The sequence below is a fragment of the Nyctereutes procyonoides genome, unplaced genomic scaffold (genome assembly GCF_905146905.1).
Source record: "Nyctereutes procyonoides isolate TBG_1078 unplaced genomic scaffold, NYPRO_anot_genome, whole genome shotgun sequence".
Classification (NCBI taxonomy): Eukaryota; Metazoa; Chordata; class Mammalia; order Carnivora; family Canidae; genus Nyctereutes; species Nyctereutes procyonoides.
In genome coordinates, this window is record NW_026575135.1 from 70,662,751 (window position 1) to 70,906,543 (window position 243,793).

Below are 243,793 nucleotides of genomic sequence, written 5' to 3' on the forward strand. Positions count from 1 at the left end.
CTGGGACACCTGCACCCCGATGTTTCTAGCAGCAATGTCCACAATAGCCAAACTGGAAGGAGCCTCGGTGTCCATCGAAAGATGAATGGATAAAGAAGATGTGGTTTATGTATACAATGGAATATTCCTCAGCCATTAGAAACGACAAATACCCACCATTTGCTTCAACGTGGATGGAACTGGAGGGTATTATGCTGAGTGAAATAAGTCAATCGGAGAAGGACAAACAGTGTATGTTCTCATTCATTTGGGGAATATAAATAATCGTGAAAGGGAATATAAGGGAAGGGAGAAGAAATGTGTGGGAAATATCAGAAAGGGAGAAAGAACATAAAGACTCCTAACTCTGGGAAACGAACTAGGGGTGGTGGAAGGGGAGGAGGGCGGGGGGTGGGGGTGAATGGGTGACGGGCACTGAGGGGGGCACTTGACGGGATGAGCACTGGGTGTTATTCTGTATGTTGGCAAATTGAACACCAATAAAAATAAATTTATTATTAAAAAAAAGAAAAGGGGTTTACCTCTCAACAAGCAGAAATCACTGTAGCTGCATTGGTCAAGATGGTGAAGGCCAGAGAGGGTCACCAAGATGTAGCAGATCATGAGTCTTCAAGTAGTTTCTCAGGTTGCTGATGTGAAATGGGATGGGATTGTTCTGTAGAAAAGTGAATTTTTGGTCTTCAGAGCAGAAAATAAGAAAACTTGAACCACATCAGTTAAAATAACAAAGGATGAAGTAACCAAAATCCAGAGTAAAATATATATTCATTGAGAAAATGTATCCATTGAAATCAATTGTATTCACAGAAACTGCTGGAAATGAGGATAGAAAAGCAGGGTTGCCTGCCCGGCAAGATCAGGCCCTTACCCAGAGAGACAAAAAGACAGGCGCTGAGGTTGCCCACCTCTAAAGCATGCTCCAGTCTCATAAGCCTTATAATATTATTTAGCAGGTCTGTATTTCACATGCCTAACGGTAGTTATGGGGTTTTATCCCTATGGATACAATAAATATTCAAAGAGTGGAGAAAAAGTTATTAAAAATCAGATATGGAAAAAAATCACAAAAAATTCATTCCATCCTTGGAATCACAAATCCCAAGTGATTATTCTTACAGCTCCTCTTGTCACTCCTGAGTCTCCTACACAGGGCCACGTGCTCCAGTTGTGCCATAAATGTAAGATTTAATAAAGCTCTATTCTAAGCCTTCTGTTCTTTACATTTAGCAAACAAATTTAAATGTCCATATAATCTCTTGTGTTCTCAAAAAATGTCCATGACTTTAAATATGGGTTATTAAAATTCAGAAGTTCATTGCCAGCCTCACTATCTTAAATTCAAGGTCTAAAATTCTATTTGCAACTAGCTATTGGACATATGCATTATGCTATGTTGCTAATACAACAGATTTCCAAATAAAATACTAATTTTAAACCTTTAGAGAAGTCCTAGGGAAGATCTTCCCAGATTGCTTCTCCCCCCACCACCTTCCATTTCTACAATACCTACCACCTCTCTGATAACCACTCAAATTCAGAGCCCAGGCTCTAGACCTCATGTAAACTCATCTAAACCACCCAGGACCCAACTGACAAGTGGCTTTGTACCCTGACCTCTCTCTCTGGTTGCATGGTTATTAGCATCTCAGCTGTGATTCTCTGAAAGTATAATCAAACTGTGTTGTCCTATAGCTTTTGAACAAAAGGCAACAGTCCCCGATTAGCATCTTCATGTGAATAGTGGGAAATCAGTATTATTTTTATATCCTTAAAAAGCCTGATGAAAATGCCACATTCCAGCCATCTCCTTTTCATTTTTTAAATAATTTATTCATGAAAGACACACAGAGGCAGAGACATAGGCAGAGAAACAGGCTCCATGCAGGGAACCTGATGTGGGACTCGAGCCCAGGACTTCAGGATCATGCCCTGCACTGAAGGATGGTGCTTAACCACTGAGCCACCCAGGTGTCCCTCCCTTTCATGTTCTTAACCACAGGATGATTTTTTTTTTTTGAACTACAAGACTGAAAGTCCCTGACTCTTCCACCCTAGAGAATTCAGGACCAAGGACAGCGACCAGATAGGGCATTTTGTGAAAGGGCTCTTCTTCCTACAAGTGGGCTCTGATCCCAGGGCCATCATCCCGGACCCTCCATGGAGAGGATCACTCAGGTCCTGCTTCTGCGCTCAGATCAGGACTGACTTTCAGTGCCCTGAGGTGCAGAGCTCATTGACTCACAGTATCTCTCCCCCAGCCTCTCTGAGAAGGACCAGGAGGAGCTGGGATGGTTTGTGCCTTCAGCTTTGCATTCCAAGGTACTGCAAAGAAAGTTTAAAGATGGCTGTCACAGACCACAGAGAAAATAGTTCCTCCTGGATGCTCCTCCTACAAGCCCTGGAAAAAGCCATTCCATCCAATAAAAACATGAGACACACACACACACTTATACTAAGTACACACAAAGTGTCTGAACAATCTCCAATCAGTGAAGCTGCTCACCTCAATAAAAGGGGGAAAAAATCCCACGATCATCAGGTTTCCATCCCTGGAGAATCCACGGCTGAATTGCTGGAAGCAGGGGGGCTTCTCCATTGCACATTCTGTGAGAGGAACCTACAGGGAGCGGAGGAGCAGACAGAGCATCAGGGCAGTTCCTTTCCTTCCCTTCCCAGACTCTGGGCTCTGCAGCTAGAAAAGCAGGAGAGACTGAGAGTAGCTCCAGCTGCTTCCAAGGGAAGAGACTTCAAAGGTGATGGTCTCACTGGGCTGGTTCCACAGCTCTGCAATGTTGAACACAACCAAGGAAACAGGGACTTACATCAGGCCCATGGGACTAGGGCAGTGGTCAAGGGACAGAGAGTGATTATGAGGCTTTGCTTGTGCTTAGAGAACACTTCCAGAGCACTTGCTCACAGTATTTGCTTTTGAGCCCAGCTCCCTCTCCCACCCACCATTTTAGCATTTCTGCCTGATATAGGCAGAGTCACTCCTGGCCCTGTGATCAATCCTGCTAGGGCACTGCACCTGCATCCCCAATACATGCAGTTTCTGGGAATCTCCTTTCTCTAGCCTTTCTGCCCTCATTGGTGACCCTGGACACTGGTAGGATGCTCTATGTTCCCTCTGCTCCCCACCCCACCCAAAGGTGGAATTCCCTGACACTTGTCGTCTTCAGCTTCAATGACTTGAGAGGTTACAAAAAATACCTGTGTGGGGTAACAAAGTAAAAAAGATTTTAGGATGGCCTAGTCTGTCCCAATGGGCCCCCAGAACATGATGGACCAAAGTCCTGCCCGTGGAGGCTAAACCTATACAAGGACCCTTCCTCTTCCAAGATTAGGCACCACACAGAAACACAAATCTAGGCAGCCTCCAACCTGATGTGACCATCGTGACAGAGTCCTTTCTGAAGATTTTTCTCCTAAGAGACCCAGCTGAGTTAGCAAAAGAAAACACAAGTTGTTTTTCCCAGCTCCATGTGTCTCTCAGATTAGCATTCTCTTTTCTTCCATCATGTGTACAGTTCCCCTAGGTGATCCTGAAGTCCCATCATTAGCCTCAGCCCTTCTGGACCACCGTGAGAAGTCTGTCATCCATTTCTGCCTAACCACAGCTCTGCAACTTGGGAGAAATTCAAGAGGACACGCCAGAAACAATGAGCCTGTTCTTACAGCAATCTGAGAGGTACACAAAACATCCAAAATGTTTGTCTCATTCTACCAATGGCCTTTGAAAACAGAAAATGTGCAGTCATATTAAGCATTTTAATATTTATCAGACAAGAGTTCAGTGGAAGGTATGAGAAAAGAGTTCATGAAATGTTTTCCCTGATATCAAGCACTATACTTTAGGTTTTGTGATTGCCTGTGTCCCCCCACCCCTATATGCAGCCATGCAGGAATCTCAGTCCTTTGTTTAGCATGTAGGCTCATTTTTTGGGAATTTGGGGCCAGTCTTCCAGATTTTTCACAGCAGCCATATCCTAGGGAACTCTGTGAGGATGAGCTCCCTCCCACTTGTCTTCCACTACTTGCTTTTTCCAATCTTTTTAAAAATAATAATACATTTGGGTTTTATAAATTTGTTCATTAATTCTAATATTTTTTAGAAATGATAGAATATAGCTAAATGGTAGAATTAATATCAATGCTAATACAAAACACAGATACCAATTTGTAAGAAAAATCTGAAATGTTAACATCATACTTAGGAGGCAAGCATTGAGTCTTTCACCATTAAGAACAGGAACAACAACAAAAAGGATATACCCTCACTGCTTCTCATTAACGTTCTACTTAAGTTTCTGGCCAGCAAAAGAGGGGCAAAGAGAAGGAGGGATAGCATGAGGAGAGAGAGAAAGAAAGAGAAAACAAAAAACACAAGGCATTCAGGTTAGAATGAAGTAAAACCATCTCTATGTGCAGATAGCATAATCTTGGATATAGTAAATCAAAGGAATTTACTAAAAGACCATGGGAACAGATGGTTTCAGCAAGATTGGAAAAATACAAGAGTGTGACAGATCACTGAAACAGTATTGAGAGTCTCCAAATAGACTCTTACAGTTATGGTCAGTTAATTTTGGTGCCATAATTCAACAGGGAAAAGAAGAATAGTCTTTTCAACAAATGGTTCTAAAATAATCAGATAGCCACATGCAAAAGAACACAGCTGGACCCCTACCTCATACCGCTGGTGAAAATGAACTCAAAAGAGGTCGTAGGCTAGGGCCACCTGGCTGGTTCAGTTGGAAGAGTATGGAACTCTGGATCTTGGGGTTGTGAGTTCAAGCCCCACATTGGGAGTAGAGATTACTTAAATAAATAAACTTAAAAAAACAGGTCACTGACTGAAATGTGAAAGCTAAAACTCTAAACTTCTTACAAGGAAACCTAGGAGTGAATCTTTGTATCTCTGGGTTAATGGTTAATGATTTCTTAGACATGGCACCAATCAAGTAAAAAGAGGAATGGGGGAGGCAGAGAATGGATAAACAAAGTCTGATATATCCATATAATAGAATATTATTTAGTAATAAAAAGTGAATATATTCCATAACACAGGAAAACTTTGAAAATGTTACACTAAGTAAAAGACCATGTGTTAGAATTTGGGAGATGGTGAAATAGGAGGACCCTAAGTGTACCTCATCCCATAGATACAACTAGGTAACATTATATTAGTGTAAATAACCCAGAAAATGACCCCAAAACTGGAAGAACAAATTCCACTACTAAAGGCAGGAGAGAGGCCACATTGAACAAGGTAGGAAGGGCAAAGATGCAGTCTGGGAGCTAAATGGACGGTGGCTATTTCAGGTGCAGAGGGAGCCAGTGGTCCAGAGAAAGGCAGCAAACAGACTTACAGGGGAATGCAGAAACAAGGAAGACGAATCTCCACAGTATTTGCTTGGAAAGTGAGTTCTTAAAACCAGCAGGACTTAAATGCTGGAATTTTAGAAACCAGCAGGCTCAGCTCTGGGATAGCCCTGACCCTTAAGGAGACAGTACAACACACAGCCCCTGGAAATATAGCTTAGAAATAGCAGTTTGAAAAATGCTAGGGGCAGACAGGAGGGAGAGTGATTCGCTCAATTCAGAGTGCAGCCTGGAGAGACAGGGATGCATGGGAAGACCTTTCTAGGAACAAAACAGCTGGCAGGCACCATTTCTCTCCCCCGTTCCCCTTCCCCTCCAGCCACCCACAGAAACCAGGCAGGTGCCGGACACTTGCTACCTAACTGGTTTGCACCAAAGCCCTGCACCCCTGATTCAGTGGATCCGCCCTTTTCAGTCACAACTACCTCAGTCCTGGCACTGCAAGCCCCTCCTCCAGAACTGGGCACAAGCCCTGCCAACACATCTCCTGACCTGATTGTTTTTGCAGGACCTCAGTTCTGGTCGGGGCAGAGGCAGGTCTCATTTTATAAGCAAACCACCTCAAACCTTGCTGCACAAATAGGCAAAGAGAGCCTCTGCATACAACTGGACTGAACAAAAAAGAGGCCAGAACTCAAGAGGAGACCACATAAAACCTAAATAGGAGACATATAGGAGATAGTCTCTAAAGCACCAGGCCCTGGGGAACAGCACACTACACTGCAGGGCACTATAGGACCTTTTCACAAAGCTATTATCATTAAGAACAAGAGAAGTAGCTGACTTTCCTAACAGAGAAACAGACACAAAATCAGACAAAATGAAGGGACAGAGAAACACCTCCCAATTGAAACAACAGGACCAAACCCCAGCAAGAGACCAAAGTGAAACATATGTAAGTAATATGCCTGATAGAGAATTTAAAGTAATGATCATAAACATACTCACCGGACTTGAAAAAAGAGTGGATGACATCAGTGAGACCCTTAGCAAAGAGACTGAAAAACCAATCTGAGATAACACAATAAATGAAATTTTAAAATATACTGGATGGAATAAATAGCAGGCTAGAAGAAGCAGAGAAATGAATTAGTGATTGGAAGGCAGAGAAATGGAAAGTAATCAAGCTGAGCAAATAAGAAAAATAATTATGCAAATTGAGAATAGTCTTACAGAACTTACTGACTCCATTAAACGTAATAACATTCACATTAGAGGAATCCCTGAAAAAAGAAAAGGGGGCAGAAAATTTGAAGCAACAGTAGCTAAAGGCTTTCCAAATCTGGGGAAGGAAAGAGATAACCGGATCCAGGAGGCAAAGAGATCCACTGTCCCCCACTCCAGTAACTCAACCCAAGGAAGCCTACACCAAGACACACAGTAATTAAAATGGCAAAAGGTAGTGATAAAGAATATTAAAAGCAGAAAAAGACAGTTACATACAAGATAAACCACCATAAGGCTGTCACTGGATTTTTCAGCAGAACTGTGGAAAGCCAGAAGGGAGTGGCATGATATTTTCAGAGTGCTGAAAGGAAAAAATCTGCAGCCAAGAGAGCTCTGATAGCTTTGCTGGATATTCAGAATAGGAGGAGAGCTACAGAATTTCTCAAATAAAAGTTAAAGGAATTCATGGTCACTAAATCAGCCCTACAAGAAACATTAAAGGGAACAACTGAGTGGAAAGGAAAGACCATAAATGAGAGTATGAAAAGTAAGTACATAAATAAAACCCCAAACCAAACAAACCCCACAAAAGCAGAATAAATATTCCTACAAAAATCGGTCAAGGGATTCATAAAATAAAGTTGTAAAATATGACACCATATATCTAGAATGTAAGGGAGAGAGAATGGATTTAAAGTTAAATGACCATCAACGTAATATAGACTGCTATAAGAAGAAGATGTTACATACAAACTTAATGGTAACCATAAATCAAAAACCAGTAACATATACTTGGATCCTTTTCTCTTTATTCTTTGCATATTGCTAAAGAAAGCCAATAAACCCTGAAGGAGAGCAAGAGAAGAAAGAATCAGAGAAAACCTATAGAAGCAACCACAAAACAAGTAACAAATGGTAATAAATACATAGCTATCATACATATTTATTGAATGTAAATGCCCTCAACACTCAAAAGGCATAGGGTGATGGAATGCCTTAAAAACAAGACCCATCTATATGTTGCCTACAAGAGATTCATGTCAGACCTAAAGACACCTGCAGGTTGAAAGTGAGGAGATGGAGAAATATTTATCATGCAAATGGATGTCAAAAGAAACCCAGGGAGGGTACACCTGGGTTGCTCAGTGGTTGAGCATTTATCTGCCTTTGGCTCAGGTTGTGATCCCAGGGTCCTGGAGTTCTGCATCAGGCTCACACAGGGAGCCTGTTTCTCCCTCTGCCTATGTCTCTGACTCTTCCTCTGTGTCTTTCATGAATAAATAAATAAATAAATAAAACATCTTTTTAAAAAATGCAGGTAAGCAATACCAATGCCAGATAAAATACTTTTTTTAAAAAAGACTAGCAAGAGACAAAGAAGTTTATATAATAGTAAAGGGAACAATCCAACAAGAAGATATAACATTTGTAAATACATATGCACCCAACATGGGAGCACCCAAATACATAATAACAAATACAAAGAACCTAATCGATAGTAACACAATAATAAATAGTAGGAGACTTAACACCTTATTTACATCAATGAACAGATCATCTAAACACAAAATCAACAGAAACAGTGGCTTTGAATGACACACTGGAACAGATGGATTTAACAGAAATAAAGCAGTCAGAGAAAGACAAATATATAATCTCACACATATGTGAAATTTAAGAAACAAAGCAAATGAGCAAATGAGAGAGAGAGAGAGAGAGAGAGCGAGAGAGAGAGAGAGAGAGAGAAACCAACAGACTCCTAACTCTAGAGAACAAACTGATGGTTACCAGAGGGGAGGTGGGTGGGGGATGAGTGAAATAAGGGATGGGGATTAAAGAATACACTTAGCATGACGAATAAAATAAAATGATAGAAATTAAACAAAACAAGAAAACCCACCAAGAATTGTGAGGACACACTGAGTGTTTGGGCTGGGGAAGGCTACTCTTGGCAGACCTAAATAGCTCTCCAGAGATCTTGAGACACTTGCTCCTGTGCTGGCCAGGCCCTTCCCAGCGGGCAGAAGTGTTAAACTACACAGCAGTCTCAGGAGGAAAAGGGTACCTGTTCCTACAGTGGCAAGGCTCTTCCTCATGGGCAGTGGTGCAAGCCACGTAAGGGTTCCTGGAGCACTAACCTTCAGAGCAGCCCACCTCACCTGTCAATGCTCATGCCATCATCTGCCAGCTATGTTCCCCAGCATCAAGGGACCCAAGCTGGCAGCTGATACCCAGCTTTGACTTGGAAGGACTGACTTCACAGAACCAACTTTTAGAAAGGTATACCTCAACTAAATTTGGACTTTATTCCTTTAATCTACCCTTTGCCTGGACAACAGTATACTAGATTATTTCTTTAATTATTAGGCTGATTAAGAGACATTCTCCTATGTCCTATTGGCTTGTGAGATGTTACTATTATAAATTATAATTCCGCCAATTAACCTGTGTTAAATTATTGGCAAAGACAAAAAGACCATGTATTTACATAATTTCATTTATATGAAATGCCAGTAGACAAATGTATAGAAGCAGGAAATAGACTAGTGACTACCTAGGGCTGGTGGGTGGTGGTGGTGAGTAGGATGAGAGTTTCTGTTAATTGGTATAGGGTTTCTTTCAGGGGTGTTGAAAATATTTTTAAGGTGGATTGTGGTCATAGTCAAATAACTCTGAATATATGAAATGCCACTGAATTTTGCACTTTAAATTAGTTTATTATGTGGTGTATGAATTATATTTTAAAGTTTTCAAGAGTGAGAAAGTGTGAACAAGTGGCAGGAAAAGGCATTGATTATAGTAAGTGTTTAATAATTTTCTTTTTTCTAGGTTTACTGAGGTATAATTGACAAATTTTTAAAAAGCTGTATATTTGGTGTGTTGAACATGATGATTTAATATATGTACACACTATGGAAGGATTACTACAATCAAGTTAAATAACACACCCATTACTCACATAATTACCGCGTGTGTGTGTGTGTGTGTGTGTGTGTGTGTGTGTGTGTGGTGAGAGCCCTTAGGATCTACTTTCTTAAAAAGTTCCAAGTATACAATACAGTATTAAGTTCATCCTGCTAAATATTAGATCCCCAGAACTTCATCTCATGTACCATGTTTACATAAATGTACATGAATTCAAATCCAACTATAATTAATTAACCATTCTCTTGAAACTTTCAATTTTTAGTGAATTACATTAAGTCTTCATGGGGCCTTTGGGAGGTGATGAAGTCACAAGGGGGAAGTTCTCATGAATGGGAGTAGTGCTTTATAAAAGAGCACCCAGAGAGGTCATGTGAAGACAGTGAGAAAACAGTCATCTGTGAGGAGGTAGGCCTTCACAGATCAAAATACTCTGGTTCCATGATCTAGGACTTCCCAGCCTTCAAAACTGTGAGAAATAAATGTTTGTAAGCAAACAAGAAAAAAAAAAGTCTTCAATGAACATGCAAATTGATTTTTTTTTTTGGTGGTTGTTATTTGACTTGCATTCTGCCTTTTATGATAGATTCAAAGGAAGTATAATTATTCCATGAAAGAATATGAATATTTGACTATTGGTACATATTGGCAAGTGACATTTCAAAAAGATTATATTAATTAACATCATCAATACAGGCAGGAATAGTTTCGCAGCACCACTGTGTATATTGCATATTGTCATTAAAGTCTATTTTGCCAAAAATTAAAATATACTACAAAAAATGACAATAGTATCTCATGGATTCCCTTGAAACTCTTTTGATTATTAGTGAACTTCAACACTTCCCAGCATGTTTTTTTATCATGAATTGTTTTTCATTGTGTAGGGCAATCCCATGAGTGAAAAGACATTTAGCATTTCCGGCTACTAGGCAAGAGAAAACAATAATACCATCTCTGTGTTGGTCAATGTGACAACTAAACATCCTCTACATATTTTCACACATACTTTTATGAGATACCAACCACTACTTGCTGATCTAGTTTAAGACCTAGGCCTATTTTTGGTCCAAGTATCTATCCCAAGCCTTCTTTTTCTTGTCTTTTACTGTGGCTCTGGTATGGCCTTCACGTGAAAGAGGAGGCCTCTTGCCAACAAAGAATTAATAACGCACTTCCATGAAAAGGTGTTGTCCTTGTAACCTCCCTGACAGGTTTCTCCTCTGATACTCAGATTTTATCCTTGGTCTAGGAGCAGGGCAAGATGGCAGAGGAGTAGACGTCCTCAATTCACCTGGCCCCACCAACTTACCTAGATAACTTTCAAACCATCCTGAAAACCTATGAATTCGACCTGAGATTTTATCCTTGGTCTTTACCTATGTTAGAACTCCTCCTGTCACAAAAATAAGCACACATATCAACGGAACAGAATAGAAAACCCAGAAATAAACCCACAATTATATGATCAATTCATCTTTGACAAAGGAGGAAAGAATATTTAATGGGAAAAAGACATTCTCTCCAATAAATGGTATTGGGAAAACTGGACCACTTTCTTACACCATACACAAAAATAAACTCAACATGGATTAAAGCTCTAACTGTGAGATATGAAACCGTAAAAATCCTTGAAGAGAGCACGGGCAGTAATTTCTCTGACGTTGGTGGTAGCAACACTTTTCTAGATAGGCCTCCAGAGGCAAGGGAAACAAAACCAAAAATAAACTATTAGGACTCCATCAAAATAAAAAGCTTCTGCACAGTGACGGAAACAGCAAAACTAAAAGGCAATCTATGGAATGGGAGAAGATATTTATAAGTGATGTATCAGATAAAGTGTTCACTATCTAAAATACATAAAGAACTTACACAATGCAATACCAAAAAAATAATTCAATTCAAAAGTGGGCAAAAGAATAGACCTTTCTCCAAAGAAGACATATAGATGGCCAACAGGCACATGAACTCATCATCACTTACCATCAGGGAAATGCAAGTCAAAACTAAAATGAGCTATTACCTTACACCTATAAGAATGGCTAAAATCAGTGACACAAGAAACTAAATATTGCTTAGGATGTTCAGAAAAAGCAACCCTTTTCCATTGATGATGGGAATGCAAATTCGTGCAAGCATTATGGAAACAGTATGGAGTTCCTCAAAAACTTAAAAGTAGAATTACCCTGTAATCCAGTAATTGTACTACTACTATATGCCCCAAAACTACAGAGACACTAATTCAAAGGGCTATATGCACTATGTTTATTGCAGCCTAATTTACAATAGCCAAATAATAAAAGCAGCCCAAGTATCCATTGATAGGTGAGTGGATAAGGAAGATGTGGTGTGTATATATAGTAGAATATTATTCAATATTCTACATAATATTCTATATAACATAGAATGCAATTCTATTTAATATTAAAATGAAATCTTGCCATTTGTAACAACATGGATGAAGCTATAGAGTATAATGCTAAGCAAAATAGAAAAAGACAAATATTGTAAGATCTCACTCTTATATGGAATTTAGGACACAAAACAAATGAGCAAAGAAAAATAAAAAGAGGGAGAGACAAAGAGAAAAACCAAGGAAACAGACTCTTAACTCTAGAGAACTGAAGGTTACTGAAGGGGAGGGGATTAGAGGGATGGATGAAATAGGTGATGGGAATTAAGAGTACACTTAGCACTTAGTGATTCAACAATTCTATACATTACTATCTTGTACACCTGTATGTTAAACTAACACTGTATGTTAACTCTACTGAAATTAAAGTTGAAAAGAATAAAAAATGAAAAGTTTCAAAAAAGGAACTTTTTTACTTAGAGGAAGCTTTGAGCCCCCCAGCGATGACCAGGCTCATCCAGAACCTGTTTCTCACTGCTGGCCAGAACATGGTATCAGAAAAAGGGATTCTAGGGGAGAAGTCAGGGAAGAAGAATAGGCTGTGAGACAGGTGACAAGCCACACTTCTGCCATTAGGCAAAGAATTGCTTACACCACTCTGATCTCCAATATGAATGTAATTCTGCTACTTCCAAACCCCATTAGAGTCTTAATTACAGTCTTTCAACATTGTACAAACCTCTGTGATAATAGGCAGTAAAATTCCTTTGTTGGCTTATGCTAACGTTACCCGCTGAGTAGGGAGCTCAATGCAGGGCTTGATCCCAGGACCTTGGGATCATGACCTGTGCTGAAGGCAGATGCTTAACAGGCTGAGCCACCCAGGTGCCCCTCTTGGGGACCTCTAAGCTACACCCTTCTCCCCCCAACCCTATTGCTGCTTACCTACACTAGCTGTATTTAGGACTCTTACATTCTTTGGGAATAGGAAAGACAGACGTGAGATTTATGTGCAGATGGATGGTTGGTTGGCTGACAGGCCCAATTACAAATTAAATAAAACATCCACAGCTCCACCAAGAATGTAGAAATAAGAAAACAAACCTTCTACTTCCTATTCAGTAAGATTAAGATCATGTCCTCTCTTTGGAGACACTACATCCTATAAAATTTTGTCATAATAGTGAAAAAGGTGATAATGACCATATATATTAAATCAAACAACAAAAACAGATTCGTGAAAAGACCCAGAATGTGCGATAAAACAGAATTGATTAGGGACAGCTTGCATTTCCGAGCTAACTGTATTTTACAGTGGCCAACAAAAAACAAGACTTGACAACATAAGATATGAACATCTATGGTTCTAACCTTTACAGTTACATGCAAATTTACTAACCTCCATTATGTCACAAATCAGACTGGAGTCAATCAGGTTGTCAATTACAAGGCAATTTAGAGAATTTATTTTTAAATGAGATGGTTGAAAACCTTATTGCCCCCACTATCTCTCTTGAGGCTCCCCTGACAGCTCTGTCCTACAAGGAGGGGGCTTTAGCCCTGGTGGATACCTTAATAGCTGAAGGGAAGATACAATCTGGAGCCCCATATGGGGGGCCCTCAGCTGACTGCCTTAGAGCAGGAGGAGCCTCTACAGCACCCATCCCCCTCAGCACCTGGAGCCTGAGGTCACTAAGCCTGGTCTACCAGGGTTGGAGCAGAGGGGAAGCCTATCCTGCCCAGTCTGCAGGAGGTAGAGATCTAGGACTGAGAGAGAAAGGTGTGGTACCAGGGCTCCACCAGGAGTGGATAGCTGTGGGGAATCTGGCAACCTAGCTACTCCCTGCCTGTTTGGAACTTTATCACACTGTCTCAAGGTCCATAGAATTCTGGGGAGAGAGATGAGGTAAGGCTACAACCTGTATGCTGGTCCTTATCATGCCTCACTGGGTACTAGACAGCAAAGAACAGCCAGTGGTGTTCAGTGCACCCTCAGGAGAGGTGGCCTGTTGGTGGTGATGAACACTGAGGATGCCAAGCAGTATCCTCCAAGAAGGACAGCCTGTTACAGGTGAGGAGGAAAGGCAATCAAAACTGAGGAAGGTGCCTGAGTCCCTTTCATGTGCCCTGCTCCACCTAGGCAAGTGATAGAGTAGACATACCTTAGGTGGCCTTCAGTTCCTCCCTCCCATCTGCTCCTGCACCTCAGGTCCAGAAGCAAGGAAGGGTTCCTGAGATCTGAGCACAGGAAGTAGACCCCCTACCCAAAGCCAGCTGCCTCTCTAAATAGGAGGCCAAGTCCCCCATCTGGAGACTAGGAGGGCCAGTCCCAGAACAGGACAGACAGGGTGTGAGGGCATTGCCTTCCTCCCGCTGCTGCACCAGACACCCCAGGCCCAATCTTCTCCTAAGGATTCTTTTTCTTTCAAGGCATCACTCTCTGCTTCCCACTGTAGCCCCAAACATCCTGCACTCAAGGACACATAGCCAACAAGGAAGCAGCAGCCAGGGAGAGGCCAACACGACCCCCTGCTTGGGATGGGTGAGTTCAGGTTTTGCAGAGGCAGCGGAGATTGCGGGTGCCTGGGGCACCACCCAGGAGGGCAGGCAGAGGAGGTGCTGCTATGCGGAGCTTCCCTGGAGAGTCTGCTGCTGACAGCCCCTGTCCCCTTCCCTGGGCTGCAACAAGTGGGGGAGCACCTAGCTCAGCCAGGTAGTTGTCCTGGGAAGCAGGGGCCATTAGACCCTCAGGGTCCCTGCTGCAGGAGAAGAGCCAATATACCCAAAAGTTTTGGGTCCAGAGGGGCTGGGTTCCAAGGGCTTCTGTGGGTGCCTATCTTGAGCTGTTGCTGCCATGACCCCCACATTCCTTCCTCTCCTTCCCCCTTCCACACACACACTGGTGGCAGTGCCTGCAGGTGCACTCAGAGTGGGAAGAGGGTCCCAGGAGTATGGGGGGGGGAGTCCCCTTTCAGTGCCTTCTTTTTTTTCCTCTGTCAGAAGCTGGGCTCACATGGTCCTTCCTATCCTGGTATGTCCCAGTGTCTGGGAGGTTTTCTTGGATTCAAGAGGAATCTCCCACATCTCACATTCATCTTGGCAGTAAGGTAGGTGTCCAACAAATATTTGCACAGAATTTGTTCTAGCTGCCATATTTGAGAAGTCTAACAAAAAAGTAGAAGTGTTTTGTGGAGGGGGGAGGTGGTAGTGGGAGTCATGGCGACTGAGCAGATGGCTCTTCCTCACTGCTGCTACAGTGGTGACCTGATCAGGGGTCAGTTCTGTCTTTGGGAGATGGACAAGAGAACCTCACTTGACCTTGGGTCTCTGTCCCTGTGACTGAAGAGCCTATACAATAGAGGCAGCTGTCTACACCCATGTGCCCTCTCTCCTTCACCTTCTTCACCTGGCCAAGATTAGGCCCTAGGCCTGAGTTCTTGAGGGGTCCCTGTCCCTGTTCTCCTTACCATGGGGCACATGGGCCCATCTCACCCTAGAAAATGCCAGAATCTCCCAGATGTGTTCTGGCTACTAGTTGGGATATTCTACACCAGCTTGCCAGGTGCCATTTGCAGGTACAAAGACACTAGGGCACAGATAAACTCAGGAATCCTGCAAATAAGTTGGTAAGGGCATGATTTGAGTACCCTAACCCCAGAGCCTTCAGTCACATGGCTTCCTGGGGCTATTCAGACAATGTAGCCCCAAACACACACACACACTCACACACTCAATGAGTCGCCCTGTGGGGCTGACCCCTGCCCTAATTCCACTTTGGGTTTCTTAGTTGGGTGCCTGAAGAGCAGTAAAGGACCCCACAGTTTAAGGGGGTAAATCTCAGGGGCAGGTGGCAGGGGATGGATAAGAGACCTCAGGGGAGCAGGGGCAAATTCTTGGAGCCTCTCTTGTCACTGGCACTTCAGGTTCACATTTTGTACCTAGCTCAGAGAAGAGAGAGTGAGGATTTTCATTCCAGAGGTGTGGGGAAAACCTGGAAAGGAGTGAGAATTCGGATAAGCCCCTGTGGGGGAAACCCATCCAGCACAGTCTTAGAGCACTTGCAGGGCCCTCTCTGGTCATCCTCCACCTGCTGAGAAGTTCTTAGGGTCCCAGCCCCAGCCCCTTTCCCCAATTAAGTCTCATCCCCAGGTCCCTGGTACTGTGATTCCCTGCCTGGATGGCACTAATCCCCATTTATAGGGTTTGCAAGGATCTATCCCCCCCCAGTTCTATCTTTCCAAAGGCAGGCTGGGCCTGGGTCCCCAGGGAGCCAAAATGGGGGCACTGGGTGTGTGGGTGGGTGGTACAGTCTGAGTACACCCTCAAAATGGGAGAGGTCTTTCTGATACAGAAGTGGGTAGGGGGTGGGTAGAGATGCCAGGCAAGCAGTGGGCCACAGTCTTCACTTGTCCTCTCACCAATCTCGGGAGCCAGGCATCCCCATTCTGAAGGAAAAACTGAAAATGGGCATGGAAATCTTCTCAAGAGTTGATGTCATGGGTGATGGGGTGGCCATGTTTGGGGACTGTGACCTCTGAGCCTGGAAAGCTGCATCCTGCAGGGCAGCCAGGTATGGTTTGCACTGGCTAGACAGCCCACTGGCCAAAGATGAGCCAGAGACTCTGATTGAGAAGTGGCAAAGCATGTGGAAATGCACTGCCCTGGAACTCCTGATAAGGTGAGACTGGTGGAGTGGGAAGGGGCCCTGACCCAGAATCCTGCGGGTTCCAACCATGCCTCAATGGAATGCTCCTGGCAATTGAGGTTTCTCATGGAAGCTGAATGTTTTAAAACCTCTGCTATCTTAGACCTGGTTGTTAAATTGCAATCACCATTGCCTAGGTTGCACAGAAATGCACCTGCTGCCTACAGAGCCCCCCTTGGATCACAGGCATGCACTCTCAGACTGCACTCCACAAGGGTCTCCAGGACTGTACCTCCTAGTCCTCTCCTAGCACCCGGTGACTGGGAAGTCCAGCCCTAATGCTGTACTTATTGTATATAACTTCCGCACAGTTAAAACTTGACATAGGGGATCCCTGGGTGGTTCAGCAGTTTAGTGCCTGCTTTTGGCCCAGGGCATGATCCTGGAGTCCCGAGATCGAGTCCCACATTGGGCTTCTTGCATGGAAGCTCCTTGCTTCTCCCTCTGCCTGTGTCTCTGCCTCTCTCTCTCTCTCTCTCTCTCTCTCTCTCATGAGTAAATAAATAAAATCTTAAAAAAATTGCTATAAATGGTAGGATATAGTGAAATTACTTTTCTGGGGAAAAAAGTTTTTTTTTGCTTAACATAAGGTTTTTGTGAATAATCTAGGTTAATATACATAAATATACTGGCATATATGTTACATATGTAATATTTTGAAAAGACTTGTTACAAAGAGTATATATTACTTTTGTAATTTATAAAACTATTAAGATTTGTTTTAGATATATGCATATATACATATATGCATATAGAAGTTTATATATATAAAGAAGTTTCCTGAAGGACATGAGAGAAGTCTGGAAAAAATGACAGGACACATCAGTGTTTAGATAAGATTATTTCACATCTTAAAGATATCGATAATCCTTATATTTTGTGTAATTAAAGCCCTATTGTGGTGGTGCCAGAATAGACAAATTAATTGAGGGAGAAGAGCCATGTCTATGACTGTCCTGTGTGTAAAGGAGAACTCAGTGTATAAAAAAGTAGGACTTTACAAATCAATATTAGATGATTAGATAAATTATACTGATAAGAATGGGCTGGCTGGTTGAGAGGAAATTACATGACTATTTTGCATGACTGCACATCCTAAAATAAATTTCAGATGATTCAAGGCATAATATTTTGATCCAAATAGTGGAGAAAATTGGGGTGGGGGAGCCAGTCTCACCTGGGATTCTTCATCCAAACCACACAACACAGAGAATGAACTGGGTGAATACTCTCTCAGTTCTACTAACTCTACATAACTGGTAGCAGTCCGGGTGCTGAAAAACAGAAGTTACATACAATAGATACCTACAGCATTAGGGCTTAATTCTCTCAGGAAAACCTTGTTCAGAAAGGTTAGGACACAACAAATAGTGAAAAACAGCTGTAACATCTCTGAACAGATATTTATATCCCTATTGCACAAAAGCTCTCAATCACTAATAAAAGATGACTCTACCAATACACAAATACACAAACACACCTCAAAGAAGCAATGCAAGAAAACATATAAATTGCCAATGAACATGAAACTATTTTATATCTCATTAGAAAGTGAGCAAATGAAAACTTACAAATAAGCAACAAGGAGACATCACTCTCAGTGAACAGAAATGTCAGAATGGTAAAGGTCAACAAGGATGTGCTGAGACCAACACTCGGGTACTTTTGGAGGCTGGTATAATGTTTCCGGAAGGCAGTCTGTCCCAAAGAGGTAATTATATGGGACTGCAAAGGTAACAGTACAGAGGTTTTGACTTCAGACATACATACATATATGTCTATAAATAACATGAATATCCATCCCTAGGGGCTCATTTACTCATAACTTTTTCTATGGGCCTACCAATAAGTAAGGTAGGCCTATATATAAGTATGCATGTTATAAGTAAAATAAGTACATTATAAGCCACATGATGTATAAATGGTGCCATTAACTAGGACTCAGAGCAAGGTTCTTTCCTGGGGCTGACCTCTTATGAGCCTTAAGACTTAAAATTGGCATTTGGAAAAGTCACCTCTAAATCAAATAATTTCTTCTCTATCAGAAACCATGTATGTTATGACATGCGTTGATTTAAAAGTCAGGTTAAAGGTAATGTTGAAGACTCAGATGTTATTTATCTGTTTTGTATAAGACCTTGGAGAGCCATCCTGTGATAATCAGATTTGGAAGGTCCTGTTGGCAATGGGAAAGGCTGGAGCTAGGAGAACCATTGAGGAGGATGAGTTAGAAGATATGGGGCCAGAAAAGGCCAAGTGTCTGCTGGAATGGAAAAAAGAGGAAGAAATTACAGAGATATTTCTAGAGTATTAATGAATAAAAGTTAATGACTGATTTGCGTGGCAGAGTGGGTGATGGGGAAAGGATGAACAGGTAGACTTTGAATCAAAAGCCTTATTGAAATCCACTAGAAACCACTGGGTAAGGATCTTCAATTGTGATCTTCGTCAATGAAGCCTGGAAAGTTTTATCATGTTCAATCATTTCCATTCTCCAGCGGCAACAACTGCTTTCATCAATACCACCCTTACACCAGTCACTACCATTGAGGCTTTTTATCTCTATTTTCTAGTAGGTTCACCTCCCTACATTCCCTCAACTAATCACCTCAGGGGGCCTTCTTCAGCATGATTTTCCATTTTTAAATTCCTAATCTCTGAGCTGCTCCTCCACAAATTTCTACTTGACCCTTAGAAAGAAGAGATGCCACCCAGCTTTCTCTGCATTTCACCAGGGCCACAGGCTCGGAGATTATCTCAGCAGCTCCTGTCCAGACCTTAGTTCCAGGACTTTGGTGGCTCAAAGCTGAGGGGAAGCATGGTTGGGGGTGGGGGACAGGGCAGATGACCAGTGGGGGTTGGGTGCAAGGTGGGGTACCAGTCTTCAGACTGGTGGGGTCGAGCAAAGGAACCACCGGTGGAGGGCTGAGAAGGAAGGGCATGGTTGTAGGGGTGAGGGAAGCAGGTCATGGGTGGAGGTGGTGTTGGGTAGGAGTAGGGGCATGCAGGGGACTCAGGCAAGAAACCAGAGAAGGTGGCAGGAGACAGATGGGCCAGTGGCTGGAGCAGCGACCGTTCTTGCTTCCTCTGCTTAGCTCTGCGGTTCTGGAACCAGACCTGAGGAAGGGGGATAAGAGCCACATCAGAGCCTCTCTCTCCAACAGGTGGCCATGTCACATCAGAGCCCCCTCCCCTCTGATGACAGAAGGTTCAGATGCTGAGCATAAGTCTCTCTTGCACTGCAGAGGAAGGAAAGCTCTTCCCAAAAGTATAGCTGAGCTGGCCTCCTACCCTCACCATCACCCCCAACTTGTGTCGAAATTTACCCTACTACAAATCTCGAGAGTAAGAAATGTCAAATTCCGGTAAGAAAGAGATAATTGTGACAAAATGGCATTTTCCCTCCACAGAGGATATGAAATGTCCCCTAGGGTTATTAGAGATTAAGACTGTAGGGGATTTTAATGGGTATAGACGGAGCTGGATTTAGGGTAGGGTTTGTACCTCAGATTAACTACCTCTACGGGTCCTGATGGAAGGAGCATCAGGCTAGCTGGGTTTCAAGGCCATGGTTAGGGACAAGGTTACACATGCATGCAAACAATTAAGACTGCATTTCTGTCGGAATTCACATCACCGTTAAGGTTGAGGGCAGGATGCTGAAATTCAAGTTAGATCAGGTTAGAGCTCAGGTTAAATTCAAGTGACATTCCCGATGTTGTGTTGACCGTTGGTGGAGGCTGTGTGCTGGGGAATGTTTAGATTAGGGTTACAATGCCTATGAGAATTTACACCCCAGTAGTTCCCATGCAGCAAATAGGTATTTCTTCCCAGAAGAAGAGGGGGATCCTGGGGCATCACCTGGATTCTGGCCTCGCTGAGGCCTGTGTCCCGGGCAAGGCCCTCTCGGGCCCAAATGTCGGGGTACTGATTCCTCCCAAAGGCTGTCTCCAGCTGTTCCAACTGCCCTGGGCTGAAGGTGGTGCGGTGGCGGCGCCGGGAGTGCAGGCGACCCCTCTGTCCTCCTTGGGGGGAAAGCCTTGGTCTCCGCACGCCTACACCAGAGAGGTTCCTGCTGGGCTGAGGGCTCACATCTGAGGATGGAGGGGAGGGCAGACATTGCACAAAGTGGATCCAGTTGTCCCTCCTGGACTGTGTATGCTGGGACCCCCAACATTCTCCTCGGTGCCCCCCCCCCCCGACCCTGCTGCTCATACCCTCTGCCCCAACCAGAAACCCTTCTTCACCTCGAAGCATCCTAACCTGGGCTCTGCTCACACATACATTGTACAGACTCACTTCACACCCTGGGCACTTCTGCTGTCTGCCTTGCTTCACTGTATGCCCACACCCATGGAACATTCCTGTGCAGTGGGCACCCATTGTGTGCCTTACACCTCTCAGAACCTATGTACTACCCACCTGGGCCTCACCCCATGGGGCTTCTTTTGCTTTGACCCACTAACAGACCGACCAGGTCTCTGAAGATCACCCCCTGTCCCCTTACTTCTTCCTGGCTCTTGGGGCTCCCATTCAACTTACACCTTCTCTCTACGGCTGCAATCCTCCCCTGCCCTCCTCCTGGGAAGATGAAACATTCCTCCCTCTTCCGCTCAGACATACCCGCCCCTCACATACATTTCATCTTCTCCCCTCTCCCAGCGCTGGCCCGGCCACCAGGCTGCAGGAACCTGAGCTCGTGGGAAAGCCTCGCCTCTGCTCCCCACAGGCTCACTAAGCCCCCACACTAATTAGTCTGAGAGCCAGCAGGGCAGGAGAGAATAGGGCCGAATGGAAACACCTGGAAGGCACTGACTGAGAAAAGGAGATGTCTGGAGTTGAGCACCCATCCCCATGGGGACCAAGGGTGTGGCTCCCACCCAGCGCCCGCAGTCTGCCTTGGGGGCACCCCTGCTCTCCTGGGATCCAAAGCCCCGGCCTCTCCAGCTGCCCACCTCAGAGGAGGTGGTGCACAGGGCCAAACGGGAGCTCCGGAACGAGAAGCCAGATTTCAGCTTTACCTCCACCCCACCACGGCCCCCTCGGATGCTGTTGGGCAGCCCGTCCATGCCAAGGCCTCGGGTCCTGGCTGCAAAGCAAGGGAGCTGTCCCTCCCCATGCTTTGCTTTCTAAGATGCCCAAGGTTTCAGAATTCTCGAATTCTGTTGTTTATTTCGCCTCCTCTCTTTCTTCCTGGGGAACCACTGCCCCACAGGACCTACATGTGCAACTCCAGCCCCCCTCAATACCTGCTGCCTCCTCAGGACCACCCCAGAGATTCACTCACCTACTGTGGAGGTCAGGGTCCCAGCAGCGGGGTAGCTGTCAGGCCAGAGGCTGCCGCAAAGTCGCCCCTTCTTTTGCTTACCCCGCTCACTCCTCCCTTCTGCTTCCATGGCTAACAAACGCCACAGACCAGCCACTCTCTCGTGTCCAAGTCTGGGTCACTATTTCTCTGGTCCTGCAGTTCCCCTTTACACCTGTGGATCTCACTCCTCCCTCTGATTATACCTCTGGCTCTCTGTGTGGATGTAGATATAGATAAATATCTTGGTTTTTCTCACTTTGTCTCCTGGTTTCTAATTTTTTTCTAGTCTCTCCTTCCTTCGCTTGAGTATCATTGCATTCTCTCTGCCTCACCTGGACCGTGTTTCCCTCTTTGGGCCTCAAACTTCCCACTGACTGCCCTGTCTCCTGTACCCTGTCTCAGAGATGTGGTCCTCTCCCTTTGCTCTCAGCTGCCTACTTTCCCAGCTTGCAATCCCACACCACCTCCTTCTCCCCCAGCCTTGGAGGAGTGACCTGCTCCTCGCCCCTGGGGGCCCATCCAATCATTGCTTGGTCACCAGAGCCCCCTTCGCCAGGGGAGGATCACAAGCCGGATGAGGGAAGGTGCTCAGTTGGAGGGTCCAGGGACTGGGGCCAAGAGCTCGTATTCCCAAGGACCAAGTTCTTTTGTCCTGTTAAATCCCCTCCTGGGAGCAGGCAGGGTAAGAAGCAAATGCATTCCTCCCAAGACCCTTCCTCAGAACCCCACCATGGGGAGGGGGGTGCAAATGGAGGCCAGGAGCAGGGCCTGGCCTGGCATCTCAGCAGGTAGGTGATATCCAAGGACCTGTTTCCAGGAAACTAAAAAACAAAAAGACACCAGTGCATTCTGGCCCCTCCTAAATACAGCTGATTCTCAGAATATACTAGATGCACCCCTGTAGGACAACCTGAACCACAGAATGAGTCTCCAGGACACCACACTTCTCAAGTACTGTCTACTTTCCTCCCCTAAATGTCACCTTTTCATTGACTCAGAACCCCTGGGACTCCATGACCTCCAAAGTCACCCAGACATTCAGAAAAACCCTGATCCTCATGGGCTTCCAGGTGCATCCTGACCCCTTGGACTTGCAGACTCTGCAGGAGACTGGGAGCCCCATGACATCCTGACATTCTGATTTCAAGGAAACCCCAAGGCATCCAGACCCCTGGGCAGTCAGGACACCCCGACACCCATAGTATTCTGCTTCTCGACATTACTTAGACCCAGGAAGTCCATTGTAACACCCGTAGGACATCCTGACACATTTTTACAATTTATTTATTTATTTTTTCATCCTGACACTTTAAAGACAATCTGAAACCCCAGGACTCTAGAATACTCTAGGGTACACTGAAACCCAGAACATTCTCCCTCTAGTAGAAGACCACTCTGATCCTACCATGAGGTCCTAACCTCTCAGGACACACTAACCCAATGAGGACACTCTGCCCCTCTTGGGAGGGGCAGTCTGGATCCCCAAGGTCATGTTAGTCTTATGCACACATCCTTTAAAAGCACCCTGACAATTTAAGACAAAAAAACCTCTAGGATATTGAAGTTTAAATATGGCCCACAATCAGCAGCATGAGCAGAACATAAGAGCTTGTTAGAAATGTAAACTCTCGGGCCCCACCTTAGCCCTACTGAACCAGAATCTGCATTGTAACAAGATACCTCAGAGAAATGAATGTACATTTCTCTTCATCAGCTCAGGTTTCCATAACAAAGTACCCAAAGATGGGTGGCTTAAAGAGTACATGTTTATTTCTCACAGTTCTGGAAGCTGGTAAGTCCAAGGTCCAGGCACCAGCTGACTCAGTTCCTGGTGAAAGTAGACAGCTGCCTGTGCATCTTCACATGGCAGAGAGGAACCACCTTTGATCTTTTTTCTTCTCCTACAGATACTAATCCCATCATTGGGGCTCTCTGCTCATGATCTCATCTAACCTTAAGCACCTCTCAGAGGCCCCACCCCAAATGTCATCACACTGGGTTAGGACTTCAACAGAGGAATGGAGGTGGGGGAGATGTGAACATTCAGTCCACAACACTATCAGCTTTGAGAAATCACTGATTCAAGACACCAAATTTTCTCCCTCTACCCCAGCATATTCTGTGACCTCCTGGAGCCTAAGACGTCCAGACTGCCCAAGACCCAGTAACATGCAGTCAACTTGGACCTATTAGCAAACACTGAATTCCAATACACTCTGTAGCCTCAAGATACCCTAAGCCTATGAAGATATTCTGACTGGCCATCCAGGACAGCCTGATTACCCCTAGGAGGCTCTGATATTACAAAGAAACTCTGACCCACTCCCCCTGCTCCTCAAGAATGCTGAGACACTGCAAGTTTGACTTGCCATTCCAAAACACAATAATCCCTCAGAGGGAAAGGCATTTGATCTTCCAGGGCATCCTGAATCCAGTCCCCAACCTTGACCTTCAAGGAAACCGACACCCAGGATCCTCTCATCCTCCAAGAAGAAAAATGGTATGGAGGGGAAGGAGTGTAAGTTCTGAAGCCAACTGCCCTGGGTTCAAATCCCAGCTATACCACTTGCTAAGCCATATAATCCTGGGCTCATCACAAAATCTCTGTGCCTCAGCTTTGTCATCTGGGGCATATTAATATAGTTGATTCTCCTTCTTTTGAGGTAGTTGTGTTCCATAAAGTCACTATAAACACTGAGTTAGTGAATATTGAACTGCTCCAAAAAATAGGTTCCTGTGAGCTCCTGGCCACAACATTTTCTTTTTTCTTTTTAAAAATTGATTTATTTGGGATCCCTGGATGGCGCAGCGGTTTGGCACCTGCCTTTGGCCCAGGGCACGATCCTGGAGACCCAGGATCGAATCCCACGTCGGGCTCCCGGTGCATGGAGCCTGCTTCTCCCTCTGCCTATGTCTCTGCGCCTCTCTCTCTCTCTCTCTCTCTCTCTCTCTCTCTGTGACTATCATAAATAAATAAAAAAAATTTTTAAATTGATTTATTTGAGAAAGAGTGTGAGTGAGAGAGAGAGAGAGCATGCATGCACACAGGGTGGAGGGGCAGAGGGAAAGGGAGAGAGAGGTATTCAAGCAGACTCCCCACTGAGGGTGGAACCTGACACAGGGCTCCATCTCACAACCTGAGATCAGACCTGAGTCAAAACCAAGAGTCAGATGCTTAACCTACTGAGCCACCAGGCACCCCTGGCCACAACATTTTCATCAACTGATCAATATGTATCCTTGTTGCATGTGTTTCTGCTTAAAGATATCTTAATATATATTGATAACTTATCAACATTGAGCTTGGGGCCAATGGCACTGTGGCTCCTGTCTGAACAAGAGTTATCCAACAGACGTATTTTCTTCTCCCTAAAGCACACCACAGCCTTCCTGCACCTAGGACCACCAGATAACCCCTCAGCACTACACTTGGAAACTGCTTTCAACGGTAAAATTGCCCCCCAAAGCAGAAAAATGTGAGAAACGGTGGCACTTAGGAGAATGTAAAAAGATATTTGTTCACAGTTTCTAAGTGAAAACAAGAAGGCAGAGCAGCTGCTTTGTTTGTCCTCGGCCAGGAATGTGGCAACTCAAAGTTTTCATCCCACTGCACATGCGCATGGATGCAAATGGCCACCAGGCTGCCAAAGAACACTGCAATGGAGTACTGACCCTGGGGTTTCAAATAAATTATAGTGAGTAGGTGACTTCCCAAATATGGAATCCACACTTAATGAGGATCACCTGTACCTACCTGGCAAAGATGTGATGTCTGAGAGTTAATAAAAAAGAAGCATTTAGGATGTACCCTGAATGCAGTAAACACAGGCAAAAATGCTACTTTCTTATGATTCTTATTACCATTGTCCCTGGGAGACTCTAGCCCTGAGTCATTCTGACTTTTTCTGATTCCTAAATCCCTAGGGGGCAGGGTTGAATTCAGTTCTAGGACATATAAGCCCTTGGAGAAGTTTTGACTTCCATACCCCATAATCAGCATGATAGCCTCAATTGACAGTATTCCTCTACAGCACTTTATGGCACCCAGTACCTGTACTGTGGACATGTCCAGAAAAAGGCATAATGAGATTTGGGAAGCTCTAGCCCTAGAAGGAATTCCCTGACCTGAAAGGATCCAGACACTCATGGGCATCCTGCCCCTCTGGTCCATTCAGAAACCCTGGTTGGCTCTTATCTTGCAAAGGGCATGCTGACACTGAAAAACCACTCAGTCCCAACACAGGAGGTATCCCAATCACACAGGTCTGACCTACTGGACATCTGCACCAAGTAAAGACATATCCTGATCTCCTAGGCAGCCTGGCCATCCAACATCCACTGGCATTGTGGGACATCTGATGCCAGGATACTCTAACCTTCCCAGGCACTCTGACTCTCTCAGTCCTGGGCTTCTCAATAGGCACCCTGATTACTGCCACTTGCCTCTCTCTCTGATACATAGCCAGCCCACCAGGACCTCTTGAATCCATAGGGTAATAATTCTAATTCCTATAAAATCCTAGCCTCTCAAGGAAACCAGTCCCTACAAGACACTCTTACTCTACCACATTCTCTGAACTGCCCAAACATACTGATTTCCTGAATACTTTCACCCTCTGATTCCTAAGAATATTGATTGTACAAGGACACTCTCACTCCACGACAGGTCCATTCAAGTCTATCCAAACCCTCAAGGACCACTAGATCTCCAGAAAACCTGGATCACTTCAGAATACCTGATTTTCACACATTCAGATACTAACAGGGTATGCCAACCTACCTGAAAACCCTGACAACTTTGGACTCCCAGAGTATCCAGGACTCTCTGAATCGCCAGTCAGTCCAACCTCTAAGACACACTGACTCTTATGAAAACTGTTTGATCTTTTCAAGTTTCCTGGACTTTGTGACTTTCACCTTTCAGGCATCTGATCCTATATGGCCTCTTAGAATTTTCTAAACACCCTTCTGTTCCCCTAGGGTATTCTGACCATTTAGGAGGTGTTAATCTGGTAAGACACTTAGAATCTACTTGCTTACCATCCTAAGACAAGGTGAACCCACAAGACACTACTTTGACTACACAAGGATCCTCTGAGATCCTAGACAATCAGGTCCTTATAAGGACACATCAGTTCCTCTGCATAATATAAACACCAGTTCACTCTGAGCATATAAACAACCTGCCTTCTAGGTTATTCAGTCCTAGAAGGAGACCTTAATGTCCCCAAAGACATTCTGACTTCCAGGATATTCTAACCATCTGAAGTTACTCAGATCCTCCAGTTTATCAGATATCTCAGGAAATTCTAACCGTGCATAGATACCCCGCCTATCTATTCCACAATGACCTTGCAGAAAACGTTAATCATCCAAAATATACTGAACATCTCAGAAATTCTGTTCCTTTGGTCTGATCCTAGAAGGACACCCTGTGAGTTGGCAGAGTTCAAATTCTGAAGCTATCATGTACTTGTGTGTGACTAGGAGCAAGTTGTTTGATCAGTCTGAGCCTCACCTTCCTCACTTGTAAAACGAATACTAAAATATTCCTTCTGTGTTCCAGGCAGGCAAGAACAGCACATGTCCACGCTGCATAAGGGCCTGTTTTCAGGACACAAGATAATATAGAGAAGCAGTCCCAAGGGTGGGGCCAGAAGCCAGCCTAAATTAATGTGGAGGCCTTTGAATTCGGTATCTTCATATTTATTCTTTTTTTTTTAAATTTTATTTTTATTTATGATAGTCACAGAGAGAGAGAGGCAGAGACAAAGGCAGAGGGAGAAGCAGGCTCCATGCACTGGGAGCCCAATGTGGGATTCGATCCCGGGTCTCCAGGATCGCACCCCTGGCCAAAGGCAGGCGCTAAACCGCTGCGCCACCCAGGGATCCCCCTCTTCATATTTATTCTTGAACACGAGATGGATTTGGGACTATGTGGGGATGGATCAAAGTAGTCATGCTTTAATAAAGCTTCTAGAAAAGAATATAGTCCAATATCCTCTTTACCTTGGGTCAGAGGTGAGATAAAAGTGAAGGCTGTTTTTTATCCACATGCATATCCAATTGTCTCAGTGACATTTTTAATCTGTGTCTTTTTTTTTAAGATTTTTATTTATTTATTCATGGGAGACACAGAGAGAGAGGCAAAGACACAGGCAGAGGGAGAAGCAGGCTCCATGCAGGGAGCCTGATGTGGGACTCGATCCCAGGACTCCAGGACCATGCCCTGGGCCGAAGGCAGGCACTAAAATGCTGAGCCATCCAGGGATCCCCTGTCTCAGTGACATTTATTGAAAACATTTTCCTTTCCTTGCTACTGGGAGGTGTCACTTTTGTCCTAAGCTACATATTTGGCACACACATCTGTTTCTGAGTTTTCTATTTGGTTTCATCCTTCTTTCTGTCTGTGCTTGCACCAGACAGAAACCACCCTGTCTCAGCTACTATGACTTTGTAAGTTTTAATATCTGGTAGAGCAAGTCTTATCACTTTGCTTTTCTTTGTCAAGAGTATCTTGATTAATCCTGGCCCTCTGCATTTCCATAACATTTGTAACCATAAAAGTATGCTGGGATTATACTGAATATACTAAAAGGATAATTTTAAAAATGAAATGCTAGTTTACTGTCAAATAAGATCAGGATGAGTCTAGGGGTGTAAGAGAAAGGCCTTGTCACTAGGCAGGCTTTGATTAGCAGATTGTTCCTGAGCTCAGTAGCAAAGAGTGGGATGAAGGGAGAATGTCTTTTGCCTTTATACTGAAAATTTAAATTAAATATAAAGTCTTTGAGCCACACTTTCCTTCAGAACTGTATTTTCTGTTTTGAAATTATCTGTGGCCATCTTGATTTTTGGCCTTATAAGTACCTGGCCTTTTCTGCCTCCCTGCAGATTTTTTTTTCCGTTTCCTCTAAAGTCCAGTAATTAACCAGTCCAAAATTTTGCATGAGTTTTTCAATGAAATTTGACTTACAATTCCTCACATTACAGTGGGATGAAAATACTGTCCAGATTCAAAGGCCCTTTTAAAATTAGAGTCATGAGAAAGGAAAACATGGCAGCTGTACAAAGATAATGCATTTCCCTTCCCTCTGACTCACAAGATGACAGGAAAGAGATGAAGACACTCAGTGGTGCATAGAGTATTTTTTTAAGTTGTTCAAGATGAAGGATTCATACTTCCTGATTTCAAAATTTACTTGAAATCTATGGTAATCATAAACAGTATGGCACTGGCATGTAACTCAGTGAAATAGAGTAGAAAGCCCAGAAAGAAATCCTTAAATATAGGGTTGAATGATTTTCAACAGTGGTGCCAAGATTGTTCAATGGGAAAAAGGATGGTCTTTTCAACAAATATTTCTGGGAGAACTGGATATCCACATGCAAAAGAACAAAGCTGGATCTTTACCTCATACCATATACAGAAGTTAATTGAAAAAATGGATCAAAGGCCTATATTTAAAAGTTAAAATATAAAATTTCTAGTGGAAAGTATGGGAGGAAAGCATCATGATGTGGGATTGGGCAGTGATTTGGATGAAAAGCTTTTGTGTGCCAAAGGATACTATCAAGAGAGTGAAAAGGTAACACACAGAATGGGAGGAAACATTGTAAATTGTATGTTTGATAAGGGTTTAATACCCATAATATATAAGAACTCCTACAACTCAACAACCAAAACACAACCCGATTTAAAAACTGAATGAAGGACAAATACCCAAGGAAGATATACAAATGGCTGATAAATATATGAAAAGGTGTTCAACATCACTAGCCACTAGAGAAATGCAAATCAAAACCACAGTGAGATACCACGTCATACCTGTTAGGATGGCCACCACTAAGCAAACAAACACATAAATGGAAAATAACAAGTATTGGCAAGGATGTGGAGAAATTAGAACCCTTGTTCACTGTGAGTAGGAATGTAAAATGGTACAGTTGTTATGGAAAATAGTATGGCAGTTCTTCAAAAAATTAAAAAATTGCTACATGATCTGGCAATTCCATTTCTAGGTATGTATCTCCAAAAATCAGAAAGGGACTTGAACAGATATTTGTATAGCAGTGTTCACAGCACCATCAGTCACAAATAGCCAAAAGCTGGAAATAACTCAAATGTCTGTCAACAGATAAATGGATAAACAAAATGTGCTCTATCCACACAATGGAATATTATTCACCCTTAAAAAGAAATACTATTCTGGCACATGTTACAGTAAGAATGGACCTTAAAAACATTATGTTTAGGGCAATAAGCCAGGCAGAAATGGAAAATACATGATTTTATTTATACGAGCTACCTAGAATGGCCAAATTCATACAGACAGAATGTACAACGGTGGTGGTTATCGGGGCCTGGGGAGGCTAGAGAAGGAAGAGTTTACTATTTAATTGATACAGAGTTTCAGTTTGGGAAGCTGGAAAAATTCTGGAGATGGACTATGGTGATAGTTTACAATAATGTGACTCTACTCCAAGCCACTGTATTGTATGCTTGAAAATGGAGATGGTGAATTTTACGTTACGTATATTTTACAATTTCTAAAAATAGTCCAAAGACATTAAATTATTCCTTTCATCCAAGAGAAGTTTTCCTTAGTGCTTTGGTTACATATTCTATTCTATTTCTTATATTCTCTACTTCAGAGATAAAGATTAGCCTCATGTTGATCTCATTGTCTTTTACCTCTTTAACTTCCCTCTGTTTTGTTTTTGCCTCTTTCTATTGCATCCACTGTAGTTAACTAGAGTTTTTCTCAGTCACTAATTCTATTTTTAGCCTTGTAGTTCCTTACTCTTTTAAGGTATTAATAGTATCTAGTAAAGTTGAGGGAAAAATACATACCTTTATGATGTAATTCCTCTTCTATTAGTTTGAACCATAAGAAACTGATTTGATACAGTTAAAAAACTGGCAAACACCAGAAATCCAGAAATTTCATATGATTCAACTTGATAGTTATATACCTTAGAAGAGTTCTCCCACCCATGGGAAAGATGTTTTCATTATTCTATCACTTCTAATAGAAAAAAAAAATCCTGGGATCCCTGGGTGGCGCAGGGGTTTGGCGCCTGCCTTTGGCCCAGGGCGCGATCCTGGAGACCCCGCATCGAATCCCACGTCAGGCTCCTGGTGCATGGAGCCTGCTTCTCCCTCTGCCTATGTCTCTGCCTCTCTCTCTCTCTCTCTCTCTCTCTGTGTGACTATCATAAATAAAAATTAAAAAAATATCTATTTAAAGCTCTCGTTTCTTTGGAGATGTTGTGCTTAGAAGACCTATCAAGTATAGAAAGAGCTAGATTGAAGTCACCAAGTGTAAGTGTATTATTATCTAAGTATTTCTTTACTTTGGTTATTAATTGACATATATTTGGCAGCTCCCACATTCGGGGCATATATATTGAGGATTGTTAAGTCCTCTTGTTGGGTAGATCCTTTAAGTATGATATAGTGTCCCTCTTCATCTCTCACTACAGTCTTCGGGGTAAATTTTAGTTTATCTGATATAAGGATGGCTACCCCTGCTTTCTTTTGAGGACCATTTGAATGGTAAATGGTTCTCCAACCTTTTATTTTCAGGCTGTAGGTGTCCTTCTGTCTAAAATGAGTCTCTTGTAGACAGCAAATAGATGGGTCCTGCTTTTTTATCCAGTCTGAAACCCTGCGCCTTTTGATGGAGTCATTGAGCCCGTTCACGTTCAGAGTTACTATTGACAGATATGAGTTTAGTGTCATCATGATATCTATTCAGTCCTTGTTTTTGTGGATTGTTCCACTGAACTTCTTCTTAAAGGGGAATTTTAAGAGTCCCCCTTAAAATTTCTTGCAGAGTTGGTTTGGAGGTCACATATTCTTTCAGTTCCTGCCTGTCTTGGAAGCTCTTTATCTCTCCTTCCATTCTGAATGAGAGCCTTGCTGGATAAAGTATTCTTGGTTGCATGTTCTTCTCATTTAGGACCCTGAATATATCCTGCCAGCCCTTTCTGGCCTGCCACGTCTCTGTGGAGAGGTCTGCTGTTACCCTAATATTCCTCCCCATGAAAGTCAGGGACTTCTTGTCTCTTGCTGCTTTAAGGATCTTCTCTTTATCTTTGGAATTTGCAAGCTTAACTATTAAATGTTGAGGTGTTGAACGGTTTTTATTGATTTTGGGTGGGGGATCTCTTTATTTCCTGGATCTGAATGCCTGTTTCCCTTCCCAGATTAGGAAAGTTTTCAGCTAGGATTTGTTCAAATACATATTCTGGCCCTCTATCTCTTTCGGCGCCCTCGGGAACCCCAATTAAACGTAGGGTTTTCTTCCTCAGGCTGTCGTTTATTTCCCTTAATCTATCTTCATGGTCCTTTAATTGTTTGTCTCTTTTTTCCTCAGTTTCCCTCTTTGCCGTCAAGTTGTCTTCTATGTCACTCACTCGTTCTTCCACCCTGTTAACCCTCATCGTTAGGACTTCTAGTTTGGATTGCATCTCATTCAATTGATTTTTAATTTCTGCCTGATTGGATCTAAATTCTGCAGTCATGAAGTCTCTTGAGTCCTTTATGCTTTTTCCAGAGCCACCAGTAGCTGTATAATGGTGCTTTTGAATTGGCTTTCTGACACTGAATTGTAATCCAGATTTTGTAACTCTGTGGGAGAGAGGACTGTTTCTGATACTTTCTTTTGAGGTGAGGTTTTCCTTCTAGTCATTTTGCTCAGTGCAGAGTGGCCAAAAACAAGTTGTATTGGGAAAAGGAGAAAAAGAGAGGAGAGAAAGAAGGAAAGAAAAGAGAAAAAGAAAAAAGAAAAAAGGAAGAAAAAGAGAATAAAAAGAGAAAGGAAAAAAAAGCGGGTGGGGGAAGCAAACAAATCAAAAAGCATAAAAAAAAACAGCAAAAACAAAAACAAAAAAAAAAAACACGGGGAGTATCTTCTGATTCTGTAGACTTTAAGTCCCTTGACTTCTCCTGGAACTGGTCCGTCCAGCTGGTCTTCTGGGGGAGGGGCCTGCTGTGCTGATTTTCAGGTGTTAGCACTTGGGGGAGCTGCTCTGCCCCTGCCTGCTGCAGGGCTCAGCGGGGGTTGTTTACCCCGTGAGGCCCCAGGAGGAACAACCCCAGTGGCGGGGCCAGCTCTGCAGCCCTGGATTCAGCCTCCGCAGTGACTCCGGAGCTCTCCGTCCGCAGGGCCTGGAGGCTCCGGGACGGGGCCGCTGATCTGCTCAGCTCGGGGCAGGAGCGTCCTCGCTGTCCTGGGCCCTCCGGCCCCTGCCTGTCCCAGGGGGAGGCCGGATCCTGGGCTGTGTCCCGGCGCCCTGTGCTCCGGGGCCTGCGCTGTGGGATTCGCGCTCCCGCCCCGCGGCCCCCTCCGCGGAGCCGCCGCCCGAGCCCCTCCGAGCTGCTCCGGGTCCCGCCGTGCGCACTGCAGCCCTTAGGGAGCTCGGCGCACTCTCCCCGGCGCAGGTGTCTGTTAGTGTCCCAGGGAGCCCGAGGGCATCCCCGCCCTCCTGGGTCCTGCTCCAACTCCCTGCGAGCCCCTTTCTGCCAGGGAAAGTTGGTGCAGCTCCTGCTTCTCCAGGACGGGGCTCTCCTGTCCTGGGGACACTCGCCTCGGCCTCAGCCCGGCTCCTCGCGGGGTCCCTCCCCCTCGGAGGCCTTTTGTTTCTTTATTTCTTTTTCCCCGTCTTCCTACCTTGATAGAAGCGCGAACTCTCCTCACTGTAGCATTCCAGCTGTTCTCTCTTTAAATCTCAGGCCGAATTCGTAGATTTTCAGGATCATTTGAAGGTTATCTAGGTAATTTGGTGGGGACAGGTGATTTGGAGACCCTACTCTTCCGCTATCTTGCCCCTCCTCCTGAATTATAGTTTTAAAAAACTTCCCACAAAGACTCCAGGCCCAGATGGCTACACTGGGGAATTCTATCAAACTTTTAAGAAATATATAATAAAACTATACACAAGTTCTTTCAGAAAATTGAAAAGGTGTGAGTACCTTTCCAATTAATTTTATAAAACATTATAGTACAGACTAATATTCTTTATGAATTTAGATTCATTGGGGATCCTGGATTAAACTTTAGAAAATCAGTATCTCATCATATCTAAATGTGAACCAAATGGGCTTTACTCCAGGAATGCAAAGTTGGATTAACATTAGAAATACAATACATGCAATTCACTCTATTAACAAACTAAAAACGGAAAACCATCCCAACAGACATAGCAAATGCAATAGACGGAATTTTGCATCTATTCCTCACAAAACCAGTGAGTGAAACAGTAACAGATTTTCTCAACTTGATTAAAGTCACATAAGAAAAACCCACAGCTAACCTCATACTTAATGCTGCAAGGGAGGTGATTTTCCCCTTAAAATTAGGAATAAGGGTGGCTCAGTAGGTTTACCAGTTAACCTTTGTACTCTTGATTTAGGCTCAGGTCTGAATCTCAGGGTGCTAGGATCCAAGCCCGTGTGAAGCTCTGCATTGAGCAGAGCTTCTACTTTCCCTCTTCCTCTCCCTCTGTCCCTCCCCCTCACTCGTGCACTATCTCAAATTTCTTTTTTTAAAAATTATTTATTCACTAGAGACACAGAGAGAGGCAGAGACATAGGCAGAGGGAGGAGAAGCAGGCTCCATGCAGTTAGCCCCATATGGGGCTCAATCTCTGGACACCAGGAGCACATCCTGAGCTGAAGGCAGACACTCAACCACAGCCACCCAGGCATCCCTCAAACAAATTTTTAAAGAATTAGGAATAAGACAGGGATGTATGTTCTTACCACTCCTATTCAATATTGGTCTAGAGGTTCCCGCCAGTATAAAAAGAAATAAAAATGTGATGTAATTGGGCATGTATATTTAATCTTCATCTCTAGTTCCTGGCACAACAGCTTCTAAAACCCTTGGGATTTCCTGAGTGATGGGGAGAGAGAATCATATTTTGTTATGCGTAATAAGCCCCTTAGACTGGGGCACCTGGGTTGCTCAGCAGTTGAGCATCTACCTTTAGCTCAGGGCATGATCCCGGGGTCCTGGGATTGAGTCCCTTCTCCCTCTGCTTATGTCTCTGCCTCTCTGTGTCTCTCATGAATAAATAAAATCTTTAAAAAAAATAAGCCCCTTGGACCATACCTAGATGTATGCTAATGAAGTGACTCTTGGTGGGCCCTTAGATAGCTTCAGGATGGGGGCTGGTTGCCAGAGGAACCAGCAAATATATAAACTTAAAAAAAAAAAACTTGGCTGAACACTTAGCCCTAGCCCCCTGCCTCCAGGGAGGAGGGAGTCACTGGTGATTGAGTTAATCACCAATGGCAGAGGATTTAACTAACATGCCTATATAATGAAGTCTCCATAAAAATTCCTAAACTATAGGATTCAGAGAGCTTCAGAGAGCACCTGCGGGTTGGGAGGGTGCAGGAGCTCCTGCACTCAGGGCCATCCTTGACCTTTTCCTATGCTGCCTCTCCATCTGGTTATTTGTCTTTTATAATATACTTTATAATATACTTTATAACCAGTGATAGTAAGTCAAGTGTTTCCATGTGTTCTGTGAGCCACTATAGCAAAATATCCAACCTGAGGAGGAGGTCATGGAAACCTCAATTTGTAGCCAAATTAGACAGATTATGGGGGGGGGGGGTAACCTGGGAATCCACTACTTTAACTGGCATCTGAGGTTGGGGCAGACTTATAGGGTCTGTGCTACGTCAGGATAGTGTCAGAACTGAATTTAATTATAGGACACCCAAGTGGTATTCTGAGAGAGAACTGGTTGTCAGTGCAGAGAGAAAAGAAAAAACAAAAATCAAGACAAAACCCATACATTTGGTATCGAAAGGGTTGTGAGCAGAAAATATCTTTATTAAAGGGCAACTGGATTAGAAAGAAAGAAGTAAAACTGCCTGTGTGTGTGGACAAAATACTCATCCATGTAGAATTTCTGGTGGAATTACAAGCAGTCTACTAGAGATAATTAATGAGTTTAGCAAGGTTTTAGGATTCAAAAGCAAGACTTTTAAAAAATGATGTAACAACAAACAAAAAAAATTTCAAATTAAAACCAGTACCACTTACAATAGCATAAAAATATAAAATATTTAGTATTTAAAGCTGTCAAAAATGTAAGCAATCTGTATACTGAAAACTAAAAATAACATTCATGAGAAATTAAAGAAAATCTTTTATTTTTTTTTTAAGAAAATCTTAAAATGAAGAAATATACTATGTTCTTAGGTCAGGGGCTAAATGTTAAGCTGTCAATTCTTTTTTTCTTTTCCTTTTCTTTTCTTTTCTTTTCAAGAGAGAGCACACATGAGGTGGGCAGAGGGGCAGAAGGGAGGGAGAAAGAGGATCCTAAGCAGGCTACACACCACCAGCGGGGAGCCAGATGAGGGGGTCAATCTCATGAGCCTGAGATCTTGACCTATGAGCCAAAATTAAGAGTCACAACCTCCACCAACTGAGCCAGGCAGGTGTCCCAAGCTACCAATTCTTAATTGATAAAATTCCATGAAATCTCATTCAAAATGTCATCAGGCTTTCCCATAGACATTAACAAACTGATATAAGAACTTATGTAAAGTAATAATGTAAAGAACCTATCTGATTGTGGGAGGGTACTAGCTAGAGGGAAGCCAGAAAACTTTTAGGATAATGGAAACATTCTGTATCTTGATTGTGGTGATGGTTACATGACTGCATGAGACTATCAAACTCATCAAAGCACCCTTAATTGGGAGATGTTTATTGTCTATCAAATATAACTCAAAACTTGGAAAGATTAATTTTGGAATAGGGGAAGAATAAAAGGCATGAAAATTAAACAAATGAAAAAAAAACAGGCAATGATTAATTTCAGGAACATTCAAAACTTGTACAAGAAAAGAAAAGTAAGGGATGCCTGGGTGGCTCAGTGGTTGAATGTCTGCCTTCAGCTCAGTGCGTGATCCTGGAGTCCCAGGATCGAGTTCCGCATTGGGCTCCCTGCGTGGAGCCTGCTTCTCTCTCTGCCTGTGTCTCTGCCCCTCTCTCTCTCTGTCTCTCATGAATAAATAAATTTAAAAATCTTAAAAAAAAAAGAAAAGTAAGTACACCCACAGTGTACAACAGAATCAAAATGTTGCTAATAAATTAAAAAATTTTGCTTTGGAGTATGATATACAAGTCAAAACTTAGAAATACACACACAAGTTCCAAAAGCCAATAGATACCATTTGAATGGTATACACATCCCATCCCTACCCAGTCGACAGGCAAGTATTTCTGGGTGGTGACTCTGGTTTCCTCTGCTGGGGACACAGTCACTATTACAGAGATTTAAATACAGATTGGAGGTTCAGTTCTTAATAATTACGTTCTTAGTATAAATGAATAAATCAAACTTTGTATTTGAGAGAAGAAAGAGTGTGAGATCCTGAGACCTTCAGGATTATACAAGAGAGTCAGTGCAGGAATGAAGTGTACAGAGCAGAGCTGCTATGAATGTATGTGGGCCAATTTTATGGGCTTCGCGATTTTTCTTCAGGTCCACTTTGGGGCACAGAGCAAGAGATGAGGGATATTCCATGACATGGGCATAAGACGTACTTGAGGTAGTTGGAAGCAACAAGTCTGATGCTAAACTGAGAGCCTCTCACAAGAGACAGCTGTGTCCAGAGAGCACAGAACAAAGAGCAGTTAGTATGTGCATCTCTAGCGGAGCTATGTGGAATCCACCCCACATAGGGACACCCAACCTTGGCAACTGTTGCTGCCCAAATCCCTGTGAAAGTCCCAATCTCCAGGGAAGGAAGATCTACTGATTTGCTCTCAAGCATCCAAGCTAGATGTGGGAGAGCCACACTGTCTAACTCTAAATGTTCTCCTCCGGCCCTAGCTGAGTCTTGAATCATCCAGGGTCAGGCAAGCAGCTGGTGGAGACGGGGGTCCCATGACTGCATCTCTGTATCTCACAGCAGCAGACAAGAGCCAGGTAAGAAAGGCTTGGTGAAGCAGGTGAGGACACAGTACCTCCCACAACAGATTCACATGGGCACAAGCACACAGATGTACCTCTGGAAAAACAGGCATGAAATCCCTCTGCACCTGGGCAAGTGCGAAGGGAGGACATGGCTTGGTTTGATACCTATAAGCCTTTCTCTCTTCAGGGTTTGCTGCCCACGTGGCAGGATAGAGCAAGTACGTTTCCAAGGTGGAAATAGAAAAACAGCAGTGGGAGACTGAAGGAGATGGCTAAGGTTAGAGGTGCCAGCGTCAGTGATGGCAGGCTCCTCAAAATCCTGCCCAAGAGCCACCCTCTCTCCCTACCACAGAGACTCTTCTGTCAGCCACTCAAGACCCTCTGTCGCTGTCCCCCTCCTACTCTCCACCCTCCTGCAGGATGCTTCCCTGGCTTTATTCATCCACTATTGTCCATGACCATGGAATCAAGGTGTCCTGTGGGGAGGCTACTTGGACGCCCAACAGAGCCCCACAGAGGGGACTTGGCTTGGGCTGGGGACCAGGAGCTAAGCAGCTTGGATTCTCAGGTCCAGGCACACAAATCCTCACTGCTGCACCTGTGTCAGATGGCTCAGAGATAGCCACACACTAACAAGACTCAAAGACTCACCAGAGGTTAGTGTAGGAAAGCAGCCACCAGCATGGTTAAGTTCTATAAAGTAAGCAACATTCCAAGAGGGCTGGCAGGAGCACTCTCTTCTTACCAGGAAGTTGCATGGAAGACTGAATGAAAATTCAGGGGTGGGAGGTGAGTATCCATTCATAGTTGGAAGAATTTAGCATATCACCTATTCATTGTGGGATCTCAACTAGTTGAGGTTTAAACCGTGAAACAATAGATATTTTCTAGTAACTGACCTTCTATGGGTAGGTCTCATAAAAGCATCCTAGCCAGATTCTTTCATTTTAAGCTATTGTATATTATAAAGATCACTCTTGTGTAGTAGTCAACAACACTGTCAATCATCCATCTCTTGTGTTCCACTCTCCCACAATGTGTCCTGGCTCAGGGTACAGCAGGGGGTGGGGAATGGTGATAGACATGGTTTCAGGCACTGCATCCCCTTCACTCCTCTAGAAATAACTCTTCCTCAGCTGGAGGAAGAGAGAGATGGGGGAGAGCCAGTAGGTGTGACTCTCCTTGACCACATAAGAAAGCTGCCAGTCATCTGTTGGTATTTGCACTTTTCTGGCTGGTTTGTCTGTCCGGCTTATGGGCTTATCTCTGTGGGCTGCTCACAGGGGATTTTTCCAGGGATTAGCAGAGGGTCTCAGAGGTGAGAGACCCAGCTCTCATTCGACCTCTGTCACCTCCAACATTTCCACCCAAAAAGCGTTTATGCTGCGGTGTCTTACCGAAGAGCTCACCTTTCCTGCCAGGCACAACTTTCCTATTGGGTTTTGATTCGATGCCACGTGTCTTCCACAGGGGCTACCAGCACATGGGGAACTCACCCATCCTTGTCATGGAGAACAGCAAGCACACAGGTAGCTTCTCTACCATCTCACTTTCCACTCTTGGTTCTACTGTCTCTAATCATTTTCTCTTCCCTGCTTGGGGGAAGTAAGGGCTAGTCAGCAAGCCCATGTGCCAAGGCAGGAAACCAACTGATGATCTGCCCAGTGTTCAAGCATCTCCAGTTTTTGGTGGGATTTTCTTGGGGCTCTCCCCTCTCAGAGTTGGGGATCAGAAAACCCACTTTCCTCTCCCAAAGACGTGTAATGAGAGGGCACAGACTTTCTTCAGAATCATTGTCCTTTCTCTTCTTATTTCTCTTACCACAGGGCTTGGGGATTGGGGGCAGTATTAATTGTGTTCCTGATGGTATTATCCCAGCAAACACTGATGGAAGTAGTTATCCCTAATGCTGGCAGATTCCCCAACATAGAGTGTGAGTTATTTAGAGCCTATTGACCTCCAGTTCCCAGACCAGGGGAAAAACCCCACTGCCATCCTGCTATATACCTCTTTCAGCTTTTACTACCATCTCCATTATGGGAACCAGCCTGCAATGAAGACCAGAATATTCACATTTGCTCTTCAGGGAACAATGAGAAAGACTGCATAAATATAGCTTTGGGTTTCTTTGATGCAACCTCTGCCTTCCAACTTCTACATCCTACATTAATCATCCTTTCCCTGGAGCACCTTCTTTAAATACCTCTGGCTACAGCCTCATATTATCTTGCCACACTTTTATCCTGTGGTATGACTTATGAGAAAATGACTTCAGATCTCAGGATTTTACATTATTTTTACTAATTTAACTCTGAAAATGCTAGGAGATTTCATTGTCATAGTACATACATCCTAAAAACAGTCTCCTTAAAGTTGTACCTATAACATCCTCTGCTCCAGTGAGTCAAGCCACTTAACCCATGGTCTCCTCCCTTTCCTCCTGTTTACCCTAGGCTAGTGTTCTTAACCAGAAATGCCATTTCCTCTTCTCTTTACTGTCAAATCACTGAATTTTTCCATGCCACATCCACAATGCTTCATCTGACTCCTCCTGCTTATATTGATTTTTTTTCAAGATTTTATTTATTTATTCATGAGAGGCAGAGACACAGGCAGAGGGAGAAGCAGGCTCCCTGTAGGGAGCCCTATGTGGAACTCAATCCCAGGATCCCAGAATCACGACCTGAGCTGAAGACAGATGCTCAGGCACTGAGCCACCCAGGTGTCCCTGCCACTCCTGGAACAACCTTTAGGCTGTCTTTTTCATGCGGAGGAACCCCTTTGGTGTGGACATCTGCTGCCGGAAGGGGTCTCGAAGCCCCCTGCAGGAACTCTACAACCCAACTCAAAACCAAGGATCATCACAGTCTGGATCCCAGTAACTGACTGAAGAGAAGCTCTTCTTGCCCTGTGATTTTTATAGTTCCTCGCATTCAGACAACCTGTTACTGCTCTTCAGTGCATCATTCCTGTTTGTAGCCGAGGGAGCTGGTGTTGTCGCTTAAGGTCACCTGTGCAGGGGACCTGGGTGGCTCAGTCAGTGAAGTGTCTGCCTTTGGCTTGGGTCGTGATCCCAAAGTCCTGGGATTGAGCTCTGCATCAGACTCCCTGCTCAGTAGGGGAGCCTGCTTCTCCCTCTTCCTGCTGCTCCCCCTGCTTGTGCTTGCTCGCTTTCTCTCTCTCTCAAATAGATAAATCTTTAAAAAAATAAAGTAAAAAAAAAATCCTGATCCCCAGGCCACAGGACATTTCTTAATGCTGGGATTATTACTTGGATATATTCCATAATTTCACTCTTTAAATTTCTTGCTCTTCAAAAACACTACTGCATGCCACATATAATGGATTTCATTTTGGCTAGCACAGGAGAGAAAATAGGTCTCTTTGCAAAATCCTGTGCATAGCAACCTCACCAGTATGTTCAGCTTTTCCACGCCAACAGTTGTGAGCTACAGCAAGGATGTTTTGATGCTATGCAGTCACAAGGTTGAGGACAAACCACCAGCCAGATCCTTCAAAGCCTAAAGGTAGCACAATCCTGGGAAAATGTAAGACACCAAAAATGAATCTGAGGAAGTTGCATAAAGCAGCATTTTATTCAAGTAAAAGAACTTGTGACCTTAAACAAGTAGTTAAATCTCCTGGCTTCACTTTTTCCTTCTTCTTGATGAAGGATGTTGTTTCTAAAACTTACAGATTTTATTTTTTTTTATTTTATTTATTTACTCACGAGACACACACACACACACAGAGGCAGGATATAGGCAGAAGGAGAAGTAGGCTCCGTGCAGGAAACCTGACGTGGGACTCAATCCCAGGACTCTGGGATCATGCCCTGAGCCAAAGGCAGATGCTCAACCTCTGAGCCACCCAGGCGTCCCTAAAGCTTACAGATTTTAATAAGGATAAGGTGAGGAAATGCATATAATGCATGAATTGGTTGTATTCTTGCTTGGTTATATTTATATAAATGGTTATATTTATATAATCAAAATTGGGAGGTAAAACTAGGGAGGAATTAAAGAAAAGGGCATTTAACTGTTTAGGCCTATAAATGGTTATGAGTTCTGTCATTCTAACATGCCATCACCTAATCTCTCTGAGTCTCAGGGCTTTTATCTCTGATTCCTTTTCTCAAGGTCTCCATTTATGTGTGACTGAATTCATCATTCATAAGCTAAAAACAAGCTATCTGTGGGAAAATACTTTTGACCAGATATTCACTAAATGTTAGTGTAGTATGAAGTAAGCTGTATGCAATCAAAGATAATAAACATAAGTTAAAATTGTGGAAATTAGACAGCTATTTATTTCAGTAAAACTAACTCCATAGAATAATGTTAATTATCAAACAATGACAAACCAGTATCATAAAAAATTCACTCAAATGACATATTATTATCTATCTACTTTTATATTTGAAGTGATATTAAGAAATAAATTCTGGATCTGGTACTGCTAAAATAATCTCTAAAAAGTAAATGGAACTCAATTAAACATTTTCTTTTACTTTTGACCACATTTTCTCCCCTGCAGACATGGACAGAGATAACCAGACTACAGTCACAGAATTCCTTCTTCTGGGACTCTCTGGGCAGTCAGAGCAAGAAGACATTCTCTTTGGGCTATTCTTGGGGATGTACCTGGTCACCATCATCGGGAACTTTCTCATTGTCTTGGCCATCAGCAGTGACAGTCATCTCCACACCCCCATGTACTTCTTCTTGGCTAACCTCTCCTGTGTCGACATCTGCTTTTCATCGGTCACAACCCCCAAGATGCTGGTGAATCACATCCTGGGAAGCAAGTCTATCTCGTACATGGAATGCATAATCCAGATCTACTTCTTCATCACTTTCACCAACATGGATGGGTTCTTCTTGAGTGTGATGGCCTATGATCGTTATGTAGCCGTCTGTTGCCCGCTCCACTACACCATGATCATGAAGCCCAAACTCTGTATGCTTCTGGTGGTGGCATCTTGGGTCATTACAAACCTGCATGCTCTCCTCCACACCCTTCTTATGGCCCAACTCGCATATTGTTTCAACAATACTGTGCATCACTTTTTCTGTGACCCCTATGCAATTCTAAAGCTGTCCTGTTCTAGTACCTTTATCAATGAGCTGATGGTATTCACTGTGGGTGGACTGGTATTTCTGACACCATTTACATGTATCATCATTTCATATGCTTATATCCTCTCCAATGTACTGAAGTTGCCATCTGCCCATGGAATAAGGAAAGCATTCTCCACATGTGGGTCTCACCTCACTGTGGTATCCCTATTCTATGGGGCAATTTTGGGGGTGTATATGCGCCCTTCATCCTCCTACTCAGTCCAAGACACAGTGGCCACTGTCATCTTCACAGTGGTGACTCCCTTGGTCAATCCCTTCATCTACAGCTTGAGAAATCATGACATGCAGAGAGCTTTGAGGAAACTAATCTCAGTTTTTAGAATTAGAAAATTTTAGAGCTTGGAAGATTCTTGGTTATCATATGTTGTTTCATTTTATAACCAGAGAACCTGAGACCCAGGCAGGTATAAATGCACCCACAACTATTTCTCTAATTAATGATATGTGATCATGCAAATACTTTTAATATGAGGCTGGTAGTTGCTCAAAAGTCATAAAAGCATTAGTTTGTTATCTACAAAGAGGGCTGATTCTAAAACACTCATTTTACACACAACAAAAACTTAGGACAAGACATATTTGGATATTTTTGGATGGTTCCAGCAAGTCCATGAGATGCTCTACTCAGCATCAATGGCTTCTAGGCCTCATATTAGAAGATGTGAAAATTGTTCCCAATTTACTGAGTTACAGAAAAGTTACTATTACCAGGACTGTGAAACCAGTAATTGTTGATTATGGTATGATCCTGTCTACACCGAGGGTCACTGGTCATTACTGACTTAGGTAATTGTCCCTCTAGGCCAGGCTCAAGCCAATGCCTGGACCTCTTATTGATCAGAACCCTTCCCTTATACTACTCCTTCTCCCTCACTAACCAGTCTAAATTTTTGGTGCTTTGTTGTTCAGTATGGGTATCAGGAAGCTTCAGATAGTAGCTAGACTTATTCATAGAACTCTTGCTAACTGTTCAACTTTAAATGGGCTAAAAGAAACAGGTTCCCTTGATGCTGAACTGTTCAGAGTTACTATAGCACCTTAGGGACATGAAAATAGGAATTATAGGATTTTGGTGGTGGCCCAGGACTACTGATTTGAAGTCTAGAGCTCTACTCCAGGAGGCCAAGTGTCTAGGAGTCCAAGTTTCTGCTCCTACTCTATACCTGAGGGCTAAGAACCCATAAGTCAGTTCCTACCTCTTCTTTCCTGGTATCCAGAGGGCACTCTCCTAATCTCCAGTAGCCAGTCTTCAATATCTGCCCCCCTCACTGGTCTTCTGGCCTCTCACTTCTCTCCTTTCTCAATCTCCTCCAATCTTATGGCTAATCAGTATTTCTTATCCTCACCATCAGCTCCTTTCTGCTTTGGTCCCAACACTGACCATCTCTTATCTTGACCACAGCAACATGCTTATGGGGGAATCTGACTGCCTCTCACTTCTCCCTGCACTTAACTATCCTGCATACAGGATCTATTTAATCCTCCTAAATCACTGACTGTATCCTGTCAGCCAGTCCTTATATAAAACATTAAGAAGCCAGGATAAATCCAAAGATCACCTTTGAATATAAGACCTAACATAACTTGGCCTCAAGCTATCCCAACAATTTTGTCACCAACTCATATATTCATCTGTTCCATGACTTGTCTCTCCTAATTTTCTTTCTCTTCCCTTCATTCATTTTCTGCTGGAAGACTCCTCTGGTCTTTTAAAACTCTGATAACTGTGTGTTCCCCTTAACTTTTTTACTGATCACAGCCCATAGATATGTACTGAGTATACAATACAGTGCTTCTCATATGTAGTACATGAATTCCCTACTATATATTGGTGCCAGTGGAAACCTGACTACACGTGATAAACTAATGTATTTCCTGAACTGTGAGTTTAATTTTAGAAGTAGTTTAGTGCAAATGTTTGAGGTAGAATAACATAGACCAATGTTGGTATTTAAGGTTATATGACTCATCATGTTCTTTGCATTACCCATATCTATCTGCATACACGTCTTGCCTGATTATTACTTTACACACTTTTTCAAGAAAATGCCATAGATTGTCCATGGGCATATCCCCTAAATGCTTAGTAGAGTTTTTGTTCATCCCAAATAATCATGTGTTGACAAGTCATTGATGATGGGCTAGGCAAATCTAATGGAAAACTGGAAGGTGAACATTCCTAGATACAAAAAATCAGAAGTGAAATTTTATATCTAGGGAGCTAGAATATTGACAAATTTACTCCAGAACATGGAAAGATTTCACTGAATTCTGGGACCCAAAGAGGCAGCAGGGTTGAATGGAAAGAGCCATAGTTTGGGATATAGTTTTATTCCTCAGTCCCTCTCTCCCTCAACTCTCAGACAAAGGTTGGGTATGATTGTTGGCAAATTGAATTTAAATAAAATAAAAATTTAGAAAGGTTGAGTATGAGAATGAGGATGAAGACAGAGGGAAGTTGATGAACAGACTATATGGTGCAGAGTCAAAGGGAAAAATCATTGTTTACCCTTATGGTCCCCACCAATTTATCTCAGAGAGAAGTTATCATTCATCATACAGCAAGCTTGCCTTGAAGGGGAAAACTATTCTCTAAAACATCAGCAACATGATGTGAGCAGAAAGAGGAGATATTGCCTTCTTGCTTGGACTGGCCATGGCATGAGAAGTTCTATCTATGCAGCCAATTCTATGATAGCCTCCGGTCTTTAATCCTCCTGCTTCTGGGGGCCACCTTCTAGTGAATCTTCACTGGCTCCTTGAATTACCTTTCATGGGGCAGCTACATAAAGGAACTGTATGGGAGATAGGGAAAGGAGTTTATTTCAGGGACCTGAGCAGAATCAGCCTTTGTTATGGTTTCCTGCATGTGAGGCACTCATGGGACATGAACTCATGGACTTCTGAACTCGTAAATTAAAGCTCAGCATCATTTGGGGCCTCTAGTGGCCTCCTCCCCGCCCCCACAGAAGCAGATGAGGGGCCAGGCTGGCAGAGTCCTCCTTGGGAGCAGCCAGAAAATCAGGACTGTGTCTGGGAAGTCACCCTCCAGGGCCTGCTTTCTGCAGCTGGTGCACCCAACAGACACCATCCTTCTTCCTCATAGGCAACTTCCAGGTAGCACTAATTAGCCACTAGGGGCCAGCTCTTTGCAAGCAGTTGAAACAACTCGCAGGGAAAAGTTTTGACTTTAGCTCAGCTAATGTTGAAAGACAAGCTCATCTCTCTTCCCAGCACATTTCCCCAGACTCTGCTCTCCCCAGGGGAGCAGGGACTGTTCCATATCATGGCCACTGCAATGATATGGTTCATGGAACCCTTCTCTCCCTCCAAATTGTGCTTCAAGGCCCTGTCAGCCAGGGAGCCTTCCAGGGAGCTGAAGCCTTTCCCTGGGAATGGCAAGTTACTGTCCTGCCTGTAGTCTCTTGCCTCCCCGTGCTTAAGGGCAGGAGCTAAGCTTCATGTGGACTTTGTCTCTCACAATGTCAATCGGCCTTCAGCAGATGACTTTGTTCTGGCCATTAACTTTTATCACACGAATACTAAAAACTGGTTGTCTAACTAATGAACTCTGACTCCTAATAAATCTGGTTATATAGATTAACCTTTCATGTGTGAGCCACACAGAGGTAATAAGCATCTTGCCAAACCCATTTTCAAAACAGGCCATCTTTTATTTGGTAGAAACTTTAGGCATATTATGTTGATAGTCAAAAACCACTGGTTCAGGCTCATCTTGAATTTTTTTAAAAATATTTATTTATTTTAGAGAAAGAGTGAGTGTGAACGGGGGCAATGGCAGAGGGAGAGGCAGAGAAGCAGACTCACTCCCCACTGAGCATGGAGCTGGACATGGGACTCAACCTCACAACTTTGAGATCAAGAGTCAGATGCTGAACTGACCGAGCCACCCAGGCTCCCAGCTCATCTTGCTTTTTATTTTTTATTTTTTTTATCTTGATTTTTAAATGTGAGATACAGGGGTGCCTTAATGGCTCAGTGGTTGAGTGTCTGTCTTTGGCTCAGGTCATGACCCCTGGGTCCTGGGATTGAGTCCTGCATCAGGCTTCTTCCTCTGTCTATGTCTCTACCTCTCTCTGTGTGTCTCTCATGAATAAATACATAAAATCTTTAAAAAAATAAATAAATGTGAGATACAAGTGATATTTAGGCACATATCTGCCCCTATATTGTGGAAATATCTGCCAAGAAGGATGTAACATTATTTTTGTTCTTCCTTAGGTCTTTAAGTATGGACATATAAATTACTTTTGAGCCAGGTTATGTGAACAGACTTTCCATAACTGATGTTGATATACAATCTGCCACTTAATACTTTTCAGAATTTGGTAAAAGAGTGGTTTATTGAAATTGTCAGCAGTTATGACATGTAGTATAAGAAAGTAAGGAAAAGCTTAAAAAAAGGATGAAGGCACAACAAAGGGAAATAGCAGCCAACAAGAAAGAGCTCCTAATGGCCAAAGCTAGAACAATTCAAGCAACAAAGTACATAGTACTGGATTATAGTCCAAAGTATAAAATAAATATACATAAGTCTATTCTGATGAAAACAAGTGACTGAATAAACAAATAAGTGGGGGAGAAGGGATAAACTTTCCTTAACAGAAAAACTCCCAAGTAGGTACTTCTTCCATCCCTACCAGCCAAAAGGTGAAACTTAATCCTCTTCTCCCTCCTTCCTGGTGGCTGGATTTAGTGATATATTTCCAAAGGCTAAAGTATAGAAAAGTGAAAACAATAACTTTAAAACAGAGAAATCTGGAAGATGATGCTACCTTAACCAAGTAATCAAGGTTAACATCATCAATGAAAATCATGATGGTATCATGTGCTTCCTATATGATGTGATGAGAAGGGTCCTCCACCTCTGTGGGATTCTTCCCCCAAAGCCATGATAGACTAATCATGAGAAAAGTTATACAACCCAAAATACTCTTCAAAACTGAAAAGGTTATGAAGAACAAGGAAAGACTGAGAAACTGGTACAGATCAGAGAACAAATCAATAAAATAGATACTAAAGAAAAAACAATGGGAATGAACAATAAAACCAAGAGCTGATTCTTTGAAAAGATAAACAAAATTGATAAATCTTTAGCCAGAATCATGAAGGAAAAAGAGGACTCAAATAAATAAAGTAAGAAATGGAAAAGAAGCCACAACCAACATGACAGGAATATAAGAGATTATAAGAGACTACTATAAAAAACTATATGCCAACAATTGTGTCAACCTAGAAGAAATGGATACATTTCTAGAAACATAAAATATTCCAATACCGAATCAATAGAGATCTAGCTGAGACCATTTACTAATAAAATTAAACCAATAATAAAAAAACTTCCAACAAACAAAAGTATAAGACATTATTCTCCTAAACATTTAAAGAGTTAATACCTATCATTCTCAAGTTATTCCAAAAAAAATTGAAGAAGAACCAATGCTTTTGAACTCATTTTCTGAGGCCAGTATTACCCTAATATCAAAACCAAACAAAGACAACACACAAAAGAGGGGAAATTAAAGGCCAACATCCCTGACGAACATAGATGCAAAAAAATCTCAACAAAATATTAGTAAACTGAATTCAACAATAAAGGGACAATACGCAAGGATCAGGTGAAATTTATTCCAAAGATGGAAGAATGATTCAGTAATACACCACATTAACAAAAAGAATAAAAATCATATGATCATCTCAATAGATGCAGAAAAAGCATTTGATAAAATTCAACATCCATCTGTAATGAAAACTCTCAACAAAGTGGGTATAAAGGAAACATATCCCAACATAATAAAGGCCATATATGACAAACTCACAGCTAACACCATACTCAAAGGGGAAAAGCTAAAAGATTTTCCTCTAAAATCAGGAACAATACAAGGATGTCCACTCTTGCCACTAATTATCAAGGAAATACAAATCAAAACCATGAGATACCTCCTTGTACCTGTCAGAATGGCTATTAGCAAAAAGACAAGAAATAAAAGTGTTGGTGAGGCTGTGGAGAAAAAAGAATCCTGTGCTCTGCTGATGGGAATATAAATTGGTGCCGCCACTGTGGAAAATCTAACACAGAGGTTCCTCAAAAAATTAAAAATATATATTCCATGTAATCCAGCAATTCCATTTCTGGGTATTTATTCAAAGGGGGGAAAAACCACTAAGTCAAAAAGATATATGCACTTCTATGTTCATTTCAATATTATTTACAATAGTGAAGAAATGGAAATAAGTGTCCAATAATAGACGAATGGATAAAGAAGATGTGGTATACATATACACCAGAATATTACTCAGCCATCAAAAATTTTGTGGCAACATGGATGGATCTAGATGTTATTATGCTAAGTGAAAGAAATCAGACCACATTTATCATCATGATCACTTCCTTATATAAATACTGAATAACTATGCTGTATATATCAACTACATTTCAATTTTAAAAAAACCTATCAGCAATTATACACTCTTGGGAAAGTCTATGTATTCACAGGCATTTGCAAATCCTCAAAAAAGACATGAAGGGGTACATCAGTGTGTACCGAATGTTTACAGCAGCATGATTTTTTTCAAAAAGTTTTTATTGTGGTAAAATACAAATATAATGAAATTTACCATCCTATTTTTAAGTGTATAGTTCAGTGGTTTTAAATTCATAACGTGCAACCATCACCACCATCCATCTCTAGAACTCTTCATCCTGCAAAACTAAAACTCTATACCAGTTAAAAATTAACTCCCCTTTCCCCTGGCAGTCACCATTCTACTTTCCATAGTGTAAGTAGAATTACACACTATTTATCTTTTTGACTGGCTTATTACAGTAGCAAGTTTTCTTAAAAATTATTATTCTTATCTAAAAATGAAAAACAAAAATGAAAAATCTTGAGACAGAGTTAGTATCTAGCCTACTGTGAGCCATTTTATTAATGTGAGACAAAGGATTTTTAGTTTGTTTTCAGTTTTCCTCCTTCTTGTCCTCTTGTGTCTCTCTTCCAGCCTTCTCAAGGGTCACTCTAACATTTTCATAATTCCATCTTGATTTATGCTGTGTTTTAGAGTACATCACTTGATATAGTTTTTTTCTTTTTTTTTTTTTTGTGGTTGCTCGAGATACAACAGTATACATACATGATTTAGCAGTCAGCCAAGTACAGAAACCCTACTTCCATTTAGGATCTTTTGCCTCCCCATTTTAAAAATATAATTGTCTTAAGTATTCCCACTGTGTATATGGAGAACATCAAACGGTGTTATTTTTACTTCAATTATCATGTCTGATGTAAGAAACTCTTAAGTTTATTTTATAAGGATAGTCTATTTTATAATATCCCTATTTTTTCATATTCTGATGTTCTTTTCTTTCAGCAGTTTCAAGACTTTGTTGTTAACATTTACTTTTAGGGTATTTCCTTTAGTTTTCCCTTAAGGGTAGGTTTGCTGGGGCACCTGGGTGGCTCAGCCGATTAAGTGGCTGCGATGATACCCTGTGTTTGGGCTCTCTGCTCAGTGGGGAGTCTGCTTCTCCCCCTTCTCTCACTCTTGCTCTCTCTCTGTCTCAAATAAATAAAATATTTTTAAAAGGGGAGGTAGGTTTGCTGACAATACTCTGTAGTTACCTTTTGAAATGTCTTTATTTCCCTTTTATTCCTGAATGATATGTTCACTGGATAGAGATTCATCACTGAGAGTTCCTTTAGTTCCACTTGAGAAAAATATGCAACTTCCTCTGGCTTCCATGATTCAAATGGAGGTGGGAGGGTGGTTTCTCTACTGGTGATTGATTGAAGGTAGATGGGTATTACCAATCTGTTAGGCCACGCTTTTCCAGGTTTTGAATAAGGGAAATAGGCTTAGATCTTTTTTGGTCTGTGTCTATCAGAGGTTCCGGCATGGAAGCTTCTGGAACATATTAGCTGAAAGATAGAGGTGGTGAGAAGGAAAAAAAAAAAAAAAGGAATTTACCACCATGTTACTCCTCATCCCTGAAGTTCTCACAGTTTGCCTTCTCCTTTTCACATTTTGGAGTCTTCCAATGCTTGTTGATTCATGCCCAGAGTTTTTTAAGTTTTAAGAGGGATGACCTAGGAGGAATAGTGGTCATCTGCTTAGGCTCAAAACCCCTGATATAGAGTTTTTCCCAACATTTTATCATGAAATATTTCAAACACAAAGTAAAGTCGAAAGAATTTTATAGTCAACACTCATATACCATCACCTAGATTCTACTACTAATATGAGAATGGGTATTATATTAGGGTGAATGTTTTCACCCTAGGTGAAATGTTTTCAGGGGTATTCTCTTTATAATTATGTGTACTTATTGGATTACATGTTCTAATTGCCCTTCTGTATATTTTGCATTTTGAAAAGTATGGAAAATATGATTCTATTTTTGTTTCAGACACACCAGTATGTGTAAGCACACACAATAACATGTATGAATAGATGTAATCAGTGTTTATGAATATTTCTTCATTCCACATAGTATGTGTAAATTTCTTATGATTTTATTTTCACACTCAGGTAAACAAAGCACTTTTCTCTTTACAAAAATAATGCATATTCAAAATGAAAATTGAAAACTTCAATAAAGTACATACACAATACATGTGAGATCAAGTTGACTGAGCAATATGATCAATAAATATGGTATCATATTTAATTTCACAAATACTCAAAATCATATATAAAAATGGAGACCCGGGATCGAGTCCCATGTCAGGTTCCCTGCATGGAGCCTGCTTCTCCCTCTGCCTGTGTCTCTGCCTCTCTCTCTCTCTCTCTCTGTGTGTCTCTCATGAATAAATAAAATTTTAAAACAAAATAAAAAATTTAAAAAATTTTGCCCTATTGAATAAACAAGAGTTGTTTTTTAAAATATTTTATTTTTTAAAAATATTATTTATTTGAGATAGAGAGAGAGAGAGAAAAGCAGGCTCCATACTGGGAGCCCGACGTGGGACTCAATCCTGGGTCTCCAGGATCACACCCTGTGCTGAAGGTGGCGCTAAACCGCTAAGCCACCGGGGCTGCCCTAAAAGATTTTATTTATTTATTCATGACACAGAGAGAGAGGCAGAGACACAGGCAGAGGGAGAAGCAGGCTCCATGCAGGGAGCCCGATGTGGGACTCAATCCCGGGACTCCAGGATCACGCCCTGAGCCAAAGGCTTAATGGCTGAGCCACCCAGGCATCCCAAAAGAGTTTTTTTTTTTTTTTTAAAGGATTAAAAAACAAAACAAAACCAAAAAAACCCAGAGTAGGCATGAGTGCTAGGCACAGCACATATTATTGCCATCTGCTTACAGTTGTAAGATTGTAAGATCTCCCAGGAAGGCAACTAGGCAATGGGCTTAGAATACCACCAGTCCTTGATCCAGTAATTCTTTTTTTTTTAATTTTTTATTTATTTATTTTTATTTATTTATGATAGGCACACAGTGAGAGAGAGAGAGAGGCAGAGACATAGGCAGAGGGAGAAGCAGGCTCCATGCACCGGGAGCCCGACGTGGGATTCGATCCCGGGTCTCCAGGATCGCGCCCTGGGCAAAAGGCAGGCGCTAAACCGCTGCGCCACCCAGGGATCCCCTTGATCCAGTAATTCAATTCAAGAATTTTAAACTATAAAAAAAAAAATCTCCAAAGATATAGGTACAGGGGTTGAGCATCCACCTTTGGTTCAGGTGTGATCCTGGGGTCCTGGGATCCAGTCCCGCATCAGGCTTCCCACTGGGAGCCTGCTTCTCCCTCTGCCTGTGTCTCTGCCTCTCTGTGTCTCTCATGAATCAATAAATAATATCTTTAAAAAACAAAAAGATATAGGTACAAGAATATTAACGGAGCAAAACAAACAAACAAACAACCTGGAAATAATATAACAGGTGTTAAATAAGCTTAGTTTAGTGAGACTCAATCCGGGATTCTGGGATCACGCCCTGAGCCCAAGAAAGACGCTCAACCGCTGAACCACCCAGGCCTCCCTAGTTAAATGTATTTAACTAAAAAATGTAATTAGAATGGAATGCACTGAAGCCATTCAAAACATTACCGAGGGAGAGTATATATTGGCAAATTCAAATGTTCAAGGCACATTCATAAGTGGGGGAAAAAACTGAAATAGGTTACAACTGCTGTTGCAAGATCCCATTCTGATAGAAGGAGGTCAGCAGCGATGGAGCGATTGACGTGGAGTGCAACGCGCCGTGGAAGAGGCTCACCAAAACGCTAACCACTTCTGTGCGGTGGCGTCAGGTGCATTCTTCTTCTACTTTTTTCTATTTATAAAGCCTTCTGGAAGGGACATGCTCCCCTAGGGAAAAGAAAAGAGAGCATCTGCTTCTCCGAGCCTGCAGTGCCCCTCGCCTGCTTCTCGGGGGAGGCTGCCAGGGGACCCCATCACCCTGCGTTCCTTTCACTTTTCCCCATAACGCTTATCATCTAAAACATTAAATAATTATGTTCACAGCTTACTGTCTGCTCCCTACCAACCCTCCAAAGAAGTTCTCGAAATCTATTACCTTTGTTCACTGACTGGTTCCCAACCGCTTAGGCAGCGCTTGCCTCAAGAAGGTTCTCGAAACACTCTGCCTAAATGACTGAAGGGTAATTGGGTTTTTCTCGGCGGTTGTCTACTTACCTTACTATCATTTATGCAGATGCCGAGCCACAAGAAACACCGTCCTCAACGCACCTCCGTTTCCTTCGCTGGAAACGCGCAGCCACAGACTGACTTCCCAGCCCGAGGGCCGTGACCGCGTGCCCGGAAGCGGCAGCTGGCCACCTGACAGCATGCCCGGCCCCGCCTCGCCTCACGCCGGAAGTAGCGGAGAACTACACTTCCCAGAAGGCCTGGGGCCTCGCCTGGACTACATTCCCCAGAGGTGTTAGCGGCCGTCCCTAACACGCGCGCTGCCCCGCCTCTCTGGACGCCCGGCTTCTGCGGACAGCGAGCAGCCGCTCGGGCATCGCCCCGGCGGGGGCAGTCCCGGCACCAAGCTGCTGTCCGCCGGGGCAGTGTCGGCGCCTCCGGCTGCGGAGCACGGCCGAGGAGGCGCAGCCCCCGGGACCCCGAGACCTGGGCGAGGTGAGCGGCGGAGTGTGGGCGGAATGCCGGCCGGAGGGAGGACCGGGGCCTCGGGAGGATGCGGCGCCGGGGCGCGGGGCACAGGCCCGAGAACCGCGCGCGGGGCCTTTGTGGGCGCGGGCGGACCGAGGGCCGGGCTGCGCCGACGTGCCCGCCTGCCCCGCTCCGGCCGCCCGCGGACGCGCCCCTGACCGCGGCAGGTCGCGCGCTTGTCCCCGCTGGCCCAGGCCCGGCCACCCTCCTGCCCCCTGCGGGCCCGAGCCCGGGGCGCTCCCTGCCGGGCCCGGCCGGCGCTTGGATTTGCTACCGGCTGTCGGTGAGCGGGAGGGACCGTGTTTCCGCCCCTCCTCGGCGCCTGTCCTCCCGGGCTGCGGGCTCCGAGACGTGCTTTCTCCCAGAAGTGAGTTGCCGCCTCCCGCGCCCTCCCGCGCCCTCCCGCGCCCTCCCCCCGCGGCAGAGCTGACCTGGAACGCACGTGTTCGGGTTCAGTGCCCGCTCCTCGGACGGCGGCCCTCGGGCCGGCGCAGGGACACTGCTGTCAGCCCTTCCCGAAGCACTTCTTTCCAAAAACCTGGAGGGAGGTTCCCTGACAGGAGGAGGAGAAGGTGGGTGGGGACAGCTCGAGCTGCAGAAAAGTTGTCCCCTGCAGGCGGTGAGGTGAGAGCAGGTGCTCTGGAGGCGCAGGTGCGGATCCCGCGCGCCGTCGCCGGCGGTGTGCGCTGGGGCCAGTGGCTCCCACTCTGCCCTCAGTTTCCTGATCTGCGAAGTAGGCGCGCTGACAAGTGCGGCGGGTGGGGGAGGTTCAGGGAGCCGCCGCTGCCGCTGCCGCTGCCGCTGCTGTAGCTGGAGTCCCAGGTCCTATTTCTCCGAGCCACGGGGGCAAGAGTTGGGGCCGGGACCATGGAGGGCTGGCCCTTGTCTCTGGGCTTGTCTGCCCCCAGCTCCGTCTGGCTTCCCCCTCTGAGGGCACGAGGCGTCATTCTCGGGGGGTGTAAGGATTTCGGAGCCGGTGATTCCCAGGAGTGGAAAGCAGAAGGGGCTTCTCCCTCCTGGCTCCCTTTTTCCTCTTTCAGATCCGCCTCCTGGAGACTCCACCCACCCTTGGGGAAGAGCCCAGAAAGAAGATATGGCTATTGGACAGAGAGAAGCAAGGTCTCGAGTGAGTTCATTGCCATCTCAGGCCTTAGAGATGATGATAGATAGATAGATAGATAGATAGATAGATAGATAGATAGATAGGTTGACAGATTGATTGATTGACTTAGTTGCTTGCTTAACCACCCTCAAACTGAAGTTCTCTACTCAGTACAGCTTTCTGCAGGATTGTTGCGCAAGGCCCTTTCCCTTGGCAGAGCTGGTCCGCCTGGCGGATGCTGGATTCTGTAGGGAATGCTTACCTCCTTCCCCACCAATCCATGTCTCGTATTTCTCCTTTCATTTCCTAACAGAGGCACAAAAATGCACACCTGGCAGCTGCTTTCTGGCCCTGCTTCCTAGGCTCGCCCTCGTCTCCCTCCTACCCTTGGCTTTTCTTGAGGATACCTTCCCTAGGCTTCAACAATCCATCGTTGTTAGGTTTTTATCTTCCCTTTTTACTTTGCCTCTAAGCTCTCTTGGAAACTGTTCTTGACCGGCCATGTTCATCCTTATGTTGTTGGAAACGGGAGGGGCCCCGTCCCAGTGAGCCCCTGCATCAACAGGGAATAGCTGTGCTGGAGGGGACACAGTTGGAGAGATCTCCTGACTGTGGGGGCAGAGAGAAGACTCTCCAGGAGACAGCAGGGAGGGGGTTTGTGGGATATTACGAGTGGAGAGGCAGGGTCTCCAGTGGGTAAGAAGCAGGGCTTTGAGCCAGACTGCTGGGCTTGAACCCATTTCCTCAGTGGTTGTTTGTGGGCCTTGGACAAATAGCTCCGTCTCTCTATGCCCATTCCTCACCTGGACATTGGGAATAGCAAGCATGCCCTCCCTGTAGGCTGGGTGAGAGGATCAGGTGAGTGAGTGCATGGGAAGTGTTTAATCAGGGCCGGGCACTGGCAGGCAGATGCTCCTCATGTGGTTGTGGGAGCAGAATGATGTGACTAGTAATAATACCATTAGTGCTGACAGGTGGGAACTGCTGTACCGTGTCCTAGGATGTGTCCTTTCATTGCTCTTCTTCATCTGACGGTAACAGTTCCTATCATTGGGGGTCGGCCTGAGGGCTTTGCCTTTGTTCTCACTCTCACTCTCACGCCAGACAGCAGTTATCATCCCCATTTCACATATGAGCAAACCGAGGCTCAGAGATGTCCGGTAACTTGAATTCAAACCCAGTGTGTCTGGCCTCTGGGTCCACGCTCGTTACTGCTTAGCCATTCCCCTGGTGCCCCTTTCAGAAACTGGGGCAAACTAGCCCGGTGTCCCAGAGGTCTTCACTGTGATGTTGGGTTTGGAGCTTATGGGATGTGGCGGTGGTGGATCTTCAGGCCAGAGCCGGCCAGTGCACATCTAGGCTGCTTTTTTTCTGAAGCTTTCCTCTTCCATTCCAGCAGAGCCATGTTGCTCTCTTCTTGCCCAGAATCTTCTCCATCCCTGCAAGGGAGTGGATCCATGTGGCATTCTCTCTAACCTCACCTGCTCCTGGATGTCAGTACTGCGTGGGCTGGTGTGTAAAACTCAGGGACAGGGCTTTGAAGACCAGAGAGTGAATATGCTGAGGGCCAAGTAAAAAGAAAATATTGTTGTGCTGCCTCTTCTGCTGATAAAGTATGTGGCCTGGGGTCTTGACTTCCCTGGACCTTCTGGTCCTCAACTCTAAAATGAGGATTGAACTGGGAGATGGTGTATGGTACTGTCCAGCTACAACTTTTCTTTCTTTGATCAAATTATTTAATGCGTTTATCTTGTCTGCCAGTTAAAATGTAAATTCTTTTGAGGGCTAAGATTATTTCTTATACTCCCCCCATGTGCCAATAAATTATATATTTATAATTTAAATTATGAATTAAAATTTCAGAGCATAAAAAATATATACGTAAAGAAGAACGTGAAATGAATATATAGAGATAGTCACTGTCACCTCTTTGGGATATGTCCATTAGACTCATTTTCTGCTCACCATTGTTTTTTATTTATGTATCTATATGTACACATATACACATTTTTTTTTTTACCATTTTAACTTTTTTAGCTTGAGAAAATATACATAACGTAGCATTTACTACTTTAACCTTTTGGGTGTATAACTGAATGGCATTGAGTACATTCACATTGTTGTGCACCTATCACCACTACCTATCTCCATTATATAGATGGTCTCATTTATTTCTTAACTCTATGAGCTAGACATCAAGAGGCAGTTTTGCAGAGTGGTTAAGAATGGAGCTTTGGATCTCCTCTGGATTGAAATTCTACTTCCACCCCTAACCAGCTGTGATATTGTGATATATAACATGAAATAATGTATATTTGGTCTTTGGGTTTTCACCCCTGTTCCTGGCACATAGGAAATTATAAGGGTTTGGAAAACTAAGTGATTAGTAATATTTGGCTTTTGTTCTTTTTTTTTTTTTTTAATTTTTTTTTATTTACTTATGATAGTCACAGAGAGAGAGAGAGAGGCAGAGACACAGGCAGAGGGAGAAGCAGGCTCCATGCACCGGGAGCCTGACGTGGGACTCGATCCCGGATCTCCAGGATCGCACCCTGGGCCAAAGGCAGGCGCCAAACCGCTGCGCCACCCAGGGATCCCTTGGCTTTTGTTCTTGAAAAACTTCAGAGCGATAAAGGTGAAATGGGTGTGTTTTCTTATTCATAACGAACCATTTTGACTAAGCCAGAGTTGATAGGAATGAGGTAACTTTTGGAATGCCCCTAAGGATCTGAGCTGGTTGGCAGGGGAACCAACCTTGATTCGAGTGTTGGAACTTTCAGGCCTTCCACCCCATCCCAGGGGCTAGTCTTGCCTACACAGTGGTCAGTGACTTAATCCATTGTGTCTATGCAATGAAGCCTCCAAAAGACCCCAAGGGGACAGGGTTCAAAGGGCTTTTGGGTTGGTAAATACTTGTAGGGGGAAAGTGGTGCATCCAGAGATGACATAGAAGCCCCGCCTGCCTTCCCACATACCTTGCCAAATGCATCTCTTCCATCTGGCTATTCCTGAGTTACATCCTTCTATAATAAACCAGTAATCTAGTAAGGAAATGCTTCCCTACCCTGTGGCACTTTCCTGCATTTGCCACATGAGCAAATTAATTCAACCCAAGGAAGGAGTTGTAGAAACCTCCAGTTCATAGCCGGTTGGTCAGAAGCATAGGTAACAACCTGGACTTGGGATTGGCATCTGAAGTTGGGGCAGTCTTGTGGTGGGACTGAGCCCTTAACCTGTGGGATCTGACCCTCTCTCCAGGTAGATGGTATGAGAATTAAGTCAAATTTAGGACACCTAGCTGTTGTCACACAGTTGCTTGGGGTGTGGAAAATCCACGTCCGGTGTCAGAAGTAAAGTAGTATGGTAGTATTGACGGTAGACACACAGGAGGAATGAGTTTTCCTCTATGCCAGCTGTTTGATGTGGACAAATTTCTCTTTGTTTTTTTCCTGTATAAAATGGGGGCATAATAGTACCTATTTTATAGGATCGGTGTGAAGATAGATGTTTACAGTAACAGTTAATATAAATCTCTAGGAACAGTACTTGGTCTAGAGATAGCATTCAATAAATGATAGCTGTTTTAATTTTCCATTATTACTGTCCTCTGTCTTCAGTATGCCTTAAGTTAGTTGACCTAGCCTGCATCAGTGATTATTTGGGTTATGTTTTTTTGCAATCACTAACAGGATTATAAATACCCTTGGATGTGCGTTTTGGGGGCACTGTTAATTATGATACAAATACAGTAATTGATAAGTTAACAGATATGCACATTTTAAAGCTTTAAATAGGTATTGTCGAACTGTCATCAGAAAGATTATTCTAATCAACACTCCCACCAGTGGTCTTAATTCCTCCTCATGTCTCCTTAGAGTGGTTAACTATAAGGGCCTGGTTAATACTTCATGCTGCTCAGTGTAGGTATTTGTCGCCGGCTGATGGTTCATTAAAAAAATGACCTCAAACCTTCAAAACCAGAATGACAACAGAAGCATTTCATGGGGTTGCCTGGGTGGCTCAGTCAGTTAAGTGTCTGCCTTCAGCTCAGGTCATGATCTCAGAGTCCTGGGATTGAGCCACCAGGAGGCGCTCCCTGCTCAGTGGGGAGTCTGCTTCTCCCTCTCCCTCTGCTTCTCACCACCACTCCAGCTTTCTCTCTCTCTCTCTAATAAATCTTTAAAAACAAAGAAGAAGCAGCAGCAGCAGCATTTCATAGCAGCCCACCCACCCCATACCCCTACCCCCACTGCTCCCTTCTTTAGTCTGTGTGATGGGAGGACCTGGTGAGCTGGGATGGCTTGTCATTATAGATGTCAGTGACCTTCGAGGACGTGGCTGTGCTCTTTACCCGGGATGAGTGGAGGAAGCTGGGTCCTTCTCAGAGACACGTGTACCAGGAAGTGATGCTGGAGAACTACAGTAACCTGGTCTCCTTGGGTAAGGCAATTTTCCCTGTAGATGACAAAGTCAGAAGTTAGCATAAGACAGCACCTGCTTCCCTGGGTAAAAGCCATAGGTCATCAGGAACTTGTAGCTGAATTTTGCATTAGGATTCTACACGTTATAAATTAAAAAATAAATTAAAAATAAATATTTAAAACTCTTTCCCCCTTACAGGGATCTGTCCCATCCATGGGACAGGTGACATACTTGCATGTTGGAGACTCCCTCATAGTTCAGGCAGTGCTTTCCTGCTCTGATTTTCCATGATTTTGTTTGCTCAGCTCACAGCAGAGGGCATCCCTCAACCATCTTCATTAACCTGCCACCAGCCCTTCCCAATTCTCTTTTCCAGCCTGACAAACATTGTAGAGTCCATCTTTGAGAGACAGTCAGATAGTGCTTTCTCGTTTTAAATAGAGGACGTGGTACACAGTATCTTGGTACATAGGTACCTGTCTATAAACATTTAGTCTGAACATCTAATAACATGTGCCCTCTTCTATAGAAGGCCATCAGTACTCCAGGAATCAAAGCTGCATGTTTATTGTATTTCTCTAACATACAGCTAATTATTGCACAACCACAGGTCCTACAGGTCCCTTGCCCTTCCCCTTACACACACCCCACATGTCATTGGGCACAGAGTGACCACCAACCCCTGAATTTTCCATTCAGATCTGTGGTGCCTCTTTGAGTCATAACAAAACGATGTCTTTTTTCTTTCTTTCCTTTTTTTTTTGTGGGGGGGGGGCTATGAGCAGGACTCCTGTTTTCCAAACCAAAAGTGATCTCCCTGTTGCAGCGAGGTGAAGATCCCTGGAAGGTGGAGAAAGAAAGTCCTGGAGGCCCCTCCCTAGGTGAGTGGGTGGGCCTGAGGCGCCCAAGAAACCGGTGTGGGCAGCAGTCTGGGTAGAAAGTGGATGGCGCAGCTTGGAGAGGTCAGTGGGGAAAGTTTCTTCTGGCCTGTCGTCAAGAGGTGGTGGAGAGGGGACACTCAGGCCCCAGGTGCGAGCTTCCTCTGATTCTGTGGTGATCGCTGCTTCCCAGATGATCTGCCCTCATTTGTTCCTGTTTTCAGAAGAGGGCTGCACATCGGGTACTCAGCAGCAAACTGTGTTTAAGGACTGGCAGAGAATGATCCTGACTGAGGTTTAGGGTGTGTGTGAGAGGAGCTGAGAAAGGAAAGGGTGTGGAGAGGCAGCAGGACCCGCGTCCCAGCGTGCTTTGACAGGAATGTTGTAGATAGGACCATCCCATGGAAATGAAGGCTTTTAAGCAGCAGACTGATGTTTTTGTTATTTTAGAAAAATTGGCTTCAATCTGAAACAATGTAAATGTCTTTCGATAAGGGCACGGCTGGGCTGGCCAGTCCCTGCCCCTGCATCGAGTGCCACAGTCAAAAAGAGAGCATGCTGGTGTGGACTGTGTTGTGGGGCAGGTGGGCAAGCCCCAGCTGAGACGGCAGCGCTGATGCGGAGGGAGAGTATGTGGCTGCTTGTGTATGACTGTGTGGAGGTGCAGACAGAAAGGGCAGGGGACACACCTCGGCTGCTTCCAGTACTTCTGCTCGGAATGGGATCTAGAAGCGGCGGGATCAAAGAATGTCCTTTGGTTATGTGTAACCTTAACATTTCATAGAGAATATGTTCATGAAGGCCTGACGTAATTTGAATTTAATAGAATGGTCACTTTGGAAGCACTGTGGGGGATGCATGTAAAGTGAGGGATCCCTGATGTGGAACCTTCCCAGAGACACTTGCAGTAAGGTAGGTGGGATGTTTCTAGGGTGTGCAGCGGGGTCTGGGAGGGAAGCGGATGGGCCCCTGTTTACGGGTGTAGGCCGAGGGCACTGGGGGGTGACTCTCACTTGAGATGGGAGTGGCATGCCCAGGTAGAGGTGTAGGTGGGCGGCTGTATGAGGTCTGCAGGGACTCGAAGGGAGGTCAGGGAGCCGTCAGGTACACAGGTGGCATCTGACCTCAAGCTGACCAGGAGAGGGCACAGAGCAGAGGACAGGATCCCTCCCCATGTAGGAGGTGGGTTAGGGAAGAAGAACCTGGCTGTGCCCGAGAAGTCATCAGAGGAGACAGAGGAGGGACAGTGGTCCTGGGAGTTGGGGACAGAGAGCTGAGGAGTGTGAGAGGATCCAGGTCACACCTGCACCCACTGCTTTCCTGCCCCATAGTGAACGGTGCATGAGCTTCATGCTGGGCCCTGGTGGTGTGATCTTGGACAAAGGACACAGGTCCTGCCAGCCGGGGGTCATGGTGGAGTGGGGAGACGAGTGATCGTGCACAGAGCGCATGCGGGTTTCAGCATGATCCCACAGGGGAGACACTGCGTGGCATAGCACTGCAGCAGGAGGGCCAGCATGGAGACCTGGGGATGCAGGCTGTCGTCCAGGCCCAGGAATAGACTGTGTGAGCCCAGGGAAAGGAAACCAGCCTGTACTGCTGGGAGCCAGGGGAGAGGGGCAGGGACCCGATCCCACTGAGCCAGGGATCCCGGATGCAGGATGCTGTCTGGGTCTGAGAGGCAGGCAGGGAGCCTGAGGAGTGGGAATAGCCTGGCTAAGGCTCCCGGTTCACACCCTGCTGAGATCTGCCTGTGGGGAGCTGCTGGCACGGGAGTGGGAACTTGTCCCAGCTGCTGTCTGGTCCTGACGCGGCAGTGATGGCTGGTCATCCCATGGGCCCCACTGAGAAGCTGGGGGGTGGGCGGTCCCCAAGCACCCAGGACAGGAGAGCTTCCTTCCCACCCAACATTGAGGTTTTTGCTGTGGGAACTACCCTTGCCTGTCCATCTGTCTTTGTAACTCTGGTTTGGGAGAAAGACACGAAGCATGTGGAAGGTGGTCAAGGTCGCACAGGAGGCCACACCAGGGCGCCAGCAGAGCGTCAGCAGGGGCTTCAGTCACTTGGGGCACCCGAGTGGAGGCTGGACCAACGATGGGAAGAAGAGAGGAAGGGGTCCTTCCCTGTCCTCTGGCCCAGGGAGCCTTTGATCAATGGATGACTTTCTCTCTGACTGAAGCAAGTGCTCTTTGGGTTTAGGGGAATGTAAAGTGTACCTGGAGTCCAAAGCTGTCTGGAGAGGTGCTGGGGCCTCTGGGTGATGGGGTTAGAGTCCCCAGGGAGCCTCCTCTCAGGTTTAGGGAGATGTTTGAGGGCGGCCATGGGTGGGCGTCTGAGGGAAGGAAGGTCATCACTCTGACCAGCAGTGCGTTTTTCTGGAAGCGATGTACCTCCCCTTTCCTCAGAGATGGGGGTCACATGGGTCGCACTGGGAGTGCTGCACCCCTGCGGAGAGTCCCTCTGCCTGGACTAGGGGCCTCAGAACAGCTTCTTCTCCTGAGGGCAGCTCATTCCCTGTGAGCACAGAGGGAGGGGCCAGCATGTTCTGGAAGTACTTCAGCTTCTTCCCTGGACCAGAACCCGAACCCACCCTTTGCACAGCCAAGGACAGAAAAGACTGTGCTCCCTGGGCAGGGCTGGAACCTCTAGCAGCCTCCAAATGTCCTTTGAAAAAAAAAAAATTCAAAACTATTCACAAATAGGAAAAACAGAGGAAAGAAAAACAAATGGTCACCCCCGCATGTATATGTTTTGAATTGAGAGCTGGAAGGAGATGGCACGAAGGGTGTGTGTCTCCTCAGAGTCTCTTAAGAGCACAAGTGAGGTGGCCCTTTTCTCAAAGACTTGTAACAAGGTGATTAAACCAGCTTGTACACAGCGAGTTTGCTCTACACTCATATGTGGAAATATTCTTGAAATCTACAAGTTAAAAATGCAAATAGCCTCAAGTGAAAATGTGTTTTTCTTTCACATCATTTTGTCCTCCTTTGTCATTAAGTGCAAGAAGCCTGGTAGGGGGATTGTCCCTGTGCTGTGTGGTCAGCTGATGGGTCACCTGGGGGCTGCCCCCACCCCTGCACAGAAGGTGGTCTGTCTTTTTCTAATTAGCACAGAGGTGTTGGCCTTTGCAGCCAAGTGACCCAGCAGGTGGTGGTTTTAAGAGTGAACCTTTTAGGAGGTGCTTGGTTGGAATCTCTAGTATGTTTGGGTCAGTCTTGTCCTTGTCCTCTGCCTTCCCCCCACCCCCACCCAGACTCCTGCCTGGTCCTGCACCTCCCTCCTGCCACTAGCCTCTTTTCTGTAGCTGCCAGAATGCTTTATTAAAAGGGAAATCAGGTTGTCTCACTCCCCTTCACAAAACCTGGTTTCCTTCTTGATTTTTACATTTCAAAGAGATGGCTCCTAGGATCTGAAATAAAATATCCTTGGTTTGCACCTGGGTGGCTCATTTGGTTTAGGGGTTAATTATCTGACTCTTGATCTCAGCCCAGGTCTCCACCTCAGGGCTGTGAATTCCAGTGGAGCCCAGTGTGGAGCCTACTTAAACACAAAAACATCCTTGGGTTACAATGTTCACAGAGGCTTTACCAGGTGTATATACATTTCATATCAAACTATCCTTCCTACAGAGAGATATCCTTCTTTCTTTCTCTCTTTGTTTCTCTTTTTCTTTCCTCCTTTCCTTCCTCCCTCCTTCCCTTCCTTACCTCAGTATAATTCACATACAGGGTTATATTAGTTTCAGGTGTACAATATAGTGATTTAACACTTCCATACAGTACTTGGTGCTCATCATGGTAAGTGTATTTTAATTCCCATCAACTGTTTCTCTGCATCCCCCACCCACTTCCCACCTGGTAACCATTAGTTCTCTAGAGTTAAGTCTGTTTTTTCATGTGTCTTTGTTTTTGATGGATAGCAGGTTCTGTATGTATCCATTCAATCCAGTTGGCTTATTGTGTTGTTCAAGTCCCTTATTTATTCTTTATATCTGGTGGTTCTATTCCCTATTGAATAGAGTATTATAGTCTCCAAGTATTATAAGACTATTTCTGCCTTCAATTTTGTTCATTTTTGCTTCATGAGCTTTGAGGATGTGTTATTAAGTATGTAAATGTTTATAACTGTAATGCCTTCTTACTGAATGGAAACTTTTTATGAATATACATCATCCTTCTTTGTCTCTTATAACTTGTTTTCTAAAGTTTATTTTGTCTGATACTAATATAGCCACTCCAACTATCTTTTGGTACTTCTGTTTTCATTAAGTATCTTTCCATCGTCTCACTTTCAACCTATTTGTGTCTTTGGATCTAAAGTGAATCTTTTTTTTTTAATTTTTATTTATTTATGATAGTCACAGAGAGAGAGAGAGAGAGAGAGGCAGAGACACAGGCAGAGGGAGAAGCAGGCTCCATGCACCGGGAGCCCGATGTGGGATTCGATCCTGGGTCTCCAGGATCGCGCCCCGGGCCAAAGGCAGGTGCCAAACCGCTGCGCCACCCAGGGATCCCTAAAGTGAATCTTATTCAAACAAAAAACAGACTCTGAAATACAGAGAACAAACTGGTGGTTACTGTGGGTGGGGAGAGGGGTGAAATAGAGAGGATCAAGAGTATACCTATTTTATGAGCAATGAGTAATGTATAGAATTGTTGACTCCTTATAGTGTATACCTAAAACTAATATACATTGTATGTTAATTATACTTCAAGAAAAAGAAAAGAAGTGAGTTTGTTACGGGTTATAGTTAGAAATGTTTTTTTTTCCCTCCATTCTGCCAATATCTGTATTTTGACTGGAGGATTAAGTTAATGTATTTATATCTGAGGTAATTACTGATAATGAGGGACCTATTTCTGCCATTTTGCTATTTGTTTTCTCTATGCCTTATGTCTTTTTGTCCCTGATTTCCTGCATTACTGTCTCCTTTTGTGTTTAGTTGATTTTTTGTAGTGAAACATTTTAATTCCTCTCCCATTTTCTTTTATATATATTATATAAGTATTTTCTTTATGGTTACCATTGGGATTATATTTAACATCCTAAACTTATTCCACTCTGATTCGAATTTATACTACCTTAAGTACAATAATGTACACAATCTCTCCTCCATCTTTATCCCCATTTAGTTACTGTTGTCACAAAATGCATCATCATAGGCTGTGTGCCTTAAAATACAGTCTAATGATTTTAAAATGCATTTGTCTTTTAAATCATGTGGAAAATAAAAAGTGGAGTTACAAGCCAAAATTACAATAATACTGGTTTTTATATTGACCATACATTTACATCCTGACTGGAGGTCTTTATGTTGTATCACTTTGCTTTGCATCCTTTCATTTTAATTTGAAGGACTCCCTTTAACAATTCTTTTTTTTTTAAATTTTTTATTTATTTATGATAGTCACACACACACACACACACAGAGAGAGAGAGAGAGGCAGAGACACAGGCAGAGGGAGAAGCAGGCTCCATGTACCGGGAGCCCGACGTGGGACTCGATCCCGGGTCTCCAGGACCGCGCCCTGGGCCAAAGGCAGGCGCTAAACCGCTGTGCCACCCAGGGATCCCCCCTTTAACAATTCTTGCAAGGCAGGTCTAGTAGTAATAAACCCCCTCAGCGTGGGATTGTCTTAATTTCTTTGTCATTTTTGAAGAATGGTTTACCAGATAGAGAATTCCGACAATACCAACTCAATACTTTCTAGCCTCCAAAGTTCCTGATGAGAAATCTGATGATCTTATTGAAGATCCCTTGTATGTGATGAGTCTTCTTTCTTTCTTGCGCTTTCAGTATTCTCTTTTTTTGGCTTTGGGTTGTGACAGTTTGGTGATGGTGTGTCTCAGTCTCTCTCAGTTTTCCTTTTTGGAGTTCATTATGCTTTATAAATTTGTAGATTCATCTTTCATATCAAATTTGGGAAGTTTCAGCCATTGTCTTCAAATGGTATCACTGCCCTTTGCCCTTTTCCTTTTCCCTTTCCCTTTCAGGATTTCCATATGCTATTTTGGTCCACCTTATGGTGTCTCACAGGTCTCTTAGGCTCTGTTCACTTTCTTCAATATTTTTTTGTTTTTCTTCCTCAGGAATTTTAAGGGCCTGTCTTTGAGTTCACTGACTCTTCTGCCTGCTGAAATCTGATTTTTTTAATCTCCTTAGTGAAATTTTTCAGTTATTGCCCTTTTCAACTCTAGAATTTCATTTTGGTTTCTTTTTGTGTTTCCTCTTTATTGATTTTTTCATTTTTTAAATCATTTTCCTGACCTTTACCCATATATTTCTTTGGCTTTCTGAGCATCTTGCAAAGTATTGTTTAAAAGTTTTGGTGGAGTATGCCACCTCTTCCTCATAGATGGTTTTTGTCTGCTTGTTGCTTTGAATGAAATGTATCTTTTTTTTTTTTTTTTGAGTGCCTTGTGATTTTTTTGGTTGTAAATTAGACATTTGAATTTTATAATGTCATAACTCTGGGAATTAGATTCTCCTCCTTCCCCAGAGTGACTTCCTTCACATATATTTCCTCCTTTTAACAAGTTATTTGATAAAGCCTCTTCCAGGCCTGAATCTCTGGACTATGACTTATTGTAGTGTCTGAACACTTTTTTTTTTAAAGATTTTATTTATTTATTCATGAGAGACAGAGAGAGAAGCATACACATAGGCAGAGGGAGAAGCAGACTCCCTGTGGGGAGCCTAATGTGAGACTCAATCCCTGAATCCCATCATGACCTGAGCTCAACCTTGGAGCCACCCAGGCATCCCATTAATACTTTCTGTCACATTAGCAAACAGCCTAGGTTTTTAGCTCCTAGAGAATCAATTGAAATATTGATCAAATTTTAGTTTTAGGGAAAAATTGGTTTGATTTCCAGCTTTATTACTATTACATATTTGAGTTTGGGCAAATCGCTTAACATCTGAGTCTAGTTTTCTCATGAAATGAAGATATTACGCTAAGTGACTGCCAAGTTTCTAGCTAGTCCTAGAGTTCTGTATTTCTAACATAATAATTTTATCATGCTGTTGCTGGGGAATATGGCTAATACTACTGAAGCTACTAATTTTATGTTGAGCTTTGAAGTCCCTAATTATTATCTTTGGAAAATATTATTTGACCTATGGTATGTTCATCAATTCAATAAAATCACTTTATAACAGGGGAAAATGGTAGTTGATTTTTTTGTTGTTGTCAGGTGTCTTTGTGCCATGAACCAGCCCGACACAATACAGTAAAGGTTTTTTTTCACGTCTCTTCTGAGTCGTTATCTTTCTCTTGGCATTTATGGCAACTTTCTAAATTTCCCACATATGCAGTTACTTTTGACTGTCCTTATCCTTATACTTAAATATGTGGTTCCCCAATGTGGGAAAAACGTAAAATGTGAGTGTGAGAGGGTAGGGGGAAGACAGGTTCTGTCCCTTAAATCCCCTCGCAGCTGCTTCAGCCAGTTGGGCAACAATGGAAGGTTTCCTTTGTGTCTTTACCTCCGTGACCACAAGCAATAATCCTGTCAGGACCCATATCTACAAATAATCGAAGAGCAAGTTTCCTGTTGTCACCTTGGTTCCTGTAAGCCGTCCAACGAGTGTTAGTACAGCTGCCTGCCATGGCGCTGGGAGCTGGGGCATGGGTAGCTGCTACTGACTGCGATGAACTACAATTTCTCAAGCAGGCTTTCCCCTAGAAGCTGCCAGCCATCAGTTAGATTCTACAGTTTGAAAATCATTGAATAGCCAAATTTTGTCAGTTCCTTTGTTGTCTAGATGGGGAGACAGAACCTTGGAATTTCCTACTCTGCCATCTTCCTTGATGTCCACTTTTTCCTTAATTCATATTTATTTTTAGAAGTTTTGGCATTTTCTTTCTTCTTTCTCAAGTAATGCTCAAGTTAACAATTTGGATAGAAGTCTCATACTTATGGAATTATTTATCATTTGGGGAAATAATTTTGATAGTTTATTTTCTACCTAGCATTGTCTTGAGTTACCCAGAAGGCTTTGATATTTCCTATTTAAATATAAGCTTTGTCATTCTGTAAGTATTCTAATTTTCTACTTAGAAAGTATTTTTTTTAAGTTAAAGTATTTTTTAAAGATCTTTTCCTTTGTATATTGATATTTTTAAATTCATGTGCCAAAACCTTTTAAAATTGCTGGTCTATTATTAGATATGACCTTGAAGAGGAAAAAGATTAATCTATGCACTCTTAATACAAAGAGCAACAGGAAGTGGAAGAAGATTTAATTTATTTCCCTATGAAAAGTTTAAACATGTATGTGTAGGTAGAGAGAATACTGTAATGAATTCTTGTGTATCCATCACCCAATTTTGACAGTTATCACTTATCATGTTTATTTCATTTATACCAGTGGTTCTGTGTGTGTAGGGGGGTGATTTTGTCATTTGTTGATGTTTTGAAACATTTTGGATTGTCACAGCTTGAAGAAGGGTGGAAGTAGGGGAAAGGCTAGGTGCTAGTGCACAGGGAAGCCCCATGACAAAGAATTACCCATGCTCAAAATCCAGCTAAAGTTAAAAAAATCCTGATTTCTATATAGGATTTAAAATATATTTACATATTTTCTTTAAAATATCTTTATATTTTTATAACATTGAGTTGTTCTATCCAAGAATTGGAGAGGCTGTTCTATTTGTTCAAGTGTACTTTAATGTCAATCAAGACTGTTTTGAAATTTTCCTCAGATAAGTTTTCTATATTTCTTATAAATCCATCTCTCTAATTTTTTGTTAGTGTCAATGAAAGTTATTGACTTCAGCATGTTACTTTTATATCCTCCTACATCACTGATAAGAGTTTTATCATTGATTTTCTAGAGTTATACAGATAGGGTATTATATCACCAGCAAATAGAGGTAGTTTTATTTCTTCATTTCCACTTTACTCATCCTTGTCACTGAACAGATTAAGGCATCTTGTATAATGATGAACAGAAGGGAAAATAATGGGCATCCTTATCTTATTTTTTTAAAAAAGATATTTTTAAGTAATCTCTACACCTAATGTGGGGCTCAAACTCAACCCCAACATCTAGAGTCACATGCTCTACCACCTGAGCCAGCCAGGCTGCCCTTGTTCTTGATCATACTGGAAATGCCTCTAGTCTTTCTTCATTAAATAGTTTACTGGTTTTAGAACTAAAATATTTTAGCATATTTTATTTTGAATGATAAAGCATATGTATTTTAGCATATTGAGGGAGTATCCCTCAATTCCAATTTTCTTGGAAGTTTTTACTATCAATAGTGCTGAATTTTTTTGAAGGCTTTCTCATTGTCTCTAAATATATTTATAATTTTCCCCCCTAGGTACATACATTATAATATACTTCAGTAGGTGGTATATTAGGGTAATGGATTGTTGAAGCTGGAAGGGGTACACAGAGGAGTTAACACTGGCACTGAGTATGAAGGCCACAGAGAAACCTGGCATGTAGGAAAAGGAGGAATGACATTCAACATTAGAAATAATTACATAAATGAGAACAATGTCATGGAAATAATGTGTAAGTCTGTCATAGGCTTTGGATACCAGACTGCACTTAATTCATTCTCTTCTAATCCTGTCTCCTCATTGATTCTCCTGTTACTCATACACTCTTGCCTTCCATAAATGAGCTTCTTTTATTCTTTCAGTCACTCTAACCCTTCTGCCCTTATCCGTTATTGTTTTATGTGTTACTTTCCTATTTTTCCCTCTTGCTAGTCTTTTCTAGCCAGAAAGCAAGCCCTTATTTAAATATCATTAATATTTATTCTTTCTACATGTTAAGTCTCAGCCCATCATGTGAATCATTAGTGGGTTTTTTTTTTTTTTCCAGGATGTAAGAGAAGTCCTAAAACTACAAAGTCAACTCAAACCCAAGATTCATCATTTCCGGGTCTAAAAAGAAAAAGACTCAAAAGGGATGAACCCTGGAATTTCATATCAGAAAAACCCTGCATATATGAAGATGGATTTAAAAAACAAAAAGACAAAAATGAAAGTTTACAAATAATTTCAATCACCCATACAAAAATCCTCACTGTAGAAAGAAGCCATAAAAACAATGACTTTAGCCAAAATTTCAGCCTGAAATCAGTCTTTGTTAAACAACAGAGGGTTGATAGAGAAAAGACACCCTCAAAATATGAAATACAAAGAAACAGTTTCAAGCAGAATTCAAACTTACTTAACCAACCAAAACTCAAAACACCAGAGAAGCGGTACAAATGTAACATATGTGAAAAAGCATTCATTCACAATTCATCCCTTCGTAAACATCAGAAAAACCACACTGGAGAAAAATTATTTAAATGTAGAGAATGTTTGAAAGCTTTCAGCCAAAGTTCAGCTCTTATTCAGCATCAAAGAACTCATACTGGAGAGAAACCCTACATTTGTAAGGAATGTGGGAAAGCCTTCAGCCATAGTGCATCCCTTTGTAAACACCTAAGAACCCACACTGTTGAGAAATCCTATAGATGCAAAGAATGCGGCAAATCCTTCAGCAGAAGGTCTGGCCTTTTTATACATCAAAAAATCCATGCTCGAGAAAACCCCCATAAATACAATCCAGGTAGGAAGGCAGCTAGCACGTCCCTCCCTGGGTATCAGAGAATTCATCTCAGGAAGAAGTCTTATTTATGTAACGAATGTGGCAACACCTTTAAGTCTAGCTCATCCCTCCGTTACCATCAGAGGATTCACACAGGAGAGAAGCCTTTTAAGTGTAGTGAGTGTGGGAGGGCCTTTAGTCAGAGTGCCTCTCTCATCCAGCATGAGAGGATTCACACTGGAGAGAAGCCCTATCGATGTAATGAATGTGGAAAAGGTTTTACTTCCATTTCACGACTCAACAGACACCGAATAATTCATACTGGTGAGAAACTGTATAACTGTAATGAATGTGGTAAAGCCTTAAGTTCCCACTCGACGCTCATCATTCATGAAAGAATTCACACGGGGGAGAAGCCGTGTAAATGTAAAGTGTGTGGGAAAGCCTTCCGACAGAGTTCAGCTCTCATTCAGCATCAGAGGATGCATACCGGAGAAAGACCCTATAAATGCAACGAGTGTGGGAAAACCTTTCGGTGTAACTCATCCCTCAGTAATCATCAGAGAATTCACACCGGAGAGAAACCATATCGATGTTTGGAATGTGGGATATCTTTTGGCCAAAGTGCTGCTCTTATTCAGCATCAAAGGATTCACACAGGAGAGAAGCCCTTTGAATGTCATACATGTGGAAAAACTTTTAGACAGAGCTCGTCACTTATTGCCCATCAGAGAATTCATACTGGAGAGAAACCGTATGAATGTAATGCATGTGGGAAACTTTTCAGCCAGAGGTCGTCCCTTACTAATCATTATAAAATCCACATCGAAGAGGATTCCTTGAAAGTAGATTTGCATGTGTGAAAGCCTTAAACCAAAGCTCAGCAGAGTATAGATACTCGAGATTGATTTAATAAATGTAATGAACATGAGAAAACTTTTCTATTTAAATTTTGTCTTTGTCAGATATTAAATTCTTAAGGATAAAAAGCTTTGACTATGTAGAAGTATCTGGAAATTTTTCATACCTGCCAGTCACTTTTTAAAACATCCCAAGACAAGGAAATCACAATGGCAATTTGAATGCAAAATCACAGTTTGGACCATTTGTAAGATAAAAGGGGTTTTTCTATCTATTTATGCAGCATTATACACTATATGTGATATGTAAAAATGAGAAAAATCTGGGTGTAGGAGTGCTGGGTTTCTCATTAGAAAGACACCAACTATTTAAGCCAGTAGCATCTTTATTAGAACTAACATTTTAGTAGCAAACAGAATTGATCTTAAAATATATGCATATGTAAGAAAATATATATATGCATATGTAGACCAAATAATAGATAAAAAAAATCTGCAAACTACCTCAGTCTCTGGAATTTGCCTTTTCCTAAATTGTTGTCAAACTTTGTGCGTGGTTTTCATTAAAAAGGAGAAATAAAATGTGTTCTCTTTTTCCTCTATTCTTTTAGTTATTTCCAAACTATATCTAACAGTCTCCCAAAATGTTTTTAAACAATTAATTTTGTTCTCATAATTACTTTTCTTTGTTGCCTTGAAGTAATTTATTATTGAACTGTACTTGCTGTGTTCTCAACAGTATGTTAATTTAAGTAGAAAAATATAAATTTTTTGGCAGTCACTTCAAGGTTAAAGTTATTAATATTTTTTTAGTTGGCTGCACAAGAAATCCTAAGAAATAATTTAAAGGACATGTCACTATGGCAAAGTCTCAAAAAGGAATCCATTTCATGAAATAAAAGCATGTATTGTGGTTTTCAAATGTTAAAAAAAATTCAGACTGCAAAGGCTCTCTCCCTGTGGGTGTCTCATGAATAAATAAATAAAATCATTTAAAAAATAATTTTATTATTTTTATTATTTTTTTAAAGATTTTATTTATTCATGAGAGACACAGAGGCAGAGACACAGGCAGAGGGAGAAGCAGGCTCCATTCAGGAAGCCCAATGTGGGACTTGATCCTGGAAATCCAGGATCACGTCCTGAGCCAAACGCAGAGGCTCAACCTCTGAGCCACCCAGGCGTCCCTTAAAAAATAATTTTAAAAGCTGCACTTTTATATGTTTGGCACCTGTTCCTTTTTGTTTTTTTAAGAAAAAAATTGCTCATGAATTAGAGTTTAAAAATTATTTAGGAAGGGGAAGAAAGCACTCATGCTATAAGAGTGATAAGCCTGAGACAGGAAAGAAATGTAAGAGTTCAACAGGTGTGTGGAGGTAGATGGAAAGGCATTCACATAAGAGAAGTTCATGCAATGACAAGGAGGCATGAGAAGGCACAATGTGCTCACTATATTACTGTAAACAGAATTTTTTAAACTTCATTTTTCAATTATTTATTATTAGTACATAGAAATACAATTGGTTTTTGTATATTGACCTATCCAGTAATTTTGATAAATTCACTTTTTTTCTAATAGCTTATTTGTATATTTTGGATTTTCTTCATACACAATCATCATCCGTAAACAATGGCCATCAGGTTTTTTCTTTTCTACTTGTAATACCTTTTAAATTTTGTTCTTACATTATAGTACCATATGGCATATGCCAGTGCAATGGTGAATACAAATAATAACATTCAGTATTTTACCATTTAATATGTTAGCTTTAATTTGTGGCTATGTGTTCTCACAATTAGCTTTAATTTGTGGATATCTCTAATCACAATAAGGACATTCCCGTATATTCCTAGTGTGCTGTGAATTTTTATCATAAATGGTAATATTATGTCATACTCATTTTCTGCTTTGGATCAAGATGATCATATTGTTTTTCTCTTCATACTTTAATGGAGAAGAACATTGACTGAATTTTTATGTTAACCAGTATCACAGTCCTGAACTAAATCCTACTTGGTCATAATACATCATCATGTGTGTATGTATGTGTGTGTGTGTACAAGATCAGGTTTCTTCCTTAATAAATACAAGCCTGAAGTGACCAAGACTGTATTCTAAGAACTCAGCACAGAGTTTTTATCATTCAAATCTGAAGAATGGGTAGAGTCCTAACACTTGGAGAGGTGTCCTAGAGGAACAGAAGACTACTGGGAGAGTGAATACAGCACCTGTAGGAACCAGTGGGGAAACCAGCCTTGCTGGTATTGGAGGGCTCCTGATAGGATAAGAGAAAAAAACAATATTGGATATGAAAGCTAGAAGTAGGTTATCAGAGACCTTGAGTGCTGTCTGAGACTGTTAATAGCTGGGATAAGATCCTTTAGATATTAAATCACTGTTGATGTTTGAGGAGCAAATGGTCATTTTGCAGACTATGTTGTCTGATGAGACCAAAGGATGATTTGATAATTTCTGGCTCATGAAACTGGCTGAAAGACTGGTTCTCAGGAGTGGGGGTTGGGAGAGTCTGTGAGAAATGTTCTCAGTGAGAAGTACTAAAAAGAACAGAGGCTGGCTTTATTCTGGATGCTTGACCATTGCCCTGTTTTTTTGCCAAATGCCACAGATGATAAAGTTCTTAAAGCTGACCACATGATATTTTTCAAAATCAAGGTGCAATTATACTTTTGAAATTAGAAGATATGATTCAGTTAGTATTGTAGGTCAGTATGTTTCAGGTTATAAAATCAAGTGTTTCAGGAACACATTTTCTAAGAGCTATACAAAAATGTTTTTTATTTTGAGAGAAAACTTTCTGTGGGAATGCTGGACAAAGACTCAAGAGACCTGCATATTTTCCTGCCCCCATTCTGCTTCAAGTTACATAGTCTCTGGCTGTTTCAACTCTACAAATTCCACTATGTTGTTTCATCTCCTGCATTATGGTTCCTAATGGTGTAGATCAACTCAAAATTTAAAATTTTCATCTTATGCATTTTTGTGTAAACATGTTGAGATGAGCACAAAAAACTACAATGAAATCCTATTTTCATCAATCAAATTGTTAGTAACAATATTGACATATATTGTTAGATAAAATAAATTATACATTATGAACTAAAATTTTCAACCTAAAAGTCAAATTGCTTTAAGAACATAGAATAGACGGACATAATTTTCCCTATTTTTCTCCACTAAGTACATCTAAAAACCCTATACATTATATATAAAACAAACAGGGATCCCTGGGTGGCGCAGCGGTTTAGCGCCTGCCTTTGGCTCAGGGCGCGATCCTGGAGACCTGGGATCGAATCCCATGTCGGGCTGCCGGTGCATGGAGCCTGCTTCTCCCTCTGCCTGTGTCTCTGCCTCTCTCTCTCTCTCTGTGACTATCATAAATAAATAAAAATTAAAAAAAAAATGTCTCCTCATGGAGCCTTTCTTGACCATCCACTCTAAAGGAACCAATAAGCCACTCACACCCCAACGCCCTATCACTGTATTTCCTCCTTACTTCTAAATCAATCAATCAATCAATCAATCAATCAAACAGAAAAAGACTGAAAAGTGGAGAGGAGATAGGTCTAGGTAGGAACCTCAGGAATAAGAGGAATGATACGGTGATTGCAGGGTTTTTTTTTGCCTCATATGCCCCAGACTCAGAGCTAAAGAAGCAGGAACTCAGAAACACCAATAGACAGAAATAAAATATTGCAAAGCCTCAACAAGAGCATGCTTTCTTTAATCAAAGGGCTAAGGAAGGGGTACCTCTAGGAAGATAAAAAAAAAAAAAACTCCTAGACAATAACCACTCTACTCCAACCAAACAATATAGAAAAAAAAATGGTCCTATCACTATCCACAGCAGCAAAGACTGACTGAGGAGCTTAGACTTACTGACTTATAAGGCTGTAAAGAGGGGTCATAAAATCCTGCTGGGTGGTGTCAGAAAAGGCCAAGAGCTAGGACATGCATCCATCCTGGCTGGCAATAAACACCCCACTTTCTCAGCAATGATAGTGGAGACCATATGAAGAACCTGGACGTCCCTCACTCCCACTCAACAGTAAGAAAGCATCACCTACCCCTCCCTTGTGGGGTGGTATCAGAGGAGCCTACTGCAGAACGAAAACTTTCACTCAGCCTAGCAGTAATGAGGCCACAATCCCACTTTATGGTGTTATCTAAGGCCAAACAGTAGCTACAAGGCACTCTAACCTCTCAGCAAGAATAATATTAGTGAAGGCCTAGTAAAGAACTAGAAATCCCACCTCTACCAAAAGGAAACCTTTATCTCCCTGGGTATTTAAAGGGGCTAAATGGGTAAGTTGGGCTTCTACCTTCCATGGCCATAATGAAGTAGCACTTCCTCTTCCTTTGCTAGGGCAGTATCAAAGCAAGCCAGGTGACAGAAGATTCAGATAAGATCCAGAGTTTCACAGCAATATTCAAAATGTCCAGAATTCAACAAAAGACTTTTTTTTTCAAACAAAAGATTTTTATCAGACCAGGAACAAGGAAGATCACTTGAATGAAAAAAAAAGACAAGACGTAAACAAGTTGGTTACATATATTACAATAATCAAAGAAATATTTTATTTTTTAAAAAGATTATATTTATTTATTCATGAGAGACACATAGGGGCAGAGACAGGCAGAGGGAGAAGCAGGCTCCCTATGGGGAGCAGGATGTGGGACTAGATCCTGTGGCCCTAAGCCAAAGGCAGATGCTCAACCCCTGAGCCATCAGGTGTCCCTCTAACAAAGATTTTAAAGCAGCCATCATTAAAATACTTCAGTGAGCAATTATGCATGCAAATGTATGGAACAAAAAGCAGAGTCTTAGCTAAGAAATTTAAAGTCTCAGCAAAGGAATAAAAAAGAAATAAAGAAGAAACAAAAGGAAATTTTAGAATTGACAACATAGTAAGTGAAAATTTTAAAGCTTGAGTACAGGCTCAAGAGCAGAACTGGGTGAAGAGAAAAGTATCTATGGACTTAAAGTAATATAAATTATTCAATCTTAAGGAAGGAGAGAAAATAGACTGAAAAAAAATATGAAGAGAGCCTCAAGTTCTGTGGGATTATAACAAAAGATCTAACATGTCATCTGAGTGTAGAAAAGAGAGGAGAAAGAAGATTCGCCTGCAAAGTCTTTGAAGCATTTTTAGCTGAAAATTCCCAAGTTTATCAGGAGACATAAGTCTATGCATTCAAGAAGCTGAGTTAACCCTCCAAAAGCATAAAACCAAAGAAATCTATACCAAACACATCATAGTTAAACTTCTGGAAACTAAAGTCAAAGAAAAATCTTGAAAAAGGTTAGGGAGAAAAATAACACCTCGTGTATAAAGGGGAAAAAATTGAATGAAAGTAGACTTCTCATTAGAAACCTCAGAGGTACAACAAAATAAAAGAACCCTGAACCCAGAGGAATGATGTCAGCAGGCCTTCATTCTCTGACAGAGACTCTGACTAACAAAGACATGGAACAAACTGCTTTTGAGAACTCCAGAAAGCAGTTAAGATATTGCAGTACCCCAGGTGAGTGCAAAGCCAATAAGAAATGCATCGGGGTGGATGGTGAAACTGGTGACATTTTATTCACCTTAGCCACTCCCCTTGCCTGGCCTAGTAAAGCACTTTCAGGACAAAGCTCCCAACTCTCAGCTTCTACCTCGGAGGGAAAGAGATAAGTGGACCATGCAGTCAGTGTCTTGCTTTCTGGAAGCTTGCCCAAAGCCTGGTTGTTAGTATATTCAAAAGGTATGTGCAGCCATCACCATAGGCAATTTTTTAAAAATTTCTTTTTATTGGAGTTCAATTTGCCAACATATATAGCATAACACCCAGTGCTCATCCCATCAAGCGCCCCCCTCAGTGCCCGTCACCCAGTCACCTCAACCCCCTGCCTACTTCCCTTTCCACCACCCCTTCTTCATTTCCCAGAGTTAGGAGTCTCTCATGTTCTGTCACCCTCTCTGATATTTCCCACTCATTTTCTCTCCTTTCCCCTTTATTCCCTTTCACTATTTTTTATATTCCCCAAATGAATGAGACCATATGTTTGTCCTTCTCTGATTGACTTATTTCACTCAGCATAATACACCATAGGCAATTGTGGAACATTTTCATCAACAAACAAAACAAAACAATACCCCACACTCCAGCTATCACTGTCCCATTCCCTTTTATACCCCCAATCCTAAGCAACCATATATATTTAAAGATTTGTTTATTTATTTGAATCTCAAGCAGGCTCCCTGATTAGCATGGAGCCTGATGTGGGGCTGGATCCCATAACCCTGAGATCATGACCTGAGCCAAAATCAAGAGTTAGACACTTAACTGACCAAGCCACCCAGGGGCCCCGTTTTCTGTCAGTTTTTGCTTAATGTTTTTAGTGCTCTGTTATTAGGTGTGTATATGTTTTTAATTACTATACCTTCTTTTCTAATTAAGGGCTTTAATGCAAGATATATAAAGAACATTCACAGACAAATAGGTCCCCCAAAAAGATCTGAATGCTTCACCTAAGAAGATACACAGATGTTAATTAACCACATAAAAAGCTATTCAAAATTAATTATTGGGGGATCCCTGGGTGGCTCAGTGGTTTAGCGCCTGCCTTTGGCCCAGGGCGTGATCCTGGGGTCCCGGGATCGAGTCCTATATTGGGCTCCCGGCACGGAGCCTGCTTCTCCCTCTGCCTGTGTCTCTGCCTCTCTCTCTCTCTCTCTCTCTCTCTCTCTCTCTCTATCATAAATAAAAACAAAAACAAAAACAAAATTATTGGGGAAATGCAAATTATAACCACGAGACATCATCATACATCCATGTGCGCACATGCACACATATACACACATGCACCAAGAAAGCCTAAAATTTAAAAGACTGACAATGCCAAGTGCAGACAAGGATATGGTACAACCAGAACAGTCATACATTACTGAGAAGAATGCAGAATGGTTTACTCCCTTAATTATATTCTATATTCTTAATGGAATGGCTTTTTCATCACTACAAAATGTTTTTCTTCATCTCTAGTAACATTCTTTTTTTTGGGGGGGGGTGCAGAGGGAGAGGGAAAGAGAAACTCCTAAACAGGCTCCAAGCCTCCTGGAGAGCCTGATACCCAGCTTGATCTCGCAACCCTGAGATCCTGACTTGAGTTGAAATCAAGAGTTGGAGACTTCACTGACTGAGCCATCCAGGTATCCCAACATTTTTTGTCTTAAAGTCTATCTTGTCTTATATTGGTATAGCTACTCCAGCTTTAGTTTGATTATTCTCTGCATGAATATATTCATCCTTTTATATTCAATCTATTTGTATCTTTGAATCTAATATATGTTTCCTGTACACAGTATATGGTTCAATCTTGTTTTGCCTTCTCTAGACTGACAATCTCACCTTTTGAATGTGTTATAATCCATTCAAATTTAAGGCTTTTATTGACACAGTTTTATTTACAACTGTATTTTGCTTTTTTTTCCTATATGTTCTATATATTTTTTGTTCTTCTATTCATTTTACAGTAAATCGAAATTCTACAAAATATCATTTCAATTTCTATCTTTTTCACTATAATTTTTTAAGTTGTTTCTGTGGTGTTTCCTCTAGGGCTTACCTTCTACATTTTAGTTTACTAAAATCAGCTTCAGATTTTTTGTAACTTAATTCCAGGGAGATACATAATTATTCCTTTTCACCCCCTTTTGTAGCATTTCTGTTATACACACTACATCGATAAATGTTACAAATCCAACAAGTACATTGTTATGGTTATTATGTAATGTCATAACTTTTGAAGAAGCTGACAAAAGATAGGAGAATAAGCAAATATTTATAGCTTTTCTATATTAACCTCATTATTTACCATTTTTGGTTTTCATCATTTGTTTCTGTGGATTCCAGTTACTATCTTGAGTAATTTTCTTATCCCCAAAGAGCTTTGCTTCTACCTACCTTCTTTGTGCTGTTATTGACCAATATACATTTCTAAATGTTAGACCTGACAATACATTACATGCATATTATTTTATATTATTACTTTTAAATCAATTAAGAAAAAGATAAGAAATATACATATATACTATCTTCTATAATAACACAATTACTTTTTCCAGCATTCAGTTTTATCATGCCAATATAAAATTTCATTTATTTTTTAAATTTTTAAAAAAGATTTTATTTATAAATTTGAGAGAGAGGATGACCAGAGAAGGGTGAGAGGGGTAGAAGCAGACTCCCTGCTGAGCAGGAAGCCTGATGCAGGATTCAATCCCAGGACCCTAGGATCATGATCTGAGCTGAAGGCAGATACTTAACCAACTGAGACACCCAGGCCCAGGTGCTGAGGAACAACCAGAAAAGAGAGGCAGGGACAAGCTCAGAGTGTTAAGTCCTTTCCAGTCTAATGAAAATGGGATCATGGGCAGAAGCTGGTCTCATAATTCTCCACCCTACTCAGGGCACCATGTAGTGGCTGGGTCAGTCCTTGTTGGTCACTAAAGGGCCATAAAGTAGAATTTAGAAGAGACTTACCTGAGGAGACCTTTCCTCCCAGTTCTGGCCCAGGGTCTGTTGCAGGGCTTCTCCATAAGGATGGGCCAGGGTTCATTTGTCAGCCTCCTGTATAGTCAGTCTGTTGTAAATTCTGTGAATGCATCAGCATCAGGGGACATTGTTGCTACTCTTCTTTATGGCCCTGGGCTTGGGCACAAAGTGATTATCCTTGTCAGGATGTGATTCTTCTTCCTTGACTCAAGATGAAACTCCTTTCCAAGGATTTCCCCATTCTTGTAGGAAACTCTGAATTTCCTGGTGTTGCCAAGCACTGGCCTGGAAGGGACAGAAAATGTGGATGCACCTTGTCATGACTCAGTCTGTATATTTGGGTGATTTTCAGACACTGTCCTTCTACAGTGATAAGGCCCACACATTCCTTTAGGTCTGCTGGTGGGAGGTGAGAAATCCGTAAATGGGAAGATCAGGAACTAGCATCACTGGGCAAAGTAATGTCCAATCCCCATACTCAAACCTGTCAGAAAGCATCTGTGTGTCTGGATATTATTCAAGTTCATGAATGAAAAAAATATGAAAACTGACTAAACAAAGGGATTCTGACTAAGGAATTCCTGGCCTGGAGGGGCTCTTCCTTTGTTTCAGGGAATGTGATAGGTGTCCTTGTAAGGGACCTCATTTACCTTCCACTCTGTGGGCAAAGACAGAGCTCTAGGTACCCAGAGTCAGGCCTGTTATCCATGGAGCTGCCCTGTGGGCCAGGACGGAACATAGGGACGGTGAAGGTCCTAGGCTGGGGTGGGAGAGACAGAGAAAAAGAAAAGTGGCTGTTAGATTGTTGTCACCTTAAGATTTTTATTTTTATTTTTTTATTTTTATTTATTTATTTTTTATTTATTTATGATAGTCTCACACACACACACACACACACAGAGAGAGAGAGAGAGAGAGAGAGAGAGAGAGAGAGAGAGAGAGAGAGGCAGAGACAGAAGCAGGCTCCATGCACTGGGAGCCCGATGTGGGATTCGATCCCGGGTCTCCAGGATTGCGCCCTGGGCCAAAGGCAGGTGCCAATGCCTTAAGATTTTTTCACCTAGCATCCATCCATGCTGTCACACATGGCTTGAGCTTATCCTTTTTCATGGATGAGTAATAATCCATTGTGTATATATGGTGCCTTTTCCTTATCCATTCATCTATCAGTGATGGACACTTGGGCTGTTTCCATATCTTGGCTCTTGTAAATAATGCTGTAGTGACCATAGGGGTGCATGTATCTTTTCAGGTTAGTGTTTTGGTTTTCTTTGGGCAAATACCCAATAGTGGAAATATTGGATCATAAGGTATTTCTACTTTTAATTTTTGTGGAAACTCGTGCTGTTTTCCACAGTGGTTGCACCAGTTTGCATTCCCGCCAACAGTGTAAGAGGGTTCCTTAAGTCAGCCATATAATTTCACTCATATGTGGCATCTAAAAAAAAAAAAAAAAAACCAAAAAAACAAAAACAGGGTGCCTGAGTGGCTCAGTGGTTGAGCATCTGCCTTTGGCTCAGGTCATGATCCTGGGGTCCTGGGATAGAGTCCTGCATTGGGCTCCCTGCAGGGAGTCTGCTTCTCCCTCTCCCTCTGCCTATGTCTCTGCCACTTTCTCTGTGTCTCTCATGAAGAAATAAATATTTTTAAAAAGTAAATAAAAAGGAGGCGGGGCAAGATGGCGGAAGAGTAGGGTCCCCAAGTCACCTATCCCTGCCAACTTACTTAGATAACTTTCAAATCATCCTGAAAACCTATGAATTCGGCCTGAGATTTAAAGAGAGAACAGCTGGAACGCTACAGTGAAAAGAGTTCGTGCTTCTATCAAGGTAGGAAGACGGAAAAAAATAAAGAAATAAAAAAGCATCCAAGGGGGAGGGGCCCCCCGCGAGGAGCTGGGCTAAGGCCCCACGGGGAGTGCCCCCAGGACAGGAGAGCCAGTCCCAGAGCAGAAACTTTACCAATCTTCCCAGATGGAAAGGCGCTCGCAGGGAGCTCGAACAGGATCCCAGGAGGGGCAGGGATATCCTCAGGCTCCCAGGGGTCACTAACAGAGGAACTGTGCCCCGGGGGAGAGCACACCACACAATGCAGACCGAACTCCCTAAAGAGCTGGAGCGCGCCCCCGGTGGGGCCCTGGGAGCAGCTCAGGTGGTGGCTCCGTGCAGAGGGGGCTGCGCAGCCCCGAGCATGATTCCTGTGGTGCAGGCCCCGGAGTCAAGGGCGCTGGGGGACACAGCCCAAGATCCAGCATTCCCCGGGACAGGCAGAGGCCAGGAGGACACAGGACAGCAAGGGTGCTCCTGCCGCCGGGCGCCCCCAAGCTGTGCAGATCGGCGCCCCCGTCCCCCCGCCCCCAGAGCATCCAGGCCCCTGCGGACTGGGAGCCCCTGCGGATTGGGAGTTGCCATAGTTACTACGGGAGCTGACTCCAGAGCTGGAGAGCTGGCCGCCGCCACTGTTGTTCTTCCTCCTGGTGTCACCTTGTACCTGGGACTGAGCAGGGGCCTCACATGATGAACAGCTCCCACTGAGCCGTGCACCTGGCAGGGGCTGGACAGCTCCCCCAGGTGCACACACCTGAGAATCAGGCACAGCAGGCCCCTCCCCCAGAAGACCAGCTGGAAGGACAGGGAAAAGCAAGTTATTGACCAAGCAGCCCTGGAGAGTTCCAGGGGAAGTAGAGGGATTTACACTATATACAATCAGAGGATACTCCCCCTTGTTTTTTGTTTTGTTTGTGTCCCCCCCCCCCCCGCTTTTTCTTTCTCTCTTTTTCTCCGTTTTACAGTACAACTTGCTTTTGGCCACTCTGCACTGAGCAAAATGACTAGAAGGAAAAAGTCACCACAAAAGAAAGAATCAGAAACACTACTCTCTCCCACAGAGTTACAAAATTTGGATTACAATTCAATGTCAGAAAGCCAATTCAGAAGCACAATTATAAAGCTACTGGTGGCTCCAGAAAAAAGCATAAATGATTCAAGAGACTTCATGACTGCAGAATTTAGATCTAATCAGGCCGAAATTAAAAATCAATTAAATGAGATGCAATCCAAACTGGAGGTCCTAATGATGAGGGTTAATGAGGTAGAAGAACGAGTGAGTGACGTAGAAGACAAGTTAATGGCAAGGAAGGAAGCTGAGGAAAAATGAGAAAAACAATTAAAAGATCATGAGGATAGGTTAAGGGAAATAAATCACAGCCTCAGAAGGAAAAAATCTACGTTTAATTGGGGTTCCCGAGGGGGCCAAAAGGGACAGAGGTCCAGAAAGTGTATTTGAACAAATCATAGCTGATAACTTCCCTAACTTGGGAAGGGAAATAGGCATTCAGATCCAGGAGATAGAGAGATTTCCCCCCTAAAATCAATAAAAACCGCTCAACACCTCAACATTTAATAGTGAAACTTGCAAATCCAAAGATAAAGAGAAGATCCTTAAGCAGCAAGAGACAAGAGATCTCTAACCTTTATGGGGAGAAGTATTAGGTTAGGGTTAGTATTAGGGTCCTAAATGAGAAGAACATGCAGCCAAGAATACTTTATCCAGCAAGGCTCTCATTCAGAATAGAAGGAGAGATAAAAAGCTTCTAAGATAGGCAGAACCTGAAAGAATATGTGACCACCAAACCAGCTCTCCAAGAAATATTAAGGGGGACTCTGTAAAACAGGAAGTCCAAGGAAACAATCCAAAAAAACAGGGACTTAATAGGTATCATGATGACACTTAATTCATATCTTTCAATAGTAGCTCCGAACGTGAGTGGGCTTAATGACTCCATCAAAGGTGCAGTGTTTCAGACGGGATAAAAAGGCAAGACCCATTATTTGCTGTCTACAAGAGAATCATTTTAGACCTAAGAACACCTACAGCCTGAAAATAAAAAGTTGGAGAACAATTTACCATTCAAATGGTCCTCAAAAAAAGCAGGGGTAGCCATCCTTATATCAGATAAATTAAAGTTTATCCCAAAGACTGTAGTAAGAGATGAAGAGGGACACTATATCATACTTAAAGGATCTATCCAACAAGAGGACCTAACAATCATGAATATTTATGCCCTGAATGTGGGAGCTGCCAAATATATCAATCAATTAATAACCAAATTTAAGCCATACTTATATAATAATACACTTATACTTGGTGACTTGAACACAGCGCTTTCTATAATCGACAGAACTTCTAAGCACAACATCTCCGGAGAAACAAGAGCTTTAAATGATACACTGGACCAGATGGATTTCACAGATATTTATAGAACTTTACATCCAAACGCAACTGAATACACAATCTTCTCAAGTGCACATGGAACTTTCTCCAGAATAGACCACATACTGGGTCACAAATAATGTCTTAACCAATCCCAAAGGTTGGGATTGTCCCCTGCATATTTTCAGACCATAATGCTTTGAAACTAGAACTAAATCACAAGAAAGTTTGGAAATATTTCAAACACGTGGAGGTTAAGGACCATCCTGCTAAAAGATGAAAGGGTCAACCAGGAAAGTAGAGAAGGATTAAAAAGAGTCATAGAAACTAATGAGAATGAAGAATACAACCATTCAAAATCTTTGGGATACAGCAAAAGCAGTCCTGAGGGAGAAATACATTACAATACAAGCATCCATCCAGAAACTGGAAAGAACTCAAATACAAAAGCTACTCTTGCACCTAAAAGAGCTGGAGAAAAAACAGCAAATAGATCTTACACCCAGCAGAAGAAGAGAATTAGTAAAGTTTCAAGCGGAACTCAATGAAATAGAGACCAGAAGAACTGTGGAACAGATCAACAAAACCAGGAGTTGGTTCTTTGAAAGAATTAATAAAATAAATCAACCATTAGCCAGCCTTATTAAAAAGAAGAGAGAAAAGACTCAAATTAATAAAATCATGAATGAGAAAGGAGAGATCACAACCAATACCAAGGAAATACAAACGATTTTAAAAACTTATTATGAGCAGCTATACGCCTATAAATTAGGCAATCTAGAAGAAATGATGCATTTTTGGAAAACCACAAACTACCAAACTGGAACAGGAAGAAATAGAAAACCTGAACAGGCTGATAACAAGGGAGGGAATTGAAGCAGTCATCAAAAACCTCTCAAGACACAAAAGTCCAGGGCCACATGCCTTCCCAGGGGAATTCTATCAAACGTTTAAAGAAGAAACCATACCTATTCTACTAAAGCTGTTTGGAAAGATAGAAAGAGATGGAGTACTTCCAAACTTGTTCTATGAGGCCAGCATCACCTTAATTCCAAAACCAGACAAAGACCCCACCAAAAAGGAGAATTATAGACCAATATCCCTGAGAAACACGGATGCAAAAATTCTCAACAAGATACTAGCCAACAGGATCCAACAATACATTAAGAAGATTATTCACCATGACCAAGTGGGATTTATAACTGGGATGCAAGGCTGGTTCAACACTCGTAAAGCCATCAACGTGATTCATCATATCAGCAAGAGAAAAAACAAGAACCATATGATCCTCTCAATAGATGCAGAGAAAGCATTTGACAAAATACAGCATCTATTCCTGATCAAAATTCTTCATAGTGTAGGGATAGAGGAAACATTCCTCAACATCTTAAAAGTGATCTACGAAAAGCCCAAGGCCATTATCATTCTCAATAGGGAAACACTGGGAGCCTTTCCCCTAAGATCAGGAACACGACAAGGATGTCCACTCTCACCACTGCTATTCAACATAGTACTAGAAGTCCTAGCCTCAGCAATCAAGCAACAAAAAGAAATAAAAGGCATTCAAATTGGCAAAGAAGAAGTCAAACTCCCCCTCTTTGCAGATTACATGATACTGTACATAGAAAACCCAAAAGCCTCCACCCCAAGATTGCTAGAACTCATCCAGCAACTTGGCAGTGTGGCAGGATACAAAATCAATGCCCAGAAGTCAGTGGCATTTCTATACACTAACAATGAGACTGAAGAAAGAGAAATTAAGGAGTCAATCCCATTTACAATTGCACCCAAAAGCATAAGATACCTAGGAATAAACCTAACCAAAGAGGTAAAGGATCTATACCCTCAAAACTACAGAACACTTCTGAAAGAAATTGAGGAAGACACAAAGAGATGGAAAAATATTCTATGCTCATGGAATGGAAGAATTAATATAATTTTTAATAAATTAATTTTTTTTGGTGTTCAATTTACCAACATACAAAATAACACCCAGTGCTCATCCCGTCAAGTGCCCCCCTCAGTGCCCGTCACCCATTCACCCCCACCCCCCGCCCTCCTCCCCTTCCACCACCCCTAGTTCGTTTCCCAGAGTTAGGAGTCTTTATGTTCTGTCTCCCTTTCTGATATTTCCCACACATTTCTTCTCTCTTCCCTTCTATTCCCTTTCACTATTATTCATATTCCCCAAATGAATGAGAACATACACTGTTTGTCCTTCTCCGATTGACTTACTTCACTCAGCATAATACCCTCCAGTTCCATCCACGTTGAAGCAAATGGTGGGTAGTTGTCGTGTCTAATGGCTGAGGAATATTCCATTTTATACATAAACCACATCTTCTTTATCCATTCATCTTTCGATGGACACCGAGGCTCCTTCCACAGTTCGACTATTGTGGACATGGCTGCTAGAAACATCGGGGTGCAGGTGTCCCGGCGTTTCATTGCATCTGAATCTTTGGGGTAAATCCCTAACAGTGCAATTGCTGGGTCGTAGGGCAGGTCTATTTTTAACTCTTTGAGGAACCTCCACACAGTTTTCCAGAGTGGCTGCACCAGTTCACATTCCCACCAACAGTGTAAGAGTGTTCCCTTTTCTCCCCATCCTCTCCAACATTTGTTGTTTCCTGCCTTGTTAATTTTCCCCATTGGAAGAATTAATATTGTGAAAATGTCAATGTTACCCAGGGCAATTTACACATTTAATTCAATCCCTATCAAAATCCCATGGACTTTCTTCAAAGAGTTGGAATAAATCATCTTAAGATTTGTGTGGAATCAGAAAAGACCCCAAATAGCTAGGGGAATATAACAAAGAAAGCCAGAAAAAAGAAAAGAAAAAAGAAAAGAAAGAAAAAAGAAAGAAAAGAAAAGAAAAGAAAAGAAAAGAAAAGAAAAGAAAAGAAAACCAGAGCTGGGGGCATCACAATGCCAGATTTCAGGTTGTACTACAAACCTGTAATCATCAAGACAGTGTGGTACTGGCACCAAAAACAGACACATAGATTAATTGAACAGAATAGAGAATCCACAAGTGGACCCTCAACTCTATGGTCAGCTAATATTCGACAAAGCACGAAAGACTATCCACTGGAAAAAAGATAGTCTCTTCAATAAAGGGTGCTGGGAAAATTGGACAGCCATGTGCAGAAGAATGAAAACAGACCATTCTCTTACACCATACACAAAGATAAACTAAAAATGGATGAAAGATCTAAATGTGAGACAATCCATTAAAATCCTAGAGGAGAACACAGGCAACACCCTTTTTGAACTTGGCCACAGTAACTTCTTGCAAGAGACATGTATGAAGGCAAGGGAAACCAAAGCAAAAATGAACTATTGGGAATTGATCAAGATAAAAAGCTTCTGCACAGCAAAAGAAACAGTCAACAAAACTCAAAGACAACCTACAGAATGGGAGAAGATATTTGCAAATGACGTATCAGATAAAGGGCTAGTTTCCAAGATCTATAAAGAACTTATTAAACTCAACAGCAAAGAAACAAACAATCCAATCATGAAATGGGCAAAAGACATGAAGAGAAATCTCACAGAGGAAGACATAGACATGGCCAACATGCACGTGAGAAAATGCTCTGCACCACTTGCCATCAGGGAAATACAAATCAAAACCACAATGAGATACCACCTCACACCAGTGAGAATGGGGAAAATTAACAAGATGGGTAACAACCTATGTTGGAGAGGATGTGGAGAAAGGGGAACCCTCTTGCACTGTTGGCGAGAATGTGAACTGGTGCAGCCACTCTGGAAAACTGTGTGGAGGTTCCTCAAAGAGTTAAAAATAGACCTGCCCTACGACCCAGCAATTGCACTGTTAGGGATTTACCCCAAACATACAGATGCAGTGAAACGCCGGGACACCTGCACCCCGATGTTTCTAGCAGCCATGTCCACAATAGTCGAACTGTGGAAGGAGCCTCGGTGTCCATCGAAAGATGAATGGATAAAGAAGATGTGGTTTATGTATACAATGGAATATTCCTCAGCCATTAGAAACGACAAATACCCACTATTTGCTTCGACGTGGATGGACCTGGAGGGTATTATGCTGAGTGAAATAAGTCAATCGGAAAAGGACAAACATTATATGGTCTCATTCCTTTGGGGAATATAAGAAATAGTGAAAGGGAATAAAGGGAAAGGAGAGAAAATGAGTGAAAATATTAGTGAGGGTGACAAAACATGAGACACCTAACTCTGGGAAATGAACAAGGGGTAGTGGAAGGGGAGGTTGGCAGGGGATTGGGGTGACTGGGTGATGGGCACTGAGGGGGGCACTTGATGGGACGAGCACTTGGGTGTTATGCTGTATGTTGGCAATTGAACTTCAATAAAAATACTTTTTTAAAGTAAATAAAAAATAAACAAAAACACATGAATAAGCAAACAAAAAGTATCAGACCTATAAATAGAACAAACTGATGGGTAGGGGGCAGATGAATGGGCAAAATAGGTGAAGGGGAGTGGGAGATATTGTATTCTAGTTATGGGATAAGACAGGTATAAATGGCACAGAATAAGGAATATACTCAATGATAAGATAATAGCATTATATGGTGATAGATGGTAGCTACACTTGTGAACCCAGCATAATGTAAAGACTTGTCAAATCGCTATATTAATACATGAGACTAATGTAACATTGTGTCAACTGTACTCAAGTTGGAGAAAAAATATTGAAAAAATAAAAATTAAAAAAATAAAAGATACTTTTAATGTGTGGCAACCTATTAATGTCTTACCTGGGAATCTGTTAAAATATGGAAAATTGCAGTAATGAAAATAATCTAATGTTCCAGAAAGTAAGCTAGAATCATGTCATTTTAAGGTAATAAAGAATCTCAAGTTTCTCCTTAAGCCTGTGATGAAAGCACAGGATCCAGACTTCCAGCACCAGATGAGTAAAAAACCAGATGAACTCCATGTGACTTAGTAACAGGAGTATAGCACAGTGTCTGGAGGCAGGAACTGAGGAACAGGAGCCCGGTGGATGCCCCAGATCAGAGCTGTGGAGCTCCCAGGATGCAGTGAGTAGGGGGATCCAGGCAGAGAACAGGGTGTCCCCCTGAGTTAAGGAAACAGGGATGAGAATTCAAGGAGGGAAGGGCAGTCTCGGGTCCAAGTATCAAGGAGGTACTTGCTGCAATGAGGGGCAGTTGAACAAAATCAGAGGAGTCTGATCAGAGTTTGGTAAAAGAATTTGTTAGCACAACTGGCCCAATCTCTAAATATTCCCTTTTATCTAAATTTTTAAAGAAGTTTCTGGTCTTTTAAAAAATGTGTAATTGAGGGGGTGCCTGGGTGGCTCGGTTAAGTCACCACCTCTTGATTTCGGCTCAGGTCATGGGATCCAGCGAGGTTCTGCGTGCTCAGCAGGGAGCTGGAGCCCGCTTGAGGTTCTCTCCCTCTCCTTCTGCTACTCCCCCTGCTTGTGTTCTCTTTCTCTAAAATAAATAAATCTTTAAAAACAATGTCTAATTGGCATTGTTGTGAAATTATGTGGTTTTTATGATCCCAATTCTTTGAAATGTTTGAGACTACTTCATAGCTTAGCATTAGGTCATTTTTTAAAAAAACGTGATTAAAAATGTGTTTTCATTAATTTTTGAATGTAGAATTCTATATATTTATTAAAGTAAACACATTAATTGTGCTATTCAAAAATTCCATATTTTAGTGCCATGGGGGGGTGGGTAGCTTTTCTACCAGTTACTGATAATGACAGGTTAAAAATACATCTGTAATGGATTTGTCAATTCTTCTGTCAATTTTTGCTTTATATATTTTGAAGCTATATTGTTATAGCTTCAAAACTATGAGTTTATTTTCTCTTGGTGAAATAACTTTTTATTGTTATGTAATTACCTTCCCTACCTCTTTTTTTTTAACTTATTTATTCATGAGAGACACACAGAGAGAGAGAGAGGCAGAGACGCAGGCAGAGGGAGAAGCAGGCTTCATGCAGGGAGCCTGATGTGGGATTCGATCCTGGGTCTCTAGCATCATGCCCTGGGCTAAAGGCAGGCGCTAAACCGTTGAGCCACCCGGGCTGCCCACCTTTCCTACTTCTAGTAATATTTTTTTAACATGTTATTTCTTATAGAACTAAATGTAGCCACATGAATTTACTTTGGCCAATATTTGTCAGGTGTGCCGTTTTCCAACATTCTACTTTTAAGATGTGTGTATCCTTGTTTTATCATATGTTTTTTTTTTAAAATTTTTTTATTTATTATCATATGTTTTTAAATATCTAGTTTTATAGTTTGGAAAGTTCAGTCCATGTGCATATCTAGTGACTACTGATAGACCTGGATTTATCGCTGCCATCTCCTTATGTACATTTGTCCAAATTTTTGTTCGTTTTTTTGTGTGTATGTGGTTTACTTTATTTGTCCTCCCTCTCCCCTCTATACCTCTGCATACTTATTTGGAAATTGCACACTCCATATTGTGAGTTTTATCAAGGACAGTTTCTCTATAGCAGAACAACTATGATGAATATGTTCATGTAGTTTCTAATTTAAGAATGACCTGTAGTGGTGGAGAAAGCGGTTCAAGGTTTTGGTATTATTGTAGTGATAGATTTTTACTTGGTTTGGTGCTATCTGGGTTACTTTAGCCTTATTAAAGGAATCATGAAGATTTTCATATTTTTCAGTATTTTGCAATAGTTCAGACAGCTCTCAAAAGGGAATAAAGTTAGTTAAATAAAGAAAGGTATCAATTAAAAGTAGTAAAGAAATACTTTACTCAGTACTACTCCAACAGAGGAGAGCGGCTTCAGTAAAATTGAATTCAACTCCCAATACAGCAAGGAGAGTTGCGGACGGACAGAAGCAACAAGCAGAGTAAGGGGGTGAGTGGATGGAAAAGTACCAAAAGGAGACTGCAAAACTGGGGGATTCTTGCGAACCTGTCTCAATAGGATTTTTGGTAAAGGCAGCCCAAGGACGTAGACATCAAAAGTAGGGGAAAAGGCATTTGATCAGATACCCAGAATGGGGCATCTTCCTAAACTGACTTAGCCGGATGCTCGGTAAAACGAAGGCTCCGCAGGCTAGGGACTGGGCCCAATAGGGCCTAGTAGAACGAGCACTCAGAGGAAACTGTCTGAAGTTTGGTCAAGTCTCTGTCACAGCAATAGAAAGGCAGAAGAAATCAGCGGTTACCTTTATAAAACCAAGCATTACAATCTACGCTACCATATTTATGTGGCCCGAATGTCATCTATTTCTCCAAGTTCCAGCGACAGATCCAGCTGAAGGGACTCGGCCATGTTTTTAATTGGAAACGTTCGCTGCATTGTACGCTGCGCTAGTGGTGGGCACCCAGCGTAGCGCCCGACACTGAGCTCGGGTGGGGTACAGTGATCCCTGTCCACGGAGCGCCCACTCTGTGTACGGCTTACGGTTACTACCTTCCGACCACTGTGCAAGGGTCTCGTTATTTCCAAGAGGAAAGTGAGGCTTAGTTAAGGCTCTAACGAGGAGGGACTTCCTCGGGGTAGCCGGACAAGGTCGTCACGCAGTCCTCTTCCAGCTTCCCGAGACGAAAATCCACCAACGCCAAGGAGCCGAGTGGAAGCCAGCCGGAGGCCATTAGGCCATTCGGGTCCTTCCCCTGGAAAGTCTCACCGTTCCGCGGGCTCGCGCCTGCGCGCTCCAACGGCCGCGCCGCTCCCCTGCGGCCTTGTGGGAAATGTAGTCTGGCGCCCTGGACGCAGGCGCCGGCAGGGCTGCGTTCGCACTGGTGGCTCCCGCTCCGCCGCGAGAGGGTGAGTGTGGGGCCACGGTGAGACGCACCATATTGGGGTGGCGCCGGGCGGAGGACCAGGCAGGAGGCCGGGAGGACCAGGACCGCTGGGCGAGGCCCCGGAGGGGCGGGGCCGGCGGCGGATGGGCCGGGGGCCGCGTCCTCTCTTCCCTGCGCGGCGCTGGGCCGCTCGCTCCAGGTGCGCGCTGTCTCGCCCCGGGATCCGGGCGGGGTAGGAACACCCAGAGCGGAGGGCCGCCACCTGTCGGGAGCGGCGAGGGCGGGGGACCTGGTGCGACCGTCCCAGGCCCGAGGGCTCCACCCTGCCGCGGGCTTTCCCCGGGCCCGGCTTCGGAAGTCTCGGGCGGTGCTGCTCCCGGTGCGCGGTCAGGGCTGCAGCACCTGCCCTTTGTGTCCGCCTCCTTTGGCGGACGCGCCCTCTGTGATCTCCGACCCCGAGCGGCGCTGGCGCCCGCTCCCCTTCACTGTCTCCTGAGAATGGGGAGGCCCACCCGTGCAGATTTCTATTTCAGGGAATCCTTTCTTTTTTTAAAGCAATTTTTTCTCCGCCCCTCCCACCCCCCAAAAATAAAGTTCCCTATAGGAAAACTAGAAAATTCAGAGGAGCATGAAGAAACAAATTATATGAAAACTCAAAATCTGCATGTTGGCATATATAAACATAGAAAGGCTTTGTTTTTACACAAAGATGTGGACATTAGTGTCCTTTTCTCTATTTATTTTTAAAACTGCGATTTGAAATACATTTGGAAAGGTTTTAAGGTGCAGAAATAATAAGTTCCACGATTTTTTACAAATGTTTTTATCTACGTAAATACCAATCGGACCAGGTGGAGAATAAACTTTTTAAAAAACAATATTTTGAAAACATCGAGTTTTACCAGTTTTTAAAAACAACTGTCATTTTAAAGAGTGTGAGAAAACTATGTCTGTGCCATATTCAATCCTCCCTTTAAGGCCTTTATATTCTTTCTCAGGTTTTTTTTTTACCCCCCTCATGTTAAAAACAATATAGGCCATCTGGCTGCATACATCTTTGCACTCCAGTCTCATTCTTTAAATCTCTTTGGATGAAACTTCAGAGTCATACTGTAAGGCTTTTGATACCCTCTGTCTTACTCCAGAAAAGCAGTAGTTTATGAACATTTGCAATGTAAAGGGTGCCTGATGGACCCACAAGTCTGGGTGTTCCTATTCAACTTTCTGAGAGGTGCAAACTATAGGGTTGTTTAAGTTTGTTTTCAACACTAATGAATATTTTGATGCAATTTTGAGTTTTGTTTTTAAATTCTGTATTTGATATACAGTGTTTTACTAGGCAGAAACGTTGCATTTCATAAGGTTACAAACAAAAACCTTCCCTTCAAGTTTGGGTCTTTGACATCATTGTTAGGGGGCCTTCTCTCCCATTATCACAAAATTGTTCATCTGCCTTTCTTCTGGTACTTTAGTTTGATTTTATGTACAATTTCTATTCATTTCCAAATGATAAGCCCTTGTTCCAAGTTATGACTAATTTTTTTTTCACTGAATTCTTATATATACAATTTTTTCTGAACTCTTTGTGTTGGTAGGATTTTAATTGAGGGCTCAGAGAACTTGTTTATTTGTTTTATTTAGGCTGTAATTTACCATCCCCTCAGCATGGTGCCTGGTACACAGTAGGTGGTCAACACTATCTGGTGAATGAATGACTCAGCCTGTTCCAGAACACTGTGTTCTAATTATTATAGCTTTATGATATCTGGCAGGCAGATTCTCCCTCACCACTCTTCCCTTTCACATGTTTCCTGGCTGTCAAATGACACAATTAACTTAAAAAAATCTTTTCCATAATTATCTTAAAAATACTATTACTTAGGTATAACTTGGTTAGGAACATGTTAAGTTTATAAGGTAATTTCAAGGAAGTGACAATTTAGATATGGTGACAGCCTATCCAGGAATACAGTATGTCTCTCTGTTCATCCTTCTTTATATATCTACGTAAGCTTAGCAAAATAAACTTCATAAATAAAAATTATAGTTTTCCTTAAGTAGGTGCTATACATTTCTTATTTGGTTGATCTGTAGGTATTTAATTTGTGGTTGTTGCAGGAGTCTCATTTCTCATGGCTTCTTTTCCTTCCTTCAGCTCTCCCTCCTCTAGATCCTGCCTATCTCCTAGGAAGGACAGCACTGGAAGGAAAGAGAAGGCAATGGCTGTTGGGCCTCTGCCATCGGCAGCTCAGGTGAGCTCATCTTTCTCTCTGAACCCTCTCCCTTACTCCTTACCACTTACTTATTCCTGTGCTGTGTGGGGGCATCACTGCAGAGGATGGGGCTGCTGAGGTCTCCAAACGCTGGATATTTCCCACACTGCCTGTTAGTGTCCCTCAGCTCTGTCCTCAGTGGCCACCTCCTTATTTAACTGGAAGCCCTGGCCTCCTGAGCTTTTGGTGCCATCAGGCATCATCAATGGAACAAAAGTCATGAAGGATGATCTGGGTGCTTATAGGGAACATAAGAGGTCATATCTCTACAAGATACAGTCAGGATGATTATACGTGAACTTGATAGTAAGTATGGCCAGGTACCCAGATTGTCAGTGTTCCAAGATTTGTGGCAACCAGGAGAAGTAGGGTGGGATGGATATAACTGGACAAGATTTGCTATCCTGGAGTTAAAGTGTCTGTCCCAAGTTTAAATCCTGACTCTACTATCAATGGCTGCATTGTCTTGGGTAAGTAACCTGAATTCCCTGAAGTTCCCTCATGGTGATGACGGACACCTACTTGATATTACTAAGCATTTCACGTGGCTTATTTCATTTAGTAATACGTACCTCATAGGTTTGTTGAACGTTCAAGGGAAATAATGTAAGTAAAAAGTGCCCAGCATGGTTACTATAATGTTAGAGGGTACTTGGTAAGGCATTCTTAGCATTATTTTAGCTTGGCATTTTGGTTTTGGAGGTGGAGCAAATGGAGCAGTGACTGGTAATGAGAGGGAATCAGATACAAAGTTTGGGGTCAAGTATTAGGAAGGGGGAGTTTGTGTGTCTGGCAGGGTGATAGGCATGGGGGTGGAAGAGGAAGAATTTTGATAAGGGAGTCAGCATGTTCCTAGCTTTTCTAGGAAGAAGCTAAAGGAAATCAGGTGGTGAAAAAGTAGTGAGGAGCCCAGGGCTTTTTGCCCTGAGAGATCACTTTGAAAATGGAACCTGCTAGGGGTACCTGGGTGGCTCAGTTGGTGAAGTGTCTGCCTTCAGCTCAGGTCATGATCCTGGTCCTGTATTGGCCTCCTTGCTCAGCAGGGAGCCTGGGTTTCCCTCTCCCTCTGCTGCTACCCCTGCTTGTACTTTCTCTCTCTCAAATAAATAAATAAAATTTAAAAAAATAGAAAGAATATGAAACCTGCTAGTTTTTACTAGAACCTTAAGTTGTTGCTTCTCTGGAAAAAGAAGGAGAAATCAAGGGGACTTGGCCCCAGGAGACCTTCAGTTTTTTTGTTTGCTTTAAGGTTAGGCTTAACTTTGCAATCCCACAGGACTTGTGGTGTTTTCTCTATTCATAAGATCATGTATTGGGGTTCTCTCAGATATGTCACTTGTGTATTTATCAAAAGAAACAGTTTAAAGAAGGCTTCATGGAGACAAGTACTAACTGTTGTGATTTCTTTTTGTACTACTTTCTCTCCTTAGTATTATCAAGCTCAGTTATAAAAGGCAATATAACTCAAAAAATAGGCAGAAGAAAGAGGGAGTTTCTGGAAAAGAAGGTTTGGGAGGGAGTGTTCAGAAGATTTTGGTTGATGAAGGTTGTCTTTTGATTGTCAGGAGCCTTGATTTTACTTTATTTAGTTAAAATAGGGTTAATTGAGTTCTTAAATTAGCTTTTTTTTTTCCAGGTGTAATTTTACATAAAATAATCCATTTTAAGCATATTAAGTTCATCGAGTTTTGACAGATTTATGCACTAACATAATCACCACCCCAATCAAGCTATGGAACGTTTTCATTACTCCAGAAAGTGTCATCACCCCCTTCTGTCCACATCCCCGGCCCCAGGCAATCACTGGTTTGATTTCTGAATACCTTAGTACGTGTTTCCTAAAAACAAGCTTTTCATTTTATTTCACCAGAATACAATTAACAAGTGAGGACACTGCCATGGACACAGTTAGCTAATCTACAAACCTTAACACATATTTTGACACAAATGTCCTTTATCTGGTCCAGGACCCAATCCAGATCATAACTGGCATTGAGCTGTCACATTTCCTTAGCCTCCCTTAACCTGGAACAGCTCCCCAGTCTTTGTCTTGGATGATCTTGACAGTTACACCTGGAACGTATCAGTGAAGCATTTGAACTGCTCTGCTTTTTCCATATTTCCTTTGTAGGCTGATGATGTGACTATGAATCCCCCAAGTATGACTTGTATTTGCTTTTAAGCTTTTCTTTTTCTGAATATACGTACTAGGCCTGTTACAACTATAATATATACTTGCAGGTCTCAAACCCTCAAAAATAAGCATGGACATACATTCTTCAGGCCTTTTAAATATGTTTATATCCTTGCCCAGTTTTATACTGGGTGGTTTGTATATAAAAGAAGCCTTTTATGCAAGATTTGATACTAATCCTTTGCCACAAATTGTCAATATTATTTATTCCCTGTCATTTCTTTTAAATTTGTTTATAACATCTGCTACAAATAAGTTTTGAAGTTTTATGCAGTTACCTTTCCTCCCCTTTGTTTGGCTTTGGAATCATGCTATGAAAGGCTTTCTGTATCTAACATTATATAAATATTTTTCTACATTTTCTATTTTATCATTTTAAATTGACATATTTTAAATTCTCTGAGCTATCTGGAATTTATTGTATATAATGTGAGGTCGGAATTTAACTTCATTTAACAATGTGGTATAGCATTTCATCATCCATCCATGTGCTAAATAGGGAGTAAGCACCTGCCTACCACGCATTGGGCAGTATTCTGGATGTTGGGAAAATGGCAGTGAGACAGACTAAGTCCCTTTCTCCTAGATCCTGCCTTACAGAAAGGGGAGGCAGGAGAGAAGAAGGAATAATTACTGAGGACGTTGTTAGGTGCTGTGATAGCCACACAGCAGGGCAGCATGGTGGAGTTTAATGTCTGTTTTAGCTGGGCAGAGCCAGAGTGACACTCTTGAGGAGATGGAATTCCAACTGATGTAATATTCTGAATAATCTGCTGCTTCTCCATAGATTGGAAATGCTGCCTTTAATGTATACTATATTTATATATATATTACACAAGTTTTTCTGGATTCCGCTCAATTCCTGCTGCTATTCTTGCTATATAATACACTATTTTGTTTTAGAATTTGTTATTTCATAAAGCAAATCTCCCCTTTTCCAATTTTTAATTCCTGTACTGCTCTTTTACATTTATCCTTATAGTTAAATTTTATTAACTATTACCAAGTTCTAATAGTAAGTTAAAAAGTATGCAATTCTTGGGACACCTGGGTGGCTCAGCAGTTGAGCGTGTGCCTTCAGCTCAAGGCGTGATCCCGGGATTTGGGATCAAATGCCACATCAGGGGATCCCTGGGTGGCGCAGCGGTTTGGCGCCTGCCTTTGGCCCAGGGCGCGATCCTGGAGACCCAGGATCGAATCCCACATCGGGCTCCCGGTGCATGGAGCCTGCTTCTCCCTCTGCCTGTGTCTCTGCGCCTCTCTCTCTCTCTCTGTGACTATCATAAATAAATAAAAATTAAAAAAAAAATGCCACATCAGGCTCCTTGCAGGGAGCCTGCTTCTACCTTCTACCTCTGCCTATGTCTCTGCCTCTCAGTCTGTGTCTCTCATAAATAAATAAAATCTTTTTTTAAAAAAGTATGCAATTCTGATTTGAATTCCATTAAATCTATATCAATTTGAGGAAGACAACCATCTTTTACAAAGTTTACTCTTCCTATTGAATAAGAAAAAACTACCCTTCGTTATGGCTTTTAAGTCTGATCACAAGAATCTTGCATATTCCTATTAAGCGTATTCTGAGGTTTCATTTTTTGTTGCTATTGTGATTGCGGTTTTTTTAAAAAACTGGATTGATGGGGCACCTGGGGGGCTCATTTGGTTAAGCCTCTGACTCTTGGTTTTGGTGCAGCTATGATCTCAGGGTCATGGATTAAGCCCCACATTGGGCTCTGCACTCTGCAAGGAGTCCACTTGAGATTCTCTCCCTCTGACTCTGCAGCACCCCCAACCCATGGGCTCATGTGCACATGTGTTGTCTCTCAAATAAATAAATAAATCTTAAATAAAAATCAGATTGCTGAGAATTATATCTGAGACATTTTATTGCTGTAGTGCATAAAATTTCATCAGTGTCATTACTTTTTTTTATAAATTATACTTTGATCATTTAAAATATTCCCATTTATCCCATTTGATCCTCAGTCTTTTCAAAGATAACAACAGCAAAAAGTCTGTATCTTTAGGTTCAAGAAAACCTTTTACATGAATGAGACCATGAAGCTGCTTATTTCAAACACCATGAGTTACTTTACCCTGTGCTTTTTAAAAAAATTTTTTTTAATTTTTATTTTTATTATTATTTTTTTATTTATTCATGATAGTCACACAGAGAGAGAGAGAGAGAGGCAGAGACACAGGCAGAGGGAGAAGCAGGCTCCATGCACCGGGAGCCCGACATGGGATTCGATCCTGGGTCTCCAGGATCGCGCCCTGGGCCAAAGGCAGGTGCTAAACCACTGCGCCACCCAGGGATCCCTTAAAAATTTTTTTAAAAAAGACTTTATTTATTTATTCATGATAAGAGAGAGAGAGAGGCAGAGACACAGGCAGAGGAAGAAGCAGGCTCCATGCTGGGAGTCTGACGTGGGACTCGATCCTGGGACTCGATCCTGGGACTCCAGGATCATGCCCCGGGCCAAAGGCAGGTGCCAAACCGCTGAGCCACCCAGGGATCCCCTACCCTGTGCTTTTAATGTAGAGCTGGAGAGAAAAGTGGAAAGGAGAAAGGAGAAACTTCTGAAGGGAGTTACACAACAAATACACTTTATGAACATCATTAAGTCTTACGTTAGCCTTTTATTTTTTTTTTAAGATTTTATTTATTTATTCATAGAGACCCAGAGAGAGAGAGAGGCAGAGACACAGGCAGAGGGAGAAGCAGGCTCCATGCAGGGAGCCTGACGTGGGACTCGATCCCCTGTCTCCAGGATCACACCCCGGGCTGCAGGCGGCGCCAAACCGCTGTGCCACCGGGGCTGCCCACGTTAGCCTTTTAAAATGCTCTTACTTCCCTAAATCATTCATCTCAGAGGTCCACAGGATATTTCATAAGAGAGACCAGCTCTGGGACACTCTTGGGAGCTTTGCACTAAAGCCAATAGGAATCCAGGGAAGGGGGGAAGACAGCCCATAGGGGTCAGAATCTGGGCTTTTAATTTTGCCCAATATATTCAGCTAATGACGCAATTTTTGAAAAAAAAAAAAGGTACATTAATTTTTGGAAAGAGAATATCCTATTTCTGATGTTACCTTTTTTCTCAAAGAAGGGGCTTATAAAGCATAAGCCCCTTGTATGTTTCCACATACATTCTACTTTATCTGATATTCATATGTTCTCAGCCCAGTTTCTTTTTTCTTTTTTCTTTTATTTTTTATTTGCACTGGCCTGCTGTATCTTGTCTCTGCCCACCGCCTACACACGCACGTGCACACACACACACTTTTTTAACTTTCTGGTGCTTTAGGTATGTCTCTTGTATGTCCTAGATTTGAAACCAATTTTAGTGTTTTTCTCTTTTTTTAATATTTTTTTTATTTTTAAAAGATTTTATTTATCAGACACACACACACACACAGAGAGAGAGAGAGAGAGAGAGAGGGGCAGAGACACAGGCAGAGGGAGAAGCAGGCTCCATGTAGGGAGCCGGATGTGGGACTCCATCCCGGTCTCCAGGATCACGCCCTGGGCTGAAGGCGGCGCTAAACCGCTGAGCCACCCAGGCTCCCTGTGTTTTTGTCTCTTAATAGAGAAAGTCAACTCATTCATGTATGTTGTTATACAAGTATCTTTTTTCTGATTATCTATTTATTTTTATTATGGTTTCCTGTTTCCTTTCTTTACATTCGTTAAACTGATGCTTTTTCTTGGTTCCGTTCATAAAATGGAAATTCTGCTGTGTAATGTTGTCCTACAAGTAGCTACCTCTACATCTCTTGACAATATTTGTAAGTGACTTTTAACATTTTATGTTGATATAGTTGATTAGGAGAAAATAATGAAGTAGAAAGAGAATGAACTCTGTTTCAGTGCTGAACTTTTTCTAGAAGTTCACAGCAAGCAGGATGTAAAATACACACATTTCTTGGACGTGGGCTATGTCCCATCTCTGGCATCCAGGCCTTTTCTCTCCTTTCCCCATTTACATGGTACAGCGCTCTCTGTCCTTAGTTGAAAGCCTCCCCATGGCTTTATCCCTGTTCCCTAGTCCTTACTTCTTTCCATACTCTCCTCTCCCATCTTTTCCACGTAAGTCTGAAGTAATTCCATCTAGCTGCTTCTGACTCCTTATCTTCCACTGTAAGCTAACTTCTGCCTTCAGCACTCTGCTGAAATTAGCTCATTTTCCAACTGGAAACTCTCTTTCAGTTTGCCCTACTCCCTCCTCCCGGACCTGCAGTCCTGAATCTCCTTTCTCTCCCTCCCCCCAGCCCACATTCTCACTCGCTCTGATGGAGGTTGGCTGCAAGGGCTCTTTTCTTGGCCTTCTCCTCTCACAACACAAGGAGAGAGGTGACCTTGGGTTTGAGTCCCAGCTGTGAGATTGTGGAAAAGTTATTTAACTGTTTTGATCTTCAGATTCCTCATCTGGAAAATAACTTTGGTGCTAAAAATCTAATGGGTTGTCATATCGATTAAATGAGGTGAGGTATGTGAGTCTCCTATTAGTGCAAAACTCAGTACAAATGTGAAACTCGGGTTAGTGCTCCCTCCTTGTACTAGTCAGGCTTCTTCCAAGAAACATAACCATAGGCTGAAGAGTCCCCATGATCTGCGCTCTGCGGTCTGGAGGCCAGGGAAGTCAGGGTGTAGTTCTACTCCCAACCTGGAGGCCTGAGATCAGGACTGAGGGTGTAAGTACTGGTCCAAGTCTGAAGGCACAAGAGCTAAGAGACCATCTGAGGGAGGGAGCTGGTGGCTGTCAGAGCTCAAGCAGAGCCAGCAATTAGTCCTTCCTCAGCCTTTTTGTTCTGTTTGGCACTAGATGTGCCCTCTCACACTGCTGAGAGCTGATCTTGATTCAGTCTACTGATTCACTGGGAGCACCCTCACAGAAACATCTAGAAATAATGCTTTACTAGCTCTCTGGGCATACCTTAGCCCATCAAGCTGACACATAAAATTAACCATCACACTCATTAAACAGATACTGAACGCCTATTATGTTTTACTTCCTAGTCTGAGGGCTAGAGAACAAGGCTGAAATGGGCTTATGAATTCAAAATGCCACTTTCAAGTCAAGCTGGGTGTTTTCTTGGTCCTTTCAACCATATTCTACAAGTATCCTGTTTGTACATGCTTTCCCTCCAGGAACTGGGATTCTACCTATTTAGCAAAGCCTGAAATTCCATGTGCAGCCTTGACAACACTGAGCCTTGTGGGGCTCCGAAGACCCGGCTCTGAGTTCTCCTGGTCTCCTTGCCCCAGCCCAGCAGGAAAGGCACCCTCCCCAGCTAGCTGTACTGTCAGCCAGACCAGGTGCACTCCTCCCAGTCCAGTCCTCAACCTGATGGGTTTCACGTCTCTGGAATGGCCCAGGAAATTGTTCAAACAAGCTGGCTGCATCTTCCCACAGCAACCCTGCATCTTCACCTCACTCTCCTGTCATTACAAAGCCCCTCTGGGTCACGAGTGCAGCCCCTTGGTGGCCCTGCATTCCTACCGAGGAATTCCTCCTTCCCTGGGCTGATAAACTGCTCAGTGCCTTCTGTCTGGTGCTGGGTGTCATGTGTTCAGTCATCTTGTACTCTGCAAGGCAGGGATCCCTCCTTCACCAATGGGGTAAATGGGAGGCCATCAAAACAGCACCTATCCTTCTCCAGTGGAAATCTAGAGCAGCCTCAGTGCCTTTCCTATTACTCCCTAGTACCTCCTCTTCCTGTCTTTACATGCCAAAGCACTTTCTTTTTATTTCTTTAAGAGAGAGTGCATGATGGGTGGAGGTAGGGACAGAGGGAGAAGGAGAGAAGGAATCTTAAGTGGGCTCCATGCCCAGCATGCAGCATGGCACAGGATTCAATCTCACGACCCTGAGATCATGACCTGAGCTGAAATCAGGAGTCAGATACTCAATTGACTGAGCCACCCAGGCGACCCCAAGCACTTCTGGTATTACATTTATTCATGATATTGTACATTATTTCATGATAATGTACATTTTTTGTTTAGTTTCTTTTGGCAGGTAACACATTTTTCTCACACAGATCTCTTTGTCCTGTCTTTTCTAATGCTGCTTTTTTTCCCCCACTTCCCTTAGGGGGTTTTATTGGCATAATCCTTTGAGCAGGAATTTATAGTTTCAGGAGTCAGTGACATTCCGGAATGTGTCTGTGAATTGCACTTGGGAGGAGTGGATTCGTCTGGATTCTGCTCAAAGGAACTTGTATGAGACAGTGATGCTGAAGGACAGGGACTTGGCTTCACTAGGTAAGGATCTCTTGTTGTAACTCAAAACCTCCCTACTGACATTGTGCCCCACCTACTGACACTTGTGTAACCGCTGAAATTGAGGAATTTGCAGTTGCAATCCAAACAGTGATAGGTCATTGTTTGAGGATAGTTGTTTGTGTCCTCTTTGGACATAGAATGGAAAATGGAAGCTTCAGAAGGCCTGAAGGGGAAGGGACAGGACAGGTACTGAAAGGGTTTTTACACTTAGTTCAGAAGCCAAATTTAGTGTCTCTCCTCCTGAGCAGGGCTATCAGCTTTCCAAATCAAATGAGATTTCTCAGCTGGAGCTGGAAGAATGAGCTGGATGACAAAAGAACTTTCAGTGTGCCTCTCTCCAGGTACGGATCAGACTGTAGGGACTTGTCACTAGGTGTGTCCCCGTGGGAGAAATCACTGCAGAGCTTCATGGGTCTCCTGGGGAGACCTGCACCCCTGAACTGTCTTCTCTCAAAGGCCTCTATGTTACTAACACCACTCATCCTCCTTCGGTCTTACAAAAGTCCTCACTATGGAAGGAGGTGATACTGTAGAGGGTTAAATGAGTTACTACATTTTAGCACTTATTATAATTGCCTTGAACATCCGTAAATGTGACCAATTATTATTGCCTCTCTGTCTTCATCTGTACTTTGAATCTCCCTCTTTCTTCCTCCACTTAATATTCTCTTTCCTGTTTCATGAGTCTTTCTTCTCAGCCATTACCTATATCCGTGGCTTTCTTTCCCTTCTTCATTTAAACCCTTGTCAGTTTTCTTAAAGGAAACTAATGTTTTTATCCCTGAGTTGCAAACTTGTATACATGTTTTATTGTCTGCATTTAAAAACAAATAAAGATGACTTTAGCCTTGTTATTTTCACCAGTAACCTCATATTTTCTACATTTCCTTTCTCATTCCTAAATTTTCAATCTGCATCCCATTCTCTGCTAAGCATTTAATGCCTCTCAGTGTTTTTTTTTTTAAATTTTTATTTATTTATGATAGTCACACAGAGGGAGAGAGAGAGGCAGGGACATACGCAGAGGGAGAAGCAGGCCCCATGCACCGGGAGCCCGACGTGGGATTCGATCCCGGGTCTCCAGGATCGCACCCTGGGCCAAGGCAGGCGCCAAACCGCTGCACCACCCAGGGATCCCGCCTCTCAGTGTTTGTTAATTGGTTTCTAATCCCCCTCACAAATGAAGTTTCTGTCAGAGGTTATTGCTGACTTTTCTCTGAAAAAATACATTTTACAGCCTTATATTCTCTATTCAATATGAAAGTATTGATCAGCATTTCTTCTTATGTATTTTCTAAAGAGACAGGCACTTTTTTTTTTTAAACTCTAGAAAGTATATGGCTACCTAAGTATAAAGCAATAAAAGAGATCAGTAAAAGAACACACCAACAGGAACAAAGAATCTTATGAACATGGCTACTAGTTTCCAGGAAGCTTTTTAAAGAACAGGATTTTACTATAATCACTTGCTACACATGGCACAACTTTGGATATTTTATGCCTTTTAATGCTAATTTATTACGTATAAAATGATCCCTAAAGATAGCTTTAATTGCCTTTACTATAGACTTTTGTGGATTTGATTACTATTGCTATTTATATTTATATTTATTCTTATGTAATAACCTATTTATTCAGCAAACATTTTGTGAACATTAGGCCCTGTTCCTAGCACTGTGGATATAGCAATAAATAAGACAGGTGGTTTCCCCATGGATCTTATACTCTAGTAGAGGAGACCATAATAAAGAAAGTAAGCACGGAGGGGGAAGGAAAGGACAGGAATGAAAAGCATAAAGTCCTAGTGCTCTGTGGAAAAAGCAATAAGCATAAGGGAACTAGATCAGTTAACAGCAGCTTATTTCAGAGGGAGTGATCAGAGATGGCCTCTCCTTAAAGATGGCTGTTGAACACATAACTCACAAAGTGATGGGCCATGTGGCAGACTATGCTGGGCCCAAGGAACAGCAGGTGCAAAGACCCTGTGGTTGACTATTGACTACATGGCCTTGTTTGAAGGGAAAAGTACCAGGAGATATGAAGATTTCCTTAAACTTACTCTTTCCATTCTTCTTTGAAAAAAAATTTCTATTCTTAAATTTCTGGGAAACTTCTCATTCTGAGTGTTCCTTTTTCCTTAATAGCAATCTTTTTTTTAAGATTTTATTCATTTATTCATGAGAGATGGGGTGGGGGGGTGGGCAGGGACACAGGCAGAGAGAGAAGCAGGCTCCATGCAAGGAGCCCGATGTGGGACTCCATCTGGGACTCCAGGATCACGCCCTGGGCCAAAGGCAGGCACCAAACCACTGAGCCACCCAGGGATCTCCAATAGCAATCTTTGTTTAATGCTTTCATTGATTTCTCATCTGTATGAGAATATTTAGGTTATTTTTTTGTTTGTTTTGTTTTTGGTATATGTATGCAGCATTTTCCCCTTGTTCTCTAGATTATGTTGGTGGTTTTAATATGCCTTTTTCAGTATCCCACTGTCATTTTGGTGGGTTTCCTGGAGGCAGCAGAGGCAAACACATGTATTTTTGATTCTGGATTTTTCTCTCCTTTACTGGTCTTCCAACTTCCCCATTGGGCTATATCCTAAAGATTCTTCCTTTGTTTATGATTGTATTTCATACTACATTTGCCTTGTCTCTCTGAATCTCTGTCTAGTCACAAGTATGCAGTCTTACTGAGCTGTCATGGTTGAGTGTACTTTGCCTTATATCCCCTGCCTGGCATGTTGCCTGCCAGAGTAGGTATTTAATATATGTATGTTAAGTGAATATTGAATGACATGAAGTAAAATTTTTAGAAATTAGATGAAAATACAGATTTGAAAGCTATCATCCTATCTGTGACATTCATTTCATTGAGTATTATTATCAGGGAGAGGGAATGAGAAGGGTTACTCCAGCAAGCATGGGTCCCTTAAGGACAAGAAGATTGACTTGACGCCAAAGATGCCCCAGTGAAGGGCAAAGAAAGAGTAGTCATGGAGGAGGGAATTTAGAGAGGATAGCCAAGGGAAGAGAAGCAGTGGGAGTACAGCATGCCAACTAAGAATTAGAAGGTGCTGTGGCCTTAGCCAGAAAGACGCTTAGGACATGGCTGGGCAAGAGCACTCTTGGTGTAGAGGGAAATGTGCTGGGGTAGATGAGGAAAGGAGCAAACACATAAAGACGTTACAGATGGTCATTGCAATAGAGAGGAAATGGAGAAAGGGTGAGAGCTGAGAGAAGTCAGAGGTCGAGTGCCTCTAGTTTGTTTACCAGCAAATAGACACAAGTGTATTTAGTGGAGCAGAGAGGAGAAACTAAAGACCCAGAAACATGGAGCAAGAAGAGGACAAAGCCCAGAAAATGGGTGATGTGCTAATAACTCCAAGTCTTGTTTTTTCCAGATTTTCTTCAATATTACTGCCAGATTAAGCTACCATTTAGTCTCCTTCTGTCCAAAACCAAGACAAGAAAGCAATGGAGGACTGCATGCTGTGCTCAGCTCTTCCCCAGCCATCATGACTCACTCCTCATAGTCATCCTGTGGGGTAGACTCCCAGCCCCTCTCTGAGGGGGAATGACACACCAGAAGTTGAACACAGATTTGTTTTATTTCTGCCTTAGAGTTTAATTCTAATTCTGGAACAAAAAGGTTATAACTTTCTTTCCCTGCCTTCCTGTGACTTATTTCCAAGTACATCTAACAAAAAATAGAACCTCTATGTCCTAGTCTAATTTTTCTTTTCTTTCTTTATTTATTTAGTTAGTTATTTTATAACAAATTTATTTTTTATTGGTGTTCAATTTGCCAACATACAGAATAAGACCCAGTGCTTATCCCGTAAACTGCCCCCCTCAGTGCCTGTCACCCATTCAGCCCCACCCTCTGCCCTCCGCCCCTTCCAACACTCCTATTTCATTTCCCAGAGTTAGGAGTCTTTATGTTCTGTCTCCCTTTCTGATATTTCCCACACATTTCTTCTCCCTTCCCTTCTATTCCCTTCCACTATTATTTATATTCCCCAAATGAATGAGAACATATAATGTTTGTCCTTCTCCGACTGACTCATTTCACTCAGCATAATACCCTTCAGTTCCATCCATATTGAAGCAAATGGTGGGTATTTCTCATTTTTAATGGCTAAGTAATATTCCATTGTATACATAAACCACATCTTCTTTATCCATTCATCTTTCAATGGACACCGAGGCTCCTTCCACAGTCTGGCTATTGTGGACACTGCTGCTAGAAACATCGGGGTGCAGGTGTCCCGGCGTTTCATTGCATCTGTATCTTTGGGGTAAATCCCTAACAGTGCAATTGCTGGGTCGTAGGGCAGGTCTATTTTTAACTCTTTGAGAAACCTCCACACAGTTTTCTAGAATGGCTGCACCATTTCACATTCCCACCAACAGTGTAAGAGGGTTCCCTTTTCTCCGCATCCTCTCCAACATTTGTGGTTTCCTGCCTTGTTAATTTTCCCCATTCTCACTGGTGTGAGGTGGTATCTCATTGTGGTTTTGATTTGTATTTCCCTGATGGCAAGTGATACAGAGCATTTTCTCATGTGCATGTTGGCCAGGACTATGTCTTCCTCTGTGAGATTTCTGTTCATGTCTTTTGCCCATTTCATGATTGGATTGTTTCTTTGCTGTTGAGTTTAATAAGTTCTTTATAGATCTTGGAAACTAGCCCTTTATCTGATACGTCCTTTGCAAATATGTTCTCCCATTCTGTAGGCTGTCTTTTAGTTTTGTTGACTGTATCCTTTGCTGTGCAAAAGCTGCTTATCTCGATGAATTCCCAATAGTTCATTTTTGCTTTTGTTTCTTTTGTCTTCGTGGATGTATCTTGCAAGAAGTTACTGTGGCCGAGTTCAAAAAGGGTGTTGCCTGTGTTCTCCTCTAGGATTTTGATGGAATCTTGTCTCACATTTGGATCTTTCATCCAATTTGAGTTTATCTTTGTGTATGGTGCAAGGGAGTGGTCTAGTTTCATTCTTCTGCATGTGGATGTCCAATTTTCCCAGCACCATTTATTGAAGAGGCTGTCTTTCTTCCAGCAGATAGTCAATCCTCCTTTATCGAATATTAGTTGACCATAAAGTTCAGGGTCCACTTGTGGATTCGCTATTCTGTTCCATTGATCTATGTGTCTGTTTTTGTGCCAGGACCACACTGTCTTGATGACCACAGCTTCGTAGTACAACCTGAAATCTGGCATTGTGATGCCCCCAACTATGGTTTTCTTTTTTAAAATTCCCCTGGCTATTCGGGGTCTTTTCTGATTCCACACAAATCTTAAGATAATTTGTTCTAACTCTCTGAAGAAAGTCCATGGTATTTTGATAGGGATTGCATTAAACGTGTAAATTGCCCTGGGTAACATTGACATTTTCACAATATTAATGCTGCCAATCCATGAGCATGGAATATTTTTTCATCTCTTTGTGTCTTCCTCAATTTCTTTCAGAAGTGTTCTATAGTTTTTAGGGTATAGATCCTTTACCTCTTTGGTTAGGTTTGTTCCTAGGTATCTTATGCTTTTGGGTGCAATTGTAAATGGGATTGACTCCTTAATTTCTCTTTCTTCAGTCTCATTGTTAGTGTATAGAAATGCCACTGACTTCTGGGCATTGATTTTGTATCCTGCCACGCTGTCGAATTGCCGTATGAGTTCTAGCAATCTTGGGGTGGAGGCTTTTGGGTTTTCTATGTACAGTATCATGTCATCAGTGAAGAGGGAGAGTTTGACTTCTTTGCTAATTTGAATGCCTTTAATGTCTTTTTGTTTTCTGAATGCTGAGGCTAGGACTTCCAGTACTATGTTGAATAGTAGTGGTGAGTGGACATCCCTGTCTTGTTCCTGATCTTAGGGGAAAGGCTCCCAGTGCTTCCCCATTGAGAATGATATTTGCTGTGGGCTTTTTGTAGATCGCTTTTATGATGTTGAGGAATGTTCCCTCTATCCCTACACTATGAAGAGTTTGGTCAGGAATGGATGCTGTATTTTGTCAAATGCTTTCGCTGCATCTAATGAGAGGATCATATGGTTCTTGGTTTTTCTCTTGCTGATATGATGAATCACATTGATTGTTTTACGAGTGTTGAACCAGACTTGTGTCCCAGGAATAAATCCTACTTGGTGATGGTGAATAATTTTCTTAATGTACTGTTGGGATCCGATTGGCTAGTATCTTGTTGAGAATTTTTGCATCCATGTTCATCAGGGATATTGGTCTGTAATTCTCCTTTTTTGGTGGGGTCTTTGTCTGGTTTTGGAATTAAGGTGATGCTGGCCTCATAGAATGAATTTAGAAGTACTCCATCTCTTTCTATCTTTCCAAACAGCTTTAGTAGAATAGGTATGGTTTCTTCTTTAAACGTTTGATAGAATTCCCCTGGGAAGCCATCTGGCCCTAGACTCTTGTGTCTTGGGAGGTTTTTGATGACTGCTTCAATTGCCTCCCTGGTTATTGGCCTGTTCAGGTTTTCTATTTCTTTCTGTTCTAGTTTTGGTAGTTTGTGGCTTTCCAGGAATGCGTCCATTTCTTCTAGATTGCCTAATTTATTGGCGTAGAGCTGTTCATAATGTTTTTAAAATCGTTTGTATTTCCTTGGTGTTGGTAGTGATCTCTCCTTTCTCATTCATGATTTTATTAATTTGAGTCTTCTCTCTCTTCTTTTTAATAAGGCTGGCTAATGGTTTATCTATCTTATTAATTCTTTCAAAGAACCAACTCCTGGTTCTATTGATCTGTTCCACAGTTCTTCTGGTCTCAATTTCGTTGAATTGTGCTCGAATTTTAATTAACTCTCTTCTTCTGCTGGGCATCGGGTCCATTTGCTGTTTTTTCTCTAGCTCCTTTATGTGTAAGGTTAGCTTTTGTATTTGAGTTCTTTCCAGTTTTTGAATGGATGCTTGTATTGTGATGTATTTCCCCCTCAGGACTGCTTTTGCTGCATCCCAAAGATTTTGAACGGTTGTATCTTCATTCTCATTAGTTTCCATGAATCTTTTTAATTCTTCCTTAATTTCCTGGTTGACCCTTTCATCTTTTAGCAGGATGGTCCTTAACCTCCACGTGTTTGATGTCCTTCCAAACTTCTTGTTGTGATTTAGTTCTAATTTCAAGGCGTTATGGTCTGAGAATATGCAGGGGACGATCCCAATCTTTTGGTATCGGTTCAGACCCGATTTGTGACCCAGTATGTGGTCTATTCTGGAGAAAGTTCCATGTGCACTTGAGAAGAATGTGTATTCAGTTGAGTTTGGATGTAAAGTTCTGTAGATATCTGTGAAATCTATCTGGTCCAGTGTATCATTTAAAGCTCTCGTTTCTTTGGAGATGTTGTGCTTAGAAGACCTATCAAGGGTAGAAAGAGCTAGATTGAAGTCACCAAGTATAAGTGTATTATTATCTAAGTATTTCTTTACTTTGGTCAATAATTCGTTTAAGTATTTGGCAGCTCCCACATTCGGGGCATATATATTGAGGATTGTTTAGTTCTCTTTTTGGATAGATCCTTTAAGTATGATATAGTGTCCCTCTTCATCTCTCACTACAGTCTTCGGGGTAAATTTTAGTTTATCTGATATAAGGATGGCTACCCCTGCTTTCTTTTGAGAACCATTTGAATGGTAAATGGTTCTCCAACCTTTTATTTTCAGGTTGTAGGTGTCCTTCTGTCTAAAATGAGTCTCTTGTAGACAGCAAATAGATGGGTCCTGCTTTTTTATCCAGTCTGAAACCCTGCGCCTTTTGATGGGGTCATTAAGCCCGTTCACGTTCAGAGTTACTATTGACAGATATGAGTTTAGTGTCATCATGATATCTATTCAGTCCTTGTTTTTGTGGATTGTTCCACTGAACTTCTTCTTAAAGGGGAATTTTAAGAGTCCCCCTTAAAATTTCTTGCAGAGCTGGTTTGGAGGTCACATATTCTTTCAGTTCCTGCCTGTCTTGGAAGCTCTTTATCTCTCCTTCCATTCTGAATGAGAGCCTTGCTGGATAAAGTATTCTTGGTTGCATGTTTTTCTCATTTAGGACCCTGAATATATCCTGCCAGCCCTTTCTGGCCTGCCAGGTCTCTGTGGAGAGGTCTGCTGTTACCCTAATACTCCTCTCCATAAAAGTCAGGGATTTATTGTCTCTTTTGAAGCTTAACTATTAAATGTTCAGGTGTTGAACGGTTTTTATTGATTTTAGGGGGGATCTCTCTATTTCCTGGGTCTGAATGCCTGTTTCCCTTCCCAGATTAGGAAAGTTTTCAGCTGTGCTTTGTTCAAATACATATTCTGGACCTCTGTCCCTTTCGGCTCCCTCAGGAACCCCAATTAAACATAGGTTTTTCTTCCTCAGGCTGTCATTTATTTCCCTTAATCTGTCCTCATGGTCTTTTAATTGTCTCTTTTTTCCTCAGTTTTCCTCTTTGCCATCAACTTGTCTTCTATGTCACTCACTCATTCTTCCACCTCATTAACCCTCGTCGTTAGGACTTCTCGTTTGGATTGCATCTCATTCAATTGATTTTTAATTTCTTCCTGATTAGATCTAAATTCTGCAGTCATGAAGTCTCTTGAGTCCTTTATGCTTTTTTCTAGAGCCACCAGTAGCTTTATAATTGTGCTTCTGAATTGGCTTTCTGACATTGAATTGTAATCCAGAGTTTGTAACTCTGTGGGAGAGAGGACTGTTTCTGATTCTTCCTTTTGAGGTGAGGTTTTCCTTCTAGTCATTTTGCTCAGTGCAGAGTGGCCAAAAACAAGTTGTGTTGGAAAAGGAGAAAAAGAGAGGAGATAAAGAAGGAAAGAAAAGAGAAAAAGAAAAAAGGAAGAAAAAAAAGAGAAGAAAAAGAGAAAGAAAAAGGGAAAAAAAGGGTGGGGAAAGCAAACAAATCAAAAAGAAAAAAAAAAACAAAAACAAAAAAACACGGGGGGTATCTTCTGATTCTGTATAGTTTAAGCCCCTTGACTTCCCCTGGAACTTGTCCATCTAGCTGGTCTTCTGGGGGAGGGGCCTGTTGTGCTGATTTTCAAGTATTAGAACTTGGTGGAGCCGCTTTGCCCCCCTGCCTGGTGCAGGGCTCAGCGGGGGTTGTTTACCCTGTGAAGCCCCAGGAGGAACAACCACAGTGGCGGTGGCCGGCTCTGGAGCCCTGGATTCAGCTCCCGCAGGAACTACGGAGCTCTCAGCCTGCAGAGGTCTGGATGCTCCGGGGGCAGGGCTGCTGATCTGCTCAGCTCGGGGCAGGAGCTTCCTTGCTGTCCTGGGCTTCCTGGACTCTCCCTGTCCCGGGGCAGGTTGGATCCTGGGCTGTGCCCGGGGCAGGTCGGATCCTGGGCTGTGTCCCCGCGCCCTGTGTTCCCGGGCCTCTGCTGTTGGATTCGCGCTCCTAGCCGGGCAGCCCCCTCCGCTGAGCTGCCATCTGAGCCCCTCCAAGCTGCTCCCGAGGCCGCGCAGCCCCCTCCACATGGAGCCTCTTCCTCTGCTGGAGCTGCCTCTAAGCTGCCCCCGGGCCGCGCAGCCCCCTCTCTGCGGAGCCACCGCTGGAGCCCCTCCGACCTGCTCCTGGGTCAAGCCTGTGGGAGCTGCAGCCCTTTAGGGAGCTTGGTGCACTCCCCCCTGGGGGCGCAGGTGCTCTGTTAGTGTCCCAGGCAGCCTGAGGGGATCCCCGTCCTCCTGGGGTCCTGCTCTAACTCCCTGCGAGCCCCTTTCTGCCAGGGAAGATTGGTGAAGCTCCTGCTTCTCCGGGACGGGGCTCTCCTGTCCTGGGGACACTCGCCCCGGCCTTAGCCCGGCTCCTCGCAGGGCCCCTCCCCCTGGATGCCTTTTGTTTCTTTATTTCTTTTTTCCCCATCTTCATACCTTGATAGAAGCGTGAACTCTTCTCACTGTAGCATTCCAGCTGTTCTCTCTAAATCTCAGGCCGAATTCGTAGATTTTCAGGATGATTTGAAGGTTATCTAGGTAATTTGGTGGGGACAGGTGACTCGGGTACCCTACTCTTCTGCCATCTTGCCCCTCCTCCTGTCTCTTATTTATTATTTTTAAAGATTTTATTTATTTATTCATAAGACAGAGAGAGAGGCAGAGACCTAGGCAGAGGGAGAAGCAGACTACCTGAGGGAAGCCTGATGCAGGACTGGATCCCAGGATCCCAACCTAAGCCAAAGGCAGACACTCAAACACTGAACCACCCAGGCGTCCCCCAATTTTTCTTTTAGAGGTTTCTTTCTTCCTTTTCTTTTCTTTTCTTTTTTTTTAGAGAGGGAGTGTGTGAGCTGGGGGGGGGGTGGTTAAAGGAAGGAGCAAAGGGGACAAAGAGAGAGAGAGGCAGCCTCCATGCTCAGCATGGAGCCCACCATAGGGCTCGATCTTAGGACCCTGAGATCATGACCTGAGCCAAGTGACAAGTCAGATGCTCAGTCAACTGAGCCACTCAGGCACCCTGGATGATTGTTTTCTTTTTCTGTATTAAGGTTTTCTTGTGTACAGTTCTTGAATGCTTCATTAGATTTTGCCTCTATTTTATAAAGGCTGAGTAAAATTTATTACCAAAGATTATCCTATAATATAAGAGTTAGGGATTCTCTAACATTTTAAACTCTCCAGGAAGCTACCCTTCACTACCCCTAAATGTAGAAACCTATTATTTGTGTTTTATATATGACTTTGTATCATTCTCAGACATGTCCTGGGTGACAACCTGTGTGTATATGTGTGATAATGTATATGTACACATACACACAGAATTTATATTCTATTACAGAGTCTCTATTTACCTTCCTGCTAACCTCAGTCTCCCTCGTTTAGTACAGACACATGTCTTTGCCTCCATTAGTAGGAAAGACCATAATAAATGGAGAAGTATCCATAGATTATTGATCCTTTCAAAGGGCAGAGCCACACCTGCCTCAGGACCTCAGCACTGGTGGTTTCTTCTGTGTGGGATGCTCTCCCCTCAAGAAGGGGTTGCCTTCTTAGCCCCTAATGTCTTGGCTTCAATATCACCATTTCATTGTGGCCTTTCCTGAAGACTCTATGTAAAATTACTATATTTTACTCTATGTAAAACTATTGCCCTCACCTGTCATCTTCCCTATTTCCATCTTAATTTCTTAGTATTTTACTTATTATGTTGATTGCCCTTCTTCTCACGGAAATGTAAGTTCCCTAAAGACAGAAATGTGTTTTGTTCATTGTTAGCACCCTAATCCGCACCTGGCTCAGTAGACATTTCTTGAAGAGATATTTCATGTTCAGAGGATCAATCTGGCTGCTATTCCAGAGAATGCACTGTACAGTAGCAAGAGTATTAAGTAGGAAGCCCACTCAGGTGAATATTAAAATAGTCTGGTGGAGTAGAAGGAGTAGTTCATCTACTACACAGGGTATTGAAGAAAGACAAAAAGAAATAAATTGACTTGCCCTAGGAAGAGCAGGACCTGCTGCCTAACTACTGTACCCACCCCAATTCTCTGCAGGCTCCTCACCTCTACTATGACCCATGTCAGCCATAAAGCCTGAAGGATCTGTGTTCTCCCAGACCCCTTGGTCTCCCAGCCCCTTGGGGGCTCTTATTCATGTCCTGATGAGCACCAAAATTATACAGACCCCATAATGAGACATTCTAAGACAATAAGAGAGCATGGGCTTACCACTCAAAAAGTCCTGTTTAGGAAAAAAGGAAGAGAGGGCTGTAATCGTTTGACATAAAATAATAATAGTAATGATAACAGCTAACAATCAATAAACTTTATCTTGGCTCAGCATATTGCTGTGTACATAACAGGTCCTGCTTTAATAACATAGCGAAATAGCAAGCATCAGAAAATCTCATCCAGTTCTGGAAGAGCCAGTTACTGATCCTTAGTGCTCCAGTCCCAAACCCTCAATACTTCACTAATTCTGAGAGCAGCTACCATGACACTTTTATGTTGTCCAGGGAGACAGTCTGATCTGGGAAAAATAAAATTTCCTCCCCTCTAAGTTGTCAAATGTATTGGTCACACTTGGGGAAAAATATTAAATAGTAAGCATCCTTTCCTTGATTCTGTTGTTGGTGTGGATTCTAGTGTTTTACATGGCTTATAATTTTGTTTTTGAATCAGGATCCAAGTATCCCATTATTTAGATATTATCAAATACTTTTGAAGCATCCATCAGGTTGGTCATATGTCCCTTTTCCCATTCCCTGTTAACATATTAATAGATTCCTAATACTAAGCATTCTGGACCTCCTGGATAAATCTTTTGTTCAAACTAAGTAAATAGTATTTCAGGGATAGTGTAGGAGTGCTTAATTACTAAATCTCTCATATTTAAGAATGTGTCTTGGTTTTCTCTACATATGTATAGAGTACTGGCTATGTGCAATTCTTGAGTCATATTAGTCTTTTCTCAGTCCCTTGCAGATATGGCTTCACTGTCTTTGGCGTCCCATGTTTCTGGAACAATAAATTCAGTCTGTTTTTTTAAAAAAAATTGTAAATTCATTTTTCTTTTTTTGCAGCAAATCTCCAGACTTAACTTTTAAATTAGATCTCCAAATTCCACAAAGATAATACTGAGTCTTACAATTAAGTATTCTGCAGTACACTGTGATGTTTCAACTTAAAATTATTAATATTTTCCAAAATAGCAAATATTTTTTCAAAATAGCAAATATTTTGTTCTCATTTTAGAAAGGTTATAATACAGAATATATAAAATACATGAACTATTTAGCAAAAATCTACATATTCCTCTAAGCTCTTAATATAGTATTAACCAATTTTTGTTCTAGTATCAATACTGTGCAATAGGTGCCATTTAACAGATGAGGAATCAGAAGCACAAACAGGTTAAGTAACCTGCCGCTAAGTGGAGCCAGGTAGGCTAGCTGTAAAGTTGTCTTAACCATTTTGCCATACTACTTCTCTTTACAGTTCATGATAATAAAGATGAATGAAAATAAGGAAAGCAAACACTCAGGCACTAGAACCCAGATTTAAAATAGAACATTGCTAGTATCTTAGAAATGCTTTGTGTGAGCATCTTCATTCACATCCTCTTACCTCTACCCAAGACATAACCACTCTTCTCACATTTGTGATCATTCCCTTTCCCTGCTTTTCTTTATAGTATTGCCATCCATAAAGGAATCATTTAGTTTTAAAACATTTAGTGTTAGCCTGTTTTTAGACTTTATCTAAATGAACTCTTAATATATATTTTTTGTGTGACTTTCCTTATTTATTCATTCTGATTATTCTGTGTAGCTTTAGTTGGTTAAATGTGCTCTGTCGGTTCAGGCTGCTATAACAGAACACCCAAACTTAGTGGCATAGACATAAGACATCGATTTCTCATAGTTCCTAGAGGCTGGAAGTCTGAGATCAGGGTGGGAGGGGTGCATCACGGTTGGTTCCTGGTGAGGGCCCTCCTCCTGGTTCATAGACTACTGCCTTCACACTGCATCCTCACATGATAGCAGAGAGAGGAAGCATTCTCTGTTGTGTGTGTCACTTATAAGGGCTTTACCTTCATGACTTAATGACTTCCAGCTTAACAATAACCCACAGCCCGCAGACCAACTACTTAATGACTTCCAAAGGCCTTCCCCTTCCTAAAGTTATCTTATTGGAGATTAGGCTTCAACATATGAATTTTGAGGAGACAGAAACATGACATCCTTAACATGCATTGTTTTCAATTATTCTATTGAAAAAGAATAGAAATCTATTATTTCTTTCTATTCCATTAAATATTTCACAATTTATCCATTATCCATTCTGTTGTTGGCATTTGGGTTGTTTATCCATTCTGTTGGTGTTATCCATTCTGTTGGTGGCATTTGGGTTGTTTCCAGTTTTTTGCTCTTATGTACAATGTTACCTTAAAAATTATGAATTGTGTGCCTTTGCAAAGCAGATTCCTTAAGAGCATGCACCAACTAGTGGGTTTGCTAAATCATAGTCTGTGTGCCTGTTATATATTACTAGGTCATGTTAAACCGTTTCAAACACCTGAACCAAATTACATTCCCACCAGTGGTATGTCAAAATTCCCATTATAGCACAGCTTTCTCTTTTTTTAAAGATTTTATTATTTATTCATGAGAGACACACAGAGAGAGAGAGAGGCAGAGACACAAAGAGAGATGTAGGCTTCCTACAGGGAACCTGATGTGGGACTCAGTCCTGGACCCAGGGATCACGCCCTGAGCCAAAGTCAGACGCTCAACCACTGAGCCACTCAGGCATCCCTAGAGCACTGCTTTCTACATTGGGGAAGCTATCTGCACTTTTCAATTTTGTTACTCAGGTGGAAGTGGTAACAGAATCTAACTGGAGCTTTAATTTGCCCTCCCCTGCTTACTGTTGAGATTGGTTATCTTTGCTTGTTTACTCACCATTAAGGTGTCCTTTTTAAAGTGCCTATTTAAGTCTTTTGCCCATTTTCTGGTGGACTTAGTGTTCCACAGACATTGTTTTCCAGATTATGGAAAACAGATTCTAGTCCTGTATTGTGTGGGCCATGTATTGCAAAGATCTCCTCCCAATTACACTGTTTTTGTTTATTTCCTTTTTGATGCCTTTTTTTCTTTTTTTTTTCTTTTCTTTTTGATGCCTTTTGATTGAAAGCATTTCATTATTTTCCCAGTGTTTATTTTCATGTGGTTTTTTTTATGTTTTTCCTCATTCTCATTTTTACTATTTTAAAAATTTATTTCTTGAACCTCTACATAGTTTCCAAATTTGATATTTTCTGTGTGTTATCTTTGAATAGGGGAAGTTCTTGTATTAGTCTAATAGCGTGAATGGACCCTTTGGCCTTTATGTTGTTTATTGGGTACAGTTTTAGTTGGACAGTTGGATATGATAGAGTGATGGGGCAGGAGGCAGTTTCCAGTTCATTTGTTGAGTGTTGATACTAACATTTGTTGAATAGGTCCTTTCTGCAGTTACCTGGTGGTGTGTGTGTTTTAGAAGTGGAGATTGCGAGGCTTGCCACTTCTTCTCTTTCTTTATATAAGTAGGCCAGGTTGCAAGGAGGTCCAGTTAATGCATACCTCATGCTTCGTAGTAAAGTCTCCTGCCCACAGGCCTTTGGTTTGTTGGTTCAGTGTTGATCTTGGCTCTGGTAATTTTGATCAAGCTGACAGCTGATTTTCAGATTTTAGTTTTCTGTCCTCTGCCTCCCATTGTTGCCAAGCCATTTTGTCTAGGATAAGAAGTGGATCTGAGAAAATAAAATCTGAGTGGCCAGAGTCCTTCAGCCCTATTTCAAGCAGCTCAACAGATCCTACTTTGCCTTTCCCTGCCACCAGTTCACCAGTGCCACCATCTAATGAATGGATATTTTGGATAGGGTAGGGCCTTGTAGGACTCTCTTACCTGAAAAGAATGAGAAACTTATAATCTGTTGGAAGTTGTTGGTGGGGGAGGGGGGAACTTTAGATTGTGTCATCCTCCCTTAAGTTTCAAGTAGGTTGTGGTTTCTTATGTTCCAAACAAGCATATTCCCTAAGGGTAGTTTATGTGTATTATCCTACTTAATCCTCATCAGATTATTTTTATCATATTTTATATGTGAAAACTCAAGCCCAGAGAAACAATTAGTTGAGAGGGTAAGTTAACAGCCAGGGTTTAAACCCAAGCATATCTGATTCCAGAGCCAACGTCTTTCACAGTGTCACACTGTGATGTTGTACAATGATTCAGTGTCAGAATTAGCGGCAGCACTGCAGGGGGAAAGGAACTGCTGATGGGAATACCAGGTACAATGTGGCAGGGCTTTCTGATCTGCCTCCCCTGATCCCAGCTTGTCTGTAGATTTTCTCTTTATTGCATCTTCATTATTCAGCCTTGTCAAGTGGTCAGTGATTTCAGTGTCCATTCCTCTTGTATACATAGGCTTACTCTTTTCTTTGCTTAACACCTCCTCTAGCTCTCCTGTTATTTATGGACGAGTTCATTGTTCTTTCCCTCCCTTCTGTTTTTCTTCCTAATTATAGGGACATTTTTGAAAGCTCTCACACGTGTCCTATAGTCAGTTTGTTTCTTTCTCTCATTCCCACCTTATGTAGTTTTCTGTCTCCCAGCACAGAAACCAATGTATGTTTGAATTTCTTATTTTTTTTCAGACTAGGACACAAGACTTGAAACCAAAGAATCAACTACAAAGCTCAGCATTACTGAAGATTTATCCTATGGGGTAATAATGGAAAGGGAAGGTCTCTGGCCTTCTTTAGGGGAAGCCTGGGAACCTGATAATTGGTTAGATGGGCAACAGAAAAATCAGGACAGACATCTGCACCAAGTGGCCATTACTCATAAGGAAACCCTTCCTGAGAGGAGGACATGTGGAGATCATGAATTTGACAGGTGTTCTAGTCAGGGGTCAGTCCTAGATATACAACAAAGTACTCCTGTGGGACAAAGGTTCCATAATCAGAATTCACATGAAGAGGACACTAAACAGAATTCTGAATTAATTAAAACTCAAAGTATGTTTGTAGGAAAGAAAATCTATGAATGTAATGAATGCGGGAAAACCTTCAGCCAGAGCTCATCTCTTCTTAAGCACCAGAGGATTCATACTGGGGAGAAACCCTTTAAGTGTAATGTATGTGGGAAGCACTTCATTGAACGCTCCTCCCTTACTGTACATCAAAGAATTCATACTGGAGAGAAACCTTACAAATGTAATGAATGTGGGAAAACCTTCAGCCAGAGCATGAACCTTACTGTTCATCAAAGAACTCACACTGGAGAGAAACCCTATCAGTGTAAAGAGTGTGGAAAAGCTTTCCGTAAGAATTCATCCCTTATTCAACATGAAAGGATTCATACTGGAGAGAAACCATACAAATGTAACGAATGTGGGAAAGCTTTTACCCAAAGCATGAATCTTACAGTGCATCAGAGAACTCACACAGGAGAAAAACCCTATGAATGCAACGAATGTGGGAAAGCCTTCAGTCAGAGCATGCACCTTATTGTACATCAGAGAAGTCATACTGGAGAAAAACCCTATGAGTGCAGTGAATGTGGAAAAGCCTTTAGTAAGAGCTCTACCCTTACTCTACATCAACGAAATCATACTGGAGAAAAACCCTACAAATGTAACAAATGTGGGAAATCCTTTAGCCAAAGTACATACCTTATAGAACACCAGAGACTTCACTCTGGAGTAAAACCTTTTGAATGTAATCAGTGTGGAAAGGCTTTCAGTAAGAATTCATCTCTTACTCAACATCGGAGAATTCATACTGGAGAGAAACCTTATGAATGTATGGTATGTGGGAAACATTTCACTGGGAGATCTTCCCTTACTGTACATCAGGTTATTCATACTGGAGAGAAACCTTATGAATGCAATGAATGTGGAAAGGCCTTTAGCCAGAGTGCATACCTTATTGAACATCAAAGAATTCATACTGGTGAGAAACCCTATGAATGTGATCAGTGTGGAAAAGCCTTCATTAAAAATTCATCCCTCATAGTGCATCAGAGAACTCATACAGGAGAGAAGCCCTATCAATGTAACGAATGTGGAAAAGCCTTCAGTAGGAGTACAAACCTTACACGACATCAGAGGACTCATACATGAGTTAAGTTTTCATTGGACCCTTCACCAGGATTAACTCTTCAGTAATAATCATATAAGTCATGTAACACAGAAACCTAATAAATGTAATAATTTTAGGAATCTTCTGGTTGAAGTATAAATTACTATATCAGATAATACCACTGCAAAGAAACCATATAGAGAAATCTTAATTCAGAATGCAAAACACTCCTTTACACCAGAAGGTTTAAATAACCTAATGTTCTAAAGGATGAGGATTTGTGCTGAAGATAAGTTCTATTGTGTCATAACATATCAGAGACTTCACACTGGAGAGAAAATGTGAGAGTGCTAACTGGACAGCCCAAAGACCTGGTAATGTAGTCCAGACCTGACACTTGGACAAGTCACCTACTCTCACCACATCACAATGTCCTTATTTGGTAAATGAGGGATTTTGAATTTAAAAGGTCTCCAGGATCCCTCTTAGTTCTAAAGCACTATAATCCTATAAATATAACCAATATTGGGAAATCCTCGATCTTTTACCATGTATATATGTTATCTAGATGTCCCTATTCCACAATCTGGTTTCTCTGGATGTTTTTTTTTTTTTTAAATTTATTTATGATAGTCACAGAGAGAGAGAGAGAGAGGCAGAGACATAGGCAGAGGGAGAAGCAGGCTCCATGCACCGGGAGCCCGATGTGGGATTCGATCCCGGGTCTCCAGGATCGCGCCCTGGGCCAAAGGCAGGCGCCAAACCGCTGCGCCACCCAGGGATCCCTCTCTGGATGTTTTGAGTAAAAATTCTCTACCTCTTCCAAATCCTAGTATTAGCCCTCCATGTCCTTCCCCCTCCCCCTGCACTGTTATTTTCTCTCCTAAGACATTAGGCTGGTTGCTACCCAAGTGATGAAATAATTGTACAGATCTTAAAGCAACAGCATGCTGCTTTAAGTTCTCAATTAACAGTCATTAAACTGTTAAATAAGCTAATTATTTAGAAAACAGTCTCTAAGTACATAGGATTCAAATACACATCTTTGTACCATACTCTGTATCAAAGTGGCAAGGAGAAAAGACTAAACACTAATAGACATGAAGATGTGACATATTAACAAAATCTTTGCAACTCAAGACAATGATAGGTTTTAAAGATCTCTAGTGATGACAGTGTCAAGGTAATTTCATTTATTTCATACTCTTAATAAAGTGCTAAATATGTGATAGACATGATCAGAAAATCAAAATAGGTAAGACATATTCTTTGCTTTTCAAGGGCTATGCTAAGACACTGGCCATGAAGTGGGAAAGAAAGAATTCAAGCAATAATGAGGCACAGAATCTAGATAATGTGGTAATTGATTAAATGTGGGAACCTAATTTGGTTGGATGGAATACTATAATGAAGAACACATAAAGCTGACCAATTCTGGGGGCATTTTAATGAGTCTATGGATATCCAAGTGAAGATTCCTGATAGACACTGGCAGGACATCACTGAACGAGTGTATGTGGAGAAAGTGTAACTAGTAGGAGCTGAGAGGAAACAGCAACCTAAAGGAAAATGAGCAATGGAAGGAAAAATTAGAAAATGGTGGCACAAAAGTAAAAGAATTTCATGTAAGATAAGAATAGTTAATATTTTCAAATGCCGTGGAGGGTTACAATAAGATAATACAAAATGGCCTCTGGTTCTGGTTACTGATGACCTCTGTTAAGTATTAATGGGTTGAAGAGTGAGGTAAAGGTTGAAAAATAGATTCAGTAGCTTGCCTGGGAAAGGAGACACTGAGAAAGATAACTAGAGGGAGACTGGCATTGAGAGTAGGTATATCAGAGGAGCTTCACAGCTACAAATACTGGAAAGCCCAGTTAACACAAGCAAACAGGGATTCCCCCTCCCACCCCCCCACCCCCCCACAAACACATAACAAATCTAGAGTTGGGTGGCATTGTTTAGACAAAATTAATTCTATATCTTTAGTTTCATGGCTTTTCCATCATGGTCATGTGATGGGTGCTCTGCTTCAGGTAAAGTATCTGCACTCAGGGCAGGAAGGAAGGGGATGGGAAGCACCAGAGACATCTGTGCCTTTTATCAGAAAATTTTTCCCAGAAACCCCTCAGCAGACTTCTGCTTACATCTTACTGACCATAGCTATGTTGTGTGGAGGCCAGTAACAAAAGAGGCTGAGAAAATACTCTTCCAGCCTCTAAAGTGGAAGTAGGCAAAAAAAAAAAAAAAAAGTAGGTTTGAGAAGGGTTTTGATCTGGCCAACAGTCTGTGGAGAGTGAGTTTACCACTGAAATGAAGAGGTGTGGGAGAATGGAAGTTGCAGGATGGAGGGAACCGGCAGCTCAAAGTGGGAAAACATGATTGGAGCAGAGGTAGAAGCTATAGGAATGTCTTTCAAACTTTTTCAAAGAAAGGAAACTTTTCACTGGGAGAGGTGGGAATCAAGAAGTACAGCAGATGTTTGTGGGTGGCAATTGAAGAGGCTCCCTATGACATGGGGTCATAATAGGCAGGCCAGTCTCTTTGGGCTCTGTGATCTCTAAATTCTAACTCTTGGAGTAGGAACAAAGGCAGAGGGGGGAATGAAACACTGAATTAACTGTATCCTCAGAAACCTAGATCTTTATTTAATATTTGTCCCTTACACCTAGTTTCCTCTTTTCCCTTCACATATTTTTCTCTGGAAGATGCAGAGAGAAGAGATGGATACAAAGTAGATAAAAATGATAAAAAGCAGCAAAATAAAGGGTCAGAAGGAAGGCAAGGGACAAATGAGAGAGGAAGGATAAAATACCTAGAAGCCTAGGACGGGTGCAATAGCTCAAAACTTGGCTGAATATTAACCTTTAGAGGAAGCAGATGGAGAAATAGGTCAGATAGAGGTTGCACTACTTTGTCAGGAGTTTTGGAAGCTGTGGCACTTGTACGTCATTTCCCAATCATTCTGGGCAATAAGTGAGGACAGTCTGTGCACCTCTCTGTCACTAGGGCTAGGACTGTCTTGCTTCCGCTTCCTAGACATGATGATCTCCATCTAGGTGCTTCATTTTTTTCTTGTTAGCAGTGTAAACCACACAGCTCCAGATTACAGTGGATACCCACATTAAAGTGCTTACAGAAGTGCCCAACACATATTGCTAAATAAGTATATTATTATCATCCTCATAGATCTGAAAACAAAATAACATTCACACTCCTTAGCATGGCACCCAGAAAATCATCTTCCAATCATTAGTCTCTCAAAACAAATGCCTTGTTAAAAAGGTTATTATTGACTGTGGGAGGTTGTCCCTCCCCAGGACTGTTGTTAACAGCCTCCTACCTGGTTTTCCCCTGGCCCCACCACAGCGCCTTCTCCCCCCAGGCCCATGAGCGAGTCTGCCAAAGTGCGCTCAGCCACATCACTCTTGCACACAGACTCCTTCAGTGGTTTCCCATCACACTCGGACCAAGTCCAAAGGTCTTGGTATGGCCTTCAAGGCCTCCTGCCCAACTCTCCCTTGTTCACTGTGCCCTCTCCAGTCCCCCTAGCCTTGCAAAGCCTCAGGCTCACCAAGCGCACTTTGGTCTCTGGACATTGCTACCCCCCCCCCCGCCCCGCGGTTCTTCCCCAGGTATTCTTTGCAGGGTTTTATCCCGGGCTGCAGTCAAATCTCTGCTCACATGTTACCTCCTCAAAGAGAATTTCCCATAATACCGCTTCAAATCACTCCGTCTCATCTCACACCCACCGTCACAGGTTGGCTGATAACTACCCTCTGTGCTTTACTGACCCTCTAGAATCCGCCGTGTGTTACGGGCAGGTGTCACTGCTCTTGGTGTCACAGAAGTCGCTGACACCGCTTCCTAAAAGGTGGCCAACAGTTCCCCGACTGACCAACCTCAAGGTCACTTTTTTTTTTTAATTCACTACCGACAGTCAAGACCTCTCTTCTTCCCGAGCTCCGCGGAAACGTGTACTCAAAGGCAACTTCGCATCCCCAACGGGATTTTTCCAGCTGTCACCCCATCCCTCCCCCCCGCCGCAGGAATGGTATCACCCGGCGTCCGGCGCCGCCCCCCCCCCTCCCCTCCTCGGGCTCCGGGCTCTTCCCCGCTCCCTCTCCTCCCCGACCTCCGACCTCCGGGTCGCTCGACCTCCGCCGCGCTTCTCCCAGGGCTCTGCGGGCGCCACCCCGGCCCCTGCCACACCCCGTGCCCCTGCCCGGCACCCTCACCCCCCGCCCCGGGCCACACTGCAAAAAGGGTCCGCGCCCGCGCCGTCCTCCTTCAGCAAGTCGCCTTTGCGGCTTCTCACCTCTTACCCCGTCTCCTGGGAGCGCCCCAGATCCGCTCCCCACGGCGACCGTCCGGCTTCATCCCGCCTTCAACTTCCAGCGGGTCTCGCCTTCCCGGGCACTACCACAGGGCTGAAGCGGACTCCGATCGGACGAGAACAGAAGCGAAGCCGCACGTGCCGTTCGGCGCACGGAGGACAGCTGCTCTACGGGGGAGGCGCGACGACCTGCGCGGGCCTCTGGGAAATGTAGTCTCAGCACGCCGCTGCCAGGCATCCCGAGGGAAGGGCGAGGCCCTGTCTGCGCAGGCGCGCGATGTCACTTTCTCTGCCCGGCGCAGGAGCTGGCGCTCGCCGCCGCTTCGCCCTCTGGGAAGTGGAGTCGGGGAAACCGAGGGGTTGCCCCCCTCCGGCTCAAGGGTATTCGGCTCCCCGGCTCCCCGGGCAACGCGCAAGCGCAGTTCCGACCCGGGCTGCCGACTCCAGCTCATTGTGTTTCGCCTGCGATGTGGCGGTTGCGGTTCCTCGCTACAGGCAGGGGTTCCTCGAAGGGCAATCCGGTGGTGACCAGGCACGGTGGCCATAGCCGCGTTGGGAGCGCGGGGCGGCCGTGGGGTGATCGGGCCCGGGGGCGGGGTGGGGGAAGGGCGGAGGGAGCGAAGGCCGGGTGGGCAAGGGTCGTACGGTGCGTCCTGGAGGACGCTGATCGGATGCCGCAAACTTCCCGGAACGTACGGTTGCGGTTTGATTCGAAAGAGGAAAAGGCGAGGATGGCCAGGTGCGGGCTGTTGGTGTTAGGGTCCGAATCTGCAAGTGCATGTGGAGGAGGATGCGTCCGGGCCTCTGCGTGTCTCGGAGGAGCCGGGAAGCGGGTGCTCGCTCCGGAGGTGGATGCCCCGGGCTGTGTCTGAGCCGTGTCTGTAGACCAGGCCGAGTCCGCGCGGCAGCAGCTCCCGCGGGGACCCAGCCGGGGGCCGAAGGGTGGGTAGGATGGATGAGACCCCTGACCCCTCCCCACCACCCAGCCACTCTAATGCAAGGCCTCTCTGGCTCTTTGTCACCCAGACTGGGCCCCTGAGCGGGGAGAGGCCTTGACAAGCGAAGGGCCAGCGTTCTGAGCTTGCCTTTGGAGGAGGAAGAAGACCATCCTTCCTCTCCACTTCTTCCACTCCCCTAACAGGCAGGAGAGAAACTTCTGTTGAGACCTGTCAGGGTAATATAAGGACAAAGGTCGGAGGGCAGCTAGAGAGCCTGAGATCTGGGCTGAAGGGTGCTTTCTGCAAGGAAAAGCCACCCTATGTAAGATACAGAAGGAAAGATGTGGAGGATTTGACGCAGACGCTGGGGGAAGATGTGGGGGCCCAGCATGGCTGCATAGGAAGGGAATCCCTTTGCAGGGGAGGCCTGCACACTCTCCTTAGAAGCACCTAGGGACTAAGACTCAGCTTCTTCCCAGTAGTGGAGGACCTCCAGGATGTGAATGCTCGCAGCCTCACTGTGGACTGCTCTGGGATCTGTTTTAACTCATTTGTCCTTATAACAGGTGTGTAGAGGTTTCTAGCCCAAGTCCTGCTCTGCTAGACCTGGAAAGGGCTTATCAGAAAAGAAATGGCTGTCCAGCACCTGCCAACCATGGTCCAGGTGAGTGGGGAGTTGCTGCGGGGTCCCCCCACCCACCCACCCAAATTGCCTTAAAAGTTTTGAATGTAGAGGTTTGAAGAGTGGTTTTTTGTTGTTGTTGTTGTTGTTGTTGTTTTTACCCTGACCAAGAGCTTTTCTCTCAATCCAGGCTCAGTTGGAGGCCTGACCCCATTACTCCTTTCTCTCTGGCCACCATGATGGGCTCATCCTCATGGGTGAGGGAGCTAAGTAATGTGCTCAAGGTCACATAAATGACACCCCTGGAACCCACGTTGATCCGAAATGGTAACCTACACACTCTCCACTAGCAAGTAACAGTAGGGGTTCAGAGTAGTAAAGGTAATACCTATACCTAACATGGGAGTTGAGAGAAGAGAGAAATTGGAAGACTTTCTTGGGGAGCTGGGACTCTTCTTTTTTAATGACGTGTGGTTTTTCATAAAAGCATTCAAAAGATACATTTTCAATTTCTGTAAATTACTAAAAGCACTTTGAGCAGTGCCAGCCTTTTTAGAATAAGGATATGGACTCCACGTTGAAGGAGATAGCCTTCACTTGAATGTATACATTCTGATGAATTGGGTAAAATTATTCTAATTCCTTCACATGTCAGCCTGTCCAAGGCAGGAAACTGTGGCAGAAAATACTAGAAGAGATGAGCAGATGGTGGAAGGTGCCATGTTCCAGGCCAGGCATTGTACACCAGATGCTCACCCACCTCCTTCTGGTTTAACTTCTCCCTTGACGCCTCTGACACCACTGTTTCTCAAAGCCTGACTCCACAGTGCCAATCCACTGTCACATTTCTCATCCCTGACTTACTTCAATTCATTGTTGGTGTCACACAATTTATTTCATGTTTACAGGCTGTTTTAATTTGGTTGTCATTCAGCAGACCTGTACTAGGAATGTAAAGTGTGTAGGGTATTATGATATGCTGGTGATAAAAAGGGAAACAGTGGTCCCTGAAAAATTGATTCATGGGTTCAATCCAACAAGTGTTTCTTGGTTGCCTACTTTGTGCAAAGCTCTGGGTATAGGTATCAAAAACCTAACTCAGACTACCTTAAGCAAAGCAGGCCTTTATTGGAAGGATAATTGGGGGTGCCTGGGGTGCTCAGTCTGTTAAGTGTCTGCCTTCGGCTCAGGTCACGATCCCAGGGTCCTGGGATTGAGCCCTGAGTTGGGCTCCCTGCTCAGTGGAGAGCCTGCTTCTCGCTCTGCCTCTTCCCCTCCACACCCCTCCACTCATGCTCTCTCTCTAACTCTGCTCTTTTCTATCAAATAAATAATTTTTTTTTAAAAAAAAAAGGAAGGATAATTGGGCTTTCTCCCAAATATTTCTGCTAAGGCAAAGAGGCAAGGACTTTGGATAGGGAGGTGGGGTGGGTGGTCTGTCTGTCTCTCTGTCTCTACATATATATAATCTAAAAGTCCTTTCTTTTGGACCTTTGGCTTTCTTCTCTGAGCTTCTGCTTCATTCATTCTCAGGGCACACCAGCTCTCTTGGCTTCTCAGCCAAGAGTTTCCAAGGAAGGCACTAGTTGTGATCAGCGGTGACAAGGTCATATTGTCCAGAGTGACTATTTCTGTGGGAACCATGTTTGTGTTGAGAGTGGGCAGGTGAGCAGCTGAAGATATGCAGGAGTTGCTAAGCAGCAAGCAGTAGGTGCTAGTATGTGGGCCATGTTCTCCAAAACATGTGGGGAAGACAAGAAATGTGGAAATACTCCATAGCTTCTTAGAGTTAACAGTCCCGTGGGGGAACCCAAAAGTAAATGAGAACTCACAATGAAGTGGGGCCATACTTGGTTGAGCCTGAGAAAGGAGTTGAGGCAGGCTGTGCCCAGGAGATAAGGTGGAGGCTGAAGCCTGGGTAGGATTTGGTCATGGGGTGGGGCGGGAGTGGAGGCAGGGCTGGGCAGGACAATGGGAGAAAATGTGCAGGGCACAATGAACAGCAAGTTAGAAGTCTCAGTGCTGAGGAAGCATATCTTCTCCGTAATACGTGTTTATTCAAAGGAAGAAGCAAAGTCTGATAAAAACTTGGCCCCTACGACCCCCTGGGATTTGCTTATGTTGTCATGGAACACCAGCCTGCTCTGTGCTAACAGTCCCGCACATCTCCCCCGGCTCCTGAGGACTGCCAGGCTCAGCAGTTCCTGGAGAGCCATGGGAGTGGGTGGCCGCAGGTCACCAGGGACCGGTTTGCTGTTACAGGAATCCGTGACCTTCAAGGACGTTGTGGTGCTCTTCACCCGGGACGAGTGGGCACAGCTGAACCCCATTCAGCGGGCCCTTTACAGAGATGTGATGCTGGAGAACTACAGCAACCTAGTCTCCCTGGGTAAGCTGGGGAGGGACCCCCAAAGGCTTATCTTCCCATTTGGAGATCTTTGTGTGACTCTTATAAACTCTTAAACTGGTCCCATGCAGCAGACTGGGCTGGGGATGGCCTGATCAAGGATGTTATCATCTGGGCTCCTGCATGCCTACCCCCCTGGTGTCCTGAGTACGTGACCCCTTTGGAGTCTACGTCCAGATGCTCTGAAGGTAACTAGGTTCAGTCCTTTCTCCGTTTCAGCAGGTAGAAGGACTTGCAAACAGATTGTCTTTCTTCCTCCTGGGAACTCATCTGGCCCTTGGCCTTCCTATCAGGTCACTTTTTTCAGGAGGTCCTGAGGCCCAGGTCTCCTGTTTGCAATGATTTTATTGCTGGTATGAATAGACATTGTCCATTTTTCCCCTCAAAAACAGGACTCTTAGGACCCCAACCAGATGCATTTTCCCAGCTGGGAAAAGAAGAAGAATGGATGCTGGAGGACACATCAGGAGGCTTCTGTGTTGGTAAGAGCCCCATGTGTGGGAGTCATCGGGAGGAGCTCCACAAATGCTCCAGGCCTTAGACTGAGAAACAAGATCTTTTCACTCTTCGTTCACCCCAAAATCTAGTTGCCACATTTGGTCCCGTGTGCATGTGGGCTTTCCTCTCCATGAATTTTCTTCCTCCTCCTTCAGCATAGACTAATGTCTCCACTATAATCTGGGCAGCTCCCACCATGCCATGTTCGCATGTCCTTTTGTCTCATTGAGCATCTAACAGTGCAGTCTCTGCTCATTGTCTTCTCATGAGGAGGACCCGCGCCAGGTTACACACAACAGGTACATGTACTTTTTTTTTTTTTAAGATTTTATTTATTTATTCATGAGAGACAGAGAGAGACAGAGACAGAGACAGAGAGGCAGAGACACAGGCAGAGGGAGAAGCAGGCTCCATGCAGGAAGCCCAATGTGGGACTCCATCCCGGGACTCCAAGATCACACCCTGAGCCGAAAGCAGGCGCCAAACCGCTGAGCCACCCAGGGATCCCCCGGTTACACACAACAGGATGTGATGGGCCCGCTAACCATCTGCCTTCTGAGGCATTCCTTCCAGCTAAACATTACACACTTCTTCACTTGCCTTCATTTTTGCTCATTCATGTGATCCATTTAATTATTTTCTGACTGTTCTCAGTACCATGCTGTGCTGGAAGCACCATGAGAGTGCAGCCAGGTTTATACTTTCCCGAATCACTCATCTGGTACCTAGTAGGTGGCCTACACTTGGAGCCAGAGGATACAGAGAACATACAGTTTAATGGTTGTAACTTGTCTCGAGGAGCCCTTTGGGTGTCTGGTAGCTTAAGAGCGGGAGCAGGGGTGCCTCTCCCCTTGGTCCTGAATATTCTAGAGAGCATATTGCCTTAACCAAGACATGATATTTCACTTTGAGCTAGCATTTTGTAAGCTGGAAAGTTTTTTCTTTTAAAGGTTTTATTTATTTGAGAGAGAGAGCACATCAGGGGGAGTGGCAGGCAAAGGGAGAGGGGAGGGAGACGTAGACTCCTCTCTGAGCAGGGAGCCCGACACAGAGCTGGATCCCAAGACCCCAAGATCATGACCCGAGCTGATGCAGATGCTTAACTGACTGAGCGACACAGACACCCCTGGAAAATATATTTTGAAAACCTTTTGGTACTCATTTTTCATCCAGGTAAAACAGGCAGGGATTCATATCCTATGATAAATAACTCTATACCCAGAATGTCTAGGACCCAATCTGTTATAGAATTTGAATGTCTGAACTCTAAAATTCAGTTATCCAAAAAAAAAAAAAAAGTCTTCTAACTTTCCCCAATAGCATTCAGAATTTTTATGTTCTGTGATAACCAAGCTAAGGCATTTTGAGTATTTCATTCTGTATTATAAAAACAGTGTTCTAACAAAAGCAGGGGAAGAGGAATAAAACAAAAGAAATTCATCCACCGTCCTGCCACTCTTCCATAACATCATCATCCATTCCTCCATTGCTCAATTGCTCATCATCATTCCCACTAGTTCTTTATTGCCCGTGGGTGGAGGGAATATGAAGATGAAGAAGGAGCTTTATACCTGGAAGCAATCTGATAGGTGTGGGTAATGACCTGAATGACCAGGTGGTCATGGTTCAGGCCCTCCCAGGTGCCTTTCCCAGCCCTCAGCGTCTAGCACCTTGCATTCCTGAGTTGCCTGGAAAGCCCAAACCTTGAGTCGATTCTTGAGGGTGATCAGTAGTTATAATATGCTTACCAATAAAGTTTTATAGCTGTTTCTCTCATCTGTTGAAGATCTATTTTTACTTTGGAATAGAGCCATCTACTTTTTTGTTCTTTAGTCAGAAATTACTGCTGTAGAGAAATGGTAGTTATTTCCAAATATTTTTGCCCTCTTCTCACTCTCCAATGATCATTTGTTAGATCCTTTTTAGTTTTGGTTTTTATCTTATTTCTGTTTCATTTCCTAATGACTGACAAGGACTTCAAAAAAACATCTCTAGAACTTCTCTGCAATTGCACCCAGTGACCCTCAGTTTAGAATAGACACTTATTTTCAGACATAGAAAGAAAAAGTCCTTCTGATAGGTTTTCTCTTCTCTGGATCATGTGCTAGCAGAAGGAGAAGGGAGTTGGCTGTTGAGCGTCTGTGGACCATCACCGTGCTGAGTGTTTTCTGAGGAAATTTATGTGAACTGCCCCATTCAGCTCTTACAACCTGTGAGGCAAGTCACATCAACCCCACATAAGGAAAACCTGGCCTCCGCATGGTTAGCTCATTTGGACAGATTTAATGTTGCTATCTCCTGGCAAGTCAGGATTGGGGTATAGCCAGCAATGAAACTCATCTGACCCTCAAGATTCATTTTCTCTCCTCCTCCAAAATAGCTTCAATCACCTAGAAAATCGTTTACTCAGTAAACCTACAGAAAACCATAATCTGAGTCATGTGCTAATAACTTACATTTCATCTGTGTTTATTAACCTGCTGAGGTTTCTTTCTGTTACATCGGTTATACATTTTACTAATTAGCTTTAAACTGTTGGATTTTGGGTTTGGCTTTTTGTTTTTTGTTTTTTTGGTTTTTTGCCATGAAGTGTATTCATTTGCAACTGGGCATAGCATTCATCTACAGTTTTAACACTTTATATTGTGTCCTCTTGTCATTTCCAATTGTATCTGCTTTTTTGTCTCCCTCTTAAATTTGTTGGGAATTTTTTTCAGAGAACCAGCTCTCATTTACTATTACAGGTTGCAATTTTATTTTTACACTTGTAGTCATTTCCTTGTACTTTTTTAAAAAGATTTTATCTATTCATGAGAGACACAGGAAGAGAAGCAGAGACATAGGCAGAGGGAGAAGTAGGCTCCCTTCAGGGAGCCTGATGTGGAACTCAATCCCACAACCCTGGGATCACAACCTGAGCTGAAGGCAGATGCTCAACCACAGAGCCACCCAGGTGTCCATCCTTGTTTTACTTTAAAATAAACATATATTGATGCCTGTATGTTCTGTATACAGAAGAGAATATATGGTATTTTCTGATGGTTTGCAGAGTTAAGGAAACAGCACCCATACCCCACTGTCCAGCTGAAGAAACAAAACATAGGGGCACCTGTGGAGTCCGTTGCGCCCTGCTTCACTGCCCCTGCCTCCTTTCAATGCCAGCCAAAGCCACCAGCTTAAATTTTACACCAGCAGCCCCACGATGCTCTACATGGTTTTACCACATCCATAGCTCTGAGCAATCATGTTCAGTTTTGCACACTTCAAAGTCTGATATATATATTGTACAGTAGATGCCTTTCCACAAGTTGTATGTTTTAAACCCTCATTGAGAAGCGTAGCTCTGCAGTTTGACACTTCCTCAGTGGTGATACCTTACTTTATCTGTTCTGTTGCTGGTAGATCTGTAGGATGTTTCCAGACTTTGCTGTTTTGAATAACTCTGACTTAATATTCTTATACACGTTTCCTCATATACATGGACCTTCTTTGGGAGTATTTTTGAGTGTATTCATAGGTATAGGGTATATGCTGTGTCAGCTCCACTGGATTTTCCCGGACTACCAATTAATTGTTCCGAATTATACCAATAGTCAATGCAGGTTCTTGTTACTTTACATTCTTGCCCAAATTGGGAACTCTTAGACTTTTAAAAATTCTCCCAGTCCCATTTCTGTGATATGGTATCTCACTGTGGTTTTAATTTATATTTCCTTGTTAGTAATGAACTTGAACATCTTCTTGTGTTCTGGGACTTTGGTGTTCATATTCATTGCCCATTTTTCTATTACAGTTTACCTTTCTCTTATTCCTTTATAAAGAGTCCTATGTATCCAGGAATCAAGTATTTTATCAGGTAATATGTGTGTCACCCCCAAGTTTATCTTCTCTCTTTCTTTATTAATGGAAATTCTTTTTTTTTTAAAGATTTTATTTATTTATTAATGAGAGACACAGAAAGAGAGAGGCAGAGACACAGGCAGAGGGAGAAGCGGGCCCCTTGCAGAGAGCCCTATGTGGGACTCAGTCCTGGCACTCTGGGATCACGACCTGAGCTGAAGGCGGATACTCAACTGATGAGCCACCCAGGTGTCCCACTAATGGAAGTTCTTTTTTTTTTTTTTTAACTTTTATTTATTTATGATAGTCACACACACACACACAGAGAGAGAGAGAGAGAGAGAGAGAGAGAGAGAGAGAGAGAGAGGCAGAGACACAGGCAGAGGGAGAAGCAGGCTCCATGCACCGGGAACCCGACATGGGATTCGATCCCGGGTCTCCAGGATCGCGCCCTGGGCCAAAGGCAGGCGCCAAACTGCTGCACCACCCAGGGATCCCTAATGGAAGTTCTTAATTAATGAAATAAAATCTATCAATCTTTTGCCTTTATGATTTTTATCTTCATGCTGTGTCATGTTTAAATGATCCTTTCTACCCTTTGATCCGTGAGGGAAGGACTTGGTCCTCCTTGTCCTGTATCCTCAGCACACTGGGGCCCAACACATATTTATTGAATAGAAGCATGAATTTCTAATAGTTAACTTTTGTCTTTTTTTTTTTTTTCTGTAAAACTTTATCAGGGGTTTGGTCATTTTTTTTTTAAGATTTTATTTATTTAAAAAAAAGATTTTATTTATTTATAAAAGAGAGAGCACAGAGGGAGAGGGAGAAGCAGACTCCCTGCTGAGCAGATAGCTCTGCCATTGGGCTTGATCCCAGGATCCTGAGATCATGACCCGAGCCAAAGGTAGATGCTTAACTGACAGCCATCTAGGCATCCCAGAGACTTTCTTTTTAAGTAGCCTAACAAGGGACTTGAACTCACAACCCTGAGATAAGAGTTGGCTACTTAACTCCAGGCACCCCTTTAATAAACTTTTTAATGAATGTTTGACTCTGCTGATCCTTTTTATTTTATCTTGATCTAGTTCATTGACTTTTTCTTTTTACACTTCATTTCTTTCCTTTGATGGTTTTGGAGTTTATTCTGTTCTTTTTTATTGAGTATTAAGTTTTACCACAGTGATACATGCATTTCGTGAAACTACTTTGTTTATTACAAAAAAAAAAAAAAGAGTGGCCTCATTGTCCTCCCTTTTCCCTGTTCTCCCTTCTGGAGAGGTAGCCACTTTTCTTTTCGCTGACTATTTGATGTATTTGCTTACAGATAATGATGTTTCTGTTATCCCTAACCTAAGAGTTCCCTTAGACCTCTTTGTAGTCAGTCCCTGGCCCCACCCCTAGCACCAGGCAACCCAGATTTTATAGGAACAGAACCACACAGCACATACCTTTCTGTGACTGACTTCTATCACTTGGCACAGCATCTTTGAGACGCCTCCTTGCCATTTCACGTGTCAGAAGCTTTTTGTTATTGCCAAATTAGCATCCTGCCCTATGGAGATAGCCCTATTTGTTCAACCATCTTTATGGAGCACTTGGGCTATTTTCAGGTTTTGGCTAAAGCTGCTATGAACATTCCGGTACAAGGCATCGTGTGGATATATTTTAGTTCAGATGCTCTTTGTGGACCTATGTTTTCACTAAGGCATGTTCCCAAAAAGCAGAAATCCCAGGTTGTATTCTAGTTGTGTGTTTAAACCGGGAAAGTGTTTGCAGAGAACGTGAGGTCCAGGTGTTGCTTACCGGCCAGGGTAGGACTCTGGCACCATGCAGCTGAGCATCAGAGCAGCAGCTGTGGGAGGGCCCTGTCCCTCTTTGCTCCCAGTCCTAGGGGCAATGCTGCCTGTCTTTCACAATCCAGTATGTCGGGCATGGATTACTTTGTAGATGCCCTTCATCAGTAACTTTACACATCTGATGAGAGATTTATTGTGACTGGATGTTGCAGTTTTCTCAAGTGCTTTTCCAAATCCTTAAGGTGCTGCAGTGGTTGATCAATTACATTGATTGGTTTTAAAATATCAAGTCAAATTTGCACTTCTGGAAAAAACCCAACTTAGTTTTGATTTACTGTTTCTAGAATATTCCTGGATTAGATTTGCTAACATTTTGTTGAGAATTATTCCATCTGTGTACATGAGGGCTATGTTAGTCTGATCTGTTCCTTGTAGTATCTTTGGTTTTGGTATCAGAGTAATGTTAGCCTCAAAAGATGAATTTGTGGACAGTTCCCCTTCTCATTTTTGGGAAAATTTGTATAGAATTAGTATTATTTCTTCATTAAGTGCTTGGTCAACCCAGTGACAGTTTCTGGGCCAAGAATTTTCCTCATGGGAAGGTATTAAACTGCAAATTCAGCTTCACAGCTTCTCTTCAGTGGTCCACAAATTATAGCTGCCTCAGCCTTCCCAAACCCTGAGTCCTGTCAACCTCAGTTCACAGAGCCTCCTGGGCTCTGTTGGTCCTTGTGCTGTGACCTGGACACGGTCCCTAGGGACTAAATCCCTTGTCTGTTTACTTTCCTCCAGGGATCTCCCATCTTTCCCTGTCATTTGTCGGTTACCCAGAAAGTTGTTGCTTTCTCTCTCTTTTTTTTCCCTAATTTTCTAAATGTTTTAGAGTGGGAATTCTCAGAGTTTTCAAATTCTGCCATCATTTTTAATTTCCAGGGACTCTTGTTCCTCAGGATATCACTTTATTTATAAGTTCTTATTCACATTTTATAGTTAAGGTTTCTACCTTGAAAGAGAAATGACTTACAAAAACATTTTTCTTCTCCCTTTGAAAGCTCTGTGGTCTCAAATTTTCTTTTTGATTCTGTTGGTATCTCTTTCCAGTTAGAAGCTTTCCTCAGCTATCTGGTAGTCTCCGATTGTCTGCCCAGATAAACAGTAGGAGGACCATGGTCCTCCTTTTTCTTTCCAAAAGGAACTCTATGTGGGTAAGTGGGGCTTGAGTCTTTAACACGGCTCTCCTGCTGCTCGCTGCCCTGGTGTCTTCTTCGGTCTGGAGCACCTTTGATTTACTCTCTCTGAGAGGGAGAGAGGAAGAGGGAAATCCCTGAGCTCCTCCGAGTTGGGGAAGGGTCGTGGAGGCCTAAAAGCTTTGCAAACTGACCAATGCTCCATCATCCATTCCCCACTTCCTGATGTATCTGATGATGCCAGTTCCTGAAACTTCTTGTGATTTGGAAGTTAAACCCGATTAGTTCCTGGTCCCTCCCCAGGGATGACCTTTTGAGTACATTGTAAAGGGGGCTTGGATCATACTGCTTGCATGTCTTGTATGAAACCCTGAACTTATATAGGTTAAAACCATACTTTGTTTTTTTTAACATGAGACAATGCAGCCAGGGGTATTACTTCTTAATTCAGCCCACCCTGAAGAGACCTGGACCCTGGTAAGAGCAGATGCTGCATGCTCAGATCTTCAGTGGGGGTCCAGTCACTCCCAACCTCAGTTCATCTTCAGTGTGGGAAAACCTGCATTTGACTCCCCTCTTGATTGGATGAGTGTTCTCCTATAACACTAAACATTAAGAAGACAGATATTCTCTTTAATGTAGATAATGTGTTTTTATGATCACAATCAAGAAAAGGCTTTAATAAAATTATCCAGCAGCTGGTAGGAAAGAAAGCCAACAATTGGTTATTTTCATTGAGCCACAGTATCATTTTTGAAAGCCATCGGCCAGATTTTTTTAAGTAAAAATGTTTTGTAGTACTACTAGCCCAGAAAAACACACAAATTAGAAGTGTAAAACTCTACAAAGTTTTGCAGTGTAAATACCATATAACTGGCACCTATAACAAGAAATAGAATGTTACCAGCGTGTCAGAAACCTCCCATCCCCTCTATTTCTTTTGTTCTAAAGATAACTATTACCCTGAATGTAGCTTTGTTCTTGCCTGTTTTTGAAGTCTATGTAAATGGAATCCTACAGTATTCTTCTGTGTCTGGCTTCTTTCCTTCAATGGTATGTTTGAGATTCATCCATGTATAGCAAGAGTTGGTTCATTCTCACTGATATATTTCACTCTGTAAACCTACTGCCATTTCTACTTTCTTTTTTTTTTTTTAAGATTTTATTTATTTATTCATGAGAGAGACACAGAGAGAGGGAGGCAGAGACACAGGCAGAGGGAGAAGCAGGCTTTATGCAGGGAGCCCAATGCGGGACTTGATCCCAGGACTCCAGGATCACGCCCTGGGCTGACGGTGACGCTAAACCGCTAAGCCACCAGAGCTGCCCCCATTTCTACTTTGTACTGTTGCTAGACATTTGAATCATTTCTAGTTTGGAGCTTTTATGATGAAGGGTACTGCTTTGAACATTCCTTTACATCTTTTAGAAAATATACGTGTACATTTCTCTTGGGTACATGGCTAGGAGTACTGTGTTCATGAGTAGGCAAGCTTTAGTCGAGACTGCGAAGTAGTTTATCAAAGTGGGTATACCAGTCCATTCATCAACCAGCAGTATGTGAGAGTTTCATATCCTCCTGTAGACCTACTGTTACCATTTAAAATTTTTTTCTACCACTTTAGAGGATTTCTGGAATATCTGATTGTATTTCAACTTATGACTGATGAAATTGATCATCTTTGTTTTTAATCTTTACTATCCTCTTTTTTTTTAAGATTTATTTATTTATTTTAGAGAGAGAGAGCACAAGCGGGAAGGGCAAAGGGAGAAGGGGAGAGAATCTCAAGATAACTCTGTGCTGAGTGTGTGGCCTGACTCAGTGCTTAATCTCAAAACCCTGAGATCATGACCTGAGCCAAACCAAATGTCAGAGGCTAATCAACTGCACCACCCGGGCACCCCTAATATCCTCTTTTGTAAAGCACGTATAAGTCTTTCTCTTATTTTCTATATAGTTGTCTATTCTTTTCTTATTGATTTTTTTTCTTATTGATTGATAGGGTTGCATATTTATGATTTGAATCCTCAAATGTCGTGTGTGTGTATGTGTGTGTATTGCAAATGTTGTTTCCCACTTTGAATAATAATTTGATAAACAAGTTCTACATTTTTAAGATAGTCCAATTAATCAGGGTGTGGGTTTTTGTGGTTTTGTGTTTGCTCCTTGTGGTTAATGCTTTTTGTGTCCTTTGGAGGCTTTGGAGATCTTTGTTTACCTGTAGCAGCTTTATTCTTTTGTCTTTCATACTTCAGTCTGAAATCAACATGGAGGGGATCCCTGGGTGGCGCAGCGGTTTGACGCCTGCCTTTGGCCCAGGGCGCGATCCTGGAGACCCGGGATCGAATCCCACGTCTGGCTCCCGGTGCATGGAGCCTGCTTCTCCCCCTGCCTATGTCTGCCTCTCTCTCTCTCTCTCTGTGTGACTATCATAAATAAATTTAAAAAAAAAATGAAATCAACATGGAAAATATATTGTTCATTGTTTTTTATATGGATATCCAGATGACCCAAGATGGTTTACTGAAAAGACTGTCTTTCTCCCCCAGTATTGCACTATCTCCTTTGCCATACATATGGTGACTACATGTGCATGAATCTGATTCTGGATTCTATAATCTCTTGCATTGGTCTGTTGGTATATAGGTCTGTTTCTAGACTCTATTCTGTCTCTTTCTTTTTGTCTAATACAGTACTGTTTTAATTACTCTAACATAATGATGTAAGTCCTCCAGCTTTGTTTTTTTCTTTGCTTTTAGAATTTTTGAATTGACTTTTCAGTTTCCACAAAATTCCTGCTGGGATTTTAATAAGAATTGGTCTGAGTCTGTAGCTTAAGTGGGGAGAATTGGTAATATTCCATTCTGTGAACATGTTCTATCCCTATATTTATTTAGGTTTTCTTTATGATTTCTCTTAAATTTTTTGTCTCTTTACATATATACTTCCTACACATCTTTCATTGTATTTATTTCTGAGCATTTTTTGCTTTTGATTACAATTATAAATGTCTTTTGAAAGTTTTATTTTCCAATTATTTGTTACTGGTATACAGATAGACTATTGGTTTTTATATATTGATCTTATGTCCAGCAGCTTTACTAAATTTCCTTATGAATGCGAACCATATTGTAGAATAATTTGTTGTTTTATACAAATATAATCGTATTATCTGAGAATAATATTTTTAATAGTTTTTTTTTTTTTTATGATAGTCACAGAGAGAGAGAGAGAGGCAGAGACACAGGCAGAGGGAGAAGCAGGCTCCATGCACCGGGAGCCTGACGTGGGATTCGATCCCGGGTCTCCAGGATCGTGCCCTGGGCCAAAGGCAGGCGCCAAATCACTGCGCCACCCAGGGATCCCGAGAATAATATTTTTATTCTTTCTTTACCTTGTACTGATTAAGACTTCCAGTACAACAATAAATATGAATTGTAATAACGGGGTGCCTGGCTGCTTCAGTCAAAGAATATGTGTCTTGATCTCAGGGTCATGTATTTGAGCCCCACATTAGGTGTAGAGATTACTTACATAAATTTTTAAAAAATGAAAACAAATTGTGATAACAGACTTTTTCTCATTGCAGTCTCAGGGGAATGTTTTCAATATTTTACAATTAACTGTGATGTTTTGTGTAGGTTTTTTGTAGGTACTCTAGCAGATTAAGGACGTTATGTTCTACTCCTACTTTATGAGTTTTTATCATGACTAGGTATTGAATTGGGTCATGTGCCTTTTCAGCATCTATTGAAAGAATGATGTTATTTTTCCCCTGTATTTTGTTAATGTAGTGAATGGCATTGAGTGATTGAAATGTGAAAATAGTGTTGAATTTCAACTTATTTTTGATCCATTATCCTTTTTTATTCACTTTTTTATATTCCTTTTGCTGAATATTTCTTTTAGGAATTTTACATCTGTGTTTATGAGAAAGAATGGCCTGTGATTTTTTTTTTTTAATTATCCTCATCAGATTTCTGGCAGGTTATACTAACTTCATAAAACCAATTAAAAATGTTTGTTCTCTTCAGTTCTCTGAAAGAGCTTGTGTAATATTGGTGTTATTTTTTCATTGTGAGAAGGTTTTATTTTTATTTTTTTAAGATTTATATATTTATTTATTTGAGAGAGAGAGTATGTGCATGAGTGCAGGTGTAGGGAGTAAGAGGGGGAGAGAGAGAGAAAATCCTCAAGCAGACTCCCCACTGAGCAAAGAGCCCGATGTAGGGCTCGATCCCATGACCCGAAGATCATGACCTGAGCCAAAATCAAGTCTGCTACTTACCCTACTGAGCCTCTAGGTGCCCCTATGAGAAGGTTTTATTTTATTTTTTATTTTTTCCTATGAGAAGGTTTTAAATTGAAGATTCAGTTTATTTACTAGCTGTAGGACCATTCAATTTTTTTTTTTACCTTTCTAGGAATTTGAGCCATTTGTCTAAATGGCCAAACTTATTAGCATAGAGTTTCCACATTACATTATTGTTTTATAAGTCTCTGGAATCTATCCTGATGTCATCTTTATCATTATTGATATTAGTGATATATGCCTTCTCTCTGTTCTTGATTAGTCTGGCTAGAAGTCTGTCAATTTTTATTGAGTTATTATAATAAGAAAGTCTGTCAATTTTTATTGAGTTATTATAATAAGAAAGTTCTTTCTTTCCTTTGTGTTTCATTTACTATTTTTCTAATTTCTTAAGATACACATTTCCTTCTACAAATGGCTGTACCTGCATCCTATCAGTTTCATTTCATATTTTTATCATTTAAATTATTTCTAATTTTTGTTGTGATTTCTTTCATCTATCAGTTATTTAGAAATGTGTTGTTTAATTTAGAAATATCTGTGGATTTTTTCAGTATCTTTTTGGTATTTTGGTGTTCATTTCCAGCTTAATTCCACTGAGTTCAGAGAACATATTCTGAATGCTCGGAGTCATGTGAAATGTATCGTTTACAGCTCAATATGACATCAGTTTAGGTAAATGTTTTGTATACACTAATAATATGTACTTTGTCATTGTTGAGTATGCAGTTTTCAAGCCTATTTATTGAGTCAGATTTGTTTATCAGATTGTTAAGATCATCCCTGTTCTTTAAGATTTCATTTCTGAGTTACTGAGTTATCTTACTAGGATTGTTAAGATTTCTCTGTTTTTGCTCTTCATTTTCTCAGCTTCTACTTTATACATTGTGAAGTTATGTGCAAATGTAGATTTGTTACATGTTCCTGGAGAAATATCCCTTCTGTCAATATGAAATATCTGAAAGTCTATTTTTCTTATATTGTGAAGTTTGTCTGATACATACACCAGCTTTCTTGTGGTTAGTGCTTGAATGATAAATCCTTTTCTATGATTCTATGTCTATATTTTGGTATTTCTCTTCTAATAAACATTTAGTTGGATTTTAAAAAATCTAGTCTTACAATCTTAGTTTTTTTAAAAAAGATTTTATTTATTTATTTATTTATGAGAGGCACAGAGAGAGAGGCAGAGACACAGGCAGAGGGAGAAGCAGGCTCCCCACCGAGCAAGGGGCCTGATGTGGGACTTAATCCCAGAACCCCGGGATCATGCCCTGAGCCAAAGACAGATGTTCAACCGCTGAGCCACCCAGGCACTCCCAATCTTAGTTTTTAATCAGATATTTAAACCAGTTACTAATATATATGGGATTGGATGTCTGTTATCTTAGTATTTATTTTCTGTTTTACTCACCTACTTTAAATTATCTTTTGTCTTCCATTTTTCCTTATCTTGCTTTATTTTCATCCTTTATTGCTTGTTAATATATCTTCTGTAACTATTAGACTTTATTGCTAGTACCTTAAAATATTAACTCCATTTTCTTCTACCTTTCATGTTATGTTTTCTATGTATTTCATTACATAAATATTTCAACCTCCCAAGACCTAATTATTGTGTGCAATAATACTTAAATGTATTCACATATTTTCTTTTCCTTTTGTTTTTCATTCCTTCTTACATTTCCATGTTTCCACCTGGGATTTTCTTATGCCTAGACCATTCTTATCATTGTTTTTTTCTTTTTAAATATAGGTCTGTTGGTGACACAGTTTCTATTTGTATAGAACTGCCAATTTCGTATTCACTTTTTAAGGATATTTTCTTTCTGTTGAATTCTATTTGGCAATTATGTTCTTTTCAACACTTTCAATGTTATTTTGTTGTCCTCTGGTTTCCATTGTTTTTGTTGAAAAGACAGCTGTCAGTCTTTAAAAGTAATGCATTTTTTTCCTCTCAAGCAGCTGTCAAGATAAACTTAGGTTTTCAGTAGTTTTGTGCTTAGGTGGATTTTCTTTGTATTTCTCCTGCTTGAAATCTCTAGTGCTTCTCAAATTCATTTTTCAGCCTTTATTTTTTTTTCAAATAGCATTTTTGTCTTATTTGTTTCCTTCCTCCATCCCAGAACTCATCACACATATGTTCAGTCTCTTCATCATGTCTTCTATGTCTCCTTTTTAATTTTTTTCTGCAAGTCTTACCAGATGTTTTCTGCTTATGTGTTTTTCCAGGGCACTATTGCTCCCTTCTGCCATGTCCAATATACTATTAAATCTATCTGTTCAGTTCTTAATTTCAATTAGTATATTCTTTATATATTCTTCTATTCTTTCTAGAATTTTCATTTGATTCATTGGTTCCAATAATCTGTTGAAATTCTCATTTTTATTTGTTTTATTGAACATATTAATCACACTTATCTTAAAATCCATGTCTGATAACTTTGGTATCTGAGTTCTGTGGGTCTTTGTCTATTTTCTGTTTTTCCTCTTAACTTAATTTCTTAGTACTCTTGGTACATTTTGATTAAATCCCTGATACTGTATTTAAAGAAGTGAAGAAGCTCTAGGTGATGTTATATTCCTCCAAAGAAGATTTGCCTTTTCTTCTGGTGGATAGCTAGAATGCAAGGGAACCACCTTAATCTAGCCAAGGAAATGTTAGCGGGAGATAGGGTTATGGTGTTTATAAAGCTTTGCTTATCTCTTGTTTGTCCATGGTAGTAGGTTGTAGCCCTCCAGGAATGCCTACTGAGAGCTTTACATGTTTACTAAGATGACTACCTCCTTCTTTGGAAGATCCTGATCTCAGTTTTTAGCTCCATATTTTCATAAGACTAGAAAATTTTGAAATTCTGTTTAGCTTTGGTCTCTTGCCCTGCGAAGTTTTAGAATTCAGCAAATTCTATAAGGAAAAAAAAACAGTAAGTATTGGGATTACCTTTCTGTATTTCCCTTCTCTCTCAAATATTAGATTATCAGGTTGGCTTCAAGTGACATCTGATGCCTTTAGGCAGAATTTTTGTTTATCAATTAAGATTTTCCAGTTGTTTTCTGCAGGAATGTCAGCCAGAGCCTACTTTATCAGGTCCAGAAGTGACAGTCAGCCTTAAAGTGTTAAGATTTGGCAATCCTGGCGTTTAACTGACCATTCTTTGTTTTGAGCAACATTATTTGAGTTCACCACGATTTTACCCTTAAAATGCACCTGTTTAACTTTCTTTTCCAGATAAGTAAAGAGGTTTGTTAGTTTAGTTTTATTGATTATAGCTCTTTGTAGTTTTTCTGGAGTGTATAGGGGGAAAAAAGTTATGAGGGAGGCTTGTTCTTGATAGGATTTTCCAGTAATCTTTGCATCATTGCAAAGTGGTATCTAGCTCTTATTTCATTTCTTAATACAAGGCCTTAAATAGACTTAATGTAAAAGGCAGGCATTCACAACTATGTAGGAAAAACTAGTATACAGTCTAGAACTCTGCTTGTTAATACTGACATACTTCATTCTGTTGTGCTATGTGCAGATATGCATTTTTTACAAACTGAAGATTTGTGGCAACCTTGCATCAAGCAAGTCTGTTGGTGCCATTTTTCTGACAGTGTTGGCTCACTTTGTGTCTCTTTGTCACATTTTGGTAATTCTGGCAATGAAGTTGAAAACCTCTGGAAAGGATTCACTATTCTAGATGCCATTAAGAACATTCATAATTTATGGTCAGAGATCAAAATACCAATTTTAATAGGAGTTTGGAAGTTGATTCCAACTCCATCGATGACTTGGAGAGGGGTTCAAGACTTCAGTGGAGGAAATCACTGCAGATGTGGTAGAAAGAGCAAGAGAACTAGCATTAGAAGTGGACCCTTAAGAAATGACCAAATTGCTGCAAGCTTATGAGACAACTGGAACAAATGAGTTGCTTCTTACAGATGAGCAAAGACTGTGGTTTCTTGAGATGGAATCTACTCCTGGTGAGGATGCTGTGAAGGTTGTTGACACAACAACACAGGATTTAGAATACGACATAAAGTTAGTTGATAAAGCTGTGTCAGAGTTTGAGAGATTGACTCTAATTTTGAAAGAAGTTCTACTGTGGGTAAAATCCTGTCAAACAGAATCACATGCTACAGAGAAATCATGCATGAAAGGGAAATGTCTATCAATACAGTAAACTTCATTGTTATCTTATTTTAAGAAATTGTCACAGTCACCCCAACCTTCAGCAACCATCATTCAGCAGCCATCAACACTGAGGCAAGACCCTCCACCAGCCAAAAGGTTTCACTGAAAGCTTAGAGGCTGGTTAGCATCTTTTAGCAATAAAGTACTTTTTAATTGTGATATATACACTGTTTTTCTAGACATAATGCTATGCTACTTAATAGACTACAGTGTAGTATAAACATTACTTTTACATGCTCTGGGAAATCCAAAAAATAATTTGACTCACTTTGTTGCAATATTCACTTTATTGCAGCAGTCTGGAACTAAACCTGCAGTATCTCTGAGGTATGCCTGTACCGTGAAACCAAATGAGACAATTGTTGAGAAAGTACAGAATGTGTCTATGGGAAGAGAAAGTATTCTGTCAGGTAACACACGGGACCATGGCTCTTAGCCCAGTCGCAGAGTCCCATGTCTGGCGACTGGTATACAGCCCGGGGCCAGGGCCTCACCCTCTAAGATATACTGGGTATATCCAGGCAGATTGGCTGCTGTGTTTCTCATTTTCCGCCTTCACATACACATCCTTGAGGTGCGTTTTCCTCATATAGATGTTACATTATTCATAGAGGTTTAAAGACTTTACTTCCTTACCAGTACTAGGAGGTCCTCATTTTATTAGTAGATAACGAGTGTTTTATGCATCCTTCATAGTGGCTTTTTTACTACCCATCTGAATGCTAAAATGAGTCTATAAAACATAAAAATGTTGCTTTTAATAGTTATGGGAATTGAATTACTTTTCTACCAAGTGCTAACCACTAGTTTCCCTGGTTTCTTGAGGACACATCTAGGTTATTTTAAAGACCATACCACTAAAATAGACAAGGTACCTTTTTTCTAATCTATTAGTATAGTAGGGTCTGTGTAGGCTTTGGAGGCTTAGAAAGTCAGGCAACTCCTCTGTAATCACAAAGAAAATATTGTACTCAGGATTCCAACCCAGGCCTGTGGCTTCTTTACTCAAGCTCCCAAGCTATCCTGCTGCATACATTTTACATTAAGTCAACCCCTTCCTGCCACGTCCTCTGTTCACCTCTCTTCCCTTTCCTTTCTGATCATCACTTCAGGAAGCCTTCAAAACCATAGCCTCTTTGGTAGCATTATACACAGGCTCATCTTCTTACCCCAACTAGATAAAACAGATATGTTTATGTTTGTTGTCTTTCAGACTGGATGACAACACCTGTGAGTAAGAAATCTACTCCCAAGGTGGATATTCCTGACCAAGACGATAGTCACTGGAAATGTGATGGCCTATTGAAATGGCAGTATGGAGGCCAGGTGGCACTTGCTCACCAGAAAACCCCCTCTGTCTTCAGCGCTCAGGCAGGAGATGAACCTGGGAAGCACTACACTGTGGGCTCATCTTTTGTTCAGAGTCAGAGATTTCAATATAGCAAAAAAGCCTTCGAGTGTAGTGAGTGTGGAAAAGTCTTCACTAAGAGTTCAACCCTTAATAAACATCAGAAAGTCCATACTGAAAAACTTAATGCAAATCGGAAAACTGTTATTAAAGAGAAACGATATGAATGTAGAGAGTGTGGGAAAGCCTTTCATCAGAGTACACACCTCATCCATCACCAAAGAATTCACACTGGCGAGAAACCGTATGAATGTAAGGAATGTGGCAAGGCCTTCTCCGTGAGTTCCTCACTTACTTACCACCAGAAAATTCACACCGGAGAGAAACCTTTTGAATGCAACTTATGTGGAAAAGCTTTTATCCGAAACATACACCTTGCCCACCATCATAGAATACACACTGGAGAGAAGCCTTTTAAATGTAACATATGTGACAAAGCCTTTGTGTGCAGGGCACATCTTACCAAACACCAGAATATTCATAGTGGAGAGAAGCCCTATAAATGTAATGAATGTGGGAAAGCCTTTAATCAGAGCACAAGTTTTCTTCAGCATCAAAGAATTCACACTGGAGAGAAGCCCTTTGAATGTAACGAATGTGGGAAGGCCTTCAGGGTGAACTCTTCTCTTACTGAACATCAGAGAATTCATACTGGAGAGAAACCTTATAAGTGTAGTGAATGTGGGAAAGCTTTCAGGGATAATTCATCCTTTGCTCGACATCGGAAAATTCACACTGGAGAGAAACCGTACAGATGTGGTTTGTGTGAGAAAGCCTTTAGGGACCAATCAGCCCTAGCCCAACATCAGAGAATTCATACTGGGGAGAAACCTTATACATGTAATATATGTGAGAAAGCCTTCAGTGACCATTCAGCCCTCACTCAACATAAGAGAATCCACACTAGAGAAAAACCTTATAAATGTAAAATCTGTGGCAAAGCCTTTATTCGAAGCACACACCTTACTCAACATCAGAGGATTCACACAGGAGAGAAGCCCTATAAATGTAATAAATGTGGGAAAGCTTTCAACCAGACTGCAAACCTCATTCAGCATCAGAGACATCACATTGGAGAAAAGTGATAGGATTATAGTTTATATGGCAGAGCTTTGAGACTAAGTATGTTCATTATTGAATGTAAGAGTGTTCGTTCCAGAAAATAACCGTGAAAGCTTACCTGAAGATGGTCTTTTTATTTACTGAAAATCAACCTTCACGGTATTATGGGTTTGAGAATTTAAGAATGGCATGCATTCCTCCTAGTTCAGAACTGCCTCAATTTAATAGCAGTAATATTTAATTAGCCTAAATTATCAAGTATCATGACCAAAATGAAGCTTCATTAGCAAGATAGAAATAAGTTGATCAAATTTGCATTTTGACTCTTAAGAGAGATTGTAAAATTGTAAAAGATCAGATCAAGAAGCAAAGGAAGAAAAAAAGAAATTGGTCTATAAGCATTTCATTCACTTCTCTTATATAAGAGGGTTTCTACTTTTAATGGAACCCTTTGTTCTCGCCTTTCCCAGCATAAGGAAAGTGCAGTCACGCATGCATTGGCCCCAGAGTTAAATTATGTTTCCCACCTGTTTCAAACCATCTTGTCAGATCTCCCCGACTTACATGTCCACTGGCTGCTTACCTGTATTCTTCTGGGACAGCTCATTTGAATAGTGGGTCTCTTGATTTAGCACCTCCTAACCGGTGACCTCGTGTCACTTATTATCACCCCATTTTCCATTGGGGAATGTGGTGACCTAGCTTCATACACAGTCCGTGATTCTGGATGTAGCACCCAGACCCAACTTTCAGAACTCGAGACCCCCCCAGGAGGCAGAGGTCAATCAAGCTTCTTGAGTTACACAATTCCTCTGGGCCTCACCTCAACTCTGACACTGAGATGGTACCTTCAGGTAGGGGCTTAGTTTGTGTAGACATTACCTCCAATTATTCTGCTGTACTTCCCCACACACAGTGGTCAGGCCCGATCAGCTTCAGACGTGACAGTGCAACCACCTAGTGGTGTTCTAGGCCACCTCCACTTCTGTGACTTGCCATTTCCTAATGTGCAACTGACACAAGAAGTTAGAGCCCCAAAGCCAGTTCTCCATAACCCTGGCCCATTCTGTTTCCCTTGGGTGACTGTCCTCTGTGCCTATTGCACTAGAGTATATATTTGTTACCCCCCGGAATATGAACCGCTGTATCCTAGTCCCTGCCCTTTTGTGTCCAATTTCCTGAAAGTATCAACTGTGTTCACAGAAAAACAGCTTTGAATTTCTGCTTTTGCATTTAAAAGTAGGGATTTCCCTCGTCCTTCTGTGTTACCCCACTATTTAAAGACTGCCATTTTGAGAGTGGTGAGCTATCTGTGGGGTCATTCCATGGGTCAGGAGGTGGTCAAAAGCATTATGATGTTCTCTGGCAGGGCACTGTCCATGCTCAGAAGTTTTAGTAATACTCTGTTCCTGCAGGTATAGTTCCTTTTCCATCTTGGGTCCTTCATTGCTCTCAGTAGAAATCAGAGATAAATGTGTGCCTTCACACACACCACCTCTTCTAGCACTATCCCCTTCCCCACCACAAAGAATGGGGAGCCTGCAGTAGTGCAAACCGGAACATACCACATCATGAAAATGGCAGAGCAAGTTCAGCCGTTGCTCTGGGAAACGGAGTGGCAGGTCCTTGGTCTGTGGAGGTGTCCAAGTTGGGCAGCCCACTGGCCCCCCAGATACTGCACCTCGACTTCAAGTTACAGAAGAGAACAGTCTATTCTGGTGGCATCAGCGGACTCCAGGTTGAACACAGTTGGAAGCTTCTGGAAGCTCTGAAGCCTAAGTTCTCTAAATTCGGCTTCCATCAAATAAAGGCCACCAATGTGGGCAGGCATCTCCTGTGAGGTGATCAGCAGGTCATACTTTCTTCCCTATGAAGCTGCAGGAGGAGCAGCATTTTGCGGGGTGACTGGGAGCCCTTTGTAGGCTGGGCCAGCACATGCTCACCTACAGCCTCACAGGCCTAGCAGCCCCAGATGCCACAATATACTTCAAGATCTGCTCACTGCTACAGATCGCTGCCTTCAGAACTAACCCTATGGCCTGCCTGGTCCTAATAATCACCCTTACCTTGAATCCCTGTGGAACCCTGCTTGGCTGAGTTTATTGTTAACCAGTTTTTCTTGGGCACCTGCAGTTGAGCCATGGCCAAGACCTGCTGCCCTCTGAGAGCCTCCTTCATCCCAGTGATGGCCCCAGCAGCTGTTCCTGCATCAGGAGCAGTGCAGCTGAAAGGCCATCAATCTGGGACTCCTCCCTGCCCTGTCAGTGCACAGGGTTTCCAGCACCCTCATGACTACACCATATCAAGATAATGATATGGAGCCAGTCTCCCCCCCCCCACCTCATAGGGACCGAAGAGAGAGGAGCCAAAGGAGCAGACCTAGACCCCATCTCCCACATCAGAGCTCCCCTGGCCTCCTGTGGAATCAAACAGCCTGTGGGCAAACTCAGGGCAAGGGTTGGAGAAGAGGATTAGCACTTAGACTTTGTTAAATTCCTCAACTGTGGACTCCTGTGCACACCCCTGAAACTGCCAGGTCTTGGGGAAAAATAATTGCCCCCAGTTTCCCCTTACACATTCCTCTAATGCTCTCTTATCAGGTCTTCCCGTCTCCAACTGATAGATTTGGCACCTGGGTTCTCCCTCGCCACCTGAGTTAGCCTAGCTCTGACAGCAGTGTCTACCCAAGACCATCCCTTCCTCCATATTCAGCAACAGCTTTTAGAATGGCACCTTGACCCCCAGCAGACTGGGGCTTCACAGTTACTGTGCCTGAGCCCCAGAGTTTCAGAACAAGACAGTCCGAAACTGCATGCATCTTTGGTTGAGAAAACAATTTAATTCCCTTAAACATAAATTTCCTCTAAGTGCATCCCCTCCAGCTGTCTTCTTTCCTACCCCCTCTGCACTTTGCCCTCCCCTTCCTTCTAGCCAGCGAGGCGATGTGGACCATAAAACCCTCCTGCTCTACTGCAGTGGGAGGGGTCCCAGCTTCTGGCCCCACCTCCACTTCTGCTAAATATATTTTTGGTGATATTTTTACTTTTAGTATTTTTATACCAGTTTGTGAAGGGAAAGGAAAAAATACAAGGTTTGATTGTTTCCCGTCACTCATGAACTTCTCTTGGCGTGCTAATGACCATTCTCTGCTTGGGCCAGGATTTGGTCAGTTGGGCATATTCCTCCTCATTCTATGTGTTACCCTGTCTACCACTCATCACTATTCTTAAAATATTGTTGCCATAGAATAATCCATCAGTGTGTCTGAAAATAAATGAGAAAAGTTCAGTGCCCTCAGAGGTACAGGCTGAATTTGTGTTACCTGGTTATCTGTTAAGACGTGGCCAAAAGTAGTGTTTCCAAGTGTTTTTGTCTTTATATGGCCCTAGCTGCCCACAATGAGCATCCAAACCTACCTGGCTCCAGAAACCATAGTTCAGGCTGTGGAATATAAAGAGTTGTATCCCCAGTCGCTGGGGAAAGCAGTTAATATTTGAGGACATCCTTCAGGCCAGGTTCTGTTGTAAGCATGTATTAACTCAGTCCTCACAATTACATGAGACTGTCCCATCCCCACTTGAAAGTTGAACACAGAGGTTTAAAAACATTTCAGAAGTTGCACAGCTGGTAACATGCATGATTAGAGGACTTGACCCAAGCTGTGTAGCCCTAAGGCACACATGCCTACCTGCTGCACTCAGTTCCCTCCTTCGTGGACACATTCTAGTTCACCCTGCAGGACTGCTTGACTCCAGATGTTGGAGTGGGGCTGATCTGGCTATTCATGGATGGGAGGCGATTGCAGCAAGTCTCCAGTTGCATGGTTTTCCATACTCACTTCTTCCACAAAAAGACATTTCCTCTGCCCTGGGTTGGCAAGGTGTAAAGGGTCTGGGTGCTCCTCTAACCTGAGAGTATAAGAACTGTGGGTTCACAAACAACAGTCAGTCCTGGATAACTCGCGGGCACAGCCTGATAACCCATGGTGGGTCCTGGATGCAGGCCAAATGAGTAATTACTAGGAGCACGCTTCTGGAGGTGTTCCAAAAGCAGAAAGCCAAAGCTAGCAGCTAGAGAGCAATAGCTGTCGATAGTTTCTGCCAAGCATAGTACATACACAGAGGGTATGCACACATCTAGATACTGCTTTTATGGAACTTAAATATGGAAGGCAAGTATTGCAAAATGAAACCATTAATTAGCAAAATAAGTTTAGTTTGTGGGATGAGGACACACGTGGGGTACCACAAAAGAGAGCTATATAGATCATGTGGTTGCATCAGGCTTCACTAGAATTAATCAACAACAATCACAAAGCACAGTTGACTGAGACAGGGAAAGAGATTTGGACACACAGGCAGGAACTAGCTGGGGCTGGTTAAGTGCCTTTATTATTTTTTTAAGATTTTGTTTGAGAGAGAGAGAGAGAGAGAGCATGAGCAGGGGGAGCGGCAGGCAGAAAGAGAAGCAGACTCACCACTGAGCAGGGAGCCCGATGTGGGGCTCCATTTCAGGACCCTGGGATTGCAACCTGAGCTGAAGGCAGGCGCTTAACAGACTGAGCCCCTGGTTAAGTGCCTTTAAAGAGGTGTGGGTGGAGCCTAGAATCAGGGCTTACATTAGCAAGCCTAATGGTGTTCTATGAGAAAAGGCAGGACCATAACCCCACCAGCCATGGAGGTAAGCTTTGCTGGCACTCTAAACAAGCTATTGCTGGGCATCAGGTTTTGTGCTTCAAACTTCTAAGCTACACATGATTGCTATTGATATATAAATTTCACCAGAGCATAATAAATATTGGAAATTATCCAATTAGCTTGGTATTTCCCAATTTCCCTTGCAGTGAACAAGAAGTTCCAACATTGGAAAAGTTTAAATGCAGAAACTTAAAAACTTAACCATGTAAGGTTCAATTGCTAATTTATTTTGGCAATATACTTCAACCAAGGTACATCATTGCTCACTGTTGCCTAATGTTATCATTTCTAGCCCCTATCAGGGGGAAAATGGAGTTATAAATATTTGCAGGTGAGGATATACCAGATTCCTCTTAGCGCTTTGCCTCAGGTTCCTCACCAATGTTTCTGGTCCCCTCCAGGCCACTTCCCACCCCAGCCACCAGTGACTTTGTCCACTCCACAGATCCATCCATGGCACTCACTTATGTAAACCCTTTCAGTGGCCTTCCTTGGCCAACCATGGGAAGCAAAGCCTTCAAAACCCTTCACAGCCAAACTGGTGTGAAGAAATATGAATAGAATTCATATTTTTATGAGGGAAATTCAGCACAGATTTATCTAGAGAGCAGATTTGAAGAAGGAATGCTATTTGGGGGTTCTGAGATGGGGTTTTAGGATGGGTCAGCTGAGGGGTTTGCATAATGAGTGGGGTCTGCGTGGCAGTGACTGGTAGGACTGGGAGGGTGGATGTAGGGAAATGAGGTCAATGATTTGGGCATCTCTTCAGGGATCAAGGAGACTCTGGCTGTCAGCAATGGTGGGAGAGGCTAATAATCTTGTCTGACATCACTTAACTAACATGGCAGAGCTGGCATTGATCTCAATACTCATTACATTGACTCTGTACAATTTCTAGACACAAAAGCTGACTGAAAGATGTCTTCAGTGTCAGGAGCAAGAAAAAGTCTGTGGCCCCGGGAAATTTTCCTATCTGCCAGATCAGGATGCGGGGCGGTGGGGGGGGGAACCCTCAGAAGTTGATAGTATGGATAAGTTCAACATTCTAGAGCCCTGATAGAATAAACTAAAAAATACTTCATCAGCCAGATTATATCAGTGAACAGCATGTGGGGCCAGACCCATGTGCCCTTCCTGCTATTTCTGATTCTGCAAGCAAGAATGAATCACAGTCAGATACAGGTACTGGAAGAGGGCAGGGCCCATAGCAGTGTCCCTAAAAGTGTGGGGAGCTGGTGCCTCAGAATGATGATCTTGATATTGGTGTGTGGGATGGGGGGAAAGACACAGGAAGCATATACTAGTTAGTATCCCAGTACAGCAATCCACGAATGAAGCAATGAGGCTCACAGTGCCCAAACCTGGTCCCTCCACACCCTTGGCTGACTTTCATCCAAGCCTCCCTTCAGTGTCTCTACTTTCAGAGCTGCACCCCATCTTGGTTCCTACCCTTTGCTCCCCAGGCTGAAAGGTCATCTCTGAAACTGCCAGCCTTCTATAGCTGTCAATATTCTGTCCATTACTGCAGGAGGCCTCCTTCCTCAAAGCCCAAGAGACAAGAGATATTTACACTTGGGAATTTTTCATATTTAGGGAAAAAAAGGTGGCAATATAATGGAGTATTTCTGAAGAGGTTTTATTCTATAAGATGATAGTGGAAAGATTCACCTGGAATTGTGCACTTTATTCCAGTTTGGAAGGAGTCTTCTAAATTGGTAATTACATGAAAAAGCAGCAGGAAACCCAAATCAAACTTCTGGGAAAAGTTACATTTATTCAACAAGAATTCATTGAGTGAGAGACAACAAAAGTAATGAATTTTGAGGAAATTTCTAAAGAGCACACATGTAATGGGTTTTTTATTATTATTTATTTATGATAGTCATACAGAGAGAGAGAGAGAGAGAGGCAGAGACATAGGCAGAGGGAGAAGCAGGCTCCATGCACCGGGAGCCTGATGTGGGATTCGATCCCGGGTCTCCAGGATTGCGCCCTGGGCCAAAGGCAGGCGCCAAACCGCTGCGCCACCCAGGGATCCCCAAGAGCACACAATGTAATAAATGTGACAAAGCTACAGTAAATGTAACAGATGTGTTAGAAAAAATTCACACTCGTGAAAAGACATAAGCATATAGTTAATGTGAGAGAAGCCCTCCTTATACAAGTCTCCACACATTGAACACAGATGATACCTTTATGAATAGGTGAATAAAAGTTTATACCAAAACGTAATCTTCTGCTTTAGAGAATTCATATTGTAGAGAACACTGTGATTGTAATGTGAGAAAGTCTCCAATCCAGAGCACCATTGTCACGGGAACATGTAAGTCATACTGGGGAGATATTATTCAGGGGCAATGGATGTGAGAAAGCCGACAAGCACAGCCCAGTTCTTATTCAGCATAAAAGAAGCACACAGGAAGAATGCCTTATAAATTCTACAAATTTGAAAAAAACACCTTTATTCAGGGTTTCAAATTGATTGAACCTCACAGAAGGCAAAACTATGCATGTAAATAGCATGGGAAAACCTTTAGGAAGTTGTCAACCCCTTGCTGGACATCAAATGATCAAATCGGTACACACTGTAGAAAAGCCTTCTTCTGGGATTCCAGACTTTGTATACATTAGAGAACTCCTAAAGGAGAGAAACCTCACAAGTATGCTACATATGATAACACCTTTAGTAATAGAGGATTCCTCACTGCACACAAAATGGTACATGCTATGGAAATCATCTACAATTGGACTGGATTTGAGATGCCCTACGAAGGAGCCAGAACCTGCTGTGTGACAAAGCATTCACATCAGAGAGCCCAGTATGAACAAACATGGGGGAATGTGGGAAAGCCTTCAGTAGAAAGCCAAGACTCTAAGGCAGAAACCTCACACTAGGGAGAAATCCTCTAAATGTAGAAAAGTTCCACTAAGAAATCATCCAAACTCTAAGTTACAGAGTTTAAAGTGGGGAAAACCACAAATATGTAAAAAAAAATGTGGTGAAGTTTTCAACTAGAAGTCACCATTTTTTGCACATTGGGGAGTTCATACTGGGAGAAACATCAAGAGGGAAAAAAAGACTACAAGAACACCTTCCTTTGGATAGCAGAGCTCACTGGAAGAGAGTTCATATAGGAGAAAAACCCTATAAAAGCACTCTCAGCAAGAAACAAACCTCATCACATTACACATCAGAAAATCCACACAGGAAAGAAGCCCTATGAAATAATGAATTCTGGAAAGCACTGAGCGATAAATAAAACTTCATAATTCACACTGTGGAGAAACCATACAAAAATGCAAAAATGTGAAGAAGAAGAATCCATAAACCAAAAATGTTATTCTGAGGAGAGGAGAAGCTCTATTGATTTAAGGAACACAGAAACACCTGGTCCCAGGATCAAAATTTATTTCTGCAACAGAGATTCTGTGTAGGCAAGAGTCTTTATGTTGTATGAAGTATGGTGACCTTTGGAATCAGTTCCAGACATTAGATACTAGAGAATTCAAAATGATAGAGTCAGTTTAACTAATGTAAATTGTACCATGGGGAAATATAATCCCATAATTGAAACCAAGCCTTTTTAAAAGAAAAAGTAAATGTCCATGCATCTGAAGTCTATCTTCCTCCCTGTGCCTCATGCTCATCTTTCAAAGGGGACCTCTCAGTACATATTGAGAGAGGAAAGTTTTGGTATTCATCCTAAGATGTCTACTTGGAATTGATTGTCACCATAGATACAACTCTGTCACTGACCCCAACCTGAAACTCCTGACCATAATCCCTCACAGGCATCAGAAGAGGGAAAATACCACCCTGTTGCTTTATTCTCACACTACTAACACCACACAAGTGTTTGGGGGTCATTTAAGGGAGTAGGCATGGGAAGGCAAAAAGCTATGGTTTAAGTGTGATCCCATGGGTGATGGTTCTGAGAAAAAGACCTCAACACAAGTAACCCCATGGGGGTACATCCCAGTTCCTCTGCTCACTCCCACGTCCTGTCCCAGGTCCATCCTCACTCACAGGGCTCTCTCACCGAAGGTCCAATCCCTCTGTGTCAAGCCTGAGTCACTCAGCAGAAGACAGGTCCCCAGATCTTGTGGACACTGCCCCTCCCCAAATCCAGCCCTGTATTTCTAGAGTGAGATCTACACATTTTTGCATGCTGCCCAGTCCCCAGGCTCTGGTGGCTACTCAGGTGGAAATCTCACACACACTGGGCCAAGCCCAGGCTTCATCATGCTCTCTGGATTCAGACCAGGGAGTGTAAGTTCAGTTCTTCCCTAGAGTAGGATCCTCTTGGTGGCTGATTCCCACCATGAGCAGAAAGTCTGGTCTGCAGCAAGTATGCATGATGCCAACAGTCACAGAAAAGCAGGGATGAGGTGTGGTATGTGTGGGTCCAGGTCTTTCTGGAGGACAGCCCCATTCTGGTGGGTGTGGGCTTCATAGACTCCCTGCTTCTGAATGGTCACTGCAGACCTGGACCTTCCACAGCTTCCATCATGAAGCAAGGGAAAGAAAAGAACAGAAGAGAGGGAGAAACATCCCCACTCATCCCCCACTTGCTACTTGGGGGCCTCTGTGTCCTCGCCCTTGGGTGGGGCTGCCACTGTAGAGGTCGCCTTGAGGCTTCGCTTCCGCTTCTGCACATTCTGCTCCGGGTGGAACAGGATGACGTAGGTTTTGGGCACATAGAGCATGCCGAGGGACACTGACGCACTCAGGCTCAAGGACACAGTCAGCGTGGTGGTTTGGATGTAGATCTGAGCCATGGAGGAAGAAACTGGCTGGGATTCAGCCCTGTTTTCTCCCACCCCCCAGCCCCACATGAATCTGTGTTCATCAGGTGAATGGAAAGGCAACCATATAAGCCCTATGGCATGAAGAAGTGATAGTCATGCTGTGGCTCTGATGTAGGCAGGAAGGAGGATGAATGACACAGGACCAAGCGGACAAGTGACCAGGGGAAGCAAAGGATCCATTCACAGCGAGTGACACTTGGGGAAATGGTTCATATGCCTAAAAGGGGCTATAGCATGTTACTGAATGGATGAATATGTTTTCAAATGTACAAATGAGTGTACAAATAAAAGAGCAAGTGGTCAAACATGAACAACAGGGATGAATTAACACATGGTCTACCATACACACAAATAAATGATGGAGTAATGATCAGCAAATGGACTGACAGATTAATGGATTGAGGGGCATGAAGTATATAAAGAAGTAACTGAATAAAAATAAGTTAATGAAAAAAAAATAAGTTAATGGTGGGGTGCCTGGGAGATTCAGTTGGTTAAGCATCTGGCTCTTGGTTTCAGCTCAGTTGTGATCTCAGGGTCAGGATCAATCCCCACATTGGGCTCTGCACTCAGCACAGAGTCTGCTTGAGATTTTGCCTCTGCCCCTCCCCCCACTCATGCTCTTTCTCTCTTTTAAATAAATAAATAAATAAATAAATAAATAAATAAATCTTTAAAAAAAACAGGTTAATGGATGGTTAGAAGCACAGATGAATAAATGAATAAACAAAGGGATACTGACAAATAAATGAATGAATGAGTATTTAACTACATGAATGAATTAACCAACAAACAATCATTCATGGGGGCAGCCCAGCTCTTGGGACAATTGAGCCCTTGTGTGAACAGATAGGAAACAAAGGAGGCTGTAAATCCGATGGGCGACCCCAGATTACCTTTTCAGCTGACTGGGCGGTGCCAAAGAAGATGGGCACAAAAGCCAGCCAGATGATGCAGGTGGTGTACATGGTGAAACCGATGGGCTTGGCCTCATTGAAGGTCTCAGGCACACCACGGGCTTTGATGGCGTACACCGTGCACGTGACCATGAGCAGGAGGCTGTAGCCCAGGCAGCCGATGAGGGACAGGTCCGACATGTCGCACTTGAGCACCCCTCTGGCCTGCTCTGGGTCCACTGTCCGTTGCTCTTCATAGTCGATCACGCTGTGTGGGGGCTGGGCCCCTAGCCACGCCATCACTCCTACCACCTGCAGGAGCCAACACCATATCAGGGACACACCCAGCCTGGCCACTCACCAATGTTTCTGGCAGGTTAGAGTCATCTTGAGGCTCCTGGCCTACTGAGTGGGATGCTCAGGCCTGAGACGGAAGGGCTATCCAGGAGGGGGCTGCCCATACAAAGGCCAGTGAGCAGAAGGCACTACAGCATAGGTATGTGCTGGCAATGTCAGGGCTGGCTGGGTAATGGGCCCCAGGATGTCCTCTTCTTGCATTCCAACCGTCACCAAGCCCTGCAGGATACAGTGACTGCAGGCAGAGACCCTGGAATTGTGACCCTATCCACAGCTTCTCCACACCACTTGGGGGAGGAGATGGTTCATGCCCTACTGATTAAGGGCCAGACCCAGCAGATTCTCTTTTTTCACACATCCCATGCAGTAGGCAGTACCATCTCCATCCTGTAGATGTGAAAACACTAACTCGATCACATCTAGCAACAGGGCAAACCTAGTTCCTGAGGACTCCTTCCTTCTCCAGATCCAGAGAACTGTTGAACACAATGTAATGAAATCATGTGCAAATGCATAGTGAAGCTCAGAATGAGGCACTAAATAGAGAGCAGTAAGGATGTGAGCTGATGCCAGGTGGCCCAGGAAATTATCAAAGTCAACTCCTTCTATTAACTAGGAGGAGGTGGAGGAGCAGTTCCCTGTGAGGGTTAGAGACATGACCTTAAGCCAAGGGAAACTGGAGAGTAGGAACTAAGACACCTGCATAAAGGCAGGACCCTGAAAGTGCTGCCCTGCTTGTTTGTGCAGATTGTTCACTGCACAAGACTGCCTGGTTTCTGTGTGTGTATGTGTGTGTGGGTGTGTATGTATGTGTGTCTGTGTTGTGGAGCTGAAATCTAGCCAACACTCTAGTGCCATGCCAAGTACCTAGAGAGGGGCTGTGTAATCTGAGAGTAAGGGACGCTTTTTAATAATTTATACACCCAGGAGAACCTTTTTGTGATTCTCCCGAAGGCAGTAGCTCCATGGACAAGGGGCAAATAACACCCCACCCACTCTCCAGAAAAGCAGTGTGGAGGCTCCTCTTAGAACAAGGTTCTAAGGAGGGAAAAATGTTGCATATGAGAAACTATTAGCCAAGGCCTGAAATACAGAGGAATAGCAACCAAAATGGATCCTACAAGTTTTGCAACCCATGTAATTGATAATTAGCATCCAGCATATTAAAAACACACACACACACAAATCCACAACTCCTACAAAATAATAGAAAATGAGCAAAGCATAGGAACAGGAACAACATAGAAGAGGAACCTTCAAAGGCCAGCTACACTAATAATTTAGTAGATGCAAATTAAAACAAAGAGATACTATTTCATGTCCACCGTATTGATACATAACCCAGTAAAACTGCAGGTGTGCTTTGAAAGAGTGTGGGAAGGACGTCTGGCTCAGTGGTTGAGCGTCTACCTTCGGCTCAGGGCGTGATCCCTGGGCCCTGGGATTGAGCCTGCATCGGGCTTCCTGCATGGAGCCTACTTCTCCCTCTGCCTATGTCTCTGCCACTCTCTGTGTGTCTGTCTCATGAATAAATATATAAAGTCTTTTTAAAAAATAAAGAAAAGAAAGGGTGTGGGATTTCTGGAAAGAAGGGTATAACATAGGGAGTCCACAGATGAGCCAGGAAGTACTGACTGCAGTCTATCCTGTATCTCTGTCCTGGGGGCAGGGGCACCACAGGGGTTTCAGCCAGGGAAGTCAGGATGCTCTGGGCATTGGTGTTCTGGTGTTCACAGGAGAAGCTCTGACCCTGTTATCTGCACAAGGATGGCAATACCTTTCAGTTGTGAAGAATTGCATGGACCAAGGCCTGTGGGTGGCAATGAACACTTGTCTGGAGTGCAGAGTGTGCTGTGTCCAAAGCAAGCTGAGCACAGGCCCTCCCCATAGCCCTGTGAGCTGGCCTGGCTTTATAATGTCACAATGTCATCCACACCTGTCTACTAGCACCCTGTGCACAGAAAATATCCAGTGCTTTCCAGATCGTGAGAATAATTTCCAATGCTCTAGTGGACCCCTTGAGGGAACTTTGCTTTTGGTGCACATACGTTATGAAATCCTGGCCATTTATGGAGCTGGATGCTCCATTCAACAGTAACATTGCTGGAACCTGTGCCTCTCATCCATGTTACCCCAATGACTGGGCAGCAGGAACTCCTTTATGGAAACAGATGTTTTTTTCCCCTTGAGAAAATCATCAGATAGCTCTTTGCCTTATTTTTTGTGGGAGCGAAATGGTGGACGAGCCTGTTCTGTTTAGGAAAATAATTTCATTGGTTTTACAGACACGGAGCTGGATGCTGGCACTCCGCAGCTTACTGACCCAGTTCCCTCAAGGACGGAGCAGGCGGAGGGAGTGGGGCCCGGTCTCCTGCAGCCCCCCCCCTCCCCTTACTTGTTTAAACATAGGAGCCAAAATAGAAGAGTGCTTATCCTGACTTTGGGAGTGGAGGCCACCCCCCAGCCAAGTGCTGATCTGCCGCTCCCCCTTCCCCGTCCACCTGCTGGCCCTGGGAGCCCACGGCCCACCTGCACTGAGGTGAGGCTGAAGGTGATGGCGAGCTGCGACGTGGGGCTAATGAAGGGCGGTGGCGTGACGGAGCGCTTCCCTTGCTCGAAGATGCGGTAGATGCGGTTGGTCTTGGTGAGCAGGGCTGAGTAACTGAGCGTGGTGCCCAGGCCCAGGAACAGCCGGCGGGCGGCGCACACGGCCGCCCCGGGCTCGGCCACCATCAGGAAGGTGATGGCATAGATGAGGAAGATGCCGGTGAGAAGCACGTAGCTGAGCTCGCGGCCCGAGGCCCGCACGATCGGCGTGTTGTTGTGGCGCACGAAGGTGGCCACCACCGTGGTAGTGGCCATGCTGCCCAGCACGGCCAGCAGGAGCGGCGGCGCGGCCCAGGGCGAGGACCAGGTGAGGCGCACGACGGGAGTGGGGCGGCAGCCCGTGTGGTTGCGCGTGGGCCGCATGTCCCCCGGGCAGGCCTCGCACGTGAACTCATCCACCTGGAAGCGGTAGCCGTCGCAGGGCTCGCAGTGCCAGCAGCAGGGGACGCCCTTCACCATCTTTTTCCGCTCGCCCGGCCCACAGGGGAGGCTGCACTGGGATGGGGGCACCTCGCGGAGCTCTCCGGACCACAGCAGGGCTTCCACCTGTGGCGGAGGGGACGCGGGCCTGGGACCTGCGGCTCTGGGGACGGTGGGCCCGCGCCCGGCCCTCCCCGCCACTCCCCAGCGCACTCACGTCTAGCCTGAGGGTCTCTGCCCACTGGCCCACGGCCTGGTAGCCGCCGCTGCCCGCACTGCCGTTCGCCGCCTGGTACTGGAAGATGTCGTAGCGCCCGGGCGCGTCCCCGTTCTCGTTGAACATCACGGGGGTCCCCGCGCTGCCTGCAGGACAGCCCGGCATCCTCAGCTGTTCTCCAGCCCCTCCCGGAAAGGCCCAAGGCCCAGCCAGGAAAAAGAGCCAGCGTACCACAGTAACAAACCCGTGCAAAGATGCTCCCTGTCATCAGGTAAGTGCAACTCCAAACCACAGTGGCCACTGTTAGCATTCCAGGACATAAGCCTCCGTGCGCATGTAGAGAGACTGGAACCCTGGCGCACTGCTGGTGGGGATGTAAAATGGTGCTGTCACTGTAGAAAACAGAGTGGCAGCTCCTCCAAAAACTAAACGTAGAATTACTACATGACTCCGCTGCCAGGTATATGTCCCCCAAAGGGGACACAGGGACTCAGAGATACACACCCACGTTCACAGCAGCATCATTTGCAGCAGCCAAAAGCAGCATCATTTGCAGCAGCCAAAAGGAGGATGCAACCTAAATGTTTGTTCACTGGGAGTTGGACAGATAAACAAAACGTTGCCTATTTGTGCTAGGATATTCTTCAGCCTTTAAAAGCCTTTAAAAGCCTTTAAAATTCTGACACAGGCTACAAAACGGATGAACGCTGAGGATGTTATGCCAAGTGAAATGAGCCAGTCACAGAAGGACAAATACTGCATGATCCCTCTCATAGGATGAACATAGAGTAGGCAAAATCATAGGGACAGAAAGTAGGATGGAAGTTGCCAGAAGCTTCAGGAGGGGGAATGGGGAGTTAGTGTTTAATCGGGACAGAATTTCAGTCCAGTAAGATAAAAAAGTTCTGGAGAATCTGCACAACAGTGTACATGACTAGACTGTACACTTAAAAATGGTTAAGACGGGGGGTGCCTGGGTGGCTCAGGTGGTTAAACATCTGCTTTTGGCTCAGGTCATGATCCCAGGCTCCTGGGATGGAGCCCCACATGGGGGGTGGGGGGCAATCTCCTCTCCGCGGAGCGTCTGCTTCTCCCTCTCCCTTTGCTGAAGTGCTCTCCCCCTGCTGAAGTGCTCTCTCTCTCTCAAATAAATAAAATCCTTAAAAACAATTGTTAAGATTGTACATTTTATCCTACGCGTATGTTACCACACTTTAAAAAGAAAAAAGAGCGAGTGTAGCTGACCAGGCGGGATGGTGGGTTCAGACTTGGACGAAGGTCTGAGTGTGTGTGAGAGATTTGTATCGATTTGAACGATCAACACTATTTCTGTTGGAGGCTTGTCCTACCACCTTTAGAGCTGGTCTGGGGTGATATTAAGTTGTACTATTCAGCTGAGAGGTTAACAGAGAGAGGGTGCTCAGAATGCGGTGGAAGAACAATTTTTAATTTTATAGTGATGGTAACTAAACAAGACGTGTATCCCTCTGCACAAACCACGAGTGAGGCCTCAGTCCACGTGGGCCTTTTCAGGGGCTTTATTCTGAGCCCTGCCCGTGTGCTGGACCCTCTGCTGGTACCCGGGACACATGAGACTTGTACCACAAGCTCCAGTGGCGCGGTCTTTGGAAGCCCGAGACTCAGAGTGAGCAGCATGTCCACGTTGTGGGCAGCGCCTCTGCCCAGTGTGCACTATGGCCCTTGCAGGCCGAGTTTAGGTGCCCCCAGCTCTGTGAACAGCCGTGAGAGTTGCATGGGAGCGGCTGAGGGTTCCAGGCAGAGGGCTCCCCAACGCCTGAATTTTGCAACTTGGGGCAAAGGAGTGCTGAAGCCTGGTGGACGAGTGTTAAGAACTGGTTCCAGAATTGGGCTCAAGCTTCCAGCTCTCAGTACCAGGTGCCCCCACTATAGCATTCCACCTCTCCCACCCCTTTGATCTGAGTCAGCCCAGGTCCAGCAGAGAAATCCATCCCAGGGGCTTCCCTTCCCTGCCATGGAGGATCTGGCTCCCACTCACCATTGAATCGGACAGCTCGAATGTACTGCAGCAGCACCCGCCCATCGGTGGTCTCCATCGCTGGGCACAGGCCGGTGAGCCCGGGGCAAAGTGCCTGGTGCATGCTGTGGAGGGCGTGGGCAATGGCATACACAGCATCGATCACAAACTGCACCTTCCCCTCCTGCTCGTAGGTTGAGTCCCTGCCGATGCGTTCCTCACCTGTCCTAGGGATGCACAGAGGAAGTGTGCCCAGCCCCCAAGTGCCCTGCCTCGCCTCCCGCCTTCCCCTTCACCTCCCTTGCCACTCTGGGTAGCTCTCACCTGTGCATTTGCGGGTGGAGTCATCTGACTGGGTACCTGAGCTGGTCAGTTTGCAGTTAAAATTCTCCTCCCAGAATTCAGCAAACCAGATGTTCCGGCGGTTGTTCTCCAGGGAGCGGGTCATAAAGTACTGATCAAATCCTGAGGGAGGAGAGAGGACAGCAATCATCTGAACCAGGCATGATTCTGCTGTGTCCCTTCACCATCTGCTCACTTTACAGCTAGGACTGGCCATGTGAACAACTTCTGGCCAGTGATTTCAAAGCCTTCTGGGGGCTTTGGGGTAGAATTTTCATCCTGTTGTAAACTCAGAGCCTCACCATATCAAAGACTTCTATGCTGTTCTTTCCTTTTTTGGTTAGGATGCTGCTGTGAAGATGTAATAGGTAGAGCTTCAGGAGCCACATTGTGAATAAGACAACTCAGTCACAAAGACAAGTTGCAACCAGAGAGAATGGTGGAACAGAAGCAGGGACAGAGCTCAGGACTTTGAGAACATCATTAACTCACTGTCCCAAACCTGAAGTGGCCTACTTTCAGGTCTTATCTTGCAATGAAATGACTTTATTGCCGAAACCACTCTCATTCTACTCCAGTCTGCATTTGTCAAATGCAACCAAATGTACTCTAAAGGAAAGAAAGGGTGTGCATGGGAGCCCCTGAAAGTCAGGGTTCTGTGCTTCATAAAAAAAGTCCTGAAGCACTTCATCAAGGCAGCTTCAGTTCAGGCTTTGGAAAAATGATCAATCCTATTGTCATGTGACAATGTCTCTGCTGGATCCTTCCAGATAATCAGGATGGTGGAGGATGGGAGGGGAGGCAGGGTTCATGATTTGATCAACAGGAAAATATGTCCCCATCCTCAGTTTTGTTCCCTCTCCTCTCCACCCTAAAATTAGTATGTCTTTTGCAGAACCAGCAATACCAGGAATATAGGCATTGGATGAAAACAAAAGCAAAAACAAAACTAATTCTTGACCCTCTACAGTGGAGTGGGATTTTCCTCCTTTGCCAATTCAAAAACACTGCTTGGAGGGATGTATTCACAAAGTCTTAGGATCCTAGAATTTGGGAATCCTAGAAGGGGTGTTGAGCGAGATACACGATAAAATTTTACAGATGGAGGAGGGGGGCAAGATGGTAGAAGAGTAGGGTCCCCAAGTCACCTGTCCCCACCAAATTACCTAGAAAACCTTCAAATCATCCTGAAAATCTACGAATTCCACCTGAGATTTGAAGAGAGACCAACTGGAATGCTACAGTGAGAAGAGTTCGCGCTTCTATCAAGGTAGGAAGACGGGGAAAAAGAAATAAAGAAACAAAAGGCTTCCGAGGGGGAGGGGCCCCGCGAGGAGCCGGGCTGAGGCCGGGGCGAGTGTCCCCAGGACAGGAGAGCCCCGTCCCGGAGAAGCAGGAGCTGCACCAACCTTCCCGGGCGGAAAGGGGCTCGCAGGGAGCTGGAGCAGGACCCAGGAGGGCGGGGATGCCCTCGGGCTCCCTGGGACGCTAACAGACACCTGCGCCCCGGGAGAGTGCGCCGAGCTCCCTAAGGGCTGCAGCGCGCACGGCGGGGCCCGGAGCAGCTCGGAGGGGCTTGGGCGGCGGCTCCCCGGAGGGGGCTGCGGGGCGGGAGCGCGAATCCCACAGCGCAGGCCCCGGAGCACAGGGCGCCGGGACACAGCCCAGGATCCGGCCTCCCCCGGGACAGGCAGAGGCCGGAGGGCCCAGGACAGCAAGGACGCTCCTGCCCCGAGCTGAGCAGATCAGCGGCCCCGCCCCGGAGCCTCCAGGCCCTGCAGACGGAGAGCTCCGGAGTTACTGCGGGAGCTGACTCCAGGGCTGCAGAGCTGGCCCCACCACTGCGGTTGTTCCTCCTGGGGCCTCACGGGGTAAACAACCCCCACTGAGCCCTGCACCGGGCAGGGGGCAGAGCAAATCCCCCAAGTGCTAACACCTGAAAATCAGCACAACAGGCCCCTCCCCCAGAAGACCAGCTGGACGGACAAGTTCTAGGGGAAGTCAAGGGACTTAAAGTATACAGAATCAGAAGATACTCCCCCGTGGTTTTTTTTTGTTTTTGTTTTGTTTTGCTTTTTGATTTCTGTTTGCTTCCCCAGCCCCCATTTTTCCTTCCTTTTTCTTTCTTTTTATTCTCTTTTTCTTCCTTTTTTCTTTTTTCTTTTTCTCTTTTCTTTCCTTCTTTCTCTCCTCTCTTTTTCTCCTTTTCCCAATACAACTAGTTTTCGGCCACTCTGCACGGAGCAAAATGACTAGAAGGAAAACCTCACCTCAAAAGAAAGAATCAGAAACAGTCCTCTCTCCCACAGAGTTACAAAATCTGGATTACAATTCAATGTCAGAAAGCCAATTCAGAAGCACTATTATAAAGCTACTGGTGGCTCTGGAAAAAAGCATAAAGGACTCAAGAGACTTCACGACTGCAGAATTTAGATCCAATCAGGCAGGGATCCCTGGGTGGCGCAGCGGTTTGGCGCCTGCCTTTGGCCCAGGGCGCGATCCTGGAGACCCGGGATCGAATCCCACATCAGGCTCCCGGTGCATGGAGCCTGCTTCTCCCTCTGCCTGTGTCTCTGCCTCTCTCTCTCTCTCTGTATGACTATCGTAAATAAAAAAAAAAAAGATCCAATCAGGCAGAAATTAAAAATCAATTGAATGAGATGCAATCCAAACTAGAAGTCCTAACGACAAGGGTTAACTAGGTGGAAGAATGAGTGAGTGACATAGAAGACAAGTTGATAGCAAAGAGGGAAACTGATGAAAAAAGAGACAAACAATTAAAAGACCATGAAGACAGATTAAGGGAAATAAATAACAGCCTGAGGAAGAAAAACCTACGTTTAATTGGGGTTCCTGAGGGTGCGGAAAGGGCCAGAGGGCCAGAATATGTATTTGAAAAAATCATAGCTGAAAACTTTCCTAATCTGGGAAGGGAAACAGGCATTCAGATCCAGGAAATAGAGAGATCCCCCCCTAAAATCAATAAAAACCGTTCAACACCTCGATATTTAATAGTTAAGATTGCAAATTCCAAAGATAAAGAGAAGATCCTTAAAGCAGCAAGAGACAAGAAATCCCTGACTTTTATGGAGAGGAGTATTAGGGTAACAGAAGACCTCTCCACAGAGACCTGGCAGGCCAGAAAGGGCTGGCAGGATATATTCAGGGTCCTAAATGAGAAAAACATGCAACCAAGAATACTTTATCCAGCAAGGCTCTCATTCAGAATGGAAGGAGAGATAAAGAGCTTCCAAGACAGGCAGGAACTGAAAGAATATGTGACCTCCAAACCAACTCTGCAAGAAATTTTAAGGGGGACTCTTAAAATTCCCCTTTAAGAAGAAGTTCAGTGGAACAATCCACAAAACAAGGACTGAATAGATATCATGATGACACTAAACTCATATCTGTCAATAGTAACTCTGAACGTGAACGGGCTCAATGACTCCATCAAAAGGCGCAGGGTTTCAGACTGGATGAAATAGCAGGACCCATCTATTTGCTGTCTACAAGAGACTCATTTTAGACAGAAGGACACCTACAGCCTGAAAATAAAAGGTTGGAGAACCATTTACCATTCAAATGGTCCTCAAAAGAAAGCAGGGGTAGCCATCCTTATATCAGATAAACTAAAATTTACCCCGAAGACTGTAGTGAGAGATGAAGAGGGACACTATATCATACTTAAAGGATCTACCCAACAAGAGGACTTAACAATCCTCAATATATATGCCCCGAATGTGGGAGCTGCCAAATATATCAATTAATAACCAAAGTGAAGAAATACTTAGATAACAATACACTTACACTTGGTGACTTCAATTTAGTGCTTTCTACCCTCGATAGGTCTTCTAAACACAATATCTCCAAAGAAACAAGAGCTTTAAATCATACACTGGACCAGATGGATTTCACAGATATCTACAGAACTTTACATCCAAACTCAACTGAATACACATTCTTCTCAAGTACACATGGAACTTTCTCCAGAATAGACCACATACTGGGTCACAAATCGGGTCTGAACTGATACCAAAAGATTGGGATCATCCCCTGCATATTCTCAGACCATAATGCCTTGAAATTAGAACTAAATCACAACAAGAAGTTTGGAAGGACATCAAACACGTGGAGGTTAAGGACCATCCTGCTAAAAGATGAAAAGGTCAACCAGGAAATTAAGGAAGAATTAAAAAGATTCATGGAAACTAATGAGAATGAAGATACAACTGTTCAAAATCTTTGGGATGCAGCAAAAGCAGTCCTAAGGGGGAAATACATCACAATACAAGCATCCATTCAAAAACTGGAAAGAACTCAAATACAAAATCTAACCTTACACCTAAAGGAGCTAGAGAAAAAACAGCAAATAGATCCTACACCCAGCAGAAGAGAGTTAATTAAGATTCAAGCAGAACTCAATGAAATCGAGACCAGAAGAACTGTGGAACAGATCAACAGAACCAGGAGTTGGTTCTTTGAAAGAATTAATAAGATAGATAAACCATTAGCCAGCCTTATTAAAAAGAAGAGAGAGAAGACTCAAATTAATAAAATCATGAATGAGAAAGGAGAGATCACTACCAACACCAAGGAAATACAAACAATTTTAAGAACATATTATGACAATAAATTAGGCAATCTAGAAGAAATGGACGCATTCCTGTAAAGCCACCAACTACCAAAACTGGAACAGGACGAAATAGAAAACCTGAACAGGCCAATAACCAGGGAGGAAATTGAAGCAGTCATCAAAAACCTCCCAAGACACAAGAGTCCAGGGCCAGATGGCTTCCCAGGGGAATTCTATCAAACGTTTAAAGAAGAAACCAAACCTATTCTACTAAAGCTGTTTGGAAAGATAGAAAGAGATGGAGTACTTCCAAATTCATTCTATGAGGCCAGCATCACCTTAATTCCAAAACCAGACAAAGACCCCACCAAAAAGGAGAATTACAGACCAATATCCCTGATGAACATGGATGCAAAAATTCTCAACAAGATACTAGCCAATCAGATCCAACAGCACATTAAGAAAATTATTCACCATGACCAAGTAGGATTTATCCCCGGGACACAAGGCTGGTTCAACACTCATAAAGCAATCAATGTGATTGATCATATCAGCAAGAGAAAAACCAAGAACCATATGATCCTCTCATTAGATGCAGAGAAAGCATTTGACAAAATACAGCATCCATTCCTGATCAAAACTCTTCAGAGTGTAGGGATAGAGGGAACATTCCTCAACATCTTAAAAGCCATCTATGAAAAGCCCACAGCAAATATCATTCTCAATGGGGAAGCACTGGGAGCCTTTCCCCTAAGATCAGGAACATGACAGGGATGTCCACTCTCACCACTACTATTCAACATAGTATTGGAAGTCCTAGCCTCAGCAATCAGACAACAAAAAGACATTAAAGGCGTTCAAATTGCCAAAGAAGAAATCAAACTCTCCCTCTTCCCCGATGACATGATACTCTACATAGAAAACCCAAAAGCCTCCACCCCAAGATTGCTAGAACTCATACGGCAATTCGACAGCGTGGCAGGATACAAAATCAATGCCCAGAAGTCAGGGGCATTTCTATACACTAACAATGAGACTGAAGAAAGAGAAATTAAGGAGTAAATCCCATTTACAATTGCACCCAAAAGCATAAGATACCTAGGAATAAACCTAACCAAAGAGGTAAAGGACCTATACCCTCAAAACTATAGAACACTTCTGAAAGAAATTGAGGAAGACACAAAGAGATTGAAAAATATTCCATGCTCATGGATTGGCAGAATTAATATTGTGAAAATGTCAATGTTACGCAGGGCATTTTACACGTTTAATGCAATCCCTATCAAAATACCATGGACTTTCTTCAGAGAGTTAGAACAAATTATTTTAAGATTTGTGTGGAATCAGAAAAGACCCCGAATAGCCAGGGGAATATTAAAAAAGAAAACCATAGCTGGGGGCATCACAATGCCAGATTTCAGGTTGTACTACAAAGCTGTGGTCATCAAGACAGTGTGGTACTGGCACAAAAACAGACACATAGACCAATGGAACAGAATAGAGAATCCAGAAATGGACCCTGAACTTTATGGTCAACTAATATTCGACAAAGGAGGAAAGACGATCCACTGGAAGAAAGACAGTCTCTTCAATAAATGGTGCTGGGAAAATTGGTCATCCACATGCAGAAGAATAAAAGTAGACCACTCTCTTGCACCAGACAGAAAGATAAACTCAAAATGGATGAAAGATCTAAATGTGAGACAAGATTCCATCAAAATCCTAGAGGAGAACACAGGCAACACCCTTTTTGAACTCGGCCACAGTAACTTCTTGCAAGATACATCCACGAAAGCAAAAGAAACAAAAGCAAAAATGAATTATTGGGACTTCATCAAGATAAGAAGCTTTTGCACAACAAAGGATACAGTCAACAAAACTAAAAGACAACCTCCAGAATGGGAGAAGATATTTGCAAATGACCTATCAGATAAAGGGCTAGTTTCCAAGATCTATAAAGAACTTATTAAACTCAACAGCAAAGAAACAAACAATCCAATCATGAAATGGGCAAAGGACATGAAGAGAAATCTCACAGAGGAAGACATACACATGGCCAACATGCACATGAGAAAATGCTCTGCATCACTTGCCATCAGGGAAATACAAATCAAAACCACAATGAGATACCACCTCACACCAGTGAGGATGGGGAAAATTAACAAGGCAGGAAACAACAAATGTTGGAGAGGATGCGGAGAAAAGGGAACACTCTTACACCATTGGTGGGAATGTGAACTGGAGCAGCCACTCTGGAAAACTGTGTGGAGGTTCCTCAAAGAGTTAAAAATAGACCTGCCCTACGACCCAGCAATTGCACTGTTGGGGATTTACCCCAAGGATACAGATGCAATGAAATGCCGGGACACCTGCACCTCGATGTTTCTAGCAGCAGTGTCCACAATAGCCAAACTGTGGAAGGAGCCTCGGTGTCCATCGAAAGATGAATGGATAAAGAAGATGTGGTTCATGTATACAATGGAATATTCCTCAGCCATTAGAAACGACAAATACCCACCATTTGCTTCAACATGGATGGAACTGGAGGGTATTAAGCTGAGTGAAGTAAGTCAATCGGAGAAGGACAAACATTATATGTTCTCATTCATTTGGGGAATATAAATAATAGTGAAAGGGAATATAAGGGAAGGGAGAAGAAATGTGTGGGAAATATCAGAAAGGGAGACAGAGCATAGAGACTCCTAACTCTGGGAGGCGAACTAGGGGTGGTGGAAGGGGAGGAGGGCAGGGGGTGGGGGTGAATGGGTGACGGGCAGTGAGGGCGGCACTTGACGGGATGAGCACTGGGTGTTATTCTGTATGTTGGTAAATTGAACACCAATAAAAAAATTACTTTAAAAAAAAGGAATCAGAGGGCTGCTGGAGAGGAGGTATGGAGGGGGATGAGGTAACTGGATGATGGGCATTAAGGAGGGCACGTCATGGAATGAGCACTGGGTGTTATATGCAGCTGGTGAATCCCTACATTCTACCCCTGAAACTACTAATACACTACATGTTAACTAAATTGAATTTTAATAAAAATATTTTAAATGAAAAGAAAAATTTTACAGATGGAGAAAATGAGCGCCCCCAAGAGGAGATCGTGGGGAAGGGCAAGCAAGACCAGGGGATGTGGTGGGGGAGGGCATCCCTGCACTCACCATCAATGGAAGCTCTTTTGGGCAGGATGGTGATGGCCCCCACGGCCACGTCCTCCAGGTTCAGGATGGGAGAGGTCTTGGCTCCCCAGCTGTCTGAGCCAACCCATAAGAAGTGACCTGTCAGGTTGGCCTGGCGTGCAGCCTCCAGGACCCTCCTGGTAGGAACAGGGCGAGGAGTGAGAGGGCCTGAGATCCTCCTCCGACTTGCTTCTGACCACTTCCTGTTCTTCTCTCTCTCCTTCTATCCCATTCCAAACCACGCATCAGACCCTCGTTTTTTCAGGAAAAATGAGATGTGGGGTGTTGTTCTGGGCTTCTTAGGTAGTAAAGGTTCCAGCCAGGCTCTGGCCCCAGGGCAGCCCTCTTGATCTCTGCACTGCAGCCCACTTCACACTGCCTGGAAGAAGGGCCTCCCTTCTCTTGCAGAGCCTCCTGCTTGCTCTGAGTCAGAGCAGTTCAGGGGGTATCAGCAGGTGGCCATGGATCTTGGACTAGTTCCTGCCTGCCACCAGGGCTCCTTCCCTGACAGCTCATTTTCTGCACTTAGATCTGCCCACGGGTCTCTCCCTCACTGTGAATTAGAAGAGCAGAAAGGAATTCCTGTGTGTTTCCGTTGGCTAGTCCTGGAGCATCTCCACCCAGGCCAGGCCTGGTTCTTTTCTGGGTGCACCAGACAGAGAGATGGCAGCAGGAAGACTATGTGAGGGCAGGAGGGTGAAGGGGGATCAAGAAGAGGGAGGAGGAGAAAGGGAGGATATATGTGGCCAGGGGACATGTAAGAAGAGGAGGCAGGGCCTTCTAGGAGCACCTCTGATAAACACGATGATTGAGTGTGCCAGCTGCTCCCACCTGATGTCATCCTCATTGGCAAAGATGATGATGCCCCGGGCGTTGGGTGTCTCCATGAGTCTCTTGATCACCTTGTTGAATTCTCCTGGCTTTGGTTCCCTGGGAATCTTGATGGACTGGGCAATGCAGACCCCCCCTGGGTGCCGGGGGTGCCAGAGTCACCTGCTGTTCCACCCACCCACCCACCTACCTACTGGGGCCTCCACTGGCAGGGGCTGAGTGCTTCAAAGGAAAGAGGTGCCCACCCACAGGGGCACCACCCAGGGCCCCATCTCATGGCTTCGACCCTGTCTGATGGCCATGGATTCAGGGCCTTATCATGGATCCAGGGCCCCATATCATGGCTTCGGCCCTGTCTGATGACCCCTGGATTACCCCTATGTAGGCTCATTGTTGCCTTGGAACCCCTGCTCCCAGCTCACCAGCTTCTCGGGAGATCTGCACAAATGCCTCAACCCCACTCTCGCCATAGTTGCCCTCCGAGGCCAGTGTGGACACGTAGTTCCATCCCAGTGCCCTCACGATGTCCACCATGGCCTGGGCCTGGTAGGAGTCAGGTGGCACAACTCGGGAGAAGAAGTCGTATCGTGTGGAGTCACTGAGCTCAGGGGCTGTGGAGGCGTAGCTGATCTGAGGTATCTGGAATAGGGAAGAACACTTGTGCTAGGGCTGGAGACTCAGTGACCCTGTGGGGAGGGAGGGCAGTGAGGATCCAGGATGCAGGTCAGGGCATGGAAGTCTGGGATTAGGGTGCCAGGGGCCAGTGTGGGACAGCAACATGAAGAGGCCCAAGGGTGTGGGGAAAGCTTTTGAAACGTGGTCTGATGGAATACAGGAGGTACAAAGGTCTAGGTGAGAGGGCAGGGCACTGTATACAGTGGTGCCAGGCATGTGTCCAGGCAAAAGGTTAGTGGGGGCTCAAGTCCAGCCTGCAGCCAAGTGTAGGCTGCACCTGCAAGGGGAGTTAGACTCCTTGTCAGCCCCAGGAGACAACATATTTTCCTAATTCACACAAAGGGGCCATGTATGTAGGGGAGTGGCAGCCCCAGGAAGGGTCAGAGCAAGCAGGTAGGGGAGCTGGGAAGGGGTTATTTGATTCAAAGGTATGTCTGGCCTACTAGAGGGGCCTGCTTGGAACTGAGTGCATTAGAGTGATTGACAGCTGGGATTATGGGCTGAGCATGCTGAGGCAGTGGGGTGAGTGGGAGGGGGGCAGTAAATGTGAAAGGAGAGTGGAAAGACTAGTAGCAGAAGGCTGAAGAAGTCAGGAAAAGAGAGTGAGTAGAGAAGATGGGTGAGGCAGCAGATGGTGTGAAGGGTGGAAGAGAGGAAAGGTTCTGGAAGGAGTAAGCTCAGCTGGTCTAGGGGAGACAGGGATGACTGAAGCAAGACAGGAAGAAAGCATGGAGTGTGAAGACAGGATAGGAAGGGCAAGAAGGAAGGAGGAAGGGGGAGAGAGAGACAGACAGACAGACACATGGAGAGACAGAGAAAACAAGAACCACAAAGGAGGGAAGGTCAGAAAAGGGTCCAGCACAGGTAATGGATGTTGTAGATAGTCCAGACGATAAAGCTTGATCTTCAGAACAACCTTCCTGTAGAGGTGGAACCCCTCAGGGAGGTTAATCTAAAACACCTGTGATCACAGTGATGCATGAATGGAGATGAACTTGGGAACCCACAGCTTTGCTCCTAGACCAGGAATTGCAGAACGGCTCCAGGGAGCCAAATCCGGTCCCTGGTTGCATGTCATGCACCAATGTCTTCATTTAAACATTTTTTGAGAGACAGAACATAAAGACTCCTAACTCTGGGAAACGAACTAGGGGTGGTGGAAGGGGAGGAGGGCAGGGAATGGGGGTGAATGGGTGACGGGCACTGAGGGGGGCACTTGACGGGATGAGCACTGGGTGTTATTCTGTATGTTGGTAAATTGAACACCAATAAAAAATAAATCTATTATTTAAAAAATAAAAATAAAATAAAATTTTTTTGAATTGGGAGCCAGTGTCTAAAATGTGTGATTGTGGCCCCACCTCAGTCTTGGGCTGAGCTGGCAGCAGGGGGCCCTAGACTCACTCAGCAGGGGTCCTGCTTCACTCATCTACACTCCAACCTGCCTCCTGAAGGCCCTTGAGTTTGAGAGCTCTGCACCCAGCCTGGAGGGGCAGACACAGGGAAAGGGATGGAAACTAGAGCTCCAGGCAGAGCAGGGGACAGAGGTACAAAGGCAGAAGGACAGGGCAGGTGAGTGAGGTGGAGACTCTCCGGCATCCCCTGACACTGGACAGCCACATCAGGTCCCTTTGTGCCAGCTAGAAAATGTGACTATAGGACTAGCTTCCATCTAGTGGGAACCGGGTGGTGGGGAACGAAGATGATGGAGGGGTGCCCAGATGGTAGAAACAGAGGCCATGACTGGGAGAATCAGGGAAACTCTCAAGAAGCAGAAGTCCCCTCCCGTAGCCAGATGGAAGCAAAGCCTTCCTCTCTTCACAGAAAGCTGAAGGACAGAGACGCCCCCTCCCTCCGCGGGACCCCAGTGAATGACCACTACTGAAAACCCCCAAACTCTCCTGTCGAAGGCCCCTCAGTCCCTGATTCCTAAGCTCCTCCCCCAGTCACTGCCCCCACCCCCCGCAGGATGCAAGAAAGGGGCTGCCTGGGATTCCTTAAGACCGCTCCCTAAAGACGAGGGAACTACCTCCCCCACGCCAGAAGTCGGGGGTATGTCTTAGTCGCCCCACCAGAAGGAGGGCCGCGGTCCCGGGAAGAGCTTGCAGCTCGTTACCCAGATGCGCGGTGGCGAGGGCACCGCGCGGGTGTGCAGTGGGCGCCCGGGCGAGCGATCAAGGGGGCGCTAAACCAGAGGCCGCCCTGTTCTAGTCAGTCGCGCCCCGCGGGGAGGGCTGCAGCCGCCTGTAGGAGGGGCCGCCTTCCCCGCGCACAGGTTGGCGCCCTCGTCGTCACGAAGGGCGGTGTGTGCGGGTGGCAGCCCTGGCAGGGCGGCAGGGCCGGCGAGGACGCGCGGACCGGCGGGGCGGGGCGGGGCGGGGCGGGGCCGGCCCACAGGGCAGCGTTTCTCAGAAGCAGCGGCTGGTCTCTGATTTCGGGGATTTCTGCCCGGAGACCAGCCATCAGCCACCCCCGAGCGCGAGGACAGGGGCGGGTGCCCTCACCGCAAACAGGCGCAGCACGTTGGCGACCATGATGGAGACGGAGCTGGCCGAGGCGCCGACCACAGCCACCACGCGCTCGGGGGGCGCGCCGCGCAGCGGGGGGGCGCCTCCGGGGCAGCGCACGGCCCCCTCGTCGCCGTCGCCGTCGCCGCGGCGGCGGATCAGCGCCTGCACGAAGCTCAGCGCCTGCTCCAGCGCGTACGTGTCCCGCGAGCAGGTGTCGAGCAGCCGCGCGCCCAGGCGCACGCCGGGCAGCAGCGCGGGGTCGGCGTTCACGCGGTCCAGCGCGTACAGCATGGCCTCCAGCCGGTGCACGCCCTGCTCCTTCTTCAGCGGCCCGCACGCCCTGCCCGCCGCGCCGCGCGCGTGCACCGGGAACAGGCCGCCCAGCGTGAGGCCGCCCGCCAGGCGCACCGAGCCCGCCGCGCCCGCCGCGCCCGCCTGCGCCAGCACCAGGAGCCACTGCAGCAGCAGAGCCAGGAGCCTCGGCTCCGCGGCGCTCCCGGGCCCCGCCATCCGCCGTCCCGCTGCGGGGGGAGACAGGGCCGGGAGGGGAACAGAAGGCGGGCGGCTCGGAGCGCAGCGCAGGGGAGAACCCCGGCGTGCGGGGAAGGGGACGTGCGCGCAGCCGCGGCCGAGGTGACGAGCTGGGACATCCGCTCGCCCCGCCCCCCCCCCCCAGGCCTCCGCCGCGCTCTCACGCCCTCTGAACCGCGTCGCACGGGCCCCCCGCCCGACCTCGGTCTCCACCGCGCCGGCCTGTCCCTCCCCGACCGCCCGGCCCTCTCCTGTCCTCAGGGACCCATCCCTAGAGCACAGCCTGACCACACTCACCTGCGCCAGCCCCTGCGAGTCAAGGTAGGGCTGTGACAGATGCGCGGGGCCCAGAGCGACAGAGGATTTAAGGATTGTGAGGAAGGGAGGAGAGGCCACTCCGAGGGTGGTGACCCCTCCTGAACAGGAGGTGCGTGCAGCACTGGCTCTCTCTATGTCTCCTAACCCTCCCTCTTAGGAGAGGAGGGAGCCCTGCTCCCCTGGGGATGTTTCTTTCCTGTCTTTGCATGTGCGTCTGACCCCAACTGTCTCTGGCTGTCTCTGACACATGCCCCCTCCCAATCTCTGACTCTCTTATCTTTCTGCCTCTGTCAATTTCTCTTTCTCTCTCAGTCCTTGTCTTCTTCTTTTTCCTAGCCACAGGTGCTTTATTTAGTTCCAGCTGTGAAGGCACTCCCCAACTTCCTCCTTGCAACACCCTGCAGTACCTCTGGAAATGGAGGGACAAAGGAGCTCAGGTTAAATGAGCCGAATACACCTGAACAGCAGGACAGAGAACAGGGCTGTGCAGGAAGGAAGCACCAGCAAGTAGACCTTTAATATTAGCAAGGACTCTGCTTAATACACACACAACAGCCCTACAAAGAGGAGGCATTTACCATGAGCCTCGTTTTGCAGATGGGAAAAGACAGACCTCAAGGAATTAAGCAACTCATCTAAGGTCAAATAGCTGGCATGGGTCAGCATCAGCATTTGCACTCAGGCTGGTATGAAACCACCAGCCCATCCTGCCTTTCATGGAAAGGACAGGAGGGACAGGGCCAGCCCACCCTGCAGTTTCTGCCTTGACCTCCTGCATCTGATGATAGAACCCTGAAGAACTGTTCTGGTCATATATAAAGCCTTCCTAGGCTCTGGAGTCTGAAGCAGTGACTTCCACAGTGTGAGGCTCCGTACCTGAGTTTCCCCCATCTCCTTGTTGGGGGCCACAGTGAGGGGGCTTTAGCCACAATATACTTTGACCATTATCCCTGTCTGAGGCCCTGGATTTGGTTCTCTGATATCAGCAGAGAGAGAGAGAGCAAAGGGCATCCAGGAGACAGGTGGTGAGCTCCCAGCCCCAGGGATTTGTGGGCTCATCCCACAGGGGCTTGAGCCGGCTTGGGCTCCATTAGGGTGGATTAGGGTGGCCGCAGGGATTTAGGTAAAGCCGGCAGAGGGAACAAGCAGAAACCATGTCACCCTACTCTCTTCCCCCACCACATCCAAGGGCTCCCACCAGTCTTGTTCCCAGAGCTGTCCAGGCACTTCTCCCTGGCAGAGGCTGGGAGTCAGGAGAACTGGATCCAGCTCTGCCTTAAACCATTTTACAACTTGGGAAGTATGGAGCACTTAGGTGGTGCCAGGTCCCAAGCTTGACAATGCAAAGGTGCATACAGACTCGATGTTTGAGGTGGATGGGCTGGGTTCACACAGCCCCTCACAGCCCTCCCTTGCTCAGGACAGATCAGAGGAGGCCATAGCCAATGTCACAAAGCAGATTCCAGAATCACAGGGTCAGAGCATCCCAGTGGCTGCTGAGCACAAGACAGACCATCAGCAGCTGGGACAGAGTGCCTCACAAAAGGAGGCAAGAGGGTCTGTGACCAGGCTGCTGGGGAGGGATGTGGGTGGGTTCCAGGCATAGGGAAGAACTGGCTCTGAGGATGAGGAAGAGGAAAGTGTCATGGCTGGGGCATCTGGAAGGAGGGGGCAGCATTCCTTGAGAGTGTCAGGACCAGGACCAGTATCCAGGCAGAGCGGGTCGGCGGAGGGCAGAAACCAAGAGTTCAATTTGGGACATAGGAAAGCTGATAATCTCATTCAATTGGTTGGATTCATGAATCTGGAACTGAGGGAAGAGGCCAGGGTGGGAGATAAAGCTGGGATGGCATCAGCAAGTGTGTGGTATACAAAGCCATGGATGGATGAACTCATCTTGGCAGAGGATGTGGACAGGAGGGTGAGGACTGAGCCCCAGGTCTCCCAACAATAGGGTGTAAAATAGAAGAGGGGAGGTTGGGAGGGGATGACCAAGGGGGTGAGGAGGGATGGGAGAATGGGCAGCAGAGAGGCCAAGAAATAAGGATTGATGAAGAAAGGCATAATTATAATTCTTCCCCGTACAGTGGCATAGGGGTCACTGTTCACCTGAAACACACATCTGAGCCAAGGAAGTACAGTGTCTCCCCTAAGTCCACACAGCACAGAAGACTAGCAGCTGCTCACACACCCATGATAAAAGCTCAACAACTTTTACTTCTGAGTCCATAATTTCAGCTCCAGCTATTTCAATTGAAAAGATTGAATGAAATTTAAGGCTTAGAATGTTTGCACATTCCTAACCCCAAAGCTGGAAGGTTAAACATGTATGTATTTTTTAGACTAGCCTCCCAACTTACCAACCAGATGATTTTTGTTACAAAAGTCATTTAGAACTCTATGTTCTCAGGCTCACTTAATGGTTAGCTTCAGAGCTTCCAATCCCTGGATTGGATCTGCTATAAATATTCCACCTTCTTGGTTGTTGAAAGAGAGTGGGGGACATGGTTTGTGAGAGAAGTGGCATGATCTCTGGCACAAAGATGTTGAAATGCCTCGTTATCTGTACCTGAGTACATCCCCCTGAGTCCCCCCTGAAAGTCCTGTGTGGACAAATGTGAGGCATGTGTGCCTTCAGAAGCCTCCCATTCTCTTGCTGCCCTGCTAGGCATGGCTCTCCACACCTGACTCCCTCACGAATCCTACACAGATCTTCATGTTGGCATTATACATAATAGACAAAAGTTAGAAACAACCCAAGTATATGTCAATGGACAACAGAATTAAAAAAAACAAGATATGCTCGTGCAATGGAATATTGTTCAGTCATAAAAGGAATGAAGTACTGATGCAGGCTACAATGTGGATAAACTTCAAAGGCATTATTCTAAATGAAAGGAACTAGCCACAAAAGTGACATACTACGTAACCGCATTTACATGAACTATCCAAGATAGGTAAATCCAGAGAAACAGAAAGCAGATCTGTAGTTGCCAGAGCTGGGTGGGGGGAATAATTGCTTGATAGACAAAGAGTTTTCTCTGGGGATGAGTCAGATGTTTTGAGACTATGTGGAGGTGACAGTTACCCAACACTGTGAGTGACCTGTGACTATCGTCAATGCAAAACAACCCAATCCAGACAAGACTGCTAATGGTCCAGACCCTTGAAGGTCACTGGATTAACAGCAGCAGAGGTGCTTGCTGAGTGAGGGCAAAGGGAATATAAAATGGGTAGTGGAAGACAGTAGTTATAAATACCAGCTATGACCATGTGACATACAAGACAAACAAGGATCGTAATTATCATGAGTTCATTTTTTGTGATATGAACATGTTTGTTTATATAGCTTTGTTTTCTTTCTTCTCTTACTCCCTTATGTAACAGAAGATTTGTTGACTTTATATCATAATATTTAAGTATTTTTTACTTTATGTCATTGTACTGAAGTTATAGATATTAAGAAGAGTGAACATCACTTTACCTCCTCTTCTGGGAGAGAGAATAGCACATTTTTGGTTTTATGTGGGATAGTTGTGTCATGTTATTACCTTCAGTTAAGATTAAGTATGGTTTAAGGAGACCCAAATGGGTGCCAAGCTGACTAGGGGTGGATTTGTGATGGTTGATTTTATATGTCACTTGGCAGGGCCAAACATTGTTCTAGATGTTTCTGTGAGGGTATTTTCTGGATGAGATTCAAACTGGTGGACTTTCAGTAAAGTCCTCCATAATGTGGGTGGCCCTCATCCAATCAACTGAAGTCTTGAACAGAACAAAAGGCTGGCTTCACCCAAGCAAGAGATAATTTTACCACCAGACAGTTTTCACATTTGGCCTCCAGCCTGCTGAACCACTCTACAAATTTTGGTCCTGGTAGTCTGCATAATCATAATCACGTGAGCCATTCCTTAAGGTAAATCTTTCTCAATCTCTCTCTCCACACACACACAGTACCTTTTTTTTTTTAAGATTTTATTTAGGGATCCCTGGGTGGCGCAGCGGTTTGGCGCCTGCCTTTGGCCCAGGGCGCGATCCTGGAGACCCGGGATCGAATCCCACATCGGGCTCCCGGTGCATGGGGCCTGCTTCTCCCTCTGCCTGTGTCTCTGCCTCTCTCTCTCTCACTGTGTGCCTATCATAAATAAATAAAAAACAAAAAAAAAAGATTTTATTTACTTATCAGAGACACACACACACACAGAGAGAGAGAGAGAGAGAGAGGTAGAGGGAGAGAGAGAGAGAGACAGAGAGAGACAGAGACAGGTAGAGGAAGAAGCAGGCTCCATGCAGTGGGACTCGATCCCGGGTCTCCAGGATCAAGCTCCGGGGCGGAAGGCGGCGCTAAACTGCTAAGCCACAGGGGCTGCCCAAGAGCACTGTTTTTTGTAGAGAACCCTAAGACTGTATGTTTTCAATTTTCTTGGACATATACCTAAGACTTGAACTGTTAGATCATATGATTATTACATATTTAACTTTTCAAGTATAAAAATGTTTTCCATAGTGGCTGAGCCATTTCATGATCCCATCACACCCACAGTGCACAAAGATTTCAATTTCTCCACATCTTCACCAACACTTGTTATTTTTCTCATTTTTTATTATTTTCCTAGTATATGTGAAGTGATATTGTGGTTTTTGTTTGCATTTCCTTGGTAACTAATGATCTTGAGCATCTTTTCATGGACTTTTTGTTTGTAGATCTTCTTTAGAGAAATAGTTATTTAAATACTTTGACACTTTTGTATTAGGTTTTTTTTATCTTTTTGTAGTTGTAAGAGTCATAAGAGTTCTTTTCTTTTAAAATATTTTATTTATTCATGAGAGATACAGAGAGAGGCAGAGACACAGGCAGAAGGAGAAGCAGGCTCCATGCAGGGAGCCTGATGCGGGACTCGATCCCGGGACTCCAGGATCGCGCCCTGAGCCAAAGGCAGGCGATAAACCGCTGAGTCACCCAGGGATCCCCCAAGAGTTCTTTATATATTTTGGCTACCACATACTTATTAGAGATAGGATTTGCAAGTATTTTGTTCCATTCACTACGTTGTCTTTCACTTTCTTGATGGTATCTTTTGGTACACAAAAGTTTTCAATTTTGATGAAGCCCAAATAAAATATATGTTTAATTGCTCATGTTTTTGGTGTTCTAAGAATCCATTGCCAAATTTGAGACATGAAGATTTACACCTAGGTTTTTATTGTAAGATTTTAATAGTTTTAGTTCTCACATTTAGGACTTTGATCCACATGGGAGTGAATTTTTGTACATGATATGTATGTGGGGGGGGTGCATCGCTTTGCACATGTATCCAGTTGGATACATACAAGTCCTTTATGGTAGATCACACTTGGGGAGAGACCTGAACCTGAATGAAGGGTGTGAGAAAGCAATGTTGTCATCTCCCAGGCAGAGGGAAGAGCCATTGGTGACTCCAGATTCAGTCAAGTGGCACAAATGAATCAAGGAATACATGCAGATGTTTCTGCTGGAGCATGACGTATGTATTTCTGAAAACTTTTGTGTTGCATAAAAATGCCAACAAAAGATGACTAGAGATATTGTGAGAAGAATGGGATTGGAACAAGCATTCACATCATAAGCAGGTTTAGAACCAGAACACTAACAAAAACCACAGTCTTAATAAAAACTGATAAAAAGATATAAGTTATTAGATACGTAAGTGCATGCACGAGAGAAGAGAGAATGTGTGCTCACACGCATGCTTCACTTACAAGAAAGGAGAAAGGACCTGGAAAAACTGAATATGATGGAAAATTCGTGTCACTGAGTTATGAAGACCGCACAAAAGTTTCAGATTGAAAGCAAGTGGCCACACTGAGCCAAAAGAGACAGCGGTATCAGGAACAGTCCTGTTCTCTCCGGTTGTACTGCTCTCAGCTGGATTGGCTTACCTGCATTCAGATCTTCTAACCTGAAGTATAAAATATTAATGTTCTGGGAGAAAATCTCATATGAACCAAAAAACCTTCTATTTAACACCGCATTAATCCATAATACAGAAACATAAAACACATTTCTTCACAAAAAATTTTCAGAGTAGAAAAAAGAAAACATTCTACTGTTCATTTTATGAAGCCAAACCATAGCTAAAACAAGACATAAAATTTTTCAGCCAAACTAAGCAGTGTAGAGACCAAAATCCTAGTCAAAACATTTGCAAATGAAATACTTAAAAACCTCATAAGTAAGTCTGGTTTGTCCCAGAAATGCACGATAGCAGATTAAAGACTTAAAATTTATTAACATAATTCACTGCATTAACAGATTAAAGAAAAAGAAACATGATTATCTAAATGGATGTAGGGAAAGCATTTGCTAACATCCAATATTCATTCATGATTTTAAAAACTTAGCAATCTAGGGATCTTCTTTAGCCTGATGAAGTTAGCTACCAAAAGCCTACAGAAAATATTGTACTCAGCTATGAGTCATTTTCAGGTATTTATTTACTTTAAAATCAGAATAAGACAATAATTCCAATTATCACTCCTTCCCGGGGGCACTAGTCGGTGCAAGAAAAAATAAGCATGACTGAATTAAAGATACACATTCTTATCATTTGCAGGTATGATTACTGTATTATTCAGTATCTTCCAGAGAAACAAGGGATATACATATATTCTGCCATATATATGAATACACAAACACACACACACACACAAACACACACACATTCAGTTATAGGCCTCAGAACCAGGACAGCCATGGTGTAAGTTGCAGACAGAAGGTCAAGGGGCCTGAGATCCTAAAAGAGCTGGTGTTGCAGTGGGAGTCCAACAGCAGAAAACCAATGTCCCAGCTCAAGGAAGTCAGAAGTTCCCTCCTGATTTTTTTCTGTTTAGGTCTTCAGTTGATTGGATGAGGCCCACCTGCATTGTGGAGGGCAATCTGCTTTACTCAGTCTACCAGTCAAATGTGAATCTCATCTGGAAATACTTTCCCAGACATACCCAGAATAGTGTTTGATATCTAGGCACCCAGTGCCCTTGTCAAGTGGACATGTAAAATTAAATTATCTCACATCACCCCTTATCTACTTGGCATCCATATATATCTCCTTAAGCCAGACTTAAGCTCTATACAAAGGCAGTAACAAGGTCATATTCCACTTAACGTGATACAACTATCCTGCATACAACCAAAAACTAACTCCTTCCCCAGGAGAGGAGATAATGTTTTTGAGCAATGTCTGTGCTTCTCCTTGATATCCTGTAACAAAAATACTATAAGCCATTAGTAGTCCTGCCTGGGCAGGGTGGTCAACTCTTCCATTGACCTTAATCACAGGGCATGGTGATACTAAAGATATCCAAAGGGATCTCCTATCCTCCAGACATACACCTTCCTCTTCTCCACTGTGGAGTGGCTTGTCTACTTTCCCCTTGGTGATACTCAGGATCAGTCATCTTGGCCAGCACAGTAACACCCTTCTTTGCCTGTTGATTTGGGGGCAGGAGGAGTCCAATTGGAAGTCCACTAACTTCCAATTCAGTGTCAGTAGTGCTATATCTCCAGATGGAGGCATTCCACCCTCTGGAACTCAGGCCACTGGGCCAGGAGAACATGAGGTTGTGGGAACAGGAAGCAAAAATTTTGCTAGTGGGCCTCGAGGGATAATACTGAGTGGTACCTCTATTTCTTCTACCTCTTGATTCCTGGGCCCTCTAATTCTGGCTATAGGGGCAACAGCATCATTTGTTGGAATGAGAGGTTAACGTGAGGTCACCCACCAACCTCAAGAAAACTCCCATGCAACAAGGTATGTTGTAAAATACCACACAATCCTCTTAGATATCAGCTTGACTCTGAGAAACCCAAAGGCATAGCCAAAGAAATGGGATCCTTAAAATTCTAAAGAGTTCAGTGTGCCAACTTCCAGCACACTATGCTCCCAGAGTGGCTCCCAGTTCACATTCCCACCAACAGTGCAAGAGGGTTCCCTTTTCTCCGCGTCCTCTCCAACATTTGTGGTTTCCTGCCTTGTTAATTTTCCCCATTCTCACTGGTGTGAGGTGGTATCTCACTGTGGTTTTGATTTGTATTTCCCTGATGGCAAGTGATGTGGAGCATGTTCTCATGTGCTCATTGGCCATGTCTTTATCTTCCTCTGTGAGATTTCTGTTCTTTTGCCCACTTCATGATTGGATTGTTTGTTTCTTTGCTGTTGAGTTTCATAAGTTCTTTATAGATCTTGGATACTAGCCCTTTATCTGATAGGTCATTTGCAAATATCTTCTCCCATTCTGTAGGTTGTCTTTGAGTTTTGTTGACTGTTTCTTTTGCTGTGCAAAAGCTTCTTATCTTGATGAAGTCCCAATAATTCATTTTTGCTTTTGTTTCTCTTGCCTTCATGGATGTATCTTGCAAGAAGTTACCTTGGCCAAGTTCAAAAAGGGTGTTGCCTGTGTTCTCCTCTAGGATTTTGATGGCATCTTGTCTCACATTTAGATCTTTCATCCATTTTGAGTTTATCTTTGTGTCTGGTGTAAGAAAATGGTCCAGTTTCATTCTTCTGCATGTGGCTGTCCAATTTTCCCAGCACCATTTATTGAAGAGACTGTCTTTTTTCCAGTGGATAGTCTTTCCTGCTTTGTCGAGTATTAGTTGACCATAAAGTTCAGGGTCCACTTCTGGGTTCTCTATTCTGTTCCATTGATCTATGTGTCTGTTTTTGTGCCAGTACCACACTGTCTTGATGTCTACAGCTTTGTAGTACAACCTGACATCTGGCATTGTGATGCCCCCAGGTATGGTTTTCTTTTTTAATATTCCCCTGGCTATTCGGGGTCTTTTCTGATTCCACACAAATCTTAAAATAATTTGTTCCAACTCTCTGAAGAAAGTCCATGGTATTTTGATAGGGATTGCATTAAATGTGTAAATTGCCCTGGGTAACATTGACATTTTCACAATATTAATTCTTCCAATCCATGAGCATGGAATATTTTTCCATCTCTTTGTGTCTTCCTCAATTTCTTTCAGAAGTGTTCTGTGTGGAGGTTCCTCAAAGAGTTAAATATAGATCTGCCCTATGACTCAGCAATTGCACTGCTGGGGATTTACCCCAAAGATACAGATGCAGTGAAACGCTGGGACACCTGCACCCTGATGTTTATAGCAGCAATGTCCATAATAGCCACACTGTGGAAGGAGCCTCAGTGTCCTTGAAAGATGGATGGATAAAGATGTGGTCTAGGTATACAATGGAATATTACTCAGCCATTAGAAACGACAAATACCCACCATTTGCTTCGACGTGGATGGAACTGGAGGGTATTATGCTGAGTGAAATAAATCAATCAGAGAAAGACAAACATTATATGGTCTCATTCATTTGGGGAATATAAAAAATAGTGAAAGGGAATAAAGGGGAAAGGAGAGAAAATGAGTGGGAAATATCAGAGAGGGAGACAGAACATGAAAGACTCCTAACTGTGAAACAAACAAGGGGTGGTGGAAAGGGAGGTGGGCGGGGGGTGGGGGTGACTGGGTGATGGGCACTGAGGGGGGCATTTGATGGGATGAGCACTGGGTGTTATGCTATATGTTGGCAAATTGAACTCTAATAATAATAATAATAATAATAATAATCACCATAATGAGAGAGGCACCTGGCTGGCTCAGTTGAAAGAGGATGCTAGCCTTGATCTCAAGGTTGTGAGTTCAAGCCACACATTGGGTATAGAGATTACTAAAAAATAATTATAACAAACTTGAAAAAAAAGAAATGAGGGGCATCTGGGTGGTGCAGTCAGTTAAATATCTGCCTTGGGCTCAGCTCATGATCCCAGGGTCCTGGGATGGAGCCCCATGTCAGGCTCCCTGCTCAGCGGAGAGTCTGCTTCTCCCCCTCCCCCTGTCCATCCCCCTGCTTGTGTTCTCTCTCTCTGTCAAATAAGTAAATAAAATCATTAAAAAAGTAAATAAAATCATCTATGCTCCCAGAAGCTATAAATATCTATAAAAGTGGCCAAAATCTTACTAAAGAAAACTTAGAATTTTGTGTCCCAAGAACTTGGCTTGGTAACTGTCAGAGTGGGGGACCCCAAAATGTGGCTGGACAGAAATGTGGGTTGCACCCCCGTTATAGCCAGACATGACTAGACAGAAATGTGGGGTGAATTCAATTTGTGGCTAAGGGCTACCAAGCTGCTGCCAGCCCTCAGGGAAGATTACAACAGCTGTTTTGGGGAATGCTCCAATCAGATCAGATCATTTAGGGGCCCTTGAAGCCAAGGGTCCCCAAATCAACAGACAGAATGGGATAACTATTTTAATTGGCATGCAGAAGCCTCCAAAGGGCTTTGAAATTCCTAAGTAGCTTCATTGGAAGATTTGTTGCAAAAGGGTAATGAAAAACTGAAGACATAAGCGGTACCTAAAACCAAAGACTGTAAGCCTCACATCCCTCCTACTGCTCCCCTTCACCTTCCTTTATTTGAATACTCAAATCTAGTAATTCTTGGTCTGAATTGCCTCTACGAGACTATAAACCTAAGTCCACCAAGTCAGTGGCCTAATGGACACCCCCACATATATCCCCAGTGGAGAGCTCCTGTGCGAGTCCCTCTCAGAATTGACAGGACTTGGGAATTCTTCTGGGAAACTTCTATGCTCTGCCCTTAAACAGCCAAAGAAAAAATATAATTAAATAATAATTCATTAATAAATTAATGGAATACTCTGCTGAATTCTGGTAAATAGCAGAGTCACATCCTCTTCTTTAAACCCCATTCAGTGGGCAGCCCGGGTGGCTCAACGGTTTAGCGCCGCCTTCAGCCCAGGGCATGATCCTGGAGATCCGGAATACAGTCCCACATTGGGCTCCCTGCAAGGAGCCTGCTCCTCCCTCTGCCTGTGTCTCTTGCTTCTCTCTCTCTGTGTCTCTAATGAATAAAAAAATAAAAATATTTTTAAAAAAACACCATTTGGAGCCTGCAGATTGGGTCCTGGGGGAAACTGGCAGCAGCCAGCTAACAGTGAGAATCTGGACCAGAATCAGCTCTCCTGGATCTCTGTCTGCAGTACCTTGTAGGGAGAGACAAATAAAATTTCACATTGTCCTTTACCTTTCCAAATCCAGGGCACTGACTATTGATCTTTGGGAGTGGTTCCATATCTTATGAAGATAATAGCCCTCACATCTTTGAGTGTGCCTCCCGAGGCTACAGGGCTGTTAAATGCTGCCTGAAATATTTACTGCTTGTCCACGCTGAAACCCGGCAAGGTATTTAAAAGGTGTAATGACTCTATGATCAGAAATTTGGCCCAATTGAGAGCTGATATTCAGAGCCTGATAAGAAAATTTTTTAGGCCTTCCCTCTCTAAGGAAATAGAAGATAACACAGTTGGCTGGGAGAATCAACTTCCAGTGTCATTTAGACTATGGCACAATTCTTTCGGGAAAGGACAGCATCTGTCTTTACCACACAAATCCTTGCAAAGCTAGAGGTGCAGCTCCAGACGCAGCTCAAAGCTCACCTATTCCTTTTCACCCATCCCTGAACTACCCTTATTTATCTTAAAAGGCTTATAACTCGCAGTCTTTCCCTGTTCCTTGGGAGGCAAAGTTTAAAACACAAACATTGGGAAGGTAATTCTTATCACAAGAAATATAAATGGGGGAAAACTAATTTGAGACGAAGCTTTAGCCACTAAGCAGGTGGCTTTAACTTACTCCATCTGCCAGAAAAATAACTGAGATCCAACTTCTTTTCAAAATAAAATGGAAGCTATAAAATCTGTTTATTCTGTCTGCATGCTTATGTGTGTCTCTATATGTGTGTTGTGGATGTGTGGTATTTCCTACCTCCAGATGGTATTACTAAAGTTAATTTGCATCAGACTTCTCTTGTTGGTTTAAACAAATAAGCACTTCATAACATATAAACTTCATAAAAATTCTCAAAAATATAGTAGAAACTAACCCAAGTGAATTTCAGGTTCACGTAATCTGGGAAAAGGATTTGGTATTATAGCTAGTTTAAGTTGGTTTATTCAAAACAGGTATGTCTTTTGGGTTATCAAGATTCAACATAAAATTTTTATTCCACCTGAGTTTACTAGCCAAGTAAGTTCATGTTATCTCTCTTTTTTTAAAAAATATTTTATTTATTCATCACACACACACACACACACACACACACACACACACACACACACAGAAGCAAAGGCAGAAGGAGAAGCAGACTCCATGCAGAAAGCCCAGTACGGGACTCGATCCCAGGACCGCGGGATCACGCCCCAAGCTGCAGCTAGGCCAACACTGGACTGCTGAGCCACCCAGGTGCCCCCAGTTCATGTCATCTCTTACAAGATATGCCAGCAAGAAAAATAGCTTGTGGGTAATGGCTAACTTTGTCTAACGTTTAATGAGGTTTTTGTACGTACTCAAACATAATTGTTGACACAAGTGATTTAAAGAAATATAAGTGCATCACTTGCCATCAGGGAAATACAAATCAAAACCACCAATGAGATACCACCTCACACCAGTGAGAATGGGGAAAATTAACAAGGCAAGAAACCACAAATGTTGGAGAGGATGCGGAGAAAAGGGAACCCTCTTACACTGTTGGTGGGAATGTGAACTGGTGCAGCCACTCTGGAAAACTGTGTGGAGGTTCCTCAAAGAGTTAAAAATAGACCTGCCCTACGACCCAGCAATTGCACTGCTGGGGATTTACCGCAAAGATACAGATGCAATGAAACGCCGGGACACCTGCACCCCGATGTTTCTAGCAGCCATGTCCACAATAGCCAAACTGTGGAAGTAGCCTTGGTGCCCATCGAAAGATGAATGGATAAAGAAGATGTTGTCTATGTATACAATGGAATATTCCTCAGCCATTAGAAACGACAAATACCCACCATTTGCTTCAACGTGGATGGAACTGGAGGGTATTAAGCTGAGTGAAGTAAGTCAATCGGAGAAGGACAAACAGTGTATGTTCTCATTCATTTGGGGAATATAAATAATAGTGAAAGGGAATATAAGGGAAGGGAGAAGAAATGTGTGGGAAATATCAGACAGGGAGACAGAGCATAGAGACTCCTAACTCTGGGAGGCGAACTAGGGGTGGTGGAAGGGGAGGAGGGCGGGGGGTGGGGGTGAATGGGTGACTGGCACTGAGGGGGGCACTTGACGGGATGAGCACTGGGTGTTATTCTGTATGTTGGTAAACTGAACACCAATAAAAATTAATTTATTAAAAAATAAAGAAAGAAATATAAGTGGGATAAAAGTTTTTAGGTGAACTTTTTAGTTTCCCTGAAAATTTTGGTTACCTAGAACCAAAGTTGCTAAGTTAAATTAAATGATGAAGTCATTAAATATCTGGATCATTTCCAAATAAGGTAAGATACTGAAACATTTATGACTGAATTTATGTTTAATTACTTCTGGCTTCTTGTTACAGAGGAACTGAAAATAAATTTGGGTCTTTTAGGAAACATATCTTACACCCCATTGAAACATTAACTGTATGGGCACCTGGGAGCTCAATGGTTGAATGTCTGCCTTTGGCTCAGGTCATGATCCTGGGGCTCTGGGGTATAGTCCCCTGTGGGGAGCGTGCTTCTCTCTCTGTGTGTCTTTCATGAATAAATAAATAAAATCTTTATTAAAAAAAGAAACATTTATTTTAAAAAAGCATATGTTGCCAGAAATTATGAAATTAACACATTTGCAAAAACACAGAATGCTAATATAAAAGACAGTTCATAATTGTTTATTTATTTAATTTCACTAAAACCTAATGTTTGTAAAGGATAAAAATTCTAATATATGTAATTAAAACTACTATAAATGCGAAGGGAAAGGAATTTTATATGTAGTCTGGATTAGATAAGATTGGAACAAATTTAAGTAAATGAGTTTCATATTAAAATTAAGCTGGAGCAAAGTTAGAATTTGGCTTTCTCTTAGTTAAATGAACAAGATTTTCTTGGACTATTGGTCTGCTTTTGATAATAAGGTATTATGAAAGGTTGCTTATTTATTTACCTTTTAAATAATCTGCCAAGAAAAAACAAAGATTTTGTGTCTTGTCAAAAATAATCACCTACATTAAACCTGTACTCTACATTGAAAGAGCTAAGTCTTGCTTAGGACTTTGTAAGCTTTTATATTTGCCTGTGAAATCTTTGTCACTATGGTTAAATGGATAAGTACTGTTTCCATCATAATCCTAGTTATTTTCTTAAAATGTTGTATGTCACAAAAAATAACCACATTTTCTTGTCAACTGCATTGTAATGAACTCTAATCAGATCTCTAACCATGCTATTTTTAAGTCTCTGTCATTTACAGGGTTACTTTACCCTGATGTTTTTGCAAAAGTGTTTCATCTTTGGAGAGACTCATAGAAAGGATTTTGCTGGTAATTTTAAGATCATAAAACTGAACCAAGTATGAATTTTCATAACTAATGATCAAACTGACCTGTTCAAAGTGACCTGCTAAACCCTGGACTAGAAAGCTGATTAGATCAGAACTCACTGCAAAGAGAGTGGAGTTCAGAACAGAAAAGGGATCTACTTATATGGCCCTTGGAAACCATGAGAAATACTAAAGTCAAAAGGTTTATGGGATACCGCATCTATGTTTCTGGTTATCCCTGAAGGCATCAGAAGCTGCCTTTGGTCCCACCACTGCCACCAAATCTGTTAAACAATAAAAATGCAACCAAGTAAGTCTGAAGATCTAGTTGGCCTTATTAATTCATGATTCGGGCAGTATCCAATCTAACAAATACAGAGGAGCTCCAAAAAGCTCCTTTGGGGGTAATGGCAGAAAAGGAAAGGTTTGTAAAGGCAGATAGAAAAAAGGAAATTATTAACAGAGAATGACTGCATTGTCCCTGGACCTAACTTGTGCTGACCAGGTAATTTCACTTTTTTAAAAATTTTTTATTTATTTATGATAGTCACACACACACACACACACACACACAGAGAGAGAGAGAGAGAGAGAGAGAGGCAGAGACACAGGCAGAGGGAGAAGCAGGCTCCATGCACTGGGAACCCAACGTGGGATTTGATCCCGGATCTCCAGGATCGCGCCCTGGGCCAAAGGCAGGCGCCAAACCGCTGTGCCACCCAGGGATCCTTGACCAGGTAATTTCAGATTAACTAGTTAAAGTTTACATTCCTGGAGGGCTGAAACTAATCGGATTAGGTATCAAGTCTTGGATTAAGTTTGCTGATGTCGGGTTTAGCACAAGTGACTCCATTCTAGGCCTGCTATCTTCTTTTTAACACTACAAAGAGGGAAACTGAGTTATAACTCCCAAACATTACATCAAGTATTTTTTATTTTAAAAAAGTAATAGGGATCCCTGTGTGGCGCAGCGGTTTGGCGCCTGCCTTTGGCCCAGGGCGTGATCCTGGAGACCCGGGATCGAATCCCACGTCGGGCTCCCGGTGCGTGGAGCCCGCTTCTCCCTCTGCCTGTGTCTCTGCCTCTCTCTCTCTCACTGTGTGCCTATCGTAAATAAATAAAAATTCAAAAAAAAATATTAAAAAAAAAAATAAAAAAGTAATAAATGCTTTTACACAGCCAACTATCCACAAATGAACAGAACATACTGAATAGGAGAAAATATTTATAAATCATGTATCTGATAAGGGATTAATATCCAAAATAAAGAACTCATATAACTCAATAGCAAAAACAAAAACAACCCCAAACCATCTGATTAAAAATTGGGCAGAGGACCTAAATAGACATTTTTCCAAAGAAGACTTACAGATGACCAGCATGTATATGACAAAGTGCTCAACATCACTGTCAGGGAAATGCAAATCAAAACCACAATGAGGAGGCACCTGAGTGGCTCAGTGGTTGAGTGTTTGCTTTTGGCTTAGGGTGTGATCCTGAAGTCTCGGGATCAAGTCTCACATCAGGCTTCCTGCATGGAGCCTGCTTTTCCCTCTACCTATGTCCCTGCCTCTCTCTTTCTCTGTGTCTCTCATGAATAAATAAATAAATATAATTTTTAAAAAACACACAATGAGATATTACTTCACACCTGTTAGAATGGCTCTTATCAAAAAGACAAGAAACAAGTGTTGGCTAGGATGTGGGAGAAGGGAATCCTTGTGCACTTTTACTGGGAATGAAAACTGGCACAGCCACTGTGAAAAACAGTGGAGTTCTCTCAAAAAATTAAAAATAGAACTGCCATATAATAGGGGAGGAAAAAATTTCCTATACCCTTCTAGATTCTTTTAGGTGGTCTAAAAATTAAATTGACCATGGGGTGCCTCAGTGGCACAGTCAGTTGGGCATCTGACTCTTGGTTTTAGCTCAGGTCATGATCTCATGGGTTGTGAGTTTGATCCCTCTATTAGGCACTGAGTGAGGAGTCTGCTTAGACTCTCCCTCTACCTCCCCACCTCCTGCTCTCTCTCTCTAAAATAAATAAACCTTAAAACAAATAAAAAAATTAAATTGACATAAGACAGATTAATTTGTATGTACAGGTGCTCACAAAAATATATGACTCAGAAAAGTGACCAAAGCAGGCAGCTTTTAGACAAAGCAACAATTTATGAAAAATGGATGAGACAAAAAAGTTTGGCTTAGGGTATTGAATTAGTAAAGAATAAGGTTTGTTTATACTGCCTCTTCATCCCAGAATTCCCTCTCTTGTGCTCCTTTAGAGTCAATCCCTTCTGCCCATTATCCCCAGCATGAGGGAACCACTGATTTAACTTCTTTCCCTTTAGTCTTGCCTTTTCTTGTATATTATCTATAAAGGAGCACACAATATGTAATCTTTTGTGTTCAGCTTCTCTCACTTAGCATAATGCTTTTAAGATTAATCTATGGTAAAAAAAGATTAATCTATGTTGACATATGTCAGCAATTTCTTTTTATTACATGAATGTATCGATATCTGTTGATCTGTCTACTAATGGGTAGATATTTCAGTTTCTAGGCATTGGTTATTATGGATAAAGCTGCCGTAAAGATTTTCCTACAGGTTTTTGTGTGGACGTATGTTTTCATTATCCCTGAGTAGATACCTAGAAGTGAGATTGCTGGGTCGTGTGGGAAATTCGTGTTTAACTTTATAAGAAACTGACAATAAATGTTTTCCAAAATTGAAAGTTCTGGTCTTTTCACATTTTCACCAGCATTTTGTATTATCTTTTTAAAAATTATTAAATCGGGACACCTGGGTGGCTCAGTGGTTGAGCACCTGCCTTCAGGCCAGGGCATGATCCTGGAGTCCTGGGATAGAGTCCCACATCAGGCTCCCTGCATGGAGCCTGCCTCTCTCTCCGCCTGTGTCTCTGCCTCTCTCTCTCTCTCTCTCTCTCTCTCTCTCTCGAATAAATAAATAAAATCTTTTAAAAAGTATTAAATCATTTTAGTAGGTGTGTTAGTTTCCTATTGCTGCTATAACAAACTGCCACAGATTCAGTGGCATTTACGTTTATTCTCTTCCAATTCTGGAGGCCAGAAGAACAAAATCAATTTCACCAAGCCCAAGTCAATGTGACAGCATGCCTGCTTCCTCCTGAAGCTCTAGGGAAGAATCGATTTCCTTGCCTTTTCCAGCTTGTGGTAGCTGCCTGTATTCCTTGGCTTATAGCCTCTTTCTTCCATCTTCAAAGGCAGCAGTGTGGCATCTTCAATTCTTTCTTTCTGTCCCTGTTTCTATCATCATATAACCTTTGTTCTGATTCCCTATCCCCCTTTTGTATGGACCAATATAATTATGTCAAGCATAACTAGATAATCCAGGATAATTGCCCCATTTCAGTTCAGGATCCTTAACTTAATCACATGGGCATGGTCCCTTCTGCCATATAAAGTAATAGTCACACATTCTGGGGATTAAGATGCAGACATATTTGAGGATTCATGGTCCCTTCTACCGGTATGTAGTGGTATCTCCCTAGTCTGAATTTGCATTTCCCTCGTAACTAATGATGTTGTGCAACATTTTCTGAGTTTAATGGCCATTCTTATATCTTTTTAGTGAAGTATCTGATTAAATCTTTTGCCCATTTAAAAAAATAGAGTGTTTGGTATAGTACAACAGAACTTTTTGAAAGTTCTTTGTCTATTCTGGATACAAATCCTTTATCAGATACACACTTTTCACATTTTTCTTCCTGTCTTTTCACACTCCTAAAACTGTCACTTGATGAGTGGAAGTTTTTCATTTTGATGAAGTCCGAGTTAAACATTTCTTTTACAGACAGTGCTTTTGGTGTCGTATTTAAGAAATCTTTGTATAACCCAAGGCGTCAAAGATTTTCTCATATGCTTTCTTCAGAAGGTTCAATGCTTAAGCTTTTACATTTAGTTCTATGGTCCATTTTAAGTTTTTTTTTTAATAATGTGAGGTATGACTCAAAGTCCAAATTATTTTGCACATGGCTAGCCAATTATTCCAGTACTATGTGTTGGGAGAGGTTCATCCTTTGTCCATCGAATTGTCTTTGCATCTATGTTCAAGATAAGTTGTCTATATACATGGGTTGGTCTCTTCCACCTATCTCTTCCACTCTCTTCTTTTATTATTTTTATTTTTTCTTTCTTCTTATATTGAAGTATAATTGATATACAATGTTACATTAGTTTCAAGTATAAAAAATATTGATTTGGCAATTCTATGCACTCAATGCTCACACCATGGTAAGTATAGGCACCATCTGTCATCATAAAGCATTATTACGTTATTATTGCCTGTATGCCCTATGCTGTACATTTCATCTTTGTGACTTACTTTATAACCAAAAGTTTGTACCTCTTAATCCCCTTTATCTATCTTGCCCCCCACCGTGATCTATTTCTTTCTTGATGCCAATACTACACTGTCTTGATTATTGTGGATTTATAAATATAAGTCTTGAAATCAGGTAATGTGAGTTCTCCAACTTTGTTCTTTTTCAAAGAAATTCTGGTTATTAAATACCCTTTATATTTTCATATGAATTCTAGAATGAGTTGTCAAATTGTAAAATCAAGCTGACCATGATATTTAGAGATCGCGTTGAGCCTATACATCAATATGGTGAGAATTAACATCCTAAACAATATTGAGTCTTAACATTTACCCATAAAAAAAGTTTATACTTCCATTTACTTAGAGCTTTTAAAATTACTTTCAGCAATACTTTGTAGTTTGCAGTGAACAACTCCTGCATATTTTTGTCAGATTTATCCTTAAGTATTAATATTTTTGATGCTATTAGAAATGGTTTTGCTTTTTAAATTTCAATTTCTGATTATTCATTGCTACTAAGAAGTACAACTGACTTTTGGATCTTGCATCCTGCAGCCCTGCTCAGCTTTTTGGTTTTAAAAATCTTTTTGTAGATTCCATTGACTTTCCCTATACAGGAGTGCCTGGTAGGCTCAGTCAGTAAAGCATGAGACTCTTGATCTGGGGGTTGTAATTTCAAGCCCTATGCTGGGTATAGTAGAGATATAAAGATTACAAATAAAATCTTAAAAAAAAAAAAAAGATTTGCCAGGGACATCTGGGTGGCTCAGTGGTTGAGTGTCTGCTTTCAGCTCAGGGAGTGATCCTGGGTCCTGGGATCAAGTCCCACAATGGACCCCCCCGCAGGGAGTAGGCTTTTCCCTCTGCCTATGTCTCTGCCCCTCTGTGTCTCTGATGAATAAATAAAACCTTTAAAAAATTGCCTATATAGAAGATTGTGTTTGCTGCAAATAAAAGTGGCTGTACTTCTTCCTTACCAATCTAGATGTTTTTCTTTTGCTTGCCTTATACCACTGATTTGTTTTTTTTTTTTAAATAGATTATATGTATGACTAATTCCATCAGAGATGTTTTAGGGATTACGCTCTATGCAAATACTTTCATCTTCCAAATGCCTTTGCCTCACTCAAAATTAAATGCTAGATTAAAGGGTTATAGGATTACAATTCTAGTTCCTTTTACTTTAGAAATCTGAGGATACTCTTTTCCGGTTACTGCGGCGCGAGTTACCATGAGCAGCAAAGTCTCCCGCGACACCCTGTACGAGGCGGTGCGGGAGGTCCTGCACGGGAACCAGCGCAAGCGCCGGAAGTTTCTGGAGACCGTGGAGCTGCAGATCAGCCTGAAGAACTATGACCCTCAGAAGGACAAACGCTTCTCGGGCACCGTCAGGCTTAAGTCCACCCCCCGCCCCAAGTTCTCTGTGTGTGTTTTGGGGGACCAGCAACACTGTGATGAGGCCAAGGCAGTGGACATTCCCCACATGGACATTGAAGCGCTGAAGAAACTCAACAAGAATAAAAAACTAGTCAAGAAGCTGGCCAAGAAGTATGATGCCTTTTTGGCTTCAGAATCTCTGATCAAGCAGATTCCACGAATCCTGGGTCCAGGCCTGAATAAAGCTGGCAAGTTCCCTTCCTTGCTGACCCACAATGAGAACATGGTGGCCAAAGTGGATGAAGTGAAGTCCACCATCAAATTCCAGATGAAGAAGGTAAGAAGGTCTGAGTGGGTTGCAGAGATTAAGCTTTGGTGATGGTGGCACCACCAGTCCCAAAGTTCATCCATGTTCTCTGAATGGGAGTCCCGGCTCACATTTCTACAGATACGTAGGATATGTGACAGTCACTGAGCAGGGTTGAAGCTTTCCACGTGCCTGTGGTTTTCCTGGCCTGGGGTCCGGGTACTGTTCACTAGGTCATCGGGAGTGGGGAGGGATGGGTCATTTGGCTTCTAGATGTGCCTACTCTGACTCTTCCGTTTGGCCGCCGGCCTGATTTGACTGGACTCTCTCACAGGTGCTATGTCTGGCAGTGGCTGTTGGCCACGTGAAGATGACGGACGATGAGCTTGTGTACAACATCCACTTAGCTGTCAATTTCCTGGTGTCCTTGCTCAAGAAGAATTGGCAGAACGTCCGGGCTTTGTACATCAAGAGCACAATGGGCAAACCCCAGCGCCTTTACTAAGACCGTTTAATAAAAAAATCCTAGTGCTACCAAAAAAAAAAAAAAAAAAAAGAAATCTGAGGATATTGCTCCACACTATCTTCTAGAATCCAGTGCTGTTGCTGAGAGGCTGATGTCAGCCTTACCCTCCTGTTTTCCCTGGCATTCCTGATTACCCAACATCCACTCAACTCCATTTTGCAACAGAACCTTGATTTTGTATCCATGTCCATATTGCACCCAACTCCTAAGTAGCAGAGAGAAGGAAGAAATTTTTTTTTTTTTTATGAAGTCACTGAACTACTCATTCTGCTGGAACTAGAGTCTGACCCAATACTTTGTTATGCCTTTATCATTTAAGACCATTGAAGCAGTCCCATCTTCTATTACATATAGCAAAGGACACATAGGTAATCTTTTATTTCGTTTTTATATACTGGTAGCTCCTAAGATTTTCTATTTATCCTTAAGAATTCTGAAATTTCATTCAGGATATATTTTTTGTAGGCCCCCCCCGCCCGAGCCCAACCCCATCATTATGTCCAACCTTATATTCTATTTAATCTGAAGACCCAAGCCTTCTTCAGCTCGAATGGTTCCATATCTTTATCTGTAATCTATTTGTGATTTTTCCACCTCTTCATTTCCTGGTTTCTTCTTCTGAATCTATTAGATGGATTTTGGATCTCAGGGCACACTGCTGCATGCCTTCTAAGATTTTCTCTCAATTTCTTGAGTTCTGATGGTATTTTCTAGAGCTTAGGGGATCTATTCCTCTGAAAAGTAAGTATGTATGTGTTTTTGTTACTTTAAGGACTATTAAGAGAAAAAAAACAAGGCAATTATGTGTACTCGTTCTATCACTTTATTTATACTTTACAAATCTCAATGTTATATTGTTTTGCCAATAATAGTTCATTACTGTTACATCTTTATTTTGTATCGTCATTATTTTTATCATGGTAAAAGTCACATAACACAAAATTTACCATTTTAGCCATTTTTAAATATACAGTACAGGAGTACTAAGTACATTCACATTGTTGTACACCATCACTGCCATCCATTTCCAGAACTTTTTCATCATCCAAACTGCAACTATATACCCATTAAACAATAAATTCTCATTCATCTCTTCCCCCCCAAACCCCTAGTAACCCTTTTTCTACTTTCTATGAATCTATTTTAAATACCTCATATAAGCAGAATCACAAAATATTTGTGTGCTTTGAGTCTGCCTTATTTTACTTGGCATGTCTTCGAGATCCATCCACTTTGGAGCATGTGTCTGAAATTCTTTCCTTTATATGGCTGAATGATTTTCCATTGTACACATACACATTATGTTTATAAACATACTATGTATGCGGTATATACATATACAGTTTGTCTGTTGACACTGGCTTGTTTCCATCTTTCGGTTACTGTAAATAATGCTGCTATTAACACTGAACAAATACAATTTTAAACCATCGTTTTCAAATCCATTGGGAATATACCCAAAAGAGGAATTGCTGGATCATATAGTAATCCTATTTTTAATTTGTTTGAAGAAAATACTATTTTCCGTATCTTCTGCACCATTTTACATTCCCATTTATATTCAATCCATAGCAATGGATTCCAATTTCTCCATGTCCTCACCAATGCTTGTTTGCTGCATTGTACTGTCCTGTTTTGTTTTGATAGCAGACATACTAATGGATGTGAAGTGCTATCTCAATGTGGTTTTGATTTGTATTTCTCTAATGGTTAGTGATTGTATTATCTTTTACCAATAAAAAACAACTCATTTTGTCTAATTTAATTATCTGTATATTGAAATGATCTTTGTCTAATTGTAACTGTGAAAGGAAAAACCTGAAAGTCATTCCTATCAGGACAGCACATTTAAAATGAAATGGGTGGGAGGATGATGGAGGGGGGCATTAAGGACATGGGGCCTACGCACTCTCACCTCTATGCAAAACACAATACTTTAAATATAGCCCACCTCCAAACCAAAGTATCCTGCTTCTTGCAGCCCCAGATGGCAAGCTGTGAACTCAACAGAAATTAGACTCTTTATGCCAATTATAATTTTGCAAAATTTATGTAAACCTTCTTGGAATTCCCCTTTTTGCTTTTAAAAGCCCTCTGCTTCCCATGTCCCCGAGAGCAGAGCACTATTTGGGTTTTCTCTCAAATCTGTCTCTCAAGTTGTAATTCCTAAGACCTCCAAATACAAGTGTTTGCCTTGCATCCTTTTTGCAATTTTTGTTTGACATAACACCGTGATCCCAGATTTTTTTCCCTATTGTTTTCCTGGCATAATTTAGTTCATCTCTTTGTTTTCTACCTTCAAATACCCTTTAGTTTTTCGTTCTGTTTTGTAAGCTGTATTGCTGGTTATTTTAAAAGATCATTCATCCCTCATGCAGCACATATCCTTTGGTTTGTACAGTACCAGTCACTGAGGATGCAGTTTGGAAGGGGGTTATAGTCAATGCTAGAAAACAAACTTTACAATTCAAAGGAGCCGTTTTAGGGGCACCAGGATGGCTCAGCGGGTTAAGCGGCTGCCTTTAGCTCCTGTCAGGATCTCAGGGTCCTGAAATAGAGCCCTGCATGCGGCTCCCTGCTCGGCGGCAGAGTCTCTTCCTCTGCTGCTCCCTCCTGCTCATGCTGTCTCAAACAAGGAAAATCTTAAAAATAAATAAAGGAGCCATTTTAAAAAGAAGTAATGACTGTTGTGAAAAGGTAGATGCTGGGTTTATGCTTTTGTTTTTACCCAATGTGAATGTCAGTGTGCAGGTTACGACATGTAGACGTAATTTTTTTGAAATGCAAAAATTCGTAAAAAAAAAAAAAAAAGGTTAACAGCTGAGAACAAAAACCCCCAATAATTACACAGCAACAGCTATCAAACAAGATGTCAAGGGAGCAAAACTAAAATTTCAGTCAGGCCGAAAGATCGCAAGAAACCAAAGCGGGCAGCACAGCCTGGGGCGACAAGCCTGCCCGGATCCAGCACGATTCGCAGAAAGACGCTGCAGCACGTCCCGCCGCGCTCTCAAGGGGGGGCCACACCCCGAGGCTGCCCAGAGGAGCGAGGCCGCTCGGCTCCTGAAGCCTGGGACCCGAGTCTGACCAGCCTCGGTCAACGGCACAAGACTTGCGGTTTTTGCCTCTGAGCCTGCGCCGAAATCTCCCCCTCCGGACAGTACTTTCGGTCCCGGGTTCGCAAACAGCCGGCAACGAGGCCTCCCCCGCCGTGGGTCACATCTTGGCATTCCAGGAACTTTTGCTGACACACTGCACTCACCAACCAAGAACAAGCAGCAGCGAGCGGCTAATTCTCCATGTTTTTAAATACATACTCACTTTTCCCAAAAAGGGCGCCCGAGCGGATACGCGGTGAGACACACAGAACCGGGCCTCGCGCCGCCTCCGGCTCCCCGCAAGACGGCTTTCGCCAGCCTCGCCGCGGTTGGCCCTTTTCGGACCCCGTAAGCCGCCGTCGCGTGACGCTGTCTGGGATAGAGAGTCCGAAAGGAAAAGCTCCGCGGTTCGGCCGAGGTGCCCGGTTGGTCTCTCGTGCGCAGGCGCAGTTGCGCCCGGCGGCCTGGCGGCGGCGGCGGAGGCGAAAAATGTCTCGGGGCTAGGTGTCCTGCTCGTCTCCGGGGCGCTCCGCCGCTTGGAGTCCGCCGTGGCGGCGGGCCCAGGTACAGGCTGCCAGGGAGAGCGGGCCCGGGTTGTGCCGCTCCTGCGGCGGGGCCAGGGCAGAGGGCCGGCCGCCGCGCGAGCCCCAGCCGCGCGTCCGGGTTGCGGGCGCCCGATGCGAGCTGCGGCGGCCTCGGCAGGTGAAGGCGGCCGGCGGCGGGGGCGGTGCCCCGGGGAGGTCTCGGCGCCCGCGGCCCCGCAGCCCCGGAAATGCGAGCTGTCAGCGCCAGCCTCGGGCAGGGCTCCTGGAGCCGCGGCCTGGGGACCGAGATGCAGGGAGCTCTGCCTTGTGGGAGGCTTCGTGGGCCCTGGGGCGGTATTTGGCTGGGAGCGGTTGCGGGTCGGCCCCCGCCCCCGCCCCACCCCCACCCCCACCCCCGCCCCCGCCGCGCCCCGAGTTTCCACTTTATGTTGCTCAGTTTTTGCCATCCTTGCTTATGTGGCACTCCCCTCCCAGAGCGAGTCCTAAGGTGATTTGACTATCACGTTTTTTGTTTGTTTATTTAGATTATTTTTGTCCTTTGGCTGAATTACTTCCCTTTTCTCTAAATTTAAAATTCAGAGCGAGCCGCTGATGCTCTTTCTTGTGAGCCTTGTGGGGCTTTTTGGAGCCGGGAGAGGACGGGTAATGTCTTTGTTTCTATTAAGGAGGTTTGGGAACTCTTTCTTCATAAAGGAAGCGCAATTTCCAAGGGGAAGAGGGACCTAATTTGTGGTTGGCTCTTCCTGAAAAGGACACCAATTTCCTATAGAATAGAATTAGTATGACTTTCGTGTTATATTTTGTTGTGCATTATATATAGCTATATACTAGGTTAGATACAGTATAATTGTAATAGAGCTCAAAATATTTAAATGCAGATGTGTGGAATATTTATGCTCACTTTCATTAAATATCTCTGTGAGCGCAACGTGACTGCCCTTTACTCTGTACATCAGAGTACATGTAATGTTCTAATGTACATCAGATGGTTGGTTCTCATCCCTTAGTCTGATTTACTTTTATTCATGAACCACTGGCTGAAAGGTAGTAGGCCCAGCGACTGGAAGTAAGCTTGCTGCCCACTCCTGGTTTTGGTGGCCGTGCCCACGGACCCTCTAATTCCGGAATCCCTGGGCTTCTAGGCTCCCTCTGGCTTCCCTTTGCAGCATGCTCAGTGTGTGGGATCTCTAAGTTAGGCCTCACGAAGGTGGCAGTACAGACAGGATGGACAGACTGCTCACAGTTTTCTTTCTCCATATCAGGTGCCTTTCCCAGGAGGGGCAGGAGAGAGGAAGAGATGGCCACAAGGTTGCTGCCGGTCCATGCTCAGGTGAGTGAAGGCTTCTTTCTTCAACTGTCCTCCTGGTTTGGAGATCGTGAACATGCTGAGGCCATTGTTGAGCTTTACGAGGCAGGGGGCCTGGTCAGGTAACTCTGGAAGGAAGCTGTTTCTCTGGTGCCAGGGCCAGTCTCATTGGGAATTCCTTACTTAAACTTGTTGATTAGGAATTCAATGTCCTGTGCCAGAGCTATACACAGAGCTTTGTGAGGGATCTAGATGTGTTTTTTCCCCTGTGAAGGGTAGAAAGTTGGGGGAGTCCGATAATTCTTTTCATAACATTAGGAATTCAAAGAGAAGATGTAAGGCGCTCTCAAGAAATTAAGGGCCAATCAACTGGAGTTGTAGTTGGTAGGAGTCCAGGTGACTTTCTAGGAAGGTCCAAGAAAGAAGACCTCTGAATCAGCAAAGTGTGGTCAGGGATGCTTCTAGTACAGTTGACTCTTGAGCGATGCAGGGTTTAAGTGTTGCGGGGTGAACTGGGAAGGCCCTGGGGTCTCGACCCAGCCTGTCCTAAAGGAATTGCTGATGGTTCTTGGTCTTGCCTCGAGAAAGAATTCAAGGATGGACACACAACACAGCAGGTGAGGGACACAGCAGGAAAGCTTATTAAAGCTAAAAGTTTACTCTCAAGATACGAGAACAGATGAGCTTGAGAGAGAGAGCTTTGTGCCCTGGGGTTTGAGTTTTCTATCTTTTATTGACAGTTGCTAACCAGAGGGTAGAATATCCATTACTTGGGGCACAAATGCAGGGTTTCAGCTTTTTCTTCCTAACGTGGTCAGGAGTTTCCTGTCCTGGTATCAGCCGTCGTGGGCCTCTGTGGTTTGATCCAGCTTCTTGTGGAGAGCTACCAGGACAGCTTCTGACCTCCCCAATAGCTGGTCACAACTTCCTCATTGTTGGCCCCCAGGTGTCCACTTGAACCTAACTCACTGCCTGCTCTAACATAAGGGTGCAGGCTCTGACCCCTCTGCCCCCACCCACCAGTCAGAAATCCACATATAACTTTTTTTAAGTTTTTATTTGAATTCTAGTTAGTTATCATATATCATATATCTAGTAATACCAGTTTCAGGAGTAGAATTCAGTGATTCATCACTTACATACAACACCCAGTGCTCATGCTCATCACAAGTGCCTGCCTTAATGCCTGTCCCCCATCTAACTCATCCCCTGCACACCTCCCTCTATCACTCCTCAGTTTATTCTCAGTGGCTAAGAGTCTCTTATGGTTTGCCTCCCCCTCTTTTTTTTCCTTCCTTTCCCCTATGTTCATCTATTTTGTTTCTTAAATTCTACATATGAGTGAAATCAAATGGTATTTGTCTTTCTCTAACTCACTGACTTTGTTTAGCATAATGTATTCTAGCTCCATCGACATCATGGCAAATGAAAAATCCACGTAAAACTTTGACTCCTCCAAAAACTTCACTACATAATAGCCTACTGTTACCAGTAATGGTCAACTAACACATATTTTGTGTGGTATATGTATTCTATGCTGTATTTTTACAATAAAGCAAGGTAGAGAGAAGATGTCATTAAGAAAGTTGAAGACAAAAAAATATGTTTACAGTAGTGTATTTATCAAAAGAAAATCTATATGTATTTGGACCTACACAGTTCAAAACCATGTTGTTCAAGGGTCAACTGTATTGGAAGACTGGGGCCTTTGAGCAGGACCCAGCTCATAGAGCTGGTGTAAGGAAAAGGAGTCGCAACTGGACAGTGGTCTCAGGACAGATTGAGGGAAATGAAGCATCTAGTCCACTGTGTTTTCTTCCCTTCTTGACCCTTTCATGGCACTTAGGGAAATAGAATGAAAACCCCGAAACCTCTCCACAAAGGCAGAAGAGAAAGAAAAACGCTTTTAACACTAAATAAGGTTTAATGAGCGTTAGGCCAGAATGTCATGTACAACGCCAGCCATCCACTGAGGAGATGGCAGAGAGAGACGGCTCCCTCGCAGGTTGAGTGGCTCCAACCCAGTTTGGACATTGGTCAGATGACCAGTTAGGCCGCCTCCTCCCAGGAGACTGAGGGGTAGGCACATTCAAAGAGATGAATCTCCAAGGAAGATGTGCTGAGCTGCGAGCCTGGCAGGTGACTTACTGAGCTATTGAAGACTTGCAGTACCCCCGCCCCCATCCATGGTTTCCCTTCCAGCGGTTCCAGTTACCAGGTGATCCTCCTTCTTACCTCTCTGTAGAAGGTCAGGGGCAGCCGAAGGCGGTGTCACAGAGCCTGCATCATTCGCCTCACTGCACTTCACCCTGCCTGGTGTGGGCACTTTACCCTCTCATTCTGGAACCACACCAGCCGAATTTGGTCCTTGCTGAGCCACAGATAGAAACCCCACCAGGTGAGCTGGGGCACAAAGGAAGTTTTATTTGCAGCAGATGAGATCATCACCGGGAATGGCTTCCAAAGACTTGACTCCCTGAGCCAGGTGGATGGTTTCTTTTTACTTAGAGTTAAGATGAATATTTAGAAAGAGGGATCCTTGTTTCTGTATGTAAGGGTGGGCATAGATTGTGCACGTGCCTTAAGGAAACACGTCTAAACACACTGTAGTGCATGTTTTATAAATGAGGCCTGGGCTCCGCCTTGGGCGGAGTTTGTAGTATTATAATGAGGTAGAGGTAAAGGTCTGTCATTCCAGGGGTCACTCCATGGTCCATCTGCACAGGCTGGGGGGGGCGGGGGTTACACTCAAACTGGTCTGGGTGGTCTGGGCTGGCTCTGGAGGTCTTGTCAGGATAGTCACTACTGCTGGAGGGGCTGTTTCATTTTTCTATTTGCCCAAGTTAAGAAAGAAGCTGGAAAGAAGAGCTTAAGGAAGAAGGTGGGGCAAAGATCGGTGAGTCCAAGCAGGTGGGCAGTCAAGGTTGGGTCTTGGGGTCTAGCTGGTGACACTATTATGAGCAGAAGAAAGGTAGGTACAACACAGTAAGATGTTATGAGAGGGAGAGACCACATTCACATAAATTTTGCTACAGTGTATTGTCATAATTGTTCTATTATTAATTGTTAATCTCTTACTGTGCCTGATTTATAAGTTAAACTTTATCAGAGGTTTGTATTTATAGGAAAAAACAGTACATATAGGGTACGGTACTATCCAAGTTTTAGGCATTCTGGGGGGTGGGTGGGTCCTTAGAATACCCCCCCACCCCCACCGGGGACGTGTGGACAACATTTGGAAAGGACAGAGACTCACCTTGCGATGCCCACAACCCTGCGTGGTGACAGGGTTGCTGCACAGCCGTCCCCGCGGGGGGATGGTCCAGGTGAGCAAGAATGGGTTTGCTGTTGCAGGAGTCTGTGACATTCAGGGATGTGGCCGTATTCTTCAGCCAGGACGAGTGGCTGCACCTGGACTCTGCACAGAGAATGTTGTACCGGGAGGTGATGCTGGAGAACTATGGCACCCTGGTCTCGCTGGGTAAGGACATCTGCCGGGGGAGTGTCGTGGTGCCCTCTTCAAGGAGGACAATTGGAGGGCTTGTCCAGGTTCACCGCACAGGTGGGCTCAGAGAGTGGCAGTTGCTGTTCCCCTCTACTGCTGGGAAAGGTCTTGGTTTGGTGGAGTCGGTGCTGGGCAGCCTGTGTGTGCTTTTGCTGGTTTTTGCCCCAAAACTCTTCTGGGTCTCACAAGAGGGTTCCAAATTAGAGGCACACACAGCCAGTGCCCTGACTTTCCTCCTGAGACCCCCATCCTGTAGGAGCGTCATTTAAGCCCCTCTCTGAACAAACGTCTCTTTCCTTCAGCTGTCCCTCTGCCACAAAGGCCCTGGTGCTGGATCCATGTGTCAGGGTAGCTGCTCATGTCTGCAGCACGGACTCATTCTCTTCTTCTTGCTCACAAACAGGAATTCTGTTTTCCAAACCAAAGGTTATTTTCCAGTTACAGCAAGGGGAAGACCCCTGGATGGTGGAAAATGGAGTTTCTCAAAGCCCCTGTGTAGGTGAGTGCCCGTGATTGGAAAGCGGGCAGAGCATTTTCTCACTGCCTGGGTGCTGCTTGATCAGCGAAGAGCCTGTGCTCAGGAGACATTGAGCAGGGCCCTCCTAGAGTACCAGGCCAGGTGGGAAACAGTGGGAAGGACATATCCTCCCTCTACCTTTTCGAGTTCTTTGATTGGGCAGGTTCAGAGGGAGAGTTGAATTCTCTCAGGAAGGGCCCACTTGTCTCTGTTGTCCTATGTAGTGTGAATGCAGAAAATGTAACACCATATGTAATGCATAAAGGTTTGTGAGTCATGTCATCCCCCATTTTTCTTGCTTTTGCTGGATCAATTATTTTTCTAAATTATCCTCCCTTTGTGGTTTGAACAAACCTTCTATCACTACAGTACATCCCTCATTGTTCCATCTTGGGTTTTTGTTTGGCTTTTTTGGTCTGCAACTTATGTATGATTCAGCTAAAAAAAGATCTATGTGTATTTATATACTACATAAGAGTGAGAAAGCAAGGGTAGCAAAATGGTGATAAATTTATGCAGAAGGTTTGCAGGTATTCAACAGGGCATTGTACTAAATATTTTGTGTGAAAATATTCAAAATAATGTGTTCCAGACCCTGACTGCTAGGACATACCTCTCAGTCTCTAAAACTCTTCTGGGTTACTGGGTCAGTAAGCTCTCATTTGCTGTTCTGCTTTTTTTGGTGGTGGTGTTGTCATTCTGGTTTTGTGTTTTGGTTTGTTTTGTCTTTGATTCTAGCACCAGAGTGTGGCTCTCTCCTTCGAGTTTTGCTGCTTACCCAGTCTTCCTCTCGGTGGCAGGACACAGGCTTTCTGGGTTAGCTCAGTCAGGTGTTTCCATTCATGAGCTTTAGCTTCAGATTCTCCTCTTTGGTTTGACTGGAGTATTTTCTTGAATAAAGTTTTCACAAAGGTTCGTGTATGCTCTATTTGGGCATGTCTAAAATCAGTTCTTTGACCTCTCCAGTGAGAATTATGGGTCTAGCAAACTGCCATCAATATTTCTTTCCTTCACACTTGGCTCTCGTGTCATTGATAAAAAGTCTTGTATTAGCTTGATTCTTTTTCCTCTACTGAATAGAAATCCGGTTCCCCCTCCTTTTTTTGTCTTCTGTCTAGAGTAGTATAGGGTATTTTCTTTACCTTTGGAATTCAAGGTTTTTTTTTTTAAGAGATCTTATTTATTTATTCATGATAGAGAGAGAGAGAGAGAGAGAGAGAGAGAGAGAGGCAGAGACACAGGCAGAGGGAGAAGCAGGCTCCATTACCGGGAGCCCAACGTGGGACACGATCCCGGGACTCCAGGATCACGCCCTGGGCCGAAGGCAGGCGCTAAACCGCTGAGCCACCCAGGGATCCCCTACCTTTGGAATTCAGAAGATTCATTAGGTTGTATCAAGGAGTTTGTTTTAATATTGTAATTTGGCATCACAGGGCCCTTTGCTTTGAAGAGCCAAGTCTTTTTTTTCACTCCAGAGATCTTTTTTTCTACCACATACTAATATTTTATACCATATTCCACCAACAATTCAAGGCACCTAAGTGTAAGAATAATGATAAAATAAAATAGAAGTTCAGTCAGAACCTTAGAAAGTGACTATGTCTGTGGTAAGGGCCACCATGGTAGCCATGGATGAATTTCAGATTTGGCTCAGAGTTTTCTGCTTGGTAAAGAAATCATTAGTATCAGATACACTGTGTTCTTCTTTTGCAAGCATTTTTTAAAACTTTGACTACTTTTAGTTTATGTAAGATGTATGTGGTGTTATAAAAAAAGAGCAAAAAAGGAGATTGACCTGAAGTTTTGTTAACCAACCATGATGAACCTTTGCTGATATTTTACTTTTTATCCTCCCAGATTGTGAATATTTACTTGACTGTATTTGTACATGAGGGAAAGGGAGAGATGGAGAGGTTGATTATACATGTTGTTGTCAAATCTGTTTAAATTGTGAATGCCCTCGAGTTATTCAGCTCTCATTAAGTAGAGACCTAGCTTTTTGAAAGAGCTCTATTGTATTGGTAAGCCGTATTTTATTAAATAATCTTTTGCACTTTCATAATCTTTTAGTTTCTAGTTTTTTGTATTAAGATTCCTGTAGTGGCTATAGAAAATGAAGGTATAATATAAAGAGAAACAGAGAAAAGGTCCAGAGAGTAAATAATTACAGCACAAAGGCATGAGTTTTATCATTAAAAAGTCAAGGAATGTGAATTGAAAAAGTTTACCCAGGATTCTTTGAAAAACTATTTAACTTCATATAATTAATGATATACAAACTAAAACAATGAGATATCATTTTCCCCTTATTACCTCAAATTAATAAATACACATCCAGTGTTTTCTTACTGCTCCGAGTGATACCTGAGTATCTTTCATCAGATTTTGATGGGTGTTGTCTTTCTACAGGATGGTCTGACTTTATTAAAATTGATTTCAGGTCTGGAAATTTATCTTAAGGAAATAATTAATTTCATGATTGTGCAGAGTTGCAAAGGTGGTATAAATAATGTTATAACATGAGGGATCATTGGAGAGAAGAAAGCTAAGTGATTCTTAGAGGGGATTTATTAAATTACTATTATGTTTGTGTTTTGAAATCTTACATTGCCATTAAAACAATAGTGTCAGCCTTCATTTATTGCCATAAAGAGAAACCCACAATTTTTTAAGTGAAGAGTGGGTAATGGGAAGTTTAGTTTCAACCTATTTTTTAAAGTGTTTTCTTATATCCAGAAAAATTCTGCTGAGCTAAATTCCACATCTAGCAATGATTATATTTGTGTATTTTGTGTATGGGTGAACTCAACTTTCATGTTTATAGTTTTCTGTATTTTTCTTACAATGATTATATATCTCCTTTTTAGTTAAGAAAATAAAAACTCTTTCATAACATACATTCATTCATTTTGAAGCAGTGATACCATTCCTTGCACTGTATCCTAAGTGGTCAAAAAGTGGGCTGAAAATTATCCTCAGGAGTGCATTTTCCCCCACCATGTTCCCCATACTGTTATATGACCTCAGTCTCTATTAGGCTGCCCAGACCAGAAGCTGGACATCAGCCGTGAGTCCTCTCTTTGATGTATGCTGTATGTCCTATTCATAGGTGAAAGTACTTATCATCTCTGCCTTCAGAACATCACAAATGTGCCCCCCTCTACTGCTGTGCCAGTGCAGATCACTATCACCCCATCCAGTCTCCTCAGTGGCTGCTCAACGTCTGCCCTTGTTTCTCCCCACCCTCAATTACAGTCCATTTGTCACACCATCGTGAGCCTCTTTAAACAAAACTGTCCTGTGCCTCCTAACCCGCAGTGATCCTCCAAAGAAATTCCAGATATCTTCCCATAGCTTACAAGACCCCACATGATACAGCTCCTGCCTACTTCTTTTCCTCACCTCAAAACACTGTCTTCTTCCCTCTTGTTCAGGCCACAGTGGACAAATCTGTGTTCCTGGAACATTCAAAGCTTACTCTTACCTTAGCTGTTCTTTCTGACTGGAATCCTCCTCACACCCACATTTTTACATGGCCAGCTCTTGTTAATTAGATCCCATTTTAATTTTATTTCCTTATCACCCAGTTTAAAACATCATCTTGTTTACTCATAGTGTACATTACCTTGTTTTTGTTGATTTTCTTTGTCATCCCTAGTTTCTTTGGTCGTTTAGTCATTGTCAATACCCTGCTGCTAGAACGTAGACCTTGCAAAAACTGGATTCCTGTCTGATATGTTCGCCATAATCCTGATCTTGACCTTTGCATGGTGTCTACTCAGTAAAGAGTGCTTGAATGAGTAAGTGTCCATTATGACACCATGTACAGCACTCACAGGAGTTCCAAAACAGCACTGATTGAGGCTGTGGGTTTCAGAGAGCTTTTTAAGGCCAGTGGCTCTTCCAGTTTCTATTTAGAACCTCTTTGCAGTTTTCCCGTGGATTGACCTTGACTGCACTGGTGAGTGATGTGGGAGAGATTGCTGAGGAACAAAGCAACCTGCTGTACTTGGAAGTGCTCTGTACCCTGCTGATGTGAGCTTTGTTACTAGAGCAGGCCTGGCTGCTGTCATTGGAGGAGCTTCCCTCTGAGCTTACCTGTGTACAGGTTTCCGTGGACCCCCTTCACCCAGGCATGTCTCCCATCCTGCTTCTTTCTCTTGCCCTCCTTTCTCCTCACCCTATCCTAAAAATCCAAGGATGTATTTGTTAGCGATGCTTGTATATTTCTGTGTCCTTTTTCTTTATTCTCAGTGCAAGGGAGACTTAACCTGTTTTGTTTATTTTAGGATGGGAGAACTTGTTTGAAACCACAGTTTCTGAAGAAGAAAATCAGGAAGTAATGAATAAACTTCTAGGTGACAGTTTTTTTGACTTCAAGTTGGGGAAAGCCTACATAAATGAGAACAAGCTAGAAAAACAACAAGGCAAAAAGAACAAGCCTTTTAGGAAAGTCTTGGTCACCATCAAAAACACCTACATCAGGGAGAGGAGCTTTGCAAGTATTGAGCTTGGGAAAAATTTCAATCTGAAACCATCCCTTATTAGAAAACCCAGACTCATTACCAGAGGAAGGAAACCCCACTCACAGCACTATTCAGTTCTGTTTAAACAGCTGGGAGTCAATACAGTACGCAAATGTTACAAATGTAACATCTGTGGGAAAATCTTCCTCCACAGTTCTTCCCTGAGCAAACACCAGAGAATCCACACTGGAGAGAAGCTCTACAAATGCAAGGAATGTCGGAAAGCTTTCAGCCAAAGCTCATCTCTCACTCAGCACCTGAGAGTTCACACAGGAGAGAAACCTTACATATGCAGTGAATGTGGGAAAGCCTTCAGTTTCACCACATCACTCATCGGACATCAGAGGATGCACACTGGAGAGAGACCCTACAGATGTAATGAGTGTGGCAAGACATTTAAAGGAAGTTCATCTCTGAATAATCACCAACGAATTCATACTGGAGAAAAGCCCTATAAATGCAACGAGTGTGGGAGAGCCTTCAGCCAGTGCTCTTCTCTTATTCAACATCACAGGATTCATACTGGAGAGAAACCCTATGAATGCAGTCAGTGTGGGAAAGCCTTTACATCTATATCACGGCTTAGTAGACACCATAGAATCCATACTGGAGAGAAACCCTTTAATTGTAATGAGTGTGGGAAAGTATTCAGTTACCACTCAGCCCTTATCATACATCAGAGAATTCACACTGGGGAGAAGCCTTATGTGTGTAAAGAATGTGGGAAAGCCTTCAGCCAAAGCTCTGCTCTAATACAGCATCAAAGAATTCATACAGGAGAAAAGCCCTATAAATGCAATGAATGTGGGAAGGCCTTCTCCTGGATTTCACGGCTTAATATACACAACAGAATCCATACAGGAGAGAAACCGTATAACTGTAAAGAATGTGGAAAAGCCTTCAGTTCCCACTCAGCAGTTAATACCCATCGGAAAATTCACACTGGTGAGAAACCTTATAAATGTAATGACTGTGAAAAAGCCTTCAACCAAAGCTCAGCCCTCATTCAGCACCAGAGAATCCACACTGGAGAGAAGCCATTTAACTGTAAAGTATGTGGGAAAGCCTTCCGACAGAGTTCATCCCTCATGACACACATGAGGATTCATACAGGAGAAAAGCCTTATAAATGTAAAGACTGTGGGAAGGCATTTAGCCAGAGCTCTTCCCTTACCAATCATCAGAGGACTCACAGTGGTGAAAAACTATAAACAAAATGCATGTGGAAAGCCGTCCAACTGAAGTTCATTCCAGAGTCAATTTCAAAAAAAAAATTCCTCCTGGGCAGAAAGTGATGAAGAGTAGTTGTGAGTTAAACTTCAGAATGTAGACCTCATCAGACATCAAAGACTTCATGATGCAGGTAACCTTAGGTGTATTAGGAAAGGTTCCATGAAATGTTTTTTTTTCACAGTTTTTAAGTTATTACTGACTATAAAGTAGAGAAAGTGTAAGGTTCTTTTATCTTCTTCCTAGTGACTTGCAGTAGGAGCTCCCCCACCCAGCTTTTGCAAGCATCACCAGGAAGCATGTGGATTTATGTAACAGTGCAGCCATAAAATCTAGACTTTAATCTGGGAATCTATTTTTTTTGAAATTATATTTGAGTGTTATGTAAGCCAGTTATCCTAAGAAGAATGTTTTGGAGAAGAAATGTAAGCAGCTGACCTGTAGCTACCTCACTGTCACTAAAATGTGTTTTTTAATAGTGTAAAGGCAAATCCTGTACTTGGTGGTTGTGAAAACTTTGGGGGGTTGTTTCTTTGCTTTCTAAGCTATTTACCTGAAAAGAAAATCACTCCATAAACTGCAGGTGTACAGTCCTGTGAGTTTTTTCCCTACTTGTTCCAACTCTGAAGCAGATCTCAAGTCACTTTATTTTAAAACACAAAATGCAGGGTGTTTCACTTGGTTTTATCATAAAATGATTACCTTTGCTGTGTTAGGTTGAGAATTAAAAGTTATTCAGACAACTACTGCTTTTGCAAGATAATCTACTGATAAATGTGAGCAGTGATCTTACAGTGTAGCCATGGAAACATGCCTCTTGGCACCGAGGCTGTGCCTGCCTCATTGAGCTCTCTCCTTACTGTCCACCAGGAAGGCCCAGGAACAGTGTGGATCACCATTTGTCCTCGCTAGAGGTAAAGTGAACCAGGTAACGTTCACTCCCTCCCTCCTGCACTCTGAGGGCCACAAGACCAATTCAGACTCTTAGTTCAGTAAATGGACTGTTACGTGCTTCAACAAGTTAGCATGTTTCAGCACTTTTAAAATGTGAATAATAATTCCAGCAACATTAAAACGTTATCTCCCAAGTCAAACTAAAATCATTGAACATGACAGAAGCAGTGACCTCTAGTTTTGTCTGGTATCAGGAGTGGGCAACCACTTAAGGACTGAAATACCTATTTTGTTTTGTTTTGTTTTGTTTTTAAAAAGTGTAAGTTCTTTCTCTTTGTCAAGGAGTTAAAAAATATACCTCTGAAAAGGTACTGTTGGGGGTGGAGACTGAGCTAAAGCAAAAATCATTGAATTCAACTTTTGTTTCCTGTTTCAGACTCGTTGGGAAGAGACTTTTCTGGGTCATGTAATTCTCCACTGCAGTGCCCCTTTCCCTACAACCATTCTTTTAAATTCTCTAGTTTCTGGGAAGATTTCTAGGAAAATATAATTTCCCTGTCTTAGTCCATTTTGGTTGCCATTAAAAAAAATACCATTAAAAAAAGTTTGGGCAGCTTATAAACCATTGAAACTTATTTCTCACAGTTCTGGAGGCTGGGAAGTCCAAGGTCCTGGTACCAGCATGGGTGTGTTCTAGTGAGGACCCTCTTGCTGGTTCCTAGCTGGTGGCTTCTTGTATCCTCACAATGGCAGAAGGAGTAAGGGAGGCTCCACCACCATCACAGCCCCTCCCAAAGGCCCCACCTCCTAATGACATCATCTTTGGGGTTAGGGTTTGAATATGAATTTGGAAGGGGCACACATTCAGACCATCACATCTCCAAGAAATAATATAGTCCTAAAGATCATTGCCCCAAATAAATCTGAATAGAGTTACACAAAGAAAATATTAGGCCCAGTTATTTTTAAGTTGAGGTCTACCAGACTTGCAAGTAACAGGGCATTTGAGTCTTATGCAGGATCTTCCAGAGGAGATAATGTACAAGCACAATGATTCCATGTAACCCAGGACCCAAATCTGATGAGGGAAGTACAAGAAAGAAAAAAATGCAGGCCTATATCATCCATGAACAAAAATGTAAAAATCCTAAACAGAGTAAATGTAATCCAGAAGTACCTCAACATAGTTAATGCGTCATAATAAATGTAGATTTTTCATGGGAATGGATGGGCTACTTGTCATTAGGAAACTTACATATGCTGTGTACCACCTGGACAGATTAAAGGTGCAAAATCCATATGTTCATCTTAATAAACGGAGACAAAGCAACCAAAATATTCAGCACCTATTCATTATAAAAACTGTTAGCCAAGCTAACAATGGAGAGAACTTACTTAACCTGGTAAAAGGTAAAAAAGAAAAAGGCAAAATATTAAAAGTAGTCACAACAGGAGGAGTTTAGAGAAAGAACAGATTATTCAATAATAATGGCTCTGAGAAAAATAGTTCATCCACATAGAAGAAATATCGGATGCTTACCCTCACCACAAAAAGAATCCTGTAAAAGGCAGAATTGTGTATTTTAGAAGATGTAAAGGATAACTATGACCTCACAATAGGGAAGGATTTTTTATACAGGTAAGCCATGAAATCTTTTTATATATTTGCTCAGATTAAAAAAAAAAAATCTGGTCATCAAAATATACCACAAAGGAAATGAAAAGTCAAGACATAAAATAGATTTTCCCACAACATTTTTGACAAATGCTTACTATTACTATCTGGAAAATTTTAAATTTGTGCAAATCAACTTGAAAAGACAACCTTGTAGGAAAAAAAAGTGGTTCAAATACATGACTACTTATTTCACAAAAGAGGAAATACAGATTTCTAAAAACATGAAAAAGATGCCTAAATGGAATTTAGGATTACAGATAGGATTTTATGAGATTTTATAAATTTTTAATAGACATTTTAATTTTTTTAGTGATGTTTATATCCAACATGGGGCTTGAACTCACAACCAAATGATCAAGAGTCACACATTTCACTAAGTTAGCCAAGCACCCCAAATTTTATTATTTTTTTTAGATGAGTAAAGACAAAGATGTGTGACATTACTGAATTTTGGAATGAATGTCGAATAACTGGAATCCATACTCTGCTAGTCAGAACAAACCATCAGCATCCTATATAGTTGAACTTGTGCATATCATAAAACACAGAAGTTCCATTCCTCTTATATAATAGATAAATGTTTGCATATGAGCAGTAAGAGACTTACATAAAGATACTCTTAAAAAAAAAGATTTGTTTATTTATTCATGAGAGACAGAGAGAGAGGCAGAGACGTGGGCAGAGGGAGAAGCAGGCTCCCTGCAAGGAGCCTGATTGGGACTCAATCCTAGATCCCAGGATCATTCCCTGAGTCAAAAGCAGATGGTCAACTGCTGAGCCACCCAGGTGTCCCTATATAAAGATATTCTTGGCAGCACTGATCATTGTAGCTAATGTTTGGAAGTAGTCTGAATGTCTCTTAATAGGAAAATCGATAGTTTTGGAATATTAACAACATAGAGCAGCAGGGAAAATGAATGAACTAAGGCTATAAGTGAAAAAGATAAATTTAACAGCCTGTTGACTTTTCAGAAGTCATAGGAAACAACATACGGTATCATAATATGTTCTGCAAAATTAAATTTATTTTAAGTGATTTATACATGTGGCCAAGATATTAAAAATAGCAGGTGATTGAATGACAAAATATTCTAGCTATCTGTTGCTGTGGAACAACATCCCCAAATTTAGTGGCTTAAAGCAACAGTTTATTAAGACTGTTGTTACCATATTTGGGTTCAGTTGGGCAATTCTTACGTGATGTCTGTAATGCATTTGCAGTCAGATGGCAGCTGCAGCTGCAGCTCACCTGAGCTTGGTGTCCAGGGTGGCAGGCACCCAGTGATTGCTGCTGAGAGTGTAGTTGGGCTTCACACAGAAAGGTGGCTGGTTTCTGAGGCAGTTTCCCAAGAGCCAACATTCTAAGTGACCTATGTAGAAGTTGCAGATCTTAAAACTCAGCTTTGGAAGTCAAATGACATTGATTTTGTATCCTCTTGGTGAAAAATTACTTATAGATGTCCAGATTCAAGGGGAGGAGATGACACAAGGGTGTGAATACTGGTTCAGTGGGAACCATATTTGGAGACTAATTACCACACGAACATAAAATTCAGGATGGTGATTGTCTTTGGCTATTAGGTAAGGAAATGACTTGGGGAGGAGCATGGGGTACCTTGGCTTGCCTGATGCCTGAAAGCCTGCCTTCTCAAGAAGAGATTGCCTGGGCCAGCCAGAATGAGGATCAGTAGGAAGACCAGTGTGTATATCAGTAAAAATGATTAAATAGAGGGTTTTTGTTTGTTTGTTTTTCCCCCCAACTCTATACTGGGTCATTTGAGGGAGGATAAAACAGATCTTTACTACTTGATCACCTGAGGTCAAATGAATATCATTTAAGAGGTTGTACCCAAGGACTATTTCAAGGTCATAATATTCTCTCTCTTTTTTTTTTAAGATTATTTATTTTCGAGTAAGGACGGGGAAGGAACCGAGAGAGAGAGGGAGACAGAATCTCAAGCTGACTCCCTACTCATTGCAGAGCCTGACTCAAGGCTCAGTCCCATGACCCTGAGATCATGACCAGAGCCAAAACCAAGTGTCAGATGCTCAACCAATTGTGCTTCTCAAAGACCTCCCAAGATCATAAAGTCCATTGTTGAATTTAAACTTGTCTTCTTAACAAAACTATCAACACCTCCCTTTCCTGTCTATACTTTGCCTTCTCATTCATCTCCCTAGATCACCAGAGGAAGAGAGATTGGCTCCTATCCCATGTCAGGAAACACACAAAAAACTAAAAAATGTGCATAAGAGGATGCTTGGGTGGTTCAGCAGTTGAGCGTCTGTCTTTGGCCCAGGGCATGATCCTGGAGTCCCAGGATCAAGTCCCACATCCGGCTCCCTTCAGGGAGCCTGCTTTTCCCTCTGCCTGTGTCTCTGCTTCTCTCTCTGTGTGTCTCATGAATAAATAAATAAAATATTTTAAAAATTTACATAAGAAAACTAGGCAAATGAAGACTTACTGAGTTGTGAACATATTCTATTTGCCTGGTTTCTCTTATTAAAGAGATTTGTTCAGAATCTAGGCAGTCCAGACATAGACTAGGCATAAGAGAATGTCAGTTTTTATGGTTTGTATTTAATAGGCCATTTTCAAAGTAACCTGAAAAAGAATATGTTTCACCTTTTAGAATATGATTGATCTGCCTGATACATTGAATTTATAATATTCATAGTTAATTAAATGACTTAAAATGTCCACTTTTTCAGGTGGGTTGGGCCCTTCTCTTGTTGGCTGTTGCATTACCAAACATGAAGAGGTCTCTGAAATGAATAGATCTTTTTTTTTTCCTAGACTGTCCCTCCATTGGCTTTGTCCAATGTTTTCCCCATGGTTAGATTTACGCTGTGCTTTTTTAGTCAGAAAATCACCAAAGCAATACTGTATTCTCAGTTCATTGTATTATTGCATTGGGAGCCTTGTGATGTTGGTAATTTTAGCTTTGTCTTTGTTAAAGTCATGCCTGCCTGGTCTTCCACTCTTTTCAGTCATTAGTACCATGAGCAGATCCTGTGAGTGTATGGATGTATATCTGTGTTAGACAAACTCAACTCTGCCACTTGCAGCATCTGTTAATGACACTTGCTTTATTATTATTACAATGGTTTCCTGATGGAGATCTCATAATTCATCATTTCTTATACTCTTATTAATTAGCTTTCCACTTTGGGGAAATATTCCAGTTTTTATGACTGGAAGCATGGCTTCTTATTCAACAGACTGTAATCTGCTAATATCGTTACGTATGTTGATGCCAAAACTGTCCCAGAGTTGGCCTCAAGAGCCCCTGCAAACTCATTTCTGGTGCCCTTTCTGTCACAAGCTTGAGACTGAATCTAAGATCTTTAAGTTACCCAGACCTACTTCTGTATATATAGCAAAATATTATTTCTTGATGTGATGCCTTGGGGGTTGGAGGAGGAATTGTGGGGTCAAAACCATTTGCGGGGATTTTTCTCTTTTTCTTGCAGGATCTTTTTTTTTTAATTTTTTTTTATTTATTTATGATAGTCACACACACAGAGAGAGAGAGAGGCAGAGACATAGGCAGAGGGAGAAGCAGGCTCCATGCACCGGGAGCCCGACGTGGGATTCAATCCCGGGTCTCCAGGATCGCGCCCTTGGCCAAAGGCAGGCGCCAAACCGCTGCGCCACCCAGGGATCCCTTTCTTGCAGGATCTTCTGTCTCCTCCTCTTTCTACTTTCCCCCTTAACACATGGTTTCTACATCCTATCCTTCCATTAACAGTATTCTCCCCATAAAGCATTACCTTCCCATGGATATCTCTTCACTTCCTGCATGTATTTAAAAAAAGAAACTGGTAAAATATATATATAACATATGATTTATCATTATAACCATTTTTAAGTGTACAATTTAGTGGCATTGAGGATATTCACAATATTTTGTAATTTTCACCCCAATCTATTTTCAGAACTTTTTGTCTCAAATAGAAGCTCTGTACCCATAAGCAGTAACACCACCATTTCCCCTGCTGCCAGCCCCTGGTCACCTGTTATTCTACTTGCTGCCTCTATGAATTTGCCTACTTTAGATTCCTGACATGGGTGGGATCATATAATATTTGTCCTTTTGTGTCTGGCTTATTTCACTTAGCATAATGTTTTCAGGGTTCGTCCATATTATAGCAGATGTCAGGATTTCCTTCCTTTTTAAGGCTAATATTCCGTTGTAAGTATCCACCACATTTTATTTATCCATTCATGTGTTGATGGATAGTTGGGTCATTTGCACATTTTGGCAATTGTGAACAGTGCTGCCAGGAACATTTGCATACAAGTGTTTGTGTAGATATTTCTCTTGGGTAAATATGTAAGAGTGGGATTGCAGAGTCATATGAAGAGTGGATATTTAACTTTGTAAGACACTGCCAAACTCTTTGCCATCGTGGCTGCACCATTTTACATTCCAATCAGCAATGTACAAAGGTTCCATTTCCAATCTGGTTAGTTCTACATCTCTGCCAAACACTTCGTATTTTCTGGCTTTTTTCCATAATAGTCATGATTTGCATTGCCCAATGACTAGTGATGTTGAACCTCTCATTTATGTTTTTTGTCCATTTTGCATCTTTTTTGAGAAATGTGTGTTTAGATCCTTTGCCCATGTTTAGAATGGGCTGTTAATGAGTTATAGGAGTTGTTTATATATTCTACATGTGCTTTGAAGCACTTATATTCCATTCTCTTCAACACTTTGGAAAATGTGTTTTATATATTTTCACACATGGAATGCACTTTCTCTTCCTGGTGGTGGTTTTATGTCCATTTTAGGAACACTACTGCCTCTTTCCTCATCCTTTATTGTATTTTTTTAAAGGATATGATGGGAGTTTTAGATTTATACCACCATCATTACCCCACCTCAAGAAACATTTTTGTTATCTTCTCAAACAACCACACATCATTTCTACCCCATTTTTATTTCTCTCTAAGTGCCTACTGTGTGCCATACCCAAGAACTTCATTTTGCTTAAGGCAGAAGAAACCCTTGTCATGCCCATGGCAAGAGGTCTAAAAGCTGCTCTCTCGGGATCCCTGGGTGGCACAGCGGTTTGGCGCCTGCCTTTGGCCCAGGGCGCGATCCTGGAGACTTGGGATCGAATCCCACGTCGGGCCAGCGGTGCATGGAGCCTGCTTCTCCCTCTGCCTGTGTCTCTGCCTCTCTCTCTCTCTCTGTGTGACTATCATAAATAAATAAAAATAAAAAAAAAAAGCTGCTCTGTCATCAGTGGCTGTTTGTGATCTCTGTTAAGTAGAAAGACATGGGAAAGGAGTGCCTGGCTGGTTCAGTTGGAAGAACATGTGACTCTTGATCTTAGGGTCATGAGTTTGAGCTCCACATCGGGCATGGAGCCTATTTTTAAAAAGATACGGGCAAAAGAAATTGAAGCAAATTATATACAATTTAAAAGCGGCAAGTTTTCATGACTCACTCCATAAATTTATGTGACAGAAAGACCGGGATGGAATTACCCCTCCAGCCCCTATATTCCAACACCATCCTTTCCATGCATCTCTTTGCTTATGTCAGTTGGGTTATTTTTCCTAAACAAATGTTTGTAATCACACTTGAATTTATAATACACTTTAAACTTCTAAGAGAGTTCATATAGGACAAGAAAATGTAAATAGCTTATGGCATGTTTCTATGAGACTATTCACTTTCACTGTAGGATTCTGGGTGGGATTTTACACAGTATACCTGGTGTCCCCAAATCTAACCAGTCCATCAGCCTCCATTCCACATTTGTGGAGGGACATGTCATTTAGATCATCCACTGCTGGAGAGATTAAGGTTGAAGTGGTGTTGTAATGCAATATTAAACACTGTATACTTCACTTTAGACTTTATAATCTTGAACAGTAAGAACAATTCCTATTTCTCCTTTTTTTTTTTTTACAATATTTTTGTTTTTATTTCCTCACTGTAAAGAGAAAGGAGGAAGGATGGGAAGAAGGAAGGGAGAGTGGGAGAGAGGGAAGAAAACTTGTCCATCTCCAGTTATACCACACTGGCCACATAGAGTCTGCTGCATCAGGACAGCAGGTTTCTTACTGCTTCAAGGATACTCTACATAATGTAGACCTTTCTTCTCAAATACATGGCCATTTTAAAATTGTATTTTTTAAAATATTTTATTTATGTATTTGAGAGTGGGGGGAGGGAGTATCTCAAGCAGACTGTTGCTGAGCACAGAGCCTGACACAGGGCTTGATGTCAACCTTGAGATCATGACCTGAGCCAAAGTCAAGAGTCCAGCACTGAACCAACTGAGCCATCCAGGTGCCCCATGTGGCCATTTTTTTTTTAAGAATAAAGTACATTAGAAACAGTGGACAAATAATCACTTTATAATTTGGATTCTGTAAGCTTAGAAGATAAATTTGAAGAATCCTCTCCAAGGAAAAGACAAAGAATTAAGATGTGAGATTATCAGAGATATGAAAGCCAGACATCAATAATACCAGTTTAAGGTGTTACTGAGGAGAGCAGAAAAACCCCCCAGAACTGAGCCTTACCTTTTGTGTGTGTGTCCAAGGCAAAAGCAGTGGAAGAGCCAGTTGCTAGATGCAGCAGGAAAAATAGAAATACTTAAAGATACGTGAAACCAGCAGGGGTAGAGGGTACTTAATATAAAAGTCAAAGAAATAAAGGTTACCTGCAAAGGAATGGATTATAAAGAATTTTTTTAAGATTTTATTTGAGAGAGCAAGAAGCAGCACAAGCATGGGGAGGAGCAGAGGGAGAGAGACAAGCAGACTCCCCACTGAGCAGGGAGCCTGAGGGGCTTGATCCCAGGACCCTGAGACCATGGGTAAACGGTTGAAGGTAAACGCTTAACCCACTGAGCTACCCAGATGCCCCGATGGAGTATTTCTAAAAATATAATTGCCAGGACTATTTAAAATATACTTCAATATACAATGTTGAAAAACATTGTATTCAAAATGTTAACATCCTTATCTTTTCCATATTTTGAGTTTTGAGCTCTTCCAACCCCTTATACCTGCTCTGTCCAAACTGCTGTCAGAATTTAGGGCCAAGGCCTTCTTAAGTAGGCCTGTTCTCTCTGCTGCTTCCTTTGCCCCGTTGGTTTAGTCTCAGCACAGCGGTCACAGCGATCATTTAGAAATGGACATCTGAAGATGTCTCTGTTGTGAGGTGGACAGGGGAGACTCCGGGGCCCTGAGGCTTCCACCCAGCCTGTCCCTGGGATGTCGCTGGAGGTTCTTGGTCTTGTCACAAGAAGAAATTCCAGGAGAGGTCACACAGTTGAGTGTTGTAAGTGGGAAAGTTTATTCAAGTGAGAGCATGCTGTCCAGATGTGAGAGCAAGCAAGCTCAAGGGGGAAGCTGGGTTTGGGTCTCTATATCTTTTATTGACAGTTCTTAGCTAGGAAGTAGGATATTTATTACTTGGGGAGGGGACTTCTTGGGAGCAGGATTTCTCACCTTTTCTCCCTTAACCTGATGAGGGTCTCCAGCCTCTTCTGTCGTGGGCTTGTCTAGTTTGATCTGGCTTCTTGTGGCTGTGTTTTGGGAATGCTGTCAGGACAGGTTTCTAACTTCCCCCTTAACTGACCCAGACTCCCTGTTTGCAGACCTCCTGGCATCCTGTTAAAACCTAACTGCCTACTCTTTTTTTTAAAAATTTTTATTTATGATAGTCACACAGAGTCAGAGACATAGGCAAAGGGAGAAGCAGGCTCCATGCTCTGGGAGCCCGACATGGGACTCTATCCCGGGTCTCCAGGATCGAGCCCTGGACCAAAGGCAGGCGCTAAACCACTGTGCCACCCAGGGATCCCCTAACTGCCTACTCTTAACATCTCCACTGCTTAGAGCGTTCTCTTTCAGAGTAAGACCCAGTGACAATGACCAATAAGAGAGAGCCTGCACATTCTAGTCCTCTCGCCTCTGATCTCATTCATTCTCTCTGCCCTCTTTCTGCTTCAGCAGCAGTATTAATATTTCTTTAACAGGCCTGACGTGCTCCCACCTCAGGGCATCTGCTTCTCAGTGGGCCAGAAAACCGCCTCACAGATACTTAACTGGGCTCACGCTTCATCATTTTGCAGGTCTTTCTTCAATGTCCCCTCAAACATTTCTTAACTCCTTTATATAACATTGCAGTAACCACTGTCCCCAACCAGGGGTGCTGTTCCTCCTCCCTTATTAGTGCTCAGAACTACCTAAAAACATACCATTTATTATTCTTGTTTATCATCTTTTTCTCTCTCCTCCAGAGAAATTTAAGCTGCACGAATGCAGAGGTTTTGAGAGTTTTGTTCAACTGGTATACTTCTAGTATCTAGAACAATGCCAGAAGCAAGATAGGTGTTAAATATTTATTTTGTTTTTGAATGAGTGAATAATGGGATCTTATACAGCTTATCACAGCAGTCATAATGAATGAACTTTGCATATATCAAGATCGGTGAATCTAAAAGTCGTTAAAGATAACAGGCTCACAAAGAGATCTCTCAGGCTAAATTCCCCCCTCACCAAACAAGACTTAAAGTTTCAGCTCTTTTGGAAACCAGCCAATCAGGAACCGCATGATCATCCTTAGTCAGATAACCTAACTGATAAACCTTTGCCATCTTCCGCAGGGAAACTAATCTTGCAATAACCAATCCACTTTTTGCCTAGTATGACTTCCTAGTGCTTGTTCCCTTCTGCCTATGAAAGGCTTTCATGTAGTACTCTTGGAGATCCTTCCTACCTGCTGGACAGGATGCTACCCAGCTGGTGAATCACTGAATAAAGCCAGTAAGATCTTTAAAATACACCCAGTTGATTTTTTTTTTTTTCCAAACAGTGATCATGTTGAGCATATGTCACAGGAGAACATACAGCAGTTGCATTTATCTTAAGACTAAAAACCTTGCAACAATAAACATTATTGTGGGACACAGTGCCATCAAGCTAAGCAAGGGAAATGCTTGGGACAATTTAGACAAATGACGGGAGCATTGTGGATGGGGCTTCAGAAAATCTGGGCCAAATCTCTGTTCAAGCCAAGTGTTGGGTATATAGGTATTGGTTTCATTCTTAAACTGTACCTATGCATATACATCATCTTCTGGATATGGTACGCATTAAAATAAAGATCATAACTAGCTGGTTGGCGCACAGATCCTCCTAAAGGCGTCTAAATTCGGGTTTTGTTTTTTCCAATCACCTTGCCTGTCTAGCACCAGCGCCCGGGCGGACACAGGCGGCGGGCACTGGGAGGAGACCACCCTCCTCCCCCGTCCTGCGCGCGCCCCGGCGTTGAGCAGACCCGGGAGGGCGGCGGGCGGGTCCCGCGAGCACGCGGCGCGGGGTAACCGGGCCACTCCCGGGGGTCCCCCAGTCGCCTCCTGGGAAACGTAGTCCTCGCGCGGCGGAAGCATGCCGGGAGTGGTAGTCCCGGGGCTGCGGGGCCGCGGACCGCTCCGGCCTTTCTGCGGCGGTGGCGCGGGCTAGCGGCTGAGCTGGGGCGGCCTGCCTGGGGCGGAGACCTCCCGGGGGCCCCTCCCCGTGGCGGCGGTGCTGCTGGCGCCGGCCTCGGGCAGGGCGGGGAGTGCGGAGCCGGGCGGGCCGCGCGCGGGCACGGGAAGACGCGGCGCGGCCGGGGGTCCGAGGCCGGTCCCCGCGGGCCGGGCGGCGGTGCGGTGCGGGCGTCGCAGGTGCCCGGGAGACGGCGGGGTGGGAGCGCGCTGCCAGGTGAGCTGGGGCGTGCGCGGGTGCTGCGGGCGGGGGCCTCTGGGGCCTGTCTTCGGGAGACTCGGTCGCGAAGTAAAAACAATAGCTCGCGCGCGCCCAGCGCTCGCGGTGCGGTGGCTGGCAGTGCTGGCGCCCTGGGTGAATGACCTCATTTCATCCTCGGTGTTTACGCCCTGCCCCCATGTTATAGGTGGAGAAACTAGGGCGCAGTGGCCAGGTGGTTGGCCACATTTAGCTATAGAGCCCTGGACTGGAACAAGGATTCCCTTCCTGCCCGTTACCATTGTTGATTCTTTGGCAGGTCGCTCCGACTCCCTGTTCTCAGTCTTCCTAGCATCTGTCACATGGGGCAGGCAGCAGTACTTTATTTAGAGTCCTCGCCAGGTTCAGAAACAATACATGTGAAGCAGCCCAGCTTCTGGTGTGGAGGAGGTGTGCACCAGGGAGTGCCTGTGCTTACTCCTGCAGCAGCCTGCCTCACCTGGCGGAGGCGCCCCAGCCCAGGGGACACCCCACACTCAGGTAGCCGACCTCTCAGGCCAGGTGCTGCTCCCCGAAGACCCCCAGGCAAACCCAGGCAGCCAGTGGTGGCAGCTGTGGCGGGGTCCTTCTCTGACACTTGTCTGGCTGCTGCAGGCACCCTCTTACCTTACCCTCCGAGCGGGGGTTTGTGTGTGAGGAGGGCCGTTTCCAGCTGCGGTTGTCATCAGGGGTGACACCTGTGGAACGTGTGTATAGGAGGTGTGCATCTGTGCCAGAGGGAGCGTTTGCTTTAACCACATTACTGTGAGTGAGGTAAGGCAGCGCCAGATGCAGGGGTGGGGGGAGGAAGGTTTGCGGAGTTGTGTTATACTCCGGACCAGGCGGGGCCACTCAGGGAAAAGTGCCTGGGTGGGTCATGAGGTAGAGAGACAAGGTAAATGTGGGTAAGTGCCTTTATGGGGTTTCTTTGTGAAGGAAGGGACTAGGTGGGGCAGGCAGGTTTAGAATTGGCTGACTGGGGGATCCCTGGGTGGCGCAGCGGTTTGGCGCCTGCCTTTGGCCCAGGGCGCGATACTGGAGACCCGGGATCGAATCCCACGTCGGGCTCCCGGTGCATGGAGCCTGCTTCTCCCTCTGCCTGTGTCTCTGCCTCTCTCTCTCTCTCTCTCTCTCTCTCTCTCTCTCTGTGACTATCATAAAAAAAAAAAGAATTGGCTGACTGTTCAAAAGTGGCAGCCGGAGAAATTGGGTTTAACAGTGTGTACAGTTTAAAGCTTCCTAAGGGCTCCTGGTATCTATGAGTCGCAGTTTGCCGAGAGTCACAGCTAACAGGCCTGAGGTGACAGTGAAGTATCACCTTATCTCAGTAAGATATCATTAATACAGGGAGATGGAGATTGGCGAATTGCCTTAGAGCTTCACTGGCTGGGTAAGCACGCATTTTACTTGGTCTGTGTCATTAATGTGCTTGCGGTTTCACCAGGACCTGGTGGACATCATGGGTGGTTGTAACTTCCTCTCTCCAAGCCATCCCTGACACCAGAGTTGCTCATGACACCTTTTCCTCTCCAGACCTACCTTGTCAGCCGTCTGCACTCCCTTGATAGGAAAACTGAGAAGGAAAGAATGGCCGTGGATCTGCTGCCCACTGAGGTGACAGTAAGTGAAGTCTGTCTCTTTCATAAATTGCTTTCTGGGTTTAGAGATGGTGGATGTGTTTCCATTCCTTGGGTACTTTGCTCTCCCAATGAAAACCGTGGGGGAATCCAGAGCTCTGTGAGTTTTCCCCAGGATGGCAGCTGTGGATCTAGAGTTCATTTGTGTCTGGACTGGAAAGTCTCTATCTTTAGCCCTGGGGATGCCCGGATGGCTGATTTTTGACCCTTGGGCGTGATATAGCGGTTAATGTGCTGTTTAAGATCCCAGTGCCCCTGACTGCCCCCAGGATAATCTGGTTCACTGACGGTTGGCAGCTGGCCTACATGGTTTGACAAGCCTTATTTGAAACACAAAAGGCTCCTGCTGAGAGTTTCCCTTTCAAGCCCTCCCAAATAAAAATTCCTCATATAGCTTCCGGATGTGGCCTAGTCTGTGTGTGCAAATAAGAGGAGATTGCACTTGGAACATCTTGGTCTTCCAGGGTTTTGGTGCACTCTCTTTATCTCGTTGCATTTGTATCTGTTGACCTCTGTAAGTGTGCCTGGTGAGGTCTGGTGAGTTCTGTCAACTGTTTCAACTGGGAGTGTCTAACAATGACAGCATAGGGAAGGGGAAGTTCCCATATATTGCAGGTTCTTGAAATCAAATGTTAGCTCTAAGGAGACCATAAAGAACTAAGAATGTGTATTATAGTTCTCAGAGCAACCACTACAAATGCAGAGAGGTAGAGCTGAAAACTCAATACACAAATTAAAATGGATTCAAAAAATTTCAAAACAAACACACACATCCTGTTAAACAATGTAAGCATATCAGATGGGGACAAAGTAATAAGCAAAAGATTGCTTTTCTGTTCCTCCACAAACATGAAAGAATAATGAGGGTGGACGGCTTGTGTATTCTTCCAAACGTATCCGTATAGTTAGATAAATAATTTTTCAACAAATATGGATTGTTTTGCAGCTTGCTATATTTCATATGAATTAGCAGTGTGTCAAGGTCAAATTCCAACGTCAGCCATACAGATCTACCTCATTCTATCTAGTGGTTATATATGTAAAATATTTCATGGGATAAATGTCCTATAATTTGCTTATCTGTTACCTGCTGATCTATAGGATGTCTTCAGTTTTTCACTGTTGTATTAGTTTCCTATTGCTGCTGTAACAAATTGCCATAAATGCAGTGGCTTAACACCACATGAATTTCTTCTGCAATTCTGGAGGTCCAAAGTCTAAAATCTTAGACTTAGGTTCTTAGTGGGGCTGGTTCTTTCTGGAAACTCTGAGGGGGAAATCTGTTTCCAGGCCTTCTTTGTGCCTTCAGGTGGTGGCCTGTGTTCCTTGGCTTGTAGCCCTTCCAGGCATCTTCCAAGTGCATATCTTCAATCTGTTTCTATCCTCACGTCACCACCTTGTCCTCTTCTGACTATGACTCTTGGGTCCTAACAGGGATCACTGTGATTATACTGGATCCACCTGGATAATAATCCAGGCCCTTACCATCTCCTAATCCTTAAGGGGCACACAGGAGGCTCAGTCAGTTAAGTGCCCGACTTGTCTCAGCTGAGGTCTTGATCTCAGGGTTGTGAGTTCAAGCCCCACGATGGGCTCCAAACTGGGTGTGGAACCTACTTGAAAAAGATCTTCAAGGGAAGCCCGGGTGGCTCAGTGGTTTAGTGCCGCCTTCAGCCCAGGGCCTGATCCTGGAGACCTGGGATCAAGTCCCACGTCGGGCTCCCTGCATGGAGCCTGCTTCTCCCTCTGCCTGTGTCTCTGCCTCTCTCTCTCTCTCTCTCTCTCTCTCTCTCTCTGTGTGTCTCATGAATAAATAAATAAAATCTTTAAAAAAAAGATCTTCAAAGTCCTTTTATTTACTTTTTATTTTTTTATTAAAAACAATTTTTTTTTAAATCAAGAAACAGAGAACACAAGCATGGGTGGGGTGGAGGCTCAGAGGGAGAGGGAGAATCTTAAGGAGACTCCCTGCCCAGTGCACAGCCCTGACTCAGGGCTCGATCCCAGAACCCTGAGATCATGACCTAAGCTGACATCAAGAGTTGGACATTTAACTGACTGAGCCTCCCAGGTACCCCCAGAGTCCTTTTAGTCATGTATTTGTAAAACATCCACAGGTTCACTACTCAGCCTACCACAGCTGTTGGCTTATAAGTAAAGTTCTGCTGAATATCCTTGAGCAAATAGTAGAATCACAAGGTCAAAACGTTATCGTTTTTCATGCATTCCATCTCTTTCATCCTTTCATATAAGATTTGGCATCTGGCCAACTTCTGCTTTCTCATATTTTGTAGTTCATTGGGGTTCTGCAAGAATTTACTTTTCTCACAGTTCCGTTTGGCACCTGTATAGTCTTGCAGGTCCTTTGGGTCTTTTAACTTCCATAAAGAGTGGAAACCCATGTTACAGTATAGCTTAGAGATGTGTCTGCCTGAATTCAGTTCCAATCTCCTCCAATTTCTAACAGGATTACCTTGGGAGGTAATGTAACCTTTCTGAGATGTTTCTTCATCTGTCAAATGATTTAACTATAGTTATCTTCTTTTTTTTAAGATTTTGTTTATTCATTTATGATACACACACACACACAGAGAGAGAGAGAGGCAGAGACACAGGCAGAGGGAGAAGCAGGCTCCATGCCGGGAGCCCGATGTGGGACTTGATCTCAGGACTCCAGGATCGGGCTCTGGGCCAAAGGCAGGCGCCAAACCGCTGAGCCACCCAGGGATCCCCTATAATTATCTTCTTAATAGGATTTCTATGGAACTCAGTGAAGATACTCTGTGCAAAGTTCCTGTCAGTTCCTAATGTGCAAGTATCCAACAAACATGAACTAATACTACTTTTATCATTTGCTTTATTTACATCTGAGAAATTCCTTTGTGTTTCTGTTCTGCTAGTGGCATTGCCATAATTTTCTAAGTGTATTCTTAAGTGTCAGCATTGTTCTAAGGGTATTCTGATTTTTTTTTTCGCCCTTTAATTTAGATTTTGAGTGAGAGGTAGGTGCTCAGGTACTTCGATAGGTTCCAGACTGGGATTGAAATTCTCTGCTGGCAGGGACTTTGCCTTTCCCGACCTCCCCTCCCAACATGTGGCATGTGACTCTGCTCACAGGGGGTTCCCAGTAGATATTTGTGTACTAGCTGATGGGGTGGTCCCCAGAGTAACACAAGTAGTCAATATGAAATACTTCGACTTTCCCTATACCTACCTACCTAGCGGTGGAGAAGTTGGTCCTGGGTGAGCAGGAGTGGATTTACCGTTGCAGGAGTCTGTCACATTCAGGGATGTGGCCGTGCTCTTCAGCCATGATGAGTGGCTGCACCTGGACTCTGCACAGAGAACATTGTACCGGGAGGTGATGCTGGAGAACTATGGCACCCTGGTCTCACTGGGTAAGGAGGCTTGTCTTTAATGAAGGATCTGCTGTGGGAGCTGCCTCTTCGGGGTTCAGAGTCCCCACTTTCCCTCCTGCCATGCCCCTGGGCAAGGACAATTATCTGTGGACTTGACATTGGGCATTTATGACAGGATGCCCTTCACGCTCTGCTTTTCTCCTTCCTCTGCTTTCCTCCCACCCTGCCTCCTGACCAGCATCCTCCTTCTCCAATCACTGGGTCTCAGTTTAGAGTCTGAGGAACGAACAGACCTGTCGAGGTAGAGCCCTGTATCAGTTCCAAACTGAGACCTCCCCACTCCAATCCATCTCAAGCGCCCAGGCCCCCTGAGAAGCACCCATGCTCCCAGCTCCCCAGGCTCCCTTCTCCACACCGTGGTTCTGGTGCCTGAGCTCTGGAGTTGCCCTTTGTACCACCCACTCAATCCCTATTCCCTTCTTCACGAGCAGGGATTCCATTCTCAATGCCAAAGGTGATCTACCAGTTGCAGCAAGGAGAAGATCCCTGCACCGTGGACAGGGAAGTCCCTCAAGATGCCTGTGTAGGTGAGTGAGTGGCTGGGGAATGGGCGGGGGGGGGGGGGCGGGGGGGCGGCGGGGGCAGTGCTTACCCATGAGCAGGTCATGAGGAAGCAGCACTGGGAGAAGTTCCCTGGAAATTCTGAGCCAGGGCCTCCTGACAGGAGGCTCTGTGGTTAGAATGGTTTTCTTGGCATCCAGAAGGCCCTCGTGTGGACTCTCTTCTCTTCCCTAACACTTCCACATTTTCTACCTCTTTTCCTTTGCTGCGGCCTCTCTCACCCTCTTCTGCCATCTTGGCCTTCACAGTTTTCTTTCCATCTGCATTTATACATGTTCATGCCCAACAGATTTTAAATACTTTACACCTTCTGCCTTGTTTTGAATTTTTTAAATTTCTCTCACCAGCCTCCTATTTCAGAGTGTTGTCAATGCACCCATGTCTCTGATTTCTTAACTCAACATTTCCCTTGTATCTCCTTGGAGTGGGCCATCTTGTCCCACTGTCAGAGTCAACCAGCTCTCCTTGACCACTGTTGCCTTTCTAGCCCAGGGCCTGGCACACTTTCCCTGCAATAGGCCAGCTGGTAAATAGTTTGGCATTGGGGGCCAGAGGTCTCTACTGCAATCCTTTAACTCCATGTTTGTAAAGCAAATGCAGCCAGAGACCGTGGCATGTGGACAGGTGTAGCTGCCTTCCAGGAACAGAGCTGGGGTTGGCCCTGAGACCTGTCATGTGTATACCTCTCTTCTAGCCTCGGCAAATCTCATTGGTCTTTAAACTAAAACTTCCAGTTGTGGGAGTTGGAGGATCACTTAAAGATGGTCAAATTTAGATTCCTCTCTTTATATCAGAAGGAACAGTGCCTTGGAGGTTGTAAAACCCTTCGCTCATAGAGCCAGATAGCTGAAGAGCAGTGATAGAAATCCAGAGCACCAGGTATTTTCTGTTCCCAGTGGGACATGGATTTATAACATTTTGCTTCTGTCTTTGTGCTTTGGCCTTTAATCTATGATTCTTGCCTTTATTGGCATTTTCCCCCCTCATTCTCTTCACAGATAATTTTCACCTTTATCAAAATACATTTTTCTCCAGATAAAGGGTTTAGTGAGTTGTGCAGCATAGCACTTAAGATCATGACTTGAATTTAGGCATTCCTAATCTCACGTTAGCCCTGCCACTGCTTACACATGCTCTGAGCTCTGGGAAGATTACCTACCCTCTCTGAGCCTGTTCTCCTGTTCCCACCCTCTGTGCCATCAGCAGAGAGATCTTTTTGAAACTCAGGTGTTAATCTCTACGATAAGAGACTTTGTTGTTTCTCCATTATCCACAGAGGCAAGAACTATTCTTACTGTGACATTAAACCTACTTCAGAGCCTGTCTCCATGTTCCTCTGTGGGAATCAAGGGCCACTTGCATGTCAGTCACGTGTTCTGGCCAAACCTGCAGACTCATTAATTTGTGTGTCATTCCTTCTTGGATTACCACCTCCGTCTTATCCCCTGGAAACCCTCTCACCCTTCAGGATCCATCTGCCCACCTGATCTATAGGTTCTCATTTCTCCTCCTTCCCAGGCACTATTCATTTCTCAATCACTTGAGTTCACATGGCACATTCTGCATGCATTGAATACATCCATGACAGCATCTGTCAGAGTTAATTATAGTTCCTTTGTTATTATTTATTTTCCTAATTGGATCATGTATATGTAAGGAAGAGACAAGGTCTTTCTTTGCCTTCTGTGCCTCTGGCATCAAATATCCTGCACTTAGCTAATAGTTTTTGAATCTAATTGAGCTGCCTTTATGATGAGCTCAGTGCTGATGAAGCTCAAAATTAAGAACTCAGGACAGCCAGACCACGGCAGTTACATCACTGCTCTGCTTGCTCTGCTTCTGCTCTGTCCTTGCTCTGGTCCAACCTGTCTCCTTTCCCAGATCTGACCGCTTCGTCTTATTATTACCTGCCTGAGAACGTACAACACCTGTATTATTCTGAGTTCCTCTGCCCACTATTTAGGAATTCTATGCCCAGCCTCATACTGTTTAATCAAAATTTTAACAAATTCCAACCTGGATTTCCTTCTTTAGTCAGTTAGCCTCCCCTAAATAGGTTTACTTCCCCACTGCCAGATGACTTTGCTCAGGCCTTCTTTCTGATATGCAAAGTCCTCTTTTCTTGTTCTACTGAAATCCATCCCCTCTTTATTATCCACTTTCCTTTATAAGACCACTCCCTGAATTATATACACCTGAGGCTTCTCGTGTCAAAGAGGCTTCTCTCTAGTCACTTGTTTGTTTCACGTTATTATTGATTATTAACTATTTGTTCAATAAATGCCTGGTTGGGTTTTAGGAGTCCAACATGTGAGGAGAGAATGTCTTTTCATTTTTGAGGTCACCTGCCCTTCATAATTTTTCCAACTTACTCTGCTTGTTCACACATTATTTTTTTATGTAAGTCATTCTAATTGTGAACTTGTCATGTGCATAGTAAGGGATTAACAAATAATCATGAGATGTATCCACTGTTCTCCTCGAAGAAATACTTGAATTATTTTCAGGCTTCAATACAAAAAATATTAAGTGATAGAATATGTAAGTAAAACATGTTGTGGAATTCTAAGAAAGAGATGGCTAATCTAGGCTTTACTAGTTAAATTTCTTTAGAAAAACAATGTTAGAGTAGCCTGATAAGTTTTTGGATGGGCAAGGGATGTCCTATTGTGGCAAAGGATGAAAAGAGAGAGGGTATCCTAGTTGATACTTTAAAATCAAAACTGCTAGGTTTCCCATTAACATCATGAAGAAAAATCTGTATTTTTATACATATTTATAGCCTGTATATCTTTTTCTCTTACTATTTGATTTTAATAAAATATATTTCATTACTGAAACTGGATGAATTTTATTGACATAAATCACCTAGTAATACTTTGTTTTATTGTTTAAGTACATATAATTAGCTCCTTAGAAAGACTTAGTTTTAATCTATTTTCAATCATGGATTGATTAAAGAGAGCCACATTTTAACCCACAGTTCCTTAGAATCAGCTCAAGCTAAATCCTTGACTTAACATCAGATCTGAGCTTGGGGTTTGGGTATATTTCAGAATTTTGGGGCATATTGACTCTGCATTTCTTGTAGACTTTCATTAGCCTAAAAAGATTCCTACAAAGGAGGTAATCTTCTGGTTGCAGTTTATTAGAAGAGAGAAATGTATCTATTTCTCCTTGTGATCAAATAGGAAGAGGAAAAGTGGTGGCAGGGTGGTATGAAAAAGCTGTTATTCTTCCAATCACCAGGGATAGATTGTTGAATGTGGCTGATTTATTCTGTATTTTCCTCTTTTTTATAGTCAGCATCCTGAATTTAAATCAGATATCCTCAACGCAGCCATGCTTCAGGGCTGCTGTAAGTTTTAAAGGCTGAACATCCTCTTTTTACAGACTATGATATGAAATCATATTCACATACAGATTTACAAAACTGAAGGAAAACATAGCAGAGATTTTTAAAATTAATGTGTATAGAGTTTTATATTTTTTTAAAATTTTGTTTATTCATGAGAGACACACAGAGAGAGGCAGAGACAGGCAGAGGGAGAAGCAGGCTCCATGCAGGGTGCCCAACGTGGGACTCGATCCTGGGTCTCCAGGATCATGCCATGGGCTGAAGGTGGCGCTAAACTGCTGAGCTACGCAGGCTGCCTAATATGTATAGAGTTTTAGCGAGAACTTGGGGGGAAAACATAATAAAAGCCACATATGAATAGAGAGGAGAAAATGGGAGCCTGGCTGGCTCAGTTGGTTGAGCATGCAAATCTAGATCTTGGGGTTGTGAGTTAGAGTCCCTTGTTGAGTGTAGAGATTACTAAAAAAGAGAAAATAAGTAAACTTTTATTTTTTTAAAGATTTTATTTATTTATTTGAAAGCAAACACACACATGAGCAGGATGGAAGGGCAGAGGGAGAAGCAGACTCCCTGCTGAGCAGGGAGCTGGATGCAGGGCTTGATCCCAGGACCCTGAGATCATGACCTAAGCTGATGGCAGATGCTCAACTGACTGAGCCACCCAGGTGCCCCATAAGTGAAACTTTTTTTTTTTTTAAGGAGAAAATAAAGACAAAATATCGCTTCATTGCTCAGTATACAGAGTAGGAAATATCCCACAGTATCCAACTGGAGCTTATGAGCTGACATTTTTCTGAGCCTCATATCTTCTGCCTAGCCAGTTCTCCCTGCATTTACTTCTTGCAAATTGCAATGTCTTCATTTGTTTCTAGTGTTCATTCATCCACTGTATTCTCCCACACCACCACTCCTTCTCCTCTTCACCTCTCTTTCCATCGTGTCCTGTTTTTTCCCTAGATGCAAGTCCATATTTGGGATCAAAAGAGGTATTGCAGCTCTTTTATATGTACTATTGCCAGTGTTATTGTTCTACTGATGCGTTTGTCTCTCCCAGTAGAGGTACCATCGTTAATGCTCCTGACTCATTCCAGGTTTCAAGACTCAGCCTGAAATGGAAGCCTTGCCTTCCACACAGGACATTTCTAGAGAAGAGACATTTCAGGGAATAATAAAGAAAAGGTCCGTTAAGTTTGGTCACTGGGACACCAATTTTGGACAAACTATGGAATTTGAGAGTGAGACAGAACAGAAGCAACAGAAGAAAACTCTTAGGCAAATGGTGGCCTCCCACAAAAATCCCGGGATTGGAGATGTAAAGCAGATAAGTCTTGAGTTGGGGAAAGGCTTCCTTATAGACACAATTCTTGTTACACAACAGATTGTTCCTGTAGGAAGGATACCCAATATATATTACACATTTGGGAAAGATTTTAAACAGAATTTTGACCTAATGAGATGCTTCCAGATTTATCCAGGAGAAAAACCTTATATTTGTAATGAATGTGGGAAAAGCTTCAACCAGAGTCTTCATCTGATTGAACACCAGAGAATTCATACCGGTGAGAAACCCTACAGGTGTAGTGAATGTGAGAAAACCTTTAGCCACAGATCATCCCTTCTTGCCCATCAGAGAATTCATACCGGAGAGAAACCTTACAAATGTAATGAATGTGAGAAAGCATTCAGCAGCAGTTCAACCCTGATCAAGCATCTCAGAGTGCATACTGGAGAGAAACCCTATCAGTGCAAGGAATGTGGGAAAGCCTTTAGCCAGTGTTCAACCCTCACTGTACATCAGAGAATTCATACTGGTGAGAAACTCTATAAATGTACCGAATGTGAGAAGGCTTTCAACTGTAGAGCAAAACTTCAAAGACACCAAAGAATCCATACAGGGGAGAAACCCTATAAATGCAGTGAATGTGGGAAAGGTTACAGCCAATTTGCCTCCCTGGCTGAACACCAGAGGCTTCATACTGGGGAGCAGCTGTGTAAATGCTTGGAATGTGGAAGAACCTTCACACGCATCTCAACCCTTACTGAACACCAGCGAATTCACATGGACCAGAAACCCTACCAGTGTACCGAGTGTGGGAAAACCTTCAACCAGTATTCTTCCTTCAATGAACATCGTAAAATTCACACTGGGGAAAAGCTTTATAGCTGTGGAGAATGTGGTAAAGCCTTTGGTTGCAAATCCAATCTTTACAGGCACCAGAGAATTCACACCGGAGAGAAGCCCTACCAGTGTAATCAGTGTGGGAAGGCCTTCAGCCAGTATTCATTCCTCACTGAGCACGAGAGAATCCATACTGGGGAGAAACTCTACAAGTGTCTGGAGTGCGGGAAGGCCTACAGTTACAGATCAAATCTGTGCAGACACAAAAAAGTTCACAATAAGGAAAAACTCTATAAATGGAAGGAATATGGGAAGCCTTTTATCTATAGTTCCTCTCTTACTCAGTATCAGAGATTTCTTAGAGGAGATAAGGCCAGTGAAGTTTAATTCTTTTCTCAAATAATTTAAGATTCCTCATTAGAGAATAATAAATAGGGCACAGACTGCATTAGATTAAGTCTTTTTTTTACTTCTGGAGAAAATATGCTAGTTACCACTAAGTAATGGTGAAATTGATCAGTAGGATTATGAAAAGCACTGATTTCTCAAATTTTATAAGAACTATTAAATGCTAATAAGGTTTTTAAATATATAGAAAAATTTTAATTCATGGAAAAACATAAAAGGCCTAACTTAAAAATATGAAAATAATGGAATATGTTTGGTATCTCTCATTGGAGTTTATTCCCTTTCTAAGAGTAAGCTTTGATATGAATTTTCTTTTAAAAGGAGCCATTGAATTAATAATGTAAGCATGAGGCCATATTTGCTAAAATGGCAGGCAAGCAGAGGACACACCCTTTTCCATAAAGAGAAGTTCAAGGTAGAAATGGATTCTCTAAATTCAGGTTTTCATGTGGAAATAATCAAGCTCATTTTTTATGAACTGCCTCACCTGCAGGTTGTATATATAAATATATGTATGTACACCTAGGACATACATACATACACACATAGCTTTAGAATATATGTATATTTTTTCCAAAAATCTTTGATGATTAAAAAAATGTGGCTTAATTTAGAATTTAGTTTTGAAAATTAAAGTTTTGCCCAAATGGAATCTCTTTTCCTTATATTATTTCTTAATTTGATATGATTTAACATTACTGAATAGTCTTAGGATAACATTATAGAAGGTGCAGTGAAGTGAAGCAAGGGGAGGAGACTGTCACACAAATACTCTCTTATCTATTGCAGATGGTGCTTTTGCAGAATCTAACTATACAGTGGTAGCTCTTAGAACCAGGAGAAATTTTTTTTAAAGATTTGATTACTTATTCATGAGATAGAGAGAGAGAGGCAGAGACACAGGCAGAGGGAGAAGCAGACTCCACACAAGGAGTCCAATGTGGGACTCGATCCCAGGACTCCTGGGATCACGCCCTGAGCCAAAGGCAGACACTCACCTGCTGAGCCACCCAGGAGTCCCATGAACCAGGAGAAATTTTAGTTTATTTGTAGCCTTTCACTTTACTAATGAAACTGAGCTTGTTGGGCAAAGTCAAGGCTAGAATCTAAGTTTTCAGCCTTGGTTTTCTGTGATAATTATAGATACTAATATTAATAATTGGCTTCCAACCTCAAGTCTCAAGGATACTATTCACTATTTATTTTGTAAACTGATTAAGGCACAATTGTAATTTTATCAGTTTCATTTCTGTATTTGACAGGTTCCTCCTAACTGCAGTCCTTTATTTTTTTTTTTTTGAGATTTTATTTATTCATGAGAAACAGGCAAAGACACAGGTAGAGGAAGAAGCAGGCTCCTTGTGGGGAACTCGATGAGGGACTTGATCCCCTGACTAGGACGTGCCCTGAACCCAAGGCAGATGCTCAACCACTGAGCCATCCAGAAGTCCCAACTGCAGTCTTTTTAATTGACTTACAGTCCTATTCTCTCTTTTTCCTCTGTGTCCATTATACCTGCTTTTATAATAACTGTACATAAATTCTCAAACTTAGCTGAGAGCTAAATGGTGAAATTGCTTTTGGAATTTTCACATACGAGATTGCCTTTTTATTTTTGTTATTTATCTCTTAGGAATTATTTTGTATAAAGAAGTATGTGAATATTTTATAATTAAGCATTCTAGTCATCAGTTAAAATTGGTTTTCCAAAGATTTTCCATATTTTTAACATACACTGCATTTTTCCCTGGGCCTACTTCCACAGTTTTATATCTCACTTTAACTCTCACAGTATCTCACTATCATTTTAAAAAGTGTTCTAATAAAAGTAGCTAGAACCTTCTGTCTGAGAAAGGTTTTAGAATTCAATGCAGGCTTTCAGCATAGCCTATTTCTTGACCTGCCTTAGCTCATTAGAAAATAACTTTATATATTTAGGTATATTTATAAGACATGAGTTTTTAAAAAGACTCAGTGTTTAACATTGTACAGAGCCATTTGTAAGATATTCTAGAAAAAAAACATGTTTGGTTATCCAATAGCAATGAGCATGCTTTGTGCCCAGATTATGGTTTCCAAATGCTATTCCCCAGTAAGGGGGAACCCAGGCTCATTGAAGAAATAGCTGATTCCATATTTGGAGCAGGGTAAGTATAAGCTGTGTCTAAGGTATCTTTTTATGAAACAAAACAAAAAGCACTTAAAGACTAAGCACTCAAAGGACAATGTCAGAAGGACATGGGAGCCAACTTGAAGGCACTCTCACTGGTCAAATTTAAGATAACTTAAACAAACAAACAAAAAGTCACTGTAATTGGTTATAACATGCTAAGTAAAAATGTGCCCATAATGGAAAAATAGTGGGGAAAAAAAAGGAAATCTCTCTCTGTAAATTAATTTGAAGAATGCCATCTTTTAACTGTATGTGGAATGACAGATTTAGAAAAATCACCATTTTATAAACCTTCATGTAATTAAATCAGACAAATTCAATGGATGATAAACCCATTAGGTGAAAAAAAATTTAAGGAGCATGGTGTCAAAGGTCACAGATATGAATTGCAAAGAAAAGCTATGCCTTTATAATGGAGAGATCTGGCTGTCAAACTGAGTTTCACTACTGGTGAGACAATCTGACATTATGTGGCTCCTGATGAGGTGCGATATGAGGCACACATGATCACCTGCGATGTATTCTTGCCAAGAGTATTTAATGAAAATCTAATTAAACCTCTTAACCAAATTTATGATTCTGTTGACAAGAAAGATGAAATAGAGGAACAAGTCGAATTACATGATGAGGAAATAGACAAACCCGGAGTTTGAGACTTTGTGCAAGAGAACTGGCCTGGACATCTCAAAAAGCCAATGTAGTAGTACAAAAAGAATTCTAGATTAAGGTACTCAAGAATCATAAGCAAGGTGTGATCCTTAGTTGATTTCTGATTCATAAAAGTTAGAACAACTATAAAGACATTTGGGGGGATATTTGGAGAAATATGAGGATGGAGTGGATTTTAGATAATGTCATGTTTAATTTTTCTAGAAGTGATAATGATATTGAGGTATATAGGATGATGCCATTATTCTTAGGAGATGCATGTAAAAGTTTTCAAGTTTGAAAAGTCATATCTGCAGCACATGTTAAGGTGAGTATGTAAAAAATTCGTCAACTGTTGTGAAAAATCAGTCATCTTTGTAGAAGATATAGAGATGTTCATGGTCATCTTTTACATTTTTCCGTGTTTATAATTTTAATAAAAATTTGAGACAAAAAGTGAATGATGAATATGAAACTTCTAGTCAGAATTTTTCCTTTATACTCCTGTAAATTTCCTGTTTGAGAGTTTATTCTCTGGGGATATAATCATTGGACATAAAATAACTTTTGGTTAGTTTTTCTTCCACTTTATTTTTCAATGTGGGGCTTGAACTCATAACCCTGAGATCAAGAGCTGAACTGAGATCAAGAGTTGGATGCTGAACCAACTGAGCCACCCAAGCATCTGTTCTTGTGCCAGTTTAAATGTAGTATGCACCTGCCACCTTGTCTTTCCCACCAAAAATAAATAAAAACCCTGGAAAGAATGCATGGAGAAGCCATCTGAGTACCCCGAATAGTATGGTAGAAGGCAGATTTAAGAAGGAAACCAGAATTTGAAGTAAGACCACTCTGGCACTCTCAGGCATTCTTGTGGGAAGGAAGTGGTGGTTAAGCAGGCATCTAAACCTTTGAGGAAGGGAATGCTTCTCCCTGTCCAGAGGCACTATTTTCCTGCTACCTGGACCTAAAGGTAAATTTATCCATGAGGCGCAAGCAGAAAGAATCTAAAGCCTTGAATTTTTAACTGGAAGACCAGAAAAAGGAAGTAACCTCTGGGAACTGGAATGTGTCAGGTGGTAAGAGAAAAAGAAACTCCTAATGTTGTGTATGCAAGCCTATACTCCACCCTTATCTGGACCCAGAGTCTCATAATACTCAAAATGTCCAGGATATAATGCGGAATTGCACAAAATATAAAAATCAGAAAAATTTAAATATTCCTAGGAAAAGGACAGCAAATATTTTCCCAAGATAACATACATGTTGGGATTATAAAGTAAGCATTACAATAGTATTTCAAAAAGTATGACCATTCTTGAATGGAAACTTCAAAATTCTCAGCAGGAAAATAAATAATGTTTTAAAAAGGGAACCAAGTGGGTATTTTAGAACTGAAAAATAAAATAACAAGATTTACTGAAAAAATACCATTGGAAGAACTCAGTAGCAGAATAGATGTGACAGAGAAAAGAGTGAACTTGTAGATTCACATGTATTATCCAAACTGAACAAGAAAGAAAAAAAATACACAATCCTACCAACTGATGGAGGGGGAGAGAATACAAAATTATCCACTTATGATAAAAACTTAGAAAACTAAAAAAAAAAAAAAACTTAGAAAACTAGAAATAGAGGAGGAATCACCCTAATAAAGGCTTCTACCAAAACCCCACAACTAACATCATACTTAATGGTAACCAACTGAATGATGTTAAGATCAGGAGTAAGTCCACGTGTCCTATTCAACTTTGTACTGGAAGTCCTTGCAATCAGGCAGGAAAAGGAATGAAAGGCACTTGTTTTAGAAAGGAAGGAATAAAATGATCTTCATTCAGATAACTAGATTGTCCACTTACAAACCCCAGGGAATCAACAAAGATGCTCTTTGAACATTAAGAGTTAAACTAGGAGTTTATTTAACAAGGTCACAAGATACTAGGTTAACATACAAAAATTAATTTCTGTATCTATGCAGTAGCAACATTTAGAAAATAAATTTCAACAAGCGACTCCATTTGCAATAACTCCAAAAGGAAAAAAGAAAATTTGGCAAATGCGTGGCAATTCTGTGTTGAAAACTATGAAATGTTGGTGAGTAACAATAAGTCCTAAATAGACATGCTATGTTTATAGATCAGAATATGTCATTTAGTTGTCAATTCTCATCAGTTTATAGATTTAACACAACTGTAAAAATTTCAGTAGAAGTTTCCATAGGCACAGCCAAGCTTCTTAAAAATTTATGTGGAAAGGCAAGGAATTAGAGTCACCAAAACAATTTCAAAAAGTAAAGTCAAAGGATGGAAAATAATTGACTTCAACTCTTATCACACCCTGATGAACTGACAGCACATTCTCAGTCATACCATTGAAATACTCTAAACCAATGAAAACTGCCTCCTAATCTGTTTATGTTTCTGGTGAGTGATTGTCATTATTCTACCAAGAAGTTCCCATATTGGGTCCCTTAGCAGTTAGTGACTTAAGGCCAGAAGGCATCTAACTTGTATTGATCCATATCCTGTGTATTCTGGTAAACCAGTTCTGCAAGTATATTTCCCAGTTCACACTCTTCCCTCTTTTAGGAAAGATACAGAAACTGTGGCAGAATAAGGAAGAATAAACCTTTTCGGAATTAATGCAGGATGAAAACAACCTCAATCCTATAATTAGCAGCGAGGAAGCCCTGTTGTCAAAGACTATAAGATTTGTGTGATATACACCAAAAAGGGCTGCTAGTGGCTTTTTCTGTTCTGTCTTGTGGAGAGATTAGTTTGCTTCATATGTTTGCTTGTGACCCTGTTTGCTTTGGTAGCTTTGTACTGCCCTCTGCTGCTCTACCTCTGCCCTCAGTTATTTCTTCAACCACAGAAATCACATTTCCCACATAGAAAGGACAGATATTTTAAAGGATTTTCCTTGTTACATATGACATATTCAGCAAAGGTCCCAGGTGTTGAAAGGGCTAAAACTAGAAACAGTCCCTGAAAACCAAGACTGGGATAAAAGTTGAACTACCTTTGAAGGGCAGGAGAAACCATGTTCAAAAAGCTGCTCCTTCTGGAAAGGAAGTTGGTTTCTTAGAGTCAGCACCACATTGCCCCTACAGGACAAAGGCAAGCTGCTCCAAGCTACAACTAGTAGAGAGGTGGAAACAAACATGATAAAACCCAGAGAAGAAGCTGCTCTCAGAGGAAAAGAAAGGCAGCATCTCCCATCCTGGGACTGGGACCTGGCAGCTGTGTCTTCATCCTGAGCTCTTTCCCTTGTGAAATAGCCTCCTCTTGCTCTGGAACATGTATGGGTCTGTGGCTGAGGCTCTGAAACAGTAGTGGTGATAGATGTGCTATAAGGAACTACAGTTACATCACCACAAGAATCTATTAGCGTTGAAATGGGTTGTTTCTTAAATCGTCTTGAGACATTTAGTAATGACTTAAAAGTTATGCATTAATTTGAGTCCTATGGAATGTCTTGGTAGTCTGCAAATTTGGGGGATAGATAGTAAATATTTTAGGCTTTGTGGAAGAGCAAGATCAAGGATGTTATGTAGGTTGTATAGCAAGGAAGAAATTTCCATACATTTTAATGATGAAAATAAAAATATAACAATTGAGTAATTTTTTTTTTTTGTAGTACTGGCCTACTGTTGAGACTAGAAATCTTTTCTGGGGTGGGGAATAACTGTTTTGCTTAAAGTTAGTATTCCTTGTCATTAAAATGGACCTTACCAATATAATCCATTGGGAACAAATCATCTTTCAACAAGTGATGCTGGGACACCTAGATACAAAAAAAGTTGGACCCCTACCCCACCACATACAAAAATAAACTCAAAGTGGATCAGAGACATAATGCAAGAGCTAAAATGATTTTAAAAAAAGAATTCTTAGAAGAAAACTTAGGCATAAATCTTTGTGACCTTGGGTTAGGCAGGGATTTCATAAATATAACACCAAAACCACGAAGAAGAAAAGAAAAAAAATGTGTAAACTGGACATCATCAAAATTAAAAACTTGTGGACCAAAGGCCACCAACCAGAAAGTAAAAAGGCAATCCATAGAATGGGAAAGAAATCTTGCAAATCATGTATCTGATAAAGTACTATCTTGCACATATGAAAAACTACTAACAACTCAATAATAAAAAGACAAACAAAAGTGGACAAAGGATCTGAACAGACATTTCTCCCAAGAAGATACACAGATGGTAAAAGAAACACATGAAAAAATACTCATCCTCATTAACCATCAAGGAAATGGTAATCAAAACCAGAAGGGACCCCTGGGTGGCTCGGCCGTTGAGCGTCTGCCTTTGGCCCAAGGTGTGATCCTGGAGTCCCAGAATTGAGTCCCACATCGGGCTCCCTGCATGGAGCCTGCTTCTCCCTCTGCCTATGTCTCTGCCTCTCACTCTGTGTCTTTCATGAATAAATAAATAAAATCTTTTAAAAAAATGCAAGGAGATACCACTGTATACCCATTAGGATGCCTGGAATAAAAAAGAGATAAAAAGTGTTGACATGGACATAGAAAAATTGGAACCCTCATGCACTCCTAGTGGGAGTACAAACTAACTCAGCCTCTTTGGAAAATAATCTGGCATTTCCTAAAAAGGTTGAGTATACAGCTGCCCTATGACTCAGTAATTCCATTCCTAAGTATATACCCAAGAGAAATAAAAACCTACAATTATATAAGAACTTGCACATGAATGTTCATAGCAGTATTATGTACAACAGTCAAAAAGTAGAGACAAACTGATGGTTGTCAACTGACGAATGGCTAAGTACATGCTTGTAGCATCAGACAATGGAATATAATCTGGCAATGAAAAGAAATGAAACACTGAGAAATCTACCATATGGACCGATTTAAAAAAAAAGATTTTATTGATTTATTCATGAGAGAGAGGCAGAGACATAGGCAGAGGGAGACACAGGGTCCCTGCAGGGAGCCTAATAATGTAGGACTCAATCCCACAAGCCCAGGGGTTCACAACCTGAGCTGAAGGCAGATGCTCAACTACTGAGCCCCCCAGGTGCCCCCACATGGACCGATCTTGAAAACATCGTGCTAAGTATGGAAGACAGGCACAAATGACCACAA

At 43.0% G+C, this 243,793-nt stretch overlaps 8 protein-coding genes and 1 long non-coding RNA gene across 29 annotated transcripts; 6 read left to right on the forward strand and 3 right to left on the reverse strand.

The window, feature by feature from the left end:
- Positions 1-19,310: 19,310 nt before the first annotated feature.
- PROP1 (PROP paired-like homeobox 1) lies at positions 19,311-21,928 on the reverse strand. The gene is made up of 3 exons (XM_055301768.1): positions 21,820-21,928; positions 20,394-20,626; positions 19,311-19,649 (listed from the first exon to the last, which is right to left on the reverse strand). The coding sequence occupies exons 1-3, from the start codon at positions 21,926-21,928 to the stop codon at positions 19,311-19,313; spliced, it is 681 nt and encodes a 226-aa protein (XP_055157743.1).
- A 20,401-nt stretch (positions 21,929-42,329) lies between these two features.
- Positions 42,330-43,268, forward strand: LOC129494646 (olfactory receptor 1361-like). The gene has a single exon (XM_055301539.1). It carries the CDS (start codon positions 42,330-42,332, stop codon positions 43,266-43,268), a length of 939 nt encoding a protein of 312 aa, XP_055157514.1.
- A 10,642-nt stretch (positions 43,269-53,910) lies between these two features.
- ZNF354B (zinc finger protein 354B) lies at positions 53,911-72,402 on the forward strand. Of its 3 annotated transcripts, XM_055301756.1 has the most exons (5): positions 53,911-54,043; positions 55,117-55,202; positions 59,492-59,618; positions 60,386-60,481; positions 70,323-72,402. In XM_055301756.1, the coding sequence occupies exons 2-5, from the start codon at positions 55,170-55,172 to the stop codon at positions 71,900-71,902; spliced, it is 1,836 nt and encodes a 611-aa protein (XP_055157731.1). In that variant the 5' UTR covers positions 53,911-54,043; positions 55,117-55,169; the 3' UTR covers positions 71,903-72,402. The 3 variants fall into 3 exon arrangements, with proteins under 3 accessions (XP_055157731.1, XP_055157729.1, XP_055157730.1); XM_055301754.1 differs by lacking the exon at positions 53,911-54,043 and having other exon boundaries at positions 54,090-55,195; XM_055301755.1 differs by lacking the exons at positions 53,911-54,043; positions 59,492-59,618; positions 60,386-60,481 and having other exon boundaries at positions 54,225-55,202.
- Positions 59,553-125,173, reverse strand: LOC129494752 (uncharacterized). The gene is made up of 4 exons (XR_008661398.1): positions 125,093-125,173; positions 81,110-81,219; positions 80,448-80,744; positions 59,553-59,633 (listed from the first exon to the last, which is right to left on the reverse strand). It is a non-coding gene; the product is annotated as an uncharacterized LOC129494752 (long non-coding RNA).
- On the forward strand, positions 92,417-120,907 carry ZFP2 (ZFP2 zinc finger protein). Of its 9 annotated transcripts, none has more exons than XM_055301760.1 (5): positions 92,417-92,478; positions 94,612-94,708; positions 103,062-103,191; positions 103,461-103,553; positions 119,340-120,907. In XM_055301760.1, the coding sequence occupies exon 5, from the start codon at positions 119,417-119,419 to the stop codon at positions 120,806-120,808; it is 1,392 nt and encodes a 463-aa protein (XP_055157735.1). In that variant the 5' UTR covers positions 92,417-92,478; positions 94,612-94,708; positions 103,062-103,191; positions 103,461-103,553; positions 119,340-119,416; the 3' UTR covers positions 120,809-120,907. The 9 variants fall into 9 exon arrangements, 8 of the variants coding, with proteins under 8 accessions (XP_055157735.1, XP_055157740.1, XP_055157742.1 ...); XM_055301765.1 differs by having other exon boundaries at positions 103,068-103,191; XR_008661397.1 differs by lacking the exons at positions 92,417-92,478; positions 119,340-120,907 and adding exons at positions 92,497-92,655; positions 106,613-108,430.
- A 236-nt stretch (positions 125,174-125,409) lies between the features above and the next one.
- ZNF454 (zinc finger protein 454) lies at positions 125,410-150,602 on the forward strand. 2 transcript variants are annotated; one of them, XM_055301757.1, is made up of 6 exons: positions 125,410-125,635; positions 126,608-126,705; positions 128,926-129,052; positions 129,142-129,258; positions 129,463-129,552; positions 146,098-150,602. In XM_055301757.1, the coding sequence occupies exons 2-6, from the start codon at positions 126,673-126,675 to the stop codon at positions 147,375-147,377; spliced, it is 1,647 nt and encodes a 548-aa protein (XP_055157732.1). In that variant the 5' UTR covers positions 125,410-125,635; positions 126,608-126,672; the 3' UTR covers positions 147,378-150,602. The 2 variants fall into 2 exon arrangements, with proteins under 2 accessions (XP_055157732.1, XP_055157733.1); XM_055301758.1 differs by lacking the exon at positions 129,142-129,258.
- Positions 150,603-156,623: 6,021 nt separating this feature from the next.
- On the reverse strand, positions 156,624-175,976 carry GRM6 (glutamate metabotropic receptor 6). Its single transcript, XM_055302427.1, has 10 exons — positions 175,461-175,976; positions 172,704-172,920; positions 172,282-172,417; positions 171,433-171,587; positions 163,678-163,818; positions 163,375-163,575; positions 161,358-161,503; positions 160,643-161,266; positions 157,757-158,068; positions 156,624-156,821 (listed from the first exon to the last, which is right to left on the reverse strand). The coding sequence occupies exons 1-10, from the start codon at positions 175,974-175,976 to the stop codon at positions 156,624-156,626; spliced, it is 2,646 nt and encodes an 881-aa protein (XP_055158402.1).
- A 20,319-nt stretch (positions 175,977-196,295) lies between these two features.
- Positions 196,296-197,322, forward strand: LOC129495028 (60S ribosomal protein L10a). The gene is made up of 2 exons (XM_055302326.1): positions 196,296-196,803; positions 197,108-197,322. Exons 1-2 carry the CDS (start codon positions 196,321-196,323, stop codon positions 197,276-197,278), a joined length of 654 nt encoding a protein of 217 aa, XP_055158301.1. The 5' UTR covers positions 196,296-196,320; the 3' UTR covers positions 197,279-197,322.
- Positions 197,323-198,117: 795 nt separating this feature from the next.
- Positions 198,118-238,603, forward strand: LOC129494795 (zinc finger protein 879). 10 transcript variants are annotated; one of them, XM_055301888.1, is made up of 5 exons: positions 198,118-200,961; positions 202,205-202,272; positions 205,603-205,729; positions 206,157-206,252; positions 210,560-214,645. In XM_055301888.1, exons 2-5 carry the CDS (start codon positions 202,240-202,242, stop codon positions 212,005-212,007), a joined length of 1,704 nt encoding a protein of 567 aa, XP_055157863.1. In that variant the 5' UTR covers positions 198,118-200,961; positions 202,205-202,239; the 3' UTR covers positions 212,008-214,645. The 10 variants fall into 10 exon arrangements, with proteins under 10 accessions (XP_055157863.1, XP_055157866.1, XP_055157873.1 ...); XM_055301890.1 differs by lacking the exons at positions 198,118-200,961; positions 202,205-202,272; positions 205,603-205,729; positions 206,157-206,252; positions 210,560-214,645 and adding exons at positions 224,239-224,337; positions 225,892-225,978; positions 229,267-229,393; positions 229,846-229,941; positions 234,425-238,603; XM_055301891.1 differs by lacking the exon at positions 206,157-206,252.
- Positions 238,604-243,793: the final 5,190 nt, after the last annotated feature.

Excerpts from the sequence above, each read along its gene's own strand:
- PROP1 (XM_055301768.1), bottom strand. The coding sequence starts at position 21,928 with ATGGAAGCAGAAGGGAGGAGTGAGCGGGGTAAGCAAAAGAAGGGGCGA. Across the intron at positions 20,627-21,819 it reads GACCCTGACCTCCACAGTAG|ATGTGAGCCCTCAGCCCAGC; the intron begins GTGAGTGAATCT and ends CTCCATCCTCAG. Across the intron at positions 19,650-20,393 it reads TCAGCGAGGCCAGAATCCAG|GTCTGGTTCCAGAACCGCAG; the intron begins GTGATGCCCCAG and ends CCCCTTCCTCAG.
- LOC129494646 (XM_055301539.1), top strand. The coding sequence starts at position 42,330 with ATGGACAGAGATAACCAGACTACAGTCACAGAATTCCTTCTTCTGGGA.
- ZNF354B (XM_055301754.1), top strand. The coding sequence starts at position 54,944 with ATGGAGGGCTGGCCCTTGTCTCTGGGCTTGTCTGCCCCCAGCTCCGTC. Across the intron at positions 55,196-59,491 it reads ATTGGACAGAGAGAAGCAAG|ATGTCAGTGACCTTCGAGGA; the intron begins GTCTCGAGTGAG and ends TTGTCATTATAG. Across the intron at positions 59,619-60,385 it reads CAGTAACCTGGTCTCCTTGG|GACTCCTGTTTTCCAAACCA; the intron begins GTAAGGCAATTT and ends GGCTATGAGCAG.
- ZFP2 (XM_055301760.1), top strand. The coding sequence starts at position 119,417 with ATGGAAAGGGAAGGTCTCTGGCCTTCTTTAGGGGAAGCCTGGGAACCT.
- ZNF454 (XM_055301757.1), top strand. The coding sequence starts at position 126,673 with ATGGCTGTCCAGCACCTGCCAACCATGGTCCAG. Across the intron at positions 126,706-128,925 it reads ACCTGCCAACCATGGTCCAG|GAATCCGTGACCTTCAAGGA; the intron begins GTGAGTGGGGAG and ends TTGCTGTTACAG. Across the intron at positions 129,259-129,462 it reads TACGTCCAGATGCTCTGAAG|GACTCTTAGGACCCCAACCA; the intron begins GTAACTAGGTTC and ends CCTCAAAAACAG.
- GRM6 (XM_055302427.1), bottom strand. The coding sequence starts at position 175,976 with ATGGCGGGGCCCGGGAGCGCCGCGGAGCCGAGGCTCCTGGCTCTGCTG. Across the intron at positions 172,418-172,703 it reads GCAGATCTCCCGAGAAGCTG|GGGGGGTCTGCATTGCCCAG; the intron begins GTGAGCTGGGAG and ends CCCGGCACCCAG. Across the intron at positions 158,069-160,642 it reads TCAGCCTCACCTCAGTGCAG|GTGGTAGGAGTGATGGCGTG; the intron begins GTGGGCCGTGGG and ends TGGCTCCTGCAG.
- LOC129495028 (XM_055302326.1), top strand. The coding sequence starts at position 196,321 with ATGAGCAGCAAAGTCTCCCGCGACACCCTGTACGAGGCGGTGCGGGAG. Across the intron at positions 196,804-197,107 it reads TCAAATTCCAGATGAAGAAG|GTGCTATGTCTGGCAGTGGC; the intron begins GTAAGAAGGTCT and ends ACTCTCTCACAG.
- LOC129494795 (XM_055301888.1), top strand. The coding sequence starts at position 202,240 with ATGGCCACAAGGTTGCTGCCGGTCCATGCTCAG. Across the intron at positions 202,273-205,602 it reads TGCTGCCGGTCCATGCTCAG|GAGTCTGTGACATTCAGGGA; the intron begins GTGAGTGAAGGC and ends TTGCTGTTGCAG. Across the intron at positions 206,253-210,559 it reads TTCTCAAAGCCCCTGTGTAG|GATGGGAGAACTTGTTTGAA; the intron begins GTGAGTGCCCGT and ends TGTTTATTTTAG.